Below are 243,793 nucleotides of genomic sequence, written 5' to 3' on the forward strand. Positions count from 1 at the left end.
CATACACACCCCACGTGGCTGTCCTATGCTGCCTCGATGTAGGTCAGTGCACACATGGCTGTGGACTGGCCCTGCCCAGACCTGGGTGCTCAGGAAGTCACACAGTCTGCTCGACATCAAGAAAGTAGAGACCAGTTTAGCCGCCTACCACTGGTTCCATTTGGACCCCAAAAGGGCCACCATGTCACAGAACTCCCGGGGTCACCATTCACATGACAGTCCCCATAAACAGTGCCTCCTGGAGTTGTGCAGGCTAAGCTTGGTGACCACATGCAGCAACCTCAGAACCAGGCTGATGGGAGGGCACGTCCTGAGGAGAAGCCTCGCTGTCTGCATTGCACAGCAGTGAGTTTGCCCCTCCTCCCCAGGAGCTGCTGCTTCAACCCAGAGTCCGGCCCCAGCCAGTTCCTCAATGAGCCCAACACAGACCTTTAGCAGGAGATGTGGGGCTGGGAGAGGCCGAGAGCCTCATGGTTCTTCAGCTCTTTCTCTAAAAAGCCACAATTTGAATCATAGGAATACTCCTGTAGTCCAAGAAGCACTCTTATAAACTCATAAGAAGGCTAACAACCCAAAGGAAAAAATGGGCATAAGGACACAGAGGACACAGATGAGAACTTAAAAGAGCACTGCAACATGATGCCATCTTTCTTCATGGGAACAGAAAAGACTGACACATTTTATCACACTGAGTATTGGTGAGGCAGTGGTGGGCCTGGCACCTTCCTAAGTGGGAAGGCTACTTGGTTATTGCCATCACAGCTACAAACACGCATCCTCTTTGACCCAGCACTTCCACAGCTGGGAATTAGCCCACAGATATACTTGCCTATGTGTGAAATGGTGAATGTACCAGATCATTCACTGCAGCATTCTTTATGACCACAAATATCCAAAACAATCCATATGATGATCAAAGAAAAGACTGATCCATTTGAATATGGTTCATACAGTAGAATACTGTGTCACTACTAAAGCAGATTGAGAGCCATCTCTCTATACTAACATTAAGTGATCTCCAAGATATGTTGCTAAGTGAAAAAAAACAAAGTGCAGGACAATATGTTTAATAGGCCATTTATGGCAGAAACATATTGCATTCGTATGTGCTTGTAGGTACATCGACTATTTCTGAAAAGATAAACAGAAAAGTGATGGCAATGGCTATCTCTGGGAGGGGATGGGGGAAGCAAGGGGGTAGAAAAGAGACAATTTTCACTGCATATCTGTTTGTACCTTTTGAAGTTTGTCCCACTACCTATGGAGTCTTTTCAAAAGGTAAATGAAATAAAATATAATAAAACTCCCTTGGGGTGCACATTTCCCATTTCTCTGCCCTCAGGCTGGTCCAAGCTCCACCCTCTCATATATTTCCCCCAAATTGCTAGTTTCTCTCTGGCCCCATTAGACCCTTCAGATGATGTGGAGACAGCCCCCAGGAACTCAGATGGAGGAGCAAGTCGGGTGCTGCCCACCTTCAGGGGAAAGAGACAAGGCCAGAGCCAGAAGCAGACTTCTTTTCTTTTCTTCCAGCATTCAGATTTCCACAACTGACTTTTTTCCCACATTTTCTTATTGTGGTAAAAACCACATAACATAAAATTTACTATATTAAGCATTTTTAAGTGTACAGTTCAGTAATGTTAAGAATATTCACATTATTCTGCAACAGAGTTCTAGACTTTTTCATCTTTCCACACTCAAACTCAGCAAATGCTAGCTTTGATCAACATTATCATTGGAGAAGCTCACATCTTACTCTCAGTTCTCCGGATCCGTGCATGTGTGCATCTATCCATCTACCCATCCATCCATCTGTTGCCTGGGACCAACACTGTTGTTCTGTGAAGGACGCCCTGCCCTGTGTAATGGGGAAGGGTTGAGGTCATAGCCTTCCCAGGACCTGAACATATATTCCTAGAAGAGAGAGGAGTAAGCCTGTAGGTCACCACAAGTCCTCAGGAAAATCGCTGCCCTCAGAAGTTCCTAACCAGTGATCTATGGAATTGGATGCAGAACCAGGCAGATGTGGCTGTTTTTCCTGAGAAAGGCTCCTACTTTCATCAGGTCCTCAAAGGGGCCACAATCATCACAAGTTCAGAACCCTCCTCTACCTGCTGCCTGGTACCTGACAGCTTCCAATTGCCTTGGCCTACCCTCCATCTCCCTCCTTGAAAGGTGGGCTCTCCACCAGGCCTACCCATTAAAACACAAGCCCAACAGAGCACAACCCAGGCACTGGGCCAGGTGGAAGTGGGTCTGGGGTGACTTGTTGGTAAGTAGTGCACTGGTGTGAGTGTGGGTCTGGGGTGACTTGTTGGTAAGCAGTGCACTGGTGTGAGTGTGGGTCTGTCCCCACAGCACATCACCTCTGGGGGAATGAGCACATTGATCCCCTGGGCCCTGAAAGCTTAAGATGTGATCGTGGCGAGCTTCATACCACACTTCCAGGCCCTCCAGCCCATTACTGAAGGCGGATGCTTCCAACGGAGCTTGGAAAGAGGTGCAGTAGAGTAGATCTGGCGATGAAGGGAAATATCCATTGTGCAGCCCATGGCTTGGCAAGTGATAAAACAATGTACTGTATGGCCTCGGTTTCAGAAAAAAAGCCAAAATGCATATATGCATGGAAAAGAAAGTCTGAAAGAAGAACATCAAAACCTTAAAAGGGGGGGACTTCCCTGGCGGTCCAGTGGTTAAAACTCCGGGCTTCCACTGCACGGGGCACGGGCCCAATCCCTGGTCAGGGAACTAAGATCCCACATGCCGCATGGCATGGCAAAAAACCAAGCAAACAAACAAAAACCTTAAAAGAGGTTAACTCTGGATACTGGAATTATAGATTATTTTTATCTTATTTTCTATCATGAATGTGTATGATATTTTAACTCTGCAGTTCTCAACTGGGGGTAATTCTGTCCCCAAGGGGACATTTGGCAACTTCTGGAGACACTTTTGGTGTCACAACAGTGGGGGAGGGGTGCGTGTGGGCTACTGGCACCTAGCAGGTAGAGGTCAGTGATGTTGCTAAACATCCTACAATGCACAGGACAGTCCCTGGTAACAAAGAATTATCTGGCTGAAATGTCAATAGTGCCAAGACTGAAAAACCCTGAGGAAAACATCAGAAGTTTCTCTAACAGAGAGACTGGGGTGGGGCAGCATGAGGCACTGCAAGCCGATTTAGCCTGTCTCACGGGCCAAGTGGCAATCCCTTCTCACCCACCTCTCCATGTCTGAGTAGATACATATGGGCTCTCCAGCAGGCTAGCTGAGGCCTGACCAAGGGGCCGACGGCCCCCTCTCAGGAAGCTGTGAATTTCCTGGGACCCAGACCATAGCTGGAGGTTCACAGCTCCCAGCTCATATTCCCATCAGCTTCTCCAGTTTCACCCTTTCCCAAAGCCCATCCCTGTCTAACGAAAAGACATCGACACATATCAACACTGTCAGAACCCTTAACGTCGCTGCAATCAGTGAAACCCCGAAGTTCTCAAACGTCCCGTTCCCAGCGTTTTGACAATGGCATCCGGTTTTCTTTTGGAAGGAAACCCAGGTTGGATTGATTAACAAATACAATCATTATTTAACCTCAGAACTTGGTTTTGAAATTAATTTACAATAAAAGAAAAAGTCCATGCTAAATAATCTTTAATTATATGTTAAGGGCTCAGAATGGAAAACATTCAGGATCACAAGGGCACAATCAAGCTCATTAGCTCTGTTTTTGCCTCTAAAGTATCCCTAGGGGAACTCACTGAGGGTCCAGGCAGAGAAAAAGGCTTTTAAAATCAGATCGTTGAGAACTTCACCCAGAACAGCCACAACACAAAACTCTTTTAAACAAATCTTTGGATGATGAAACGGTGAGGGTGCATTTACACTGGCAGCTGGGCACAGGCATAGGGAAGCCACCTCTTCCCGGAAGCCCACAGCCTCCTCGGTTCACCAGGCAGAGGTCATTCCAGTGGCTCGAGCGCACTTGGTCCCTGCCGCTCTACACACCCCCACCTATGGAGGGGCTGCTGGTGAGCGGACCTCAGCGGTGCCCCTCTGGGTGGTAGCGGGACAGGAGCAGCAGTGTGTGTTTGACCAGAATAAGGGTCACAGCCATCAAGGAGATAGTTGTCTCATTTCCCCCGCAACCGGGGCTCAGGTTCCTGGGGACTTTCCCACTGGAACCTTCACAGGACAGGTCTTGCCAACACAAGGATTTCTTTTTCTTGGACAATCCTCTGCCAACCTCTGACACTGCTCCCCTCTCACCCTCCAGCCCTCTGTGCCTGGACAGGTAGTGGTCCCCTGTGTGGCCCTGACCACCAGCCCCATCTCCATCACATGAACACCCTTGGCCCCAGGCCTCTGAGGCTTCTTGAATGAGCTCGGCCCAACCTTATCCTTGGAGGTATCTGCAGCCTGCATAAGTAGGGAGTTCAAGTCATGGTGACCAGGGCAGGCTCAGTGCCTACTCTCACTCCTGGAGTCTCCCCCAGAGAGACTGAGGCACTGGGGAGGGAGCCAAGTCCGAAGGGGCCAAGTTTGGGTCCATAACGGACAGGAAAACAGCCCAGGTGGGCCGTACTGGATTCAAAGTTGTGTTTGAGGGCCTGTGATTCCGGGGCCTATATCTATTCAGGAGCAGGGGGCAAGCCAGGCAGGGTTCCAGGCTCAGATCCTGCAGCTATGATCAGCAAGACAGTCAGACGCTGCTGAGGCTGCCCCAGTGGGGGTAAAATTCTGAGGCCAAGGAGAAATGGAGCCTCATGAAGAGAAGCCGTGAGAGGGAAAGGAGAGGAGGAGGGGAAGTAAACAGACAGGCAGGAAAGACAGAACTCATTGAAACTCACCAGCTCAGAGCCTGGAGTGCTTCAGGTTGAGGCCAGGCTCTTAGAAGTAGGGCTTTTGGGGAGACTGTAATTTGGGCCAGTCAGCATCTGGCTGGGCCTGGCTTAGGGGACTGTTCTGGCTTGCCCTCTAATCACTGCAGAATTGCCCCTCGATGGGATCGGCCCTTTAAGTTCCCAGAAGTTAAAGCCCTCCTGCCTCTTGGGGCCCTGAAGGCCCATGGGGGTCCCTCTCACTCCCTTCCTCTCCACTTCCCCCACTGGCTCATCTTCTCATCTGAATTATCTGGCACAGTTTGAGTAGAGCAGGGCATCCTGTCTGGGAAGTTTCCAGGGGCTCTGCCAGGTGTTAACCAGCCTTCACACCCTCTCCCTGGAGTCAGCCTTTCCCAGCTGCCTCCCTCACCTCACCAGAAACCGTTGTCAAGGCCCAGGGGTCAGGCCCAGTGGGAAGGGGGCTGTCCCACATCTCCCAGGCCTTGCTGGTACAGCCCAGCCCCTTGGCTGGTCCTGGGCCAATCCAGCAGGCTTTGTGTGTCCAGCCCTGTGCATAGGCCACAGGTGGAGCCTTTTATTTATTAATTTAGACTTTATTCCCCACCTACTTCTCATAAGAATCTGAGGCCCCTCAGGGAGTACTTAGTGCCCAGGGGTACAGACTGTAACACTGCCCAGGGCACATTTCTAGAAGGAGGTGTCAGCAGATCTGCCCAAAGCCAGGGCTCTCTCTAGGGGCAAGCTGGATCAAGAGAGCATTTTCTGGAGGGCACAAGCCAGCCAGAGCCAAGTCCCCTGCCTTCACATCTTACCCAGCTGGGCTTTGAGGGCACCTGCTCATTTGCATATCATTAGCATCTATTTGCATATGATGCAAAGGATGGAAAACCCCTCCCCAACAGTGGGCCCCAAGATTACAGTCCCTAATGCTTTGCTCCCATATCTGTAGCACCCAGAGTTAGACAGGGGATCCTGCCTGCGATCTGGGCCTCCTACCTAGAGGTGGCAGCCGCTGTGAAGGTGGTAGCAGCAGCAGACACAGGCCTCGAAAAACAAGAGACTTTCACATGTGACTCACACACCAAGCACTAAAAGCAAAATTACAGTGTGAAAACCAGAGATGGCAGAGCCTTCTCTGGGGAATCCCCTCCAGCTCCCTTCTGTTTCACTCCTTTAAAAAGCCCTGGCACCACCCAGCACTCTGGAACCCTCCAGGAAAGTGCCATGCTTTCCCAGCCATGATGGGCAGGGGCTGTGCCATCAGGCTGGGTTCCTTGATGCTCTCTCCTGGGCCTCTGGGTAGAAGCAGAGAAATAGGCAGAAGTGGATTTATCCCAGGATGTGTGTTAGGAGCTGGGGGGTCAGTTGAGACATCTGAGCAGTTGCTGCCTTCCAGGCCACAGGGCTACTTCACATTCATCTTTTCCCAGCCTGGATCTCTCCTTCTAATCCATTCTGTGAGCCATCCCATATCCCTCCAATAAACTCCTATTCTGCCCCCAAATTACCAAAGCTGATTTCTGTTGCTTACAAGCAGTAATCCCAACTGGCACATTCCCCATGATGGCAGGATGCCCTAAGTCCTTAGCAAAGGTCATCTTCAGCTCCTGACACACCCCAGCGATGTCTGCCATCCCCAAGAGAGCAGCCTGGCTCCAAATCCTTCTCCTATCAGCTACCAGTATCCTGACCTTGGAAAGGCACTTCCTCCCTTTGAGCCTCTAGTTCCCTCACTTGCAGAATGAAGCTGCTATTCAGGAAACATAGGATTGGGGTAAAGATTCCATGAGATAAGCACAAGCTGAGAGATGAGTGGGGACTCAGCAGAACTTAATTTCCTTTAATTGCCATATTTGCAGTCATACCCACGTTCTATTAATTCTTCTGATTGTTTTATGTCGTTATTATTTTCATTGTTATTGTTAGAGGCAAGAGTAACATGGTACACTCATGCATTATCCTGTGAAGTAGTAAGGCAGTCATTATTGTTCCTCGCTTTACAGAGAAGGAAACTGAGGACCAGAGAGAGTGATTTAGAGGGCAGGCTCCCAAGTCAGACTCTGTGGGTTCAGGTCCCATCCCCATCACTAACAAGCTTTGTGACCTTGGGCCAAGTTACCGGTCCCCTCAGAATCTCTGTTTCCTCATCTAATAAAATGGGGGCAATAAGAGTGCCTGCCTCACAGGCTGGATATTAGATAACACCAAGGAATTATTACTCATTTTTTTTGGATGTGATAACGGCTTTGTGGTTATTAAGAAAATGTCAATGTTTTTAGAAATACATACTAAAGTATGCAAGAGTGAGATGACATTATATCTGGGATTTGCTTTAAAATATTTAATTAAAAAAATAAATAAATAAAATATTTAATTAAAAAGAGAAAGAAAAGGAAGGAAGGAAGGGAGGGAGGGAGGGAGGAAGGAAGGGGAAAGGAGGGAGGAAAAGCGAAACATTTGTGGTAAATCTTGATAATTGTGAAATTGGGACGATGGGATATAGGTGGGTTCATTATACAATTCTCTCTACCTTTAAGATTTTTCAGTAAAAAGAAGACCCCCACCTGCCTCACGGAGCTGTTGTGAGGCTTCGGCTGTGCCGGCCCACAGGAGGCGCTCAGTAAATGCCAGGTGACATTCCTACCGCCATTACTGTTGCTACTATCCTTCCAGCTTGAGCAGCTGAGCCGGGGTAGAGCGGGGCCTCGTGGCCCTGTCACTCTCGGGGCAGCCCTCACCGTGGGACCTCACCAGCTGTGTACCACAGGTCTGTCAGCAGCACTGAAGGTGGGGCTCAGACCGAAGCTCAGGAGCAACTGGAGGCTTCCAAGCTCTCGTGCAGCCTGCCACCCCCGTCAGGCCCCGTGTGAACGATTCTGCTCTAAAAGACCCCCTTCTGGGGCTCAGTTGAACCTGCACATCCGGCCGCCAGGCCTGCTCCAGAGCCCAGGTGAGAACCCTGTCACAGCTCCCTGATAACTGAGGGAGGTGAATTCTCCGGTGAGACCGAGCGCCTGTCCTCTAGTATTCGGTGGGAGCAGCTGTGGAGAGAGGCGGGGATCCAGTGTTCGCGCGCCAACTTCCTTACTTCCCACCCCTGCCGTTCAGACACAGCCTCTTCCAGATCCAGCCACCAGGGGGCGCTGTGCGCGGGTCCGGCTGCTCCCCAGCAGGATCCAGCCTCCCCAACACTGGGAGGGAGGAAGCTGAGGAAGGAGCCGCCTGGTCACCCGGGCCGGCCGGGGCAGTGAGGGCGTGAACTACTTGTAATGCAGCAAGCTCCCAAGCCCCACCCTACCCCGAAAGTGTTTATTTCCACCTGCATTTTTTTTTTTAATGACATTAAGTGGTTTTTTTGTTTTTGTTTTTAATTTTTATTTATTTATTTATTTTTGGCTGTGTTGGGTCTTCGTTTCTGTGTGAGGGCTTTCTCTAGTTGCGGCAAGCGGGGGCAACTCTTCATCACGGTGCGCGGGCCTCTCACTATCGCGGCCTCTCTTGCTGCGGAGCACAGGCTCCAGACGCGCAGGCTCAGTAGTTGTGGCTCACGGGTCCAGTTGCTCCGCGGCATGTGGGATCTTCCCAGACCAGGGCTCGAACCCGTGTCCCCTGCATTGGCAGGCAGATTCTCAACCACTGCGCCACCAGGGAAGCCCAAGTGGTTTATTTTTTATTACAAAAAGCAGCTCATGCTCAATATACTAAATGTGTGCTCTGGATTTTTGTTTATTTTGCTTCACGTTTCACGATGTCCTGAGCTTGGGGCAGGGGGCTCCTAAATTCTTTGAGCTATGGAGTAGAGGAAGGAGCGCCAGTGATTTGTGAGACCTGCCTCTCTGGGCCTCTTTCCCCGCCTGCACATTCAGGGGTCCTGGCAATCTCCTGAGTCTCTCTGAGCTCTAGCCATCTGGCTTTCCTCAGTGCTCAGGGCTGGTGAGGGAAGAAAGGATGAGGAGCATCTCCTAACCTTTGCTCCAAAGCCCCCCCCCCCCCAGCCTCCCATCTCATTGCCCTCCAGTGCAGCTCTGGCCCCTCCTCCAGGGACCCTCCCTGACCGCTCTGGTCCTCACTGCTCTCCTACCCTCTGAGGACTGCACAGCTAGACTCAGCTGTCTGGGGCCTGGAGTTACACCAGGCCCTCGTCCATACAGTGGAACTCTTTAACTTCCCACTGACGATCCCCCATTTTCTGGGGGCTCTGGCACCAGCAGTCAACAAGACAGGCCTGGTCCTCTCTGTGCCGGCATCACAGCTCAGCTCCCTGACTAGCCCGTGAGCTGGTGCCCTGGGCACCTTCGGGACTTTCTGTGGGTGTAAAGGAAAGACCAAAACAGCATTTCCCACGCTGGTGTGCCGTGGGTCTGTCTCAGGTACAGGTCTCAGCAACCAAAGGGATTTTAAGTGCTTTCCCCCTACAGATCTGAATCTCATCTCTGAACACAAAACGAAAAGTTAGAGCTCAGCCACAAAAGCAAGAGTAGTTCTAGAACCAGCCAGGTCCCGCCCCTACTATTTTGGAGGGGGAGGAGCTGGAGCAAAAAGCCTTGGAACTTCTGTCCCTCCCAGTTTGGGGTCCTGCGTACAAGGCTGAGCAGGAGGCCAGGAGTATTTCTCTGGCTCCAAGGTGGAGGTATGAATTCAAGTTAATCTCTGAGAGCTCTGCAGTCCTGCCCTCCCAAAACCAACTGGCAAGCGCTAGCCCCACAGTCAGGATGGAAGGGCCATCCCAGCCCCTACCTAAGGCCCAGAATGTGCTGCAATGGACCTGTGGCTATGGCCCAAGTGCTGCAGCTGCAGAAACCCCCGCCCCAGCCAGAGCGGCTGCGAATTTCAGAAGGGGAGTTTTCTGCCTAGACCTAGTCCCGCAATGAATCAGGATGAGCAGAGGGGCCGCACGAAAGCCTTTTCCCATCCCCCATTTTGTCAGGCTCTGCCATGTGCCCGTTTTCCCAGGGCACTACAGGCCCCAAGAAGTAAGTTGACTTGTTTATGGTCAGTGGTCTCAGCTGTGCTAGAAGCTTCCCTCAGCAGTGGGGACAGCCCCGAGAGGGGGCGAATGTTGGAGAGAAAGAGAAGGGGTGGCTCACGGCACCAAGGGGGCTTGTATGTGCAGGGCTAGAAGAACCAAAGGCACTTAGAACAAGAAAAAGAATTCCCAGTTCAAAGGGGCGCCTTCTCCCCCAAGTGCTGCCCTCAGAGCTGGGTCCACCCTGGGGGCCCCTCAGGCCTGTTAGGGGCAGGGACAGGGAGAGGAGGGAGGCAGGGGGAAGCTGCTTTTAAACTGCCTCCCACCTACCTCCTGCTTCAGCATCTTCCAAAACCACAGGCTGAGAGGAGAAAGAAAAGAGGAGAGGAGAGAAGTTCCAAAATTATATTAAAAACAAAAGACAAAGCTTGACCAGAAGGGGAAACCCTTTACGATATCAGTAATAATAGAGCAGTGAACAAAAAGTAAAAACAGCAGAGCTGACCAGGAAAACCGCAGTTGTCAGCAGAGGCCCACCAGTGACCCAGAGGTGAAGAGATGCACTTTCACCGCTGCAGAATGGAGACTGGCCTTTGGGACAGTGACTTGGATGCACCTCCCTGGCAAAGAGCTTCTGACTGCATGGACCTGTCTATCTGACAGCCAGGAGAGGCTGGGAAAGAACTTGGCATCCCTGAGCCCCCTCATCCCAGTCAGAAGCCCCGGACGCTGTAGCTCTGTGTCCCAGTAGACAATAAGGCCATCTCCCCTGACGGTTTCTGAGGAGTACTTCTGTGCCAAAGGAGGCCATGGGGCAGCCTCCATCCACGAGGGGTTCCTTCTGTCCTCCCACTGTCCTCACACAAGGACAGGGGAGACGTCTCTGTGGGCTGCGGAGCTACAGTTAACTTGGAGCCTGGCAACCCGGGTTTGAGCTGTGTGACCTTGGGCAAGTCACTTCCTCTCTCTTAGCCGCAGTTTCCTCATCTACCTCTCATCGTTGTTGTAAGGATCAGATGAGATAACAGAGGGGAAGGAATTTTGTAAACAGTGAAGTGCAGTGTCTGGAGACTTCTGGAATCCAACAGGTATTTATTGGACATCTGCTCTCTGCCAGGCCCTGGCTCAGCCCAGGGCACACAGTCATGAGCAAGAGAGAGGAGTCCAGCTGGGACAGAAGAGAAAATGGGAGTGAGCAGGACACCTTAGGCCCACAGCCCCACACCACCCAGAGAGACTGTGTTCTTGTCCAGCTCCTGTCCCTTGTCCCTGGAGCTTGTCTGGGGTGGCCCAGCTCCCTCAGCAGTGTCACCGCCAAGGCAAACACTGCCAGCCCAGAACTCCAGCTACTTCCAGGCCCCCTCCTCCCCATCATGGAGATTACTCAGCTGGAGGAAGCAGGGCTGTAATTTGTAATCGGAGTCACCCAGCAACGTTTCCACAAATTAGTCAGAGAAATCTCTCCCAGGCAGCAGCCGCGAAAGGGGGCTTCCAGCCTGACCAAGGCGGATGGGGGTTGGGGGATGCCTCTGACCCCTTCCTGCCCACTGATCTGTTGTTACCCTGCTCTCATTGGCACCTTACCTCCCTAGAGAGGCTGCAAACCTGTGGGGCAGCAGAGCCGAGTGACTGGAGAGCCAGACCATCCGGAGTTTAAACCTTCACCCTGCCTCTCATCAGCTGTGTGACCTTGGGCAAGGAACTTGACCTTCTCAGATTCACTTTCCCTAATAATAGTAGTTTCAACCTCATTAGGCTGTTGTGGAGACTAAACAAGGTGATTGATATAAAGACCCTTGCACGATACTAGGCTAGGCATAGGTGAGTTTATCAATTAATTTTTATCTATTTAACAAATACATGGTACTTACTATGGACTATTATGGACCACAAACAATAACTCACTTAATCCTCACAAGAACCGAATGAGGGAGGTGTTATTATCTTTCTGTCTTACAGAGAAAACTGAAGCACAGAGAGGTTAAGTGACTTGTCCAAAGTCACAGAGCTACCAAGTGGCAGAACCAGTATTGAAACCCAGGCTCTCTCCTCTCCTGCTTCTTCCCGTCTTTCTCCTCAGCCCCTGGTTTTAGAAGGTGCAGCAAGAGAGAGGAGGCTGATTTAAGAATAAGACCCCTCCCACCACCAATCTCTGTCCTCTGTGACCCCAGCAGGCCTAAGGCAGGTGCCTGGGCACAGAACAGGCTCCGGCTCCATGATGTCAGCCACTGAACTAAGCTGCTGCCTCAAAAAGGTGACTTTGTGGTTATTAACCCCCTTGAGATCAGCCTCTTATAGCAACACCCTCTCCCCTCCAGTCTCCAGCCCCAGTTTGGAGCCAGAAGTATCCAAGCTTTTGCCCTCACTCTCAGACACCTGCGGTGGACTCAGATGGGCCAGGGGGGGGGCAGGCCCACTCAGGAAGTACAAGGGACTGCCCACAGCCTCGGAGGAGCCTCAAGGGTAGAAATCCCCTCAGTGGCTTCCCTCCCTTGGAAGCCCCCAGCCTCTGCTCGTACACCTCTGGTGACAGGGAGAGCTCACTGGCTCAGTCGGTGGCCTGGGCGGGCCACGGTTGGCCAGCTCTGCCTGGTAGACGTGCTTCCTCAAGCCAGATGAAATCTCTCCATGTAATTTCCTCCCATTAGTCCTGTCTCTGCCCTCAGGCGCCACAGGCCAGCTGGCTCCCTCGGGCCTGCAGACATGTGGAGGTGGCCATCTCTTGGCAGGAGGAGTCCCCACTCAGGAGTCCCCACTTGAACACTCAGTGGCCTCGGCCTGGCCTCAGAAGGCAGGGTTCCTGGTGCCTTCCCCACCTTGGTTCCCGCTCTCCACCCATGACTAGCAGGACTGTGAGATAGCAGGACAGCCTCTGCTAAGCACTTTGAAGGGCTGGTCCTGGGCTCAGCCCTGCTGGCTGGGATCAATAATAATAATTGAAACTGGTTGCCACTCAGCAAGAACCTACTCCACACGTGACACCGTGCAAAGTACTTTACAAGCAGGAACTCATCTCACCTTCCCAGCTTTTGAGACAATACTATCATTGCGCCCACTTAACAGATGAGGAACCGAAGGCTCCAAGAAAGAGGTGACTCGCCCAAGGTCCCACCCACAATGAGTAAGTGCAGAAGCCCTAGTTCACACACAGGCTGTGAGCTCTAAGCCCCGCTCTTGACCACCAGACAACACAGACAGCAGTCGAGGGACAGGAGACTCACTCACGGGAAACAGAGACTGAACAGCTCAAGAGCAGTTGAGGGGTTCCAATTCAAAAGGCAATGGGAGTCTGGAAGGGAGAGAGAGCCCTGTGGACCCAAGTAGGTGGGAAGGCTTCCTGGATAAGGGAGAGACCAGAGATGAGCCTTGAAAAAGCAAGGCATCTCAGACGCTGCTGAATTCCCAGCTAACAAACCAATGGGAATAGCCCCTGGGAGTTTGAGGAACCGAGGTGGGTTGGACCTTTACACAACAGCCCCATCCCATGGGCAGCAGGCATTTATTAAGAGCCACAGTATGCTTGGTCCACATTAGCACTCAGCAATGGCACAGATGAAGGTTCCGTGATCCCAAGAAGCCGAGACTCCAGTAGGCCTAGAGTGAAGCCTGGTTAGAGCTGTAAAGACCAGTTTGGGGTGCAAGTGTTGCTAATTTCCTCCATATCAGGGACACAAATTGGAATATGTTCTGGATAAGGAGTGCCCATCTCTGCCTCCTGAAACCAGGGATACCAGCATTTCCCAAAAGACTTTCAGGGGAGCCACGTTCTTTGGAAAATCATACATGGAAAAATAGTTTTACGGTCAGATAAGTTTGGAAGGCACTTAACCAAGGAAGGCTAGACAGGACTTTCCTGGTGCAGGACTTCTCAGAATCTTTACTGGCCATGTACGTTGGGATTGGCAGTGACTCCAGGGTCTGGCCCAGGTCCCCTTTAATCCTCCCTACCTCCCATGTCCTGTTGCTCCTCCCCCCGCCCAGCTGCTAGAAAAGAGGGGGCACTCTACTTGGGGCACTGAGCCAGGAAAGCCTTGAAGCCCAGTGCAAGATGGTGGATTATGCGCCCAGGAAGTAGTCTGTCCTAGGAGAGGAGGTAAACAGGGAGAGCTGGTGTCTGGGGAGGCGGTACTTGGGAGAAATTGTCCCAGTTGGAGGGGGGCTGAGGGGACTGTAGGAACTGGGGCATGAAGATGTGCCATTCTGGGCAAGGATCAACAGATAGCCAAACTCTCCCCCAGGATCCTGGCTCACCTAGGCCCCAGAGACCCTATGGGGTCAAAGTTCATCACCACCCAGAGTGTGGGCTACTGCCCCACCTCCTAAATTCTGCTTGCCTCCTAGGCTGACCTTCATCCTCCGGAAGCCCTCCCTGTCCACCATGACATGCATACAACAGCCATGTTTCCAAACCCCTGGCTCCTGGGAACTCTATTGGCCTGATGTCCCCCGCAAGACGGCAAGTTCCTAGAAAGCGGGTACTGGGCTTGCTACTTTCTCCCTGAATTCTAAGTGGTCCCTGCTGTGAATGATTCACCCATCCATCTATCCACCTACTCATCCATCCATCCATCAAGTAAGTCATCCATCCAAAAATTTCTGAGCACTGCAGTTCGCCAGCTCTGTGTCAGACCCTAGCGATAAGCAGCAAAGCCCTGACAGCCCTGTTTCAAAAAGAGACATCTAATGGTACTTTCCTGGTAAGACGTTCGTACGTCAACGTGTCCGGGGCCGTTCCCACAACCCAAACAGGAGCGAACGTGGGCACACCCTTCCGTGAAACTGCCGGCGACTCTCACATGGACACTGGGCCTCAGTGTCCCCCACTTCCTGTTGCATTTGGGGTGCCTCTTGTCTCTCACCGCTGGACTCATCGCCACAGGCTCCTAACTGCATCCCTGAAACTAGGTAAGGGGCCCTGGGCCCGGAGAAGGCAGTTCATCCAGCAGGCCAGTGGTGGAGCAGCGTACGGGACACAGCCTCCCACTACTGAGCTCCTGGGAGACCAGTGCGCCCTGGCGGCACAGTGCTGGGCACGCAGCAGCCACTCCCAGCTTGCCTTTGCTGCTGACACCTTGGTGCCTCTGACTCCGGACCCCTTCCTGTGGAAACCCAGGACTCTTTATTCCTCCGGGTGAGCAAATCCCAGCCCCATTCACTGGGAACAATAGCTGGTCCCATGTGGGAGATAAGCCCTGGGAAACTGTCATAAGGAGCCCTCTGAACCTGTGGGGCAGCTCTCTTTATAATCTCACCACCACTACGACCCCTCAAGCCAGTTTGGCCAAACTTCCTTGGGTTTTCATCAGGAAAAGCTAACATCGAGCTTCATTATTAAATTTCTATTTTAAGAGTAATTCTCGGTTATTGCATTAATTGTGGGGGAGGGGGTCTGGGGGAGAACACACAGAAGATTATAAAGATGGAAAAAATGACCCCCAAACCCTCTTGCTTCATTTTAAAGGCAGCTGCCAGAGCAGTCACATCCCAGCAATTGTGTGTCTTTGCCATTCTGCAGGCTACAACCTCCCACATGTACACACACAGACACACATGCACAGACGTGCAGTGAAACTACACAGAGTTTTCAGAGAGCAAACTGTGTTTCTAGTAACAAACCAGTCTGACTCTAGGACGTGTGACCAGGCTTTGCCCCGAGAGAGAAAGCTCCATGGGAAGTGTTCCTGCCTGGAGCCAGCAGCCCAGCCTCCAGGCAGCGTTCAGCAAGCCCCAACAGGATGCCAGGCGGCTGGCGGGCAGGAAGAGACCCACTCTGAACCTCTCTCCCCGTTGTAATTTACCAAATCCATCTGGGGCTCCTTTGAGCTGTTTTCTGGAAACACCACATCTCAAGGGTCTCCCTGTTAGAAAAGGTCAGAGAGTTCATGCGGGCCTTTCATGTTAAAGGAACTTGAAAGAAAAGGAAAGGAAATGTATATTTTCAGCCTTAGTTGTGATTAAGTGGGCTCAGGCCATGAGAACATTTAGATGATTTACATGACGTTACATGAAGAGCCAATTAGCCTAACAACTTCTGAAAAATATCTAGCTCAAGAGCACCCATTTATTAGAGTGCTTGGAATGTGCTGGGTGTTGTGCTAAGCTCTTTCCTAGGATACGTGAGTCATCTCAGCCTTGCTCCCACAGTGCGAGGCAGGCTCTGGGGTGACACCCATTTTACCCCTGAGGAAGTTGAGGCTCAGAGGGGGTCAGTGATTTATCTGCAGTCCCCCAGCTAATAAATGACAGGGCAGGGATGGAAACCAGGTCTGTCTAAATCCAAACCCAGAGCTCTCTTGTTCCATCCCTCAACCCTTAAGAGCTCTGATTTTGTCCTGCGTTCAGCATCTGATGACAGCGCGATCCACCTGGTTCATTTGTGTGAAAATGAAGCCTGGGCTGCGTGAGTCCAGAAGATTCTGGGGCCTCTCTGCAGCTGGCCCTGGTCCCCAAACTCCCTGGTCACCTCCAGGGGGGGCAGCCACAGCAGATCCCACTCACCACCCCACAGAGGAACCCCAGGGCCTATCATCTCTGTTTGGGATCTGAGTCAGCGCCCAGAGCAGGCAGTCTAGGGTGAGCCCAAGGGAGAGATGGTACGGGCTGAGGTCTGTCTGACTCAAGGCAGATGCTCTGGGCCCTCTCAACCAGCAAAGGGCTTGAGCCACCCTATTCAGACCAGCCAGGAAGTTTCCCCAAGCCTCCCGGTGGCCCCTGTATGCAACGTGAGCCACCCAGGAAGCTGGGATTCTATTAGTGACAGCGCATTCATCAGCATTTGTCTGCAAAGATCACAAAGCAGATAAGGACACCCTCTGGAATTTTAGAAGTCATAATGGAACACTAGAGTGTGGTGGTTAGGGTAGCTCAGGAGTCAGACTGCCAGGGTTCTGAATACTAATACCCTCACTTCTAAGCTGTGAGACCTGCGGTGACTTATTCAACTTCTCTGAGCTTTTTAGTTTCCTCATTCATAAATGGGGATAATAGTCCCTATGTCATAGGATTGGTATGGTGAATAAACGAGATAATGTGTGTGAAGCTCTTGCCATGATGCCTGGCACATAGTAATCACTCAGTAATATGAAGTCACTGTGTGGATGATGGATTCAGTGCTGACCAGACAAGGGGCTGCTGCAGAGGTGAGTATATATCTTTTGGGGACAAGCCTGAATACCTTTTCCTCTATATCTCTCCAAGCACTACAGAGCCTTCCAGACCCAGACGAAATCCGCCTCCTTCAGGAAACCAGCCTGACCGCTCCAGCCACATTGATCTCCCCATATCTGAGCTCCTTCTGCCCATCATCTGTACAGATTAATACAGTAACAAACTCAGCTCTAGTAATTTCTGAGCTTCTCAAACAGTCAGTGCCTCCTGGAGGGCAGGTCCCCACTTCGGCCCCTCCCTTCTCCACAGCCTGAGTCCAGATATAGGGTAGAGGCTCCCTCAGCAAGCCTTCAGGCTGATTCCAGTGTGGCTGTGGATGTCTGAGCCTCAGCTTCTCTCTCCCAACCTTACCCCACCTCACCCCTCTGTTGTCCCTACTCACCCACCCCCTCCCCCAGTTCCACCCAGCAGGGCAAGAGGTTGGGGCCGTGACCCCATAGGGCAGCAGATCCCAGACCTTGGGATTTCACAGCCCTTTAAAATGTCCAAAGAAATTTGGGGTGGCAGAGGGAACAGAGAGTGGCCAAGTTTTTCTTTTGCCAAATAAGGATATTTAAAAAATCAATTCTCACTATCATTTTAGTAAAGAAAGGCTGTTTTCATCCCAATAGAGCAGAAAGTTCATAATCTCTGATTAAAGGCTAATACTTTAAGCTGAAAAAAATTTAGCCTTATTGAGAAAAACAAACCAACCACTTCATTGTTGCCCTGACTTCTCTCCTTTCTCCATGGAGAAAACTTCAATCCCCACTGGCCTATGTCCACTGTGACGGCATGGGTCTGCAGACCTTCTCCTGGAGGAAGGAGGCTCCTACTAAGCTGGGGTCACCCGCAAACAGAGGAGGACCTCCAAAGCCTTTGGATTAGGCAGATTCGTATTCCCATTCAACTTCCCAGAGGAAGCTCATTCCAAAGTCAGACCCTGCAACCTCAGGGGCAGGGGATGGGGGAAGCTGTGGGCCCCTCCTCCTGTACCCTCTGCCCCTCAACTGGGCCAAGTCAGGCTGGAACAACCCTCCCACACACACACTCTAGAGGGGATGAGTGAGACTGAGCAGCAAGCTCACAGCCAGGAAAGGAGCCCGGGGAGACCTAATGGGCAGGGTCTTCCCACATCTCCATCACCAAGCTGAGCACCAGTGCCCAACCCCCTCCCCCCTACGCCCCGCCCCTCCAGCACCGGGAAGGGAGGAAAAGTGGGCACTCTAGCCCTGAGGTGGGGGGCCGAGGCGCCCCGCTGGGCGGGTGCAGATAGGATCTGAACGCAGAGAAGGGCGGCCGTGGCTCTTTGATCCGCAGCCAGCCCGGCTGGGCCTGGACCCGCAGGGGCGGCGCGGCCCTCTTCCGGCCAGGCTTTGCGCCGCTACAGGACTCCTGTGGGACTCTGAACCGGACACGCGTCCAAGACGCTCTCGCCTCCTAAATACCCTCTGCACCAGTTGCTTTTGGGAGACGTGGGAACGTCTACACTGAATCCAGCACCGAAACCTGCTGGGTTTACTGCACCGCGATCCAAAAGGGCCGGTGTCTTTCCTAAATGCAGTGGCTGAGCTGAGGTCAAGTGTGCTGAGGAGGCCCGCGTGGACATGACCCAAGGTGCCTGGTAGATGCGATGGAAGGTGGCTCACGTTCCCGCTCTCCTCCGGCTACAGACCCTGCAGCCTAGATCTTGCGGGGGCCCGCCTGCGCCAGGCTCAGAGTCAATGGGCTCTGCGGGAATGCGACTTCCCGGTTAAGTTGCTGGGACCACTGACCCCTCGTCAGAATCCCGCGGCCCACGTAGCTGCCCAAAGTCTCCCCTCCTCCGGCCGCAGGTTCCAGGCATGGAACTCAGTTGAGCGAGCTGTTGGGGGTGGGGTGGGGGGGTGGGGCTGGAGGATTGGAATGGGGTCTGGCGGGATATTTCCCCCTTGCCCACTTGGCTGTGTTCACGCCTCGGAGCCGCCACATGGCTGAGAGGCCCATCACAGATGTGTAATGTATGAGTCCCTCATACAACAGGCACTCAATAGAAGTGTGAGGGGTATATGCTTGCGTTCGCACTGTGTGCGGGCGACCTGGAAGGAGGTCCCAGATTGGCAGAAGGCTGGAAGATGCGCCAGAGAATGGAGTTTTGAGGAGTCCTAACTCTGCCGGCCCGGTGTTCGAGCACAGCCTCGAGCAGCCCCCGAGCTCTAGGAAGCCCCCAGTTCCAAGCCCAGGACATACTGGGCCCGGGGCACAGACTGCTCACACCTTGGCTCCCGTTCCAAGGCATCCACAAACTCCGCGCCCTCCGCAGCTGGGGGAGAAACCTGGGCGCAGGAAGGGACTCCCTTGTTGTAGGTGAGGAATCGAGGTCAAGAATCTCCTTTAGAGTCCCCGCATTTCAGAAGTGTGATGCTTTTCAGGCTCCTCCGACGCCTCACTCAGGTTATGCCTGGGAGAGCGAGCCCTTTAAGTCTCTACCCACTGGGTACATCCCGGCCTCTCCCGAGAGAGGAGGGGCCGGGCGCTATGGCTCCGCCCATCGACCGGGCCCGCCCCCGGCGTCCCCGCCCCGCCCCCGGCACTCAGCCGGCGGCGCCTTTGATGTTCGGACCCGCCAGCTCCCCGAGCCTCTCAGCCCTGCGTCCGCGCCCTGCGTCCGCGCCCCGCGCCCGCAGCCCGCCCAGGCGGAGTCAGCCCGCGCTCCGCCCGCCGCGCTCCGGGCTCGGAGGTCCGGACTCCGGGCTCGCTGCCTCCCGGGCCGGCTCCGCGCGCCCGCACCCCCGCGCCCCGCGCCCCCGAGGGCGGAGCGCACCATGCCTCAGCTGGACTCGGGCGGGGGCGGCGCGGGCGGCGGCGACGACCTCGGCGCGCCCGACGAGCTGCTGGCTTTCCAGGACGAGGGCGAGGAGCAGGACGACAAGAGCCGCGACAGCGCCGCGGGCCCCGAGCGCGACCTGGCCGAGCTCAAGTCGTCGCTCGTCAATGAGTCCGAGGGCGCGGCCGGCGACGCGGGGGTCCCGGGGGCGGGCGCCGGTGCCCGCGGCGAGGCCGAGGTCGGGGCCGAGGTGAGCGCCGGCCCGCGCCCCGCTGCTCCCCCGCAGCCGCCGCGCTCCGCCGGCCCGGGCGCTCGGCTCGCGCTGCCCCGCCCCTCCCTCCCGAGGCCCTCGGGGGTCCGCATCCCTCAGACCCCTCCTGCCCCGGGCTCCGAGCCCCCAGCTTTCCCAGCCCTCTCAAGGCCCCTCTGGATCTCCCCGCAGGCTCTCGGGCGGGAACACACTTCGCAGAGACTTTTCCCCGACAAACTTACAGAGTCTCTGGAAGACGGTGAGTTTCTGCCCGGCCCGGCTCCCCTCCTCCCGCTAAGGCCCGGCCTCGGTGGGAGAGCGGGGCCTTTGAGGACGGGAGGGAGCCGAGGGGGTGCCTCCCCCCAACTGCAGCTCGAGGAGGCGGTAAAACCAAGGGGGTGGGGGAGTGGGGGCGGGTTTCCCGGGCGCCGCCGAGCTCGAGTCACTTCCGGTGCCCTGACCTTTATAGGAGTAAACAGACCCCCGCCATCTCCGCCTCCCCTCCTGCCCAGGTGACTGACTAATCCCCCGACTTGTGGAGAAAGCGTTGGCCAAGGTTCCTTGGCCGGAGGGCGGAGTGGGGGCCGAGAAAGGGAGGCCCGAACTCGGGGTCCTTCGTCGAAACTTGGCACTGCGGGCACCCCCAGCCCTTCAAGTCACGAACTTGAAGGGGAGCCCTTGGCAATTCCGATTTTCTCTCGAGCGAACAGACAGCCTTCAGCCCGAGCCGCCCGGGCTGGCGCTTCTGACCAGCTGTGGTTTTTCCAGGCCTGAAGGCCCCGGAGTGCGCCAGCGGCATGTACAAAGACACCGTCTACTCCGCCTTCAATCTGCTCATGCACTACCCACCCCCGTCGGGAGCAGGGCAGCACCCCCAGCCGCAGCCCTCGCTGGTAAGTGGCCCCAGCAGCCCATCCCGCCTTGTGCCTGCTACCTTCTTGATCAGGTATGTGAGGCATGGGCAAGAAGTGACTTTTACCTAGAACAAAATGGATACAGAACTCTGTTCTTGTCTCTTTCCCCATCCACACCCAGCGGGATCTGAACCAGAAGGAGAACGTCCCTGAAGGAAGGAGGGCTGCCCTAGGCACCCCACCTGCCTCCAGCGGTTGGCTGTTGTCTTCCCAGCTTGCTCACTAGCAGGCGTGGGCCCTGTCCTGGTGCTAGGTGATGCTGGGATGGAGTCGGCTTGGAGAACGGTTAAGCTGAGACCACCCATCCCTCCTGAGGGTGGTGTATGTAGTGTGCTCGGAGCTGTGAGCATTGCTGTTAGCCTTCTCCCACTAAGCCCCAGTCCTCAGTGTTTAGAGGAGCGGGCAGAAAAGCTGGTCTTCAGGTCTCCTGGTTGTACAGGAGAAACATGCTCTACTCGCTCTGTCCTTATTGGCATGATTGTGGCCTTACCAGAGAAACAACCCGAACACGATGTGTGGAAAGTGGGTTTTTATGAAGCTGGCTTGGTCTCAAATGCACCAGGAAGGGTTTGCAAAGGTGTTTCAAATCAGTAGTGTCAGTAAGCGGCCTGTTTAATGAATTTTCAAATTAAATTTAAGCACCCAGTGCTTTGAGAAGATTCCATGATCATTACAAACCATGCTTTTTGCCCATTGGTGCAGATGACCTAAAGTGTGAAGAGCCCTTTCTGAGTGCTGTGGAGCAGCAGTAAAGCTGCACTTACGAAAAACTCAGATTAGTGTTTCAGAGTGTGCTCAGCTGGCCGAAGTCAGGGGTGAGATTAGAGCTTCTAGAGTACACGTAAGGGTTTGGGATCTGTGGTGGGCGGGTGTTGGGTGCAAATGTAGACCCAGTGCAGGTCAGGCCAGCAGTAGGAGGCTCACATGGCTAGTGGTGGGGGTCACCCAGAGGGCGGAGAGTGACTGCCAGGCTGTGTCAGATCAGGAGTGAGGAGGGTTGGTTCTGAAAGCTGTTTCATGCTGAAGCTGGTGGGACATGAGAAAGTAGATTGAGCCTTCTCTCCAGAAACCCAGGATGGAAAACCTGGTGGTGGGCAGCTGACTAGAAATAAGCTCCTTGCCCTTTGGACCCCCATTCCTTCATCTGTGAAGGAATATGTTGGTTGAGTGGTCTGTCTGGCTTTCTGCTCTGGGGTGGCTCCGTCTGTGAGGTATTCGCTTCCTTCCAAGTCTGTGGGGCAAGGGGCTCACCTTCTGACCTTGCCACCTGACGCAGCAGCTCTCCCGAGAGACCTCTACCCTCCATGAGCTGATACTGAAGGATGCTTTGGGGGCCCCCTACAAGGTGTAAACCTTTAGATTTGGGGCCAAGTGGTGGGACATAACCCACCACTGCCAAACCACAGGCACGTGAGCTGCCAACAGGGGGCTGGGGTCCCTGATAATCATGACTAAACAAAAGGCCTAGGACCCAAAGCAGGCCTAGCAGGCAGATTCCCTCCAGCATCTTATGATTCCACAGAGGTGCAGGGAAAAGGCAGTGTTTCTGAGTTTCTTTCACAGCCTGGGCAAGTGGTAGGAGAGTGCCCAGAGTGGGAGTGCCTCGTTCTTCATAAGGGTGTGGTGATGGGACCATTTGGTGTCCTTTAGCTTACACTGGTCGAAGTGTAGGCAGATGGATGGCTGCCTCTAGCAGTCAGGATTGGGGGGGAGTAGGAACTAGGGCAGGCACACCATCACTCCCCTGGCCTGGATCATTCATTTTTTTCAACTTTGGGCTCTTTCTCAAGCTACAGCAGATGCATTTCTATGTGTCACACCCTCTCTTATAGGGGCAGATCCCTTTGTCCTCCTCCCCACACAGCTGTAGCCTCCCACAGCCTGGCTTCTGGGAACACAGGAGGAGGGCAGGCTCTGGAGCTGACTTTCTGTGCCCTGGCATCGGCTGCTCCATGGGGCTGGGGACAAGGACAGAGGCAAGGGCCTAAGTTGGGGAGATGCTGGGTGAGGAAGATGTACGTGAATATAGGGGAGCCTCCTTTAAGCAAATCTGATACTTACAACCAAATAGCAAATAAGAGTAGTAGTTCTTTGTGTTACTCAGAGTTGTGTGGACATTTAAAATATGGTGAGGTTTTAAAAAGCAAAATTAATTGACCCCATGTTTTGGGAGCACATTTATCATGTGATTCAAGGTTCATGTGTCTGGAATGAGGAAAGAAACTCTTACGATGGGTTAGGAGTCCCTTGTAGGGGACCTGAGGAAAATCACCTTTGGAAGTTCTTTTCCAAAGCTCTGCTTTCCTGAGCCCCTCTTCAGGGGACAGATGACACACTGCCCAGCCCCTCCCCATGAGCCTTAGAACTTGGCCCCTCTTGCTCTTTGCCCTCTCTGAGAGAATCCAAGTGGTCAACAGTTGTGCGGGGGAGCTCAGGGCCGAACGCTTGACCTCCCCTGACAGTGGGGAAAACCCGTGCCAGGGACCTCATCTGCCCTTGTGTGGGTGGAATACCCATGCGGCTGCTACGTTGGACACCTCAAAGCAGGCAGACTTGAACGTTGTCAGGAGCAATGGGCCAAATGACCACCTCACAGACAACTGCCAGGGGGGCAGAGGGAGATTTTTTCCCCAAAAGGTTCCTTCTTTTTGGTACTTGGTTTCTTGCAAACTCTGTTTTTGGAAGTGGAAATTAGGTCAAAGTTAATTTCATAGCTGATGTCTTTCAGGCATCTAATGTAGGCTTGCAGACAGTTACTGGCCTAGACCAGTAGCCACTATTGTTTTGTTTTGTTTTGTTTGCTCCGCTCTGGGATTGAGGTGGGGAGGGGCAATGACTGGTCCTGCGCCAGACTTTGAGGGATTTCTGGGATGAGTAAGGCATCAATCCTTAGGGAAACTCAGACTCTTAGTGCAGAACTGACAGTCTGGTGCAAATCCTCATCTCAAAAAGGGTATGAGGCCATGTCACTCTTGGGACCCCTTCTATGGGCTCTGCTTGGTATCTGTGGCCTGGAAGGCTGCTGAGCCTTTTGCCATTTAGATGAAATGCCCAGAATAGGCAAATCCATAGAGACAGAAAGTAGAGGAGTGGTTGCCGAGGGCTGAGGGAAGAGGAGAATGGGGAGTGACTGCTAATGGGTATGGGGTTTCTTTTTTTGGGTGATGAATATGTTCTGGAATTAGGTAGTGGTGATGGTTGCACAATCTTTTGAATATATTAAAAGCCGCTGAATTGTATACTTTAAAATGGTCAATTTTAAGGTATGTGAGTTACATCTCAATTTAAAAAAAAAAATAGCTGAGCTGAGCCTTTTGGCTCTTGCAGGGACTTGGGGCTGTTCCCCTGTGCCATCCTGGTGTCTGGGCATGCCAGGAGACATCTGACATGGAGGAGCCCACTTGAAGCAGTGGACTCCTGGCCATCGGGCTCATGTTCTCTGACTCCAAGGTCTGAGGTCCAAGTGAGGGGAGCGAGCCCTGGGGGAGCAGGAGGTGAGGGTATGAGCAAGACTTGAGCAGAGGAAGGAAGTGCTGCTGACGTGTGGCTAGCCTGTCCGGGGGGGCTCTGCAGAGATGCACCCACCCAACCCTCCACACCCCTCAGAGGGTGAGCAGTGGGGCCTCGCGGAGGAGGGGTAGTGATGGTTGGTCACCGGCCCTGGTTGGGATGAAGCCTGTTAGGAGAGAGTTTGGCACCAGGCTGGGCACCAGACAGAGCAGAACCAGCCTCTGCCCCTGGAGTGCCCAGCTGAGTGGAGGAGACAGATGAATAGACCTGAATCCCTGGCCAGAGGAGTACTGTCACAAAAGGTCCTGCTGGCGTGTCCTGGGCAGACCTGGCCCCTGCCTAGGCTGTGGGGAGGGTCTGCTGAGCAGCTTCCTGAAGGAGTAGAGTTGTCTGCCAGATGAAGACAAATAGGGGGCTGGCAGGCATCTGGGCTCCCTTCAGACATCCCAAATCTTCCGCGTCTCTACTTCATTCGCTACCCCCAAGCCCCAACCATCACCATCCCTCCTCCAGGAAGGCAACCTCCTCTAGGGTCCCTGCAGCGGACCTGGGTCCCTCCCCACAACCCTACCCTAACCCTCAATCCAGGATCCACAGAGCAGCCAAACATAAGTCAGATCCCATCTCTCGCCTGATGAAACCCTGTAGAGGCTCCCATTGCTCTTGAAGTAAAATCTAAGCCACTCGCCACGGCCTGAATGCCTGGGTGGCCAGCCCCTGCTGACCGCCCCTCCTCATCTGCACCGTACTCTTCCTTTCTCCCTAAAAAGCAGCCACCTCAGTGGCCTGATAGGTTTTACAGCCACCAAGTTCTTTCCACCTCAAGACCTTTGCGCTCGTTCCTGCAGTTCGGCATTCTCTAGCTCTTCACCTAGCTGCCGCTTCTCATTCCTCACCCAGGGCTTATTCAGGTGTCACCTCCTCAGAGAGACTTGCTCTGACCATCCAAGTGGGGCCCTCCGTCATCCCCCACCAGGCCTCGGCTGCTGTGCCCACCCCGGCAGCTCTTCAGGCCAAGGTGGTTGGCACTGATTTATGATGCACTTTCCATGCTTAGTCCAGACACAGCCCATGTGTCAGAAGTATGTCTGAGCCTTAGTGTCCTCATCTGCACAATGGGAGTGGCAAGCCCTCCTCCCAGAGTTGGAGTGAGGACTGGAGGCAGCAGTACCAGGGACGTGCCCAGGAAGGTGCCAGCGTGGCCTGGGGTTGGGGTTTGGCCACAAGTGATCCCTCTCCCTTGCTGTCCTGGCTCCTCTGGGACCAGTGGTGGCTCAGTGGTAGGCTCCATGTGCACTCCTGTCTGGAGAATTATATCTCCACTTTGGGCCACGGGGTTTGGGAGTCTGAACCCTGGGGACCAGCCCTCAGGTGGGACTCAGGTGTACAGGTCCCCTCAATGCCTGCCTCACCCAGGCATTCTTGGGAGGAAAAGTGTTGTTCCTGGGGCCAGACTGGGAGCCATAGCCACTCATTCCATCCTGAGAATCCTCTCCCACCGCCCAGAGATTTTTCGGAAAGAGGCTCCCCTTCCCCAGCCGTATAGAAGCCCTTTACACAAGATGTTAGGGGCTTAAGCTATTTTGTAAGAAAAAAAAGGGAAAAGACCTTCATGGCCATTAGCCTCTGAACCACTCCCAGAGCTTTTCTCACATGGTGCCCCGTGTGTAACACCCCTGTGTCTTGCTCCGACGCTTCCCTGGTGTGCAGGCCCCCAGGCAGTGCCCATGCACGGCTTCTTTGCTTGTTTTCCCTCATGTTTATTATTCATCTCTCCCTCATGGGGCTTCTAGTTTGCTCTCAGCTTGCCGCCTTTACCAGTGGGAACGATGCTCTATACAAATCACTCCTTAGTTTCCATTTTGATTATTTTCCTGGAGCATAATGTTCAAAGAGAATTATGGGTTCAAGAGGTAGGAAGAATCATGGCCCCAGTTCACTGAGGGTTCCTTGCGGTGCCCAAGCATAGCTGACGTGGAGTTTCCCCTTTTTTGTTGTTCGTTTTATAGGTTCGTGGTGGGCAGTGAGACTTAAAAGTAATTTTGACTTGCATTCCTTCCTGACTTGGAAGGCTGTGTGGTATTTGGAAAATCTGCAGCAACCCCCTCACCGCCAGCTGCTCCCAAGGTGAAACTTTGTTTTGGGGGCTTCCCTGATGCATTTCAGGGCCAGGAAATCACCCTGAAGGAGGCCTATCCTGCAGACCCCTGCCCCACCCTGTCACCAGGGGCTGCAGTTTTAGGGCTGCCATCCACTCCTCCAGTTTAGCGGGGTGGAGGGGCTGACAGAGAGCCCTGAGTTGGTCACCAGGACCCAGGTATTCTTCCCCTGGCCCCAGCAGGGTTTCACGAGCCAGCTTCCATAGCCCGCAAACAGGGATATCCATACCAGTTCTGCCTGCTTCCCCAGGTGCTCCCAAGACTTAGGCGTGAGTGGAGTTGAAGAGAGGGGGCCTTGGTGGTCCCCTCTCATGGCCAGTTGGCAGCCCATGCCCTCCTGGGTCTCCTAAGATCACACCCAAGCCCCGTTCCTGCATGAAGGGAGGTTTAGCTGAGCTGTAAGAATGGGCTGCAGGGGCACTGGTTTCAAGTCGCATAACTGCTGAGGTCAGGCTGGATCAGGGTGGGCACAGAGCCACATGGAGGGGACAAGGGGAGCCGCAGCCCTCTCTGAGCCTCCTCGGGCAGCTGCGGTCCCGAAGCCATACAGTCACACTCCCTCATACCTTGTGACTGGCTGCTTCCTGCCACTGTGTACAAACAAGACTCTGTTGGAGGAAACAGGTGTTTTATCAGGTCACAGGGCTCCCCCTCCCCCAACGGTACGGTGCACAGATCCTTGGGTAACAACCCTCCTCTGCAGGTGGGGACAGTAAAGCCAGGTCAGGGAAGGGACTTATCCAAGGCCCCTTAGAGGAGTGAAGGGGGAAGGCCTGAGTTGGGAAGCTCCGCCCTCAAATACCATATCTTCCACTTCTTGGCTGAGTGGCCTTGGGTAAGTTAACTCCTGTGGGCCTTAGCTTTCTCATCTAAAAATGAGGATAGCGAAGGTTCCTACCTCCTTGGGTTACTGTGGAATGGAACGAGATAGTGTATGTGGCGTTCCCGGCACATAGTAGGTGCTTCATGAGTGGAAGCCACTGTGGGAGGGATTGTTAACACTGTGTGGGAACGGCCCTTGTAAAGGACGCCGGGCCAGTAGGTGCAGTGCTCCTGAAGGTGCGGCTGGACTAAAGCCCCTGATGCTGTCCGTCCTCAGCTCAGCAGCCAGTTCCCCTGGGGCAGGGCAAAGAGGACAGCTGTCCGGCCCAGCCAGCCCTCGGGCCCTCAGCTGGTCAACGACATAGTGCCAGCTGTATCTAGAATCCTGGTCCAGACTCTTAACCGGTATTTACGGAGCCCCACTTGGCCTTGGCTAAGCACAGAGGGGACGGCTGCCTCTGCCCCACCCCCCAGAGCTCAGTTCTGGCAACGCAAAGAGACTCTCCTGGGGGCTCGGAGTCGGCCGTGTTGGATAAAGGGCACTGAGGAGGGAGGGAGGCCAGTGGGGGCGGCCAGGAAGGCTTCCTGACAGGGGAGAGTTCTGGCTGGCCCAGAACCTGCAAAGGTGAGAGTGGGAGAATGCTCTAGGTTAGGGGCACAGCTCAAGCAGAGGAGGAGAGGCAGAAATTAGTATGTTCTTGGTCATTGGAAGGGCCACCCGAAGCCCAGGGTCTGTGAGGCTGGAGAAGGGCCAGCACTGAAGGCGCAGCACGTGACCTTAATACCCGGGCGGCGCTGGTTCCGGAGCCCAGGAGTGGCTGGTGGGTACCTGCAGTGTGTTAGCAGCATGAAGGGCAGTGTGGTGCCCACCGGAGATGGTTTGAGTTGAACATAGAGGGTGAGGCGGGCAGAGCCGGCAGCTGGGGCAGGTGGATGCTGGGATGCAAGGGAGGGGGTGGGCTTTGGGCAGGGCAGACCCGAGCGAACTGGCACATGCAAGGCAGGAGTGCCTCAGAGGTGGAAGTTTTGTGTTATTTCTTTTGACTCTCAGTCTCACTCCAGGGTCATGAGTCCAGGGTCTTGTCCACTGTTTCCTGAGGGGAGCTGAACCCCAGAGGTCAGGTTGTACAGCCCATTGGTGCTTTAGCCAGGGTGTGGAGAGCACGTCTCATCAGCACTGTCTCTAGCAGGACTCCAAGGCCCCAGGAGTCAATGGAGGGTCTCTGAGAACCCAGGACATTGTTAGCTTCTTCCTTCAGGCAGTTTGCTGTCTCAGCTCGCAGACCTTTGATGCTTGGGGTTTGGACGTGGGTGCCGCCTCCCTCCCTTAAAGAGGTGTGGCCCACATCAGCCTTGGCATGCGTAGTCTCTGAGCTGCAGCCCGGGAGGGTTTGTCCTGGTCAGAGGGTTTGGCCCCTTCTGGTCCTGCAGAACATGGGGCTCCCATTGGCTCAGTCCCCTGGTGGGAGAGGGACTGTCCCCTGCTGGATAGGGTCCCTGGACCAAGGTGGTAGTTTGGTGAGTTTGGCCCTCTCCTGTGGGGAGGCAGCCATGGAGCCTGTCCCAGCCATGGGGCCTGCCTGCCTGGGCTGTGCCAGCAGATACGGCTTTAGAGCCCAGAGAGAGATGGTGACACACAGCCTTCATGTCACAGCCAACTCCACAGCCAAAGCTCCTTGGAGATCAGAGGAAGCAGATGCTTTGCCAACCCCTTCACCCCTGCCATTAAAACAACCATCTTTTTCGCTCTCCATGGACGGAGAGGTGTCTGGGCTCCACACTCCCTGCTTTCAGCTGATGGCGAGTGTGCGGCTGGGGCTGCAGGCGTGGATGGGCAGGATGTGGCCCCAGGGAACAGTGGGTCCTGGGGGTGCATGGTTACAGCTGCCCCAGCCCCCCGTGTCTGGGCAGCCTAGCCAGGGCTGGCCGATCACCCCTTCCAGGAAGCCCAATTTGCCCATGAGGGGAGGGGGCTATGATGGGTAAGGAAGCCAGGGACCGAGGCCACCTTCTCCCCTGGGTGTGTGACCTCAAGCAAATCTGTTAACCTCTCTGGGCCTCAGTTTCCTTCTGTAAACGGGGGTGGGGAGCCCTGGCCATGAGGATTTCTGAGGTTCAGATAAGCGTCAGCTGGAGAGGCCTGCTGCTCGGGTGGGCCTCAGGTGGGACTTTGTTGGGCATTGCAAGAACTGCTCCAGGCCTAGTCTCCCCGTCAGGCAAGAAGGAATTGTAGGGAGGGAGAGACAGGTGACAGGAGTCCAGTTGAGGGTATTCTGACTAACTCTGACCTGGCTCTGGTGGCAGGAGGCCCAGCCTCCCGGTCTGCTGGGCCGCCATCTGAAACGCATTACCAGTGCTTTGTAAACTGCACATCATTCGGCCACATGAAAGCCTGGGATCTAAAAATAGCCATTCCCAGAGGACACCCCGCATTGGCGGGGCTCGGCTGACCTCTGCACGCACACCCACCACTAGGCCACCTCCCTTGCCAGGGGGCCCCGACTGGCAGGGCCACACCCACCCACCCTCCCAGTGTGGGCAGCCACTGCCGGAGGCCACTTTATCTGGGCACAGATCTCGTCCAGTTGGTCAAAGCTGCAGGCCTCAAGGCCTTACCTAGGGCAGAATGTCCGGAGGAGGCAGCTGAGGGCATGTCGGTGGCCCCAGGACCCCTTCTCCAGACCATATATGCCTGGCATGTCTGTGGGAAGCCAGTGGAACCATCTTACAGATGAGGACACTGGGGCCTGTAGAGGGGAAGCACAGGAAGGGGAACTTGGCCACTGTCAGATGGTAGACAGGAGGGCCGCTGGCGGATGTGCTGGTATGAGAAGGGCAGGGTCCTGCCCTGGACCCCATGGTGTCAGTGGAGCCTGCCCCAGCACGAAGGCAAGGCAGCTGTGGGTCTCCAGGCTGCTATGGTTGACTCTTTGTCCTACTTTCTGCAGGCTCCTTTTCCCTATAGTCTCCATGACCAACTGCAAAACCACTCTTTTCCCTAAAAATAAACATGCTTATGGGATTGGGGGAAGCTTTGTAGCTATCAAAAGAAATAATAGGGTGTTTAAGAAAATTACATTGCGTTTTAAATAACCAGCATGAAAGTCATTAAGTTTGAAGTTTCATTCAAATCAGATGGCTCTGTGGCTGGCCCGGTGGCCGGGCAGGCAGGGGGTGGGTGGGCGCTGAGGGACGCTGAGAAGCAGCCTGTGGAGAGAGCTCTGCAGCAGCGGCAGTGAGGTCTCTGCGGCTATAGCCAGGGTCCAGGCGGGGCGGCCCCGAGTGTGCGCCGGGCTGCAGCAGCCGCCCCAGAGCTTGCCGACAGGCTTTGAAGCAGGCTGCAGCCTGGGAGCCCCCCAGCTGTGGTGGGCAACCCCATGGGTGGGGCTGGGGGGGTGAACATAGACCAAAGGGTGTGGGGCCAGATGAAGCTGGGATTGCAGAGGCCACAAGGGTTGATGGCCGTGTTGAGGTGGGGTTTAAGGGATGGTGGTTGGAATCAAAAGGGCTAGAGAGGATCTACAGGGCCAAGGCCACATCTGTCTTCTTCACTGCTGGAACCTTAGTGGCCAGCATAGTGCATGACCCATAGTAGGTGCTCGTAAACAGTTGCAAGAATAACAACAGCCACAGTAATAGTGCACATGTCAAGAACTTCCCAAGTGCCAGACCTAAGCTGGGGACTTTTAATCCTGATATCAAGATCCTTACAAGAAACCAAGAAAGTAGATACTATTATTGCTCTCATTTTACAGATGGGAAAGCTGAGGCTCAGAGAGGTTAAGAACTTGCTAGTACTTGGCAGAGTCAGGACTTGGACTCAGGTCTGTTTTACCCCAAAGCCCAGGCTCTGCTCTGTCCCTTTGGTCTTGATTGTGTGGAGCTCGTTGGGAGCATTGCAGGCTGCAAAGCTGAACCCACTCCTGTTGAGTTTATGAGCTGAATTCCTCTGGCCTCAAGGAAAGACTTGGCCCTTACTGCCCCCCCTGGGCGTGACCTCAGAGCTCCGGACCTGGGTCAGGGCTGGACTACATGCTATCAGGGGCCAAAAGGGTTGTTTCTTGGTTAGAAGCAGGACCTCAGGGCTTCCAGAATAAATATTATCTGGAAAAGTGTTTATAAATGACATTTAAGATGACATCAGGTTTGGGAATTCCCTGGTGGTCCAGTGGTTAGGACTCCGCGCTTTCACTGCCGAGGGCATGGGTTGAATCCCTGGTCAGGGAACTAAGATCCCGCAAGCCTCGCAGCGCAGCCAAAAATTAAATTAAATTTAAAAAAAAAAGATTACATCAGGTTTGATGCATGATGCAAGGACAGTTAAGACTATGTGTAGGTTGATTCCTTCTTTCTAACTTTGGCCCTGGTCCTGGCTTAGCTTGGAGCTCACTGTTGGACTTCTCTGGCCCAGGTGCCCTCCTCTGTGTGGTCCAGGGATGGGCTAGAGGGTGTCCTAGGCTCTGAGACAATGGGAATGGCTGGACTGAGGAATCTGAGGGCATCCCTGCGCATGAGTGTCCCCTCCCCAAACCCCTTGGGAACCAGATCCACCTCCCAACCCTGCTGCGGCATTTTGAGAGTTTCTTCTTCTACCACTGCCCTCCTCTGCTCCTCCCGTGCCACCCCCCACCCCTCCCCCTGCCCCTGCCCTGGCTCTGGTCATTGGGCTAGTCAGGACCTCAGGAGTCTGGCCCAACAGCAATCTGGCAGTAGACCAAAGGAAATCGAGGGCCAGTAGCCCTGGCCTGGCACAAAGGCTGGCTTTCCTGAAAAGCCTTGGTCTAGGGACATGCTCGCCTTTGTCTTTTGTTTTCTTCTTCATTAATTTTAAAAAATATTAGCAGACACAAATATTACTTCATTTAATCCCTATGAGATATGGATACTGTACAGATGGGGAACCCGAAGCACAGAGAGACGCACTTTGCAAGTGCTGGAGGAGAGATGTGAATTCAGGCATCTACCTCTGTGTTCCCTGCCCTTACCACCTGCTACCTTGCCTCTTAGACAACGTATCTATCCACTCATTTTTGAAAAATTGGGTTTTATAGCTACAGCTGGGTCCCCTTGGCTCCCCCATCCCATCCATCCCCACTCCTCACCTCCCCCAGGAATTTAGTGTTTCACCCTCTCCCTGTATTTTTATAGTGTTAGACCCAGGTGTGTATCTGTAAAAGCTGTTTGCTGTGGTTTTTGGAACCCCCTAACTCCACCTCATTAGAGGGCTCCACCCCAAGAGGGCCCCTGTGGCAGTTGGAGCAGCCCTGCCCTCCTCCGTCTGCTTACACTTGGCGTGAGGGGCTTGGGTGGGAGCATCCTGGGGCCTGAAGCCTCCAGCGGCTCCTTTCCACTCTTTGCCTTGTTCACTTGGGATAAACCACCAGACTGAGTCCAGGCAGAGCCCCAAGGGCCTTCCTTAACTGGCAGTAGCTGCAAGGGTTAGACCCAAGTGAGCTTCCTGACTGTGGCCCCAGGGCAGAACTGTCCTCCCGGGGCTGGTACAGGCAGCTGAACAGACCAGGTAACTCAGAGACCCCCATCTTGTCTTTGCTTCTCAGAAACTGGCTGGAATTAATCGGGGCAGGAATGCAGTGCCAAGGCTGGGGATGAGATCTCCAAGTCTCCTCTGCCTCCCACCTTTGAGCCGTCGCTGCCCATCAGCCTCTGCCTCTCTGGGCCCTGCGCCGGGCTGTCCTGGCTCTCGCTCCTGGGCAGCACACTAACTCTTCTGCGGGTGGCCATCCCACCCCGCATGCACGTGGACTGGGAAAAGAGGCCAGACCTGGTGGGAAGAATGACTTCTCACGGTTCCTTTAGTCATTTACGACTGAGGACCCACGTCACCTCCTATGAGGGCAGGGTGTTGCTGGCAAAATCCAGCAGGTCCCGGGTGGGTGGAGGTCTTAGTGAGGAGACCCAGTGTCGGGGGGGAGAACCTGGCAACCACTCGGCTCCCGCGCCTCACACGTGTGGTCTCCATTGCTGGTGCGCTACCAGCTGGCCTGTGAGGCCTCTCACTGAGTGGTAAAGATCTCTGGCCAGGAACCCCAAAGGGCTGGATTCAAATCCCGATCTGTCATTACTTGCTCTGAGACCTTGGGCAAGTCGTTTAACCTCTCCCGGCTACCCTTTCCTCATCCGCACAATCTGTACACACACGTCACAGAGTGGTTGGGAAGACTGGTGGGATTCGGGGGGCGGGGGGCGGACCCTGCAGGGTGCTAGGCACACAGGAGGCTGTCACTAGTGGGGGCTGCCGTCTCTAAGTCTGCACCTCCACTGCTTTCTTCGTGCCTTTTCTACAAAGCCTTTTGGTTTTGCTCCCAGGGGAGCAAAATCTCTGAACTCCTCAAATGCCTTCTTCCCAGAGCCTGGCTTTCCCTGCTGCCAAAGACAGCCTGAGCCGAGGTTGTGCCCTGGCCTCTGCCTCAGGCACATGGGCTCCCGGAGGGCTGGGCCGTGAGGAGCTGGGAGGGCGACTGCCTGGACAGGGGACGCCCAGCCCCCGGGCTGCTGCAGAGTCCCCAGACAGTGTGTCGGTAGCATCAACTAGCAGCTCCGCTGCAGCAGCTCCCGGAAGCTTATATTTTCCTCTAAAAACATCCTGTCCTGAGGGGCGTTTACCTCAGAGAGGAAGAAGGAAAACAAAAGTAAACGAATGCATAGAAACCGCTGGAGGCTGTGGGCCAGGCCACTCAGCTCAGTGAGGTTCCGCTAGCTCCGGGGGTGCCTCGGGGCCAGGCTGGGTCTCTAGCAGGCCTGTGGTTTGCCAAAGCTGTAGGCAGGGACTCCAGTCCTCGCCTCTGCTGTGGCAGGACCCCCTATCTGATGTCGAGGCCGGGCAGCTGCTGGACTGGCCACGTGGACCTGGGAGGGCTCTGTGCATCCCTGGCCACAGTCCTGTGCTGGCAGGCGGGACTAAAGCCTCCTGGTCCACAAGGGTGTGGCCCAGCCATACCCCAGCCCTCCAGCTCAGCTGGCCACACGGCCGCGGCTCCATGCTCTGCGGTGGGCGTCTAGCACAAGGCGTCCAGCACGCTGTGGGCGGGGAGCTTGAGGGCCGTCCTCTGGAGAGCACCATGTCCTGGGCAGCAGGGCCCAGAGCGGCGACTGGCGATAAAAGGGCATGAGCCCAGCCGGGGGATATCTGCAGACAGGTCTGCGGGAGCCCGCACATCAAGGCTTGGCTGATAGGCAGGCGAGTCCCCTTTGGAGGACCTGCTTCCTTCTGGGAAGTTCATTCTCATGGTCCCAGGCCGTGGGGCAGCTTCCCACTCAGAAACTGGCCAGACTCCTTGGTGCTTAAGCACCGTGGGTGCTGGACAGTGGATCCCCAGCTCCAGACCTAGAGGTCTGGGGGAGCTGTGTGTGGTGGGCACTAGTGGGCCCTGGAGCTGGGAGGAGTCCAGAGGAACTGATCAAGGCCAGAGCAGAGGCTCAGCGGCAGACCCTGGATGGAGCGTGGCCTGGTTTCTGGCAATGCAGGGAAGAGAAGTTGAGAACTGGAGAGAACCTTTTGAGCAGGGCCACTGTGTGGGGTTATGCAGGGGATGTGGGCCAAGGAGCTGAAATCTAGCCTGCACTATGCTCCCCAAGCCACGTGCCCTGGTGTGGGCCTGGCTGTCTCTCCAGAGGAAGGGGTACTTCTTCTAATTAGCACAAAGGCACCATATGAACTAGTGGTGGCCCTGGCTTTGGCTGGTGAATTCTGACTCCCAAGGTGTTGCAGGAAGGAGGAGATGGGGTAGAAGGAGGCACAGGGTCTCAGTTGCCAGGCAGGATGTCCCTGACTCCCAGCAGTGGCCCCAGTTCCTCCCAGCCTCCTGTGTGCTGCTGTGACCATGCCCAGCCCCAGCCAGGGTGCTTTGTCCAGTGCTGCCACACGCTCCCTAAACACTGGCTCACACTGGGCCCTACCTACACGTACTCCTAGGGACCCAACTTTGAGAGCCCAACAAGTGGGGGGAGAGCTCTCCAGGCAGAGGCAACAGCATGGCCCTTGAGGCCAAAGTGGCTGGAGCACAGAGGGAAAGGAGGTGAGAGATGAGAATGTGCCTGTCTGGTGTTGCTTGAAGACCTTGAGAGACCTTAAAGGGGTCCCCAGCACTGACTTGCAATTTCCTCAGCGTCACTGAGCCTCACTTCCCTCATGAGTAAAACGGGAAGGATAATGCCTGCCTCAAATCAGTTGTCACATGTGGCATTTACAATACTCAGTTTCACATCTGCGCACTTGGCAGAGAGAACAGTAACTCTATCAATAGCCCACCTTTCTGTCTAGCTCGAGGTGTGGATCTGCCCTCCTTCTGTGGACTCGTCCCAAGGGCCGTTCCGCAGCTCCAGAGCGGGCATCAGGAATACCCCCCACTTCCCCCTTCTAGGAGCCAAGAGACTGAAGTCAGGTCCATGGTTGGATGAGTGGGTAGGCATGCAGGGGTTCTGGGTCATCAGGTATTCTAGAGGCCTTCATTCAGCAAGTCTTAATGAACATGCCGAGTACAGACCCTGGAGAGGCAGAGATGACTAACAAGCCGATTTTGCCCTCCAGGACCCCCAGGCCAACCCCTGCAGCAAGTGGGCAGCTCTGCCTGCTGGGCTGGTGGAACCCCACCCAGGTCACAGTCCTAAGGAAGTGGCCCTTAGACTGAGGTCAGGATGAGAAGGAATCAGTATGGCAAAGAGTATAGGAGGAAGTGTGGAAAGCTGGGAGGGGAGGGCGTAAGGGGTGGGTAAAGGTGCAGAGGCGAAGAAGAGCTGGACACCAGGGTAAGAGAGAGGCAGGGCTGCGTGGTTGGGTATGGCTGGGGTGTGGCTGTGCGATAGTGAGTTGGGGAGATGTGGGCTGGGGACCTGGGGTCACGTCCCAACTATTGCCATCAGGCAAGCTCCCGGTGGCAACAGCCCTAGCAGGCAGGCAGGCATGGGGTGTAGCTAGAACCCCAATCCCGGGGTCCCAGAACTTACTGGAGCATTTTTAGGGTCAGGGGAGCACTGGCTCAGGTGACCCTGACCAACTAGGCTGAAGAAGGGAGAGACTGAGCGTAGGACTGGGACTCCTTCCCCTGTTCCCCTTTGTTCTATCCTTGATAACCGTAGGGCCTTTGCAGTACAGTGGGTGGAATCTCAGCTCTGCCACTTACAAGCTGTGTGACCTTGGGCAAGCTATGTAATGTCTCCATCTCAGTTTCCTCGTTTGTTAAATGGGGATAATGATTGTACCTATTTCCTAGGTTTGTTTTAGGAGTACGTGAGTTAAACTCTATAAGGTGCTCGGAATTATGCCTCGCACAGGGTATAAACCATCAGTTGTCATTAGCAAATGCTGATCTCCGGGCCTGAAACATTCTTTTGCCTGATACATAGTAGGAGCTTAGAAAATACATCCTGACTGACTGTCTGCTGAGAGTGATCAACTGCGAATTCTGGTGCAGTGTGTGTATGTGTGTGTTGGGGGGTGGTGCTTCTCCTGGCACAGTCCCTGCCAAGGGGAGGCCTTCTGGGGAGGGCCTTGTCAGCCTCACACGCTTCCACCCCCCAGGCTTGAGACCAGAGGAAGCAGCAGCTTTCTTCGCTGAGAAAGTGTTGTGCGGCTTCTTAAGCGTTTGGGGGTTTTCAGAGTCAACCGTTAGAGGCGAGGGAGCTTCTCTGCTGGCGGTGGCAAGGGCTCTCAGGGTGCACACAGCCTGTAAGCCGACCTCTGCGGTCTGCAGGGAAAATGCCGACCGTGTTTATTTTTCACCTGAGCCTGCAGGAAGTTGGGGGGTGGGGAAGAGGGAGGCGGGAGCAGCCCGGCCAGGCCCAAGCCCGACTTCAGAGCAGAGGAGACCGACCTCAGGAGTCCCTCATTTCCACCTCCTCCTGCCTGGCCCTGCCCTAGGGCCCCTTCTTGGCTCCAGCCTGCTCAGCAAGAGGAGGGCATGCTGGGGCACCAGAGTGATGAATTTCCAGCCATGGGCTAACGAAAAGATCCCAGAAGGATGAGGACCGCCTTTGGGACAATAGGTTTTGAATTGGCGTGGGGAATAACAGTAAGAGCAATGTCGTGGCAGGAAGGACCGCCCCTGCTAAGGCTGTTCCCAGTCCAAGGGTCTCAGAGTCTAGACTCGTCCTGGAGTGCTGCAGTCTGGAGGGGTCTTGGAGTGTGCTGATGAAGGAGTATGGTCTGCTGTTAGGTCTTTCATTTGTTTATACATCCCACCATGCTGGGAGCGCTTACTGAGTGCCCAGCGCTATGCCTGGCACTCTGCCCTCAGAGGTAAGAGATGACGTTGTGCCGTCGAGATACTCAGGGACCGGTGGGGACGATCAACCCAGGCCTGCCTCCTTCCCTCGGAGGCAGGACACAGTCACCATCAGGGGAGGAGAGGAGCGGCGCTCCAGTCACTCGGCTCCCCAGACACAGGCCGGGCCCCAGGCAACTCCACCCTGCTGGCTGGGCAGGCTAGCCCTGGGACAGCCTTGTGCTGAGGCCGTGGAGCGGGACGTTCCATTGGCTGAGAGGGACGTGGGGCACCAGGTCCTGCGCCAGACAGTTGCCCCTGGCTGCCACCACCGGGCATGCAGGGGGCTGGGGAGTGAGGCTGAAAGGCAGCCTGCACGAACGTGGGAAGGACTGGCCAGGCCCTCGGTGCTCTGCCCTGGAGCCCTGGCACCTCAGGGCCTCCACCTGCCGGCAGGTTCTCAGCCCCACCTCCGCCCACCTGGCACCTCTCCTGTGGTCTGGCTACAGACTCCCGTTGAATGAGGCTTTTCCCCAGTTCCCGGGGAAGGCTGGGGGACAGGATGAGCCCTCTGTCCACACACGTACATACCAGGCCAGAGGCTATAGGCTGAGCTGGAGTCTGAGGTTTCCTAGACCTAGAATGAGCTGTGTTACAACATGGAGCTTAACCAGCCTGGCCAAGGAGGGTCAGCTCTAGCTGTCCCTCAGGTGACAGGGCTTCCTGGCCCAAACGAGCCTTCCCCAGGGAAGGTGGTGTGTGCGAAACCTGCTGTGGAGGCACCCTCTCCCTGCCCTGGGCAGAGTGGGACTCCGGGACTGTCTTCCTAGAGCTGGCACCTTGGACGCCAGCCTCTGCTCCTAAGATTTCCCAGGGTTAGAGCTGCCTATTCCACCAGCCAGGCTTATAACTCTGAGGGCTGAAAAGCCAGAGCCAAGGCTGGATGGCAGGGCCTTCTCTGAAGCAGAAGTTTAGACTTGAAAGCTCCGTGGTCTGCAGGGCCCTGTGGAGGGTGTTCATTCCACCCCTTGCACCAGGGCTCCAGGCATTTGTGCCCTTAGACGGCGAATAGTGGAATGCCTTCCACCAGGGTCCCAGGTTCCTGAGGGAGTGGGCCCTGAGGCTAATCTCCCTGTGTGCCACAAGGCCTGGGATCTGGCTAATCCCTGTCCTAGGAACTTATCCAGGTAAAAAGGCCCCCGAGGCTTCCAGAAAGCTTTCTACCTTCATAGGCCCTTGGCTCCTGCTCCCAAAAATTCTAGGATGAAGCAGGGTTTTTTGCATCCATGACCAATGAGGTAGTCAGGGTTGATATGATCATGCTCATTTTACAAGGGGCATACTGGCCCAGGATCCTATAGAGGAAAGGTCAGCAAGCTTAGAGCTGTACTTCCCAACCCACTTCCCATCCTGGCACAGTTAAAAATGACCACTGGAGGAAGAGGCTGAAACAACCATGAGAAGTGCTGGGCATAGCGAGCAAGGAGAGAGGAAGGTAATGGGGTTAGAGAGGTAGTTGGGGGCCTGATCCTGGAGCTTCATAGGCCTGGGCTGAGGAGCGACGTGATCTGATTTATATGGCTGCTGGATGGAGGACTGAGGAAGCAGGAGGCTGCTGCAGTCGCCAGGTGAGAAGTGACTGTGGCTTGGACTGGGTGGGGAAAGGGAGAAAGAAAGAAGTGGTTGGATTCTGTTATATTTTGAAAGTAGAGCCATTAGGATTTGCTGACAAATTGGAGGTGGAGTGTGAGAAAAAGAAGCGTCAAAGGTGACTCCAAGCTGTTTGGTCTCAGCAACTGGAAGGAGGGAGTTACCATTAACTGAGGAAGATGGAGAGGAATGTTTGGGGCAGGAAGTCAAAGGTTCTACTTTGGACATGTTGAATTTGGGGAGCATTTGGAGAGTGGCGTTGCTAGGAGAAGTGGGGGCTGGAGATTCAGATGTGGAGTCATCAGATGAAGACGTTTAAAGCCGTAAGCCTGGATGAGAGCACCCTGGGAGGTGAGGATTGATAGAGAACTGAGGGCCAAGCCTTGGGTCAGGTCAGGAAGAAGATGAAGAGCCAGAAACACGGCCGAGAAGGAGTGGTCTCTGAGGTTAGAGGAAAATCAGGGAAGTGTGGCATTCTGGAATCCAAGTGAAGAAACTACCACAAGGAGGAGGGAGAAATCAGTTGTGTTCAATGTGCTGAGAAGTCAGGTAAAATGCAGACAGAATTGACCGCTGAGTTCAGCAACAGGGAAGTCACTGGGGACCTTGACGGGTCACCTAGGGAAGTGATGGGGCAAGAGACTGGCCTGGATGAAGGGATAATGAGAGCTGAGGACTAGAGGCAGCAAATGGGGACAGCTCTGCTGAGGTGGCAGCTGGAGGACTTACAGATGGGAGAAATAGCAACCTGCTGGTACCCTGGTGGGAATAAGACTGGGCTTGCAAAGTGCTGGGCACAGTGCCTGGCATGTGGCAAGTACTCAGTACATGAAGGGGTCACATTCCCCCACACCCCATACCCCACACCTACTGGTCCCAGTCTACTCCCCTCTCTCTTGCCGGTCACCTGCAGGCCTGAGGATCCTGTTTTTCATCTTCCATTCCCCCACACAATCCCAACCTGTCACAGGTGTGTCTGGGTCCGTGCTGGGGATAAAAGAAGGCCTGGGAATGACAGGAGCTTCCCCCAGCTTGCTCAGGAAGCCCAGCCTTCACACAGCAACAGGAAGGTCACAGCAACCAAAGCCTTGAACAGCATGGCCCTGTCTTCACTCAGTTCCCCAAGTGATGCAGCCAGTGGGCTGCCAGGCGTGTCTGCCATCTCCAGGCAGACCTCCTTTGGCATAATAAGACCGAAGTGTCTGGCCCATGTGAGGCCTGGCACCAGGGGGCTAGGGAAGCACTCTAAGTAACGTTTCCTCCTCACTCTTCAAGGTGAATGAGGGGCTTCTTACATGTCCCTTCCTCATTACCTGACACCTGACTACTTGAGCTCCTGGCTTTATCCTCACAAGAGCCATTTGAGACAAGGTAATAGGTGCTCAGGTATTGTAGTAAATTAGATCCAGGAACTGAACGTGGTCGGCAGACTCTTCCTCAAGCTCACAGTGGCGAGTCCTCGGAAGCTCTCCTGCGCTGCCCCAGGAGGCCAGGAGAGGCCTCTGGTCCGAGGTGAGGCATCGGCCTCAGGAAGTGGCTGTGATGCCAAATCCATGCCAGCCACAAAGAAGGAGCCACCACTATTAGAGCATTAGCTCCTGTCTGCCTGAGGACAGAAGGCAGGCTGATCAGCCCTGGTATCTAAGACTCCTCCTGGTGGGCAGATGGATGAGCAGGGGACGGCAGTGTCAGCAATTTACCAAGCCCTGAGGGGAAGGGTACAGCTTGTAGCCCAGCCTGAAGCTCCCCTGGAGGCAGGAATGTGGGAAAGGTGGTGGCCAGGGCTGTTGCTGGGAGGTGTGGGATCCTGTGCCCACCCGGGAGCCTCATGCCATGGCTACAGTGTGGCTCGTACCTGCCCTTCCCTCTAGCCTCACTCTGGACCCCCAACAGCCAGTGCCGAAGGAGCGGTGCCAGGCCTCCTCACCAAGAGCTACCCTCACCTTCCCCAAACCTGGTGATGAAGGGATCATGAACCCCATCCATTACACAGGAGAGGAAGCCCAGAGATGTTAAGGAGTCTGGCTAAATTCAGCCCGTGAGAAATTACACCTACAGGGTGGGAAGGAGCCCAGACTACCATCTCTCATGACTGTCTTGGCCCAAGGATGTCCCGTTTCTTCTGTGTCAGGGGTTAGACGTCACTCTTCTGTGCTCCCAGCCAGCAGCATCCCCACAGGTGGACTTTTCCAAGTGGAAGCTGACCTTCAGTTTTAGATGATGTCTCCAGGGCCCTGGCCTGCAAAGGTGTGCACCGAGGATATACAGAGCCAGGCCTTGGCCCTGAGCCGCAAACTCCCTGTGGTTGGGTCTCAGGGGAGCCCCCGTCCCAGTCTGAATATGAGTCAACTCATGACAAATCCATGTGACTAGCGTGAAAAGTAAGAGTCCTGCGGTGCTGAGGAAACAGGAAGTGTGGAGGCTGGGTGGGTTGGCCCTGGGGGGAGCCTGGCCACAGCTGGCACCACCTTGCCCCACCTCCCCTGAGTTAGAGAGCTGAGGGGGCCCCTTCCCTATGTCAACAAATCGTCTTAAGCCTGAGGTGGGTCCAGAGGGTCAGACTCAAGTCCCTCAGTCTGGGGGCTAGAGGAGGGGGAAAGCAAGCTCCAGGCTGTCTTAGGGCTGGAGGCTTGTGAGCAGCTCACCAGACAAGCCATAGGGCCTCAGAGAAACGGGGGGATCTCTGAAACCAGGAGGCAGGAAGAATTTCCTGGGCAGGGGAAAGGCCTCCTAGAACTGAGGGCCAAGAAAGACCGAGAGGCTCTCCAGGAGACTGGACTGCTTGGGCAAAGTTGGGCGGGGGGCAGGGCCCCTGGGCACCAGGTGGCCTGAGTGGGGTCCTGTCCAGTGAAGCCTGTGGTTTTGATCACCTCCACTTTCCCTTGGTGGTTGGGCTGCCGCCACACAGCTAATTGAGGCTCTTCCTGTATGTGCACCCCAGTCCCGTGCCTTCCTCCCTCAGGTCCCCCACATTCACCCACCCTCCTCGTTTTTCAGCACAACAAGGCCAGTCAGCCTTCCCACGGCGTCCCCCAACTCTCTCCTCTCTATGACCATTTCAGCAGCCCACACCCCACACCTGCTCCAGCCGACATCAGCCAGAAGCAAGGTATGGATCCTGGATGGGAAGGGCCCAACAAGACCCAGAGCCGGGGAGTGGGGAGATGGAGTCCCTGCCTTCTGAGACCAGGTGGCTAGACCCTTTTTGTAAATGGAGAACCTGGGGCTGTGCAAACTCAGGGCCCCTCGAACATGCCCAAAAGATTGAGGAGCCTGAGGGCACCAAAGGGTTGGGGAAGGTGGTACCCGGTCAAAATCTGAAGGCTTCAGGTTGAGGTAGGAGCCTAAATCCTGCGTGACTACCCAATACCAGTATGGGAGTAGGCCTCTGTGTAAAGCTGATAAATATAAATCTTGCAGTCTTTCCCTCCCCCAGTGAGAAAATGGAAAGTGGTGGTTGTGATGGCTGATTCACCTCAGCCTCGGGCAAAGTCATTCTGAAATCAGCCATTGTCGGCTGTGGGAAACCTGCTGACTCAACCCTGGGGAGGAGGGGGCACGGCGGGGGGGGGGGGGGGGCACGGGTGGAGCCCTGGCTCCCCAGGCCAGGGGGTCTGCCTCCTGCCCGGAAAGCCAGGCTAGAGCCCCCAGCAGAGAGGCCCCAGTTGCAGACCAGCACTGGACCAGCGTGTGGCAACGTCTGGCCTCCCACTCCTGAATGACTCCAACTCTGCCACTGTCCAGCCACTGTCCGTAGGCAAGTCACCCAAACCCTCTGCCCTTGATTCCCCTAGCCTGTAAATGGGGCACTGTTATCACACTGGGATAGTCCTGAACAAACCAGTATGTCTGGTCCTCTCTCTAGCACACGGAGATGGGATCCTAGGAGGGCCCCACGGGAGGCTCCAGGATGCAGTAACTAGCTGAAGTGGCCTCCAGGTCAGGCTGGCTCACTTACTCGGCCCCTCTCCACTGCAGGAGTTCACAGGCCTCTGCAGACCCCTGACCTCTCTGGCTTCTACTCTCTGACCTCAGGCAGCATGGGACAGCTCCCGCACACTGTGAGCTGGTGAGTGAGGGCCCAGTGGGAAAGGGGCACCTTGCGCTGGTTGGACCCATACCTGCCCTTCCATTTTCCTCCTCCATCCTTCTGTGCTGAGCACCCTGCTGCCAGCTCTACAGGTACCAGGGGCTGGCCAGCAGCTCTATGCATGCCTCAGCTAGCTAGACATACTCCCTTTGGGAAGGCAGGAGACCTAGCTCCTGGTCCTAGCCCTATCACGCTCTGCCGTAACGTCTAAGACTTGAGTGGGGGAACCCTGGGCTGTTCAGGGCCATATGAGTATGTGAGGAAGAAAAAGTAGGCCTGACCAGGGAGGTGGCAGCGTGCATGGCCACAAGAGAGGCTGCTGCTTCACAGTGGCCTGGTGGACAGAGGGATACTTCCCACTTGCCTCAGTGTCTACTGCTGGCTGGTCCCCTCCTTGGCTGAGCTGCTTGAAGGGCAGGGTCCTTCTTGCCCCTATGGTGCCTGCTTCAGTCCAAGCCCCTGGCATTCTGCTTGGAGAGTCTACTAAGGCTGGGCCAGGGAAAGACGGCCTGGATCCCATTCGGTAGGCCCAACTGTGAGCCAAAGGGCCCGTCTTCAGCTGGAGCTGGGCCTTGGCAGAGTACGTGACCCTTTGTTCATCATGTGCAGTTTGACCTAGGCAGGTCTCTAGCCTCTCTAGGTTGGGACAATTACCCAAAGGCAGGAAAGCTTGGCTTCCCAGGAAGGCAGAGCAGGCCAGAAGCCCAACCTGGGGCCCGCCTGCCCCTTTCTACTTGCCCTTTATCCACGTTCAGCTCACTCTTCCATGTCCAGATTGTCTCTGGATAAAGCTCCACCTTGAATACGAATCAGGACTACCCTTACGAGTCCCCCCAGGACTTAAGTGCACCGGGCAGGTTCTCAGGGAACCAGAGAAGCACTGCTGAAGCTGGTTGATCCTCAGGTCCCCGCCCTCTCAGAACTCAGTCCACCTAGTGCACAAGTCAGGCAAGAGGCCAATTACAGAGCACTGTTAGCAGTGCTTTGAGGACTGTAAAAGCCTGGAGGGACACCTCATCCAGCTTGGGATCTCAAGGGCTTTCAGGAGAAAGGGTGTTTTGGCCAAGCAAGAGCTTGACAGATGACCAGGAGTTTGAAGCAAAGTGGGACAGAAGAACAATCCTAACAGTGTCAACAGTGAGTGCAAAGGCCTTAGGGCAGGTATGCAGGTATCAAGCCCGAATTTCAGGAGGTGAGGCTGGAGGGACCTACTAACCTGGGTCCCAGGAGAATGCTGCCATTTCTACCCCTTATACACGAATAGAGGGAAGGTAAGCCTGTAGAGCAGGGATTAGGAACCGGGCCGCACAGCAGGAGGTGAGCGGCAGGGCGAGCCCCAGTCTGTGGAAAGACTATGTCTTCCACAAAACCGGTCCCTGGTGCCAAAAAGGTTGGGGACCGCTGCTGTAGAGGGAAAGGTTGCCCTCTGGTGGCAGGTGTTTAAAACATACACTAGAGTGCTCCAAGCAGAAGCCAATTTGCCTTATTACACTAGGGGTCAGGCCCGAGCAAGGTGGGGAAGTCCTTCCCCACGTTTGGCAAGTAGCCAGACTGCTAACAGCTATCTCTCCCAACCACAGGCCCAGCCCTCCTCTCTACCCCCTGTCCCCTTCCTGCGGATATAGACAGCACTTCCCTGCCCCCACCGCAGCCCCTGGCGCCCCCTACCCCAGGTGAGTCCCCTACCCTGCAGCTAGGCTCCTGCTTCCTGTTGCCCAGGCTTCAGTGCCCACAAGAGGCCATGCCCAGGCCAGTGCTTGCCCTGTGTCAGTCGTTTGTCCATCCGTCCGTCTGTCATTCTCCAGCCCCACGCTGCCCTATACCTGAGAATGAAGCCAGTGGGAGTGCAAGAGGCCTAAGCCCAGGCCATACTGTGCAGAGCACGACAGGGCAGCCTGAGACAGTGCATGTACACATGTGCAGGTGTGTGTGCACTCACCTCTGTTGTGCATCCTGCTGAGCAAAGGGAGAGTCAGGACAGCATCCCCCGAGCTCTGCCCAAACTGAGGCAGCACCTTTTACATGTGTCTCCAACCTCTGGCCCTTAGGGGCCACCTGCTCAGTTATTCCATACCTGTGCAAGCAGTAAGGGACAGATTGGTATCCATAGAACATCAAGAAAGTGAAGTGGGAGCTATGTGTGTATGTGTGTCCTTTCACTTGGCTCGCTCCCTCAGTGACAGGCTCGTGTGCAGGTATGGAACAAGGAATTCAACAGACGTTTCTAGCCCTACTGGAGCCCACAGCCCAGGGTGGGAGGTATAGACACAGCAGCAGCAGTTGAATGGGCTATCTGGGTGATGGGGAAGCCCCGAGGAGACCCCAGCCATGTCTGATGGGTCAGGGAAGGCTTCATGAAGAGGATAACATCTCTTGAGTGAGGGGAACAAAGGGAACATCAGTAGCTGGAGATGGCTGGGGGTGGGAAGTGATGGGAAATGGGGTGGGGGTGGTGGGGAATGGGGCTAGAAATGTCAGCAGAGATGGCCATACAGGGCTGTGCAAGCCCTAGGGAGGGGCCTGGGTTTTATTCTGTGGGCAGTGGGGGAATTTCAACAGAAGTGGCCAAGAGCATTCAGGTGTTTTTAAAAGGTCACTCTGGCTGTTATATAGAGAGAAGCCTGGAGGGGTCAAGGAGGAAAGTAAGGGCAGCCACAGGCTGAGGCTGAGCTGGTGAGGGCAGGAGGTGAGAAAGGGATAGATTCAAAAGCTATTCAGGACTTTAGTAACCACCTGAATTTGACATACATGTAGATTTTTGCATCGTGTCTGTGCAGTGTGTTGGGAGCAGGTATTTGTATTTCTGTGTACTTGTATGCAGGCCAGTGGAGGTGGGTATCTGTTCACCCTCTTGTACTGTGCAGGGGCCTCTCTGTGTCCAAAGATCTGGCCCATACATACCTGGCTCAGTGTTAACTCTTCTTCTGCCTTTAGGTTCACCCATCCACCCCTGATGCTAGGTTCCGGTGTACCTGGTCACCCCGCAGCCATCCCCCACCCAGCCATTGTGCCCCCTTCAGGGAAGCAGGAGCTGCAGCCCTATGACCGCAGCCTGTGAGTGAAAAGACACTCAGTGGGGAGGGGGGGTTGGGACAGGTAAGCAGACTTCAAGATACACATTCCTCCCACCAGGCCCAAGCCTGCTGCCTGGAAGCTCCAGGGACTGCCAGGAGGCCTCTGGCCAAGCCGTCTTGTGGCAATTGCCACTGACCAGTTTTTTGATCCTCGGAAGCAGGAGAGGAGTGGGTGGATTTAGTTTGAGCCAAGAGGGGAGGGGCTTTCCTTACTTAGCTGCAGAATTCCTATAAGGAACAGTTACTTAGCTCTGCTCACCTACTTTGGGGCAGCTAAAAAAAGATCCCATTTACAAAACCCTAGTATCCAGGCACTTACACATACACTGGACACACTAGAGGAGAGTGGTAGCATCAGGACACCGTGGGGGCCCCTGAGTGATCGTTCATGTGTCCTTCAGGAAGACGCAGGCAGAATCCAAGGCAGAGAAGGAAGCCAAGAAGCCAACCATCAAGAAGCCTCTCAACGCCTTCATGCTGTACATGAAGGAGATGAGAGCAAAGGTCATTGCAGAATGCACACTCAAGGAGAGCGCTGCCATCAACCAGATCCTGGGCCGGAGGGTGAGGCCGCGGGGCAGGTGGGCTGGTAGGGGCCGGCCCTGACTACCTTCACCCCGGTGCAGCCTGCTGACTCCCTGATGCACCTCCATCTGCCCCCCTTTCCCATTGCAGTGGCACGCACTGTCCCGGGAAGAGCAGGCCAAGTATTATGAGCTGGCCCGCAAGGAGAGGCAGCTGCACATGCAGCTCTACCCAGGCTGGTCGGCGCGGGACAACTACGTGAGTGGCCAACACACAGTAGGGGAACCTTCAAGATGCCAGGCCACAGTCTCACCAGGGAAGTCGGGACTACTGTCCTGAAGGCACAGAGGAGGAGGGGAGGTGGTGGAATAGAGGGTCCAAGGCCTCCCATGGCTAGCTCAGAAGAGGATCAGATGAGGGGAGCTGCCCCTAGAGGCAGGCTCATTTTCCCCAGGATGTACTTCCACACAGGGCTGTTGTCCAGTACTTGATTGGGCTACATCAGCACAAGCGGAGGAAGGGGCCCGGAAGTCACCTCCTGCATTCAAAAAGGAGACCAGTGTGGGAAAGGGAGGAGGAGACCCCAACTGCCCCGTGGTAACCTAGCAAAAAGTGCAATCAAGAAACACCAAGGGCCCCCAAGTCAGAGGGCACTGTGGACCTGGAATCCCAGCGGCAGCCAGACTAGGCAGCAGGCTGCAGGTGTCCCAGCCACTCGCTCACTGGGGTTACAGTGTCCACCTCCCAGCATCCTCTGAGCATCCTCCGCTTTGCTCCCTGCAGGGGAAGAAGAAGAGGCGGTCACGGGAAAAGCACCAAGAATCCAACACAGGTGAGGCCTTCCCTCGGCAGTAGTGGAGGCTCCTCTCCAGGTCCCCAGCTCACGAGCGGCCCTGCTCTGGCCCAGGAGAGGGGCAGAGTACTGAGCCATGAACCTTCAGGGCCTGGGCCCTCTGGAAACGAGGCCTGCATCTCACAAGTCAACCCCCCACAGGAGGAACAGCTACACTAAGTCCCAGGGAAGACCTGCAGAAGCCAATTCTTAGAGCAGTGCTTTGTGACCCGCCACACACACCCCCTTGCAAGCCCTGCTAGCGGCCAGCCTCTGCCAGAGAAGCTAGTGAGGAACTGTTTGATTCAAGACTAAACCCAAATACTGCATCCTGGTTAGTTCTGCGGAGGTGAGCAGCAGGCTGTCTGGGTGGAGGTTGAGCCAGGCCCCACGCCTGAGCCCAGTAGTCACACAGCCTGTTGGCTGGTGCGTAGCAATTTCTCTTATCACCCCACCCCCAGTTCTCACGGAGGTGCAAAGTGCTCTGTATAGAGGACCCGGGAGGCCGCACCCTGCCCCCACTTCACACTCCGCATCCACCATCCACGAGTGACTTTCTCAGCTGTGCTGCCCCACACAGGGAAGCTGGAGGCTAGGACTGGGGCACGGGAGAGTCCTCAGTCCTTTTTCTAAGGTTGAACAATGGGCTTTACTTTCCTTCTGGAAAAGTATGTAGCATAGGCTTAAACTACAGCCCCAGGGGATATGGGTCAGGCAGATTGCACACTGGCAAAGATGAAGAAAAACTGGATAAAATGGGCAGGGAGTTGGTGGGGGTGGGGGTGCCCTAAGGCAGAAAAGGCTTGATCCCTACGGGCCCCCCAGGTTCTTCTCTGAGCTCCCTTGCTGCAAAGGGCCCCGCAAGCCACAGAGAGGAGCCAGTCTGATTGACAGGGTCCCCTCCCTCCCCACCCCCGCCGTTCTTCCCACTGCCTCTACACTGCCAGCTGGGTGCCACCCTTTCCTGATACCTTGGCTTTGGGCCCTGGGGCTCCCACTAGGGCTGGCTGTGCCGTGGAGAAGCCCTTGCCTGTAGGGACTGTGGGGTATCTGTGACTGGCTAACACTGATGTTACCTCTTCTTTCTGGGCCCTGCTCTGCCCTGCTGCCTGCCTGCTCGCCCTCTGCCCTGCTCTGCCCCTCTGGCATGGCTGTGAGCAGACCCTGGCTCGCCTAAGAAATGCCGTGCTCGCTTTGGCCTCAACCAGCAGACGGATTGGTGTGGTCCGTGCAGGTGGGTTTGTCCCCACCACTGTCCTCCCTTTGCTTCAAGCTGCTTCCCTTACTCTCTGCACATGTTCTGCTGGGCCTGCTGCCCTCCTTTGGCCCCTAGCCCCCAACATACCCGCAGACTGGGGAGCCCATGCCTCCTAAGAATGGGAGTGAACACAGAACAGCTCGTGGGGAAGACCACTTGGGTCTAAGAGGAAGGAGAAGGAGAGACAATGCTCTAGGAGGAAAGGAAAGGCAGACTTAGAAGGTATTTCTGGTACCTGGTGCCCAGGGTTCCCTGGTAATGTTGGTCTGGTGCTCATCAGGCCTAGCAGGTCCTCAGCAGACAAATCACACACACAGCATTTAAATGGCCTGAGCCCCTGTTGCCAGGCCTCAAAGTCATCATGGTCCACCAGCTCCCTCACTTCTTCCAGTTGGGATCCCTGCTGTACCATACCGAGCCCTTAATTGTAAGAATAACAAAGTGACTGTAGTAGAGAAAAACCTGAATAACCTAAATGCCCAGTGGCCATGTGACTTATATCATGTACCTACTGAGACCAGAGGGCTCAGAGAGGTAGGGAGATGAACAGAGGTACCCCTGGTACCCATACTCAGGCCCTGTGGCATTAAACCTGTATGTTTCACCATACAACAGAGAAATATTTGTGTATAGGAAAAGAAAGTATACCTACCAAATGGCTAAAGTTGCCTAGTTGAGCTTCAGGCCAGGCCTGCTAGGGCCAAGGCTGAGGCTGCTCCAGGCAGTAAGTTCACTGACTCTAGGAAATACTTGTCCAGCCCCTATGCGTGCCCACCGTGCTCCCTGTCCAAGGGCAAAGAGGAATTTGGGGGAAATAAGTTATGTGTGTGTATGTACACATGATGGGAGGCAACCCTGTTCTCAGAGGAGGCCCTATTCCATCCATTCCACGCTACTCAGAAACAAAGTGTGGTCCAGAGAATAAGATGGTCGGAATGGATAGGACAAGTCACTGTCCATTTCTTTCCCTTCTCTGCCCCTAGCCTAGCTCTGAGCATTTGGATTGCTCAGCCCTAGAAGCCACAAGCCCATTGCAGCCCCCCTTCCTTAATCAGATCTGAGCTCCACAAACATGTGAAGCAGAGCCTCTGCAGCCTAGACTAGGAGACAGCTGCCCTGGAAGATAGCAGGCAGCCCACAGGCCAAGCTAGAAAAGGTCCCAGTGCCACCTTGTGGCTCTGCTGGGAGCTGCACCTGTCCCAGGTCTGGGCCAGGCTCAGCAGTTGTAGCGCTAAGCCTGAAGGCACAGGCATATCACCTAAGTCATGGGGAGCTAGGCCTATGCAAGGACAGCATTTTCTGGTTGTGGAGTATGACTATGAACTCACCCTCTGTTTACAGATAACTCTCTTCACTATTCCTAGGAGGAAAAAGAAATGCATTCGGTACTTACCCGGAGAAGGCCGCTGCCCCAGCCCCGTTCCTTCCGATGACAGTGCTCTAGGCTGCCCCGGGTCCCCAGCTCCCCAGGACTCGCCCTCGTACCTCCTGCTGCCCCACTTCCCCACAGAACTGCTTGCTAGCCCTGCGGAACCGGCGCCTACATCACCAGGTCTCTCGGCCACTCTCAGCCTCCCAGCCCCCTGGGCCCCCTCAGGCTCCTCACAGCAACCTGCAGAGTACACAGGTACAGCAACAGGAATCTCAGAGACAGGCAGCCTAGCATGCACAGGACACATGGCTTCCTCCAGGGGCCCACCCTCTGAGAGGAGACGACAGAGCCCCAAAGCACGTGGAAACCGGCCAGGGGCCCTGTTGGCTCCCTCTCAGAGTCCAGGCCCTGGAGATTTCAGAGGCTGCACATCTTCTGCCTGAACATGGGGCCATCAATTCAAACTGCTCCAAGTAGTGGGAATTAGATCTGCGTTGTGTCATTTGATTAAGGGCATCCCCTCATGCCTATGGCAGACTGGATCTATTCTTTTTACCATCTATCTTGCTAGCCAGATGCCCCTCCCTGCCTCCCTTGCTTTTCTGCTATAGGTCATAGATGGACTGGACTGAGCCCAACTGCTTTCCCTACTTCCCCCACCCAACCCCACCACTGCCACACCCTCCCCATACCAGATACTTCATGGACCAAGAACAAGCTGGTTTACCAAACAATATGTAAGCATGGTCACAACCACAAAGCTCAAGACAACAGTGCTTCTCTCTTAAGGGCCTGGAGAAGCCCTGTTTACAGAAAACCAGCTGCTATCTGTAAGCTGGACCAAAGGAAGCTTCTTGCCACGTTCTCTGGAGCTTACAAGAAGAGGAGTGAATGGAATAGGTTAAATTTAGGCCTATCACCCTAGCCAACAGGAATAACCTGACACTACCTTAAAGGCAAGTGTGGGTGGTGAGGGTATGTGGCTCTAGTTCAAATTACTTGGAAATGTTTCCTAAGTAACTCAACCACCTAAGAAGCCCTGATACCAAATGCCTCAGTCACTAGTGGCTGCAGTCAACGGTTCAAGTTAGTCATGGCTCAAAATCCTGTGTGCATCCCTACCCGCTCTTGAGAGCCTTTTTCACAGATCCAGTTCCAGCCTATCCACATCATTCTAGCCAGCTCTCAGACAGTTGTAAGAGGGCAAACCAAACCTCAGGACAGCCAGTGCCTATCTTCCAGCATGAAAGTAGGCCAGCTTCAGTTTCCCTATCAGGCTGCAGGAAGAAAGACTATTACAACCAAAGCAAGGAGCCCAGAAAACCTCTAGTGGTGGACATCGGGTTTGCACCACAGCCTACTTTAACCCATTTCTGAGCCAAGCTTCAACCCTGAGCCTGAAAAAACAAATCTTTTTTTAATTTAACTTGGGTTTTTTGCCTCCTCTTCACTGTACATAGCCTGAGTCCAAAGAGAAAGGGCTATCCCCGTACCCACACACCCCCTCAACAAAAGCCTTTAGTTCCTACTTCAGCCACTGGCTTCTCAGAATCCAAAGATCATATGTTCTGGTGTAGTGTTGCAAGAAGTCTTGAGAGAAAAAAGGACCATTGTAGTATTCAAAATATTTTTGTATTGTTAATGCATATCACAGAAAAAGTTTTCTGATATGAGAATAAAGATACTTTTTACTGGGTTTCTTTTTCAAAGCTTGACTCTGAGGAATAAGCTGTTTCAGTGACAGAGTATAACACTCTTTCCTTTTCTCCTCCACAGCCACAAAGTTTATTCTCTATTATGGGGTACACATGTTCTCAAGACCTTGAACCTACACAAGCCAGGGATTGACTCTTGTCATCTCTCCTTAAGGGGCTTGGGCCCTGCTCCAACCCAGAGAGCGGGGCTCATGCTAGGTATAAGTTCCCATTGCAAGCCTTGATCTTAACCCCCCAGTCCTCTGAGCTCACCTCTGATGCACGCGCAGGCCAACCTACCCCACTGCTCATGTGACAATGGACTGGAAACTGCCGCCACAGCCCCTAAGAAAACCCAACCAGAAATAGGTACGTATCATCACTGGGCTCCATTTTCCTCTGAAGGCAGAGATAAAAGACACAAGTACATAGCCTATTTTGAGGAAAACATGAACACACAGGAATCTTTTATAACCTGGTATCATCATAAAATCCAAAAGATGGGTATTTTAATAGCACCCTTTCCTCCCAAAGACTGTAAGGTACATGAAGTATTTCTTGAAGTAGTCATATTCTTATACAAAACTTCTGAAGACTGATAAATCTACAATCTACTTTTTCCACAGCAGTTTCCATCATGTTAAAGTATAAACTTCTTGAGACCCATCATGAATGTAAAAGGTGTCACAAAGCCACCTCAAGAGGTCAGTCAACCATTAGGTACAAATGGTGGGCAAAAAGTATTACAACAGCCAGCTGCTGGGTCACCATAATTTATTGTTAATTTTCACTGAGCAGAGTTAGGTTTTTGGATTTTATGTTTAAAAATACAAAGAAAGTCATCTTCCAGAGTAGTGTCTATTTAAAGTAGGCCACTGAAAGTTGTAATCCTAGACTTGCTTTTTTCTGCAAGGGTGCTAGAGGAGACCAGCCATTCTCTTGACATCTGCCCCATTTAAAGAATTCCGCTCTGGCTACTGGCCTAGTTGTTTCAAAAAACATTTTAACCAAGGCTTATGCAAGACTGGGTTGCTGCATCTGATCTGGTGTCTTATTTACAGCACAGGGCGGGGGTACATGAACAATGCACTCTTTGTGTATGTGAGGGTAAAGAGGGGGGGCTTTGGCAACTTTGTTAAAATCAAACCAGCCCTTTAAAAGAAACTGACTTCAAAGAGGAAACTCAAATCTTCCTAGATCAGACCAGCACATTCCTGTGAGGGCACAGGGTGACTTTGAGAGTGTAGCCCCAAATTGGATTTCAAATACCACAGCAGTCCCACCTCATTTCCAGCCAAAAACACGCCGTTTTCTGAGACATAAGACAAGACATCCCAACCTCCCTTACACATTCCTAGACAACTGGCAGATTTGCTTAAAATACAGATCTTGATCCCTCCCCTGCTACAGCTGCTCCCCCTGCCCTCCTAGGCTCAGAAGACATGGTGAGGGCTCAGCCCAACAAGCTAGCAGGGCCTTCCCAAGTCTCCCAATTTGAGGGTGTTTCCCCCTTTACAGGAAGCTCTGTGGCTAGACTCTCTTCTGAACTGTAACATTCTGGATGGCCCAGAAGCAATGCTGCCCAGCTCTATGCAGTGTACCGTAAGCCTGGCTAGGAAGGCCACATGTGCAGTGAAGCAGAATGGTTCTTCCCATTGTTCCAAAGAATAAGAAAGGGAATCAGTTCCTGCATGCATTTCTACGGGGAAAAAGGAGCAAGGGTAACACAGACTTGCCAGGCCTATAAGATGAGACCAAAAACTAATTCATTATATTAAAAAAGCTGAGTTGGCTTTTCTGTGAGGTTAGAAAAGCTGCTTTAGCATGCCTGTTTCTCAGGTCTCTTGAGAGCTTAAGAGTTCACCAAGGGTCCTTGAAACAGAGCTGGCCACCAAAGCAGAACCTGGTTCCTAGGTTGTGTCAACTCCCCCAATCCCAACTACTCCGATCACCTTCTGTTTCAGATCTCAAATCACCATGGGCTTCTTTTTAACTCAGGCTCCCAAAGTCTGTACTGGTCTGCTTGTCCACAATGGGCAGTGGGGGTCTGAGAGGAGCTATAACTGAATGTACTCGGGGAGTACAGCAGGGAGTTTTACAACAGAGAACATAGATGGGGATATTCCCATAGTCAATTCCCTCGAATAAAAGCCCACCTTAGATCAAGAGACATTTTGAAGTTGTTAAGAACAGTATGGGACTGGACAAAGAGTTAACTGGAAAGGGCATAATTCTGTCCTAGGGTAGGGGTAGGAACTATCCTATCCCTAGCAGTCCCCATGAGTTAGGTCACTAGCAACCTAAAGTAAGGGATATTTCAGCAGCTATGAATTATAAGGGAGATAGTTACTAGTTCAGGCTGACACTTCTTTTAAGTTCACCTGGGTCTCTGGACCAGATGTTCCTTTTTTATTCAGGTGTTCTCACATTCCTTTATCTGAAGTCTTGTTCTTTCAGGCATGTGCAGTCAATGACAGGGCGGGGGGGGAATGGAGGAGTAGAAATTAGGTTCTAGCCACACACACACACACACACACACACACACACACACACACAGCCACTGTGAAAACTCCTCTTGAATATATATATATCTAAGTTTCTTCTGTATCCCCACCCTTCCTATAAGCCTCCTACTACAGAAATATCTGCAAAGCATCTGAAGCAGGTAAAAGAGGTTGTGAAATGGCACATTCAGCACACAAAGGAAAAATACCAATTTGCAACATATACAGGTGGAAGGTTCTGAAGGTGAGAGTACTTTTATGGAATAGGCTGATCCTCAGAGTGAAAGAAGAGGCCGGCATATAGCAGGTTAATAAGTTCAGCAAATGACTCCTGAACATGTCAAGTTCAGCAGTGTCAGAAGATCATGAGAACTAGAGACATGGAAGCAGGTATTGTTGTGAGCAACTATATTCCTCCTGCAAAATGCCTCTCAGTATTGGCACACAGACCAGATATTGCCAACAGTGCAAAATACTGCAAGGAAGCAAGTATGTTATCCGTAAGTTAACAAACTGTCACTCAAAAGAAGTCCCACACTGGAAATCGCTCAAACAAGAGCCCCTTCACCAACACCTTTATGCCACCAACAATGCTGATAATCCACTGACAACTCAACAGGAAGGATAGCATTCAGCCTACCTGCTTAGGTGTTCAAATGGCTAAATCTTGGGCTAAGGGACATGTTCTAAACTTACATCATTCTTCATCTTGTGTACACATACAGTTCTTACTCATCCTGTTTTTTGAAGGTAGTGACTTTTAACAATAGTAACCAAGAAAAAGGCATCAAGACTCTAGTTGTAAAGTCCTCAATATTCAGAATACTTTAATAATAATAAAAACATTCTAGTTCACTCAAGAACTGCACTGCCTAACATGAGTCTGATGAATACTCTTTCTACAATGTCACCAAAATTCTTTCACCAATCCAGCTTTAATATCTCTTTCCAGACTATATTCTCTAGCAGGCCTAATGACACCCAACTTCTGCTACTAGTTCCAGACTGAGCACACTGCTTTCTCCCTCACCTTGGCATCCCTCCACCCCAACCAAATCCAACTTGACCTTTGAAACCAAGTTCTTCATGGAACCTTTCCTAGACCCTTCCAGCTCTGCAGCCCCCATTTGCTCACTAATGTTCTGTCTCAGAACATTTTTATTATTCATTTCCTCCCAGCAGTATTTATCTTTGCCTCCTAAGCTACACCAAAATCTCCTACGAAGGCAACTATGTCTTATACTTCCTACAAAGAAGCCAGGAGCTACACTTCAGGGATTTAACCATTTCATGTGCTTACCCTTTACTTGCAATCTTCTCCCTTATTCCCTTCTGGTTTTCATACAAATCCAGACAATTGAAGATTATCAACTTTTTAAAGCACAAGCAACTCATAAGGAGAACATTTATTTGGTACCTTCCCATTTCAATGTATACTGAGCTTTATAAAAATAATCAGAAACATCTTCAAATGGAACTGGTGGCAACCAAAAGTTAAGCTTTGAAAGATGAGATTCTGACGGATGTGGATAAGGTAAAGGCCGTGCTCAGATCAAAGGGTCTGCTGCTCTCTTTCCCTGTGGAAACCACTTCGTCTCCCTGTTCAAACTGCCGTATTAAGAGCCTAGGCAGGACTTCCCCGGTGGCACAGTGGATAAGAATCCGCCTGCCAATGCAGGGGACACAGGTTCGATCCCTGGTCCAGGAAGATCCCACATGCCGTGGAGCAACTAAGCCCGCGCGCCACAACTACTGAGCCTGCGCTCTAGAGCCCGCACGCCACAACTACTGAAGCCCGCGTGCCTAGAGCCCGTGCTTCACAAGAGAAGCCACCACAATGAGAAGCCCACGCACCACAACAAAGAGTAGCCCCCGCAAGCCGCAACCAGAGAAAGCCCGCACGATGCAACGAAGACCCAACACAGCCAAAAAAAAAAAAAAAAATCACGTGGTTTAGAGTATCGGCCTGCCCTGAGTCATGTGCCTATAGTGACTCACTGACTCACTCCAGCTAGTTCCAGACTAAGTTCAGAATTACCATGACACCATGTTACAGAGCTGCAGTCCTAGCAGTCTACCAAGTTACAATATAGATCTTGCTTAATCAATTCCAGCAGCTGATGTGTTCAAACAGTTGTAGAATAAACAAATCACAGCTATAATGCCACTTCAGGGATCTGTAACCTAAAGGGATGCCTCTATGAATCTTTGGAAAAATATACAAACTGTAAAGCAATACCTACTTTGTATATTAAAAGCAGATTTATGAAGGCGAGCTAATAAAATATAACAGCACCTCAAAAGAGGTTAAGAATTATTAGAAACTGTTTGAGAGCGCACATCCTTAATCCGTGACAATGTTAGGGAGAAAGTAATAAGCTAACATTCAGAAGGCGGCTGGTTTACTTTCGATCACAAGTGACCCAGAGAATCAATGAAAAGCTGAGAAGCCAAAGGACAGTCACAGAGGAGTCTTCATCACCAAGAGCACCACACTGCAGGTAGCTACTATTTCCAACTTACCCAAGACAAGGTAGGCACTAAGAGGCAGAGGCAGGACTCCAGCCTCAGTTTGACTTCATGCTACAGCATTAGCTCAGAATACTGGGAAATGAGAGGGCAGACAGGAGAGAGTGTGTCTTTGAAGACAGGTTTGCTATTATGGATAATGGGAAAGGGCCACTCACTTTCCTTGGACAAGGTGAGAGCCTGGAAAACTCTTGGTAGACATATTAAAGAAACAGAATATAACAGGGAAGAGGGAAGAGGGAAAAGGGTAGGAAAGTGTTACAGCCAGTTTGAAGGGCCTCTTAATATGCCTATGATTTATTTGGGTACATAATGTGCACAAATTGCCTATTTTCTCTTGGATGAGCTGTCAGATTTCTGTTAAACATGAGAGTTTAAGATTATCAGGAATTTTTGTTTGTTTAAAGACAAGGACCAATGTCTACAAAGTCAAGAAGAGAACAAAATTTTAAACTACTATATTGTCTGTCCACTCAATCTTACATATTCAGAAAGATCTCAGTATCCTTTAAATATGGGTAGTGATGATATTTAGTCCTGTAATTGTAACAATTCTTGGGGGTTACAGATCAACAGCTACTAGTAATAGGCTCCCGCTTCCTATAAGCTGATACTTCCTTTCCAAACTAAATAGAGCATATGCTAACAATCCTGAACTTTCAGGAAAGATATGTTTGTTATGATATTGCTAGGGATATACTTGAGGTAGTTAAACTTTTGGCAAGAGTTGACCATTGGGAAATAGCAGAACTGAGACACTCCAGCTAGAAGTGAATGCTGCTACCTTCCCCACTAAAACCAGAACAAATGGAAAAACAAGCTTACTTCCTGAGTAAAGGGAATCAGGGATCCAGAAGTAGTCGAAGGTTTGCAATCTTTTTCTGTGAAGAGCCAGAGTAAATATTTTAGGCTTTTTGGTCAAATACAGTCTTTGTGTGTCTATTTTTTAACAATCCTTTAAAAATGTAAAAACCATTTTTAAGCCACAGACTGCAAAAACAGGTTGTAGGCTGGATTTCACCCACACACAGGCTGTAGTTTGCTATCTCTGGTACAGACAACAAATGGGGATTTATGTGAGACAGCACATGGAACTTTATTATAAAGGTAGATTTGGGACAAATAAGAGTTGAAGTAGGGGGCTTCCCTGGTGGCGCAGTGGTTGAGAATCTGCCTGCCAATGCAGGGGACACGGGTTCGAGCCCTGGTCTGGGAAGATCCCACATGCCGCGGAGCAACTAGGCCCGTGAGCCACAACTACTGAGCCTGCGCGTCTGGAGCCTGTGCTCCGCAACAAGAGAGGCTGCGATAGTGAGAGGCCCGCGCACCGCGATGAAGAGTGGCCCCCCACTTGCCGCAACTAGAGAAAAAGCCCTTGCACAGAAACGAAGACCCAACACAGCCATAAATAAATAAATAAAATTAAAAAAAAAAAAAAAAAAAAAAAAAAAAAAAAAAAAGAGTTGAAGTAAAAGCAAACTACTTTCAAGTAATAAGCTGAGCAAGAAGAGCTCACAGTAAACATGAAGAGAACACATTAAGGCTACATGTGAATATAGTTAATTCTAACTGGGAAAGTAAGTAAAAAAGGAACACAGGGCTTCCCTGGTGGTGCAGTGGTTGAGAATCCGCCTGCCAATGCAGGGGACGCGGGTTCGAGCCCTGGTCTGGGAGGATCCCACATGCCGCGGAGCAGCTGGGCCCGTGAGCCACAACTACTGAGCCTGCGTGTCTGGAGCCTGTGCTCCGCAGCAGGAGAGGCCGTGACAGTGAGAGGCCCACACACAGCGATGAAGAGTGGCCCCCGCTTGCCACAAGTAGAGAAAGCCCTCGCACAGAGGCAAAGACCCAGCACAGCCATAAATAAATAAATAAATAAATTTAAAAAAAAAAAAAAAAAAGGAACACAAGGAGGAAAGAAAAAAAATTAGAAGACAATTAGAACAGACAGAGTCTACCAGAACCTTACTGTTATGTCGCAGCCTCCAGTGAGCTAGGACATGAACTGCCTGCAACTCTTTTCTAACTAAACAACCATACGTAAATTTAACTTTTAATATGAAGTGAAGTGAAACATTTAAATACACAAAAAGCAAACCACTTACTACCTACTATGTAACTTACTTTTTATTGAAAGTACCTTGCATTCGTGACTGATGCTTTCTGGGTAACGCCATACATTTTAACATTAAAGGTTAAATTATTTTTTACATGCAAGTAGTGTTTATGGTTTTCCCCACATAGGATTACTGATTATAAAAAGATGACACACCACATGGGTTAAGTGTCTCTTTTAATAGAAAAGCCAGCAAACTGTCTAATTCTGTTTCCTCCCAAACCACAAACTGAGTAGTAAATGAGCCTCTAGCCAACATATTCAAAGCTGAGAGGATTAAAAATGAAAAAACAAGTCCTCAGATTCAATTAAGGGAGCCCTGCTACATATAGGCTAATCAATACCAGTGGACTCCAGGAAGCTGGAAGACATTCTGATAACCCCACTCTGATAACATTTACCTCAATTAGCCTTTTTCCAGTTTCCAAATCATGAATAAAGATAATACGTTCTTAGTTCTATTTCAGAAAATTTTTTTGCAAGTTGTTTTATTTACAATGCCAACTTTTAAAAGTCACTAAACTAAAGTTAACTGGACAATAAACTAGGCATAAATTGCTTTACAAAAAGAGGGAAAGCCCAAAATGCCACTTTCTATAGAGAACCCACAGTTCAGTTTTATTCAGAGCAAAGAAAAAAGAACTTTTGATCATACTAGAAGAAACTGAGCCGTAAGTTTGGAATCTGTACTGAAACTACACATGCAATGAGGACAACATTCTGCTAATACAACTGATTTGCTGCTGCATTTGTGGACTGTTTTTCTAATATTAACAATTATAAACAAAGCAGTGCAACTAGTATTTGGAACAATCCTTACAGTGTTACAGCATCAGACACAAAATTTCACTTCTCCTCACACCACTGGTTCTCTTTGCGTACCTAGAAGAAGAGACAAATATAAGGAAATACCTTAAGTAGTCTTTTCTAAGACTACTATCTAATGATTCATCAATAGCCTGTGAGGTGGGTCAGAAGGAAATAGATAGAAAACCAGAAAAACCCAGTTAACAGTAGGCTTCCAGGTTCCCATTCTTTCTCTCCCCAGTTTTTTATTGTGCCCTGCTGAAATTATCAAGAAAAGCAAAGACAATGGGCAATTACAGCTTAAGTCACCAGAGATGACCTGCGTCAAGAAAATCATTCTGATCTATTCATTTCTTCCCCATTCACTACGTTGCTCTGAAGTAGCCTGGCACATAATCCATAGGGCCTGCTCTTCTGAAGTCAAATACTGATGGCTTACATGTAAGGTCCCAGGTGCCAAAACTAGTAACTGCTAAGGAACAAATATCAAACAGCACCTTCGGATGAAAACTAATTGTTCTTATGCTTATAAAAGAACAGTATCATCTAAGTGCTTAGACTAAGAGACAGACCAGAATGTTTTTAGCATATAGAAGGTACCTATTTTCCCTCAAGTAAAGTCAAGACTCCTTGATATAAATACCTCTTTTCCTAGCATGCTATGGGTTTTAGTCTCTCTTGAAAAGCATTTGATCAAGAACAAGCTGTTAGCCACCTACCTGGGCTTCCTCTTCTTCAGTAAAATCATTTTTGATATTGAATGTCTTTCGAATCTCCTCAGGAGTTTTCCCCTTGATCATATTGGCAACAGTCTTGCAGGTAACATCAAGCAAACCTTTGATGTCTAAGTAGTTTGCTGCCTGTAAAGTAATTGTTGTTTTCATTAAAGTATACTTGATGCTTTAAATTAAATCTAAAGTCAGTGACTAACAATCCATATCTAACTTAGCTTAAAATACTAGTTAATTTTAAGAAATTAAATGAATAAATAAATCAGACAAATTCTTCTGTGAAAGATTATTGTATGTCCCATTCTTTGTTATACCTCTGTAATATTGAGTCCTTGTGCTACATTCAGCAAACTACACTACCTCAAATGTTAAAGAATGGCCACTACTGGCAGTTGTGTACGCGTGTACACACACAAACACAAGTTTGTGTTTGACAAAAATATTTAAAGAATTCAGTGATTTTCCTGGTGGTCCAGTGGTTAGGACTGTACGATCTCACTGCCAAGGGCCCAGGTTCAATCCCTGGTCGGGGAACTAAGATCCCATAAGTAGTTATAGCATTACATTTTACTGACCTTCTGATTCAACTTTTGGTTTCTTTGATTTTCTCTATTGTTTTCCTGTTTTCTATTTTACTGATTTCTGCTCTTACCTTTACTACTCCCTTTCTTTGGGATGAAATTCATCTTTCATTAGTTTCTTAAGGTAAAAGCTTAGACTGCTGATTTGAAACTTTTCTTTTTTCTTTTTTTAAAAAATATATTTATTTTATTTTTGGCTGCATTGGGTCTTTGCTGCTACACGTGGGCTTTCTCTAGTTGCAGCGAGTGGGGGCTACTCTTCGTTGCAGTGCGTGGGCTTCTCATTGTGGGGGCTTCTCTTGTTGCGGAACACAGGCTCTAGGCGCGTGGGCTTCAGTAGCTGTGGCACGAGCGCTCAGTAGTTGTGGCTCACGGGCTCCAGAGCACAGGCTCAGTAGTTGTGGTGCATGGGCTTAGTTGCTCCACGGCATGTGGGATCTTCCCAGACCAGGGATCAAACCCGTGTTCCCTGCATTGGCAGGTGGATTCTTAACCACTGTGCCACCAGGGAAGCCCCCTTCTTTTCTAATATAGGTGTTTAGGGCTATCAATTTCCCTCTAAATGCTACTTTAGCTTCATCTCACAGATTTTCGTATGTTGTGTTTCATTTCCATTCAGTTTAAAATACTAATTTTTCTTTTGATTTCTTCGTTGACTCACAGGTTACTAAGAAATGTGTTACTTAGTTTTCAAATATTTGCAGATTTTCCAGATAGCTTTCTGTTACTGATTTCTCATTTCATTCCACTGTGATTAGAAAACATATGTTGTGTGACTTGAATCCTTTCAAATGAGACTTTTTTGTTTGTTTTGTTTTGCTTTGGCTGTGCCACGCAGCATGTGGGATCTTAGTTCCCCAACCAGATATTGAACCCGCACCCCCTGCAATGGAAGCACGGGAGTCTTAACCACTGGACCACCAGGGAAGTTCCCCTGTGACTTGTTTTAAGGCCCACAACATGTCTATCTTGGAAGTATACACTTGAAAAGAATATGAATTCTGCTGTCATTAGTCTTCTACATCCTTATGATTCTCTGTCTACTTGTTTTATCAATTATTTAGAGACAGGTTTTGAAATCTCTAACTATGATTGTGGATTTGCCTACTTATCCTTTAGAGTTCTATTGGTTTTTGTTTCACTTTCTGGAAGCTCTGCTTTTAGGTAGAAAAACATTTAGGATTCTTATGTCCTCTTAATAATGATAATTATCATTATGCAATGACCCTCTTTAATCCTGGTAATATTCTTCGCTCTGAAATGTACTTGAATATAGTCACCCCCGTTTTCTTTTGGTTATTATTGTTAGCATAATATTATCTTATTCCACCCTTTAAACCTAATTGTGTCTTTATATTTAAAGTGAGTTTTTTGCAGACAGAATAGCTAACTCTTTCTTTTCTATCCAATGTGATGACCTCTAACCTTTAATTGTGGTGTTTAGACTGTTTACATTTAATGTGGTTATTGACACATGGATTTAAATATAGCATTGCAGAGTTTAGAGTTAAAATTCAGTATCAATGAATTTAACAAATTTAACTCCATGAAAAGTGCTAAAGGTATGGACTAGAAATATCTTATACTATGCATTAAAAACATACCAGTATAAGCTCAAAAAGTGTTCCTTGGTCAACTTTCAGGAACTCTTGATCCCACACAGGGATGTCATCTGTCCGCTTTTCTTTGTTCTCATCATCCTCAGGAGGAGGAGGATCATCCTTGTGGTGGGTGCACCACTGAATGACCTACAACAACAAAAGTTCATTCCTATATGGCATTTTATAACAAGGTACTTCGTTCCACTGCTGGGGCAAGGTTATTCCTACATGGGGCTGAGAACTAACTGTAAGTCAACTTGAATAATAAAGTTAGTAGCCCAGCTTGAAAAGCACAACCCTAGAGTTCATGGAAGATCTTAGATAACAGAGAACCATGAAGACAGATTACTATACTTGACCATACTAAAAAGCTCCTGTGCAAAAAAACACATTAAGTTAGACAGAACAATGAGTGGGAAATACCTGCAACATGTACATGCCAGCAATGCATTACCTTATAAAATATAAAATCTTAAAAATCTCTACACAGAAATGGGCTAAAGATATGAACAGGCAATTTACAAAATAAATCTGAATATGAATAGTCAAAAAGGAGGAAATGCTCAGCCTCATTAAATGCAAAATTAACACTACAGATACTACTTTAGACTGTACCCCCAAAAGATAAATAAAAATCAAGATGTCGATACTAGTCATTGGCAACAGTGTGAGGATAACATGAACTTTTCTACTGTAGAGTGTAAATTGGTATAATCCCTTTGAAAAGTAACCTAGGAGTACCTAGGGAAGCTGAATATGTGCATACACTATCACCAAGCAATTCTAAACACCCTAGACACATGCACAACACTATCCAGTATAAGAATAATGCAGAAAAGCTCAAAGTTCCCTTAGTAGTGGAATGAACACATTAAAGTTTCCAGAAGCTGATTAGCTAGACTGTGCACCATCTTATAGACCACAATCTACACTGAAAGTGTTAAGTTACAGAATCTAGGTGGTAGGAAAATGGGTTTTTGCTGTATAATTTAACTTTTCTGTATGATTAAATTTTTTTTATATTATAATGTTGGGGGAATAAACAATGCTGAGAGAAAATGGGAGAACTGAGAAATTATACTACCAGGATACAAAAAAGGGAAAGAACTACTTCTAGAAGAAAAAGCCAAGCATAAAGGGCTTTAATTAAGTAGCTTTTTAAGAAGTATTCCAGTAGTATATGAAAGAAACCAATTAGTAACATAATGGCATTTAAAAAGTCTTAAAAGGCTAAGTAGGGTTTCCCTGGTGGTGCAGTGGTTAAGAATCCACCTGCCAATGCAGGGAACATGGGCTAGAGCCCTGGTCCAGGAAGATCCCACATGCCACGGAGCAACTAAGCTGGTGCGCCACGACTACTAAGCCTCCACTCGAGAGCCCATGAGCCACAACTACTGAAGCCCGCGCGCCTAGAGCCCGTGCTCCGCAACAAGAGAAGCCTCCACAATGAGAAGCCTGCACACCACAACGAAGAGTAGCCCCCGCTCGCCACAACTAGAGAAAGCCCGCACACAGCAACAAAGACCCAACACAGCTAAAACTAAATAAAATAAAATAAATTAATTTTTTTTAAAAAGCTTTAAAAACAAAAAGGCTACGTAAGAAATTAATGCCGATGGGACTTTCTGGTCAGATGAGAGACAAGGAAGGGAAATTTTACTTTACACTTTTACAGTTTTGGGGTCATATAATCAGTAAATATACTTAAGTTTAAATATTGATAAGTAATAATCCAAATAGATTGGAAAAAAATTATTCTAAGTGGCCCTGTATCACCCAACCCATTAACTCTAACCTCTACTTCCTTGCCTGTTCACTATGATCCAGCCACCACACTAGCCTCCCTGCCTTACCTCAAAAGACAGGACATGCTCTTATCTTAGGGTCACTGCACTTACTCCCACTGCCCAGAGCTTTCTTCCCCCACATATTCATGTCTTTGTTCAAAGATCCACTTCTCACAGTAAGGCATTTCCTGACCATCTTTATTTTACAAATAGCCAACTCCCCCCTACCATCCCACTTATACTCCACAGCTTTTCCATCTGACATATTTGTGTTGTATGCTTCCCACACACCTTCAGAATGTAAACTACCTAAGAACAGATCTTGTCTCTTTAGTTCACTGCTGTACCTCCAGCACCTAAAAAATGACTGGAATTTGAATGAATGCAAGTAAAAGTCCTTTTAGAAGCATTTAATATTAGCATAAGATAGAATGTTAATTTGCAACACAAAACCCAGAAGTCAGAAAGGAGATCTAACTAGATAAAATACAAAGCTGTGAATTGACCTAAGACAAGCAAAGTGGTAAAAACTACATAAAGAACTCCTATAAAAAGCCTATTAAGACTACAAAATGGATGAACCTTGAAAACATTACGCTAAGCGAAATAAGCCAGACACAAAAGAATATCCTATGATCCCATTTTTATAAGATAGCCCAGTATAGTCAAATTCACAGAGACAGAATACAGAATAGTGGTTACAAGGGGCTTTTTACCCAGACTAGGGATATTAAAAAGATTGGTAATAGCCAATCATGGTAAGAATATGGAAAAATATGCAGTGCAGCTGTATCTCATGCCAGGGTCAAGAGAAAGCATAAAATGCAACTGCGTATGGTCAATGACTCTGAAAATTCCTTAGGAAGGGGCCAACTGGAACCGACCGTTCCCATCTCTAAGCCTAGCCAGTTTTTCCCGCAATGTGGAAGCTGGCTGCTGTTTCTTCAGAAGAGCATTCAGTTAAACAGCTGGCTCTATTAAGGAGCCATATGCTCTGAAACACTAAAATCCTATTCAATGTAGAGGGCTGGGGAATTCCCAGGTGGTCCAGTGGTTAGGACTCGGTGCTTTCACTGCCATGGGCCCAGGTTCAATCCCTGGTCGGGGAACTAAGATCCCTGCGAGCCGCGCGCAGTGCAGCCAAAACAATAATAATATGTAGAGGGCTGTTTATGCTTAGACACAGGGTAAGGTGATCAACTAAAAAAAAAAAGAAACAAACCAAAAAAAGCACATTCTTGTTCTCAAACTCCTTTTTTTAATATTTTTTTTATTTTTGGCTGCGTTGGGTCTTCGTTGCTGTATGCGGGCTTTCTCTACTTGTGGCGAGCAGGGGCTACTCTTCGTTGTGGTGCACGGGCTTCTCATTGTGGTGGCTTCCCTTGTTGCAGAGCACGGGCTCTAGGCATGTGAGCTCAGTAGTTGTGGCTCGCAAGCTCTAGAGGACAGGCTCAGTAGCTGTGGCGCACGGGCTTAGTTGCTCCGCAGCATGTGGGATCTTCCTGGACCAGGGCTCGAACCCGTGTCCCCTGCATTGGCAGGCGGATTCTTAACCACTGACCACCAGGGAAGTCCCTCAAACTCCTTTTGAGGCATACCCATTCAGCAGACAAGCAATACAAAAAAATTTCCCTTTTTGCTAAGCACATACCATTATATTTCAATAATTTAAATGTGCTAATGAAAAAGACTAGACAACTTAAATATTCACAGGGCCTGGTTAAACTAAAATAAATATCTTAGTCATAATCTTACTATATAGTTATTGGTTTTGTTTTGTTTTGTTTTTAAGGAAGCTATCTATATATCAATATAGAAGTATCACCAGGATATTGTTAATGAGAAAAGGGATACATACATATATATATATATATAAATATATATATATATATAAGGGTATAGTTGCTACCTTACCTTTTTTAATATTGCTGCATTAACATTTGGCAAGGGGACTGGATCATCATCTCCTTCATCATCCATTCCCAAATCTAAGTAAACCAAAAGAGAGTTGCCATTATTTTCTAGCCCCATTATAACAACCAGGCTGTTTCAAACAAGTAACTTGTAAGACATGTTATCTGAAAGACTATAAAAGTACTTTACTAAGAATAGTTCTCTTGAAAGTATTTAAAACTGGTGGTTCCTAGCAACAGCTCCATGAACCATCCAAAACTATATAAAAATGTGTGAGAAGACAAATACAGGATTATATAAAAAGAGTTCTTCATTAGGAGGAAAAGTGATTTAATAAGTGGGCTTGAGATAACTGGGTAACCACCTGGGAAAAAATTAAAGCCAGACGCTTACCCTTCCTCTTTATACCAAACTCTAGATGGACTGCACTTAGGAAAATAAAACAACGTGAGGTATTGCAGAAGTAACAGAATCTCAATCTATTAAAATCTGAAGCCCAAAAATGTATACACACACACACACACCAGATCGTGCAGCCACTGACAAAAAACAAGGCAGGCAGCTCCGTACATACTGGTATGATTTCAAGATTAAAGTTTTTAAAAGCCAGGTATAAAAGATAAATGTTACCTGAATAAAAATGGGAATATACTTATATTTATATTTAAAATATAAATTTTAATTTTTAATACAGTTTGTTAATATTTGTTAACAGATTTGTTAATATTATGTCTAAGGTAGTTAATGAGAACATGGGTTGAGAGACTTAGTTTCAACATATACCCTTTGGTGTTATTCATCACATACATACTACTTATAATTTTGAATATATAGGTTTCTCTAATAAAAAGTCCTAACTTTTAGACTATCAAAGTGGTTGCTGAGCTCCAAAGAGAAAACTTAAAATCCGTATGTTACTTAAAGATTCTAAATAAGAGTATTTTTCAAACCAAATGGGTCCATCCTTCAGTTTCTACAGGACTAAAAAAGAGCTGCCAAAGAAACTTATGTAACAGAAGTACCAAGATCAGAGGTCAAAAGTACTGCATTGCTCTACTGGTTGTAGCACAGCACCAGTTATGCTGACACGGTTAAGTGCTGAGTCATACATTTGAGTCCCTAATGTATAGCTGTGCTAGGCAGGGAAGAATCAGCAATGAATACAGGAGGATGGGAGGAACTGTTGCAATTTTAGATAGAGTTGTTCAGGATACCTCACAGAGAAGATGACATTTTAATTAAAATCCTAAAGGAGAGAACACCTAAGCAGAGGAAATGGCAAATGCAAAGGCCTTCTGATAGTGTCCTAAAAACACTAAGGAATCTAGTGTTACAAGAGCAGAGTTAGCCAGGTTGAAAGGAGATGACAGGGCCCTAACAGGGCCTTCTGCAATTTGGCTACTATATTGGTAAGAGATAGCAAGAAAGCAGGAGGGGAAAGAGGGAAACCAATTATGGGGCTAGCAATGATCCAGGCAAGTACAAGTGGCTTGTACAAGGTATATAGCTATGGAAGAAGAAATAGTGCAATTCTGTATGCATTTTGAAGTGAGAGGCAATAGTATTTGCCAATAGATGGAAAGCAGAATGTGAAAGGAGTTAGCGACGGCTAAGGCTTATAACATGAGGAACCAGATGGATGGAGCTGCCATTGGAGTTGCCACTAATTGACATGGGGAAGGTTGTCAGAGAACTTGTTTTAGAGGGCAGGGAATCAAGAATTCTAGTTTGGGGACTTCCCTAGTGGCGCAGTGGTTAAGAATCCGCCTGCCAGTGCAGGGGACACAGGTTCGAGCCCTGGTCCGGGAAGATCCCACATGCCGCGGAGCAACTAAGCCCATGCGCCACAACTACTGAAGCCCACGCACCTAGAGCCTGTGCTCTGCAACGAGAAGCCACCGCAATGAGAAGCCTGTGCACCACAACGAAGAGTAGCCCCCGCTTGCCGCAACTAGAGAAAGCTCGCACGCAGCAACGAAGACCCAACGCAGCCAAAAATAAGTTAAAAAAAAGAAAAGAATTCTAGTTTAATAAGTTTGAGATGTCTATTAGATATTCAATGGTAGACCAAGAAGTTAAATATGCAAGTCTAAAAATCAAAAGAAGAGATGAGAACTGTAGGTAAGTTTGGGAAATGATGTATAAATGATTTATAACACTATGAGACTAGCTGAGGTAACCAAGGGAATGACTGAGTATTGATCCAGTGAAGAGGTACAATGATTAAGCAAACTCCGGGGAACTGAAGGCTTTAAAGATGGGGAGACAGGTTGTGAGTGAGCTAAGTATTAAGTATCCTGAAAGCCAAATGTAGAAGGGACTGATCTACTGTCAAAGGCTATCAATAAGTCTAGATGAGAAATGAAACAATGCACTTGACAACATGGAGATCAATGAGTTTAACAAGCTTCTCCAGTGGAGTGGTAAAGATGAGAGTATATTCAAAAAGTATCCTATTTTCCTGTATGGGTACATTCACTCATCTCCCCTCTATTCCTCCCCACCAATGCCTTTACCTGATCCCATCTCTGCTGACAGTAAAACTATAAAATTACAATATTTCAATTTGGATCAAGCCACTTATGCTTTTCTTGAACTAGTATGAAATATTTTTAACTCAGAGGGGAGAAAAAGAAGTTATACTATGGAAAATGCATGTGTTTGGGGAATGAACAGATTAGAGGAAATGAAATACAGAAGACCAGCTTGTTTAGATACAAATGTTATTTGGAAGAAGGCTTAAGTCACATTAAAAATAAGGGCCTTACAGTTGTAAAGGATCACTTCTCTAGCATTTAAACCGAGGATTTGAAATGGTTTTTGCTTTTAGACTGAATGCACAAGTACCAACAGTCATTCCTTTAAGCTATTTAGTTTCAAGGACTTCTGAAAGACACCTGTATCCTGATACCACAACCTGGACCTGAAGAAATGAGTCAATCCATGTGTACACATGCCAAGATTTTCACTTCTGATTGTCCACTGATTAGAAGATTTTATTTCAATACACTCCAGTCTTCAAGAGGCTAGAATTCTATATAAACCACTGGTACTTAAGATAAAGCCATTCACCTCTGATGCCCAAAGCTATGGAAGGAAAGAAACATTTTAACTGTTGCTATCTATCATCCACTTGCTTCAGTGATCAAAGTTGGCAGAAAACCTTCAAGCAGTCCTACGTTCCTACACTAGCAAATGCTTCTTTGAAGCAGCACAAGAGAGATTAGTGTGCCAGGCACCAACTATGATGAAATAAAGCAAGTATTCAGGCAGCAATTTTGTTATCAGTTTCTACATCTTCTAGATAAAGCCTTACTCACCTGCCTTTAGGGACACCTGGATAACTTTCACACTCTTTTATCAGTGACCATACTATAGTTCTTCATTCAACACGTACTTGATGAACAGTGACTGTGGGATGTACCAAGGGGTTTACAACTTAATAGAAGTAATCTATGTAAGTTACCAGGGTGCAGGACTGTAAGTGCCACATAACTGGTGTCAATTACCAAAAACAACTTTATGTTCAGCTTTTATTTTCTATTAGAAAACAGGAAAAAAACCAAAAAGAAAAACAAAAAGAATATGTTCAGCTTTTATTTTCTATTAGAAAACAGAAGACAAACCTTCTGCAGCTCAGCTTCTGCCTCTACCACACCTAATACTTGCTGTTAGAAGTCTTCTAACTTATTATCCCGGAAATCCTAAGTGACCAGTCTGCAGTATATGAATCTGATAATCATTCTGGTCACTTCAAAATGCCTCCCTTTTCCCTTGGCTTCCTACTCCACATATTCTCCACTTCTGACTTCACTCTTAACAGCCCATCCTGCCCCAATATGGCCACCTGCCAAGCTCAAGCTCATTTACTCCGACAGATATATATATATATATATATATATATATATATATATATATATATATATATATATGTATATATACTCCTATAACACACCATACAAAGTCAGTCTATCTCTAGCAGCCTACAACTCAGGGACCAAGATCCACATACTCAACTGACTAGCAGCTTATTTATTACAAAGATCTTTTGAGGGAATCTCTAACATACACAACATGTTCAAGCTCAAAGTCATTTTCTTTCCATTCCCCTCAAACTTGTTCCTCAGCTCTATCAACTACAAGTATCACAATCGCAACCCCAACTAAAAACCTCAATTTTTTTTTTTAACACATCCTGTTTACTTTACCTCAGAATGATCTCCCAAAACACCTTAATTTTACTAGATTTGAAATATCACCTCACTAGTAATACACACTGCACTCTCTCCACAAGCCTAAAGAATAACATCAGCCAAGAAGTTCCCATAGCACCACTTGGCACAATTTTATTAATGCACTAATTATACCATGTGACCGTTAGCCTTGTTTGGTGTCTATCTCCCTGCCTAGTTTATAAATCCCTCAAGAGCAAAGACCACTTCTCACTTACCTTCTTTTCACCAGCACCAGGACTTATTCTTTGCCCGCCTTTCTGCTCTCACTGAACACTGACTACTATATCTCCCGCTAATGCTTGGCATATAACTCTTTAATTAAATATCTATAAGCTACAGATAAACAAAAACTTTTGATATTTGAGTGCACTCAGCCCTCCATATCTGCAGGTCCCACATCCTTGGATTCAAACCGTGGATAGAATGTATTAAAAAATAAAAATTTTTAAATTCCAGAAAGTTCCAAAAAGCTAAACTTGAATTTACATAGCATTTATGGTGTTATTAGGTATAAATACTAGAGATAATTTAAAGTATAAGGGAGAATGTATGTAGGTTATATGCAAATACTACACCATTTTATATAAGTGATTTGAGTATCCATGGATTTTGGTATCCCTAGGGGATCCTGGAACCAATCCCCTGCAGATATGGAGACAAATGTACTGAAGAACATTCTTATTACTACTGTTTTTTTCCCACCAATTCTAGAAACTGATTTGTATGTCTCCATATACTACTAATGTCTACCAACCGACCGATAATACTAATTAGAGATCCAGGGCTTCCCTGGTGGCGCAGTGGTTAAGAATCCGCCTGCCAACGCAGAGGACATGGGTTTGAGCCCTGGTCCAGAAAGATCCCACATGCCGCGGAGCAACTCAGCCTGTGCGCCACAACTACTGAGCCTGCGCTCTAGAGCCCGCGAGCCACAACTTCTGAAGGCTGTGCGCCAAGAGCCCGTGCTCCGCAACAAGAGAAGCCCCCGCAATGAGAAGCCCGCGCACCGCAAGAAAAAGTAGCCCCCACTCGCCGCAACTAGAGAAAGCCCGCGCGAAGCAACAAAGACCCAACTCAACCAAAAATTAATTAATTATTTTTTTTTTAAAAAAAAGATCCATGTTAACTAGTAAAAGTTTCAAAACGTTTCAGGACCTGTTTTCTTGCCTTCCTTCTTTGATGCACTGCATATATGCTTTGCAGCAGTTTCAGAGGAATGACAAAACAGACAAAAGGGAAGACTTGGTTAAAAAAAAAAAAAAAAGAACGAAACAGACATCTACTCAGTTTACAATCTACTCAGCTTACTCCTGCTGTTGAAACAAGGTGTTCTATTTAGCTACCATATATAAGGTATCTCTTTTCCAAAGGCTTTAGTTTTTGTCATTAGAAATTATGAATGCAAATTTACTTGAAAGAGAAATGGGCCATTGTCTGAGGCTTGGAAATCATTTCAGTATTAGCTTATGGTATTATCTACCTAATAAGAGAAAAAACTCAGTAATTCAGAAAATGCAGAAAATATTGACCTGTACCAAAAAAAATGCAGTTAATACTTTAAAGAAAAAAAAGTAAACTTTACCCCTTCATACCCCTGAGAGTTTTCTGACAGATTGTTACTTCTGTAGATTTGATGTTCACAGGTTATATCAAGCTACTCATTTCTTTGCCTTCCCCCAACCCATGTTTTCTAATAAACTTACCTTCCAACATGGTCTTAATAGTCACAGATTGTTTCGCAATTTCAACATCAACTTCAAATATCTCTCCATCAGAACTCTGCAACTTAATTGAAGGCATCTAAAAAAAGGTATTATATTGAATTTGAAATTTAAGAGATATTACTTCTATACAAACTACATTTCAAACTACAGTCTGTTAGACACCTTCTAACTTATTAACCGTAAAACCCTAAGGACCTATAGTATATAACCCTATAAAACACTAAGTGATTATTCACAGGCTAGCACACAAGTGTTTCTATAAAAATTTTGTCAAAGTGTAACTCCTAGGAACAGAAGCTTTTAAAGCCTGCCCTACTGAATTCATTACTAGTGTTAAGTTTTAGAATTAACACTTTATAGTTTTGATGCAAAATGTATCTAAAATGGACTTATTCTTTGCGCGCCTTTCTGCTCTCACTGAACACTGACTACTCCACCTGCAAACCTGAGGGAGGTGAGTCCAAAATAAACAAAGCTAGCAGATAAGATAGTAATTTTCCCACAGTGAGACTTACCAGTGAAAAATGAGTTCAGATCCAAAGAGTAGATCAGGATATACTTATTTATGTTTGGATCAATGCAAGACCATACACAAAAGAATAAAATATTTTAAGGATAAGCAGATGTTGTAAACCTAGTAAATTTCAGAGTCCTTTTTACCTTTCATTACTGACTGTCCAGGTGTCCAAGTTTGAGATCTCCTGCCAAAGTCCTCATAGTAATAACCTATTACTTGCGCCAAAAATGTATTTATTAACTCAGATTAATTATGAGTCATGAGGAAAAAGACACCTCTTACATAAAAGTTAATTAAGCAATTAACTTCGAAAGACTTGAGTTTTGGCAAAAAAACCAAAACATACAAACAAAAAGACACCTCTTTAAAATTAAATGTTCTAAGCTTCTAAGCCAGCAATTTCTTACCATATTCAGATTCTTGGGGGAGTGGCGCAGGGGAGGGGGGAATGGCAACAATACCTGACTGTAAAAATTCAAAACCTCTTTAAATTTCAAGTATAGATTTTTTAAAGGTCCATCATAATCCTGTGATGTCGCTATAACTTAAAAACATAGAATTTGGCATTTAAAACACTGATTGAACCTGTTTTAGGTCCCAAGACTTAAGACCCATTAAATCAGCTAAAATATTCATTCTGCTTTCCCCAGACAACTGTCTCCATTTCCCAAACGACAAGCTGTTAAGGCAAAGAAGCAAAAAGGTAAAGCTGTTTTAAAACCAGCCATTGAAATATCCAGCTCTCAGCCATCCATGGGTGGAGAGAATCAGATTTCATTTTACAGTTCACAAATATGTCTGCTTTTCCGTGATGCTCAGTACTTGCCAATAATGCAGTTGTCCTGCTCCATGGAGAAAGACCCAGAGCAGAGGACCTTCTCTGCGACAAGGCAATAACAAAAGGTATCCCCAAAAGAAATATTTTAACGTGAGCTCAATTTTTAATTACGAAACATTCTATGTTCTTTTTATGTTCCACAGTACTGGAGTGAACATTATAGAATCAAGAGTCTGGCAACACAGTTGATAAAATTACTTTTAAGCAAGACGAACATTTCATATTTCAAATAACTTTTGATAAACAGCAAGATCTGCTTAGTCATAGTCAAATTCGTCTATTAGGTTACTCCTACGGGAGCTGAGATCTTAATAAATAGCAGAGAAACAATCGGTTAATCTGTAATTCGATGTACTTTGTAACGCTAAACTTGGTACTCAAAGACAACTTTTTTAGTGTTATACAGCTGGAATTCAGAGCAAAATATTCGTATAATGATGGGTGAAATTTTGTTTGACATGCTTTCAAGACCATTCCTTCAATTCCTTATGCTCCAGTACTTCTAAATCACTCTGAGTGGGTTCTATCAACACCATAAAGGAAAAAAACCTGTTTTAAGTGACCTGAAATTCCGACACCTCTTTTTAGAGGGTAGAGTGAAACCTGCATTGCTCTATGACACAGAAACATTCTACTGTAACGCTCTGATGAAAAAATTCATGACCCAAAACCTAAACCTGAAGTCTCCATTAAAAAGTAAACCGAAGCAGGTGAATGTCCTATCCCTTCAAAAACCAGGCACCTCGAGTTAGGAGTTAGTGCACCTAAAAGCCACACCACTATGACGATGGCATCTGCTATTACAACAATGGTTTCAGCAAACCCATGCTGTGGCAAAGTAATGGGAGAGAAATATTCCGAAGGAGCAGGCGGCTCTCTGCCAAGATTCGGACCCAGCACAGTTAGCGAAGACCGGTGACTAGCGACGCTAGATACAGGGGCAAGAAAAGGATGGGTGCCAAGAATCCAGCGCTCCCGGACAACCACCGCCACGCTTCCTCCGGACACCAGAACAACAAACACGGACACACGCCCACGCTCACGACAGCCCCGGGAACTCCATTAAAAGCCCCGCCGCCACCCTCGCCCTGGGTGCCAGTGGCTGGCAGGCTCAACGCCAAGCGAGGCCCCCGGCCCCAGCCTGGGCCCTCAGCCGAGCTCCGCCACGGCTGACGGTCGCCCCGTGCAGAGAAGGCCTAATCTCGGGTTCTGCTCGCACCTTCTCCCGCCCGCCCGCCCGGGCACCTATGGGGCGCCGTGAAGACGCGAAGCTAGAGGAGGCCTCGCCGAGTCGAGGGGCGGGGTGGGAGAACAGGGCCGACAACGGGTTCCAAAGAGCCTGAGGGAAGGCCAGGCCCAGGTGCCTCCCGCCTCCAGCAGGGCCAAAGCACCAGCGGTGCGGCCACCAGCTCGCAATCCGCGGCGCCACCGCCCCTCCCAGCTCCGTCGGCGGCTACTCACGGTGTTAGGATTCAAGGAGATGGCTGGCCAGAAGCTGATGAGAGCAGGGCGGCGTCTGCAAAAAGAAACACAGAAAAGCGGAGAACAAGGCCAACACTGCCGAGCGGCGCGGCGTCTGCCTTTATACGAGCGGGCGCAGGCGCCGAGGACCCTGGCGCCCGTCACGTCACAGAGCCGGCGGGGCTGGCCGGCGAGATCGCCTGACGGCAGGCGGAGGCAGGCCGGGCGGGCCAGGCGGAGACGCGGCGGGGCGGGGCGAGGCGAGGCGCGGCGGGCCTTGATTCTCACCCCCTCCCTCGGAAGCTCGGCTCGGTCTCCTCAAAGCGGGAACGGAGGACTGGCTGTGGTACTCCACGGCCTGCGAGGGTCCTTCAGGCGGGGGCTGTCCTAAGCTGAATTAAAGACCCCAGACCTGAAAAGCCTGGAAGCCGTGGGCGAAGGAGGGGGAGGAGGAGGAAGGGGGGAGGAAGGGAGAGGGAGGGGGTGGAGGGAGAGAGAGATGTTCTCCGGCGTGTGTGTTGAGGGTGGTGTCTGGGAGGGGCTACGGCTCCCTTTCAGGACGGGGAAACTGGGACTCCGAGAAAGAATGGGAGCTGGCCTTTCCAGTCAGCGCTGTGAGCTTCTGCTCAGGGTCTCAGTGTCCTCCCCTGAACCTAATAGGAGTTAGCTCACTCTCCACAATAATCCATGCGGTGAAGTATCGTTACCCTTTTTTATTTGTGAGGGAACAGGTTCAGAACGGTTCAGTGGCAGAGCAAGGATTTTTTGATACTCTGAACCCCTATTGCCTATCGTTGACTTCTGAAGAGGCCTCCAGTCCAAAGTAACCATTGTTGCAGAGAAACTCCAAGTGTAGAGAGGAGGCCTCTCTCTGCCAGTGAATATCCATTCATTCAGCAGAAGTGTATTGGGGATGGGGGTGGGGGCGTGGAGGGGAGCGGGGCGGTGAAGAGCCACCGGGCGAGATTCTGCAGCGAACCAGGCAGCCAGAATCCAGCCTGCACAGAACTCTTGTATGGGATGCTTCCTGAGGGCTGTGTGATAGTCTCCCTAGGATGAAGCCAACCATTAAGGGAAAGGGGTTAGTCTGAAAATCCCCCCCCGCCCCCCCCATCTTCTCCAGTCAGAGACTTTGACCAGCTCTACCCTGCTCTGCTTAGGGAACATCGCCACCCCTCCCTAGGAGACGAAGGCGCCAGGCTCAGCTAACCAACAGGCACGTGATGGTATTCCTGACGCCAAAGAAACAAAAGACACTTCCACACAGGGCCCCCTAAAGAAATCAGAGGCCTACAGCTCTTCTGGGAAGGGACTGGGCAGGGAGGCCAAGCAGCTCCTTGGGTTACCAGGTCTTTGTCTACTAGCTGTGGTATCCAGTGTCTGCCAGGTGCCATAGCTGATGACAGGAAGATGAAAGGACCTACAGCTCTCAGACTTTGTCTCACAACACCGCCCTGCCCTCAGCAGCTCAAGCTTCAGGTCTCCTCCTCAAGACCCACTGGAGCCCCTTTGCTCCCCTGCCTATGGCATACAAGGTGGCACCTTGTAAAGTCTTGTTGAGCGTCGTAAGCAGTGCCACATCACACATCTAGCCTGAGGATCTAGCACGGGGCCTGGCATAAACTAGGTGTATGTTTTTTCCACACGTCTGTGGTCCCCCAATATTAGAGTCACCAAGAGATTCTTGTTTTTAAAAAGCATATTTTATTTACTCATGCAGCTATTGTACGCATAGATTATCTCAGGAAAGATACACAAGTAATTGTTGACCTCAGGGGAGGGGCACTAGGTGACTGGAGAAGAGGGTTGGGGTGATTTTTCACTTTATACCCTTTCTACCTTTTGGATTTTGATCCATATGAATGTACTACATGTTCAAAAATTTCTTTACTTCAAAAAAATTGGCATCAGGTCAAGAAAAATACAGATTCCCCGGTCCACTCTTGATGTAATGAATCAGACTCCCTGGGGGCAGGTTTTTCTGACTTTGAACAAGTTCCCCCAAGTGATTCTTAAACCCACGGTAAGTTGAGAAACCACTATAGCAGGGACTTAGTGATGAAGCACTGCTAAGAAGGGGCCAGCAGTGTTTGTCAAAGGTGACTCATTTAGATTCACACTTTCTGAATCAACCATACCCTCCACTCAGGAGAGACAAGACAGTTGCAAGACTGCGGGGTGCGGGCTGGGGAACACGCATCCCCACTCATTTATCCGTAATCACCAACCCAGGTCAAAAAGGAATGGCCCCAACAGAGTCCCCTTGGTATGTGGGTGTGGGTGTGTTGTGGTTTTTTTTTGCGGGGTGGGGGGGGGGGAGGCGGTGATTCTGTTGATCCTGGAGCTAGCCCTAAGAAGGCTGAGGTCTCATCCTTACTTCAGTCACTCCACACACCATGTGATCAAACTCCTTGTGCTATAGAGGAAGAAAATAAAACCAAAGAGAAGGGACTTTTCCAGTGTCACAAAGCCATTGCAGAGCAGGGCTGAGGTTCCAGCCCCAGCTATGCTTCTGCAACCACAGCCCAGATATTGAATTTTAGCCCCATCCCTCAAATGCCAGGAATATTTTTTGATTAACTATTCCCAGCATACTACCTCCAGGGAAGCAAAAGTCCTGGGATTCAAGCAGTCCAGGTGGGAAAATCTGGTTTTTATGGTGAATTCATTTCCAGAGATGATCTCCCTTTGTAAATAGAGTTTCACTGATGTAAAGGGCTCACAGGAGCATTCCTATGAGGACCGGCCCTCTCGGCGGATCTAAAATCAAACCTTGCTGCCCAGAATTCAGTCACACTCCGTTTGTCAAGGGCTTACCCATGGGAAAGACCTCAGGCTCTGCATGTGTGTTCCAGCCCATAGGACAGCATGTAAGCTAAGAAGTAATCCAGTCTACATGGTCAGAGATCTCCTGGCTGTACTCTCCTGCTGTGTCAACTTTCTCAGTCTTTCTCCCCTGATACAGTGGTAAGCACAGTGACTGTTATATGATCTTGGGCAAGTTATTTCACCTCTCTGAGCCTCACGTTCCTCTGCTTAGCCACTCCTTCTTCCCTTTTGTCAAACTCGAAGCCTTCCATCTAAAATCAGACTACCTATTACTCCAGAGCAGAGAGTGCTGAATGCAAAGAAAAAAGAGTGAAATTCTTGGATCTTGATTAGCAAAATGGACTCTTGAAACCCAAAGCTTTTTAATGCAAGAAGTTTTTTTGAGCAATGAAAGTCCAAGAGGCTGAAGGACTTATATCTTAAATTTTACATCAGCAACAGCATAGTCAGGAAGAAGGTATGATGACACCAGAGCGAGTTTTCTAAAACACTGGGGGTGGGGAAAAAATTAAGGCAAAGTGAGCACTGCAGTTAGCTACTGGGGTGGGCCTCTGAGAAGGGACTCTCTCTCACTCCCTCCCCCAATCCCCTCTACCCAGGAATAGGGAGAGATTAGGACCTCCAGAAAGGTTTGGGAGCTCTGAGAGTGAAGAGAATCTGTGCCTTGGTCTGTGAGTAAGGTCTAAAGTCTTCCATGATGAGAAAGTATGGCAGCAGTGAAGTAGAAATGGCACCTGGGTGTGCCTAGGCAAGTGGGCCTGGGAGCATCTCAGGCTGGTGAGGAGCATTGAAGTATGTCCTGAGACCCTAAAACAGCATGGAAGTTGCTCAAAGAGGGGCTAGATAAGCAGCAAGGGGCTTGTGGGATGTAACAAATGGAACCAAATGAGCCTAGAAGAATCTGGACAGTCCAAGCCAGAGACCATGGCACAAACACTGACATCCATGGGCACAGCAGAAATCAAGGATGACAGTTCACAACTGGCAGGGGTCAAGTCTACCTGCCTTCCTGAGCAGTAGAGGAAGATGGATGATGACCAAGGACCAGACAATCTCCAGCCCCCTCAACTCCCACTCCATGCCATGATCATATAAGCTCAGACTGTAGTTTTGATCCTGGATAGCAGAAGAGGGACAAAGCCCTCAACTTGACTGAGCGTACCCCTGAAATGACAGTGATCATACAACCACTTGATTAAAGTGACCAGATTATATTTTTGCTATCATCTGGAAATAGGTACTATAGAAAGTAAAAGAGCTATCATTTTGGCACACCCGAATTTTCTGACTTTAAAATTTCATACAACCATGGTGCAAAGGAATCATATCGACCTGCTGCTGCCCACTTGCTGCTCACATCTGTGTGATCTGGGTGGGATGTGTGGCTTCCCCTCTCTACCCAGTCTCCTTGTCTGTAGAATGGGGCTTATAGCAATACCTACCTCACAGGATTTTTGTGAAAATTATTTCAATCACTAGAATAGCTAAACTTAAGAGTGACAATACCAAGTGTTGACAAGGATGTGGAACAACTGGAACTCTCACATGTTGCTGGTGGGAGTACAAATTGGTATATTTCAGAAAATTGACAGTATCTACTAAAACTAAACATGCATATACCCAGTGGCTCAGTAATCCCAATTCTGGACTAATCCCCAACAGGAATAAGTCCTCATGTCCATAAAATATGTTTAGGAATGTTCCCAGTAACTTTATTCATAAGAGAAAAAAACTAGAAGTAACAAATCCATCAAATGGAAAATGAAAAAATAAATTGTCATATATTCATACAATGGCATACTAAACAGCAATGAAAAGGAAACTACAGATATAACCATGGATGTATCTCACAATGTTGAGTGAAAGAAGGTAGACAGAAGAGTACTTATGAGTCCATTGAAATTAAGACCAAAAACTAATGTAGGTTAGAGAAGATAGAATAATAGGTCCCTTTGCCAGGGAGGCAGGTATTGAAGAGAGAAGCTCTGGGATGCTGGCGATTCCCTATCTTGATCCAGGTGGTAGTTTCACGGGTGTATGCACATATAAAATTTCACTGAGCTATAATCATATTTGTGTACTGCCTACAAGTCATAACTCAGTTTAAAAAGTGGGGAGTGTAAAAATGGATGTTGCATACTTAGCATGGTTCCAGGGTCAATTCCAGAAGGAACTTTGAGCCCCTGTAGCCTCTCCTTCACATGGCTGCCCAACCCTCCACAGCCAAGGCTGCAGGAGTAAAGAAAGACATTGGGAGGGAAGGTGGGGGATTGTTGCAAGGCCCCTGTGCCTTATCTGCCCAGGGTAGAAGAGTCTAACTGAGGCCTTAGACAACGCTGCAGAAAGGGCCCCTCATCAGCTTCCTTGCTTCTATCACAGCCAGCCAGTGCACTGCACCACCCGCCCCCGGTGGGCTATGGACCCACCCTCTGAAAGCTGCCATGGAAGCTCTAGGCAGAAGGGGCATCCAACCTAAACAGTACAGGAGAAAACTTCCTGACCCATATCTGTACCCAGCACCATCAGAGAGCTGTGGGCCCAGGCTATATTGGAGGGTTGTCAAGCCAGAGTGGACCTGCCCATGAGATTGAGATGGGTTATGCAACCTGCCCCAGCCACATAGCAGGGAAGTGGGGAGGTGGGATTTGAACCTAGATCTGACCGACTCACTACAGAAGAATCAAAGCTTCCCAGAAGAACATGGGCTATTCTCTGTTCCACCCTCTCTCCCAGAGGGAAAGTCTATGGAGACACATTGGTGCCCCCTGTGGGCTCAGACTGGCCAGGATGGACCCAGCAAAGGCAGGCACAGGTATAGGGTTGCCCTACAGGCTGGTCCTGGCCAATCCCCAAGAACTACCAACACTGATTGGTTTCAGCCAGCAGATGGTGCCAGAGGGCCAGATGGCTGTCCAAGGAGGCCTTCCCCCTCCCAGGTTTGCACTCTTGGCCCTGCCCTCTCACTGAGATGTCTCCAGAAGCTGCCCTCTCTCCTCTCCAGGACCCAGAATCCTGTCCAGATCCCTGGTCTGGCCATCAGAGAATGAATGCCAGTGCAGATTTTTCACACACACCGTGGTTGCAGACTCCAATCCTGTGGGCCACAGCGTCCTTCTGTGAAATTGAATTCACACACAGCAAGTCCTGGCAGCAGGAGTCAAGTAGGCTCAGTGAGGAGCAGGGCAGTGCAGTGCATCGAGGGCTCTTTTGCAGATGACAAAACCATGACAGGTATGACCTATAATCTCCAGCTATGTCTTCCCACTGTCTGCCTCCGTAGGAGATCAGAAGACCCCAGTACCAATGTGGCATCTGGAGCCAGCACACCGGGGCAGAGACCACCAGGCAGGGTAATCTGTCTGAAAGGTGTGCAGCCTAGCCTGCCAGCTGTCTGCCCGTGGAGCTCCAGGCCAGGCCCTGAGATGCTGAACATTCCAGGAGCCAGACTCAGGGAGTCATCAGTGAGGTGAAGCCAAGTGCAGCTTGATTATGTCCTGCAAGGCAAGTGTCAGTTTGTGACTACTGAATGCCCAGGCAGGAAGGCCAGTCAGCCAAGGGGTCACTGAGTAGCAAGGATTTCCCCAGGAGAATCTCTGACTCAGTCAATGACCCACTCACTAACTGGCCCAGAAAGCTGCCAGTGTGTGGACTGTGTCAGTCAATTAATCAATGAGTATTTATCTAGTACCCTCTGGCTTCAACCACCCCCCCACCCCCATGTCATCAGCAGGCAGTGGTAAACAAGAAAGATAAAGGATTTCTGCCCTCAGGGAGTTTCTCTTCTAATGGGTTAGATGTGACCAGCACAATTAAGGGAATGTTAGATAAGTACTGTGAAGAAAATAAGAGTTGAAGTTGGGGAGAGGGGGGGCAGCGATACATTTAAGCAGAAACTCGCTGAAGAAAGTACCAGCCATGGAAAGAAGTGGGAGAAGTGTTCAAGTAGAGCATGCGCAAAGGCTCTAAGGTAAGACTGAGTTTGGCATATTCCAGGAACAACAAGGCCAGCATCCTTAGAGCTTAATGAATGGCGGGAGAGTGCAAAGAGATGAAGGCCGAGAAGGGCCAAAACATGAAGAGCTTTGCAGGGAAGACATTATAAGAAAGTTGGATTTTCTTCTATTTGCATTTAGCAACCTCAGGGGAGGGAGGGTAAGCAGCAAGTGGCATGATGGGATCTACAGTATACAAAGATCACTCTTTTTTTTTTTTTTTGGCTGTGTTGGGTCTTCATTGCTGCGCGCGGGCTTTCTCCAGCTGCGGGGAGCGGGGGCTACTCTTCGTTGCGGTGCACAGTCTTCTCATTGCAGTGGCTTCCCTTGTTGCAGAGCACGGGCTCTAGAGCGCAGGCTCAGTAGTTGTGACGCACGGGCTTAGTTGCTCCGCGGCATGTGGGATCTTCCCAGACCAGCGATCCAACCCATGTCCCTGGCATTGGCAGGCGGATTCTTAATCACTGCGCCACCAGGGAAGCCCCAAAAAGATCACTCTTGTGACTATATGGAGAATGGATTGTAGTAGGGGAAAGAAAGGAAGTAGTAAGATTTTTTAGCAGGCTTGAACTAGCACAGGGGCAATGGAGTTGAGGAGAAAGATGTATTTGCAGGTATAGCTAATGAACTACGTGTGAGGGATAGCCGTGTGAATGGTGGTACTATTTACTGAGGTAAGGAAACACCAGGAGTTGGTGTGGGAGGAGATCAGGAATTCAGTTTGAGATGCATGTTAGAGATTTGAGTCACGTCAAGGAGGCGATTGGAAATGTAACTCTGGAGCTCAGGGGAGAAGCTGGGCTAAGGATATAAATTTAGGGCTCTTCCGCATATAGATGGGACTAGATAAGATCACCTAGGTAGAGGAGAAACAGAGACCTAAGCATTTAATCATCCTAATGTTTAGAGCACAGGAAGAAATTGCAAAGGTACCTGGGAAGGAGCAAAAAGATAGGAGGGGGGCTTCCCTGGTGGTGCAGTGGTTGAGAATCCGCCTGCCAATGCAGGGGACACGGGTTCGAGCCCTGATCTGGGAAGATCCCACGTGCCGCGGAGCAACTGGGCCCGTGAGCCACAACTACTGAGCCTGCGCGTCTGGAGCCTGTGCTCCGCAACAAGAGAGGCTGCGATAGTGAGAGGCCCACGCACCGCGATGAAGAGTGGCCCCCGCTTGCCACAACTAGAGAAAGCCCTCGCACAGAAACGAAGACCCAACACAGCCAAAAATAAATAAATAAATAAATTTATTAAAAAAAAAAAAAAGATAGGAGGAACTCTGACAAGTACAGGTTTCTGGTAACTGACTGTACTGCTGAACTGAATGAATAAGCATTTTCAGAACTCTAATGAAAAACTGATGAACTCATAAAAGTGCTAACAAAAGATCAAGATGAAAAAAAAATTAATTACATGGGACTGAGTGAACTGATGAGGATGAGTATAATTTTTGTGACTTTCTGTTTGAATTAAAAAAAAAAAAAAAATCCCACAAGGACTCAGAGGCAAAGAATATAGAAATCAATTTTCACTGCAAAGTAAAGGAGCTGTTACAGTGGAGGATTACTGGACTGAATGTCAATATTATGACATAGTATGAGTGTGTTTCATGTTTGGTAATTGCAATCATTGTTGCTTTTGTTGTGGTCATCCATGTACAATGCTTGGTGTCAGTCTATCTCTTGTAAAAATAAAATACAGTGTGTGTGTGTGTGTGTGTGTGTGTGTGTGTGAAAAAAAAATCTGGAAAAAAGTTGAACACCTATATACCCACTGCAGACTTTAAAAAAAAAAAAAAAAAGATAGGAGGAAAACAAGCAAATCACTAGATTTGCCCTACGCTAGTAATGGTGGAAGAATAAACTATTTCCAGGAAATTGTTTTGGTCAATTGCTTCAAATGCTAGAAACTGGGATTTAATATTCAGAAAAATATCTACTATACTTCGCAATATGAAAATAATCTTAATAAAGCCAATGATTTCAGTGGAGTGGTGTGCTGAGAAGGGAATGTAATATGAAAAGATAGACAGAATAGATAACAGTTCTTTTAAGGAGTTTTGCTAAGAAGAGTATAGAAAAGGGGGAGACACTTAAGGGGGCTATGAGGTCAAAGAAGTTTGTTTTTAGGATTGAAGATACTGGAGCCATGTTTGTTTATGCTGCTGGGAATAATCCAATTGAGGAGATCAACATGAGAGACAGAGAGGTTGATGGAAGTGGTAGCAGGAGGAAGAGAGATCCTGTCTGACTGGACTCTGCAGTGTTAATAGGCAACGTCATCAGAGTTCTGGAAGGGAGATGCTGGCAATCTTTATGAGTCCTTTTGATGGCTGAGAACAAAATCTCAGGAAGCGAAGGGGATTGTCTGGTGGTAACTATGGTCCCTACCAGTATAGTTGTGTCAATTTCTCTAGCCATGTCCTGCTGCTCAGGTGCAGCCCCAGGCTCTGGTCAGAAAATCCCAGGCTAGACTACAACAGGCTCCCATCCAGCAGCTTCCCTCCTGCCACCCCCGACCTCCCCGCCCCAGCGGGTGAAGACAGAAATTTCTGGGGATGTTGTCAGGTCATGGTCAGTGCTGCTCTACAAAACACACTGCAGTTTTCTCTTATTTAAAATAAGTGTCATCTTGAGATAGCGTCTAATACAGACTGGTAAGAAGGGATAGCTCCTGCCATCCTTTAGGTCTCAGCTCAAAGTCACTTCCTCAGAAACCACCAGCCTCATTACTAGCCCAATCAGTGCAGTTAAATTTAATGAAAATTAATCTACATCAAAATGTCTTAATACAAGGAAAACTGTCATAATTCATAATCTTGAGTTGTGCAACAGACAACCTGCACAAAAGTATATGCAGGCTCTGGCTAAAAGGGCACCTGTTTTTACCTTCCTGTCCCCTTTCTCTTCACAGCACATGCTTCCTATCTGACTTTGATATTTGTCTCTCATTAAGTGTAAGCTTCCAAGGGCAGACACTTGGTGTTGTGCACCACTGTATTTATTCCCAGTGCCTAATAACACCTGGCATGTAACAGGTGGCTCAGTAAGCAGTTACTGAATGAGTGTTTAAATCTCTCTCCTTCTGCTTGCCCTTTCAAAGGCTGTTCCATTTTAAAAGGCTCCTGGCTAACACCGAGAAATATCTAATGAAGAAACTTCAAAGCTGCAGTTACCCAAGACAACACACCTAGGATCAGGGTCCTCACTATACCCTTCCACTTCCTTCACCATACAGTTGTCTTATAAGAATAGGACACAGCCCTGTGCTGCAACGAAGTCAAAATGGCTCCCAAGCCCGCCCAGGCCATCCTGTCACTTGTCTGACCCTAGGTACCTGTGATACACCACCTGAACCAGCCACTAGCCGCACTCTACCAGACCACTCAGTTCAGCCAGTGCTTGGCAGTGGCTTACTTACCCCGTGAGCTTTACTCAAACACTATGGCAACATCTTTTTGTTCCACTCCCCATTGCTATGCTCCCCCAGATGGCAGCAACCCCTTACTACACTCTGAATGAGAGAAGGAAACCCTCTTGCTAGAATCACATACCTTATTCCACCCCACAGCACACACTCATCCTTGCTTCCCCCCTTTCTTCCCATTCTTTTTGTCGATTTATTCCTACCTCTCATCTCCCCCTTAGACAAGTATCTCTGTCCTTTGCCTCAAGACTTGGAAAGCCTTGAAATTCTCTTATAAAACAAGAGCATCAATAAAGCACAAGGCTTGGAATGTTAGAGAGTCAGAAAGCCCTAGAGTCACAGGCCTTTTTTTTTTTCCTCCACATCTTCATTGAAGTATAAATGCTTTACAATGTTGTTAGTTTCTGCTGTACAACAAAGTGAATCAGCTATGTGTATACATATATCCCCATATCCCCTCCCTCTTGAGCCTCCGTGGTAGTGTATATATGTCCATGCCACTCTCTCACTTCATCCCAGCTTCCCCTTCCCCCACTGTGTCCTCAAGTCCATTCTCTACGTCTGTGTCTTTATCCCTGCCCTGCCACTAGGTTCATCAGTATCGTTTTTTTAGATTCCATACATGTGCGTTAGCATTCTTTCTTACTTCACTCTGTACAACAGATTCTAGGTCCAAACACCTCACTACAAATAATAGTCATAAGCTTTTTTTTTTTTAACTTTTTTTAAAAAAATAAATTTATTTATTTTTGGCTGCGTTGGGTCTTCGTTGCTGCACGCAGGCTTTCTCTAGTTGTGGTGAGCCGGGGCTACTCTTCGTTGCAGTGCGAGGGCTTCTCACTGCGGTGGCTTCTCTTGTTGCGGAGCACGGGCTCTAGGCACGCGGGCTTCAGTAGTTGTGGCTCGCGAGTTCTAGAGCGCAGGCTCAGTAGTTGTGGCGCATGGGCTTAGTTGCTCCGCGGCATGTGGAATCTTCCCGGACCAGGGATGGAACCCGTGTCCCCTGCATTGGCAGGCGGATTCTTAACCACTGCACCACCAGGGAAGTCCTGAGTCATAGGCTTTTCAATGCAGACTGGTTCCTGCTGACCAGTCCAAGCAACAGAAGGACTTAGGACTCAGGCATGAATGGATTCATCCAGCTACCACCTCCAGCACTCCTCCACCAAAAACTCAGATGAGAGCCAAAGCAGAGCCTCGATTCTGCTAAGTTGGTGAGGGTGGGAAAGGCCTTCTGTACCTACAAGAGGAAGGCACAGAACCTCATACTGGGGTGACCAACTGTCCCAGTTTGAGAATTGAAAGCTCTGCTTCCTGGGAAACCCTTAAGTACTTGGCGAGCCGAGACGATCGTCACCCTATGTTGGAGCTGTGCACAACTATGACCACACTCAAACAACCTTGTGAGTTAACTTCGTTTGCCTCCCTGTTTAAAATTTAGCTACTTTAGGGGCCCAGCATACTTTCGCCAACTCACTGCTGTTACTTGTAAAATAATTAAAAGCTCATACTGGTTGGCATGGTATCCAAGATGCTTGGATACCATGCCAACCATGTACAGAAGAGTGTCGGCTATCATTTGTTGTAAGGGGGCCAGGAGTAACACACACACAGAGTGCCTATGTGCTGACACATGTAAAATTAACCTAGGTTGCTCCCAGGGAGGCAATTTACTTTTCATGATCATCATGAGGTAAGTATGATAGAGCATGACCACCGTACCAAAGGCATGCTTTATGTGCTGGTAGGTATGATTGTGAAGGTATCCACAAATCATTAACAGAACTTCACAGGCATAAGGTGGGGGAGATCATTTTTTTGTATACATCTCTATTGCTTGACTTTACTACAAGTATTATTTTATAATAAAATAAAAGATCAACTAAAAAAAAAAAAAGCCGGAGCACCCATACAGATCAGAGGTGGGCAGCACTTGGGGAGTCAGGTCTTCCCTATCAGAATTTGTGGATGGTTAACTGGCACCAGGAGACAAGAAAGTAATTTGCTCTTGGCTTCTGGCTCCTCCCAAAGATGACAAATTAATGGTCTTCAGAAAGGTGGGGAGATTGTCAGGTGATGAAAAGCTAGCAGAAGCTTCCATTTACTCTCGTTGTTAAAGCCTAAACAACTGACTAGTTTCCAACAGTCTTATACAAAATACCAGATGTTTAATTAAAGAGTAAAATACCAGGGGCATTTCTCACATACAAAAACACTCAAAAATCATTTCTGGCTATCAGGGAGAAAAGGAGGAATTATTTCACTTAGATGCAACAGACTGGGGTGGGGTGAGGGAGTGGTGAATAGGTGGAGCAGAGGATTTTTAGGGCAGTGAGAATACTCTGTATACAATGGTGGATACATGTCATTATACATGTCCAAAACCATAGAATGTACACCAAGAGTGAACCCTAATGTAGACTCCAGATGATTATGTCAATGTAGGTTCATCAATTTTAACAAATGTACCACTCTGGTAGGGCATGCTGACAACGGGGGAGGTTATGCATATTTGGGGGTAGGGGACAGATAGGAACCTCTGTACTTTCTCAATTTTGCTGTGAACCCCAAAATTTTTTAAGTCTTAAAAAAAAATTGGATGGGATATCCCACTCCATATATACCTCCTTAAAATAAACCATAGATTTTCCTTTCCATTTTTAATTTATTTGTCAAGCTAAGTCCACTGTGAAAGTTCCTTTATCCTCAGGAACAACAATTAGGCTGTGGTGGCAGGTGGTGAGTCGAAAATAATTTTCTCGATCAGACTCAGCTCTTTCAGAATCTAGTTCACATAAATGTCCTTGAGACACACAGTCAAGTCATTCCATAAGCTTCAGGAGCACAGTGGCCAGTATACTTGACTTGGGGCAACACTCAAGAGGGCCAAACCTCCTTGACTATGCTTCCCAAAGGGCCTGCCACATATTTGGCTTACCTGAAGCAGGGTCAGGCACACACACACGTCACTTTCTCTAGACCCAAAAGCTGTGTAGGCTCTTACCCACACTTCAAAGGCCACTAAATACCAATTTCAGCAAAGGAAAGCGAACTCTAATGCTTTTGATGCCGAGCAGGGCCCTGTGGGGCTCCTGGGCATGGAGGATTTTTGCCCCCCATTTCTTGTAGGCAAGAGTCCAGCCTCCAAAGGACCTTCCCTGAGTTCCAAAGGGCAGATTCGAACAGTTGCTAATCAAGGGAGGAGCAGCCACGAAACTACCTGAGGTAAGATTCAAGGGTCCACCTGAGACCCTGCACACACCCTAATCTTGACAGCAACCCACCCTTCTGACACTTTGCAGGAGGAGAATGCAAGACTGTTACTGCCTATTCCTTTATTACATACCTCTGACCACAGTCCTGATTATATAACCTCTCCCTATTCCCCAGGGAGTGGGGCACAGTTCCAGCTAGCCTACTAGTGGGGCGCTGGCCTGTGTTCCCTCTCTGCCTGGCAAAGAAATAAAGCCACTTTTCTTTTTTCTCCGTAACTCTTGGCTCCTTATTTATGTTTGGCATTGTTGCACAGACAGCCAAGATTTTGGCAACACTTTCTGAAAGTCAAGGACTCTGGGGTAACACTGCCTGAATAGCTTTACCTTCCCACCCCTCCTAAACTGTTCAGACAACTCAATAAAATAATCCATGTAAAATGTCTGACACATGGGAAATGCTGTGTTAGACATTATTCACTATTAGCTATTTCTGCCATTTTAAGGCCTGAAGGTCCAATGCCTAATGCTCTCCTGACCACTCTGAATTCAACTAACCCCTTTACAGTAATGGTCATTTCAGCACTCTATTCTCCTTATTCACAAATGACACCAGAACCCTTACTTAGTTGAGAACATCAGCTACTGCTCTGAGGACTGAAGCATCAAAATTATTTGAGAAGCCACAGACCACTTATTCTGAACTCTTCAAACATACCTAATGATGTAGGCCATCTGCCATTTCAGGTTGAAAGCAGAAGTCAAAGTGCTTCCAAGAGGTGGCTTAAACAGATACTCTCACCCATCTATCCACGTTCCCAGCCCTACTTTTAAAATCCTGCCTCCTGATTACTGCAGTAGGGTATTTTCCCTAGGATCTGAGGTGAAGTTGGAAATACCCACAGGCCTACAGTGCAATCATTAAGATTCTGCTTTGAAGAAATCCAACACCTGAAACTAATGCAATATTGTAAATCAACTATACTTGAATTAAAAAAAAAATAAAGAAATCCAGAGCAAAGGACAACATGTGCAGCACTGGCACCAGGAGAAGAGGCCATAACCAGATCCCTTATCACCTTGAGCTTTTCAGAGGACATGAGAGCTACTGCACTACCACCCCAAAGATCTTGGTCCATATTTGATCATCCTCTCTCTCCATCCCTTCCCTCCCCTCCCCCTTCCCTTTCCTTCCTTGGCTGCACTGGGTCTGCATTGCTGCACACAGGCTTCTCATTGCGGTGACTTCTCTTGTTGTGGAGCACAGGATCTAGGGATGCGGGCTTCAGTAGTTCCTGCATGCGGGCCCTGGAGTGTGCGGGCTACTGTAGTTGTGGCGCACGGGCTTAGTTGCTCTGCGGCATGTGGGATCTTCGCAGACCAGGGCTCAAACCGGTGTCCCCTGCATTGGCAGGCGGATTCTTAACCACTGCGCCACCAGGGAAGTCCCTCCAGCCCTTTTCTCTACAACCAGCTCTGGTGTAGCTATGGGGAGGGAGTAGTGAGCTAGGGCTTATTGTCTTTGTGGTCTTTTAATCACAGGTCATTGAAAGGATTAAAATTAAAGAGGTAGTTTTATTTGAACCAAGGTAGAGATCACTCTTCTTTTGCACGTGATTATGGGAAACAAAGATTGCTCAAGACCAAATACATCATACAGCTTCTCCTCCCATTCCTCTTTCTTGCTACATTCAACACACACTCAGATCCTCACTGCTGCTGGCAAGGGACTTACCTTGAAAGGAAAGCTGGACCTAACAGCAAGGGTAATTCTACACACATTTTTACATCTGGCATATTTCACTATACCTTGTAAACTGGCTCTTTCCTGAAACACTCTTGAACATACCTGACCTTAGAGTCACGAGGCCCACCCTTGCCCAGGCTTTACAAAACCTAACTACTAGTCCTTGCCCCTGCCCTGGAGGTAACACTGCTGTTTGATCTACTGCAAAAACCTAAACCATAATAGACCATGGAATCTCCTTACAGCTCAGAAGACATGCTAAGCCTTGAAGCAGAAGTGCTCAACAGACTCTGGCATTTCCAAAAGCTTTAATTAGACCTTTCACTTTGGTCTTCCTAGCGTCTGCAGAGCAAGCACTCTTAACTTCCTTTTCTATCACACAATGCCGGTCTTTGACTTCCACCAATGGGCAACAGACTGGATGGTGGCCACAACCTACCACTACACTAATAAGTCAGCTAAGAACTTCCCTGGTGGACCAGTGGTTAAGACTGTGCACTTTCAATGCAGGCGGCGCGGATTCAACCCCTGGTTGGGGAACTAAGATTCCACATGCCGCTCGGCACAGCCAAAAAAAGAAAAAAAAGTCTGCTAAATCATCTCTTGGAAGAACGTACCTGGTATTGTCCATTAAAGCCTAAATGGACTTTCCCAATGACAATGTCTGGATGGCTGAGGCTACCTGAAGAGACTCCTAAGGGGGCTGAGCACTCATATGAAGTGGTCTGCTCCATTAGCAGCATTTTAGGCAGAGAAACCTAACAGCCCACCCACTTATCCCAAACCTGTCGAGGATACAAACTACTTACAATTAAATTTCAGCCATGAAAATCTGTGTTTTGCCTAAAGAAAAAATAAAAGCAACAAATGAAAAAATGAAACAAAAATAACCAAAACACAACCACAGCCTTTTTTTCAGCATTCAATCACTAGCAGTAACCGCCTCCCTTTTCAATTCCTGGGAGAGGAATTCTCGTCCAGGTATGACAGGAACCTTGAATCTGGGGTTTGTCACCCAGTCCACTTACTCTTAGTTATCAATCATCTTTGTATGTTCAACTTTCAAACAAATTTGTACATTATAAATATCCATAATCCATTTTCCTTCCCTCAAATTTATATACCAGCTGATAAGTGAACACTGTAACCTATTTACTGGATAGCACTAGGACTTCAAGCAATACTACTTACTGTTTCTGCAACATTCTACTTCTGTCTACATGGCAGTAACCTGTGCAATTAATTAAATATATATAATAAGAAACAGGAATATAATGTACTTATAGCCCTAAGATATAAGGCTTAAACTATAATTGAAACAAATATGGAGAACATTAGGTGTGTCCTAAATAATACATCTACGACCTGCATAACGTTATTCAACAGAATATGTAACTGTGAAGGGGAAAAAACCTAACTTAAAAAAGTTCATATTCCCTGGTGGTCCGGAGGTTAGGACTCCGGTTCAATCCTTGGTCGGGAACTAAGATCCCACAAGCTGCAAGGCGCTGCCCCCATCTCCTCCCCACCCGCAAAAAGTTCATAAAAGCTAGAAATATGTCAAAGAACACGTGAGAACAGATTAAGGCTTTAATGAAAAAAAGTTTTAGCTCATGGGAACAGAATCTACCTCATACCAAACAAGCCTATTATTAAACTTTAAGGTCCATTTCTAGTGACACATTACAGTTGAAAGTAAGGGACTACTTATTATACAGGACAGGTAAAAGTCACTACTGAAAGAAAATCATCACATGGTATATTTTAATTGTTCACTAAAACCCACAACAACCATCAATTAGCACAAAATCCAATATTCTTAAATTTGTAGTTGGGAAACTGAGCAGCGGTTCTTAAATCTAGATGTAAATTAAAACCACTTGGGAAACTTAAAAATACTTACGCCTGGGCCTTCCTCCAAATAATTTAAATCATAACCGCTGTGGGCATCAACGTTAAGAACCACAGTAAAAAAAAAATCCTTTCCTTATTAAGCTAAACCTAGGTCTTTCTGAAAAATTATCCAATACTGACACGCTACACTTCTATTTAAAACACACCTACTGCAACCAAGAAAAGGAAGAGTCATCTATGTTTGCTTAGGATATTCAACCTAAGAAATGAGCACATCATTTTATCAATTCATTTTACCCTTACAAAATTAAGTTCCAAAGCAAATTTCTCCAAGTCCTCAGTCTAGAACACTAAAAAACATTCATTTTTTTGAACAAGCTTTGTAAAACTGAAAATTCTATTTTAATCTGTTACTAATTGAGAAATCAGCAACAGCAATTATATATTTTTAAAGCAAATTACTATACTTACCAATGCCCTTTCTTTTTTAAAAAATTTGTTTTTACTGAAGTATAGTTGATTTACAATGTTACACCAATGCATTTTCTTTACCCATTTCATAATCAGGTAGGTTACTAACACTTTCTAGCTTAGATGGCCAAAGTCCAATCATTCTCTACAATTAGCCAATTCGTTTAAACCCCGGTAATCATTCTAAACCCAAGCCAGTCTGGCCACAAGCCCCACCCCACCCCCGTTTTTTTGGGCCATGCCACATGGCATGCATTATCTTACTTCCCCAAACAGGGACTGAACCCCTAACCCCCTGCAGTGGAAGTTTGGAGTCTTAACCACTGGACCACCAGGGAAGTCCCCACAAGCCCTTTTCTGTTAACCACAAGGTCTACTTTAGAGAGGTTGTACCTGGATGACAATAACACATCAGTTACAAGATGCTCGTTCTTTTGTAGTCAATTTTGATCACAGGACCTGAAAAATCACTGCTTGGTATCTATCAACAGATCAGTTGGAAACTGGATTATGTACTGCACATTAATAAACTATTTGTTCAGTCAGAAAGAAAATGCATAAAATGACAAAACACAAAAGAGACAGAGGGATGTATTTCTTATGAAAGCATAAAAGAGTAAAATGAAAGGGAGAAATGCGGAAAAACTAAGGGCTTTTGGATAATCAACTCCACGAGCTACCAAAAAAATAGAAAGTGGACCACTTAAAAAATATATATATTGTGTATGTATTTTCTTCAAGCATCTTAGAAAGAAAAATGCAAAAATTTCCTCATCAGTTCCAAATTCAACACAGTACAAAGCAAAGAAACTTTTATTACTATACCCACACAATTAATGATTAAGTGTCTTGAAGTTTACCCTGGTAGCTTAAGACAATCAAGTATTAGTTTCCATAGAAAACCTGTTTTAATTTCCTAATCCTATTCAAAGGATAAAAGGGAGGGAAAAACTCAGTATGTGCTTATCACCACAACTTCATTTCAAATGCCATTTTTGTCCTTGGGTGAATGTACATAACACTAAGCCATGATCCAGCAACAGTTTTCTATTTGGTTTAACTAGTATCATTTAAAGAGCATAATACAGGATAATGCTTTAACAGCTATATCTTATCTGAGACAAATTTAACTTTAAGATCACATGACAAGTAATGTACAAATATTCGTTAAGAACTTACCACTCTGTCAATCATCTTAAAGCGTCCACGTAACACACATAGCAATATTTATAACCAGAAACTGCAGTGACTGATAAGTAGATACATTAGTTTGTTAACCTCTACCTGAAAACATGCTTTTTTCATTAAAAAACAAAACCCAAAAACATAAATCTCGATTTATATGGTTTTACAATCAGGTCTTACTGAAGCAGCACAGACTTCATTTCCTTTCTTGCAGACAATATGCAGGAAGAAGAACCCACAAAGAGCATGCTGGCAATCTGACATATTGTACTATCCGGACTACAAATAAGTCCTGAAATTCATTTGAAGAATGTCAAGGAGTTACGAGAGAGATTATGTAGTGGCCTTGATTTTTATTTTTCTTTACCTAGAATTCTACAAATCCTAAAATTTATCAATTGATGTATCTTTTAAATAAACAGCACCAGTCTTGCCCATTGATACAATTAAAATTTGACTTTCTCAGTTCTTAGTTCACAAGTTTATTATGAAAAACACTGCAGTGCTCTTGTGCAGTTAACATCGTCTTACAGGAGGGAGGAAAAAAAAAAACAGTTCTGTTTAAAACAACTCACCAGGATCTGACAGTAACAAAGAACAACATGAGGCTGAGATTTGAGAAGGGGAAATAAACTGAGTGCAGACAAATCATACAATTAAATTAAACAGTATCCCTGAAAATAAACAAAACGATTTCAAAACTCACAAGTAGAGGGGAGGCCTTGGTACTTAATTTTAAAAATGTTCATTAAGCTCCAATGATTGTTTGCTGCTATTCTTATCTACAGTCATGCTGAGTAAAGCTATAGCTAAATGGAAGTTAAATTGTATTCACGAGGTGTTAATGTTTACATCTTATTATCTGCAGTCTCTCAGAGAAAGCAAAGTAACTACAAATAGCGCTATGCCAGAAACTGGTTTCTTGACCAATGTCGCTTCAGCATGCAATGAACTACTGGTTCATTCTAAAGTGGTCATGGCTGTTGATGACAAGAGGCTTTGTATTTTTATATGGCACATCTTTTTGGTCCGTGTGAAAACAAGTTTTTTTGAATGTTAACTATTCTCTGACACTTTGTGGAGTTACTGTTGCTCTTCCCATTTCCATTAGGTCAAAATATGGTTCATGGCAATACTGTACAAGTTTAAAATTTCGTTACAGGAAGTAGTCTGGGGTACGACGAGTAACATGTGGCTCGCCTCTGCGAGGTGCTGGGTCAAACTGCAAGCTGAAAAACAAGACATATTTGTTGTTTATACTCCAAGACATCAATGTACTGACAATTAAAATCAAGAATATTAGTCTTTGACTTTACATTTTTTAATAGTTTGTTTTTTTAAAAACTGAAGTATAATTGACTTACAGCACTGTTTTAGTTCCAGATGTACAACACAGTGTTTTGAAATTTCTATACATTAATTACAATATGATCTAGGTAAGTCTAGTTACCACCTGTCACCATACAGTTATTACAATATTACTATATTCCCCATGTTGTATATTTCATCCCCATGCAGATTTTTACACATTCCCCCCCCCATCCAATAACTTAATGTAAGAGAACCCTAATCATGCATTTAATAAGGGTCTTCTAGCTGCACGCCTCCTCAAAGAACCAAGGCAACTTCAGCTAGAGAGGATATGCTTCTGTATATTTGTAGTTCCTTCTAAGACCATTTGAAAGAAGGATTCTAAATAAAGAAAGTTTAAATAGCCTAAGGTACTGTTACCTATCATCTCATCCTCAGGATATATTTTATTAACTCTACAATAAAAACATATTTAAAAGTTAAAACCCTAATAATTCATATTAGGATCTAGGTTTCTGTTGATGTGTTTCAAAGGAAACTTAAAAATCCAATTGGAATCTGGATTTAGCATGAGCTCTTGAACTGTTAAACTTCCTATTAAAACTAATATATTCAAATAATGGTAACCAACGACTCAAGTGTAAATACTTACAAAGAGTACTTTAGAGTATCATCAAGTTCCATGATTGCAGCTTGGTTACCGCAACGGTAACAATAGTTTGGAGCACTGAAAATCGTTACTACATTTCGGTCATGGCACCAGTTATATCCCTACAAGGAAAAGAACAGAAAAAAATCCCCTATTTTACTCCCTTATTTACACAACTAAATGTGACTTCTCTCAAGAGGGGAAAAAAAGATCTCCCCTTCTGCCCAAAAGGCTTTTTAAAAAGTATTGCTTTGTTTCTGGGTGATTTAATAATTTTCTGTACTCCACACAACTTTTTTTTTTTCTTTTTGCTGTGCCGTGCAGCTTGTGGGATCTCAGATCTCAGTTCCCCGACCAGGGAATGAACCCAGGCCATGGCAGTGAAAGCACCGAATCCTAACCACTAGACCACCAGGGAACTCCTTCTGCCCAACTTAAAAAAAAAAAACAAAAAAACCATGTATTTATTTTTTCCCAAAAGTACAAAAGTAGTCTACTATAAAAAGAAAATCCCTAAAAAAAATCACTAAACAGAAAAGGATAAGCTACTTCTTATATATCCGACTTTCGGTAAATAACAGCATTTCTTCAGCCTCTCTTATTGCAGCAGCCCTAAACATGATACAAGAATGAGTATATGGCCATTCCTTGTAGAGGCAGATACATACTCCTGGAGACCAGAACCTTATTAATTCTGTCCTCAGTCAGTACAGGCATTACCTGTACTGCCCAAGGTACAAAGGAGAGGTGCCTCTAGGAACTCCAGCCTCATTCTCTCAAAGCCCATCTGAATACATGAGTTACTTTTCAAGTATTGTTCACAAATTTCTTTCCCTATCTCTAGCAAAGTCAGACTTTATTGATAATCACAATACAGTTGTATTAGTACTAATCTAAATAGGACCCTAATTTTATAAGTATGCTAATCAATGTTCTATGCTAAGAATTTAGCCCATTTCCCTTTAGCTTCTTCTTTCAAATCACCTGTAATCCTATCATCCAAAGGACCACTTAAACATTTTGGTGTATTTCTTCCCAAACTCTCTTCCATACATACACATGTTAAATACATGAAATAAAACTGAGACCATAAAATATTATTTTTCACTCTCCCCCATCTTACTTTCCCAGCCTTAAACCCCAAGCACTACTACAGTCATTAAGAATTCTCTGAAAACATTTTACCTGTGAATTTCATTTGGATCAAAAGTTTGAGATTTTAATTCTAGTGTGCATCTACTGAAAAGGCTCAGGCTATAATGGCAAATTCATCAGAAGAATACATGGCATGTTCTCACTATATCATATAATTTAAAATTTCCTAAGATCTTCCTTCATTTTTACTTAAAAAGCAAATCAGTCAAAGAATAGAACATACCTCCATCACCAGCTGATGAGCTCTGGACACCAACGTGAGGCCATTGGCATGATTAAATGTCTCAGAAATATCTTGCCCAAAGGTGTAACCAGCTCCTCGAGGAGATATACCCCAACCTCCACGGTCATCTGGATCTGACCATAGCAAGTCACACATTGGACCCTAAAAAGCAAGTTATATTTTAGATTGCCTTTTGCAAAATTGGTTAATATGTGATCTGAGTAAGTCACCAAGAGCAGCACCCTACTAAGTCACTTTTTGAACGGTGTTTGCTGAAAATGGTAAAAGGTTTTGCAGATAGAGTCAAATAAATAAGAAACTATTTCCAGATGTCTTTAAGAGGCAGAGCCTACATCAATGAGTCCCAGTAGCAACAAGCCCTAACTAATTAATCTGCCTAGTGTATGCAAATTTCAATGTTAGGCAGCAGAGTTTAGTAACTAAGGCAGAAGCTCTTAAGACAACCAACACCTAGGTCTTAAACCCAGTCCCAGAGCTGTTGTGATCTTGGTAGGTTTCTTAACGTTAGCTTCTGAAGAATGGGGTCAACAAGAGTGTTCACACCACATGATCATTTTTGAGAATTAAACAAGAAAATACATACAATGAACTAAGTTACAATTAAATATTTCCTTTCTCTAAAAAGTTTTTTGAAAAGAAAAGATTTTATTACCAAAAATAAGGTCAATACCTCATGGGGAACTTCTTGTAGGCGATCAAGTGCTCTGATGTGATCCAGTGTATCTATGGATGGTGAGAGGCCACCATGTAGACAGAAGATCTGAAAAGAGTGGTTTACAACATTACCCTCATTTAAAATAAACTACAAACATTCTGGACTAAGCTGCAGGCTGTAGCCCACATCACTTGGCCCTGCTGGTGTTTCTGTGTTCTGCCAGAACCAGGCTTGTTTCTGCAGATCTTTCTTTCTTGCCTCCCACTCTAAACTATGGAATACACTCCCTTTCTTCCTGATAAACCATCCCTACTGCACCCAAATCCCAATCAGCTCTTCTAAGCAAACATTTCTCTGACCTTACCCTCATCATAGACAATTATCTTCCTTCTCACAGAATTTCCTTGCAGTTTCTTATGTGCACTGCTCTACTGGGACCAGTAAATAGCTAATTACATCTCCCCAACATGTCCAGAAACAGCCCAAGAGGATGGACGGGCTACATCTTCCATCCCCCTGTGGTCCCAACATATAGTTCAGTGCCCCTCACAAAGAAGGCACTTCAAAGAAAAACCTCAAAGGGATGTGAGGATGGAAAAATAAGTTACTGTCACCTAAATTAAGAAAGCAGATTCTTGAAAATAATCGGCAATGTAAGTTTTAAGAAGACCTACATACCTGCCCATCCACCAAGGCAGTGAGAGGAAGATAGTCAAAAAGATCTGTAAAATATTTCCAAACATTTGCATTTCCATACTTCCGTAAACACTCATCATAGAAACCATATACTTGTGTGATCTGTCTGCTCTCATGATTTCCTCGAAGAATGGTGATGCGTTCACGGTAACGAACCTGAAACAACAAAGTTGAAAACAACATGAACGGCTGGCTCTTTCAAAAACCAAATAAAAATCAAGCAAACATTCTACAGGGAAATACAGAATTCCAACTTTGCTGGAAAAAACCTCCCACACCCCCACATCACACAAAAGTGAAATCACACCTACAGATCATTTATCCCATGGGGTATCTGCCAACCCCATTTCAACTAAAATCAAATTCTCACTACCACCAACTTTATCCCACGCATAATCATCAGCTGCAAAACTCCATCCATGAGTTTTTTTATTACATTATACAACAACCATTACAATCCAGTTTTAGAACCTTTCCATTAACCCAAAAAGATCCCTCGTGCCTGTCTGCAATCACTCCCGACTCCCACTCTCAGCAACTACTGATACTTTGTCTCTTGAGATTTGCTTTTCTAGAAATTTCATATAAATGGAATCAATATGTAGTTTTTTTGTGTGTGTGGCTTCTTTCACTTAGCAGAATATTTTTTAGACTCATCTGTGAATGGATCAGTGGTCTGTCTCATCTTACCACTCTGCACAGTATTCCATTGTATGGCTATACCGTATTTTGGTTTTTTATTCACCAGTAGACTGAACATTTGGATTGTCCGCAGTTTTTGGCTATTATGAATAATGTTGCTATGATCAAACCACATATAAGAAGTTTCTCTACGCATATATGCTTTCATTTCTCTTGGACGGATTCCTAAGTTTCTAATCTCTTCAACAAACTCACTAACATACGGTATTATACTAGCCTTATTGATGAAAGCCATTCTAATGGGCCTGATTCTGACTTTAATTTGCATTTCCCTGATGACTAAGGTTTGAGCATCTTTTCATGTGCTTAATTAATGACCATTCATATATCTTCTTGGGTGAAACATCTATCCAAATGTTTTGTCCACTTAAAAATTATGTCTTGTTATAGGTTTTAAAAAAATATATATGAATACAAGTACTTTTTTCTTAGTGATGTCTTTTGAAGGACAAAAAATCAATTTTTATGAAGTCTAATTTATCAGTTTTTTAATGGCTTGTGTTTTTGGTATCATATCTAAGACATCTTTGCCAAACCCAAGGTTACAAAGATTTTCTATGTTTTATTTTAGAAGTTTCACAGTTTTAGCACTCATATTTAGATCTATGATTGACATTGATCCATTTGTAAGGTATGAGGTAGCTAACTTCATTTTTTGCATATGGATGCCCAACAGTTCCAGCACTATTTGCTTAAGTTTCCTTTCCCCTGTATTAAGCCTGCTAGGGCTACCATACGAGGTACCACAGACTGGAAGGCTTAAACAACAGAAATTTATTTCCTCACAGTTCTAGAGGCTAGAAGTCCAAGATCAAGATCAAGGTGTCAGCAGGGTTGGTTCCTTCTGAAGGCATCTCTTCTTTGGCTAGATAACGGCCATCTTCGCCATGTGTCTTCTCATCTTCCCTCTGTATGTGTCCTAATCTCTTCTTATAAGGACACCAGTCATATCGGATTAGGGGTCACCTGTATGACCTCATTTTACCTTAATTACCTCTTTAAAGGCCCCACCTCCAATACAGTCACATTCTGAGGTACTGGGAGTTAGGACTGCAACATATGAATTTGGGGAAGGGGTGGTGGTGGCACAATTCAGCTCATAACACATTCAAACATAAACTCTTAAAGGCAGCATATTTATTCCTCCTCTGAGCACTGGGATTCATCCTGGGCTTTAAGTGCAGGTTAGCTTGCAAGGCTGCTTTCATAGCATCTAGAGTCACTGCAGAAACTTTCCATCATTTAATTCAACTCCTTCAATTTACAGATGCAGAACATAATGACCTCCAAAAATGTTTTGTAGCACTTTACATGATTCAGACCCGTAGCTTCATGAACACTTACACTTTGTTAATTGCCTAAAATTCAGCTCTTGCCAAAACCACATCTCATTGCTTCTCTAGTACTAGAAGATGCTGGCAGCCATCTTACCATTCTACATATTCTTTAAAATAAAATCATCTCCCCAAAAGTAAAGTCAAATAATTTCTTTTAAGGGAGAAAGGTCATCTCAAAAAAGCTTTTTACCGTTTTGTGTTTCACCTTCAGATCTCTGTATATCTCCCAGAGCTACAACTGGTATAAAACAACATGCTTTCTTTAATTATCATTTCTATTGTTCTAGATTATGTCATGTTTAATGGCTGCAAACTATTCCATTGAGATAAACCATAATTTAGATATTCACTTACCATTAGATATTTATATCAATTCTTTCTCTGATATTTAAGATACAATTTATGTTTTCATGTAAGTAAAGCTCTCTTCCTCTTAAACTTCTTCCTCTGCACAATTATACGATTATTGTGTCAAAGGATATAAACATGCCAATATTTGAAATATTTTGCTCCTTTAAAATACTTCAAAAATATCTAGAAAAATAATTATATTACCTCTCATATCCCAAATTACTGAACTAAAATTTCTATTTAATCAGCTTTCTAGCATTTTTAAATCATCTGACTGAGGCATTTTCTTCCTTAGAAAATAACCTTCTTGTTTTTATTCTGTACCATTCCCTCATTCAGAATGAAGATAAACCTATGATTTATTAAGTCCCAAACCTGAATATCTAAATTCCTAAATGTGGGGATTTATTCTAAAAGCTAACATGCAGATGCAGAAAACCACAAATCACTGGGGAAAAAAGGACATTCAAGAGGACTGCCATACCCAATTCAAAATGCTCAAACATAAAATTGAAATTACCTTAAGAGCTACAAGCAGAGTAACTGTTTCAACTGAATAATATCCTCTGTCAACATAATCTCCCATAAACAAGTAATTTGTATCTGGCGATTTGCCACCAATTCTAAACAGTTCCATGAGATCATGAAATTGCCCATGCACATCTCCACAGACAGTGACTGGACATCGAACTTCTTGCACATTGGATTCTTTTGTCAGGATTTCTTTAGCCTACAGATAGAGAAAAATAAACCAAGACATTTCACATTAAACAACATTAACAAAGATATGTTTAATTACACATAAGATATGTTTAAGTTACCCTTAATACAGCTTTAAAGGGCAGACTCAGCATAAGATCAAATTGCAAACAATTACAATCCCATTAAAATAAGAGGGCAAGACGATGCCTGGAACCTATCCACCAGCTAGCTCACCTCTGATACCTAGAAAAAAAAACATGTGTCAAGATACATAGTCCCATTCCTCTCATCAGTATCATGAGTTTTAGATCTATCAGTTGCTGTGTAAGTGCTAAAGAGATCATTATTAGCAGCCATATAAGATCAATGAAAATGGAGCAAGACACTCAGGTACCTAGTTCCCTAGCTTTAGAGTTCTAACTACAATGCACTCTAGGATTCCAGGTTACGAGGAGAGATTTCTTAGTCCTACTTTAAAAAAAAAGATTTTTGGAAGACATTAAAATTTTGTCTGTATTTTGGGTTTTTTACACTCTTTATATCAAAACATAAACTTATTTTACAATTGTGACTATTCAATATACATGGTTTTTATGCTGCTTTCAGAAAACTGTTTGGCATCCTATGCATTCCCCCCCCCATGTAACCACAAATTCAAACATCGAAACATCACTTTTAAGAGCAACATAATATTCCACTCAGTAGAAACTCTTTTATTCATTTCAACACACATTTATTGATCATTTACTGTATGCCAAAAACTGTAAAGAGAACTGGGAGATAATCATTCGTTTGCTCAACCATGAGTGATACTTTGTGCCAGGCCCTGTGCTAGCCCCTGGAGGTATAGTGAACAAGATAAAGATAGATCATTCCCACACCAGGGCTGGGGAGGGGGTACAGGGGAACAACCACAAACAAGTAACCAAGTAACAAAGTACAGACTGTATTAAGTGCCATGGAAGAAAGGGAGAGAGTAACTGGTGGAGGCCACTTTTTAAGATATCACAACAAACAAGACAGCCCATAAACGTACACAGTGGAGCAGGAGAGGCAGACAATAAAAGATCATTACAAAAGAAAGGGCCAAGTGCTAAGACATGCTAGAGTAAGCAGCAGTGTTCCGGGCTCACAAAAACTGAGAGCTATGAAAACTGCCTGAGGTGCAAATAATGGGCGGGAGCTACAGAAACGGGATGGGAGTAGGGATGGGAGTAGGAAACCGGAGGACGTCAAACACCGGCAGATGCAATCATGTGTATAAAGTCCAAGGAGTTAAGCAGAAAAAGTTAACATGGCTAAAGCATAGCATGCAAGAGAAGAGAAGAGAGCAGACTGGGGTGGGGGCAGGTTAACAAACTACCCTGGTTTTTAGCACTGATAGTCCTGTATCCCAAGAAACACCTCAGTTGTACCCAGGCAAACCATGATGACAGTTGGTCACCCAGCTAGGAAATGTGGGAGGAGAATGGAGCATGGATATGGACTGAAAACAAGTCTAATCAAAGTAGTATTAAAACAAAGATCCACTGGCAGAAAATTTGATTAGTGAATTAAGGATTTCAGAGGTAGGGCTGTGGATATGGATATCTGAGGTGGAGTAGAGCTTAAAGGCCACCCACCAGTATTCAGGGACCAATCCACCGACAAGTCTTGCCTAGTCTCCTTCCAAAACATCTCAATCCATATGCTTCTATCTTCTTTGCCAATATCCTGGTCCAAGCCACCATCAACTAACCTGGATTATTGTGCTAGCCTCCGCAATAAACTCCCTGTTTCTAGTCTTCCTGCCTCCAATTTAATTTCCATGCAACAATCAAAGTGACAGTTTAAAAAATTATCACCAGATTCATTTTATCCACCATTGTCTACACAGCACCTCGCTAAAACAATGCCCCACACGCTTAATATATATCTTGAGGGAATCAAGAACTTAAACTGAGACAGCTCATCTTTAGGGAGAGTCATGGATGTCTGCCAGGACAACAGCATCAGTACGGACCTGGAAAGTGGTACCAAGTTCTCTGGAGAATGAAGAAATAACAGGTAATAACCATAAGGAAAAATGTCCACGTATCTAGGTAAAGGACAGAAGCCTGAAAAACACAGGGAATTTTATCCTCAAATAGAAGGATGCAGAACCCATCCACCTGGGAGGGCTACTAGAGAAGGTTAAAGACTTCCTCAGGGAGAGTCAGTTAAGCCAAGAAGGTAAAAGTAATTTGCTCTCAGAATGGGTTTAAAGTGTTTTACTTCATATATCTAATCAACATTTATTGAGCATCTTCTATGTGGGATCAGCAGTATGGAATGGTGTCCCAGAATGTACAGTGGGAGGCTGGGTCAAGGGAAGGCAACACACTGCAATATGGGGGTGAAACTATCATAAGAGAATTGTTGCTAATGAGCCATTGCTCATTACATTTTGAGTGACAACCAAGGATGTCAAGGACTGGTTTTAAGGTAGTGGTATGCAACCTTAGCGGCACATTAAAAAATCACTTGAGAAGCTCTTTAAAAATATCCAGATGCCCAAACTACTCCTCTCCCAATTAAGTCAGAATCTTTGTCTGTGGGATCCAAGCATCAATAATTTTTTTAAGTCTCCCCTCCCCACCCTACACTAGTGCTTTCTTAGGTGCAGCCAAGTTTAAGAACCACTATTTTCAAGTCTCCAAACATTTTGGGAAGCCTATTTCAGGACATTTACCAACCACTGACATCGCAATATTAGTTATTAATTTCATCTAACATTTTTAAATTTAGAAAAAATTTCCACTGTGTTTCAAAAGGAGATATTTCTTAAGAAATACATATAATCCATCTCTCTACAGTCATTCCAACTTCCCAATTTATTATTACTAAAAAGCATAAGTTCACTAGGCATATTCCATTACTAAACCTGTTTGGAATTAATACCAGGCCTGATGTTTTCAGCACTTAGTACATACTAATGAAAACAGCTATGAATGAAAAGGTAGGTCCTACTTAAAAGAAATTTGCAGGACTCCCCTGGTGGCTCAGTGATTAAGAATCCACCTGCCAATACAGGGGACGAGGGTTCGAGCTCTGGTCCAGGAAGATCCCATGTGCCGCGAAGCAACTAAGCCCGTGCACCACAATGACTGAGCGTGGGCTCTAAAACCCACGAGCCACAACTACTGAAGCCCGCGTGCCTAGAGCCCGTGCTTCACAACAAGAGAAGCCACGGCAATGAGAAGCCCACGCACCACAACCAAGAGTAGCCCCCGCTCGTCACAACTAGAGAGAGCCTGCATGCAGCAACGAAGACCGAACACAGCCAAAAGTAAAAATAAAATAAGTTTATTAAAAAAAATTTTTTTTTAAAAACACACTTTTTGGGTTTTTGTCTCAACTTATCAGCTCTCAGATGATGACTACACAAAATACACTAGTCCCAGAACACCACAACAAAAGACTGTAGACGTCCTTATTAAAGATTATTCTAGTCAGGAAAACTAATCATAGCATAGCTTCTCTCAGACATCTCTTTTTCTATCACAGGAGTCAGGCCTTATAAATCCCAGAAGCACCTAATAGCACCCCCCTCTATGGGTCACCCAATGGGACCTCTAATGAGTCACCTTTAGTGCCTCCAGGCCTTCACCAACCATCAGTTGACGCGGAGCAACTAAGCCCATGCGCCACAACTACCGAGCCTGTGCTCCAGAGCCCGCAAGCCACAACTACTAAAGCCCACGTGCCTAGAGCCCATGCTCCACGACAAGAGAAGCCACCGCAATGAGAAGCCCGTGACCCACAACGAGAAAGAAGCCCGCACACAGCAACGAAGAGTAGCCCCCGCTCGCCGCAGCCCGCGCGCAGCAACGAAGACCCAACACAGCCAAAGAGAAATAAATAAAAAATTAATTTATATATATAAAAAAATTTTTGATTGAATGTATTCCAAAAACAAAAGTACACTGTCACAGTTAATAGTATCACTGACACTCCATAACCTGTGTGAACTACACTTTGCATGACTATCTAGGTAATCTAATGTTTGTCTTCCAGGTGCACTCTAGAACAAAGGTTCTCAACCTTCTTTCCAGCCCCTCAACAACAGAAAGGTAAAAATTCCCATTGGTGGTAGTAACTAAATGACTAAGGCAGAGGTGGGGACAGGGTGTGCCAGAGTGACTGGCCAGCTGGTCACGTAGTTTAGAAAACACCCAGATGCAGATACGTCTCTGTCACTGCTTTGTTTATCCATTCCAAACTACAATACCAATAGCAACCATGTATTGTGAAGAAATTAAGCTGTTAATCCCAGATTGCTCTTCACAGTTTTTTCAGACCCCACCCCCACCCGCAGCCATTTACTGGCAACCAGATCTCTGTCAGCCTCTTCTACAACTTCTGCTCCAGAAGCTGAAAGCAAGCCTATTTTAAACAACAAACAAAATCTTTCCCCTTCCCAGTTCTAGTCCATTTCAGATCTCACTTGTGTAGGAGAGAGCAGGTTGAGGGTTTTTTCAGAAAAGGATGGTAATGTGAAATGGGTAAGGAAAAAGGTAAAAATAAGAAAAACAGGTCAAAGTATAAAGAAAATGGTAAGGGGTGGGGGGTGGTTCTATGCCACACATAACTTTTCCTGCCTCTCCTCAGCACCCTCAAAAAAGACCCCTCTCTGGGACTTCCCTGGTGGCGCAGTGGTTCAGAATCCACCTGCCATTGCAGAGGAACACGGGTTCGAGCCCTGGTACGGGAAGATCCCACATGCCGTGGAGTAACTAAGCCCGTGAGTGCGCCACTACTGAGCCTTCGCTCTAGAGCCCGCGAGCCACAACTCCTGAAGCCCGCGCGCCTAGAGCCCGTGCTCCGCGACAAGAGAAGCCACAGCAATGAGAAGCCCGCGCACCGCAACAAAGAGTAGCCCCCACTCGCTGCAACTAGAGAAAGCCTACGTGTAGCAGCAAAGACCCAACGCAGCCAAAAATAAATAAATAAATTTACAAAAACAAACAAAACACACCAACCCTCTCCACCATGCATCAACCCAAACCCAATGTCTCCTGGTTTTCCTAGCTTATCTCCTCCAAACCAAACAAGCAATATTCCACAGGTAACTGACAAACCTGACTTACAATGAGATAGAGGAAAAAAAGAACACCAGACTACTGTTAACTCAAATGCTGTTCCAGTGCCCATCATTTTTTCTATAGCATGAGTTTCACCTTAGTCCTATTGCCCATATTTGCAGACACAGAACTCTTGGCTCTGATAGAGAAAACAAAGGCAGAGTGGGGCAGGGGGTGGGGGGAACTTGTGTGTCTGAACAGAAGAACTGTTCACCTTTTTGGTGTTTCCTCATTAGGTCAACTCAAAACCAACTGCACTACTGCTTCACGCCTGGGAGATCAAAGAATACACACAGGCAAACAGCCTTGACTGTGGAAGCTATGAGGATAAAAAGAAGGGCATTTTAACAAGCTTAATGAACAATATACATGTCAGTTACACTTTATTAGAATATTTATTTTAGAACTCGGTCTCTGGATCATGATTTACAGTATCTGAGAATACATAGAAAATTAACTGAGGTTTATCATCTCACTTATCTTATTTGAGAGACAAATGCAGTTAGCCACGTCCAACATTGAAAAATAAGTCCTGTTTCCTCCTCCAGGAGAGAGTGGGACAACAGTATGTGACGTGAATAGGAAGCCTTAAAGAACAAATATGCTTTCTTTTACAGAGCTGTTGATTCTACAGTTCAGTCTGGCCCCAATTCATCTGTGTCTTCATTATTAACACTACCTCAAAAAAGAGAAGGGGGCTGTGAAGCAAGGCTAAAACATTGGGATTACAAACCATAAACCTAGGCAATCTCAATTTAGCCCCTGTAGTCAAGTCACTTTATCTTTCTGAGCTGTGGTTTCCATCCCTAACTGAGGATAATTGTCTCATAAACCTGTTAAGAGAACTGTGTATGTGAAAGAATGATGAAAACAATATTCTGTATCATGCTCCCCCCACAACTGCTTGTTCTCAATATTCAAATTACCTTTATGGAAATAAGCCAAACCACATTTTAAATTAAACACACATACAGACTGAAATATATTACCCATTTCATATAGGAATTTAACCTTGGTCAAGTACTTGCAGGTCATCCAACTAGCAGGAAGACTCATACTGCATTTTATTTATAGTGCTTGTAGAGCAATGGAAAACAGCATACCTAGGTAAAGAACTCCTTTGGAAAAAAAAATCTGGCTATCAAACAACATTCTCCACAAGTTTGGTAAGACGTGAAAGCACAAAGCCAAAAATCATACCTAAATGAAACCACTGCTGAACATAACAAAAGACTGTTTACTATGGTTAAAGCAAAAACAAGCTGATACTATTTACTTCTTCCCATAGGTAGATGGAAACATACCAGTCCAGTTATACAGGTGTAGCAAATGACTACAGAGCTGTGACTATAGGCAAAACTGCTTCACTCACAACAAATTTTTAAACAACCAACAAATTATGATCCCCAAAATGACAAGGTATATTGCACACACAACAACCCTGTCTTTGATATAGACTTTAATCACATCTTGGGGGAAAATAGCTTAACTAATTAATAACATAAAAACCATATCCACCCTTGTCTATAAACACACTTTCCTTCTTATAATCAAAGGAATTATCAACTATTACCAAATAGTTATCTCCACCAAGTATCGTTTCTTTAAAAAAAAAACTATTATAGTAATGAGAACTTTTGCTTCACTAAAAAGATTTGTACAAAAGATGTTTCAAGTCATGCACCCTAACTTATCCCATATACCTAAAAAGCTGCCTTCAAATTAACTTAGTTTGGAAGGTTAATAATGCTCCAAAAGTTGGAATACTTACAAGTTAAAAACAGTTTGAAGGCTGTGTGATAGCCCCCCAAAAGGATTCGTGTTTTGGAAATCTAGCTTCAAATATTTTCTCCTTTTTTTTGGCTCTAAGAATTAAAATCTTGACACAGTAGATGAGCAATGGAGATTTCAGCATAAATTGATTAACCTCACTACATCTTAGTTTTACAAACACGTGGCAAACAACGACCATTTACCAGATGGATCAAGCTTCAGCCACCCCACTGTAACTCCAGTATTATCTTCTGTTGTCTCCAACACAAACCCTCTACTTCTGTGTTCCATCTACTACTGACTTCCAACTACATTCAGGCTCCTTGAGAATAAGCATGATTATTTTTCACTGCTTTTCATTCATCTCATAAAAGTAAGCAATCTTGGATATCCAGTAAGTATTCAATATTTAAACACAAAGTACTAATTTAAAATGGAACTGTATAATCTAAGATTAGAAGGAACCTTGGAACATATATTTTAATTCTAGTTTATAGACAGGAAAACGTGGACCAAGTGAAGTGGTTGCCTCAAGGTCAATCACAATTAGTTAGTGGCAGAAAGAGGACTAGTGTCCAGTTCTAACTCACAGTCCAGTGGTCTTCCAATTACATCACTGCTCTCTTGCGATGTTTTCTACACAAATAACTAGTCATCTATCCAACTACTGACTCAAAAGTCTTAAACAGAGTAAAAACTCAACCTTAGAAGTCATTAAAATCACCACTTATGGTACCTAGAAACTAAGACCTAACACTATACATTAAATAATTTTTAAAAGCCTATTTCTAAACCTTTAAAATAAATATTATCCTCATTTGATGGAAGCAAATTAAGGATCAAGAAGCAACAAAAGACTCTACATTGCTACCATTAAAATTCAGCTCCAAAAAATGATGTGCCACCTCATCAATAGGAGAGTTTTGTCGAAGCACAGGATAAATAAATCTGAGTTAGACTAACTTTAATTGCAATTATTCACAGAATAGTTTCTGAAAAACCTGGTTTTAGGAGCATATACATCAAACTCATGAACCTAATTCTCACATCAAGCCACAAACAAGTCAGCATAATTGCTTTCTAATAACTCTTCACTAATACAAAATGCTAATATGATATTCCACAATTCTGTGGAACTAAAAAGAAATGCTGCAAAGTTAATTTTGAAAAGGTAAATTGAAACATTCATGGTGGAGCTCATCATTTTCTCTATTTAGGAAACTGAATTATAAGACTAAAACCCAACAGGCTATCTGTTTCCCCAACTCCTTGGAAAAAACAAATCAGAATTAGGTAATTTAAAACGGACTTACTAAAATAGACTACAACATTCCATTTTCAACACCTGTGAGATAAATTATTTAAACACTAAGCACAATATCTGGGATACTGTAAAAGCTCAATCGACAACTATTCTTATCATTACTACCATTATTTAAAGTCACGAATATACAAACAACTTTTCCAAGAAAGAACCAGAATACAAAATTTGCTTATAGTTTACGTTGCTCGCTTTAAAAAGAAATGGCAAAATGCCAAGTACGTTAGACTTAGAGAAGCGTTTCACACTACCCCATTTGAGTCGGCATATAAATCATAAACTGACACTTGATTTCCAATCCCAAAGTTCCTTATGTAGTATGACTCACCAAATTCTCCATTTCTTCCAACTATGAAAAATAAGTTATACTCCTCCCTATGACTACCAAAATGACATTCGTAGAAACTAGGTTAGAAATTCATTTTGACATTCTTTAAAAACACGCTTCAAATAAGTCTCTGGAAAAGATATCTCGGTGAGTTTAACACAAACCACCCAAGACAGTACTAAAGCTGTGTGACCTTTAGAGAGGTCCTAGGATCTGGTCTATAAGCTTGCCGTTCGGGGAGCTTCTGGACAGCTCTGGACCTAAGAATTAGGTCTGAGTACAAGTAAAAAGCCTCTTACTCACCTGAGTCCCAGGCCCCACTCCCAGGCCACAGAACTCAAGTCCTCTTACCTACATCTCAAAACCGTCCCCAACCCTGACCCACAGGGTCTCCGCTCCCCACAGCCACCTCGCCCCGTGCCAAGGCCGGGAAGCTCTGAAGCCCCGGAGTTGGGCGAACGGCGCCATTTTAGGCGGCGGTGGCAACGACAACCAATCCCTGCGCGGGAGGCAGAGGGCGCCGGGTCGCCCGGGAGCCGCCGCCGGGCCGCGCCGGGCGCCGGTCTGGGAGGCTCGGGGGGCCGGGGCCTCCGCCATGTTGCACCCTCCCCATGGCCGCCTCCTTCTCTACGGACTCGGCCCGCCGCGGCTCCCGCATCCGAGGTGCAGCTCACCTTCTCGCAGAGGCTCTTGACCTGGGACTCGGACAGCTGCTTGCACTCGTTCAGCTGCTCGACCCACTGGTCCAGCTCCTTGGTGAACACCTTCTCGTCCATGATGCCACCCGCCCGAACCGGCTGCCGCTCCGCTCTCCTCCCGCGCCGCCGCCCGCACACGGGCCACACGCACACACCGCTGCCGGTTCCCGGTGTACTTGTGCGAGTACTGGTGGTTGCTCGGCGCTAGCGCTGGCCCGCTGGCTCACCCCTCCGTGCTCGGCCACCGGCCGCGGCCGTCCTCCACTCACTCTAGCCCCGGAGCTCTGCTCTCTGTAATGGCGGCCGCCGGCGTGGTGACGTCACGCCCGGCGTCAGGAGGCGGCGGGGTAGAAAGGCCAGGAGCAGAGCTGCGCAACTGCAGCGCCAGCCCGGGTCAGCCGCCAGACTGGAGTGCTAGGGACTGAGGCGCAGGCGCAACGTAGCCAGCTGGTAACAGGCACCTTAGCCTTTAGGGCGTTGTCCTCCAGAAGGGAGAGGCCGAGGGGGAAGGGAAGACCGAGACCGAGCAGGGGCCAGGCTTGCAGCTGGGAAGTAGGCTAATCCCAGAGCAGTACGTCCTGCGCGACGGAGGCGCGGACGTGGCGCAGGCGCAGTCGGGGTGGGAGGGTGGCTCCTTGCTGCTGGAGAGTTTTTCTCTAAGGCGATACGCTTCGGCTCTTCACCTGGCGACTGAAATCAAATCACGGAAATTAGAAATGCGACCCCATGGCTCCTCCGTGATACAACACTGGAATTGCGTGGGATTCCTGCATCTTGGGGGCAAGAACGGGCGCCGAGTGGTAGCCTGCTTGGAGTGGCCACCTTCGCCTCCGGGCGTGGCCGGCACCTTGTAATTAGGTCACTCGTAGGCGGAGGAGGGTGTACCTGTCGGGGGAGGGCCGCGCAGTGCACCTGACTCCCCCGGCACACACCTATCCCCGGGCTTAGATGTCTCTTCCGGCGCGATGGTTGGGGCCTCGTAGCTCTCCTGGCTTCCGCAAGCCCTGCGCAGCCTCACCCCTTGTACCCAAGGTGTGCGCCTTCCTCCTACTCCGGTTCCTCCTGAGGAGAAACGCTCCCCTCCCCCAACCCCTGCCCACTCGGGCCTACTTTCTCAAGGAAAGGCCGCAAGGAGATAGATGCACCCGTCCTGCCCGGGACCCGGTCGTGTTAGAAGCGGCAGTGGTCCGCGCTTTATATAAAGCTCGGATACCCTAGGATCGGACCTCTGTCTGGCTGTGAATCTCTTTGAGATTTGTGAAATGTTTTCACATTTCGTCGTCCTTCCCTTCACAGAAATATTTGGCTCCGTAGAGTGCCAACTATGTGCTAGATCCATGACTAAGAGAGAGGAGGGTCATCCAAACAGCCACGGTACCCTACCCTGGTGGAGTTTGTATTCTCCCAACAGTACTTCCCAGGATGGTCTGCGGATAGGTAGGCAGAAGAGCGATTATGATGTCCACAGGACCTGAGAGCAGCTTTCCAAAAGACATTAAACCTTAAAGGGCAAGGCAAGAGGTGAACCTGGTCCCTGTCTTCTAGACTCCTTACTCCCAATAACAGCCAACCCAAGTACTCAGCAGTGTGCTGGAGGAGAGCTCTCACTCTGCAGCCTTGACCACATCATCCTGACCAACAAGCAGAAGAAGGCCCTGGAGGCCAGGATCGGCCAATGGTGGGACTGAAAATTCTCCTTCATCCAAGACAACCTGCTTGGCGAGGCTGACTGGCGTGGTCTACCCGGGCTGGAAATTGCAATTCCATTTTCTCAATTTCTGACTATGTTTTGCAGTTAACGTCCCCAAACACAGAGGAATAAGAGTTAAGACTATGTGGAATGAATGGGGAAAAAAATCATCACTTGGCGCCCATGATTATAAAGCTATCTTATCTTATTCACCATTGCCCTGTACCTGTGAGAAGTGGTCCTTTCTCATCAGGCAAGAAGCAGACAGGCACTCAGAAAAGAGAAGGGAGTTGCCCAAGGTAGTGGTCAGGATTTAAAACTTCATACTCCCGGGGTTCCCCGGTGGCGCAGTGGTTAAGAATCCGCCTGCCAATGCAGGAGACACGGGTTCAAACCCTGGTCCGGGAAGATCCCACATGCCGCGGAGCAACTAAGCCCATGCACCACAACTACTGAGCCTGCACTCTAGAGCCCACGAGCCACAACTACTGAGCCCGCGCACCGTATCTACTGAAGCCCGTGCGCTCTAGAGCCCGTGCTCTGCAACAAGAGAAGCCACCACAGTGAGAAGCCCGCGCACTGCAATGAAGAGTAGCCCCCGCTCGCTGCAACTAGAGAAAGCCCACACACAGTAACGAAGACCCAACACAGCCAAAATTAATAAATAAATAAATATAAAATAAAAATTAAAAAAACAAAAAAAGAAAAAACTTCATACTCCCAAGTGCAAGGTCTCAGCCACACTCACACAACTGACCTCAAAGGACTGAAATATGGAGCAGGCTCAGTATAATTTCCCTTGCCTGAGTTCTCTTATCTAAAAAGGTGGGGGTGATGTTAGTTTGGGATATTAAAAAGTATTGAGTACTCAATATACGCCTAGATTATAATGAGTGGGTTTTTCCAAAATGCTGTGAGATCCTAGCTGGTAGCATTAATGCAAGTATTATTTTCTCTTGATGCAGATGACTTGGCTCTCCACCACCACAAAAATGGAAGATATAATTAAATATACTTAAAACATCCTGCCAAATAATTAGATGCCATGACTTAACTTCTTAAGGAATGAATTCTAGGAAGCTCTTATTAGCATTCAAGCCGTGAAGTAAAGCAAATATGATTATAAACAGTACAGAACTAAATCAGAATATCGTTTCCTTTAGAAGAAATCTAGAATTTTTTTTTTTACTCTGTAGAACCCAAAATAACCAATGGATCTGAAAATTCAGTTTGATTTATCTGGTCTTGGCTAATTAGACCTGACTGTCTCAATTCTAGAGCTGAGGAATACCTGGAACAAAAAGTTAAAAGCAAGCCAAAAAGAATTGTTCTTTTTTGGGCTTCCCTGGTGGCGCAGTGGTTAAGAATCCGCCTGCCAATGCAGGAGACATGGGTTCGAGCCCTGGTCCGGGAAGATCCCCATGCCGCGGAGCAACTAAGCCCGTGTGCCACAACTACTGAGCCTGCTCTCTAGGGCCCATGAGCCACAACTACTGAGCCTGCGTGCCACAACTACTGAAGCCTGCGCGCCTGGAGCCTGTGCTCTGCAATAAGACAAGACACTGCAATGAGAAGTCCGTGCACCGCAACGAAAAGTAGCCCCCGCTCACCACAACTAAAGAAAGCCTGCGTGCAGCAACGAAGACCCAATGCAGCCAAAAATAAATAAATAAATAAATTTATTAAAAAAAAAAAAAAGAATTGTCCTTTTTATTTCTTGGCAAAAACCAGAGAATGAATAAAGCAAATATACTTCAAAAAAGAATCTTTGCTCAGGTGGCAAATTCAGTATACAGTGAGTCTGAGGGTTGCCTATGATGTTTAAACATAGGTATAAGTAAAAATCATCTGATGATGGGGGCGGGGTATGAGGAAGATAACCTTGAGCAAATAGCTTTATAAAGGGCACTCTTAGCCAAGGTATAAAAATTGACATTAAACATGGAGAAGGAATGAGATGTATTTTATTTGCCAGCAATTCTCCTGGCCTTATGTTAGGTATATTTTGTTGTTTCTTCTAGTTCCCTGACTTCTAGACTTACTGAGACAGAAGGTAGGGCTGTGTAGGTAAGAAATGGCATCTGGAGTCAGATGGACCAGATTTGAATTCCAGTTCTGCAACTGCCTAGATGTGTGAGGTTTGGCAAGTTACCTAACTTTTCTGAGTTTTCTCATCTATAAAGTGAGGATCATTATAATAGCCAATAAAAGGGCTCTTCTGAGAATTAAATGAAATTATAAATGTAAGACACCAAAAAGTATATCATAAATGTCCAGTTAGTATTATTATTATTATTTCTAAGTGGTCTCTGATTCTAAATATACTTTAATGCCAGTTGGAGCCCCTCAGTGTCTGCCATGAAATACATAGTGGTCTTTGGAAACAAAACATAACTATCAGAAACATCATATAGGAATTCCCTGGCGGTCCAATGGTTAGGACTCTGCGCTTCCACAGCAGGGGGCCCAGGTTCGATCCCTGGTTGGGGAACTAAGATTCCACCCCCACCAAAAAAAACATCGTATAGACACAAAGCCATTGGATCAAGCGGGGAAGGGGGAGGATATTCAAGGAAAGAGAGTAGAGATGGAACAAAAAGAACACCCTCTCTCTTCCTTTGCCATCAAGCAAACATTCAGAAAGTTTGTTGTACAGAGAGTAAGTCACTTAGGAATAAATCCAAAAATTAATTCAGTTGGTCAGTCTTATGCTCCTGTCTTCTCTCTGAAAAAGGTGCCATATCTGATAACACACTATTTGCGGCAAGGCCATATATGCCCCAGAAACCCAAAAACAGGTCTGAGCAGTCAACATCTTAGTGGCTCTGCCCATGAGAAGCCTGCTATGCTCTGATCAACTGGGCCTGCCCAACTACCAGAAGATTTTTGCACTCACGATACGCAATGATGCTTACAACTCATTGGTATCTATCCCTGTTCCTTTCCTTTGTGGTTTTCAGAAAAATTAAACTTATATTGCCCTTTCACCTGAAATTAGAATTTTATAGATGTGGCCAAAATTTTGTGACCAGGAACTTTGCACAGATATAAATCAGCCCTTTCCCTTAGCTCTGCAGTTTGGCTAAAGAAAATATGACCATGTCCCCTAGTAATGTCCATGACATCCAGATACCATTGTGTTACAGAGGGAATATTTTTTTCTGTTAAAGGAAAAAAAAATCTGAAATGGAAAGCAAAGTTCATCACTCGGGAAGGCTGGGTAAACCTTAAGAATACTGTCACCAACTTTGCAGCTATTAAAAATCTTATCATAGAAATATGTTTATTGACATAGAACATTAATTGCAATATATTTTAAGCAAAAAAAATACCTTTATAAAACAGCATGTATGAAGTAGTACTAAAAACTGAGAGCAGGTGTTTATAGAAATTAGGTACTGGAATCACTCAGTTAATGTACCACAGTTAAAGAGATAAGGTCAAAAGTTCCCAAACTTTCACCACAAATTTTACTTAGATTTAAATGCTGGCATCATCTAAGAGTGGTTTTACAACTTCAGAAAGTTGGCTCTTTTGCCCCATCCAAACTTCACTGGGTCAGATTATTCCAATTTAGATATGACTTAAACATAATAAATTTGTACCATGTGGCAGCAAGCTCATGCATACATCACCTAACTGTACACTCTCCAAATGAAGCCTCTTACTGAATATAAATATTCCATTAATCCCAGTGTAATTCAAACTATGAATGTACAGTGGTTAGGCTGGAGATACTCCTAGTTTATGGGGCAGATGACACAGGAAATTTGGGAGCCAATAGTAGTGGCTGGGGTATGGAGCGGTGATGCAGAGCACAGACAGAAACTTTACCTTCAGTTTTAAAGATATTATGTATATCGACATATAAATTTATTGCAGCAGAATCCTATTATAACATGGGGTTTTAAAAAATCATTTGCATTGGGGTTGGCAAACTTGTGTAAAGATACAGAGAGTAAATATTTTAGATTTGCCATATGATCTCTGTTGTATCTACTCAACTCAGTCATTGTAGCCAAAAAGCAGCCACAGTAAAATGTAAATAAAGGGGTATAACTGTGTTTCAATAAAACATTATTTATAGACAAGGAAAAAAAATCATTTGCATTGTAAGGGGAGTCCTACGTTCCAACAATGAAAACACCTGGACAAACAAAACATCTGGAATTCTCTGTTCTTCTTGTCTTCCTGGGCTTGTGCTAGGCTCAATGCAGTGCCACCAATGGGAAGTTCTCTGGGGAACTATATAGGAAGTTTTAAACATGTATGAGCTAACATCTATATTAAGTAGTTGGGCAAAAATTCCTTCGGTGATTTTGTAATAACGGAAGCTTGGAATGTTATTTATGTGATAAAGTAATTTTAAAAATTACCACAGGCCTTAAAAAACAGCATGTATGATATAACCCTAATTTTATTAAATATATATTATAAAATATATGTTTATAAGAGACTTTAGAAAGATACACAGTGAGGTGTTGACAGCAGTTGCTTCTGGTAAGTGGGATTGTTTTTTATTTTCTTTTTACTTCTGTAACAAAACATATTGCTTTTATAATTGGGAAAAGAAAATCTTCAGAATACCTGAGTAAATATGACACAGCACATTTTAGGGGAGTCACAGGCCCAAAGAACATGTAGCCAACAGTTCTAGTGAATATTCCACCATGCCCTGGAATATTACTCAAGGGCCCTCACTTTCTTGTGAAAAGAAGTCTCACCTCTCCTGTGGTCTTCTCAAACGGTCTCCTCACAAAGCATTTCAATATGGCCTTTTCTCCTGCCTTACCTCTCACTAAAAGCTCTTCCACTCAGCTCAGTGGGCCCCTAAATCTCCCAGACCAAAGCTATCCTCATCCGTTCCATTCCTACTTTCACCTCTTTGCTCAGCCTGTCCCTGCTTCCCAGATAGTCCCTTGTATCTACATGAACCCTACTTGTCATTCAAGCCCCACACCCTCTGAACAGTCTTCCCTGATGACTCTAGGTCTCTCCTGATTGGGAGCACCTAGCCCCAGAATCTAGTGGAACCTCAGAGAGACCTGGCACTTGTCAGAGCAGAGAGGTATGAATGGAGGACTTATTGGTGAACCCATGGGAGGTGTTCCCTAAAGACTCCCAGAAACACTGCCGAGGAGGGGGACATTTTGCCGGAGGTGGGAGTGAAAAATCTGTTCATATTTTTTTCTTTATTTTCCAGATTAATCAGTTCACCACCACTCTAACTTGATGCTAGGCAAGGTTTAAAAATCAGATCCCCCAAAGAAGGTGAATTTGCAAGCACAGAGGCATCTAAACAGTGCTTTGAAGTTCATTTGTAAAAACAGAAAGATAGGACCATACTGCACTCCTGTCAGATGGAAAGAAACAAACTTTCCCCTCACCAGAGTGTTTGTTCCCTAAGCCATTAGAGGGAACACCAGCCAGGGAGACCCCTTGATTACCAGGTACTTATGTGCTCCTCTTTAAGTTCTCATTGTGGTGGATGGTAGTGGAATTGGGTCCACAAACAGAAGAAGGAACAGTGTGTGCAGAAAAGAGAAAACTGGTGGATAATTTAGTGCCTACATGTTGAGGGTTGTTTCTTAGAGGAAAGATGCTAATCACTGTCTCTGTCTTTGGAGGAACAAGCAAGAGGAAATGAGCCTCTGTCAAGTAGTAACAATTATAAGGCCAGCATTAATTAAGTACTTACTATGTGTCAGGTACTCTTCTAAATGCTTTACATGTATTATATAATTTATCCTCACCACTCATGAGGTAGGTACCATTATTATCCTCCTTTACAGATGATGAAACTGAGGCACAAAGGGATTAAGTAACTTGTAAAATAACTAGTACAGAGTACCTAAACTCTTAACTACTGGAGAGCCTTTAGCATCAGATCACAAGCGATTTTCATAAAAGGAATATCTTGACCACTCGACCATCTGACACTTTCAATGCCTAGCAATCTCCAAGAATAGAACAATAACTGGTGTCCTTAAAGGCTGCAGCTTAGTGACTGGCCTGTGGTCCAACCCACCCCATCAATCCTACTCCCTAAATACACCTATCCCATCCCCTCCTCCACTTTCCTCTCCTCCTACCATGCCTTTCTGCTCTCTTTCCCCCTGATGTCCCCTCTTTTTCTTCTCTTTCTTTCTCTCCTACTCCTCCATTTCCACCCTATTGGGATAACCCATAGGCACAGTTTGGCTCCCCTTATGGCACTCAGAATCAAAAAGGCTGCTGGTCCCTGAGCCACACCTTTCCAAGCCACCTTCTTTGGGAATGAGATCCTTCCCATCCATAGGCTGAGTACAGGCAGCCTAAAAAGCAATGAGAAGAAAAAAAAGACCAAATAATTCTGCAAACGAATTACCCAGCTTGCTCCCCATGTCAGGGAATATCAGTTGCCCTGATTGGTTTGTCTTGCCTTTAAGTCAAGAAAATAGCACAATGTGGACAGCACTCTCTTCCTCCCAGGAGCCAGCTGTAGTGTAAGGAAAAGAAAGCTGGGCTCATTTCCTCTTCTGCCACCAACAATCTGTATGACTTTGAGCACATCCTTTCCCATCAGTTTCCCCTCCAACAATGTAGAGATTGGACTATATTGGGGAGCTCTCAAATTAGGATTCATGGGTGAATTCAAGGGGATATATCAATTCCTAAAGGATAATGTACTGGATTTTTCTTTTTTATTGAAAATTTTATTGAGATAATTTTAGATTCATATGCAGTTGTAAGAAATAATAGAGATCCCAATTTCCCAGTGGTAACATCTTGCACTATAGCAGTACACAACTGGGATACTGATATTGGTAAAATCCACCTATTTTATTCAGATTTCCCCAGTTTTACACGCACTCATTTGTGTATTTGTTGGTGTGTGTGTGTGTGTATTTACTGCTATACAATTGGGAATTTTCTTTTGCATGTGTTTTCTGGGGAAGGGTTCTTAGCCTTCATCAGATTCTCTCCAGTATCAGAGATACAAAAAGGGGATTGGATCCCAGCTCTGAGAATTCTAGAAGACCACACCACAAACCTCTACAGCTCTCTGTTCCAACAGCAATATTTAATTAGCACTTACCAGGGACTTCCCTGGCGGTCCAGTGGTTAAGACTCTGAGCTCCCAATGCAAGGGGCATGGGTTCGATCCCTGGTGGGGAACTAAGATCCCGCATGCTGCATGGTGCGGCCTAAAAAAAAAAAAAATTCCAAAAAAAAATTGCTAATTAGCACTTACCACATGGCATGAACAGGGATGCTTGGGGGTGGGGGGAGAGTTGATGGAAATAGATACAGGGAAAGCAGGGAAAACCTAGAGGTGTATAACACAGTCCACTGAGCTATGCTACAGCAGGGGAAGACAGACAGTCCGACAGGTAAACAAGTCATTTATTAAACATTTATAGAAGAGGGATGGCCTTGTTGCTTCGAGCAGCTTGGGAAGTATTTCCACAGAAGCTGATGCTTGAGCTACATCTTGAAAGATAGTCCAGAATTCTTCAGCTGAGAAGAGAAGAACTAACTGTTAAAATCCATTCCCCTTAAATCATATCTGTTCTAGCTGTTTTTAAGAAAACATAGGAAAACATGCCTACATTTGTTTATTCTACAATGTTAAGGTGTCAAATTCTTCAACTCCCGTGTGTTGGTGTTGAGACCAAGGGATTTTTTCCCCCTGAGTCTATTTTCCACTGTCTTGTCCAAATTGGATACCAGATCCTGCTGACTGAGCTTGAGAAAGGCATTTTATCTCTGATGCCTTGATCACATCAGAGCTTATATTTAAAGCATGAGTGATGAGACGAGACCACGGCCAAGTCCCTGGCTCTGTCCCATGCCTAGAGCGCCCTCTTCTCTCTACCGAAGGCTCTGGACACCAATCCTAGTGAAATGGCTGGTGGGAGTCAGAGCTGGCCCGAACCATGAGTAAAAACATCTCTGCTCTCCAGTCAATTCTTCAATCAATGGGATCTCCTTTTTCACAAGGGCTCATCAGAAATCCTCAGGGCTGGGTGCCCTGGTTCCCCCATGTCTGCCCTCCCCATGTTCAATGTTTGGCTCCCTTGTATGGGCTCTGGCTCAGGCATCCCTTGGGGTCTCTTTCTCTATGTGGATTTCAGGTCCACATCAGGCTGTTTAGTTCCCAGTGCTGTTTTCAGGAAGATCATTCTCTCTGGTGGAGCCATCCCTGAGCCAGGGAGACCAAGACCCTTCCATCAGGCCCACTCTTTGAAGAGCTCCCTAGAAGCCTGATTCAAGGCACTATTTCTTAGGACCTCTGTGTCCTCAGGCAAGTTATTTAAGCCCCTAAACTTCAGTATCTTCATCTGTAAGATAGGGATCATAATAGTACCATCCTCACTGGGTTATTTTAAGCGTTAAATAAATTAACCCAAGTAAAGGTCTTAGCACATGACAAGTACTCCATCTACATTAGCTACTACTATTTTTTTTTAAATTATTTATTTATTTATTTATTTTTGGCTGCGTTGGGTCTTCGTTTCTGTACGTGGGCTTTCTCTAGTTGTGGCAAGTGGGGGCCACTCTTCATTGCGGTGCGCCGGCCTCTCACTATCGCGGCCTCTCTTGTTGTGGAGCACAAGCTCCAGACGCGCAGGCTCAGTAGTTGTGGCTCACGGGTCCAGTTGCTCCGTGGCATGTGGGATCTTCCCAGACCAGGGCTCGAACCCGTGTCCCCTGCATTGGCAGGCAGATTCTCAACCACTGCGCCACCAGGGAAGCCCAGCTACTACTATTAACATCTATTTTTATAATAAAATTATTTCTGATTGTAAAAGAATTAATGATCACTGTAGAAAATTTGTGAACTACTGAAGAGTTTAAGGAAAAAATAATCATAACATCTAGGGAAGAGTGATATAATCATTCTGATGTATAGTCTTCCCAGTTATTCTGTGTGTATATATATATACTTACAGGAAATAAAAAAACTGGGTTTATATTGTGTATGTCTGTTCTGTAACCCATTTTATTCAACTGATATATAGTATTTTCCATACATTGGTACTTAAATACTCTTAGAATATTTTAAAAAGACTACCTTTTTTTCAAGCATATCGATGTAACCCAACTTAGGTAACTAATCCCTTAGTTTGGTAGTTAGATTGTTTCCTATTTTTATATTTGTAAATACCATGATAAATGTCCTTGTTCATAAATTTTTGTGTGCATCTCTGTTTATTCCTTAAGATAAATGTTTAGAAATAGAATAACTGCCAAGTGTCAATAACTTCAGTGACATTTCTAGGACTGTTTTTGTTTTATCTTGTTTTGTTTTAATGTCAGGTTCTCAGAATTGAATTAACCACAATCTTTGGTTCATGACATTACCATAATTGTTACTGGATGGCCTGATTTTGTTAATTTAGGTGGTAAATTCATTCCAATAATGTAATCAGTACCTGTGAATCCACAACCCCAAACAAAAGCTAGGACTTCAACAATAACCAATATTTAACCCATAAGGGCTTCCCCCTCATTTCCTTGTGCTCCCCAACCAAGGGAACCTGCATCAGATGTTCATTTCCGTGCTTTTCCTTTTATGGTTTCACTGTATTTGTATATATTCCTAAAGAGTAATTTTTAAAAATTGTTCTTAGCTTTATAAAAAGGATATCATGTTGCATGTAATCTTTCAGGATTTTTTTTCACTTAATATTACTTTGCTAAAAATTCATCCATATCATTACATTTTACCGTAGTTCATTTTGACTGGTGTAAAATATCCCAGTGCATAAATACACCACAGTTTACCATCCACTCTTCCACTCATGGGCAAGTGCATTGTTTCTGGGATTTAGCTCTTGTTCACATTGCTGCTATGAACATTACTGTAAAGGTCCCCTGATGTACTTGCACAAGAATTTGTCTATGGAGCCGGTTTATACTTCCACCAGCTGTAGGTGAGAGAGCCTCTGGGTCTACATTCTCTGCTACACCATGAATCCATCTTGTCAGGTTGCTTTCCAGACGGGTGGATCAATCTACCTCCTTCCAGCAATGTATGAGAATGCCAATTTCCCCAAACTCTTTCTGACCCTAGAGATCATTTAAAATGTTTGACCATTTGACAAGAAAAAATATCTCCCTGCTGTTTAACTCTGTGGCAAGGTACTGACCCCACTAAAAGCTGAGAGAGAAGGGGTTTGGCTCAGAGAACTGTTTCCAGTCTGATAACTTCAGTGACATTTCTGGGACTGAATCCCCAGTGGCTCAGCTGCTTTCCCATGTCCTAAAAGAGGTGACACAGTTGCAAAGAGTGAGGGGGGCCAGGATGGGAAACAAGCCCAACTCACCACAGTGTATGCTTGTCTCCTGGTCCCAGCCTCTATCAGTGTCAGATCACTCTTTCTCCTTGATGAAGCAGGCATTCTCTCTCCCCACCCCCACCCAAGAAAAACCAGTATAATGCTGCCCTTTGTTATTTGAATTGATAAATTTAAACCTCTTTCCCTGCTTTGCAGTAAAAGAACTTTCTATTTTGGGCTTAGTGACATAGCCAAAACCAAGCAGAGAGCAGCAGGCTGCAGCATGAGTTAATAGTCTTTCTTCAAGAAGAGAACTCACATGCAAACAGAAGGACCTTCCAAGATATGTCATCTGCATAGCAATATGCAGCTTTGTTGCCTGCTTTTCTGCTGACATATATTTCAAGGTTCAAAATTGAACACTACCTAACCTTTGGAGTAAGCTGATGAATTAAGCCTGAACAATCAGGTTTCTTAATCCAAGTCAATTTGCTAGGATCCCCTCTGTGTACCTAGTGCTGCGCTGGGTATTGTCAGGGAAGAAAATTCTGTCTTTAAGGGGAATTCTAGCCACCAAAAATTATACTAATTTGAGGAGAGCCTAAACATTTACCTAAGAATATGCTTTCCTCTGCTAGTCCATTTCTCTGCCTGAAATCTCCACATTAGTGTAGGGTCCTGGGTCTCAAGAAGCCCCCAGAAGTACACAAAGATCATGTTTATAAGAGGAGCAATCTATTTAAACCATTGGCACCTGTTAGCACAAAACCAGGGCCTGGAAGAATAGGACAGAAGACCTACCATCCTGTCTTTTGTCAAACTTTTTCTTATGGGAGTTTTCAAATATGTACAAAACTAGAGATAATAATGTAATAAACCCCCATGTACCTATCACCTGGCTTCAACAATTATCAACATATGGCAATCTTGTTTCATCTATACCTCCCATCTCTATTTTAAAACCAATTTAAAGCAAATCACGGATATTTTCATATTTAAGTACTTCTGTATTTATCTGTAAAAAATAAGACTTTTTTTTCAATAACCACTGTATCACATTTTAAAAATTATCAATAATTCCTTCTTTCATTAAAAAATCAATAATTCCTTCATACATCTAGTATCCAGTCAAAAGTCAAACTGCCCTGATTTTCCCAAGTATCTTTCTGTAATACTTTATTCTAATCAGGAGCCAAGCAATGTCATTTGTCTTTGTTGATATGTCACTTCTGTCTCTTTTAGTTGATAATTTTTTAATATTTAATTTATAACAGTTTCCCTTCCTCTTTTACTGCTCTACATTGTGGTGTTGTTGAAAATAATGGATCTTTTAGTTACTAATGCTGTGTAACAAACAACCCCAGACTTAGTGGCATAGAACACCACCAATTTATTGTGCTCACGGATTCTATGTGTCAGGAATTCAGAAAGGGCACGGTGGGGATGGCTTCTCTCTGCTCTTAGCTGTCTGGGGCCTCAGCTGGAAGGATTCAAAGTCTGATGATGACTTCACAGCTGGGAGCTAGAAGCATCGAAGGCTTGTTTTCTCACATGTCTGATGTCAGAGCCTGGACCACTCAAAAACTAGGACTGCTGACCAGGGCACCCACACGCGGCCTCTCCATATGGCATGGCTTCCTCAGAGCCTGGCTTTCCTCAGCATAGTCAGACTTCTTACATGGCAGCTGAGGGCTCCAAGTGCAAGTAAGTGTTCCAGCCAACAAGGTGGATGCTGTATCAGTCTTTATGACCTAACCTCAGAAATCACAGTGTCACTTTTGCTGTGTCCCGTTGGTTGAGAGTAAGTCACAAGCTCACCCAGACTCAAGGAGAGTGGAATCAGGCTCCACCTTTATAGAGGCAGGGGCAAAGTTCCACAAGAGCATGTGGGATGGGAGATACTGTTGCTCCCCCTGGCAATTAGGATGGTCAGGCCTGCCTTTCCTAGACCAACAAGCAAAGATGTTACAAAGAGTGGAAACCTAGTGGAAGAGAGAAGAGGGGAGTTTATTTGTTCACAGGGCTACTTCCTACAGTTGTGTGGATTGTGCCCTGAACAGCAGAGGGGGTGAGTGGGACTGCAACCCAGCTCCACTTGCCACACCTGTACCTGACTGTGGGGTTGTGTCTTCAGGAAGAAGAGGCACATTTCTAATACACATAAGACACCATATGGGGAAGAGGTCCCTGAATGGATGGTAAAAGATCACTCAACCTGGGAATTCCCTGGCAGTCCAGTGGTTAGGACTCTGCACTTTCACTGCAGAGGGCGCAGGTTCGAAAGACCACTCAATCTAACTTATGCTTACTGGGTACCTATTGATTGAACACATGCTAACTTGGAGAATATTAGGTCTTCTTTTGGTTTAAGTTGCACACACACTTGGCCAAGAAATATCTCAAAAATAAAAATTATATTTTTTAAATGGTGAAAGTTTTTAGCACTAGATACTTTATGACTGCATTGGTCTAGAATGATCTAGACCTATCTTTGAAGAAGCCAAGACACTGTATTTCAATGACTGAGGGCCCAGTCTGACCCATCAGCTGCCAGCCTTTTCTGGATGCAAAAAGTGGATGCAGGATTTATAAGGAACCAGGCCAAAAAGAACTGAGGATTTTCTTTTCTTCTTTGCAGCCCCTATTCTTCATTCATATAGTTTTTATAGTTTGATTAAATCCCCAGGGAAGTAAATGCTTTCATTTCTGTTTATGGCTAACAGGAAAATAAAATAATATAGGTAAGACAAGGAATTTCCAAGGATTTTAAGGACCAGGACAGTATCAGACACCTCTCAGTTTGACAAGGGCAGGTGTGTTATAAGGCAGCTCACACAAGTCCAGATATAAATCTTTGTAAATGAGATAATTAAAAAGTTGTGATCATGCTGATCAAGCCATGCTGGTGGTCCACAGGAAAGCCTCAAACCGCAAGGCTCAGGGCACTTAATTTAATTTTATTTATTTATTTTTTACTTATTAGGCCTCAGGTGCAGAGTGTTAAATTAATCACACTTCAGTTCATGGGACATTATACTCTAACTGGTCCATACAAAGCCGTGCTTTTATGTATGTATGCATGTATTTCCTCTTATGCCCACTCCTCACTCCTGTCCTTTCCACAAGCAACCATTTTATTTGTTTGTTTGTTTGTTTGTTTATTTACTGCACTGTGCGGCATGCAGGATCCCAACCAGGGATCAAAACCGTGCTCCCAGCAGTAGAAGCACGAAGTCTTAACCGCTGGACCCCCAGGGAAATCCCAGGCAACTGTTTTGATATCTTTACTTCCATTTTTTGGCTTGTATGTGTTCAAGGGAGTGTGTGTTGTTGTCTGGTTTGCATGCATTTTAATTTACATCTGTAGCCTTGTGATATAGATCTCACTGGGTCTTACTTTTTCCACTGCGCACTTTGTTTTTAAGACCTAACCACACTGCCATGTGCACTCCAGTCCACCATTCCTGACTACTGCAGAGGACTCCACCATGTACACATGGCATGTGGCCTCTCTGCTCCCCAGTAATGGGCACTCCCGGTGCCACCCAAAACAATGCTGCCATGAGCAGCCTCATGTGTGTCCAATTTTGGACCCACGTGGCAATCTTTTTAGACAATTTCTCATCCATGTGGTGTCTTTTTATGCATCAGAAAAGGCACCTCTTCCTCCTGCAGGACACAGCCCTTGCACAAGGCTTGGCAAGGTGGAGCTCAGGCTTGGTTTCAGCCCCTACTGGCCCCCTCAGTAGGAGCCTTGCTCAGGACACAATCTGCACAACTGTAGGAGGTGGCTCTGCCAAAACATTTCCCCCATCCTCACTTCCACCAGGTTTCCACTCTTTTGAACATCACTCCTGACTGCTGCAGGAAGGGGAGGGTGTTAACAGACTGCAGAAATCTCATCATAGGATACGTGTATACTTAATGTGACCGAGTAGTGCCATATTGCTCGAGCACTGTATACTTGGGCTGAACACAGTTATCCTTCTCAAATGGTTCCAGCATGCTTCATCCCCTTCCATACCTCAAACCTGTGACACACTGCCACCTCAGTGCCCCGGAGCCTGCCTGTTGCCTCAGTGTCTCTTAGTTAGCTCTCCAACCTTATATTCTAGGAGTTACTAACTCATATCTTTGAATTATTGATGTTCACTTTAAAGAGGTCTGGGTCAGGGCTTCCCTGGTGGCACAGTGGTTAATAATCCGCCTGCCAATGCAGGGGACATCGGTTCAAGCCCTGGTCTGGGAAGATCCCACATGCTGCGGAGCAACGAAGCCCATGCGCCACAACTACTGAGCCTGCGCTCTAGAGCCCGTGAGCCACAACTACTGATGCCCGCGTGCTTAGAGCCTGTGCTCCGCAACAAGAGAAGCCACCACAATGAGAAGCCCATGCACCGCAATGAAGAGTAGCCCCTGCTCGCCACAACTAGAGAAAGCCCCCGCACAGCAGCAAAGACCCAACATAGCCAAAAATTAATTAATTAATTAATTAGGGAAAAAAAACCAATCAAAAACTGGGCAGAAGACCTAAATAGACATTTCTCCAAGGAAGACACACAGATGGCCAATAGACACATGAAAAGATGCTCATCATCACTAATTATTAGAAAAATGCAAATCAAAACTACAACGAGGTACCACCTCACATAGGTCAGAATGGCCATCATTAAAAAGTCTACAAATAACAATTGCTGAAGAGGGTGTAGAGAAAAGGGAATCCTCCAATTCCTGTTGGTGGGAATGTAAGTTGGTCCAGCCACTATGGAAAACAGTATGGAGGTTCCTCAAAAAAACTAAAAATAGAGTTGCCATATGATCCAGCAATCCTACTCCTGGACATATACCCAGACAAAACTATAATTTGGAAAGATACATGCATCCCTATGTTCATAGCAGCACTATTCACAATAGCCAAGACATAGTAGCAACCTAAATGTCCACTGACAGATGAATAGATAAAGATGTGGTACATATAAACAATGGAATACTACTCAGCCACAGAAAAGAATGAAAAAATGCCATTTGCAGCAACATTGATGGACCTAGAGAGTATCATACTAAATGAAGTCAGAAAGATAAAGACAGATATTATACATATATGATATCACTTATATGTGGAATCTAAAATATGACATAAATGAACTTCCATGGAACAGAAACAGACTCACAGACATAGAGACAGATTTGTGGTTGGCAAGGGGGAGGGGGGTAGGGGAGGAATGAATTGGGAGTTTGGGATTAGCAGATGCAAACTATTATATATAGAATGGATAAACAACAAGGTCCTACTGTGTAGCACAGGGAACTATATTCAATATCCTGTGATAAACCATAATGGAAAAGAATATGAAAAAATATATATATGTATAACTGAATCACTTTGCTGTACAGCAGAAACTACACAACACTGTAAGTCAACTATACTTCAATAAAATAAATTTTTTAAAAAAAAGAAGTTATTGTGTCATCTCAGATGACTAATCAAGAAGAAATGGGCTGGGGACTTCCCTGGTAGCACAGTGGTTAAGAATCCCCTGCCATTGCAGGGGACACGGGTTTGAGCCCTGGTCCGGGAGGATCCCACATACTGCAGAGCAAATAAGCCCATGCGCCACAACTACTGAGCCTGTGCTCTAGAGCCCGAGAGCCACAACTACTGAAGCCCACGTGCCTAGAGCCCGTGCTCCATAACAAGAGAAGCCACCACAGTGAGAAGCCCACACACCGCATCGAAGAGTAGCCCCTGCTCACCGCAACTAGAGAAAGCCCGCGCACAGCAACAAAGACCCAATGCAGGCAAAAAATAAATAAATAAATAAATAAATAAATAAATAAATTTTTTTTAAAAAAAGAAGAAGAAATGGGCTCAAATTAACACAAGGGAGATTTAATTTGGCTCCTGATGAAGTATTTCACAAAAGAGGAAACACAGGCTGGACTAGGCCATGGGCAGGAAGATGGGAATGTCATCTCATTTCAGAGCCCTTCAAGGACAGAAAGAGCAGGAGACCTTGCATAGTCTAGACTCGAGGCATGCCTGTCTGCAAGCAGGGGAAGGCCAAGGTGCCTTTCAAATCTGGTAACACTTCTGCAGAGTGGCTAGATGCTCTAGGCAAGCTGGATTTTTCATTCTTAACAATTGACCAAGAACCTATTCCTAGAGGATAAAGGAGGGCTGAGAGCCTGGCTAGGATTCCAAGAGCTCAGACTACCTGCTCTGTCTGCTCTCTGGAACCCCTGGAGCATGGGCCTGTTCACTATTCATTTTCTTAACCACTTTTAAGGGGGCCAAGGAAAGGGGAATCTTAAAAGTTAATGTCCATTTAGTGGAAGAAACTTTCAAATAATCGAATCTTACCTGTTGTATCACAGCCATATTTACCAATTATCCATGTAGAGCTGCTATAAAAGGTTTCTCCTAAAGAAAACTTCCTGGAGGTATTGAACAATGTCATACACAGAAAAAATGAGATCACAGCAGTTCCTAATGAGTTCCTTGGAGAACACATATGAGCAGGTCCATCCTAAGAGCCAGCAGCTCCCCAGCCCTTCTCAGCTGGGGCCCAGCAAGTGTATGAGAAAGTTTCCCCCTGCTGCTTCAGCCAACAGCTAGGAAATCCTAGCTGCACATACCAGGCTCCTTAAGCAATGATGAATCTGCTTCACTTCCCCCTTTACTTCCTAACCGAGACTTGCAGTTTCAGTGTGGAAGCCAGAAAGGGCTGACGACATCACTACTTCCCCACAGCAGTTCACTCCGTCATCTTAGCACATTGCTTAAGAGGTAAGTCACCCTCCTCAAACTTCCTTTTGAAAGCCAGAACTAGAGATTATAGTTCTTAAATGGGGCACTCAGTCTATCCCTTGAATCCTATCAGAATAAAATTTTCAAAACAAACCTCCAAGGTAGATCTCTAGGACCTAGGTGGACGTGGGAAGTTGGCCGGTAGAACTAAGACTTGGCTTCTGGTATCAGACCTGCTGTATATACCTGGTGCAAGATCCTGCACATTCAGGGTCTTTGGATAACCTTAAAAATAATGCTATGGCCTTTCACAGCAGTAAAATTTTCTAGAACTCTATGCTTAAAGAGGAAAAGAGGCTGCAGTTGCTGCAGAAGATTTCTGGAAGCAATTTCACCTACTCAGAAGAGTTAAAGCTGTGTTGGAGACACACCAATAAGAAACAAGACCCAGGGTTGTGGGCACAGCCACCCGGGGACAGGTCCATTGTCCCTACCACTTAGGAATGAATTTTGGAACAACCACTGGGTGACTGGAGAACATTGCTGCCATTCTCATCCCTGTTTCCCTCCTTTTCCCCTCCTCTCCCTTCTCCATTCTGAGACTAAATTATTTCTGTTTTACAGGAAGAAAAAGTATAATGTATTCCCCTTAGCTTCAAAGAGAATCACTGTTGGTGACTAAGTGAACTCAGCTGTTTCTGACACATAAACCAACATTTAGATAATCACCATCCCTTTGCAAGTCTTTTGAAAAATATTGGCTTACATTGTTTAATCTCCTATTTTATCTTTTTAAATTTTATCATTCTTGGAAAATCATAGTACTCAGTGCTATGGAGTGAGGGGCTGATTACATGGAATGTCCTGACATGATGAGATTACTAATCTAATGAAAGAGACAAGGCAAAGGTGAAAAAACTCTAGGAATACAGATAAAAGGCACAGGCAAATGCATAGGACATTAATCATAGCTCTACAGAGTTAGTGTAGCCTTGGAGGCAGGTGATGGACAGAATAGTGTATAATGCATTACAAAGAGAAATTACTGGACTTGCACATTTCTTTAGAACAAATTCATCAGCATTTCTCCTTTTTCACTACAATACTCAACCCAAAATCTAAACATTGCTAATTCTGCCCTCTACCTAAAGAGTGCTCATTTTAAAATTATGTATAATTTAAAACATATAAAGAGTAGACCTTTTATAAAGCTAATAATTATTCACTAACATATAGCGAATAGTATGATTCCCCATGCACCCAGTATCCAGCTTCGACAATCATCAACTCATGGCCATTATTATTTTATCTATACCCCCCCAATGACTTCCCCCATCCTGTGCCATTTTGAAGCAAATTCTAGGCATCGTACAGTTTTATCAATAAATATTCATTAAGTATCTCTAAAAGACAAAAACTCATTTTAATGTAATTGTTCCCACATTTGAAATTAATAATTCCATACTATCCAGGTGATTATCTTTTAGGAAGCAAATAAAAAATGTTGACCAGTGGAGAGAGGTGAAATATCCCCACAGCCACAGAGATGTGAAATAGTCATTGCCACAGGTTCTGTGGTTAAATAGGACATGCTTCTAGCTTTGCTGATAAGACCCAGAAAGTGGGTTACGAGGTCTCACAGTCAACCTAATTGTTGTTATTTGTTTACTCTGCACTTCTGGGTGGGGAATTATGGGATGAAATCCCCCTGAAAGGAAGATGAGAGAGCCTGCCTTCTCATGTGTGATTCCCTTTGGACAAGTGGAGATGGTGTAATCAGCCCATGTCACTGTGTCACACATTGCCTCAGAACTACACATACAGCTCAGGAATGTGAGTGAGCATCTTAAGGCACGGAATTACTTGTAGATCCAGAGCACAGCCCAGAAGCAACAGTCTGAGAGTTTTCCAATGCCTAATTCTACTGGTTTCTATTTCTTTGGAAATATTTCAGGAATTTATTGGAGATATAATAATATTTAGTGGCATTCATAAGGGTTAGAAGAGAAAGCAGAGTCATGTAAAAAAGGGGGGTTTGTTTTAAGAGATATATACATATTCCCTATATTCCTTTGTAATGACTGATTGACAATGTTCCTTTAAGAATGTTACATAAATACAGGTTGGTTTACACATTCACAGAAAGATAGACAAAATGAAAAGGCAGAGGACTATGTACCAGATGAAGGAACAAGATAAAACCCCAAAAAACAACTAAATGAAGTGGAGATAGGCAACCTTCCAGAAAAAGAATTCAGAATAATGATAGTGAAGATGATCCAGGATCTCAGAAAAAGAATGGAGGCAAAGATCGAGAAGATGCAAGAAATGTTTAACAAAGACCTAGAAGAATTAAAGAACACCTAGAAGAATTAAAGAACAAACAAACAGAGATGAACAATACAATAAATGAAATGAAAAATACACTAGAAAGAATCAATAGCAGAATAACTGAGGCAGAAGAACGGATAAGTGACCTGGAAGACAGAATGGTGGAATTCACTGCCGCGGAACAGAATAAACAGAAAAGAATGAAAAGAAATGAAGACAGCCTAAGAGACCTCTGGGACAACATTAAACGTAACAACATTCACATTATAGGGGTCCCAGAAGGAGAAGAGAGAGTGAGAACCCAAGAAAATATTTGAAGAGATTAGAGTCGAAAACTTCCCTAACATGGGAAAGGAAATAGCCACCCAAGTCCAGGAAGCACAGAGAGTCCCAGCAGGATAAACCCAAGGAGAAACATACCGAGACACACAGAAACCAAACTGACAAAAATTAAAGACAAAGAAAAATTATTGAAAACAACAAGGGAAAAACAACAAATAACATACAAGGGAACTCCCATAAGATTAACAGCTGATTTCTCAGCAGAAACTCTACAGGCCAGAAGGAAGTGGCATGATATATTTTAAGTGATGTAAAGGAAGAACCTATAATGAAGATTACTCTACCCGGCAAGGATCTCATTCAGATTTGATGGAGGAATCAAAAGCTTTACAGAGAAGCAAAAGCTAAGAGAATTCAGCACCACCAAACCAGCTCTACAACAAATGCTAAAGGAACTTCTCTAAGTGGGAAACACAAGAGAAGAAAAGGACCTACAAAAACAAACCCAAAACAATTAAGAAAATGGTAATAGGAACATACATATTGATAATTACCTTAAACGTGAATGGATTAAATGCTCCAACCAAAAGACACAGACTCACTGAATGGATACAAAAACAAGACCCATATATATGCTGTCTACAAGAGACCCACTTCAGACCTAGGGACACATACAGACTGAAAGTGAGGGGATGGAGAAAGATATTCCATGCTAACAGAAATCAAAAGAAAGCTGGAGTAGCAATACTCATATCAGATAAAATAGACTTTAAAATAAAGAACGTTACAAGAGACAAGGAAGGACACTACATGATGATCAAGGGATCAATCCAAGAAGAAGATATAACAATTATAAATATATATGCACCCAACATAAGAGCACCTCAATACATAAGGCAACTGCTAACAGCTGTACAAGAGGAAATCGACAGTAACACAATTAATAGTGGGGAACTTTAACACCTCACTTACACCAATGGATATATCCTCCAGACAGAAAATTAATAAGGAAACACAAGCTTTAAATGACATAATAGACCAGATAGATTTAATTGATATTTATAGGACATTGCATCCAAAAACAGAAGATTATGCTTTCTCCTCAAGTGCACATGGAACATTCTCCAGGATAGATCACATCTTGGTCACAAATCAAGCCTCAGTATATTAAGAAAATTGAAATCCTATCAAGAATCTTTTCCGACCACAATCATCACTATGAGATTAGAAATCAATTACAGGGAAAAAAACGTAAAAAAAACAAACACATGGAGGCTAAACAATACGTTACTAAATAACCAAGAGATCACTGAAGAAATCAAAGAGGAAATCAAAAAATACCTAGAGACAAATTAGAATGAAAACACAATGATCCAAAACCTATGGGATGCAGCAAAAGCAGTTCTAAGAGGGAAGTTTATAGCAATACAAGCCTACCTCAAGAAATAAGAAACATCTCAAATAAACAACCTAAACTTACACCTAAAGCAATTAGAGAAAGTACAAAAAAAACCCAAAGTTGGCAGAAGGAAAGAAATCAGAAAGATCAGATCAGAAACAAATGAAAAAGAAATGAAGGAAACAATAACAAAGATCAATAAAACTAAAAGTTGGCTCTTTGAGAAGATAAACAAAATGGATAAACCATTAGCCAGACTCATCAGAAAAACAGGGAGAAGACTCAAATCAACAGAATTAGAAATGAAAAAGGAGAAGTAACAACTGACACTGCAGAAATAAAAAGGATCATGAGAGATTACTACAAGCAACTATATGCCAATAAAATGGACAACCTGGAAGAAATGGACAAATTCTTAGAAAAGCACAACCTTCAGAGACTGAACCAGGAAGAAATAGAAAATATAAACAGACCAATCACAAACACTGAAATTCAGACTGTAATTAAAAATCTTCCAACAAGCAAAAGCCCAGGACCAGATGGCTTCATAGGTGAATTCTATCAAACATTTAGAGAAGAGCTAACACCTATCCTTCTCAAACTCTTCCAAAATATAGCAGAGGAAGGAACACTCCCAAACTCATTCTACGAGGCCAACATCACCCTGATACAAAACCCAAAGATGTCACAAAGAAAGAACACTACAGGCCAATATCACTGATGAACACGGATGCAAAAATCCTCAACAAAATACTAGCAAACAGACTCCAACAGCACATTAAAAGGATCATACACCATGATCAAGTGGGGTTTATCCCAGGAATGCAAGAATTTTTCAGTATATGCAAATCAATCAATGTGATACACCATATTAACAAACTGAAGGAGAAAAACCACATGATCATCTCAACAGATGCAGAAAAAGCTTTTGACAAAATTCAACACCCATTTATGATAAAAACTCTCCAGAAAGTAGGCATAGAGGGAACTTACCTCAACATAATAAAGGCCATATATGACAAACCCACAGCCAACATCGTTCTCAATGGTGAAAAACTGAAACCATTTCCTCTAAGATCAGGAACAAGACAAGGTTGTCCACTGTCACCACTATTATTCAACATAGTTTTGGAAGTTTTAGCCACAGCAATCATAGAAGAAAAAGAAATGAAAGGAATCCAAATTGGAAAAGAAGAAGTAAAGCTGTCACTGTTTGCAGATGACATGATATTTTACATAGAGAATCCTAAAGACTCGACCAGAAGACAACTTGAGCTATTCAATCAATTTGGTAAAGTAGCAGGATGCAAAATTAATGCACAGAAATCTCTTGCATTCCTATACAATAATGATGAAAAATCTGAAAGAGAAATTAAGGAAACACTCCCATTTACCACTGTAACAAAAAGAATAAAATACCTAGGAATAAAACTACCTAAGGAGACAAAAGACCTGTATGCAGAAAACTATAAGACACTGATGAAAGAAATTAAAGATGATACAAACAGATGGAGAGATATACCATGTTCTTGGATTGGAAGAATCAATATTGTGAAAATGACTATACTACCCAAAGCAATCTATAGATTCAGTGCAATCCCTATCAAACTACCACTGGCATTTTTCACAGAACTAGAACAAAAAATTTCACAATTTGTATGGAAACACAAAAGACCCCAAATAGCCAAAGCAATTTTGAGAAAGAAAAATGGAGCTGGAGGAATCAGGCTCCCTGACTTCAGACTATATTACAAAGTTACAGTAATCAAGACAGTATGGTACTGGCACAAAAACAGAAATATAGATCAATGGAACAGGATAGAAAGCCCAGAGATAAACCCACACATATATGGTCACCTTATTTTTGATAAAGGAGGCAAGAACATACAATGGAGAAAAGACAGCCTCTTCAATAAATGGTGCTGGGAAAACTGGACAGCTACATGTAAAAGAATGAAATTAGAACACTCCCTAACACCATACATGAAAATAAACTCAAAATGGATTAAATATAAGGCCTTAATATAAGGCCAGACACTATAAAACTCTTAGAGGAAAACATAGGCAGAACATACTATGACATAAATCACAGCAAGATCCTTTTTGACCCACCTCCTAGAGAAATGGAAATAAAAACAAAAATAAACAAATGGGACCTAATGAAACTTAAAAGCTTTTGCATAGCAAAGGAAAACATAAACAAGACGAAAAGACAACCCTCAGAATGGGAGAAAATATCTGCAAATGAAGCAACTGACAAAGGATTAATCTCCAAAATTTACAAGCAGCTCATGCAGCTCAATATCAAAAAAACAAACCACCCAATCCAAAAATGGGCAGAAGACCTAAATAGACATTTCTCCAAAGAAGATATACAGATTGCCAACAAACACACGAAAGGATGCTCAACATCACTAATCATTAGAGAAATGCAAATCAAAACTGCAATGAGGTATCACCTCACACCAGTCAGAATGGCCATCATCAAAAAAATCTACAAACAAGAAATGCTGGAGAGGGTGTGGAGAAAAGGGAACCCTCTTGCACTGTTGGTGGGAATGTAAATTGATACAGCCACTATGGAGAACAGTATGGCGGTTCCTTAAAAAGCTAAAAATAGAACTACCATACGACCCAGCAATCCCACTACTGGGCATATAACCTGAGAAAAACATAATTCAAAAAGAGTCATGTACCACAATGTTCATTGCAGCTCTATTTACAATAGCCAGGACATGAAAGCAACGTAAGTGTCCATTGACAGAAGAATGGATAAAGAAGATGTGGCACATATATACAATGGAATATTGCTCAGCCATAAAAAGAAACGAAATTGAGTTATTTGTAGTGAGGTGGATGGACCTAGAGTCTGTCATAGAGTGAAGTAAGTCAGAAAGAGAAAAACAAATACTGTATGCTAAAATATATATATATGGAATCTAAAAAAAAAAAAAAAAAGATTCTGAAGAACCAAGGGGCAGGACAGGAATAAAGACACAGACGTAGAGAATGGGCTTGAGTACACAGGGAGGGGGAAGGGTAAGATGGGACGAAGTGAGAGAGTGCCATGGACATATATACACTACCAAATGTAATATAGATAGCTAGTGGGAAGCAGCCACACAGCATAGGGAAATCAACCCGGTGCTTTGAGACCACCTAGAGGGGTGGGATAGGGAGGATGGGAGGGAGACGCAAGAGGGAGGAGATATGGGGATATATGTATAGCTGATTCACTTTATTATAAAGCAGAAACTAACACACCATTGTAAAGCAATTATACTCCAATAAAGATGTTAAAAAAAAGAAAGAAACAAGAAAAATCTCAAATAATCAATCTAACCTTACACCTAAAGGAACTAGAGAAAGAAGAACAAACAAAACCCAAAGTTAGTAGAAGGAAAGAAATCATAAAGATCAGAGCAGAAATAAATGAAATAGAAACAAAGAAAACAATAGCAAAGATCAATAAAACTAAAAGCTGGTTTTTGAGAAGATAAACAAAATTGATAAACATTTAGCCAGAATCATCACGAAAAAGAGGGAGAGGACTCAAATCAATAAAATTATAAGTGAAAAAGGAGAAGTTACAACAGACACCGCAGAAATACAAAGCATCCTAAGAGACTACTACAAGCAACTCTATGCCAATAAAATGGACAACCTGGAAGAAATGGACAAATTCTTAGAAAGGTACAACCTTCCAAGACTGAACCAGGAAGAAATAGAAAGTATGAACAGACCAATCACAAGTAATGAAATTGAAACTGTGATTAAAAATCTTCCAACAAACAAAAGTCCAGGACCAGATGGCTTCACAGGTGAATTCTATCAAACATTTAGAGAAGAGATAACACCCATCCTTCTCAAACTCTTCCAAAAAATTGCAGAGGAAGGAACACTCCCAAACTCAATTATGAGGCCAGCATCACCCTAATACCAAAACCAGAAAAAGATACTACAAAAAAAGAAAGTTACAGACCAATATCACTGATGAATATAGATGCAAAAATCCTCAACAAAATACTAGCAAACAGAATCCAACAACACATTAAAAGGATCATACACCATGATCAAGTGGGATTTCTCCCAGGGATGCAAGGATTCTTCAATATATGCAAATCAATCAATGTGATACACCATATTAACAAACTGAAGAATAAAAACCATATGATCATCTCAATAGATGCAGAAAAAGCTTTTGACAAAATTCAACACCCATTTATGATAAAAAGTCTCTAGAAAGTGGGCATAGAGGGAACCTACCTCAACATAATAAAGGCCATGTATGACAAACCCACAGCAAACATCATTCTCAATGGTGAAAAACTGAAAGCATTTCCTCTAAGATCAGGAACAAGACAAGGATGTCCACTCTCACCACTCTCACTCAACATAGTTTTGCAAGTCCCAGCCACGGCAATCAGAGAAGAAAAAGAAATAGAAGGAATACAAATTGGAAAAGAAGAAGTAAAACTGTCACTGTTTGCAGATGACATGATACGATACATAGAGAATCCTAAAGATGCCACCAGAAAACTACTAGAGCTGATCAGTGAATTTGGTAAAGTTGCAGAATACAAAATTAATGCACAGAAATCTCTTGCATTCCTATACACTAACAACGAAAGGTCAGAAAGATAAATTAAGGAAACAATCCCATCCATCATTGCAACAAAAAGAATAAAATACCTGGGAATAAACCTACCTAAGGAGGTAAAAGACCTGTACTCAGAAAAGTATAAGACACTGATGAAAGAAGTCAAAGATGAAACAAACGGATGGAGAGATATACCATATTCTTGCATTGGAAGAATCAACATTGTGAAAATGACTATACTACCCAAAGCAATCTATAGATTCAGTGCAATCCCTATCAAATTACCAGTGACATTTTTTAACAGAACTGGAACAAAAAATCTTAAAATTTGTAAGCAGACACAAAAGACTCTGGATAGCCAAAGCAGTCTTGAGGGAAAAAAATAGAGCTGGAGGAATCAGACTCCCTGACTTTAGACTATATGACAAAGCTACAGTAATCAAGACAATATGGTACTGGCACAAAAACAGAAATATAGATCAATGGAATAGGATAGAAAGCCCAGAGATAAACCCACGCACCTATGGTCAACTAATCTATGACATAGGAGGCAAGGATATACAATGGAGAAAAGACGGTGTCTTCAATAAATGGTTCTGGGAAAACTGGACATCTACATGTAAAAGAATGATATTAGAACTCTCCCTAACACCATACACAAAAATAAACTCAAAATGGATTAAAGACCTAAATGTAAGACCGGACACTATAAAACTCTTAGAAGAAAACAGGAAGAACGCTCTGACATAAATCACAGCAAGATCTTTTTTGATCCACCTGTTAGAGTAACGGAAATAAAAACAAAAATAAACAAATGGGACCTAATGAAACTTAAAAGCTTTTGCAAAGCAAAGGAAACTACAAACAAGATGAAAAGACAACCCTCAGAATGGGAGAAAATATTTGCAAATGAATCAACAGACAAAGGATTAATCTCCAAAATATATAAACAGCTCATGCAGCTCAATACTAAAAAAAACAAACAACCCAATCAAAAAATGGGCAGAAGACCTAAATAGACATTTCTCCAAAGAAGACATACAGATGGCCAAGAAGCACATGAAAAGCTGCTCAACATCACTAATTATTAGAGAAATGCAAATCAAAACTACAATGAGGTATCACCTCACACCAGTTAGAATGGGCATTATCAGAAAATCTACAAATAAGAAATGCTGGAGAGGGTGTGGAGAAAAGGGAACCCTCTTGCACTGTTGGTGGGAATGTAAATTGATACCACTACTATGGAGATCAGTATGGAGGTTCCTTAAAAAACTAAAAATAGAATTACCATATGACCCAGCAATCCCACTACTGGGCATATACCCAGAGAAAACCATAATTCAAAAAGACACATGCACCCCAGAGTTCACTGCAGCACTAATTACAATAGCCAGGTCATGGAAGCAACCTAAATGCCGATCGACAGATGAATGGATAAAGAAGATGTGGTACATATAAATAATGGAATATTACTGAGCCATAAAAGGGAATGAAACTGGGTCATTTGTAGAGACGTGGATGGATCTAGAGACTGTTATACAGAGTGAAGTAAGTCAGAAAGAGAAAAACAAATACAGTATATTAATATGTATAAAATGGATAACTAAAAAGGACCTGCTGTATAAAAAATGAATTTTAAAAAATGTCATATATCAACGCATATATGTGGAATCTAGAAAAATGGTACAGCTGAACCGGTTTGCAGGGCAGAAATAGAGACACAGATGTAGAGAACAAACGTATGGACACCAAGTGGGGAAACTGGCAGGGGGCGGTGGTGGTGGTGTGATGAATTGGGAGATTGGGATGACATGTATACACTAATATGTATAAAATAGATAACTAATAAGAACCTGCTGTATAAAAAATAAATAAAATTCAAAAATTCAAAAAAAAATACAGGTTGGTTTACATAGTTCCCCAAGATATGCAAAAAATTCTGTAAACCAAATCCTATTTTAAAAGATCTCAAAGGGAACACATTTTGTAAAGCTAAAAATTATTTCCTAAATTATGTTCTTTTTTTAAAGGGCTTTTTAAATTATTATTATTTTTTTTTAATATTTATTTATTTTTATTTATTTATTTATTTGGTTGTGCTGGGTCTTAGTTACAGCAGGCATGCTCCTTAGTTGTGGCTCATGGGCTCCTTTAGTTGTGGCACATGGGCTCCTTAGTTGTGGCAGGTGAACTCTTGGTTGCGGCATGCATGTGGGATCTAGTTGCCTGACCAGGGATCAAACCCCGGCCTCCTGCATTGAGAGCGCAAGTCCTAACTGCTGTGCCACCAGGGAAGTCCCTATGGTCTTTTTGAGTCTAGATTTTTAAACATGTTTTTGTTTTTCTTAAAATGAAACAATCTCAACTAGGCTTGCAAGAGGAAATCACATATTCTTGGGGCTCTGCATGCCTTTTCACTCCTGCACCACTACTGCAAGAGCCACCTGACTGGTTTTTCTGCTTCTCATTCTGCCCCTTCACATTGAGTTGTCTTCCTAAAGCACATATCTAATCGTGCCACTTCAATAATAGGCATTTAATGCTTCCATCACCTTCCAAAAATCCCTGATTCCTTAGGATAGCATTCCAAGTTCTCTGAGATGTGTCCCTGACTTATTGGAACAACCTTATCTCCCACTGTTCTCCAATCTCCACATATTCTATTCTCCAGCCACATCAACTAGTAAATATTTTTAGAACATGGTCCATGTTTTTCCAAACCCTAAACGACTTATTTTACTTCCTAGAAAAAGGAACAGTCGCAGCCAAAAATAAATAAATTTAAAAAAAATTTTTTAATTAAAAAAAAAAAGAACAGTATAGCCCAGTGTTTAAGAGCATACCCATCATGTCAGACTAGATCCAATCCTGACTCTGTCACCTTCCAGCTGTGTGGCTTTGATAAAATCACTTAATCTGCCTGAGCCACAATTTCTTCAGCTCTAAAATGGGGATAATGATAGTGCTTTTCTCATAGAGTTGCTTGGAGGATTCTGTTGGATTATGCAAGCAAAATGCTTAGCACAGTGCCCAGCACATAATAAACATCCAATATATGATAGCCCTTATTTCAGTCTGTTAAGGTCCATCTATCTGTCAAAAAACACTACCCCTTGAAGCATTTTTAGTTCCCCCAGTCTCATCTCTCCTTCTAGGATCCCATAGATCATTCATACCTCTTTCTCTGCACTACTTTCTGCCTTACATAATTATTATTATTTAGATACATATCTTCTCTGCTTTACTTTACTGAATCCCTGCCATGTACTAAGTGCCATAGGGAAGAAAAGATGAAGAAAACTTGGTTCTTTGCCATACAAGTGTTCACAATCTAGTTAGTAAACAGACATTGGCAACTCAATACAATTCACTCAAATACAATGATTGTTGAATAAAGCTGTGGCTCATTATCATTACTGTGATACTCTGTTTCCCTGAGGTCCTCTTGTACAGAATAATCTCAAAGTATGAGCTGGATTTTAACCCAAGGGCCATGACCATTTCCCCTACTACCAAGCAGAATTTACCTTTTGAGAGCAAATACAGTGAAATACAATTGAACATAGCTGAATTTAGGGGACTAGCAAGGGAAAAGTTGTATCAGTGATGTTGTCAGATTCAAACAATATGATCAAACTATGACTTCCTCTGTCCCCAAAGCTTTTTCCAAAATAAATGCACAAAGCGTTGGACCTAAAATACGGTACAGGGTTAGAAGCACATTTAGCCTCCTTTTCCTGATGATGCAGTTGTGATGTGTATTCGTGGTGTGTATGTAATTCGAGAGGAGAACAGATGGTGAAGGCTGCATATCCATGCTGCATCCTCTATCCCTATAGATTGTCAAGTCCATGAGGTCAGTGACTCCCACTGAGTTTTAGCTGCAGAAAGAGTCCTCTGCTTGTACTAAATGATGCTTTATGTCAGTGCCAGGTTCTCAGTGTCAACATGACTTGAAGTGAGACTCACTCAGGTCCCTGCCTCACCCAAATACCAGAAGATGACTCTTACAGCGCCTACTGCAGCAGGAAACAATGCAGCTGGACAGCATATTGGGGGCATGTAAACTGGGCACATGTCATCAAGATGGCGTCTCATGAAATAATTGCTCTGGCCTGCCAGCAAAAGAGGAGTGGCTTCTTGTCCCAGGCGGAGCTCACCACCCCCTTTTCCTAGACTGCCTGAGTCCTACGACCAGGAGCAGAGCTAGGCTGGTTTTCTCCCTCTATCTCCAGAGTTCTAGCTCTGTGGGTAACTGTGGGAAAGGAAGCCTATTCAACTACAGGCAGTTTCGTGTTTCTGAAAACATATTCAAAAGTCAGGTGTATGGTCAAACATACATTTTGTTTAAATGTTTTAAGGACAGTTCATTCCCAGAAAGCTAAAAACATTATAAAATCCCTAATTACGTCTCACATTTTAATCACAGTGTCCAACAATATATTTCCAGCACTTATAGATAGTCTTTCTTTTTTTCCTTTCCTTCACAACTGAGTATGTCATCTGACATGTGACATCTGGCATGTAAGAGTCCAGATGAGGCTTAAGATTAATTAGCACCCTCTTAGCACCCCTAAGGAGCTCATCTTTGTCTTAATGCGATCACATTCATGAGAGTGAGGCTTCTTTTTTGTGTGTGTGTGTGAGGAGTGAGGCTTCTAATCACTAGCATCAGCAATCTCATTTTTCCACTGCAAATAATTTTCATTTTTACCCAAAAAAGAGTAAAATATTCAAACTGTCACATAAGCACCACTATGCCAACAATGAGAGCAGCACTTTCAAGACTGCACCATGGACCTGGCAGAGGATATTAGACTGCAGTAGCCCAAATGATGGATGAGAGGCTGAATATAAGACAGGTGAACTAAGGAGAAGCTGGGATTGCAGTGAGTATGAAAGTAAAATGTTTGAGAGAGGAGGCTGCTTGTTCTGTTAAAACAACCTGTGTACAGATAGCACCTGATGGGTTACAATCTACTTCCAGGTACATTATCTCATTTGGCCATCACCTCACTCTTTCATCTCATCCCACACCCTTCCTTCAGTTTCAAGGAAGAACAAGGATGGCAGGAGGATGGAAGTATTTGTTTAGCATGGATTATTAGTAAACAGAAAAGTATTATTTATATCTTTCTTTGATATGGTAAATATTGAGTAACTGCATAACCATCTAATAGGGTGCTAAGAAGAAAGATATGTTACAGGAGTTCTTTACACAGGTCTATAAAAGGGACAAAAAACAACATTATCACAGAGTTAAATGATTATCAGTGATGAACAAACCAGGCATCTGTGGAAATGGCTGCTGGTTTCCACAAGCCACCTGACGAAGTCTAGATTCTGAGCCCATCAGTGGAGTGAGTGAGCTGCCCTTCACTCAGAGTGAGATCTTCAGCCCCACACATTTTCAATAGAACTTCACTCAAGATGGGCTACCCTTGCACAGGGTAGCCCATCAGCAGTTAAAAAAATTAAAAGAGGGCTTCCCTGGTGGCGCAGTGGTTGAGAATCTGCCTGCCAATGCAGGGGACACGGGTTCGAGCCCTGGTCTGGGAAGATCCCACATGCCGCAGAGCAACTAAGCCCGTGAGCCACAACTACTGAGCCTGCGCGTCTGGAGCCTGTGCTCCGCAACAAGAGGCCGCGATACTGAGAGGCCCGCGCACCGCGATGAAGAGTGGCCCCCGCTTGCCACAACTAGAGAGAGCCCACGCACAGAAACGAAGACCCAACACAGTCAAAAATGAATAAAGAAAGAAAGAAAGAAAGAAGCTTTCATTTAAAAAAAAAAATTAAAAGAGAGGCCTGATTCAAACAAAATGTAAAAACAGGAGAAATACGGAATGTGAACACTGATTGGATATTGATAACATTAAGAAACTTAATGGGGCTTCCCTGGTGGCGCAGTGGCTAACAGTCCGCCTGCCAGTGCAGGGGACACGGATTCAAGCCCTGGTCTGGGAAGATCCCACATGCCGCGGAGCAACTAGGCCCGTGAGCCACAACTACTGAGCCTGCACTTTAGAGCTCACGAGCCACCACTACTGAAGCCCGTGCGCCTAGAGCCCGTGCTCCGCAACAAGAGAAGCCACTACAACGAGAAGCCCGCGCACCACAACGAAGAGTAGCTCCCGCTTGCCACAACTAGAGAAAACCCATGCAGCAATGAAGACCCAACACAGCCAAAAATAAAATAAATTTATATATTAAAAAAAACCTTAATAACTGTTGTAAAGACGTAATTATGTCTTTATAAAAAGAGGACTTAGCTTTTAGATATACACATTGAAATATTTAGGAAAGAAGTATACTGATGTCTAGGATTTGCTCCAAATTAATACAAGAGGGGAGGAAATAAGTGGGGGAATAGATGAAACAGAATTGGCCATGAGTTGATAATTGTTAAATCTGGGTGATGAGTACATGGGGGATCATTATGCATGTATCAAAATGATACTCCATCTACTCATATATATTTGAAATTTCCCCTAACAAAAAGTTTTTTTCTTTTAATTTTGGAGCATTGGAAACATAAATTAAAACTGGATGTAAAGAATCCTGCCATATCAACATGGACAAAGATTTAAAAAATAAAAAAACTGGGGAAAAATAAGTTGCAGGAGGATATGTACTGAATGATACCTTTTATGTAAAATGCCAAACATGCCAAACAGTACAATACAAACTTTAAGGGTACACGCATAGAGTTAGGAAGACAAGAATGGACACGCCAGATATAAATTTCAGAACCGTGGTTACTGGGGATGCAGAAAGGGGAATCTAATTGGGAAAGTTACACAGGGGCTTCAACTATTTTTGTAAACTTTTACATGAGGTCATGGGCACATAAGTGATTATTATGTTATTCTCTCTCTCTGTTTTTTTTTTTTTTTGGCTGTGCCGCTTGCGGGATCGTAGTTCCCCAACCAGGGATCGAACCTGTGCCCCCTGCAATGGAAGCGCAAAGTCTTAACCACTGGGACGCCAGGGATTTCCTTCTAAACATTTTAATATTTCTAAAATGTTTCACAATAAAAATATACATACAAATTAAAAATAAAAAATGAAACAGAAAGTGGATAATCATCTGTAGGGATGTTCTGGAAGAGTCCTGCACTTCTACTGACTTTCAAGAATAATATCCATTTCCACCCCACTCTCAACTTGTAAGAATTGCTTTTTTGGTTAAAATATTTTTATTATGAAAATGTAATACTGGTAAAAATATAATTAGCATATTTAAAGAATAGTAATAAAATAGACTCCCTTGAATCCAATTAACTTAAGAAACTCAACATTACTAGTGCCACTGAAGCTCCAGGTACGCTCTCTGATCACATTCCCAGCAGACAGAGCTGCTATACTGAACTTTGTGTTTGTTATTCCTGTCTTTCTTTATAATTTAATCTTATATTGTATATTTCAAGATATAGTTTTGCATGTTTTTAACTTACACATGTGAAATCATACTGTGACTTGCTTTTTTGATGAAGGATGTTGGTGAGGGACTTCCCTGGTGGCACAGTAGTTAAGAATCCACCTGCCAGTGCAGGGGACACGGGTTCGATCCCTGGTCCAAGAAGATCCCACATGCCGCAGAGCAGCGAAGCCCGAGCACCACAACTACTGAAGCCCACGCGCCTAGAGCCCATGCTCTTCAATAAGAGAAGCCACCACAATGAGAAGCCTGCGCACCTCAACGAAGAGTAGCCCCGCTTGCCGCAACTAGAGAAAGCCCACACGTAGCCACGAAGACCCAATGCAGCCAAAAAAAAAAAAAAAAATCACGTTGCAATCAATGTTTAAAAAAAAAAATTAATAAGATGTTGGTGAGATTTACTGATGTTGATGCATGGAGTTGTAGTTCATTCATTTAAAAACTGTGTGTGGGAGACTTGCCTGGTGGTCCAGTGGCTGAGACTCTGTGCTCCCAATGCAGGGGGCCCAGGTTCGATCCCTGGTCAGGGAAATAGATCCCACAGGTATGCCACAACTAAGAGCTTGCATGCTGCAATGAAGATCCCGCATGCCGCAACTAAGACCTGGCTCAAGCTAAATAAATAAATAAATATATTTTTTTAAAAAAGTAAAAACTGTGTGTGTGTATTAAATATATCACTGTTTATCCATTCTGTTGTTGAAGGACTTCTGATTTGCTTCCAGTTTTTGCTATAACAAACAACACTGCTAGAAACATTCTTATACTACTTATCTCCCGAAGTCCATGTGCAAGATTTTCTCTAGGGTAAACACTAAGGAGAGGAACAGTTGGACATAGTGTGTGCCCATCTACAACTTTAGCAGGTAATACCAGATTTTCCAAAGTGGTTGTCCCAATGTACATGCCCACTGGCAGCATATAAAAGAACCCATTGCTCCACATCCTCACCAACACTCGGTGTTGACAAATAGTTTTTGCCAAATGTTATTTTCTTACTCAACCTCAATACAATAATCAAAAGCAGGAAATTAACATTAACATATTACTACCATGTAATCCACAGACCTCATTCAAGTTCCTCCAATTGGCCCAGTATGTCTTTTTTTTTTTTTATGGCTAGCAATTTAATCTGTTCTTTCTATGAAATCCTTACCAAGTCTAAGATTATGAAAATATTGTCCTATGCTTTCTTCTAGATGCTTCATGGTTCGAGCATTTGTTTGAGGATCTACGTTACATCTCACATCAATTTTTGTTCATGGAGTGAGGTAGGAGTTGAGGTTTACCTTTTTTCTTCATAAGGGTATCTAATCATTCCAGGATCATTGGCAAAAAGATTTTCTTTCCCCAATAAATTTACATGGCACCTTGCTTCATAATCAATTGACCATATATGCTGTGGGTGTATTTCTGAACTGTCTGTTCTATTCTATTTGTTCATGTTATCTTTAAGCCAATACCACACTGTCTTGATAGCTTTATCAGCTAATGTTAAGTCCTCCAACTTTGTCCTTTTAAAATAGTATGTTGTATAATCTAGGTCATTTGCATTTCCATATGAATTTTACAATTGATTTGTCAATTTCTTTGAAAAAGATCGCTGAGATTTTATAGGGTTTGCATTGAATGTATACATCTATTTGGGCAGAATAGATAACAACAATATTGAAAATTCAAATCTATGCATGTGTTTCTCTTTCCATTTATTCAAATCTTTAATTTTTATCAGAAATGTTTTATAGTTTTCAGGGAAGAGGTCTTGCATTACAGTAACGTTCTTAGGTATTTTTGTGATGTTATTGTATATGATACTGCTTTCTTTCTTTCACTTTTCAGTTGTTTGTTGCTAATATATGGAAATACATTGTCCCCAAAGGTTTTCCATTGCACCTTCCTTTAACCCTTTCATACCTTTGTCATCCCTCTGCAATCATTGATTTGCTTTTGGTCACTGTACATTAGTTTGCACTTTCTAGAATTTTGTATAAATAGAATTATATAGATTATACTCATTTTGTCATTTATCATAATTATTTTGAGATTCAGTCATGATGTATCATGTATCAATATTTTATTCATTTTTGTTGCCGAGTAGTATTCCATTGTGTAAATATGCCATAATTTGTTTATCCATTCACCTGCTGATGGACATTTGGATTTTCCCAGTTTGGGCCATTAAAAATAAAGCTCACATGAACATTTGTGTACAAATCTTTATAGTGGACACTTTTTTTCCATTTACCTTAGGGTAAATACCTAAGAGTGAAATGGCTGGATTTCATGGTAATTTTTTTAAAAAACTAATAACCATTTTTCAAAGTTGTTGTACTATTTTGTAGTTCTGCCATCAGTGTGTGAGAGTTCCAGTTCCTCTATATCTTCACTAACACTTGGTATCACCAACCTCTATTGATTTGTTTTTAAATCTTCATTTGTAAAAAAAATTTTATTTATTTATTTATTTTTGGCTGTGTTGGGTCTTTGTTGCTGCGCACAGGCTTTCTCTAGTTGTGGCGAGTGGGGGCTACTCTTTGTTGCGGTGCGCGGGCTTCTCATTGCAGTGGCTTCTCTTGTTGTGGAGTGTGGGCTCTAGGCATGCTGGCTTCAGTAGTTGTTGCACGTGGGCTCAGTAGTTGTGGCTCACGGGCTCTAGAGCGCAGGCTCAGTACTTGTGGCACACAGGCTTAGTTGCTCTGCGGCATGTGGGATCTTCCCGGACCAGGGATCGAACCCGTGTCCCTTGCATTGGCAGGCAGATTCTTAACCACTGCACCACCAGGGAAGTCTGTCCCAGTATGTCTTTAATAGCAAAACACTCTAGTACAGGATCACATGTTTTACTTAGTTTTCACCTCTCTCCTTCTCTTTCAACATGGAAAAGTTCTTCCGTCTCTCCTTGACTTCCAGGGCCTTGACTCTTTTGAATATTGCAGGCCAGTTGTTTTGTATAGTGCCCCAGATTTTGTTTTCCTGATATTTCCTCATGTTTACATTCAGGTCATGTATTTTTGGCCGGACTACCAGAGAAATAACTTTGTTCTTCTCATTGTATCCTGTCAGGTGGTAAATTATATCAATTTCTTCCATTACTGAAAATGTTCACTTTGACCAATTTACTAAGATTTCTCCTCTGTAAAATTACTCTTTTCCTTTTGTAATAAATAAGTATCCGTGGGGAGACACTATGCAAATATCCTGTTTAGTTTTAGCATCCTTCAATGATGCTTGCCTGCACCAATTATTAGTGTGATGGCAAACGATGAGTTTCTTTTTCCATCATTCCTTCTACATTTATTAAATGGAGTTCTACTGCAAGAAAGAGCTGTGTCTTCCACATTTACTTATTTTTTCAATTATTCATTTATATGTATGAGTCATAGATACTCATTTTTATTTATGCATTATACTGCATTACCATCATTATTTGTTTTGTTGCTCCTATTGTCTCAGATTTGAGCATTAGGAGCTCCTTCTAGTTGCTATCTGTGTCTTTCAACATTTTTTTAAAGGACTTCCTTACTTTCACAACAAGATGTTTCAGGCTCATCATCCACTTTCCCTGCACCAGCCCCAGAATCAGCCATTTCTCCAAGGAGCTCTGTTATCTTTTATTGAAGAACAGTATTTAGAAGTCAAGATCTGGGCACTAGGTGTGTTCACTGCTACTGGAGTGTCTCAGCAGACAGAACTAGGGTATATATAATTGTATACACATATGCACATATATATACCTAAATCTAATAAAAATTATATATTTGCTCAACCCTAGAATATACATATAATTAAGTGTCAGAATTACTAACACATGCTCCTGTGAAACACAAATTTATTAACTAGAGTACAATATTTGTGTACTGTTCTTTTTGTTTGGGGCCTTATAGTATATAGTCAAAATACTCTTTTCTAAAGTTATTTAGGTTAGTTCTTTCCTTCTCTTCCCTCTCCAGTGTGGTTATTTTATTCATTTGTAATATAATTAGGTTCCTTTGTTACTATTTGTATTCAACTTTGGGTCCCACCCCCAAAAGACACACACACACACACACACACACACACACACACACACACACACTCCTGGTGTCAAATCAGTGGTGATAGAATAACAATATCTGATTGGGGGAAACAATGAGCCTCAACCTTTATTCCACGCCATATGCAAAAATTAATTTGACACTAGATCTAAATCAATCAAACATTACTATTCTAAAACTTCTAGAAAAATACATAGAAGAATATCTTTGCAACCTTGGGGTAGGCAAAAATTTCTTACATCATAGAAAACACTAGCCATAAAAGAAAATATTGATAAGCTGGACTTTATCAAATTTAAATATTTCTGCTCATCAAAAGACACCATTAAGGGAATTCCCTGGTGGCACGGTGGTTAAGAATCCGCCTGCCAATGCAGGGGACATGGGTTCGATCCCTGGTCCGGGAAGATCCCACATGCCGCAGAGTAACTAAGTCCATGCGCCACAACTACTAAGCTGCGCTCTAGAGCCAGCGTGCCACAACTACTGAGCCCACGTGCTGCAACTACGGAAGCCCATGTGCCTAGAGCCCGAGCTCTGCAACAAGAGAAGCCACCGCAATGAGAAGCCCGTGCACCGCAACGAAGAATAGTCCCTGCTCGCCACAACTAGAGAAAGCCCGCGCGCAGCAACGAAGACGCAATGCAGCCAAAAATAAAAAAAAAAAAAGTAAACAGGAGTCTTGAACAGGCAACCAAAGAAGATATATAAGTGGCCAAAAAGCACATGAAAAGATGCTCAGTCATTACTCATCAGGAAAATGAAAATCAAAACCACAATGAAATACTACTCTATACCCCTTAGAACAGCTAAAATAAGAGATGACAAACCCGTCATTGGTGAGAACATGTAACAACTGAAACCCTCAATCATTGCTTTGAACAACTGTTTTGCAGGTTTTCCTTATATGAACTACCCTCTATGAACTACCAGCATTCACAGGTATTTACCTGAAAAAAATGAAAACATTTGTCCAAAAAACATTTGTACAAAAGTGTTCATAGAAATATTAAAATCTGTCAACAGCTCAAATTGTATCAACTGGAGAATGGATAAAGAAATTGTGGCATATTCATACAACAGACAACTACTCAGCAATTTAAAAGGACTGAACTACTCAGAATGGATGGATTTTAAGGGATGTTAGCTATATCTCAATAAGGCTATACAGAAAAGGAATGAATTAAAAATACATGTATAACACTGATGAATCTCAAAAACATTGTCAAATGAAAGAGGCCAGGTACAAAGGAATACATACTATACGATTTGCTTACCTATATATTATATTTCATTTTCATAAAATTCGAATACAAATAAAACTAATCTGTGTTAACAGAAGTCATATAGTGGTTGCCTCTGGTAGGAGGCATTGACTGCAAAAAGAATAAGGTGTGATATAGTTGTTCTGTATTTTGCTTTAGGTGGTGGTTATGTGAGTATTTTTGTCACAACTCTTGACGCTAAACAGTTAGGACCTGTGCATTTTATTTTATGTAAACCACACCTTAAAAAGAAGATATCATTGGGACTTCCCTGGTGGTCCAGTGGGTAGGACTCTGCACTCCCGATGTGGGGGGCCTGGGTTCAATCCCCTGTCAGGGAACTAGATCCCACGTGCATGCCACAACTAAGAGTCGGCATACCACAAGTAGGAAACCTGCATGCCGCAACTAGAAGATCCACATGCCACAGCTGGAGGATCCTGCATGCCTCTATGAAGAAGATCCTGAGTGCCACAACTAAGACCCGGCACAGGCAAAATAAATAAATTAATTTAAAAAAGAAAGAAGAAGAAGATATTAAGAAAACAAATAGCCATACCACACATTGGCAGATAATATTTGCAATGCATAGGTGTGACAAAAGACTTGTGTTTAGAATATGTATATCAAGAACCTCTAAAGATCAGCAATAAAAAAGCAAACATTCCAGTTGAAATTGTACAAAACATTTGAACAAACACTTAACAAAAAAGACATAAGGATGGCTAATAAGCATGTGAAAAGATGAAAAACATCATTACTTACCAGGGAAATGCAAATTAAAACCTCAGTGAGTTACTACTACACATATACTAAAGTAGATAAAATGAAAAAGACTGATTCTATCAAATGTTTATAACGATGTGGAGCAACTGCAACACTCCACCACTGCTGGTGGGAGTGTAAACAGTTTTCTCATTTTAGACAACTGTTTGGTACGATAGTGTCTTATAAATTTAAACATGCATCTATGCTATGACCCAGCAATTCCACTTCTAAGTATTTCCCCAAGAAAAAGGAAGTCATATATCCACAAAAAGGCTTGTACTTGAAAGTACATAGTTGGGAGTTCCCTGGTGGTCTAGTGGTTAGGACTTGGCGCTTTCACTGCTATGACCTGGGTTCAATCCCTGATCAGGGAACTGAGATCCCGCAAGCCACAGGACGCAGTCCCCCAAAAAGGTACATAGCATCCTTAATCATAATAAGTAAAACAACTCAAATGTGCATCAACTGGAGAATGTATAAAGAAAATATTTTATATTCATATAATGGAATACTACATTGACAAAAAAGTAACGAATAACTGATAAATGCAAACCACGGATGAATCTCAAAACATTACACTAAAGTATACATACTATATTCTATTTATATGATTCAAATTTCATGAAGTCCAAAAGCACACAAAACGAATCTATGGTGTTAGAAATCAGAAACTGTTCGCATTGAGGGTGAGTAGAAAGATGACTGGGAAAGGAACAGGGGTAATGGAAATGTTCTCTATCTTGTTTCAGGCTGTGTTTACATTGGTGAATACAATTGTCAAAACTCATTCAACTGAAGACTTAAGATCAATTCAAAAAGCCCTCGGGGACTTCCCTAGTGGTCCAGCAGTTGGGACTCCAAGCTCCCAATGCAGGGAGCCTGGGTTCGATTCCCGGTCAGGGAACTAGATGCCACAACTAAGAGCCTGCATGCCACAACTAAAGATCCCACGTGCCACAGCTGAGACCTGGTGCAGCCAAATAAATAAATAAATAAATCTTTAAAAACAAAAAAATAAAAAGCCCTCAAAATAAAGGTGAAATACATGCATTTTCAGAAAAACATGAATGTGTCAGCAGTAGGTCTACGCTAAAGGAAATACTAAAAGCTATTTTTCAGGTAGAGAAAAATGATCCCAGATGTAAACTTGGAGATGCAGAGAAGAATAAATAGCAACAAAAAAGGGTAAGTATTAACTGTCTAAGACAATAGTATGTACTGCAGAGTTAACGTATATAATTAGAATACATGACAAAAATAGCACATAAGTCAGGAGAGAAGTAAAAGGAGTTAAAGTATTCTAAAGTCCTTTCATTGTCCAAAAAGAAGTAAAAGTACTAATTTTATTAAACTGTGACAATCTACAGAGAATTGTAAAAGAAGGTATAATCAACAAACAAATAAAAGGGAAATTTTGAATAATAAAAATACTTAATAAGTCCATGGGAATTCTCTGGTGGTCCAGTGGTCAGGAATCCACCTTCCAATGCAAGGGATGCAGGTTCGATCCCTGGTTGGGGAACTCAGATCCCACATGCTGCGGGGCAACTAACCCCACATGCCACAACTGCTGAACTCATACGCCTCAGCTAGAGAGCCTGCATGCTGCAAACTACAGAGCCCACGCGCTCTGGAGCCTGCGTCACAACTAGAGAAGAGAAAACCCGGTCGCCACAACCAGAGAGAAGCCTGCGCGTTGCAACCAAGAGCCCACGTGCTGCGAGTGCTGCAACGAAAGATCCCACATGCCGCAACAAAGACCCGACACAGCCAAATAAATAAATAAATAATTTTAAAAATAAAAAAATAAAAAACTTAATAAATCCAAAAGAAAGCAACAAAGGAGAGAGAAAACAGAAATAAATGGAACAAATGGAAAGTAAATGGTAAGTTGGTAGATTGAAAGCCAAACATATCAATAACTACATTAAATATAAATGGCTCCAAATAAAATGCACCAAATAAAAGACATAAATAGACTGGATTTAAAAAATTTTAAGTGGCCAGCACCAACCATATGCTGCTTAAAAAAAACTATTTATATGAAATATATAGCAATACTGAAAGTAAAAGGAAATAAAAATATGTACCATACAAACATACAAAAAAGCTAGTGTAGCTGTACTGATAGCAGATGAAGACTTTATGGCAAGAAGCTTTACTAGAGATAAGATATATTTCATAATGAAATATGGTACACTTTACCAGGAAAATGTAACAAATCTAAATTTTATGCACCTAAAAACATAGCCTTAAATGTATATAAAGAAAAAATTGATAGAATCAAAAAGGACAGGGGCTTCCCTGGTGGCGCAGTGGTTGAGAATCTGCCTGCCAATGCAGGGGACACGGGTTCGAGCCCTGGTCTGGGAAGATCCCACATGCCACGGAGCAACTGGGCCCGTGAGCCACAACTACTGAGCCTGTGCGTCTGGAGCCTGTGCTCCCCAACAAGAGAGGCCCCGATAGTGAGAGGCCCGCGCACCGCGATGAAGAGTGGCCCCCGCTCACTGCAACTAGAGAAAGCCCTCGCACAGAAACGAAGACCCAACACAGCCAAAAATAAATAAATAAATTTATAAAAAAAAAAAAAAAAAAAAAAAGGACAAATAGACAAATCCACAATCATAGTCGGAGATTTTAACACACACCCCTCAATAGCTGTTAGAATAGGCACATGCCAAAGAAGCAGAAATGGTATAAAGATTTAAGCACTATAATTAACGCTCCTGACTTAATTGACATGTATAGAACAGTGTATCCAAATTTACTATATGCTGGTGTATAAAACAAGTAAATACGTTTCAAAGGGCTGAAATAATACAGCGTATATTCTCTGACCACACTCTAATTAAGCTAAATTCCAACTTCAAAGATATTCACGTTTGGAAACTGAGAAGTACATTTCTACAAAGCTCATGGGTCAAAGCAGATATCACAAAGGAAATTAGAAAATATCTTTTACTGAATAATAAGGAAAATACTACATATAGAAACTTTCAGTACAGTTAAAGCTGTGCTTGGAGGTAAATTTATAACATTAAAATGCTTATTAGAAAAAGAATAATGGCTGATAATCAATGATTTAAATTAGAAAATGAACATAAAATTTAACCTGAAGAAAGGAGAAGGAAAATAATAATACAGAAGCAGACATAGAAAACAAACATACATAGAGTGGATCAACTTAATTGAAAAGACTTTGAAACTGATAAATTGCTGTCAAAACTTATCAAGAAAAAAATGAGAGGGCTTCCCTGGTGGCGCAGTGGTTGAGAATCTGCCTGCCAATGCAGGGGACATGGGTTCGAGCCCTGGTCTGGGAAGATCCCACATGGCGCGGAGCAACTAGGCCCCTGAGCCACAGCTACTGAGCCTGCGCGTCTGGAGCCTGTGCTCTGCAACGGGAGAGGCTGCGACAGTGAGAGGCCCGCGCACTGCGATGAAGGGTGGCCCCTGCTCGCCTCAAATGGAGAAAGCCCATGCACAGAAATGAAGACCCAACACAGCCAAAAATAAATAAATAAATAAATTTATAAAAGAAGAAAAAGAAAAAAATGAGAGAAACCACAAATGACCAACGTTGATAACGAAAACTGGGACTTCACTACAATCCTACAGACTTTAATAAGGGATATTATAAACAGCTTTATGCTGACAAATTTGAAATTTTAAATGAAATGGACAAACTCCTAGAGAATCATAACTTACAAAATTAACACAAGTAGCAGCAGCAAAATTAAATAAATAGGACTTCCCTGGTGGCACAGTGGTTAAAAATCCATCTGCCAATGCAGGGGACATGGGTTCGAGCCCTGGTCTGGGAAGATCCCACATGCTGTGGAGCAACTAAGCCTGTATGCCACAACTACTGAGCCTGCGCTTAGAGCCCACGAGCCACAGCTACTGAGCCTGTGTGCCACAACTACTGAAGCCTGCATGCCTAGAGCCCATGCTCTGCAACAAGAGAAGCCACCGCAATGAGAAGCCCACGCACGGCAACAAAGAGTAGCCCCCTCTCGCCGCAACTAGAGAAAAGCCCACACACAGCAATGAAGACCCAATGCAGGGCTTCCCTGGTGGCGTAGTGGTTGAGAATCTGCCTGCCAATGCAGGGGACGCGGGTTCGAGCCCTGGCCTGGGAAGATCCCGCATGCCGCGGAGCAATTAGGCCCGTGAGCCACAATTACTGAGCCTGTGCGTCTGGAGCCTGTGCTCCGCAACAAGAGAGGCCGCAGTAGTGACAGGCCCGCGCACTGCGGTGAAGAGTGGCCCCCGCTTGCCACAACTAGAGAAAGCCCTCGCACAGAAACGAAGACCCAACACAGCCATAAATAAATAAACTACATTCCTTAAAAAAAAAAAAAGACCCAATGCAGCCAAAAATAAATAAATAAAAATAAATTTTAAAAAATATTTTCTCCCATTCTCTGGTTGTTTTCCTCCACTTTTACATTTTCTCCATATCCCTGCATATTGATTATATGTTTTAATTTTCTGTATTTCTATGCTTTGGCATCTTGAGGTCTTGTTGATGCTTGAGGGACTGCCCCCTCCTAGGGCTAGTCAATGCCTAGAAATAGAACTCACCTGTAAGCATGTCTTTCATATGCAGTCAATCCATATGCGTCCATATGCCAACTAACTTTTTTATCAGGCTCTTACACTCCAGGCCACTATGCCCCTGCCCTAATCACCCCAGGGCCAGGTACAGGAAAACTAAGGACAGCCCCTACCCCCCAGAGCCTGCCGAAATTATTCAAACTAGCCATTCCTAAGACTGCTTATCTGCGTGGCACATTCTTCCCTGTGGAAGCCACAATAAAAGCTCTTTCCCAGGTTTCCCCCTCATTCCCTCTGCCTCCTGACCAATGCTGGTGTTTCCACATGTGGCCCTCTGTGGCATGTTGTGCCTCCTTCTCTTGAGATCTGTTGAGTATAACAACAATCTTTTCAATGGTAGTTTTCTCCTGATCTGTTGGCCTCACCATACCAGAATAATAATAAAACCTGTGTTTAATACACCCTGGGTTTTAGCAATTTGATTATTATATGCCTTGCTGAAATTTTGTGTTTATCTTGCTTGGGATTTATTTACCTCCCTGGATCTGAGGACTTATAGTTTTCAATGCATTTGAAGACATTTCAGTTATTCTTTTTCAAATATTTTTTCTGCCCTTTCCTCTATTTTTCTAGGAACACAATTACATGTATGTTAGAATGATTAATATTGTACCAGAGTCATTTTGCTTTTGTTTCAGTTTTGTTTCATTTTATTTCAATCTTCCTCTATGCTTCAATTTGGATGGTTTCTATTGCTATGTCTTAAAGACACTGATATTTTCTTTTACATTATCTAATTTGCTTTGGACTCAATTCAGTGAATTTTCATTTCACTTCATATAATGTATTTTTTAGCTCTAGAAGTTCCATTTGGATCTTTTAAAATATTCTACTTCTTTCTTCATTATGTTTCTGTTTTCCTCTAAATATATGAGCATTTTATAATAGCTGTTCTCAAGTCCTTGTCTGCTAATCCATCAGCATTGTTTTTTCCCTGGCCTCACCACATGGCATGCAGGTTCTTAGTTTCCCAACCAGGGATTGAACCTGTGCCCCCTGCAGTGGAAGCATGGAGTCTTAACCACTGGACCACCAGGGAAGTCCCCCATCATCATTACTTTATCTCTTTCTATTGACTGATTTTTAATTTTCATTATGGGTCATGTTTTTCTGAGTTGTTTTCAAGTCTAGTAATTTTAGTTTGAATGGGAGGTGTTATGATCATTTATTCATCCTGCTAACGTATGATTCTTCTGGGATCTCTACTGAATATGCAGGTATTCAACAAGATCGTTCCACACTGGCTGTCAGAAACTTGAGTCTCTCCTAGCTCGGTGTGATCTCTAAGAAGTATTCAGCTTATAGCTCCCTGGCAGATATTCTTTGACTGGCCTCATAAATTTCCTCTATGCATGCCTTGTCAGTCTGGTTACTCCAAGAAGCAGATGCCAAGAAGAGGATTTGACATGAAAGAGATTTATGGAAGTAAACACCTATAAGGAAAAATGGGAAGGGAGCCAGGGGTAGCTAACAGAGTCATAAGATTGCAATGCAGGTCTAACCCTTGTGAAGGAGAGAGGAATGAAAGTAAGACTGAGTGGAAAACATTTACACTGCACTGTAGCTCTAAGGAAGTTTGGGAAGCTGATGTGGAATCCTCAAGCCTTAGTCTCCCATCAGGAGAACTGCATTTCTCAGGAACAGGCCTGCCTTATAACCCTGATGAGCTCAGTCATTAACTGAGATTAACATGTGGGAAGTGTAGCTTTAGTGCAAATGCGGTGCCAGATTTCAGAGTGCAGCAGCTGGGGCTCACTTATGCTCTCCACAGTCAGAGATCTAAGAGGTACATTTTTGTGGCCACCAGAGATTCACCCATTGCACCACATATATCTACTTCTCACAATTTGGAGAGAGGTTCCTCCATGATTCCTGTTACCCTTCTTGAAAGGAAATTCAGAGGATGGAGAACAATGAGACAAATTACAGCCCTCATCACTGCAGTTGATCTCAGGGCTGCAACTGGTACTTATCCTCCTCCATGATTCATTCTGCATTTTCCTCACCTACAGGTCATCATTTTAGCAGGTCTTGGTGGCTTACCTGGTAGTGTGACCCAAACCTACATTCCTGGGCAGTCTGAACCCTTGGTAATCATACCCTCCTCAGTCAGAAGTTGCTACGTGAGTCCATTCACAGTTACAGTAGTATAAGGGAGTACCACGGGGTACTCAAATGGATATCTTGGGTTTAACACATATCCCACCTTGCCCCCTTCATGTAACAGTAATCATACCTCCTGCTGCTCAGGGCCAATTACCCCTACCAATATGGTGACTCCTCTTCTTGCTTGCCATGGGCACAAGGAATCCAAAATTCCATGGTGACAACTCAAATTTTTAGTTCAATGGGACTCTTGCTGTGGCCTCTAGCAAGAGTGTGCCCCTTTGGAGACCAGGAACTCCAATTCTGCCAAAGCCCTGGGTTGCAGGGATGGAAAGTACAAAATCCCAAAGTAGGTCATTAGGAGTGATGTTAAATGGAACTAATCCTCCTTCCATGCCTTGGTCCCCAAATCCATGGGGATCTAGCACCCTATTATTCCTACTAGGGATACAGCACACTATAAAATGCCTCTGATTTAACACATATTCTGCATCCTGAAGAATGGCATATCATCCTTTTATAAGATTGCCTCTGAGGTGTCACTTCAGCTGCACCTTATAAAGCATCCAGTGTTCTATGATGGTTATGGGACCACACCCACACCTCCTTCAATGTGAAGTGGTTGGATGCTATGCTGTGTGTATTTCCATGCTTGTGGATCAGGTTTTCTGTAAGTTCCAGGCTACTAAGAATCTGCAGGCAGGAAAGCATAGCCATATTCAGAATGGGTATCTATCTCAGTGAGGATGAAACCCTAGCTCTTCAAGGATGGAAAGAGCCTGATATATTTGACTTGCCACCAAGCAGCCAGTTAGTCTCCTCAAAGAATAATGCCATGCCAGGGGCTCAGCATTAGTCTCTTTGCTGTAGGTTTCAATATACAAGTCTTGCACTTCCTTTCACTAGGGTATTCTTTTTTTTTTTTTTTTTAATTGAAGTATAGTTGATTTATCACCAGGGTATTCTTAATGGACTTGGTGAATGATGGGTCCCCTGGGTCCTCCTATGGAACATTACTCTCTGGTTGTCTTCTGGTCTTATATAATACATTTATTCTAGCATGCCCACTTCCCTCAGTCTATTTATTTCTTCCTTTGTCACTGTAAGGGCAATTCAGGCATTTCTACTCCCCTGAGTGTTGGCCATAGTTTTCCCCAGGCTTAAGAGCAAGCACAGCAGTGTATTTTCTATAACCCCTAAGGTCCTTGCTAGGGTGTTAAATCTCGTGTCCTGAGAAGGTTCCCTCAAGTCAATGAATTCTTGCTTATCTAGGCTTATATTCCAGTCACCTTGATCAAACACCCAAAAATCTAATTCCAGGGATATTTTCCTGAATCCTCCTGGTAAGCTAGCTAATTTTTCTTGTTTCTTTTCTTCTTTTTTAAAGATCAAGTCCATTTTTTAAAAAATTTATTTGTTTTATTTATTTATTTTGGGCTGCATTGGGTCTTTGTTGCTGCACACAGGCTTTCTCTAGTTGCAGCGAGCGGGGGCTACTCTTTGTTGTGGTGCTCGAGCTTCTCATTGTGGTAGCTTCTCTTGTTGTGGAGCATGGGCTCTAGGCACACGGGCTCAGAAGTTGTGGCGCACAGGCTTTGTTGCTCTGCAGCATGTGGGATCTTCCCGGACCAGGGCTTGAACCCGTGTCCCCTGCATTGGCAGGTGATTCTTAACGACTGCACCACCAGAGAAGCCCCTAGCTAATTTTTCTTATTCTTTTGGTTTAAGTTAAATTACACTCCCTGCAGTTGGAGCTCTGGGAGGTGCATTATGATGGCTGCAACACATGCACAGATTACTACTCAGCCAAAGATTGGAGGGGAAGCCATGCAGATTTCTAAGTTCCTTCTCTACATAGCTTTCTCTTCTCTTGTATTCTGCGTTGCAAACTCTAGCCACCTTGACCTCCCCAAGCTTATATCCCTACCGCATAAACTCACCAAATGTGCCAGGCTATCAGTGAATCACCACCTCCCTGTTTAGTGATCCAGAAATTGTAGAAAGCCTGTGTGATCATAATGATTGCTTCACTCATTTTTCTTCTCTCAGAGATCAATGTCCTGGGCTGCCTGTTGCCCAGTGTCCAAGACAGTTGTTTCATATTTTTTTCTATTATCTCAGAAGTTGGCAGCAATAAAGCAAAACCTTTGACTTGTTAGAGTTTAATACAAATTACCACTTTCACTACTTCTCTGATAGCGCTAACTGTAAGGAAAGCTGGGAAAAGTAGATTTTATTCCAGGCATTCATGTGCTCAGTTAAAAATCAGGGATTTTATTACAAAAGAAGAAGCAAAGAACAGATATTTGGAGATGACTATTAATAATCTGCTTCAGTATTCCAAGTTTACAGCTATTTTCTCTCCATCCTTACAAAATATTATTCCAACTGTCTCCTGACTTTCACTGTGCTGTTGAGAAGTTGCTGTCATTACCCATCATTCATTTGCAGTTATCAGTCTTTGACTACTTTTAATCTTTTTTCACTTCTTTGGTGTTCTGCACTTTCATGATGATGTATCTGAGAGTGGGTTTCATTTTAGTTATTCTTGGATTCACTGGGATTCCTGAATCTGAGGATTCTTCATTTTTTTAAATCAATTCTGGAAAAATTATCAGCTATTATTTCTTTGAATATTGCATTTCCTCATTCTTTCTATTTCTTCCTTTTGGAATTCTGATTAGTATTATGTTAGATCTTCTCATACTTCATCCATGTCTCTTAACTTCTATTTTATCTTTTCTACTTCTTTGTCTTTCTAGGCTATACACTGGGTAGTTTCTTTAGATCTATTTTATTATTTTTTAATAGATCTTTATTGGAGTATAATTGCTTCACAATACTGTGTTAGTTTCTGTTGTACACCAAAGTGAATCAGCCATATGTATACACATGTCCCCATATGCCCTCCCTCCTGAGCCTCCCTCCTATCCTCCCTATCCCACCCCTCTAGGTCATCACAAAGTACCGAGCCGATCTCCCTGTGCTATGCTGCTGCTTCCCACTAGCTAACTATTTTACATTTGGTAGTGTATATATGTCAACGCTACTCTCACTTCACCCCAGCTTCCCCCTCCCACCCCGTGTCCTCACATCCATTCTCTATGTCTTCATCTTTATTCCTGCCCTGCAACTAGGTTCATCAGTACCATTTTTTTTTAAGATTCCATGTATATGTGTTAGCATACGGTATTTGTTTTTCTCTTTCTTACTTACTTCTCCCTGTATGACAGCCAGAGAGTGAGGTCCATCCACCTCACTACAAATAACTCAATTTCGTTTCTTTTTATGGCTGAGTAAGATTCCATTGTATATATGTGCCACATCTTCTTTATCCATTCATCTGTCAATGGACATTTAGGTTGGTTCCATGTCCTGGCTATTATCATAAATAGTGCTGGAATGAACATTGTGGTACATGTCTCTTTTTGAATTATGGTTTTCGCAGGGTATACGTCCAGTAGTGGGATTGCTGGGTCATATGGTAGTTCTATTTTTAGTTTTTTAAGGAACCTCCCTACTGTTTTCCATAGTGGCTGTATCAATTTACATTCCCACCAACAGTGCGGGAGGGTTCCCTTTTCACCACACCCTTTCCAGCATTTATTATTTCTAGATTTTTTGATAATGGCCATTCTGACCAGCGTGAGGTGATACCTCATTGTAGTTTTGATTTGCATTTCTCTAATAATTAGTGCTGTTGAGCATCCTTTCACGTGCCTATTGGCCATCTGTATGTCTTCCTCGGTGAAATGTCTATTTAGGTCTCTGGCCCTTTTTTTTTTTTTTAATTTTTTTTGGGCTGCTTTGGGTATTTCATTCCTGTGTTAAGCTTTCTCTAGTTGCAGTGAGCAGGGGCTACTTTTCGTTGCGGTGCATGGGCTTCTCATTGCAGTGGCTTCTCTTGTTGTGGAGCACGGGCTCTAGGGCGTGGGCTCAGTAGTTGTGGCACACTGGCTTAGTTGCTCCGCGGCATGTGGGATCTTCCCAGACAAGGGCTTGAACCCATGTCCTCTGCACTGGCAGGTGGATTCTTACCCACTGTGCCACCAGGGAAGCCCCACCCATTTTATAATTGGATTGTTTGTTTTTTTGATATTGAGCTCCATAAGCTGTTTGTATATTTTGGAGATTAATTCTTTGTCCGTTGTTGCATTTGCAAATATTTTCTCCCATTCTGAAGGTTGTCTTTTCATCTTGTTTATGGTTTCCTTTGCTGTACAAAAGCTTTTAAGTTTAATTAAGTCCCATGTTTTTATTTTTGTTTTTATTTCCATTACTCTAGGAGGTGGGTCAAAAAAGATCTTGCTGTGGTTTATGTCAAAAAGTGTTTTACCTACGTTTTCCTCTAAAAGTTTTATAGTGTCTGGTCTTACATTTAGGTCTTTAATCCATTTGGAGTTTATTTTTGTGTATGGTGTTAGGTAGTGTTCTAATTTCATTCTTTTACATGTAGCTGTACAGTTTTCCCAGCACCACTTATTGAAGAGGCAGTCTTTTCTCCATTGTATGTTCTTGCCTCCTCTGTCGTAAATTAGGTGTCCATATGTGTGTGGGTTTATCTCTGGGCATTCTATCCTGTACCATTGATCTATATTTCTGTTTTTGTGCCAGTACCATACTGTCTTGATTAGTGTAGCTTTGTGGTATACTTTGAAGTCAGGGACCCTGATTCCTCCAGCTCCATTTTTTTTTTCTCAAGACTTCTTTGGCTATTTGGGGTTTTTTGTGTTTCCATATGAATTGTAAAATTTTTTGTTCTAATTCTGTGAAGAATGCCACTGGTAGTTTGATAGGGATTGCATTGAATCTGTAGATTGCTTTCAGTAGTATAGTCATTTTCACAATATTGATTTTTGCAATCCAAGAACATGGTATATTTCTCCATCTGTTTATGTCATCTTTGATTTCTTTCATCAGTGTTTTATAGTTTTCTGAGTACAAGTCTTTCGCCTCCTTAGGCAGGTTTATTCCTAGGTGTTTTATTCTTTTTGTTGCAGTGGTAAATGGGAGTGTTTCCTTAATTTCTCTTTCGGATTTTTCGTTGTTGGTGTATAGGAATGCCAGAGATTTCGGTGCATTTATTTTGCATCCTGCAACCTTACCAAATTCACTTATTAGTTCTAGTAGTTTTCTGGTGGCATCTTTAGGATTTTCAATGTATAGTATCATGTCATCAGCAAATAATGACAGTTTTACTTCTTCTTTTCCAATTTGTATTCCTTTTATTTCTTTTTCTTCTCTGATTGCCGTGGCTAGGACTTCCAAAACTATGTTGAATAAGAGTGACGAGAGTGGACATCCTTGTCTTGTTCCTGATCTTAGAGGAAATGCTTTCAGTTTTTCACCATTGAGTATGATGTTTGCTGTGGGTTTGTCATATATGGTCTTTATTATGTTGAGGTAGGTTCCCTCTATGCCCATTTTCTGGAGAGTTTTTATCATAAATGGGTGTTGAATTTTGTCAAAAGCTTTTTCTGCATTTATTGAGATGATCATATGGTTTTTATTGCTTAATTTGTTAATGTGGTTTATCACACTGATTAATTTGCCTATATTGAAGAATCCTTGCATCCCTGGGATAAATCTCACTTGATCATGGTGTATGACCCTTTTAATGTGTTGTTGGATTCTGTTTGCTAGCATTTTGTAGAGGATTTTTGCATCTATGTTCATCAGTGATACTGGTCTATACTTCTCTTTTTTTGTGGTATCTTTTTCTGGTTTTGGTATAAGGGTGATGGTGGCTTCATAGAATGAATTTGGGAGTGTTTCTCCCTCTGCAATTTTTTGGAAGAGTTGGAGAAGGATGGGTGTTAGCTCTTCTCTAAATGTTTGATAGAATTCACCTGTGAAGCTATCTGGTCCTGGACTTTTGTTTCTTGGAAGATTTTTAATTATGGTTTCAATTTCATTACTTGTGATAGGTCTGTTTATATTTTCTAATTCTTCCTGGTTCAGTCTTGGAAAATTGTACCTTTCCAAGAATTTGTCCATTTCTTCGTGGTTGTCCATTTTATTGGCATATAGTTGTTTGTAGTGGTCTCTTATAATCCTTTGTATTTCTGCAGTGTCAGTTGTGATTTCTCCTTTTTCATTTCTAATTTTATTGATTTGCATACTCTCCCTTTTTTTCTTGATGAGTCTGGGTATGGGTTTATCAATTTTTTTTTATCTTCTCAAAGAACCAGCTTTTAGTTTTATTGATCTTTGCTATTGTTTCCTTTGTTTCTATTTCATTTATTTCTGCTCTGATCTTTATGATTCTTTCCTTCTACTGACTTTGGGTTTTCTTTGTTCTTCTTTCTCTAGTTGTTTTAAGTGTAGGGTTAGGTTGTTTATTTGAGATTTTTTTCTTGCTTCTTGAGGTGAGATTGAATTGCTATAAAATTCCCTCTTAGAACTGCTTTTGCTGCGTCCCATAAGTTTTGGGTCACCGTGTTTTCATTTTCATTTGTTTCTATGTATTTTTTTTATTTCTTCTTTGATTTCTTCAGTGATCTCTTGGTTATTTAGTAGCACACTGTTTAGCCTCCGTGTATTTGTGTTTTTTTACAGGTTTTTTTCCTGTAATTGATTTCCAATCTCATAGCATTGTAGTCAGAAAAGATACTTGATACGATTTCAATTTTCTAAAGTTTTCCAAGGCTTGATTTGTGACCCAAGATGTGATCTATCCTGGAGAATGTTCTGTGTGCACTTGAGAAGAAGTGTATTCTGCCACTTTGGGGTGGAATGTTCTATAAATATCAAATAGATCTATCTGGTCTATTGTGTCATTTAAAGCTTATTAATTTTCTGTCTGGATGATCTGTCCATTGGTATAAGTGAGGTGTTAAAGTCCCCCACTATTATTGTGTTACTGTCGATTTCCTCTTTTATAGCTGTTAGCAGTTGCCTTATGTATTGAAGTGTTCCCATGTTCGGTGCATAAACATTTATAATTGTTATACCTTCTTGGATTGATCCCTTGATCATTATGTAGTGTCCCTCCTTATCTCTTGTAACAGTCTTTATTTTAAAGTCTATTTTATCTGATACAAGTATTGCTACTCCAGCTTTCTTTTGATTTCCATTTGCATGGAATATCTTTTTCCATCTCTTCACTGTCAGTCTGTATGTGTCCCTAGGTCTGAAGTGGGTCTCTTGTAGACAGGATATATATGGGTCTTATTTTTGTATACATTCAGCCAGTCTGTGTCTTTTCGTTGGGGTATTTAATCCATTTACATTCAAGTTTATTATCGATATATATGTTCCTATTACATTTTCTTAATTGTTTTGGGTTTGTTTTTGTGGGTCTTTTTTGTCGCTTGTGTTTCCTGCTTAGAGAAGTTTCTTTAGCATTTGTTGTAAAGCTGGTTTGGTGGTGCTGAATTCTCTTAGCTTTTGCTTATCTGAAAAGCTTTTGATCTCTCCATCAAATACGAATGAGATCTTTGCTGGGTAGAGTAATCTTGGTTATAGGTTTTTCTCTTTCATCACCTTAAGTATATCCTGACACTCCTTTCTGGCCTGCAGAGTTTCTGCTGAAAAATCAGCTGATAACCTTATGGGGATTCCTTTGTATGTTATTTTTTGTTTTTCCCTTGCTGCTTTTAATACTTTTTCTTTGAATTTAATTTTCGTTAGTTTGATTAATAGTTGTCTTGGTGTGTTTTTCCTTGGGTTTATCCTATATGGGACTCTCTGTGCTTCCTGGACTCGGGTGACTATTTCCTTTCTCATGTTAGGGAAGCTTTCCACTATAATCTTTTCAAATATTTTCTCAGACCCTTCCTTTGTCCCTTCTTCTTCTGGGATCCCTATAATTCGAATGTTGGTGCATTTAGTGTTGTCCCAGAGGTCTCTGAGACTGTCTTCAATTCTTTTCATTCTTTTTTCTTTATTCTGCTCCTCAGCAGTTATTTCCACCATTTTTTCTTCCAGTTCGCTTATTCGTTCTTCTGCCTCCGTTATTCTGTTATTGATTCCTTCTAGTGTATTTTTCATTTCAGTTCAGTTATTGTGTTGTTCATCTGTTTGTTTGTGAGTTCTTCTAGATCTCTGTTAAACATTTCTTGTATCTTCTCAATCCGTGCCTCCATTCTATTTCTAAGATTCTGGATCATCTCTACTATGATTACTCTGAATTCTTTTTCAGGTAGATTGCCTATTTCCTCTTCATTTATTTGGTCTTGTAGGTTTTACCTTGCTCCTTCATCTGCAGCATATTTTTTTTGCCGTCTCATTTATTTTTTTTTTAATTTTTAAAGATTTTTATGAGTGGGATTGTGTTCCTGTCTTACTGGTTGTTTGGCCTGAGGCTTCCAACACTGGAGTTTGTAGGCTGTTGGGTAGAGCTGGGTTTTGGTGCTGAGATGAGGATCTCTGTGAGACCTCACTCCAATGAACATTCCCTGGGGTCTGACGTTCTCTGTCAGTCCAGTGGTTTGGACTTGGCGCTCCCACTGCAGGAGCTTTGGCCCAACCCCTGGCTCATGAACCAAGATCCCACAAGCTGTGTGGGGTGACAAAAAACAAAAAAGACAATAACAAAGTAAAAAATAAAATTAGACTAGGAAACTAACAGATATGTTAGAAAGAATGTAAAAATAAAAACGTAGATGAAGCAACAACTGGAAGGTACAACAGTACCCCAATAGTAAAAAAGAGGAGGGGGGAAAAGAAAAAGAAAAGGGGGGAAAGGTCTTGGTTGTGGAGGGCGGGGCCTAAGAAAAGGTGAGGTTTGGGTGGTGGGCGGAGCCAATGCTCAGGACCCACAGGGCTGGAAAAAGCCCCAGTGGCTGTGGGGGTGGGGCCTAGGCTCAACAGAAGGGGCCAGGTGTGCCCCCCACCCCTGGTGTCAGAGGGCGGGGGACCTCACCTGGGAGCCCAGCAGGCTTCCCGGGCTCAAGTGGCAGGGCAAACGCCCTCCTCTCCTGCTCCTCCCAGAGGTCCCCTCCTGCCTGCCTCTCCTGAGCTCCCCGGCCTCAGGGTGCTGATCCTGTCTGGCCTCCACTTCTCCTTCCCCCTCAGTCCGCCCACATCCTACCAGTTCACTTGGGGGTCCCTCCCGTGTCCTTGGGCATTAGGGTCCCCCACCAGCAGCTGGAAGGCACCCTAGTTTTTAGATCTATTTTAAAGTTCACTAATTCTCTCTTCAGTGGTAATTAACATTTGACCAATCCACTAGGATTCTAATTTCAAATATTATATATTTATTTCTAGATGGATGTTCTATTTTTTCTTTTTCCAAATCTGTCTGGTTATTTTTTATAGTCTCTTGTTTTTTTTAATCATACAATCAATATTCTCTTTATTTCTTTATATGTAGTAAATAAGCCTCTGTGTGTATCTGACTAGTTTAATTTATAAAGTCTTAGCAGATTTGCTTCTGTTTGCTGTTTCTGCAAACTCTCATTCATGTTGCCTTATTTTTTATGTGTTTGTGATTTTTAATAGTGAGCCCATGTTCATAGTAAAAGTATCTGTGGAAATTCTTTAAGACCTTCATTTAAAGTACATTCCTGGGACTTCCCTGGTGGTGCAGTGGTTAGAATCCACCTGCCAATGCAGGGGACACAGGTTTGATCCCTGGTCCAGGAAGATCCCACATGCCACAGAGCAACTAATCACATGTGCCACAACTATTAAACCCACGTGCCTAGAGTCCATGCTCCACAATAATAGAAGCCCCCACTCTCTGCAACTAGAGAAAAGCCCACGTGCAGCAATGAAGACCCAACGCAGCCAAGAAAACCAAAAAACAAAAACTCAAACATCAAAATAAATAACATTTTTTTTAAAACTTATAAAATAAAGTGCATTCCTCCAGAGAGTATTTGTATTTGCTTCTGCCAGGTAACTGGTTTCATTACTTACCCAGTAGCACTTTAAACCACATTCTAATCTTGGGTTTTTTGGATCATACATGTAGGTGAAATGCGACACCAAACCTGTATGAAGGATGGTTATGAGTTCTCAGGGAAAGGTTGTTGGTTTGATTTTTTTTTCCATCCAGAGCCAAGGACAAGACAAACAAATTTCTCTATAATCACTCTTTGAGGAGTATATTTTGTCTAATTCACTCTTTACTAAGGGTATCACTTTTTAAGGACTCAGCTTTATGTGTAGTTTCCAATACAACTTCTCACCTTGCTTAGGCCCTAGACTTTATCTCCAATGCTCTAAACCACCAGTAACTTTTGGCCATTAATGAGAAGTTTCATAATTGGAATTTTTCAGGATATCCAACACACATACAGTCAGATATCTAGTACACGTATTGCCAAGAAAAAGTAGAATTGCTTTTGATCTGAGAAGGCTGAAACTTGATAAAAACTTCAACTAAGCCCTCCTAAAGGCACACAGAATTGTGAGTGCTCTGAAGTTTTAAAGAACTGCAACATGACACCACTAACTGCCAACCCAAGATTTCTTCTGACAAGCTTGCTCTGTGACATCCATGCCTCAGATTCTTACTGATTCATTTTTAACATCATTCATTGATTCTTCAGCAAGTCTTCAAACTACCAAGGTCATTCTGAATTTAAATTATTTGTTCCATACATATCAAGGTACATAATTATATGAAGATACTGGGGGTAGGATGTAAAGATACAAAGATATAAATTAAGAGGTAAGTAACTAGCATCATAAAGCAGGATGTGAAACATATAAATTTGTTTATATATAATATATAGTATAAACAATAAAAAACGGTAGTCTAATTTTATTCTTCAAGGTGTTAAATTCATCAGGGTGCTTCCTATCACTGTGACTATATTCTACGTTCCTTCTTCCAAATGAAAGGAAATGAGTGCCACATAGCAGCAACCTACTGAGCTACCAGTTGTAACCCCTTCCACTTATAACAACTCCACTTGGCCAAAGGATTGAAACCAGGACTCCTAATCATCACATGAATATCTACCCAACAGATTTCAAAACTTGACCTGGTTGACTGCCAATTCAGCTGCCACTGCCTCTGCCATTCCCACTTCTCTGCATGACTTTTGGTAGCTACAGAGAACCAAGTAATGGCAATCCCATCAGCCCTGGTCCGGGAAGATCCCACATGCCGCGGAGCAACTAAGCCCGTGCACCACAACTACTGAGCCTGCGCTCTAGAGCTCACGAGCCACAACTACTGAAGCCCGTGCGCCTAGAGCCCATGCTCTGCAATAAGGGAAGCCACCACAATGAGAAGCCCGCACACTCCAACAAAGAGTAGCCCCCGCTCGCCAAAACTAGAGAAAGCCTGAGCACAGCAACAAAGACCCAACACAGCCAAAAATAAATAAATACATTTAATAAAAAAAAAGTAATGTAACATTTTATACATGCAGAGCAGACATGTATTTGTCATCCATGCCTACTTTATATCTAAACAAATAGAGACCAAGGCACAGATCCCCTCAGAATTTCACAGGCAGTATACAACAAGAGTAAAGGGCACCTGTAGACCTAATTTATTACCAAAGTGAATGAAGTCAGGATAAACTCGGACAACTTGGACAAAAGAACTAAGATTAAAGACCATAATTCTCGGAAATTCCCTGGTGGTCCAGTGGTTAGGACTCTGTGCTTTCACTGCTGTGGCCCGGGTTCAATCCCTGGTCAGGGAACTAAGATCCCACAAGCCGTGGGCGTGGCCAAACAAACAAAACCATAATTCTGCATCTTTGAAGGAGACAACTAAATTTGATCAGTACAGTACAAACTCACTATGCCCTGTGTGTATTAAACTTTATCTCAGTAAGTCCTCACAAAATCTCTAAGAGATAAGCTATTCTTGTCCCCATTTTCCAAGTGAGGAAAACTGAGGCAACAAAATACCACACACATACTCCCCAGTGAAGAAGTGGTAAAAGCCATGATTCTAATTTAAGCAATCTGATTATAATCTGGACTCTGTTATACTATGTGGCTTTTTTTTTTTAAGATTTTTTTCATGTGGACTATTTTTAAAGTCTTTACTGAATTTGTTACAATATTGCTTCTGTTTTATGTTTTGGCTTTTTGGCCCTGAGGCATGTGGGATCCCAGCTCCCTGACCAGGGATCAAACCACCTCACCCCCGACACTGGAAGGAGAAATCTCAACCACTGGACAGCCAAGGAAGTCCCATACTACATGGCTTTTAATAAAAATTGAATGTTCATTCAACAAATATTTTTAAAAAGAAAAAAGCCCCAGAAATTTATAGGTATAGTTTCAATAAATATTCTGATACCACTAGATATTCTGTTTAAAGGACAGCATTAAAGGAACCAATTTTCTAAACTCAAATCTATCAAACAACAACCCAAGGAAGACTACTGATAGCAGATTATTCCATAATAAATCTGGTTTTTAAGGTTTTTCATGAGGCATCAGATGCTTTAAACATTTTAATAATACTATTCAATGTAATAATTAGTAGCCACAAAGAAATTACTCAGAGATGCCCAAGAGATGCTGTCTGAAATGTATATAAATAATCTAGGGCTTGGTTTGAAAGGTCCTAAGACTTTGGAGTCATCCACCTGAGGAAACACAAATCCTAGCATGCATTTTTATTACAGTTCTCATCTCAGGGAATAAAAACCACTGATTTAGAGCAAAAAGCACTGTCTCATTAGGATCCCATCTTCATATACTAGTTCAGTCCAACAGGGAACTGAATGGTTAGTCCTGTTAGATCAGGGCAGACACTAGCTCCAGGTCCTGAAATGCTGGACACTGAGCTCCCTCTGGAGGAGGTTAGGACTAAGTTACTTCAAAGAGAACTTCAGAATCATCTTTACTCTTTGGCAAGAGCGGCACAGAGACCATGTAATAGCCGCTGGATACCTGCAATCTCTATACTGCTATCCATTAAATGAAAAGCCAATTGTGAAGAGCAAGCACCTTAACCCAAAGTTAGTCTGAAAGTCAATCGGAAGCAAACTTCATTTTATTTACCTCTTTGAGTTATATATTTCGTTTATTCTTTCGATACCATCCAATTAAGCAAGCACATTACTTCACTTATTCTAAGCCAAGAGAGTTAACTGAGAGACCTTCATAACACTGAGACAACACTCACACAATTTCTCACTCTATGGCAAGTATTAAGGGTACTAATTTAGGACTTGCCTGGTCTCCTGACACGCAGTCACTAAAGAAACAGAAATGTGGTGACTGAAGGTGGTTAATCTAAAATTCTGACCCATATACTGTAACTCACTTTGTAGAGCATTATTTCTTTTTACCCTTTCACTTGTCTTACCTGAATTTCCTTGTCTCTTTATAAATTTTGAGATACAATTTTTCTAACTTATCTGAGATTCCTCTGAATTCTGTTCCTAAAAAGCATCCTTCAGTTTTACCTATAAATGTAACTAAGTTTCAATTCCTCCATTAAAACACTAACAAACTGTAAGTTCACCTTGTCTACTTCACCTTTAAACTCCATGCTGAATGACTGCTATTCATTCCTTGTTCAGCTACTTGAGCAATGAATATTAGCATGCTATAGGAAGCACATTCTACCACACCAATAAAATTATTTCATATTTTATTCTTTGGTTTTTTTCGGGCTTCTCTGGTGGTGCAGTGGTTGAGAATCTGCCTGTCAATGCAGGGGACACGGGTTCGAGCCCTGGTCTGGGAAGATCCCACATGCCACAGAGCAGCTGGGCCCATGAGCCACGGTTACTGAACCTGCGCATCTGGAGCCTGTGCTCCGCAACAAGAGAGGCCGCGATAGTGAGAGGCCCGCGCACCGCGATGAAGAGTGGCCCCCGCTTGCCACAACTAGAGAAAGCCCTCGCACAGAAACAAAGACCCAACACAGCCATAAATTTTAAAAAAATAAATAAATAAAGTCCGGGACCAGATGGCTTCACAGGTGAATTCTATCAAACATTTAGAGAAAAGCTAACGCCAGTCCTTCTCCAACTCTTCCAAAAAATTGCAGAGGGAGAAACACTCCCAAATTCATTCTATGAAGCCACCATCACCCTGATACCAAAACCAGAAAAAGATACCACAAAAAAAGAAAATTATAGACCAGTATCACTGATGAACATAGATGCAAAAATCCTCAACAAAATACTAGCAAACAGAATCCAACAACACATTAAAAGGATCATACACCACGATCAAGTGAGATTTATCCCAGGGATGCAAGGATTCTTCAATATATGCAATTCAATCAGTGTGATACACCACATTAACAAATTAAGGAATAAAAACCATATGATCATCTCAACAGATGCAGAAAAAGCTTTTGACAAAATTCAACACCCATTTATGATAAAAACTCTCTAGAAAGTGGGCATAGAGGGAACCTACCTCAACATAATAAAGGCCATATATGACAAACCCACAGCAAACATCATACTCAATGGTGAAAAACTGAAAGCATTTCCTCTAAGATCAGGAACAAGACAAGGATGTCCACTCTCGTCACTCTTATTCAACATAGTTTTGGAAGTCCTAGCCACGGCAATCAGAGAAAAAAAAGAAATAAAAGGAATACAAATTGGAAAAGAAGAAGTAAAACTGTCATTATTTGCTGATGACATGATACTATACATTGAAAATCCTAAAGATGCCACCAGAAAACTACTAAAACTAATCAATGAATTGGTAAGGCTGCAGGATACAAAATTAACGCACCAAAATCTCTGGCATTCCTATACACCAACAACGAAAAATCCGAAAGAGAAATTAAGGAAACACTCCCATTTACCACTGCAACAAAAAGAATAAAACACCTAGGAATAAACCTGCCTAAGGAGGCGAAAGACTTGTACTCAGAAAACTATAAAACACTGATGAAAGAAATCAAAGATGACATAAACAGATGGAGAAATATACCATGTTCTTGGATTGGAAAAATCAATATTGTGAAAATGACTATACTACTGAAAGCAATCTACAGATTCAATGCAACCCCTATCAAACTACCAATGGCATTCTTCACAGAATTAGAACAAAAAATCTTACAATTCGTGGGCTTCCCTTGTGGTGCAGTGGTTCAGAATCTGCCTGCCAATGCAGGGGACACGGGTTCGAGCCCTGGTCCAGGAAGATCCCACATGGCGCGGAGCAACTAAGCCCACGTGCCACAGCTACTGAGCCTGCACTCTACAGCCTGCGAGCCACAACTACTGAAGCCCGTGTGCCTAGAGCCTGTGCTCCGCAACAAGAGAAGCCATCCCAATGAGAAGCCCGTGCACTGCAATGAAGAGTAGCCCCCACTCACCACAACTAGAGAAAGCCTGAGCACAGCAACGAAGACCAAATGCAGCCAAAAACAAAAAAGAAAAAAAAATCTTACAAGTTGTACGGAAACACAAAAGGCCCCGAATAGTCAAAGCAATCTTGAGAAAGAAAAATGGAGTTGGAGGAGTCAGGCTCCCCAACTTCAAACTATACCACAAAGCTGCAGTAATCAAGACAGTATGGTACTGGCACAAAAACAGAAATATGGATCAATGGTACAGGATAGAATGCCCAGAGATAAACCCACGCACGTATGGGCACCTAATTTACGACAAAGGAGGCAAGAACATACAGTGGAGAAGAGACAGCCTCTTCAATAACTGGTGCTGGGAAAACTGGACAGCTACATGTAAAAGAATGAAATTAGAACACTACCTAACACCATACACAAAAATAAACTCCAAATGGATTAAAGAACTAAATGTAAGACCAGACACTGTAAAACTTTTAGAGGAAAACATAGGAAAAACACACTTTGACATAACCACAGCAAGATCTTTTTTGACCCACCTCCTAGAGTAACAGAAGTAAAAACAAAAATAAACAAATGGGACTTAACTAAACTTAAAAGCTTTTGCACAGCAAAGGAAACCATAAACAAGACAAAAAGACAACCCTCAGAATGGGAGAAAATATTTGCAAATGCAACAATGGACAAAGGATTAATCTGAAAATATACAAACAGCTCATGGAGCTGAGTATCAAAAAAACAAACAATCCAGTTAAAAAATGGGCAGAAGACCTAAATAGACATTTCACCAAGGAAGACATATAGATGGCCAAGAGACACATGAAAAGCTGCTCAACATCACTAATTATTAGAGAAATGCAAATCAAAACTACAATGAGGTATCACTTCACGCTGGTCAGAATGGCCATTATCAAAAAATCTAGAAACAATAAATACTGGAAAGGGTGTGGTGAAAAGGGCACCCTCCTACACTGTTGGTGGGAATGTAAATTGATACAACCACTATGGAAAACAGTATGGAGGTTCCTTAAAAAACTAAAAATAGAACTACCATATGACCCAGCAATCCCACTACTGGGCATATACCCTGAGAAAACCATAATTTAAAAAAGAGACATGCACCACAATGTTCACTGCAGCACTATTTACAATAGCCAGGACATGGAACCAACCTAAATGTCCATTGACAGATGAATGGATAAAGAAGATGTGGCAAATATATACAATGGAATATTACTCAGCCATAAAAAGAAACGAAATTGAGTTATTTGTAGTGAGGTGGATGGACCTAGAGTTTGTCATGCAGAGTGAAGTAAGTCAGAAGGAGAAAAACAAATACCATATGCTAACGCATATATATGGAATCTAAAAAAAAAAGAAAAAAATGGTACTGATGAACCTAGTTGCAGGGCAGGAATAAAGAGGTAGACATAGAGAATGGACTTGATGACATAGGGTGGGAGGGCAAAGCTGGGGCCAAGTGAGAGTAGCATCGACATATATACACTACCAAATATAAAATAGTTGGCTGGTGGGAAGCAGCAGCATAGCACAGGGAGATCGGCTCAGTGCTTTGCGATGACCTAGAGGGGTGGGATAGGGAGGACTGGAGGGAGGCTCAAGAGGGAGGGGATATGGGGACATGTGTATGCATATGGCTGATTCGCTTTGTTGTGCAACAGAAACTAACACAGTATTGTGAAGCAATGATACTCCAATAAAGTTGTATTAAAAAAAAAAAAATACCCAGCCAGTGAGTTGATAAGAAAATGAAGGTTGAACAAGCGTGAAAGTAGGAAGATCAGTTACTAGAAGACTACTACAAAATCCAGGCAACAAATGTTGTAAATAGCAGTAGAGGGGTAAAAAGTAGTCAAATCCTGGAAATACTTTTAACAGTAGAGCTGAAAGGATGTAGGTTAGAGATGCAGAGAGAGAGAGAAGTCAAGGATTACTCCAAGATTTTTCTCCTGAGCAACTGGAAGAAATGGAGTTGCCCTTAACTAAGATGGGGAAACACGGAGGAGTAGCAGAGAGTGGGGCAGAGATCAGGACCTTAATTTGGGACATGATAAGTTTGAGATACCTATTATACATTTTAGCAGAGCTATTGAATGGACAATTGGAAATCTGAGTCTGGAGTTACACGGTCAAGTCCAGGCTAAAGAGAGAGAATTAAGAGTCATCAGTATATAAATGATATTTAAGGCCATGCATCTGGATGAGCTCACCAAGGGAATGTAGAGAGAGTGTGGTCTATTCACACTTGTCTAATAGATTGTCACTCATCCTAGGATTGCTAAGAAATAGTTATAATTGATTAGTTATAGTTGTTATTTGGGAAACCTATCAGAAGGCAGACAAACATAGCACCCTTCTTTAAAATGTCATTGGCAAAAGAAGAACAGATTTGTACACCTTAATTTTGAAACTAGAAGACCCAGAAAGAATGACCAGTTGGTTTACAGTCATTTGGAAGAACAGTAGATAATAATCACTATGAACTAATAACTTTTGACAAGTATTAGCAGCCAATAAACTATCCAACCTGTCTAACTATGTCTACTGCTGAAGTTCTACTGGCAAACTTCATACCTCAAACTTTCATATTATTGGCAAAGAATTTACAGAATAAATGATCATTACGATAACCAGAATAAGAACAACAAAAAGCACAGGCAAGTCCCTACAAATTCCTGTCCCCATATCTATATCCTTAGGGATAGTCTTAAACTAAAAGAACAGACAATCAGGGACATTTTATATAAGGTAGAGCTAGAACTTTTGGTAATGACTCTAAAGGTTACTCCTTATTCACAATAGTGACTAGATCTCTCCACTTTCAGAATTCTTTAACTAAACTTCTAGTTCCAGCCATGATTAATAGGTATTGATATTACCTTAAACAATGGTAAAACTGGAAAAAATAAATTAAACAACTGTTTTAAGACAATGAACAGCAGATAAAGGTCAATTTCATCAGATATATAATAGTCCTAAATATATATGTACCCAATAACAAAGCTTCAAAATGCAGAAAGCAACTACTACTAGAACTGAAAGGAGAAAGAGGCAAATATATAATTACAGTTGAAGATTTTAATATTCCTCCCTCAGCAATTAATAAACTAGTATATTGAAAATTAGTAAAGATATGAGACATAAATACCTCATTAGCATAAACTCAGGTATGGTTGAAAGGGGCTTATTATGAATAACAAAGATGCTCCTCTCACTCCTATCAGTCAGGAAATTATAAAGGTTTGGGGACCTCTGTGTCAGGAAAAGGGGACAAAGACCAAATATTTGTATTTCTTATTATATCACAATATTACAAAGAGCAAATTAAACCCAAAATAAATAGAGGAAAGAAAAGAGCATAAATCAATAAAATAAGAAACAAACAATAGAAACAATAAAAGCAAAAGTTGGTTCTTCAAAAAAATTAGGAAAGTTGATAAACCTCTAGCTAGACTAACCCCCCAACAAACCCCTACAAATTATCAATACAAGAAATGATAATGGGAACATCACCTCTTCAATGATAACAAGGGCAAATGATAAACAGTGTTACGCCAATAAAAATCAACAACTTTGATGGAATGGATAAATTCCTTGAAAGAGGCAAATTACCAAAACTGACACAGGAGGGACTTCCCTGGTGGTCCAGTGGGTAAGACTCTGAGCTCCCAATGCAGGGGGCCCAGGTTCGATTCCTGGTTGGGGAACTAGGTCCCACATGCATGCCACAACTAAAGATCCTGCAAGCCTCAGTGAAGATCCCGTGTGCTGCAACTAAGACCTAGCACAGTCTAAATAAATAAATATTTTAAAAAACAGAAAACAAAAAACCTGACACAGGAGAAATAGCAAATCTGTATAGCTCCATATTTATTAAATAAATTTAAGGAAAATTGAAGTTGCATCTTAAAATCTTTCCACAAAGGAAACTTTAGACCCTGCTGGCCTCACTGGTGATTTCTAAAAAATGTTTAAGGAGGAAATAAAATCAATCCTACACAAATTCTTTCAGAAAAGAGAAGAGGAGGTAAAACTTCCCAACTCATTTTATAAAGCACCTTAACACTGATTATCAAAAGCAGGCAAAGACAACACAAGAAAAAAAAAGGGACTAAAATCCCTCATTAATGTAGATGTCAAAATCTTAATAAAATATTAACCAATCAAATTCAATACAATACATAAAAAGGATCAAGTGGCGCTTAATGCTAGGAATGTAGGGTTGATTTAACATTAAAACATCAATTAATGTAATTCACATTAACAGAACAAATGAGAAAAATCATAAAACATCTCAGAACATACAGGAAAAGTATTTAACAGAATTTAACACCTGTTCATGGTAAGGACACTCAACAAACAGAAACAGACGGAAACTTCTTCAATCTAATAAAAATTGTCTACATAAAACCTACAATTAACATCACACTTAATGGAAAAGGCTGAATGTTTTCTTTCTGGTATAGGAAAAAAGGTAAGAATGCCCACTCTCACTACTTCTGTGCAACATTGTCACACATCACAAAAACACTGGAAAGAAAGAAGTAAAACTATCTTTATCTGCAGATGTTATAATTGCTTATATAGGAAATCCTAAGGAATAGACAAAAAAAAAGAAGGAAGGAATGAAGGAATGAAGGAAACCTACTAGAATAAATAAATTTAATTTAGCAAGGTCTCAGAATACAGGATCACAATATAAAAACAAATTGTACCTCTGTAATACTAGCAACAACCAACTAGAAGATATTAAAAAACAATACCATCTATAATAGAATGAAAAACTAAGACACATAGGAGTAACTTTAATGAATGATGTATAAGACTGCTACAAAATATTACAGAAAAAATTTAAAGATGTAAATAAATGGAGAGTTTATACCATGCTTCTGGGTTGGAAGACTCAATATTTCTAAAATATCTATTCTCCTCAAATTGATGTATAGATTTTAACACAATCCCAGTCAAAATCCCAGCAGGCATTTTTGTAGAAATTGAAAAAAAAGGACAATCCTTTGATGTAAGGATCAACAAATATATAAATGCAATAGGCAATGGGCAGACCTATATTTACTGAACCCACCACAGGAACAACTCTTAATTTCCCTGGATGAGATTAGTTACTAAAGCTAACAGGGAGTCTGTTAGAAAGATATGTCATATATAATAATCTGAGCTGTTAATTTTAATCAACCTTTTAATGAGTTGAAAAGAGATCATAAGAAATTATCAAAAGAAATTATCAAACTATCAAATTATCAAATTATCAAACAAAGGAAATTATGTTTCCTTTGTTTTTCATGTCTATTTAGTAAATACAAAATCAGGCAGAGTGCTTGTAAAATACCAGATAATCCCACTTTATTGTTTTTTGAAAAATATGACAATCAAGAATTTTGGTAGTATACCTCTTCTGGGTCATACATAAATAGAAAAAGTTTGTACCACATAAAAGGCACTATCAGACTGAACTAGGAAACTGAAAGAGTGCTGGCAGTTGTTGAAAGGGATAAAAAAAATTAATATTTAAACACCATATAATTTTCTGATACTTTATAAATATTATGTTATAAATATTATAACAGAACATGTTAGTCAGCTACGTAATCATGTAATAGTAATGAACTGCTTTTAGAAAAATGTCAGATATTTCATTGAGAACTCACTTCAGGAAGCCTGAGCATTCTAGGAAATAACTGACACTTAGGTTATGTGACTAGCAGAGGGCAGAGATCAGTATAAATACGGTGTGTGTCATATGACAGGATGTGTTACCTACTCAGTAATCACAGCAAGTAAAGAAGCAGGCAGAGAGTAGACGACTTTTTAATTCCAAATCAAGATATCACATCAGCAGAATTCTTAGAAGAAAGAAAGAAGAAAACAGTGAATGGTTTGCTAACAAAACAAAGTTGGATGATGATACCAACGAATTGCTGTCTTAACAGCTCATGTTACATTTCTATTGTACATAAAATTAAAAGGGAAGACTTGTCAATTTGTATTTTTAAGATTTAAAAGACACTACCAGAAAAAAATCTGTTCCTCTTCAAATTCTTCCCCTTACAATGGCCATCTCCACCCTAAAATTAGAAACCAAGCCAATAAGTGGGATAAGAATGTAAATACATGTTGCCAAAACCTTGCCTGTATTAATGTTAAATTATATGTAACAATATATTCTATATAAACTACTAAATGATAAATATGCTGGTCAAGCCAAAAGATTTGCTTCAATGCTTTGCTCAATTTCCATCCTTTTAAACAACCTTCATGATGTTAAAATACTGCTCCAGAACATCCAGTGTGAAACCAAACCCACGTTTCATGCTTATCAAGTGTATCTGTTTGCTCAGAAATGTTTGGTGCTCCCAGACATTGGGATCTCACTTTATTACACATTTAGAAACTTTTCCATCTATAATTATAAAGTTCTGAACCAAAGCTAAGAATGACCACTAATCAAACATGACTGAGATAACAGGTCATCAAATAAAATTATATGACTTAACATAAGCTGTAGTTTTATTAGGATGTACCAGTCAGGAAGTTTTTATAAATTAATGTTCAAATTAAGAAAACATGAATAATCTAAAGATTAATAAATTTAAAAACAAATATAGGTGAGTATACACATAACTACACAGGATTTACGATATATCTGTAGAATTCTCTAGTCAGCATTTTTGTGTATGTAATATTAATAAAAAGGATTTTTTTTTAACCATACAGTGATTCTGGGATTCCCTTAATTTTCAGCTGCTGCATTTTCTACTCTACATCTGGCAGGTTCTTCTTCCTTTCAGTTTGTGCATTTCCTGTATTCTAAAAAGTAAATAAAAACAGGACCTTAACGGAGGAAATGGTGAGTCTTTGGCTAAGGAAATACAGCCACAGATAAGTACTTATAATTTGCACCTGGGGGTTATTTTATAAGGTACAGGAAGACTATTTAGCAAAGTATTCCTTATTATCATCATGAGACAAAACTGAAGGTGGCTTTTCTATGGACTCTTCTCTCTTGCCTAACTCACTCATCAGCAGTTATTAGAATTTCTCTCTAGGTCACAGAGTCTTTTCAGTTCATGTATATACTATTAACTGGGAAGTGCCTGGATATGATTTGGTAATTCAAAAACAAATCAATGAATAGAACAAATAAGTTGCCATTCCCTATCTTAGTGTTTTAAAACATGTCATATTCTCTCATGCTCTAAATTAACAAACTACCAACTTGAAATTTAGGAAATTTTCTTAATTCTGACATTAATTTATTAAAAGCATTTGAACCAGTCTTACATGCAATTTCAGTCGCTTGTCAGAACTGCATTTTAATGATTAGTACAAATAAACTACAACCATCACTGACGACTTCTGGATATTTCTAACAACTACAACTGTTTCAACATTACTCTTAAAAAGATCGTCTTTTCAGGAGTTCTACACCATATGTACAAAAAGGGGTTTTCCTTTCCTACTTACTTTTGTATTTTTAAAATGATAGAACTGTCTTAAGAGTTCCTTTCTTCCTGCATTAAAATGTAATTTTAGTGCTGGGGGCTCTCATAGGACAGTAGGATAAACACATGTAGCACATTACTAGTCTGCCCAAACTCAAGAGCCCTAACTCACCCAATCATTCAAAAAATGTGCAAATGGGGTGCTGTTCAACATGCTATGACCCAGGTTTAAAAGTTTAAAGCCACTTTATTACTTTTCATAACAAACTAAAAGATGACCATTAACGCCTTTCTTGTTCTACCTAGAAAATATTTCTTTTCTGCAAAGTTGATTGTGGAGTTGTTAACAAGTTCTAGGCCAGGAATAAGGCATAAATGTCACTGTGAAAATATATCTAACAGTGTCTGATAACTCTTACCTGAATGTTGCAGAGATTGAATAGACTTAGTTAAAATACCTTCTTACATAATTTCAGATCAAAGTTTCTATCTTCTAATTTCTTCAAATTTCCTTAGGAAGTATGTACTAATTTTATCATGAATAAAAATGTAGTCAATTTTATTTAGAAAATAAGAAACTGAGATAACAAAGTTAATGACCTCACAGGTGTACAGGATCGAAGGCTGTCAATATAATTTAATTCAGTGGGTGCTCAGCATAATCCCTTTCCCTTAAAAGAGTACCTTTAAAGAGTATTCATTTAGATGTTGATGGCTTCAAGATTCCCAAATAAAATTCAAGATTATCTGATAGCTGAGAGCAAATCTTTGAAAATAGGACAGTAGGTAGAGAGCAGAGATGGGGGAGTAAATTGGACAAAAGAACAGGAAGAAAAAGGCCAAAGACAAAATACATATGTTCTTGTGGCCAGTATAATCCTATGTTTATACCATTATTCCTTTCCTCTGGCATGGTTTACCCACCACTGGGTAGTACACATAACACACATACTATTTTCCCTGGGTACCATATATTCAATCACTCAACATTCAAATGAGAGTTCATATTTACTACCCTCAAAAAATAACCTTTAAAAAACTTTCATAATTGATTATTCTAGGAAATTTTAGTTCTGTTTCTAGAGGTCAAAGATTACACAATTATGAATTTTTATCTGACTTTCCAACAGTAATAACTAAAATTATATACTAAGTCAAGGGTTCTAAACAGCATTACTTAGTAAAAGCTATAAATAAAAAAGTCTGGGCTTCCCTGTTGGCGCAGTGGTTGAGAATCTGCCTGCCAATGCAGGGGACACGGGTTCGAGCCCTGGTCTGGGAAGATCCCACATGCCACGGAGCAACTGGACCCGTGAGCCACAACTACTGAGCCTGCGCGTCTGGAGCCTGTGCTCCGCAACAAGAGAGGCCGCGATAGTGAGAGGCCCGCGCACCGCGATGAAGAGTGGCCCCCACTCACCGCAACTAGAGAAAGCCCTCGCACAGAAATGCAGACCCAACACAGCCAAAAATAATAAATAAATAAATAATTTTTTTTAAAAAAAGTCTTACCTCTTGTTTTTCTTGATATTGATCTGCATTAAGTAAAGTTGGTATTTTAGATGAATCTGTTTTCTTTGATTCCCTCTTCGGCACTTTTATCTGTTTAACTTTTGCAAAAATATATACAACAATGAGAACTTGTTACTCCTACCTTGAAATTTTACTTTCCTTTTCAACAGTTTTAAATGGAAATTCTGATATCCACTAAAGTCAGTTTCTGAGTTTATTATAAAGGAACTGAACAAATCATGAGTTGTAATGGTATGATGTGCCAAATATAAATGATTTGTTATATAATTTTACTAACAGTCTACCAGTCTGTCCTCTAAATAAAGAGGACATTTATTTATAAAATTCTGAGTATAACTGTTAAGTGGATCAGATAATTCCTCTTGAGCTATGCAAGTACTATTTTCTTGCTCTTATATTATCTTTTCACAAGGTGTCACTGTTCTTCAAAGAAACATAATAATAACACTGCAAAAAAATGAGTTTCATTTTATGAGCTCAGTACATGTTATAAATCTTAATCTACTAAATCCTTGGATGCCTGAAGCACACATATCATTCCTCCTATTATATGGGCAAGTTATCACAGAGAAACAGAGGAAACTGATTTACCCCAGGTCATATACTAAACCAAAAACATCTTCCTCAAATACTGTTCTAACATTCCAACAAAATTGAGCTAATGAAAATTTTACTTTTTAAAGTTTTCTTAACCCTTTTTTAAAGTTATCTCCTTTAAGTCTTACCCATTATTTGACTATGGGGAAAAATTTTTCATCAGCTGAAAATATTTTGCATAGCAATATACTCCTTTCTACCTAAATCACATTATAACATCTAAGTTATATTACCAAAAAAGGTCTTGTAAAAGATTAAGTCTGTAGATTTCCAAAGCTATGCAACAAATATGTACCTTCCATTCCTTTCATCTCCTTTGACTGTATTGTGAAAGGCAATTCTGGGAAATGGAATTCTTTCCTGTTAGTTCTGGAAAAATTCAGCTTCCTTTTGTTTCCATTTGCCATTTGGTCACTTTGACCTGTTCGCTCATTAAACACACCCTTCTCCATTTGGCTCTAAAAAAAACAAATAAACAAGAGTTAATTTGAAGAAAGGTATGTAACTGCTTATTGAATGACAAGCCTACAAATGCCAGCCATTTGGATGGTATAAGATAGGCATAAAAATAACTATCTTTGCAAGGTTATTTTAATAAGTAAGAAGTAGAAGAGAATACCATCAAACATATAAACAGATCAAACTCCAATAAAAATTTTATAAAGTAAACTTTTTCTAGCATATTCAATATGCTGAGAATAGTCTTGATCATAAGAACCACAGTCTCAACTTTTAATTTTTGATCCTATTCATTGCATTTTGACTTTGGACAAATTGCTTCAGTTCGTTTTATTAATAACTTATTTTTCTATTTACAAAATGATGTGCTCTGGACACTGGGAAAACCCAAAGGAAAAAATTACTTGTGAACTCAGCATTCTGGAAAAACTTTTGTGTTACCTGTTTTTGCTCACTTGACAACAGATGATAGAAACTTTCCTAGGTTAATGAACACTCTTCCACAATGTAATGCGTAGTATCCCACTGTGTGGATGTACTTTAATGTACTTAACCAGTCACTTGCTCTTGGATGGATTTGTGTTGTTTTCAATGTTTTATTATTATAAATAACACTGTGCTTCAATTTTTAATTGAACTATTTTCCTATGTAAAAAATGAGGAAATGAACTACATTGATTATGTTTTCTTGTGATAAGATGTATTTATTTGGTAATTGCTCTTAATCTAAAAAGTAAGATATTAAAATCATTTCTTGGAAGTGAAAAACCAAAAAGTCTTGTGACTTTTTAAAACATATTTATTTATTTATTTGGCTGCGCCAGGTCTTCATTGCGGCATGCGGGATCTTTTTTTTTTTCTTCAGTTGCAGCATGCAGGATCTAGTTCCCTAACCAGGGATCGAACCCCGGCCCCTGCACTGGGAGTGTCGAGTCTTAACCATTGGACCACCAGGGAAGTCCAGTCTTGTGACTTTTAAAGGTGAAAAGCTTACCTTCTTTTCCCAAGTCACACATTAAATACACAAATCAAGTTATAAGAAATAAAAATTGTGAAAGCACTAAGGAAATGATGACCTATTTTCACCTCAGGAAAAAAAAAAAAGGAAACTAAAAGCACGTTAAAAAAAATGTTAGAGCCCCAAACATAGAGAAAATGACAAAAGGTGGGGGGATAATGTTGAAAGAGGCCATATTTTAATGACAAGCTTCTTGCCTTACTTGAGTGGGACCTGCATCCTCATGCCTATTAGATATAACTTGTCCAATAGATTGTGAAGAAGTACGTCTCTTTTTTGCTCTTTCAGTTAACCTATTATTTAAAAAAATGAGAAGTTATTAGAACTTCCCAGAAGTGCTTCTGTTTTAGCTTCAATAATGATGTTATACCATGGTAGCCTACTATTTGAACAATAAGTGCGAAAATGCAACTGTTAGTCCTTAAGTACCAATTGCTCTAAGTAAAGAGGTGAAAACAGAGCAGAGAACAACTCACTCATGGCTAACATCAGTGGTGACAACCATGTTGTAAGGTTACTCCAGCTGGCCTACTTGGTCCCTTCTGTCTGTTCTGAACCTGGATCTCTTAACTACTGTGTTCATGAACTTCCGAGTTGTCTGACCAAGGCTAGTTTGTAACTATGGTTATTGCAACCATGGTTTAGGAGTCACCTCAAGAACGATTGGACACCTGCTGTCTATATTCTGTTGTACAGACATGTCCACTTGCCACCTCTGCAGACCACTAAGCTTCACAACTTATAGCCCAAATCAGTCTGTTAGGATTGGCTTAGGATAACTGAACTAAGCCTCCTTCCCCAACTAGAGCCATAGTAATTTCCCTAAATTTAGAATGGGCCCTGATGCCTTGCTAGGAAGACCCCTGTCATCCATTACACTGCCGTTGATTAACCAGACTCATGGTACCAATCTCTCAATCTGTATTAGTAGTTAAATCTAAAATCGGTCCAATATGCTGTTTTTCTCTCAAAATTTGACCTTGAAAAGCTACTTGACTACACACGATTATTTTCAACTATCTTTTCTCCATTTAGACAATTTGCTACGATACGAAAATAAAGCTTACTTTATTATTCAAAGGCACATCAATACCAAAACTGAGGTCACACTACATTTTTCTCTTCAAATGGGAAGTAATTTTTCTGAGGGTCTTTTTTTTTTAATGAGGTTTTTCCAAACAGCATTAGTGAAAAACTAAACACCTAGATAGCCAAGAAAAGTTATTTCTTCTGTAGCATTCATACGAAGCACTTAGTAATGGCCCATTATATGATTATAATTTCAATATACCTTCAAATTCAGTTTATATATAGACACTACGAAGTTGATTCTTTGAAATACCATTATATAAAAACACTGTATTACTTAGGTCCATTACCTTCTGTTTCTTTTCTGTTAAAACTCACCTTGAATTGTAGTGGGAGAGATTTGAATTAGGATTTGAAGCCATCAAATTCCTGCTAGTTAGATTGATGGGTGGCATCACCATACTACTTCCAGCATGTGGATCGTCTTTCATGCCCATAGAGTTAGGGCTGGGATTGACAGGGTTTGGTGGTTCACTGATTACAGGTTTTATATCTTGAGACATAGTATGAGCAATTTCAACTGCATCCTGTTGACAATGTCCACCTTCACACTCTATCTTTTCTGGTTCTAAGATATCTCCTTTTCCTCCTTTAACTTTAATAACTCTGACTTTGATCTCCTTGGGCTTTTTCTCTTTTTCCATTTCCTAGAATAGATACATCCAAAATCTGAGTCAGGAGAACAGTTATTTTTATCATTAGAGTACTAACTATAAAATAGTTATACTGGCTAAAAAGAAGACCAATTTTTACCTTTCCCAAAACTGAAGTACTTAGCAGTGTATTAGTATAAATTGTTTTTCCATCATCTTTCATAAATTCATTTTCTTTAGAATTCTCTTTTGGCTTTATGAATGATTTGACTTTTGCTTCTTGTAGCAATTTAGCTCTCAGTTCTGGTATGAATCTGATAAAACAAGCAATATCAAATACTTTTATTTATGTTGATAGAGTATTTTATCTTTAAAAAACTTTCTAATCAATTAATTTGCATTTGAGCTACAGCATAAATAAGTTATCAGTAATGCATGCAAAGAGATGGCACAATATTTACCTAATACAAATTGTTTCCTGGTAAAGATACATCTTTCTAAAATTTTTCCATGGTAATCTACTATTAATAAAACTTTTACAACATAGACTTATATGAATTAGATTCCTTTTTTGATGCAAAGTTTACTTAATAAAAGCATTGTTTTTAATTTTGATAAATATACTATTCTTTTCAAGGAAGACTCAGGCCACTTTGTCCCTTTTGTGGTTCTTCAAAGTAACAGGACTTAAAAGATGAACTAGTTTCTAAAATTTACTCTAGAGAAATATTTTCAGAACAAAATGTAATAGAATACATCAATATTGAAGGGAGGGGCTTCCCTGGTGGCGCAGTGGTTGAGAATTTGCCTGCAAATGCAGGGGACACGGGTTCGAGCTCTGGTCTGGGTGGATCCCACATGCCGCGGAGCAACTGGGCCCGTGGGCCACAACTACTGAGCCTGCGCATCTGGAGCCTGTGCTCCGCAACAAGAGAGGCCGCGATAGTGAGAGGCCCGCGCACCGCGATGAAGAGTGGCCCCCGCTCGCCGCAACTAGAGAAAGCCCTAGCACAGAAACGAAGACGCAGCACAGCCAAAAATAAATAAATAAATAAATTTATTTATTAAAAAAAAAAAAAATTGAAGGGAGATTGTTTTGGTTTTAGTTAGGCTTTTTTAAAGTTATTTATTGTTTAATAGAAAATCCATTCACATGGCTCAAAACTCAAAAGGTTATACCGAAAAGTCTCCTTCCCACCCCTCTCCCGGAGTTGCACAGTTTCCCTCCTTGAAGCAGCTACTGCCATCAGTTTGGGACTGAATGAATTCTACCATGAATGAATTCTTCCCTAGAATTATAGTAAAGGGTAGTGTGAGGAGATGAATAACCAGTATCATTAGTTTGGCTGAATAAGAAAATGGCACATTTCTGTTAAAACTTCCTTGCATTGCAGAAGGTCCGTGAAAAAAAGAGGCCTCTTATCCAAGTAAAAGGTCTTCCCCCAAACATTTTCTGAGGCTTCTATTATTGGAACTCAAGAACTTTCACCCCATAATAGTAAAAACCTAATATCTAAATACCCAAGAGAAATCAAATTAGTCTATGTAGAATTGATAGGAAGCAATTTTTTTATTCAATAACTGACCCTTCTTATCAATGGCACTTTTAATATATCTTCTCTTTTTTTAGATTAAAATTCCTGAAATGCCTGAAGTTCTAGTTACTCTCAAAGATTCCCTTTTCTTTGCCTTTTTCTATTTTGGTCTATCTTCAATGGAGGTCCTGGTCTTTTCTATGCCTGATCTTAACTCCATCACATTTTTAATTAATATTCATGTTTGTGACCTCATATCCAAAGGCAAACTGACTGACTTTGCAATTAATGAGAAAGTTTTCCTGTTTCTTTCAAAGCCCAAATAGAAAGTGGTGTGTTTTTTTAAAAAGCATGGCTGACTTATGAATCTACATTGTCATTATATATTTTAGATACAATGTGAGACAGAGACAGGCTTTAAGAGGCATGGTCCCTGTCTTCAAGGAACTTCCAGTTCGGTGGGGAGAATAAAACAACAGGAACTGCAACAGAGAATAAGTAAAGCAGAGAAAAAAAATCATCTGGGAAATGAATGCTAATTGTAATATATAGATCAGAGATGTTATCAGAGAGGAAAAACTGGACTATTCTGAGTCAGAGGTCTAAATGGAAACAAATCTAGAAAGTATTGATTGTTTATTTAATGTTATCTCTGGCCTATAATGAGAATTGAAAATGCATGTGAAGAGCTTAGCACACTGCCTAGGACATAGTAACTGTGTAATGAATGTTATGTACACTTTTTTTTATTATTAGAATTTTCACCATGACACCTGTAAGTCTACCATATACTTAGTCAATACAGAAACTCAGTAAGTTTTTGATAAATTGAATTCTTCTGTTGTGTAACATTAACCTACATAGCAATTTTCATGCTAGTAAAACATCCTAACATAAAACATGAAAAAGTCCACACTCACTCAAAATGCTTACTTTTCAATAAATCCATCTCTAGTAAAATACTCATGATGCAAAAGATCAGTAGATGATATCCTCTCAGCAGAATCAATTTGTAAACAAGCCTAGAAAATGAAAAAAGATTCTATGTTAAACAAACTCTTAACAGGGCTCCTAAAGGTAAATGTTAAATTTATTTCACAAATGTAGGTGTAATTAATTACCCAGAGCTAAAAGAGTTCTTGAAAAGATGGAATTAGACCTCAGGAATTTCTGACAGTAAGTTCTGACCACTTATTTCCCTAAGAAATTTGTACTTGTAAGGCATTATTACAGGTTAAATGTCCTGTGATTCTAGCCAAAACAGAAGTCGGTCTATTTCTGCTGGAATTAGCAGGAATTAATTAGCTCATTTTGATCCTCTTATCAGCCCTGTAAGGTGGAAAGTTCATGGATTATCATTTCCATTTTACAGAACTAGAAGCATGATTAGTGATTTGCCAAACTAGAATTTTAATTCATATTGTCTGATTACTAACCCAGTGCTCTTTCTATGGCATAAAACAGTTTCACAAATATCCAAGCCCCAAATCTTTCTATAACCCATTATCAGAACAGCTCTTTTCTGTTTCCCTAACTTGGGAGAACTTCAACTGAGTAGAGAACCAAAAATCCCCCACAAAACAAAAAGAGACAATGGAAGTAAGAGTTTTGTATAAGGGGCTTCCCTGGTGGCGCAGTGGTTAACAGTCTGCCTGCCAATGCAGGGGATGCGGGGTCGAGCCCTGGTCCAGGAAGATCCCACGTGCTGCGGAGCAGCTGAGCCCACGTGCCACAGCTACTGAAGCTCGCGTGCCACAGCTACTGAGGCCTGTGTGCCACAGCTACTGAAGCCCACACACCTAGACCCTGTGCTCCGCAGCAGGAGAAGCGACCACGGTGAGAGGCCCGCGCACCGCAGCGAGGAGTGGCCCCCGCTCGCCGCAACTAGAGAGGGCCCGCGCACAGCAACGAAGACCCAATGCAGCCAAAATAAATAAAATAAATAAATTTTTAAAAATTATTTTAGGGGCTTCCCTGGTGGCGCAGTGGTTGAGAGTCTGCCTGCAAATGCAGGGGACACGGGTTCGAGCCCTGGTCTGGGAAGATCCCACATGCCGCGGAGCAACTGGACCCGTGAGCCACAACTACTGAGCCTGCGCGTCTGGAGCCTGTGCTCCACAACAGGAGAGGCCGCGATAGTGAGAGGCCCGCGCACCGTGATGAAGAGTGGCCCCCACTCGCCGCAGCTGGAGAAAGCCCTCGCACAGAAACGAAGACCCAACACAACCATAAATTAATTAATTAATTAATTAATTTTAAAAAATTTATTTTAAAAAAGAGTTTTGGATAATAAGATGCACATAATGAATCTATATATAATTATAAATAGAACACATTTCTCTAATCAAAATATTAAATATAGAATTTGAATAAAAGCTATTTGCCTTATAATATTCATTCTTCCTCTAAAAGAAGGCAAAACATACTAATAATAGTTAACTTTTATTTATGCTTACTATGTGCCATACAACACTCTATCTAGCCTTTTCCTATTACTTGATCCCAACAACAATCCTACAAGGTGGGTAGTATTACTATCCTCATTGTACAGATGAGAAGACTAAGGCCCAGAGAGGACAAGTAATTTGTCTAAGATCTCATAAATAGAAAAGATAGTTAAAGTCCAGAATATCCAAAGTAATTGCATACAATATTACACTTTTGTTTATTTCAAAAGGTGTATGTTTAAATTGATTCACAGAAAAAGTTGTAGAGATCTGCTATACAACAATGTGAATATAGTTAACAACATTGTACTGCACATTTTAAAATTTGGTAAGAGGATAGATTATATGTTATGTGTTTTTTACCACAATTAAAAAAAAGTTGACTCACAAAGTAAAACTGAGTCCATTATCATCTTTATGATGTGGGAATATTCAGATCCTTAAGACTGCAACTAGCTAAAAATATGTGCTTATTTTAGAACATAATAGTTATCCAACAACAAAACTTAGGAAGAAAAATGCTAAAAGGTCATAGCCTATTAGAAGCAGATAAATATTCTTTCTGTGAATAATATAATTCACAAAATTTAAATACTTGCCCTAGTTTGGAAAATGTAAAATACCATACTTTGAGAAACAGACTGGCAGTTCCCCCCGAAAATATAAATACACATCTACACAAAGACTTATAAGTGAATGTTAATAGCAATTTTATTTGTAAAAGCCAAAAAGAGGAAACAACCCAAAACAGGAGAATAGATAAAAAATTGTGATATATCCATACAATGTAATACTACTCAGCAATAAAAAGGAGCAAACTACTGATACACACAAAAACATGAACTGAATCTCTAGACTACAATGCTGAGTTAAAGAAGCCTGACATAAAAGAGTATATACTGTTTGATTCCATTTGTAGACTATTCTAGAAAATGTAAACTATAGTGACAAAGTAAATCAGTGGTTATCTGGGGATAGGAATGAAGGGAAGGATGGATTACAAAAGGACGCAAGGACATTTTGGGGAATGATGGAAATGTTAGGTATCTTGGTTGTAGTGGTGGTTTCACAGGTGTTTACATCTATCAAAACTCATCAAATTATACACCTGAAGTACATATAGTTTACCGTACAGAAATTATACCACAATAAAATTGTTTAAAAAATTTAATTCTAGGAAAAAAATACATGCTCTACACCAGGTATTAAGATGTATTTTAGGGGGCTTCCCTGGTGGCGCAGTGGTTGAGAGTCTGCCTGCCAATGCACGGGACATGGGTTCGAGCCCTGGTCTGGGAGGATCCCACATGCCGCGGAGCAACTGGGCCCGTGAGCCACAACTACTGAGCCTGCGCGTCTGGAGCCTGTGCTCCGCAACAAGAGAGGCCGCGACAGTGAGAGGCCCGCGCACCGCGATGAAGAGTGGCCCCCGTTTGCCGCAACTAGAGAAAGACCTCGCACAGCAACGAAGACCCAACACAGCCAAAAATAAAATAATAAATAAATAATAAATAAATTTAAAAAAAAAAAAAGATGTATTTTAGGGAATTCCCTGGTGGTCCAGTGGTTAGGACTCGGCGCTTTCGCTGCTGGGGCCTGGGTTCAATCTCTGGTTGGGGAACTAAGATTCCGCAAGCCGCGTGGTGCAGCCAAAAACCAAAAAGATGTATTTTAAAGTTACAGTAATCAATCAAAACTGTATCTGTACTAGAATAAAGAGAGAAATCAACAAAATAGAAACAGACCCAAGCATGTATAAGCATTTTGTCTATGATAAATGTGGCGTTCCAAATCACCAGATTATTCAAGTTGAAAAAAAGTAGTTACAAAATATACAACAAAAGACTAATATGTTTATTATTTTGCAAATCAATATAAAAAGATACTTGAAATGACAAATAGGTTAAGGATTCTTAAAATAAGAAATACAAATGACCAATTAATATTAGTAAAACGTCCAACTTTCCTGTTAACGACCTAAGTGCAATTTTAAGAAAGGTACTTTATTTCTAGTTTATTAAGTTGGCAAATATTTTTAAAATTATAATATTCTGGGACTTCCTTGGTGGTGCAGTGGTTAAGAATCCGCCTGCCAATGCAGGGGACACAGGTTCGAGCCCCGGTCCGGGAAGATCCCACATGCTGCGGAGCAACTAAGCCCGTGAGCCACAACTACTGAGCCTGCGCTCTAGAGCCCGAGAGCCACAACTACTGAGCCCATGCACCACAACTACTGAAGCCCATGCGCCTAGAGCCCGTGCTCCGCAACAAGAGAAGCCACCGCAATGAGAAGCCCACGCACAACAATGAAGAGTAGCCCCACTTGCCACAACTAGAGAAAAGCCTGCACACAGCAACGAAGACCCAATGCTGCCAAAAATAAATAAATAAAATTTAAAAATAAAAAAATTATAATATTCAATGTTAGATTGAGAATGGAGATTTATATCCAGTGCTACTTGAGTATAAATTAATGAAACCTTTCTGGAGAAAAAAATAGCAATATATATCAAAAGTCCTAAAAAGTGTAAACCCTTTGGTCCACTAGTCACACTTCTAGGAATTTATCCCAAGCAAACAATACAAGTTCATAAAGACATATAAAAGATGTTCACTGTAGCAACTTTACCAATAGTGAGAGAAAAAACCTGAAAACAAATGTCCAAATTGCAAGATAAGTTAAATAAACTATAGTACAGTCATACAATGAAACACTATGTAAGCCCTAAAATTATGATGTAGCTCCATATTTACTGACATGCTAGTATGCTTAAAATATACTGCTAAGTGAAAATAAACAGGTTACATAGCAGTGTGTAAAGTATGATACCTTTTAAAAAGCATAAACTTCTATGCATGTAGTTGGTTGGGAAAAGCCCAGAAGTATATAAACCAAAATGTTAATAGTAATTGTTCCTGGATTGTGGGGTTGGGAAAATCTTAACTTCTCCTCACTGTTTATCAAGTATTCCTATTTTTCTTATGATCATTATGTATTCCTTGTATGATCAAAACTATGACATGAAAAAAGAAAGAAATTAAAGTGAAATGTAGTAAACAAGTCTTATCCTTTAATAAACTCTAGTTCTTTCCAAGTACCAAAGAAAACAACCATCTTCCTTTGATAATAGTCTTTAGATGTTACATGTCATATGTTTAGTTTTATCTAAATAACAGCAACAACAGTTAACGTTAACAACATTTGTTGACAGCTTATTCAAGCCTCTGTGCTGAGAATATTTCTACCATTACCTCATTTAATCCTCCAGCTCCAGAAAATAAATATTGTTAATGTTGTTTTATAGCCCAGTAAACTGAGGCACAGAGATTGACTTGCTCAAGTTTACAGAGCTAATTAGTGACAGAGCTGGGTTTTAAACAAAGTTCATGTGAATCCAGAGCCCCTTCTTATAAACACCACACTATACTTGCTTTGAAATTTAGGTAACCACTTTTTTTAAGGGCTGTACATTGGAAACAAGATACCTTAGTTGACCCTGGGAAAGGAAATTGGCTGGAAAGAGAAAATAGAAGCAAGTAACTCTCACATTTTGAATTTTGTACTAAGTATGCTGGTATATTTATTATGCAGTTCAAAATAAAATTTAAATTTTAAACTAACTTAAAAGTGCTATATAATGTTTTTGCTTCCTCCGATTCAACCTGAACTTTGGTACTGGTGTATCCTCAAACAACATTAAAACTGCAGCTGCGAATGCCTTGTGCATACCTTAGAATACCACTGTACAAGGAACAAATCCCTTGGGTAGATTGCTAGGAAGACTGGCTGTTAAGAGGTGTTGATAAACATGGTAGGTCCTTAAAATTTTCCAGTTTATCCCTAATTATCAATAAAATTGGGATAAACAAAAAATAATAGACAGGATTACCCCAGGGGCCTTTCATTTCTAACAGTCTGTGACTTTTAATTTCTCTGAACTTAAGACATAAAGACAGAGGAATATAGTAACTTTTAATAGATAACATTACTTCATGAATCCTTTTGGAACTTCATTAAAGTAATATCCTAAAACTGTATTATAATTTATGCAAATTTCCCAGAATAAGTCCTTAATCTCTTAACATACATGAACAATATCTGCCAACAATCCATTTAGCTTTGGGTATTTTTTTCTTGCATTTTTGGGGTGTTGAACTTGAGGAAGGACCACCCCAGCAAAAATGGGATTCTTGGAAAAGATATTCTGCAAGTGAGGTGTCAAATTGCCTGAAAAGAGAAAAAATATATACATAAGAAAACAGGGAAATTATTCTATAATCAAAATAATAAATTGTTATGTAGTCTGCATTAAATTACTAAAAAGGGAGAGTAACAGTTAAGTTCTTTTAATTTTTTAAAGTTGAACAAGGAACTATCTGAATACAGCATAAAAAAATGTGAGTTTCCCCAGTAATCTATTGATAGTACACAGGCAGTAGAAAATATAAAACCACATGTGCATATTCTTTTCCCAAAATACAAGACATATTATATAATGCCATCAGAAAAGGCACTCAAACTTTTACATATTTCTATAAGGGTATATAAATGGCTTAACTAGCAAGTGTTCATCAGCAAAGCCTTACTCAAAACAGCTAAAATACTAAAATTATATAGAAATACGGATCCTGCAAAGAAGAAACAAGGCTATAGAGTAGTAGTAGAATGGAAAGAACTATAAAAAGGAGTGGAGAGAGCTAAGTTCTAGCGCTAGTTCTGCTATAACTAATTCTGTGACCTTGGGCAAATCTTCCTTTTCTGTGCCTTGGTTTCCTCATTTGTAAAATAACAAAACTGATCCCACCATCTCTAGAGGTCCTTCTAACATTAATCTCATAACCAGAACTTTAAAGATGACAGAAAAAAGTATGATGTTTTAAGGCTCTGAACTGTATCTTTAATCAGTATTTACCCAGATTCACAGTTTTTATAGTTGTTCACAGTACCTTTCTCATGATCCTGTAATTACATGTTTATGTATAGCTTCCTCACCACAAAAAAGGCTCCTCAAGCTCCTCATTCAGAGGTATATATATATAAAATCCTTGAAACTCCATGAGCAATGCTAACCATGAAAATGTTTTGGTAGTCAAAGCAGATCAGCTCTCTGCTTATCTACTGTGGTTTAAAAAAAAGTTTTCTCAGTAAATAATTGGTTTTCTATTTCCAAGCACTTTTATTTATTTATTATAAATTTATTTATTTATTTATTTATTTTTGCCCGTGTTGGGTCTTCATTGCTGTACATGGGCTTTCTCTAGTTGTGGCGAGTCGGGGCTACTCTTTGTTGTGGTGGACAGGCTTCTCATTGCGGTGGCTTCTCTTGTTGTGGAGCACGGGCCCTAGGTGTGTGGGCTTCAGTAGTTGTGGCGCTGGGGCTCAGTAGTTGTGGCTTGTGGGCTCTAGAGCGCAGGCTCAGTAGTTGTGGTGCACGGGCTTAGTTGCTCCATGGCATGTGGGATCGTCCCAGATGAGGGCTCGAACCCGTGTCCCCTGCATTGGCAGGTGGATTCTTAACCACTGTGCCAACAGGGAAGTCCTCCAAGCACTTTTAAAAAGCATCAAAATCAACTCTATTACTTAAAAGTCCTCTTTGAAAGAAGCAAATATTTGTAGAAGCCAAAATTTTAAAACAACTTTCAGACAAACTGAAGTAGGTTTCTATTTTACTATTTTTCTTAGTATCAACCATCAAAACATGGCATAGCTATTTGCATCCTGGCAAAGAAAAATATTATTTGCAAAAACAGAGGAGAGGGACTTCCCTGGTGGTGCAGTGGTTAAGAATCCGCCTGCCAATGCAGGGGACATGGGTTCAATCCCTGGTCCAGGAAGATCCCACACACCACGGAGCAACTAAGCCAGTGCACCACAACTACTGAGCCTGTGCTCTAGAGCCCGTGTGCCACAACTACTGAAGCCCATGCATCTAGAGCCCATGTTCCACAACAAGAGAAGCCACTGCAATGAGAAGCTCGAGCACCACCATGAAGAGCAGCCCCCACTCGCCACAACTAGAGAAAGCCTGCGTGCAGCAACAAAGACCCAACGCAGCCAAAAATAAATAAATAAATAAATTTATATTAAGAAAAAAAAAGACGGAGGAGAATTTTCTACCTTTTTTATCAGCCCAAAGCATCCATCTACTCCCATCTATCAAAAAAATACACTTCCCTGTTCTTATAAAGAAAACACTAAATTTGAAAATCAAGCAGAATTGATCTGTAAACACTTATTTGAGGCATTTAATGGCATATTTCAGTAATACCTACCTACTTTTAAAACAATTTTATGAAGTAAATCCAAATCAGAGCTGCTAGGAAGATAGGGATTTCCAGTGGCCATCTCAATAATCATACAGCCCAAAGCCCAGATATCCACAGGTCTGAAACAGACAAGAATAAATCACTTTTCATGGAAAAATATATAAAACATCTTTTCTGAAAAAACTTTTTTTTTTTTTTTTTTTGGCTGCACTGTGGGGCTTGCGGGATCTTAGTTCCCCATCCAGGGATTGAACCCATGCCCCCTGTAGTGGAAGTGCAGAGTCTTTTAACCACTGGATCACCAGGGAATTCCCTAAAAAAGAACTTTTAAAATAAAGTTAAGGCTAAAGAAAACAGAATGGTTAAGTGGTATCATCTATCAATTTTCACTACAATATCATATAGCAACTTTAGGATATATATTAAATATTATCATGTTTTATTAGTAACTTAAATAGTTTATATTTAAATTGCATGAGAAGCCATGTAGCAGTCCAAAATAATTAATTATAATTCTAAAATTGTTTGAAATACTTATATAAGGGCATTATGATAAATGGTTTATGACATAGAATAGCTGAATACTAAAATCATCTTGTACTTAGAAAGTAAAAATTAAAAATCTTAAATATTTTACCACTTACTTTCATTTATTTATCTTAATGAATTGTGAGTCATCCATAATTCAAGCTTTTTTTCCCACATAATCAGTTTTTTAAATAGATAAAAAGATGCCCAAACTCACATTCAGAAGAAATTATAAATAAACACTATAATGAGATCTATTTTTCACTGATCCAACTGACAAAAATTATAAAATTTGATAACTGCTATGTTGGTGAGGCTATGGAAAATGAATACTCACATGTACTGCTCTGGGAGTATAAATTTAAACAACTTCTTTGGAGGAAAATTGGCAAAAGCTACTAAAATTTTAAATGTACATATTTTTGACTAAACACCTTTATTCTTAAGAACTTATCCAAAGATCTACTCACACATGTGCACAAAGATAAATTATAAGAGAATTTCACTGCAGCACTGTTTGTAGTAGACAGATTGGGAACAACCTAGACATCCATCAATACGGGAATAGCTATGTAAGTTTTTGTACAACCACACAATGAAATATTACTCAGTTGTTAAAAAGAATAAGGTAGGTCTATCTGCATGTGTTAATATAAAGTGATCTCTGAGATAAACTCTCAAGTGAAAAAAGCTAGATTCATTAAAGAAATCAGAGGAGATGTAAACGTAATAAATGGAGAGACATTCTATGTTCATGGATAGGAAAACTCAATATTTTCAAGATGTCAGTTCTTCCCAACTTGATCTATAGATTCAACGCAATCCCAATCAAAATCTAATTTGGAGGGGACTTCCTTGGTGGCGCAGTGGTTAAGAATCCGCCTGCCAATGCAGAGGACATGGGTTCGAGTCCTGGTCCGGGAAGATCCCACATGCCGTGGAGCAACTAAGCCCGTGCACCACAACTACTGAGCCTGCGCTCTACAGCACGCAAACCACAACTACTGAAGCCTGCGTGCCTGGAGCCCGTGCTCCACAACAAGAGAAGCCACCGCAATAAGAAGCCCACGCACCGCAACAAAGAGTAGCCCCCGCTCGCCGCAACTAGAGAAAGCCTGCGTGCAGCAATGAAGACCCAACGCAGCCAAAAATAAATAAATACATTTATTTTTAAAAATCCAATTTGAATATCAATAAATTGATTCTAAAGTTTATATGGAAAGGCAATAGAACCAGAAAAGCCAACATGATGTTGAACAAGAACAAAGTCAGAAGAAAGACACTATCTGACTTCAAAACGTACTATAAAGCTACAGTATGTGAGACAGTGTGATATTGGTGAAAAAATAGACAAAAAGATCAAGAGAACAGTATAGAGTGCCCAGAAATAGACTCACAGAAATATGCTCAACTGATCTTTGACAAAGGAGCAAAGGCAATTCAGGAAAGAAAGTCCTTCTAATAAGTGATACTGGAACAACTAGAAATCCATATGCAAGAAGAAATGAACCTAGACATAGAGCTTATGCTTTTCACAAAAATTAACTCAAAATGGATCATAGACCTAAATGTAATATGCAAAACTATAAACTTCTAGACAAAAATATAGGAGAAAATCTAGATGACCCTGGGTTTGGTGATGAGGTTTTAGATACAATACTAAAAGCATAATCCACAAAAGAAAAAACGGCTAAGAAGTACATCATTAAAATTTTAAACTTTTGCTCTGTGAAAGACACTGTTAAGAAACTGAAAAGAGAAGCCACAGAGTTGGAGAAAATATTTTCAAAACCCATAACTGATAAATGAACTGCATCCAAAATATACAACTCAAATAAAACTCAATAATAAGAAAACAATCAGGGACTTCCCTGGTGGCACAGTGAATAAGACTCCGCACTCCCAATGCAGGGGGCCCGGGTCAGGGAACTAGATCCCACATGCATGTCGCAATTAAGAGTTTGCATGGCACAGCTAAGGAGCCCACGTGCTGCAATTAAGGAGCTGCTGAGCCACAACTAAGGAGCTGGTGAGCTGCAACTCATCATGGATAGGAAAACTCAATATTGTCAAGATGTCAGTTCTTCCCAACTTGATCTATAGATTCAACGCAATCCCAATCAAAAAAGAAAACAATCAAATTAAAAATTGGGCAAAATATCTGAACAGACACCTCACCAAAGAAGATATACACATGGCAAATAAGCATATGAAAAGATGTTCAACATCATATGTCATCAGGGAACTGTAAATTAAAACAATAATTAGACAGATACCACCAAACACCTATTAGAATGGCTAAAATCTAAAACACTGACAATACCAAATGCTGGTAAGGACGTGGAGCAACAGAACTCTCATTCATTGCTGTTGGGAATGCAAAATGATACAGCCACTTTGGAAGACAGTTTGACAGCTTCTAACAAAGCCAAACATAGTCTTACCATACAATCCAGCAAAAACTGCACTCCTTGGTATTTAGCCAAATGAGTTGAAAAACTTATGTCCACAAAAAACCTGCAGATGAATGCTCATAGCAGCTTTATCCATAAGTGCCAAAACTTGAAAGCAGGTAAGATATCTTTCATCAGGTGAATGGATAAACAAACTGTCAGACATACATATGATGGAATATTAAGTGATTACAAAGAAATGAGCTATCAAGCCATAAAAAATATGAAGGAACCTTAAATACACATTGCTAAGTGAAAGAAGCCATCTGAAAAGGTTGCATAATGTATGACTCCAATTATACAACAGTCCGGAAAAGGCAAGTGTATAGAGAGATTTAAAAGATCAGTGGTTGACAGGGGTTCAGGGAAAAGGAGGGAAAGATAAAATAGTAGAGCACAGAGGATTTTTTGGGCAGTGAAACTATTCTGTATGATACCATAATGGTAGATACATGACATTATACATTTGTCAAGACGCACAGGAAACACAACACAAAGACTGAATATTAATATAAACTATGGACTTTAATTAATGATAATGTATAAATATTGGTTTATCAACTCTAACAAATGTACCAAACTAATGTTAGATGTTAATAATAGGGAAACTGTGCTGTGCGGGTGGGGGTAGAGGGGATATAGGGAAACCCTGTACTTTCTGTTCACTTTTTCTATACACCTAAAACTGCTCTAAAAAAGTGAAGTATATTAATTTAAAAAATTAAAAGAGAGAAAAAAAACAAGATTCTATACAATATATATAGTATGTTCCTATTTCTGTTTAAAAGGAAGGAGATGTGTGTCTGTTTGTGTGTCTGTGTGTCTGTGTGTATTGCTAGATAATGATTTTAAGGAACAAATGACTTAACTGTGGTGTATACAATTTGTTAAGTCCACATTACAACAAAAACTGGATAATAGGAACTTAAAAGCTTGCTTACTTCACAAGTTTTAAGAACTTACAGCAGAAACTAATACAACATTGTAAAGCAGTTATACTCCAATAAGAAAAAAAGAAAAGAAAAAAAAGAACTTAATAGAAATTTATAAGTTTTAGTGAGAAACAGTAAAATTAAGACCAACTTATTGCCTTCAAAGTTTTAAGTAAAGTATTTTTAGGCACTCTCCCTACAGTATGAAATTCCTACTCACCTCCTCCACTTCTAACAGAGGCACTAAAAACACTCCTACACAAATAAGTTCACTTTTTCCCAGCTTGTTCTGAACTTTCACAGTTCAGTTTGGTAAGGTAAGGCATTATCTGCAGAATTGTAAAGAATTATCTAGGCAGGTCTCTCAAAGAGCAATAGGAGACAAAATACATATAATTGATTGTCATTGCAGTGCTAATCTTAATGGGCTCCCCCATTATCTGAAGTATGAGTAAGTCCTAGGATAACATGCAGGAATAAGAGGAGGATTAAAAAGAATCACATGGGGGAAGAACTTGGAGATCTGCTGACCTACTCTCCAGTGAAACTGCTGAAAATTATGAAAAAAAAACCCACAATAATTAAAACCACTAGAAATAGTCCTAAGGGCAAACAGTGGGGGAAGGACTTGGAGATCTGCTGACCTACTCTCCAGTGAAACTGGTGAAAATTATGAAAAAACCCCCACAATAATTAAAACCTCTAGAAATAGTCCTAAGGGCAAACAGCAAATGAAGAAATACCTATTCAAGAAAATCTATGAAGGGACTTCCCTGGTGGCACAGTGGTTAAGACTCCAAGCTCCCAATGCAGGGGGCCCAGGTTCAATCCCTGGTCAGGGAACTAGATCCCACATGCATGCTGCAACTAAGAGTTCACATGCCCAACTAAGGAGCTGGCAAGCCGCAACTAAGGAACCCAAGTGCCGCAACTAAAACCTGGCGCAACCTAATTAATTAATTATTTATTTAAAAAAAGAGAAAATCTATGAAAATTTGTTTAAAAAGATGACTATGTGGTATTTGAATCAAGACCACTCTCTCCCTCCTCCACTCTAGCTCAGTAAGGCAAAGACACTACCCTACACAGTTCCAGCCAAGAACTTCAGGCTTCCTTTTTCCCTAGCTCCCAGTCAGAGGGCTTTATTCCCAAGAGGAAAACTTCAGTATTTCTCATATTTTCCCCAGTTACCTGTTCCTGAGGCTAAGTCCTGGGTGAGTGTGGAGAAAAACTTCAAAACAGCAAGAGAAAAATAATTCATCACTTACAGAGGAATCGCCTTAAGATTAACAGTTGACTTCCCAATAAAAACAATCTAGGCCAGGGACTTCCCTGGTGGTCCACTGGGTAAGACTCCACACTCCCAGTGCAGGGGGCCTGGGTTCGATCCCTGGCGGGGAACTAGACCCTGCATGATGCTGCAACTAAGAGTTTATATGATGTAACCAAGGGTCCACATGCCGCAACTAAGGAGATCCCTCATGCTGCAACTAAGACCCAGCACAGCCAAAATAGATAAATAAAAATAAATAATAAATAAACATAAAAAAAAAAAATTTAGGCCAGAAGGCAGTGGTACAACATATTCAAACTGCTCGAAGAAAAAATTATTAACTAAAAATCCTATATCCAGCAAAGTTACCTTTTAAAAATGAAGGTGAAATAAAGACTTCCCCAGGTAAACAAAAACTAAGAGAATTTGTTACCAGCATGCCTGCATAACAGGAAATACTAAAGGAAGTTCTTCAGGCTAAAAACAAGTGACCCCAGACAGTAATTCAAGTCCACACAAAAAACAATGAGCCCAGGTACAGGTACTTATGTTATTATAAAAGACTGTACATTACTTAACCATAAAAAAGAATGAAATTTTGCCATTTGCGACAACATGGATGGACCTAGATGGTATTATGCTAAGTGAAATAGTTCAGACAGAGAAAGACAAATACTGTATGATATCGCTTATATGTGGATTTTAAAAAACAAGACAAATGAACAAACATAGCAAAACAGAAACAGAATTATATATAGAGAGAACAAACATGTGGTTGCCAGAGGGGAAGTGGGTGGGGGAAGAGAGAACTAGGTGAGGGGGATTAAAAGGTACAAACTTCCAGTTACAAAATAAATGCACCAAAGGGATGAAACGCACAGTATGGTGAACACAGTCAGTAACTATGTAATATTTTTGTATGATACATTTCATAACTAAACTTATCATGGTGATTATCTGAAATGTATAGAAATATCAAGTCACATAGGGTTATAGGTCAATTACATTGGGTTGGCCAAAAAGTTCGTTCGGGTTTTTCTATAAGATATTATGGAAAAACCCGAACGAACTTTTTGGCCAATCCAATACTTTAAAAACAAACAAACTCATAGAAAACGAGATTAGATTTGTGGTTACAACAGAGGCAGGGGTATGTGGGGGGAGGGGAAAATGGATGAAGGTAGTCAAAAGGTATAAACTTCCAGATATAAGATAAATAAGTACAAGGGATAATGATAAATATAATTAACACTGTTGTATGTTACATATGAAAGTTGTAAGAGAGTAAATCTTAAGAATTCTCATCACACAGAAAAATTATTTTCTATTTCCTTAATTTTGTATCTATGTGAGATGATAGATGTTTACTAAACTTACTGTGATAATCATTTCATGATGTATGTAAGTCAAATCATTATGCTGTATACCTTAAATTTATATAGTGCTGTACGTCGATTACATCTCAATAAAACCGGAAGAAAAAAAGACAGTATAAATTCCTATTTTTCTCTTTTATTCTCTTGATTTATTTTAAAAGCAATTGTATAAAATACTATGCATATAGTATATTGTTGGGCCTATAACATATAGAAATGTAATATATGTGTAACATTATTTGCCAATAACAGCAAAAAGGAGGTAAGAGAGAGCAAAACTGTTTTGGCTAAGGAAATTACTATAGATTATAAAGTAATAATTACAACAAGGTATTTTTGGGTTTGTAACATTAATAAATTATTATACACAGCAAAAATACCACAAAAAGACAGAAAAGGGAATAAAGCTATATAGGAGTAAGTTTTCTATGTATATATCACTGGAATTAAGCTAATATAAATCTGAAGCTGATTATGATAATTTAAGGTGTACATAATAAACACTAGAGCCACCACTAAACAAATCCCCAAAAACTATAGCAAAAAAAATCATTAAAGAAATTGAATTGAGGGACTTCCCTGGCGGTCCAGTGGGTAAGACTCCACGCTTCCAATGCAGGGGACACAGGTTCGAACCCTGGTCAGGGAACTAAGATTCCCACATGCCGCACAGCGTGGCCAAGAAAAAAAAAAGAAAAAAAGAAATTGAACTGATACATTACAAGATATTCACATAATGAAAAAGGAAAGCAGTAAAATAAGAACAGAGGAACAAAAAAGACATGAGACATAAATAAAGAAATAAAGCAGGTGTATGGACTTCCCTGGTGGCACAGTGGTTAAGAATCCGCCTGCCACCCGCTTGTGTCTTGCACATTATTAAAGACGTTAATGACAAAAAAAAAAAAAAAGAATCCGCCTGCCAATGCAGGGGACACGGGTTCGAGCCTTCGTATGGGAACATCCCACATGCCGTGGAGCAACGAAGCCTGTGCACCGCAACTACTGACCCTGTGCTCTAGACCCGCAAGCCACAACTACTGAGCCCACGTGCCACAACTACTGAAGCCCGCGTACCTAGAGCCTGTGCTCCACAACAAGAGAAGCCACCGCAATGAGAAGTCCGTGCACCACAACGAAGAGTAGCCCCCGCTCACCACAACTAGAGAAAGCCCACGCACAGCAACGAAGACCCAACACAGCCAAAAATAAAATAAATAAACAAATAAATTTATTTTTTTAAAAAAAAGGATATATTAAAAAAAAAGCAGGTGTAAATCTAACTATACCACTAATAACATTAAATGCGAATAGATTCAACAATCTACTTAAAAGGCAGAGATTGTCAGCCTGAATTTCAAAAAAAACATAATTCAACTATATGAGGTTTACAGGAGACACATTTAATAAATTTTACACATTTATTCAAAGATACAAACATATTGAAAGTAAAAGGAATGAAAAAGCTACATCATGCAAACAACAACCACAAGAAAACTGGACAAAGTAGACTTCAAACAGAAAATGTTACTAGAGATAATGTTATAATGATAAAAGTGTCAATTCATCAGAAAGCTATAACAATTATAAACATGTTGAGAACAACTGGACAGAAGATCAACAAGGAAACAGAAGACTTGAATAACACTATAAACCAGTTAGACCTAATAGACATCTATCGAATACTTCATCCAATAACAGAATATACATTTTCTCAAGTCACATGGAACATTCACCAAGATAGACTATATGGTAGGCCATAAACAAACCTCAATAAATTTAAAAAGACAGAAATGATACAAAGTATATTCTCCTATCACAACAGAATACAATTAGATATAAGTAGTAGGAAAATTTGGGAAATGACACATTACTAAATAACAAATGTATCAAAGAAGAAATCAAAAGGGAAAACAGAAAATACTTTGAGATGAATGAAAATGAAGAAACAAAACAAAATTTAGGGTATGTAGGTAAAGCAGTGCTTAGAGAGAAATTTACAACTATAAATGCCTATATTAAGAATTAAGGGGCTTCCCTGGTGGCGCAGTGGTTGAGAGTCTGCCTGCCAATGCAGGGGACCGGGTTTGAGCCCTGGTCTGGGAGGGTCCCACATGCCGCAGAGCAGCTGAGCCTGTGAGCCACAATTACTGAGCCTGTGCTCTAGAACCCGCGAGCCACAACTACTGAAGCCTGTGCACCTAGAGCCTGTGCTCCGCAACAAGAGAGGCCGCGATAGTGAGAGGCCCGCACACCACGATGAAGAGTGGCCCCCGCTTGCCACAACTAGGGGAAGCCCTCGCACAGAAACGAAGACCCAACACAGCCATAAATAAATTAAAAAAAAAAAAAAAAGAATTAAGACAGACAACACACCTATCCCTATCTACACAGCAGCACTATATACAATAGCCAAGACATGGAAACAACTTAAATGTCCATTGACAGATGAATGGATAAAGATGTGGTATATATATATATATATATATATATATATATATATATATATACAATGGAATACTACTCAGCCATAAAAAAGAATGAAATAATGCCATTTGCAGCAACACGGATGGACCTAGAGATTATCACACTAGTGAAGTAAGTTAGAAAGAGAAAGACAGACACCACATGACATCACTTATATGTGGAATCTAAAATACGACATAAATCAACTTACCTATGAAACAGAAACAGACTCACAGATATAGCGAACAGACTTGTGGCTGCCAAAGGGGCTGGGGGGTGGGGGAGGGATGGATTGGGAGTTTGGGATGAGCAGATGCAAACTATTATATATAGAATGGATAAGCAACAAGGTGGTACTGTATAGCTCAGGGAACTATATTCAATATTCTGTAATAAACCATAATAGAAAATAATATGAAAAAGAATATATGTCCATGTATCAATATAACTGAATCACTCTGCTGTACAGCAGAAATTAACACAACATTGTAAATCAAATACCCTTCAATAAAATTAATTTTTTTTTAAAAAGAATTAAGACAGATATCAAATCTACAACCTAACCTTCCATCATAAGACACTGGAAAAAGCAGAGCAAACTAAAACTACAGCAACCAGAAGGAAGGAAAACGTTATTAGATCAGATCAGAGTGAAGACTAATGTAACAGAATTTTTTAAAATAGAGAAAATCAATGAAACCAAAAGCTGGTTCTCTGTAAAAAATCAACAGAATCGACATTCAGCTAGAATGACTAAGAAAAAAAGAGTGAAGACTCAAATTACTGGAATCAGAAATGAAAGAAGTAACACGACTACCAACCTTACAAACATAAAAAGTACTATCAAAAAATACAATGAGGGCTTCCCTGGTGGCGCAGTGGTTAAGAATCTGCCTGCCAATGCAGGGGACACGGGTTCGAGCCCTGGTCTGGGAAGATCCCACATGCCACAGAGCAACTAAGCCCGTGACCCACAACTACTGAGCTTGCGCCTCTGGAGCCTGTGCTCTGCAACGAGAGGCCGCGACAGAGAGAGGCCCGCGCATCGCGATGAGGAGTAGCCCCCGCTTGCCACAACTAGAGAAAGCCCTTGCACAGAAACGAAAACCCAACACCGCCAAAAAATAAATAAATAAAGTGAAATTCTTTTTAAAAAAAAGTAAAAAAAAAAAAAATACAATGAACAGGGACTTCCCTGGTGGCACAGTGGTTAAGACTCTGAGCTCCCAATGCAGGGGGCCTGGGTTCAATCCCTGGTCAGGGAACTAGATCCCACATGCATGCCCCAACTAAGAGTTTACATGCCACAACTAAGGAGCCAGTGAGTCTCAACTAAGGAGTCTACCTGCTGCAACTAAGACATGGCGCAACTAAATAAATAAATAAATAAATAAAATATTTTTAAAATACAATGAATAACTGTATACCAACAAATTAGAGAATTCAGATTAAAGGATAGTTTCTGAGAAAAACACAAACTACTGAAATTGGTTCAGGAAGAAGTCAACAGGTACTTCCTTGGTGGCCCATTGGTTAAGACTCCATGCTTCCACTGCAAGGGGCACAAGTGTGGTCCCTGGTTGGGGAACTAAGATCCCACATGCTGTGTGGCACAGTCAGAAAAAAAAAAAAAAAAGAAAGAAAAAAAATAGACAATCTAAATAAACCTACAGCAAGTGAAAATTTTGAATTAGTAATCAAAAAACTACATACAAAGGAAAGCCCAGGCCCAGAGGGCTTCACTACTGAATTCCACCAAACATTTAAAGAAGATGATCATGTGAATTCTTCACAAACTCTTTCAAAAAATAGAAGAGGTATGAACAGTTCCCAACTCCTTTTTAGAAACCAGTATTATCCCGATACCAAAATCAGACAAAAACATCACTAGAAAAGAAAACTACACACCAATATCTTTTACACATATGGACACAAAAATTCTCAACAAAATACTAGCAAACTGAATCTAGCAACATATAAAAAGCATTATACACCATGATTAAGTGGGATTTATCCCAGGAACACAGGTTAGCTCAACATGGAAAAATCAATTAATGTAATACATTATATCAATAAATTAAAAAACAAAAATTCACATGATCATCTCAGCAGGTGCAGAAAAAGTATTTGACCAATACCCTTTCATGATAAAAACCCTCAATAAACTAGGAATTAAAAGGAAACTTTGTCAACACAATAAAGGGTACCTATGAAAAAACCACAGCTAACATCATACTTAATAGTGAAAAGATGGGGAGTTTTTCTCCTAAGATTTGGAATAAGACAAGGATGTCTGCTCTTACCACTTCCATTCAACATTGTGCTGGAGGTTCTGGTCAAAGAAATTAGGCAGGAAAAAGAAATGGAAGGCATCCAGACCAGAAAAGAAGTAAAATTATCTCTACCCACAGATAACATGATCTTTTATACAGAAAGTATAAATCCACTAAACAATTATTAGAACTAATAAGTTCAGCAAGGTTGCAAGATACAAGATCAATATACAAAAATCCCTTGAATTTTTTTACACTTGCAATGAACAATCTGAAAATGAAATTAAGAAAATTTGATTCACAATAGCATCAAAAAGAATAAAATACTGGGACTCCCCTGGCGGTCCAGTGGTTAAGACTCTGCACTTCCACTGCAGGGGGTGTGGGTTCAATCCCTGGTCAGGGAACTAAGATCACACATGCCACGCTGTGTGGCTAAAAAATAAAAAAAAATTAAAAATTAAAAAAATAAAAGAATAAAATACTTAGGAATAAATTTAACAAAATAAATGTAAAATGTAACAAATGGAACCTAATTAAACTCAAAAGCTTTTGCCTAGCAAAGGAAACCATAAACAAAACAAAAAGACAACCCACAGAATGAGAGAAAATATTTGCAAATGATGCAACCGACAAGGGATTAGTCTCCAAAATTTATAAACAGCTCATGCAGCTCAATACCAAAAAAACAAAAACCCAATCAGAAAATGAGTGGAAGACCTAAAGAGACATTTCTCCAAAGAAGACATACAGATAGCCAACAGGCACATGAAAAGATGCTCAACATCATTAATTATTAGAGAAATGCACATCAAAACTACAATGAGATATCACCTCACACCAGTCAGAATGGCCATCATCAAAAAGTCGACAAACATAAATGCTGGAGAGGGTGTGGAGAAAAGGGAACCCTCCTACACTATTAGTGGGAATGTAAATTGGTAAAGCCACTATGGAGAACAGTATGGAGGTTCCTTAAAAAACTAAAAATAGAGCTACCATATGATCCAACAATCCCACTCTTGGGCATACATCCGGAGAAAAACATGGTTTGAAAGGATACATGCACCCCAATGTTCACTGCAGCACTGTTTACAATAGCCAAGACACGGAAGCAACCTAAATGTCTATCAACAGATGAATGGATAAAGAAGATATGGCACATATATACAGTGGAATATTACTCAGCCATTAAAAAGAATGAAATAATGCCATTTGCAGCAACATGGATGGACCTGGATGTTATCATACTAAGTGAAGTAAATCAGACAGAGAAAGACAAATATCATGATATCACGTATATGCGGAATCTAAAAAAAATGGTACAATTGAACTTACTTACAAAACAGACTCACAGGCTAAGAGAAGGAACTTATGGTTACCAGGTGGAAGGGTGGTGGGGAGGGATAGACTGGGAGTTTGGGATTGACATGTACACACTGCTATATTTAAAATAAAATGCCTTCCCATGAAAAAAATGTAAAATGTATGTGCTAAAAGCTATAAAACATTGTTGAAAGAAATTAAAGATCTGAAAACATCTTATGTTCATAGATGAGCAGACTTAACATTAAGATGGCAATATTCTCCAAACTGATTTATAGATATGCAATCCCTATCAGAATCCTAGCTGTCTTATTGGCCAAAAAAACCCCCAAAATTGATAAATCTGATCCTAAAATTCACATGGAATTGCAAGGGTCCCATAACAGCCAAAACAATCTTAAAAAAGAAGAACAAAGTTGCAGCACTCACACTTCCTGATTTCAAACTAGCTACAAAGCAATGGTAATCAAGACAGTGTGGTTCTAGAACAAGGATAGAGATATAAATCAATGGAACAGAATCAGAAGTCCATAAATAAACCATCTGATTTTCATCAAGGGTGCCAAGACCATTTAATAGGGGAAAAAAATCATCTCTCCAACAAATGGTGCTGGAACAAATGGCTACACACATGCAAAAGAATGAAGTTAATTAAATTAACTTCATTTAAGTTAACTTCATTATATTAATTAAATTAACTTCACATTTAATTAAAAATTAACTCAAAAAAGATGAAAGACTTAAATGTAAGAACTAGAAGTATAAACCTCTTAAAACAAAACAGAGGGGTAAATCTTCACAACCTTGGATTTGGCAAAGGATTCTTAAATATGACACCAAAAGCATAGGCAACAAATGGAAAAAACAGATAGAATGGACTTCATCAAAATAAAAAATTTTGTGTGACAAAAGACGCCATTAAGAAAATGAAGAGACTACTTCAGAGTGAGAGAAAATACTTGCATATATATACCTGATAAGGAATTTGTATCTAGAGTATATGAAGAATTCTTACAATTTAATAATAAAAGCCAATATCATTTAAAAATGGGCTATGGATCTGAACAGACATTTCTCTAAGGAAGATATATAAATGGCCAATAAGCACATAAAAGATCAACAATGAAGTTCAACAATCATTAGTCATCAAGGAAATGCAAATTAAACCCATAATGAGATACCACTTCACACCCAGTAGGATAACCAGAATCCAAAAGTCAGATACTAACAAGTCTTGGTGAGGATGTGGAGAAATTTGTAACCCTCATACTCTGCTGGTGGGAAAGTAAAATGATGCAGACACTTTGAAAAACAGTCCGGCATTTCCTTAAAAAACTCGACATGGAGTTACCATATGACCCACAATTTCAAATCCTAGGTACATACCCAAAAGAAATAAAGACACTTGTCCACAGTAAAATGTGTATACAAATGTTCACAGCAGTATTATTCATAATAGCCAAAAACTAGAAACAATCAAAATGTCCATCAACTAATGAATGGGTAAATAAAATGTGGTATACCCATAAAATGGATATTATACAGCCAAAAAAGATAAAGTACCAATACATGCTGCAACACAGATGAATCTTGAAAACAATATGTTAAGTGAGATAAATCAGTCCCAAAGGACCAGATATTGCATAATTCCACTTATATGAAATGTCCAGAGTAGGCAAATCCAGAGAAAATGAAAGTAGATTGGTGGTTGCCTAGGCCTGGAAGGGTTGGGAGGAAATGGGGAGTGACTTCTAATGAGCACAGGATTTCTTTTTGGGGTGATGAAAATGTTCTAAAATTGAATGTGGTAATGGTCGCACGACTCTGTAAATATACTAAAAACCACTGAATTGTACACTTTAAATCTGTCAATTGTATGGTATGTGAATCATTATCTTTAAAAGAGCTGTCATTAAAAAAGGCTAAACTAAGTAGATATACTTTTGCGTAATAAAACTATTAAAAATGCAAGAAACTGATTATAATAAGAGTCAAGGGACTTCCCTGGAGGCGCAGTGGTTAAGAATCTGCCTGCCAAGGCAGGGGACACAGCTTCGAGCCCTGGTCCGGGAAGATCTCACATGCCGCGGAGCAACTAAGCCCATGTGCCACAACGACTAAGCCTGCAGTCTAGAGCCCGTGAGCCACAACTACTGAGCCCATGCGCCTAGAGCCCGTGCTCTGCAACAAGAGAAGCCACCGCAATGAGAAGCCCATGCACTGCAACGAAGAGTAGTGCCCGCTCACTGCAACTAGAGAAAGCCCGCGCACAGCCATGAAGACCCAACGCAGCCAAAAATAAATAAATAAATCTATTTTTTTTAAAAAGTCAATATCATGTTACTTTTGAGGTTAGAAAGAGTACTGTAAGTGGAATAGGGCACATAGAGGGTTTTCTGGGGTAGCCTGCAAAATTCTATTTTTCCATCTGGTGATGGAAGTATACATTTGTTGTGTGAGCTTTTCTTGTATCTGTGTTTTATTTTACATGTTTTAAAATGTAAAGATGTTAAAATCTAACATGTTTTAAAAACTCACTAGCAAATTTATTTCAAACTCAATGTGAAGCCTTGCATTAGAATCCAAACTGACTATATACAAGGCATCAATTTTGGCTCTCTAGAATACAAGAGATTACACCTATCCTCAAGGAATTTATCTTTCAGCAAGAAGAATATTTTAAAAAGAGGTAGATAGAACTAGGCCATATTAAATATTAACTGGTACAAAATTTACATATAATGTACAACAGGATTTAGAGGAGGATATGATTTGGGGGCAAGGGATAGGAATAAGGGGGTACATCAGGAAAGGAATTTAAGTAAAATATCACAAACAGAGGGTAAAACTAGGAGAGATCTTACAGAGGCTACATTGATTGAGCATTTACTTTATTTCCATTTTTCTCATTCATTAAATCATTTAATCCTCACAACAAACCTATGAAGCTGGTTCCATTATTATTTCCATTATACAGATAAAGTAACTGAGGCACAGAGGTGGTCTGCATATGGTATCAGTGATAAGTACAGTCGAAAACATACCCTGGATAGACTTTGGGTAAATTAGTTTTTCTTAGTAAACTTACTCACTTTCTTACTTTCTTAGTGTCTTACTCACTACCTGTCTTAGTGTCGTCTTATTTGAAATGGGGATAAAATACTAGCACCTTCATCAGAGGGTTGTTGTGAAAATTAGATAATTTAATGCATGTAAAGCATTTAGAACAGTTTCTAGCTTTAAAATAAGTACTTATTGATGTTAGATTTTTTAAAAAATAAATTTATTTTTTTATTTATTTACTTATTTACGGCTGCATTGGGTCTTTGTTGCTGCGCGTGGGCTTTCTCTCTAGTTACGGTGAGCGAGGGCTACTCTTCATTGCTGTGCACGGGCTTCTCATGGCGGTGGCTTCTCTTGTTGCAGAGCACGGGCTCTAGGAGTGCGGGCTTCAGTAGTTGTGGCATGCGGGCTCAGTAGTTGTGGTTCGCAGGCTCTAGAGCACAGGCTTGGTAGTTGTGGTGCACGGGCTTAGTTGCTCCGCGGCATGTTGGATCTTCCCGGACCAGGGCTTGAACCCGTGTCCCCTGTGTTGGCAGGCGGATTCTTAACCACTGCACCACCAGGGAAGCCCCTATGTTAGATATTATTATAATAACAGAACAATGGTTTCTAGGAAAAGCATGTGAGAATTATCCCCACACCCATTTCTTATATTCAGTTGTACAACTTGGTCCCTTTGTTCTTCAAGATTCATTATTTATTAGATTGTTGTTTCCTATACTGTTTCTACTGTTTCACAATAGACTGAGACCTTTCTACTTTTTGAGGCCTCTAGAACAGTACAATTTAAAAATTATTTGCCGGTCTGCAAAGACTGTGCCATATTCAAGAAGCAGGAAATCTGGCAGATCCTGTGGTAACACTGGCAGAGTACAGTAAATGTAGAGCCTACAGGTAAGCAGAGGAGGCAACTCTGTTAAGGGTGTGGCACAGCTTAAAGCAAGCATGGATACAGCCTGAGGGGTGACTGCATAGGTCTTCTGGGGCTGGGGCCACTCAGCCCCAGAGGGCAAGCGTGGTAACGTCAATAGCAGCAGGGCAGGTGCCTAGGGTCTCTCTGCTCTATTTTGGGGTGTCCCTTTTCTAGCCCAAACCCAGGTGCAGAAGGCAGAGGGTGTCAGTAGTATGGGTGACAGATACACCAAGGGAAAAAAAGAGACGGCTAGGAAAGGCCAGGCAGGATTCCCAAATATACTTACTTTCCATAAGATGTATCTTTTAATACTAATTCTGGAGCTCTATACCAGCGTGTGGCCACATAGTCCGTATAAATGTCTCCAGGAGCTGCTAGCGTTCGTGCAAAACCAAAATCACAGAGTTTAGTAATTCCTGACTGGGATACTAAAATATTCTCAGGTTTTATATCTCGATGAATGATCTAAAAACAAACAGAAGATGCAATAGATTAAAATGAGGTTTCATTATCTAGAAAATCTCTCAACAATTACATAGAGAAAATCTAGCTAATTAAGACAGTAAAGCTATTTTCTTACCAAATGCAAATGATTAACTACACAATGCAAAAGCTAAATAGTTATATACTTTCAGTTCTTGCCCCATCCATCATCTCCAAACAAAGCCAAGAAAACAGACATAATACTGAAAAGGTAAATCACATTCCTAAAAGGAAAAGTAATTAAAAGAACTTAATGGAAAAAGTTTAACTTTCTTTTAACCCCATGTCACACTCCAAGTACTGCCCTTTCTCTCATTTCCTTCACAGCTAAACTTCTCAAAGACATTATTTTTACTCAGTCTTCACTTTGACCACTCATTCACTCCTCAAGGTAATGCAACCTGTCTTCTGCTCCCACATTCAAACTGCCCTAGCCAAAGTCATCAACAGCCTCGTTGCTACATCCAACACACACCCCTCAATACATATCTTACTTGGTATCTTAGTGTAAAAGATATCAACCACTCCTCCATTCCTGACTTCTGGGACCTAAAATTCCCCAGTCTCCTCCTATGGCAGTTCCTTTTTCTCTATCTGTCCGTAAATGTAGGGTTCTGGTCTTAGGCTTCTCTTCTCTTACATCTTGTTTCCTGCACAATCTCAACTACTTTTTTTTTTTTTTTTTTAGCACTTTCTTCACTTGGTTATGGGAACACCATATTCTTTTGGGCTTCTTCCCATCTATTGGCTGTTCCATCTCAATCTCACCTACTATTACAGCCTTAGTAACTATCCATAAACTGATGACTTCCGTATTTCTATTTCTATCTTTCCTGGTTTCCACAAGGAATGGAAGTCCACAAGAAGTCCCACAGAGCTGAACCACACATCCCCACAAACTCAGCAAATCCAAAACTAAACGCATCATCTTTTCGCCCAAACTCATTTGTTCTCAACAGTCCTTTAGCTCAGTAAATGGAACCAACATTGACCCCATGGCTCAAGCCAGAAATCAAGGCACTTTTCTCCCTCAGGTTCCATACTCTCTCAACCTGTCTACTTCTCTCCCTAGTTCAAGTTCCCTCAGTTCTCTCATCAAAATTACTAGCTTACCAAATGGTCTCCCTGAATTCACTCTAATCCCCTCCAATCCATTGTCCACAGTGAAATCACAGTACTATTTTAAAGTCACATGTATGATTATGTCACTCCTTCAAGGATTCCCTACCCCACAGGACAAATTTGAAGCTACGTAAAATGGCTGGTAAGGCCTTATAGGATTTGGTCTCTGCTCACATTCTCAATGTCCCTTCGCTAGCCTATTGAATATTAGCTTCCCAATTTTCCAGGTTTGTGTCATCATTTTTTGCATTTGCTGATGCTGTTCTAACCGCCTAGAACACTTTGCTTGGCCAACTATTTCCTCAGGTCTCAGTTGAGATGTTTCTATTAGATGTTCCTTCTATATGTTCTCACATTATTCTGCACTTCCCCCTTCACAGCATTTGTCATGCTTTATTATTAACTGCCTATTTACTTTTTTGTCACTCCCATCAGACTGTAAGTTCCATGAGGGCAAGATGTATGTCTGTTTTGTTCAGGCTATATCTCCAGGGCCCAGTACAATGCCTAAAACAAAGAAGGCATTTAAAACCTTTATCAAATGTATTAAGCATATTCTCATCACCAGAAAAGTATCATGACACAAGTGAAAATATCTTGGTGACAGAAATCTGGGATCTTTCCTTTTTTATACAACTTGCTGCTATAAGCCTTTGGGGTTGGCTCTTGTTCTGCCTCACTCTTCCTCCTAAATGGCCAAATAATTAATTTAGGGTAATGAGTCACCTTAAAGGAGACATCTATAAAACTATATTAGTCCTTTTTTACTTCTACAACTTTTACTGAGTGACTACTATATGCCAGGCACTATACCAAGATCTGAGGATATAACATGAGCAAAAATAAACATGGAAAAGCACGTTAAGATACCACTTCACACATTCTGCCTACTACACATCCATCACCCTCCTCCTCAGTGCTCTAAACATGGGGGAGAAAGATTCACTCAGCTGATGTCTTAATGTTCTCACTCGTTGTAACAACTAACACCATGACTACATGGCAGAACTCTATCCTTGAGAATCAAGCACTCTGTGAATCCCAACTTTTAAAATTCTGTGTTTTGACAACATCCTCCTTGGTCTTCCACAATCACTGAGACCTCTATAAACACAGTATTTCTTTCTATGTGTTTAGATCTTCTTTAATTTCTCTCATCAATATTTAATAGTTTTCAATGTATAGGTCTTATATATCTTTTGTCAGATTTTCTCTAAGTATTTTATATTTTTGATGCTGTTATAATGGTATTTTTAATTTCAATTTCTGATTGTTTGTTGCTAATACACAGAAATACTATTAATTTCAGTATATTGATCTTGTATATTGATCTTTAACCTTGATAAACTTACAAGTTAGTTCTCTTAACTTTGTTGAAGATTCCATAGAATTTCCTACATAGATGATCATGTCATCTGTGAATAAAGACAGTTTTACTACTCAAAAAAAAAAAAAAGATACCACTTCACACCCACTGGAATAGCTATGATCAAAAGACAATAACGGGAGGATGCAGAAAAACTGGAATACATTGTTGATGGGGATGTAAAATGGTACCACCACTTTGGAAAAAGTTTGGTAGTTTCTTTAAAAAGTTGAAACATAAACTAACCATGTGATGCAGTAGTATTCTTAGCTTGTCCTATTTCTATTCCTCTCTCCACAGCTCCTGGTAGCTTTGTAAACCAACAGCCCCCAAAATCATGGTGAAAACTAGCAGCCTAGCAGCCACCAGAGGGAGTAGAATAGGGTTGTATCTCCTCCAAAGCCCCATTCCCAGGTAATAGTCATTATCTGACATGTCTGGCAGATCACTGGAAAATCGCACTAGAAGTCTTGTCTTTACTGACCTAACTCAGGGCTGGCCCAAGCAATCAGCCTTCTTAGCAGCCACTATATAACATTATAGCCACCTGAGGAAGCTATAACAGGACAAACAACAAGCTGACCAAAATACTTAATTAAAAAGAAAGGCTGTTTAGAATGGATAAACAACAAGGTCCTAATGTATAGCACAGGGAACTATATTCAATATCCTGCGTGATAAACCATAATGGAAAAGAATATAAAAAAGCATGTCTCTATGTGTATAACTGCGTCACTTTGCTGCACAGCAGAGATTGCCACAACATTGTAAATCTACTATACTTCAATTAAAAAAAAAAAGAAAGGCTGCAGTTGAAAGGTATTATAGTACAAAGTTTAACAGCACAAATTGTGGTGAGACTAACAGGTTCAAATCCCTACTTTACCCCTTGATATTGTGAGAGTGGGGCAAGATTCATAAACATGGCTTCCTCATCTATAAATGGGGGTGAAATAAATATATATTTCCTAGTGTGGTTTTGAAGAATATGCCATTACGTATGCCTTAATATATGTAAAACACTGAAAACATTTAAAATAGTGCCTCATGTGTGCTAACTGCCACAAAAATGTTGATTACTATTATGATTCTTCTGTAAAAAAGAATTGAAGACATTCTCTGCATTCTGACATGGTATGACCTCCAAGATATAATGTTAAGTTAAAACAAAATATGCGTGTAAAACAAGAGAAAAGAAAGAAAGAAAGAAAGGCTGGGAGTGAGATGTCCATAAAGGGTTTGAAAAGTTCCAACATATTCCTGAGAATCATGAAGGGTACATGCACAGCTGTGCACACACCCAGGAAAGACCTGAGATTGTCCCTAAGCTCTCAAGACTGGCGGACTTTAAGGTTCTACACAAGCAGGAAGGTAAGGCTAAGGCAGAGTTGTAAACTGCCTGCCTGAACATTGAAGACATGGCCCAACACAGAGAAAGAGCCCTCAGTAAATATGGCTGAGAGATTTATTGGTTTCAAGAATTGAAGGAAATTTCTGTCCAAACCTTAGCTGACCACTAAACTAACTGAGCAGAGATTTTAGTGGTCACACATGACAAAGAATTCAGACTTCACAGAATTAGTTCAGCAAAGTAACTAAACAAATAGCAACAACTACAAACCCTGAGAGATGGGAAATTCTGACTTCCAGAGTTACCACATATTATTTTAAATGTCCAGTTTTCAACAAAAAATTACAAATGTCCAAAAAAAATCCCCCCAAATAGGTGTGCAAAGAAACAAATATGGCCATGCACAGGAAAAAAAGAAAAGCAGTCAATAAGAAGCTTTCCCTGAAGAAGCCCAAACATTGCAGCCACTAGACAAAGACTGTAATTGGCTATTTTAAATATGTTCAAGGTTAAAGGAAACCATGTCTAAAGAACTAAAGAAAAGTATGAACACGTCTCACCAAATAAAGGATATCAATAAAGAGAAAGAAATGATTTTTTAAAAAACCACTATCGAGAAGGCAAAAAGGCAATCCACAGAATGGGAGAAAATATTTGCAAATCATGTATCTGATAAGGATCTAGTATCCAAAATACAGAAAACACAACTCGACAATAGAAAGACAAATAACCCAATTTAAACATGGGCAAAGGACTTGAAGAGACATTTCTTCAAAGAAGATATACAAATATAAACTTGCCTATCCTGGACTTTTCATTTAAATGGAATTTATACTTACGTCTTTTGCATTTTGACTTTTTTCACTCAACATAATGTTCTCAAGGTTCACTCATTTTGTAGCAGGTATCAGTACTTCATTCCTTTTTGTGGTTGAATAAATCCGACTGTAGGGTTGTACCCCATTTTGTTTATCCATTCGTCAGCTAATATACATTTGAGCTGTTTCCACTTTTTGGCTACTTTGAATAATGCTGTTATGAACATTCCTGGGCAGGTTTCTATTTGAACATATGTTGTCAGTTCTCTTGGGTAGATACCTAGGAGTAAATGTGCTGGGTCATATGGTAATTCTATGTTTAACTTTTTGAGAAACTGCCAAGCTGTTTTCCATAGCAGCTGCACCATTTTACATTACCACCAGCAGTGTATGAGGGTTCCAATTTCTCTAATTCCTTGCCAGCATTCATTCTTGTCTGTTTTTTAAATTACAGCTAGACTACTGGGTGTGAAATGGTATCTCATTGTGATTTTGATATGCATTACCATAACGACTCAGGATATTGAGCATCATTTCATGTGCTATCAGCCATTTTTATATCTTCTTTGGAGAAATGTCTATTGAGTCCTTTGCCCATTTTTAAATTGGGTTGTCTTTTTATGCTGAATTGTATTTTATATTTTATAGTATCCTGGATACTAGTTGCTTATCAGATATATGATTTGCAAATATTTTCTCCCATTGTGTGAACTGTCTTTTTACTTTCTTGATAGTGTCCTCTGATGCACAAAGTTTTTAATTTTGATGAAGTCCAATTTGTCTTTTTCTTTGATTGCTTTTGATGCATTAATACATGATCACACAGATTTACACCTATGTTTTCTTCTGAGTTTTCTAGTTTTAGCTCTTATGTTTAGGTTTTTGATCCATTTCAACTTAATTTTTGTATATGGTGTGAACTATCAGACTTTGGATTCAGTGAGTTTAATTCTCCTTTATTTTGCAGTGAAATGCTCTAAAACTACACAGAACTCCATATTACAATCATTTATAATAACTCTGCTCCATGTGCTTGAATATTTTTGTTTAATTTTTTTTTTTTTTTTTTCCGCTGCACCATGCAGCTTGTGGCATCTTAGTTCCCCGACCAGGAATTGAACCCTGGCCTTTGGCAGTGAAAGAGAGTTCTAACCACTGGACAACCAGGGAATTCCCCTTGAATTTTTTTGACTAGTGATTCATTTTCTTTGTTAGTTTTAAGATCATTTATATTTTTTTCCATTTTGATTCCATTAAGGCATTTTTGTTTGTTTTAGTGAACTATCGTTGACTTACAATATTGTGTTAGTTTCAGATGTACAGCAAAGTGATTCAGTTACATACTTTTTTTTCCATACTATTTTCCATTATAGGTTACTACAAGTTATTGAATATAGTTCCCTGTGCTATACAGTAAATCTTTGTTGTTTATCTATTTTACGTATAGTAGTTTATCTGTCAATCCCATACTCCCAATTTATCCCTCCCTCCCTTTCCCCTTTGGTAACCACAGTATGTTTTCTACGTCTGTGAGCCTGTTTCTGTTTTGTATATAGATTCATTAGTATTACTTTTTAGATCCCACACATAAGTGATATCATATATTTGCCTTTCTCTGACTTATTTAACTTAGTATAATATTCTCTAGGTCCATCCATGTTGCTGCAAATGGCAATACCTCATCCTTTTTATGGCTTAATAATATGATATATATCTATTTAGATATATATATATCATCTTCCTAAACCAATCATCTGCTCATAGACACTTGGGTTGTTTCCCTATGTGCTTGAATTTAAACACCCATGTAAGTTCAAAATTGTTACTTTAGTTTTTCCTCCCTTTGAAGTTTTCTACTCTCAGTGTAGCCCATACTGGTGTCTCCCATTATTCAAGAAATATTTTTAAAGTCTACTACAGGCAAGACACTATAGGGATACAGATAACATATAACTATTCCTGACTCCTTACCTGCACTATTTAATGAGCACTTAAAACACACTTAGTGTTAAACACTACCTACTACCTAATTTGATCTTTATAAAAAATCTGTGAGGTACTATAGTATCATTTTACAGATGAGGAAAATGAAGTTCAGAGAGGTTAGATAACTTTCCTGGGGCCACAGAGTAATGGGGCTACCACCTTTCATTGTGCAAGTGTGAACTCCACAAGTGTGGTTATCCATACATAAGCTGGTGGGTGAAAATCCAGGACAGTCTGATTCCAAGGACTGTGTGCTCTTAACTATTACATTATACTGTCCCCCCATGGATCCAGTCGGCAAGGAAATTACAATCTGAATTTCCAGTTGCTATCATAACCACATTTTTCAAAGCTGCAACATGAGATGCACTATTACCAAGACAGAAAATTAGAAATTAAGGTATCTGAAAAAGCCTAGGGCATATAGCTGTTATGCCTATATCACTTACTAATAAAACTACTTTTGAGGCTTGTACTGTTATTTCACAAACATACATCTAACTTTACAGAAAGTAGAGCTCATGTTGGGAACAAAGTATGTCCATAAAAACCTGCTGAGATAAACATTAACTAAACAATGCTAAAAGACATCACTAAAAATCAAAACAGTTGATCCTCTTTCCTTTCTTGACTTAAATGACAAGGCTCTACACCCCTCAGCCACTTTATTTCTCTCTTTTCTTTCCCTAAAGGCATCCACCTTCTCTTGCCATTCCCCTGGCCTAGTTTCCAGTTCCTACCTCCAAACCTCCCTTCATCTGAGCTGGCTTGACTTTCGATGTTTTAATGTACTTTCGTTAATAAAAGACGCCCCAGTTGACTGTTGATTCCTCTATACCTCCTTTAGCATCCCATAGTTGGTCTGCCCTATAGTTATAATTAGTGTGTGTTCAATACGTTTTTTGGTTCTGCAACTGAATTATAAGGTAGTAACTCCCCTGATCTTCTCTCTATTTTCAGGATGTCAATTAATATTGTCCAGAAAAATAATTTTAACAACTTTCATAAAAACAGAACAATGTTTAAAGGGCACTTACAATTCATATTCATCCTAGTTTGGCTTATTTTTAAGCACTTACATTATTTTTTTTTAACATCTTTATTGGAGTATAATAGCTTTATGTTGTTGTGTTAGTTTCTGCTGTATAACAAAGTGAATCAGCTATACGTATACATATATCCCCATATCCCCTCCCTCTTGCGTCTCCCTCCCACCCTCCCTATCCCGCCCCTCTAGGTGGTCACAAAGCACAGAGCTGATCTCCCTGTGCTATGCGGCTGCTTCCCACTAGCTATCTATTTTACATTTGGTAGCGTATATATGTCAATGCCACTCTCTCACTTTGTCCCAGAAGCACTTACATTATTATTGTGAAGATATGCAATTGCTCGAAGAATCTGGAAGAGGTATTTTCTAAGTCGTTTACTCTCTAGTCCATGACAATAATGTTGTAACTCATCTAATACTGTGTGGTCAATAAATTCAAACACCAAATGAATTTTCTTTTTCTGTCTAAAAACTTCAATCAGATTGACCAGGTTTTCATGACGAAATTGCTATTAACAAGAGAAATGGATTTTTAGTATTTCATGCACCATAATTTGCACATATAAGACCCATATAATTTTAAAAAGAAGAAATATTCTCTGCTTCTTTTCCTCCATGCATTTCAATAAAAATTTCTCAACTGATATGCTTACATTCCTATTTTTTTTAATGTTAATCTATTTAATAATTAATATTTATAGAACAGAGGGAGATGTATTGCTTTACTTCAAGTTGACATTTGGTTGCCTACTAAAATAATTCAGAGTTAATGTACTAAAATGTATTCTGCTAAGAGATCTCTTCCTATCTTGTAAATTGGTTTGTGATTAAAAGGTCCTTATGATTTCAAATGAGCATGGATTCCAGTGCCACTGAGCATGTAATCTGAATTTACAGAAGTTAATTACTCTCTGAGATTTGTCCTGAACTCTCAAGAGTAAAATATAAGTTCCAGGTGGACGTTATAAATTCACCACACTGTAACAAAAGGGTATCAAAATATCTAGAAACTTTTCATATATGTGAAATACCAATTTATATCCATAGGAACTTTACATAAATATACAATTATTTGTGGGTACATTTTTGTTCATTGTCTGTAATATTCTATTAAGCAACCAAACACATTTTTAGACTGGTAAGCACTCACTGTCAAGATAATTTCAAAATGTCAAAAATGGCATGTATCAGCTTAGAAAACAAAAGAGGTTTATCATTTTATGCTGCTTATTCTATTTTTTAACACACTGACTTAATTACAATCAATTCTCAAATATTTAACTTTTTCAAATTACCAAAAATATTTATTCATTTGGCTAAAAATTAAGGGGTATATTTTTGATGTTGGATTCATCAAAAAGCTATACTTGTAAGAGAAAAAGTTTGCCTTTATTCCAATGGCACAACATCCATTTTTCTACTTATCTGTACTAATACATAGACTAAATTCCTCAAAACATGACTAATAGAAAAACATGCCAAAATATAATGCCAGATTTCTTTCCTATTTTTGCTCCCAATCCAATTTCCCTGGTTGGTGGGGTGCCAGAGTGCTGCAGCAACAACATGCTGGCAGTAGCAAAAAAAAAAAAAGACTGCCTTTAGACACTATAATATTAATCCTTCAACTAAGGAGAATTACTGGTTTCTTGACCAGTCTTAATTTTAAAGGCAAAAGCAGATAAGGGTGAATGCGAGTTAATAAGCATTAAGGAACATCCATCCAGGGGTAAGGAATCAGTGACTTTCTCAGATAAACCATAAAACCACTTGAAATACTCCATTATCCTTTTTCAGGTTGTTTACTTTTCTTTTCCTTTATAAATAGAAAACTTTTCTACAGATATTCTCACTAATTACTCTAACTGTAATTTATTTAATGAAATTCTAGCAGATAAAAATTTAGTTCTAATTAAGTCATTATGGCAGTGTTTTTAGACTAAGAATGTTAACTAATCCAAGAAATCTCTCGTGGAATTAGATCTGATCAAACTAAAAATTCTACAAGAAATAAACCAATGAGAAAAAATAGTTAAGCTATCTCAAAATAGTTTGCACAATAGTTGTAATAGTAAATTTTCAAATTCATCTCTGTGTTCTTGCCACATATTGGTTATTTTTACAAAACAATTAAGAAGAAAAAAATAATTAGCTTAAATGCAACAAAGGTGAAGAAAGAGCAAAAGATATTGCCTGGGAAAAGGTCACCTTCTAGTCAGATTTTCACTTATGGTGCACAACAGTTGCCTTACAGTATTATTATGTTTTAGGTCATCAGGATAAGGACAGGTATCGCTCACAAAATCATAACATCTTTACTGACTTTAACTTTCCTTTTCATTGTCTAGAAATAGAGCAGTTCCAACAATCCACACATGCCTAATATATTTCTTCTATTTAGAAAGTAAATTGATCCATCATATCTAATATAGACTTACAAAGAAAGAAGAGAATATTACTTTTGTATCAGATAAAAAAGAACAAGAACAGTATCTGTTTTCTTCATCACATGTAAAAACATCTAGGCAATGAACCTTAAAGCATCTAGATAAATTCCAATAAACAAAATACATATGTATATTTAAATATTTTAAAAATCACTACTTTTGTACCCAATTGCCAATGAATCTTAATGCTCCTTTCTTTACACTCCTGAGGTCTTTCCACTGAGTGGACCTATCATACCTACATGAAATTCTATCTTGTCCCCTGATCTCTCCTGCTATTGTTCTCCACCTCTAAACACCCACCTATCATCTTTACTGCACTGTATTCCTGTCACCTCAAATTCAACATTTCTAAAACTGAACTAGTTCCCAAACCATGTCTCTTTTGGGTCTTTCATATTTCCATCAATGGTAGCAATCACTGAACCTCAAAGATACCTTTGATTCCCCTTCTGTTTCCTTCTACACTTTCATGTCTTCTTTAGTAATATATTATGTTCTAACTCTACTTTCCATTCAAATTGCTGCATTCTAGCAAGGACCCTCACATTTAACAGGATTCCTGAATTAAAAACACAACAGATCTCCCTATTTTTACTTTCTCAGTCCTCCAATCTACTCTAAAAAATAATGCTAGATTAATATTTACAGTTTCTTTACTCTGAATTCAAAACCTCGCACCTCTCACAAAATCAAGTTTTGATTCCTTAGCCTAAAAGACAAGACTTTAAAACCTACCTCCAGCTTAATTCTCTAATCTCACCTCCTTCTATTTCCATATAAGAAATTCTACAGGCAAATGCTCTTTGTCCTTTCTGCTCTGCTCTTTGTCCTGCCTTCAGCCTCTCTGAGTTTATGCTGTTCCCCTAACCTGGAATACAATAGTCTCTCCCTCTTTCCTAAATTCTACATACCCTTTAAGGCCAATTTCATGATCCATTTCCTCCAAGAAACCTTCCCTACCCAACAGGACTTTGTGTTAATCACTTGGCTTTTATTATCAGCCACTTAATATTCAGTATTATTTTTATATGCCCTCTTGTCTTTCTAATTAATAAAAGTCCTGAAGAGCAGGTACTGTCTTTTACGTCATTATAGTCACAGCATCTGGCACAAAACCCTGCACAAAGCAGACATTGTTACTAAGTATTATACCTGGATATTTCTGAATAATTACTTCACAATATTTGGCATAGCTTTTGTTACATTATACATAAGAACATATATCTAGTATCACTGTAAAATTACAAAATGTACACAGTAAGGTAAGCTATCACACTTGTTTTTCTATTATATGTCCAAATACATATGTTAACTGAAATATTCATTATATAATTTTTTATTCCATAACAACTTCCCTTTTGACTTACAGAGTGCAATTAAGGCAAAAGAAGCAAACCTTTAGTAACTTTATTTCTCTCGTTGCAATTTTGTTGACAGACTTTTCTGGTTTCTCATAAAATATCTTAATGGCCACTATCTGCCCAGTATCCTTATGTTTACACTTCATGACTGTTCCATAACTTCCCTCTCCCACTTTTCCAAGGGTTTCATACATCTCCATTTTCAAGCCCAGCTTCTTCTTTATAAAAAGAAAAGGGGGGGGGGGGGAGGAAGAAGGTTAAACATTTATACCTTTATTTATTCAAGGCGGATAATGCATTTCCACAATAAAACCATACTTAAAAATACGGAAACAGGAAAAGTAGGAATCTTTTCACAGATTCTGTTTGTCTTCGGGAACTCTGCCAGTTCGGCAGTAAGGGGTCCTTGTGGGGCTCTGGCCCCCACCAGAACTTGGGGAGCTTCCTGCTGTCAAGATCATTCCCACCAAGAGTGAAGATTCGCTCACTACATGTCACCTATTCATCATGAGTGGGGTCCCCACACGTCCAGTCATGCCCGCGTCAAATATGAGGTTCCCGCAAAGCTGCAGTCGCCAACAGGTCAGGCCCTGGGGCCCAAGAAAACCTCGGTCCCACCTGCTCCTCAAACCAGGCGTCTTAGGGTCCTGGACCAGTGCCGCGCCCTTCGCCCCTCAGTCGACCTCGTCCGGACAGCCGCCGCCGCCTCAGCCCATTCTGCAGTCTCGCCGGCCCGGCTCCGCGCAGTCTCAGCCGGGAACCAGGACACCGACCCTACCTATCCCGTCAGCTCCCAACGGCCTACTGCCATGGCAACAGTGCACCGGGCCTCTCGCTCGGGGCCTAGGGCGCAAGACCGGAACACCGGCCAGGCCCGACCCGGAAGGAAAAAGAGAGAACAAGCAGAAAAGAGTTCCTGGGGGGCGCTAACTGAAAGCCTCCTTGAGGGTGGAAGTGGGAAATACGAGCTGCTGTCGATCAAACTGGGGCCACTACACAAGGTTGGTTTTGAGCGGCGATGGGGGCGGGTCGCATTTTGACGGCAGCTTGAGTGACTGCAGATCCTCTAGGGAAGGGGAACCGGCGTGGAAGTTTATCCGACCTGCGTCTTAGATGCCCCCAGGCTCGTGAACACTTGCCACTTGTGCCGGATCCTAAAAGGATGCCTGGTGTCACCAGGCAGAGATTTCTTGTAAAACGAGACTTCCAAGGAAGTCTTGTGTAATTATAGTTTTCTAAGTTACCTAGTTAACGTTAATATTCCATAGATCTGATTTCGACCTCAACTGTTGACATTCATCCTTAAAACAGGGATAAAACGATTCATAAATCAAGAACATTTCTTGAACACCTCTTATATGCTTACAACTTTTTTTCGAACTCATAGTAATCCTTTTAAAAAACGCCCTTCCTACGTGTCAAAACTCTAAAAGTCCCTCTTGAAAAGCAAATAATTCAGAGGGCTCCACCACCCCCCAAAAAGAAGCCTTAATCTAATTGCTTAAGAACTAGACATGAGGTTCTGCTGGAGTGCCAGCCTCCAATGAATAAACTGAATATCACTGGAAGCGCCCAAGGAGTGCTGTCTTTGTTAGGGCTTTCATTTCTTTTTTCTGTAAAAAAAAGTGTAAGAGGCCGAATCTCACTGTGCTGCTCGGAAATAAGAGAAAGCACTATTATTGTCCGATAAATGCTAATCCAGTTGGTCTCACCCCACCATGCACGTTAAAATCACACCTACAGAGCTTTTTAAAAGGTCCCATCCCCAGAGATCCTGATTTAAATGAGTTAGGGTAAAGGAACTGGTATTTTAAAACCTTCCTAAGTGTTTTCTATGCTGCTAAGGTTTATACTGAGAGAGGTGTGGGGGAGGAAGGAGAAGTGGTCATGGTTTTTTGCTTATCACCACCAAAATATTCAGAATTGTCTTTCCTTTTGAAAAGTTATTCAACCATGTTAGAAAATACTTTCTATGAATAAGAATATCATAATAAATCTTACAGCGGACCCAGACTTGCTGTAAAGCACATTTATTAAATATTTGTTGTTGGCTTAATATTGACAAGGGACAAAGCATGAATCAGAGTTCCTGCTCTCAGTGAGCTCACAATCTAAAGCTACAGTCTCTACAGTATAAAATTATAGCTTTAAAACTATTCTTTCTACAAATAGATTATGGCAGGCCTGGTAACCAGGACAGCCTATGATTCTTTCTTATACAGTAAAGCTCTAGGACTTAAATGAAATCTCCTCACTTGATTTTCTCAAAAGCGTTACTTCATTTTGGAAAACCATAATCTGTAGATTTCCAAAACAATTATAATAAATTGCTAGACAAATGACATAACGGATTTTTTTTAAAAAGTTTCTCTTTGGCATTGCACTGTAGGTAACCCTACCAGTGTGTCCTCATCCTTAGTTATAGGGAGGATAAGGATTGCTGTGGCAGGAAGGCAAAAGTAAGAATATTCACCTTATTAGAGAACTACATTTGTGAATGCGTGTCTGTCAAGAGTTAGGCCTGGCTAACTTGATTACCAAGGCAGTTACTAAAAACAAGAGAAAGAATTCAGGGATTGAAGAAAGGGAGGTACCAACAAAGTAGAGAACGTTAACCCTTTCTGGTTCCATGAAAGTATGGGCAACGCTAAATTCCTCATTCTATCTTCCTATAACACCTTGGGCTGAGGAATTGCCCGAATGGGTTAAAAGAGCTCAGAGTTCAGACCAACAAAGCCCTGAAGAACAGAAATTGGCGGCAATAGAGGATAAGAACTTAATGACTAGAAGTAATGTCAGAATCCCAATGGTCAACATCCCCGAGCCCCCCTAGAGGGGGACATGTCAGGTCATTTACTTGCTAGTGTAGAAAACCTGAAATAAGTTACTCAGGCTAGATACATAACCCCCACCGACGTTTGCATGCTCTCTGCCCCAGATCTGAATCATAGTATTAGGTTTCTCTGACAACCAACTACCTATTGATATACTCTCTTGCGATCACCCCCACATTTCTTGACAAATACAACGGTACCCTATTGTAGCCAAATCCACGGACTCACAAAACCTCAAATAAGAGCAGACCCATAAAGGAAAAACAATTCCGTAATTCTATGGGGATTGTAAACAAATATTAGATAATCTATACCCCGTTCTTTTATCTCTGCCCAGAATTTCCAACCCTGGAAACCCACTGCAATGCACATGCAGGATTTTTGGTGGCCCTAAGGAAGCATTTCTGGGGATTTTACTTAGTATGGGCCTCAGCATTGAGCTGGGGAAAACGGAGGTCCCTTCCCTGTTCCCCACATACCAGACTTGATAAGCCATTGAGTCAACTAGGGGGCATTTTAAGTCCAAGTTATTTTTGGCTCTATTTTAAAGATTTAAGAAGCAAAACAAACTACTGCTTCCGACACCACCTCATCAATTGCCGTTCATTGGACAAACTGGACGGAAAACTAGTAAAGGTGTATAGCCGTCCTCAGCCCCGTAAATTTACCCGGTTCAAAGACCTGGAGGAAACTCGGATCCAGGCGACGCTCTCACGTGATCCGTTCTAATCGCGTCATAGGGACACGTGGTTCTAGATACTTCGTCCCCTCCCCCTTAGGCGTGGATTGTTGACAACGCCGCCGGCAGTCACGTGATCTTACGTCATCCCACTTTCTTTCCCTGATATCTCTGGCCCCGGATGCGTCCCTCTCTCCCCACCCGGTTGAGCCTAAACTAGTAAAAGAGGGGGAAACGGGTTGGTGTTTCGGTTTCGGTGTTTCTTAATCACAATCTCCAGCCTGAGCACAGAGAACAATAATTGGTCGATTAGTTGAGGAAGCCAAAATGGATAGGGTCCCTGCTAAAGGGCTCCAGTAACGAGCTCTCCTACGTCCCGTCCCCTTCTCCCCACCCCTCACTCCATGGTACTGGCGGAGGGCGGAGGGATCTGGAGGCGGCGGAGGGAGACGTCATTGCAGGGTTGTTTGTGCAACCTCGGCGGAGGCAGTGATCCACGGTGATTCGGCGCCGCGCCGGGGGGTGGGGGGGCTGCGCGGGACTCTTTTTTTTCAGACTGACCGCGGGGCAGCTGGGGAGCATGTCGACCCCGGCCCGGAGGAGACTTATGCGGGATTTCAAGCGGTAAGGGCCTTCATCTTCCCTGGATGACGGCTCCTCCCCAAAGCTACGGGGCTGCAGGGCGGGGATCCGGGACACCTTCCTCTCATGACCCTAAGAGGGCCGCTGTGGGCCCAGCGGGACGGACGGAAGCGCAGTCCTAGCCCCTGTTAGCACTCTCGTGTCCTTGCCTGTTCATTCGTTCGACGTAAGAAATTTCGATACCCCCTCGCCACCCCCTCCTCCTCAAAAAGTAAAAAGATGGCCATGGGCTGTCCTAGGATTCCCTGCTGGCCACTTGTCCCAGTTGCCCGATGTCTCGCCCTGGCGTTCAAACCTCATCCCCCGCCCCTGCACCTTGCGGTACCTCCTCTCTCTGCCCTGAAAGCAAGCCCTTGCAGAAGCCTTTCCTCCCGCTAGCTGCACCAGTTAGCTTTGTTCGATGGCCTTGCGGTCTCCTTCGAGGGCCAGGGTTGGGGCCAAACCCTCTCGCCCTCCCTCCCTCCCCATTCTTTCTGCAGTGAGGGTGGGGTCTGATGCGCTAGGGCCGGAGGTTAACCCATCCTCCGAAACCCGACTCTCCCCCCGCCCTCCTGAAAGGACCTTGAGAACTGGCTTAGAGGGCTGGGACTTGGGCTGGCAACCCCAGCTGCTAATGCTTTCTGGAACTCAGCTCTGTGGCCTGGTGTATAAAGCCCTATCTATAGCCTCCAAAGCCTGGGGAAATGCCGCCTTGGAGACTGGCGCTAACCTGATACTCCCTGGGCCTCCTTTTGTAAAGTAGGGTTTTGTTAGGAGGTGTTGGGGTTAGTGAGGAGGAAGTGACTTTTTTTCAGTTTCCCGTTGATTGAATGCTTGGAGGTACGGGGAGAAAAATGACGGAGAAAACTTAGCATTACGCTCCTCTGCGCATTTTTTTTTTTTTCTAGGGAGACCCGCCCTGCTTGAGGCAAAATACCTAGTGTAAGAACTTAGAATGGCCGCTCAGGAAGTAATCTCTCAACTTCATTATAAACCCTTAAATGAGGCACTTGGAAGCCATTGTTTGGGGCTTTGGCCAGTTTATCATTGAGTGTATTCGTAACTTAGCATTTATCTTTGGTGGGCGGGCTTCAAGCAGCATATCCTCTAACGCTTCTGTTCGTTGTGGCCTATTCTGCTTGAGGTTGACTAAAAAGAGCCATTTTGGGGGGTGACTAATATCAAGTCTCATACCACATGGCAGTCTATATATATATAATGTAACTTTTTTTTTTTTTTACTGAGATGACAGTCTTTAAAAGGAGATGTTCGTTTTGGTGCAGAACTCGCTTTCTACAGCTTGAAACCAGTAGATTTCAGATTAGCTCCCATGAGTGAAATTCAAATATTAAAACTTCCCAGTTCGTGGCCATTGTTACCCTGGTTTCTCACTGCAATTCTCTGCTTAATTCTGAGTTGTATACTTGGCATCTTTGGTAGTTTTCCAGGGGACTTCGGTTGCAAGAATTTGATTATGACAAATGTTGGAAGGTAACTTTGTATTGAGTTGCATGATCTGAGAGGTAGATTTAGTGTTGGTGCAGAGCTTTTAAAATAGGGACTGAGGGGAAAACCTTACCAAAGCTTTGATTACTTTAAAACCTATTGCTAATTGAAGCAAATGGGATAAAGTAACTCTACTGTCTAAAACTAGTTTCCTAATTAAATTGGATATACGTGTGTTTTCAGTCATTTAGTGTTTACACTGAGGTGGGGTTTTTTTTGTTTTTGTTTTTGTTTTGGGGGGAGGAATATTTGGTGGCCATGTTGCACAAGTAGCTGTGGTTAGGACTCACGAAGTCTTTGCATGTTGACAACAGTAAAATCGTTTTTTCACTTGAGGTTTTTACTTTGTTGTTACTGTTGAAGGCAGTTCTTGAACAGATATCTTAACCTTGGTGATATTTGAAGAGGGATAACTCCAAAGCGCTTTTAAGTCATGGTTTATTCCAGCTCAGCACAAGAACAAGGAAATTGATTTACTTTGTTTCTCAAAGTAGATGGTGTACAGTCCATAGGTGTTCTGTTTGGCGTTATTAGTGGCCTTAATGTTCAACTTTTAAAATTTCTACTCTGGATTTCTAGATTGCAAGAGGACCCACCTGTGGGTGTCAGTGGCGCACCATCTGAAAACAACATCATGCAGTGGAATGCAGTTATATTTGGGTGAGTTGAAAGAAATGACAAATGGTAGGTGTGGTGATTTTTTTTAAGAAAAGTGAACGTATAACAACTAGGAAAGGGAGCTGAGGGATCAGGGATCTTACAAAAACTGCAAGGTAAAAAAAAAATTCTGAGAAGAGTTTCGGCAGTTACATAAAATTTATGATTTTGTGATCACTTTGGGCTTTACATGATAAAAATATCATTTGAGACTAAAGGAGAAAGATAAACTATTTTGTGGAAAATGTGCCAAGCAAATTCTTACGCTTGCATTCTACTAGAACTGTAAAAAGGCTAGGAACCAAAAATACTAGAACTTCCACCATGGTAAGGATTTAAATGAAAAATGTTTCACACCTCAGTGTGAAATAACTGAATGGAGCTTTTTGAGATGCATTCTTACCTTTTACAGATAGTAAATATTTTATATATGCTTTTTAATTTAAAATTTCCTTATGGTTTTTCTTTAGTTTTCCAGAACTGGATTTTATTTTCTTTCGCTCTTTTTAAACTAGGGTTTTGCACTAAAACTTTAAAGGAATACTTTTGTAAACAGAATTCTGAATTGCTATTGAATCAGTTATGAGAGTGTACGTTAAAGACTAGTGGAAAACTGAGTGTAGTTCACCCTTCTAATTCAGGCTGTTAGAATGCTTCTTTGAGATCTTGAATGTGCCTTGCAAGTGGTAATTAAACTTCATGTTGCTGCTTAGGAAAGATGAAATTGGAATGTGGTAGCAAGGAAAAGATTTGGGCAAAAGAAACTGGCTTTCTTGGTGACATCAGATAAATCTAGTCGATTTGAACAAGAGCTATTGCTCTTTTGAAGAGCAGGACACTTTGGTGTCATAATTATCTTTTTTTAATATAAATTTATTTATTTATTTTTGCTTGCGTTGCTGCGCATGGGCTTTCTCTAGTTGCAGCGAGCGGGGGCTACTCGTCTTTGTAGTGCGCAGGCTTCTCATTGCGGAGGCTTCTCTTGTTGCAGAGCACATGCTTTAGGTGCGCAGGCTTCAGTAGTTGTGGCGCACGGGCTTAGTTGCTCCGCGGCATGTTGGGATCTTCCTGGACCAGGGCTCGAACCCTTGTTCCCTGCATTGGCAGGCAGATTCTTAACCACTGTGTCACCAGGGAAGTCCATGGTGTGTCATAATTATCTTAAACTAAAGGGTATTGATTTCCATCTTACTGATATACATTGAAAGTAAGACTTTTCCTCTTAAGAATACAGATACTTACAAAAGGGTTGGTATTTATGAACTGAATTCTTTTTGTGCTAAAATTATGACAAGTTTTTTTTGTTTTGTTTTTTGCAAAACCACCCTAAAAGGAAAACTTTGAAAATTAAAGTTACCTTTTATGTCTATATCAATAAAAATCCAGGGCTGAGGTGATAGTAAATTAACAATAACTTAAATACTCCACAAATTACCAGAATGAGCCCCTCTTTCTGAGTTTATTCTTTCCACTTGTGAAAATCAGGAAAAAGCAGAATGAAAAACTTCTTTTAATCAGAAATCTTCTTGTTTTCAGACCAGAAGGGACACCCTTTGAAGATGGTAAGTCATTCTCAATGTTTTCTATTAAAGAGGCTTCTTTTAAGTAGGGAATTGTAACACCAACCTATCTAGTTAACTAGTTTCTATTGTTAATAGGTCAAATTGTAACTAAATAATGCTACTGAGAATTTATAGTTTACAAAGGACTTTCTTCTCAAGTCAGCTTGATCACCTTCATTACTAGTTCCCTCTGTTACTTTGATATTGGCTGTAGAACTCTAAGCCTAGATTAGATGGTGGGGTCTATGTTGAGAATAGTTTAAATGGCCTTGTAGCATGCTAAAAGTGTCCTTGAGGTAAACATCAGAAGGGTAATCATGCTTTTTTAACTTTATGTATATTGATCAGGTGCTGAGCTGAAATTGTTCTTAATCATACACAGCTGCCAGTAGCTTCACATAACAGCTAGCATTTGACACCCGTAAATAGTTACCATTCTGCAGGATCTTTTGCGTCTTAAATTCAGTATTTTCACCAAGAGCCAGGAAAATGGAAAACTCCTTCTAATATGTATTTATAGTTGAACTTCTCAAATTGAGTTTAACCAGATACTTAGTTTCCCTAATTATAGCATGGATTTTTAAAAATTGTTAAACAGGTTTGTCTTAGTTATCACAGTGGCTTCAGAATTAACCCATCAAGGATATTTGTACAAATAATGATTGCAGAAGTATTTTTAAGGAGATAACCTGAATGTTCAATAGGAGAAATGGTTAAGCAAATTATGATATATCTAGACTCTAGAATATTATGTACCTATTAAAGAATAAGGTAGATCTGGACGTATATCTGAGGAGACAAAAAACTTGCAGAATGTATGTTGTAATACCACATTTTTACTAAATACATACATGCAAGTGTGTGTGGTTAAAGGGGGTTATATACCATACTGTTACCTGTGGTTACCTCTAGATGGGGGGTAAGGAGTTGAAGGGAGGTACTCAAGGAGTTCAGCTTTTTACTTTATACCAGAGGATTCTTAAGGGTGGTCCATAAACTCCTTAAGTTCCCTGTGACTCTTTCAGGGGTTCCATGGGATCAAAACTGTCTTCATACCAGTAGTGAGACATTTGCCTTTTTCATTGTATTAACATTAGCTCTGATGGTACAAAAGTGTTAGTGGTTAAAACTGGCCCTAAGCAGTTTAGCACCTTGGCATATATCAAGATAGTGGCACCAAACTGCTGGGAGTCATTGTATTTTTTGCATTTTAAAAGATGCCAGTTTCAGTTTAAAATGTCTTGATGAAAAAGTGGGAATTTATTAATATTACTAAATTCTGACCGTTGAGTATGCATCTTTTTAATATTCTGCGTGATGAAGTTGGAAGTATGCATGAAACACTTCTCTTACATACCAAACTATGATGGTCATCTAGAGGGAAAGCAGTTCTGCAGTTGTTTGAGCTGCAACTTCAATTACTGCTTTCTTCATGGAACATTTTTTACTTGAAGGAATGACTGACAAACTCCGGTTATTTAGATACGAGTTTGTATTTGGTTGACGTATTCTTAAAAGTTACCAAAATGAGCTGTTAGGTCAAGCAAAGTGACTGACAGTATTTGTAGCTGCTGATAAAATGACGGCTTCCCAATACTTTTAAGACTTCTCTCATGAGATCAGTAGGTGGTATTACCTGTTGTGATTTTTTTTTTTGATGGAGTATATATATAATGAAATACGGCAACATTTAGAAGATTTGGATAACTCAGTGAACCAATATTTTCCAAATGGCTAATGTATTAGAAAATTATGGATGGATAAAAGATATATGCAATATGCAACAGTTGTTAATGTAACTGATGCAGAAAGTTTTTGTGGTTTCAGATTCTACATTGCAGCTAACCTTTAAAAATGTACCATTTCTTTGGTGTAATATCAAAGAATATCTAAATTATCTGAAAAGGCTATGAAAATAGTCTTTCCTTTTTCATTTACATATTTGTGTGAGGCCTGATTTTCTTCATGTACCTCAACCAAAACAGCATGTTGCAATGATTGAATGCAGAAGCAGCTAAGAGAATGCAGCTGTCTTCTATTAAGCTAATCATTTAAGAGATTTGCAAATATGTAAAACAATGCTACACTTCTCACTAACTTGGTTGGGGGAAATATAGTTATTTTCATTAAATGTTACTTAGGTTAATGTGTAATGAGTTTACAGTTGTTAATAAATATGTTAAGTTTTCCTTGAGTTATAGTTTCTAATACAATAAATATAGATAATTATAGCCTGTGATGTGCTGGAGGCAGCTTATACCGATTGTGAGAATAGATTGTTTAAAAATTTGGGGGAATTTTTGCAAGTTGGTTATTAAAGAGCCCATATTTTTAAATTATTTTCAATTTTTGGTAGAAATACTATAAAATGGTATGCTGTTCTCAACTTCATATTCAGTGACTTCACTTTGGAAGCTTGGCGTGGTTGGGAGTAAGAGTATAAAGGGGTCCTGAGACCCCATAATGTGAATTTAAAAAGGTTAAAAAAAAGCTGTTTCATATCTGTGTTTGTCTGAAGTGTTTATGTTGTACATTTTTAAAATTAAAATTAAAACTGTAAAACTATATAACTAGGTATAAGGCTATCTTTGCTAATGAACTGTACATTTCATAGACTCTATTAATATATCAAAATGTGAATTAAATATCATCTTTGATTTTGTTTGTATCTTTGGCCTCCCTAATCCCAAATTTCCAAACAAAAAATGTAAAGAGGTAGAGGTTACATACTGAATATATGACTAATGAAAATAAAATATTAAATATTTTACTAAATACATGCCTCTGATACTGGAGTCATGAGTTTAGAATTTAGGGTGAGAAAGGGTTTTTGTTTTGTTTTTTTAAACTGCATTGATGAAATAAGGAAAGAAGCTTGTAGAGACATCTGGAATGGTTTTAAACTTTTATTGACTTCATTAGGAATAAGCCTCAACTTACTATGCCCAAGGTGTTGTGGTTGGAGTACCTATCCAACCTTCAGGTAGATTTCCTCAAAATAAAAGGACTCTGGATAGTGAATAAATGCAAAAGGAGGCTAGAAAGACAAACACGAAACTATTAACGGTGGTTGTTTCTGCTAAATAGATTTGGAATTTAAGAGCTCTTCTTTGTATACTCTGAACAGATTGACTTTATTATAAATGCATAATTTTTTTTAAATGCCTGTTTCTTTTGACCATAAGATAATGATTTAGACTGACCAAAATGTACTGTATTGGTCTATAACCAACAGTAGGCAGTTACACTAATGCTTAACTGATTCTTGGCATACTTAAGTGATAGGGACAGAGCAGACTTTTCACATTAGTGGCCATGCCTCCAATCTGAGTCCTTTGTCATGTGGTGGTGAGCCCATCTCAAAATCATTTGGCACCCCCTTCTAAGTTACAATAAATTATTTGTAGTTCCTCAAATGTGCATTTAAAATTTTGGTAGCTAGGGCAAAATTGCTTTCCAACAATATGACAGTTAATGTTCCCACCAGTAGCACATGTAAGTGCTTGTACCCCCCAAGTGCTTGCCAATGCTGTATGTTATCAGTACATAAATAGTATATTTAGTATGTTTTATGCGCTAAACCAAAATTGACATTAATTTTTGTGTGGTCGTGCAAAAGCCAGCATGGGCTTGGGAGTTCATTGATGAAGAGAGAGAAAAGTTATGCTTGTCTTTACTGTAATTATTTTGGTTTGTTTTCTATCTAGGTACTTTTAAACTAGTAATAGAATTTTCTGAAGAATATCCAAATAAACCGCCAACTGTTAGGTTTTTATCCAAAATGTTTCATCCAAATGGTAAGTAGCAATTTATTAGCCTTTGCAAATGATAGAAGGAAAAAAGAGTTGTTTCATCCTTTTAGGTCTTGCCCATACTTCTCGTTATTAGGGCCCACTTCTAGATGTTGCTTCTGTGTCAATATTAACCATACTTTTGTAGTCTGGAATCTTATCAAGGTTCCAGATTTGAGGTAAAGTTTTGTTTTAATAACTTCTGATTTTAAAGTAATATCTATTTATTTATCAAAATGTGAAAGATACTAAAAAGAATTTATAGCTTAAAATTTAGCTTGCAAATAAATGTACAAAATTAAGATCATGTTGTATGTAAAGTTAAGTAATTTATATATAACATGAACATTTTCACTTATTAAATATTCTTTTGTATCTTTTTTTTTCTCCTCCTTTGGCCGCGCCACGCGGCTTGTGGGGTCTTAGTTCCCCGACGAGGGATCGAACCCGGGCCCCCGGCAGGGAGAGCGTGGAGTCCTAACCACTGGACCACCAGGGAATTCCCCATATCATTCTTAATGGCTGCAAAATGTTCTGTTTTATGAGTTTACCATTATTTATTTAATCATTGTCCAGTTGGTGATTTTTAATTGTTTACAGTTTTGAACAGCACATTTTTCTTGAAAATAAATCTCAAATACCCATGAATAAGTTTTTAGAAGTAGGATTACTAGGTCAAAGATTTGTATGTTTTTAAGGGTTTTTTTAAATACAGTTTTCCTCCCTTGTTCCTATTTTTACTTTTAGCAGTTTATTACTATTTTCCATAAATGATTGCTAAGTGACTCTTTTGTAATTAAATTTGCTCTTCCTGACTTATTGCTCTTTACTTCTAATAACTTTGTATTCCTGGATTATAAATTACTGTATGAAAGACTTATTTTCCAGAATATTTAAGTTCTTTTTCCCTTTTATATCCTTTGCACATTTAAATGTGGTTTTCCCCATCAGTTAACTTACTTTCAGGAGGAACATTTTCAGGGGTCCTCTTGATTGTGCGTCTAGTCTAGAACTACAGACTACGTGAGATAACTGCAGGCAGATAGGGGTCTCCCTACTCATAGGAGAGGTGTGTTTGTGTGTCTGGAATCAAGGTGACTTCCCAGTAATAGATTAGATCATAGATTTAGCCTTTGTGCTTTATTGCTGTGAAGTCGCTTTTTCTTTCAAGGTCTTCCCCCACCCATAGGCAAGGCAGCTTTAATTTTATTTTCTGTTTCTATTCTGAGGAAATTTTCAAGTCACTTATTATCATTTATTCTACTGTAGCTTTACTAGCTTTGACTTGTTAGTGAATCAACCCAAACTAGTAAGGGAGCTCTGTAAATCAAGGTAGAAAAGACTGTGGAATGTGCAAGGAGTATATGTGTATAGGTTTAAGATTTTCAGCCTTAACAAATTTATAAGGAAACAGTGTATTTGATTTTTCTTTTATCCCTTCATATTAATAACATGGTTTCCCTTATTTCCACTATCAGTACCTTATTTAGTTAACTTCTTAGTTTGCTTTTTTTAAAACATCTTTATTAAAAGATTGACATACTGTGCTACTCACCCATTTAAGTTGTACAATTCAGTGGTTTTTAGTATCTTCACTGAGTTGTGCAACCATCACCATTATCAATTTTAGAACATTTTTATCACCCTCCCCAAAAAATCCCATGCCTATTAGCAGTCACTCCCCATCCCCACCCCCTCTGCCTCCCAGCCATAGGCAACCACTGATTTATTTTCACTCTACAGGTTTGCTTATTCCGGACATTTCATATAAATGGAATCATATAATATATGTGGTCCTTTGTGATTGATTTCTTTCAGCTGACATAGTTTTCAGATTCATCTGTGTTGTAACACATACTTGTACTTCATTTCCTTTTATTGCTGAATGATAATCCATTGTATGGATAGACTACATTTTGTTCATTCATCAGTTGATGGATGTTCGGTTTCTAGTTTACTTTTGGATTACTTCTCAAAAATAGTTACTAGTTCAAAACTTTAAAATCATTTTACAGTTTTATGGGTCTTACAGAGGTGATGATTTTTGCTTTGGACTTGCTAAGTTTGATGTTCCTATGGGATACACAGTAAGCGGTTGACTATGCTGCTTTAAAGCTGAGAGTTAAATCCGGTCTAACGCTAACAATTGGAAGTACCTAGCACATAGATAGTAATAATTGAGGCCATGAATAAAATTGCCCAGAGGGTGTGTAAAGGGTAAGAAGGAAGAGGACCGAGGATAGAGCCCTGAGGAATGAAGGTACTTAAGTGTAATTTGCCTCCTCTCCCCAAAAAGGCCTCACTTATTCCTGTTTGATGCAGAGTGGTCTGGCTTGTTCTGTGAAGCATTCCACAATTTGGCAGTGTCTATAACATTTAAATGCATTTATCCTTTGTCAACACAGCAATTCTGCTTCTGGAAATTTATTGTAGAGATAAATAATCTGGCAAGTTCTGGATAAAAATTTATGTTCATTGTTTGTATTCTCACATAATCAGTTCAGGAGGGGGGAAAAGCCTCTCAAGTGTTAGACTTTTAAAACGGTAATCACTTGATTTTTATTTTTATTATGAAAGGAATGCATACTTATTGGAAAAACAAATCATAAAGTACAAGGAAAGGTAAAGAAAATAATACCCTTCATAATCCTACTATTTACAGATATCTACATTTTGGCATTTAGTCTTACAAATGTTTTTGTGATTGCATATACTTCAAATGAAAATATTTATAAATAATTCTTTATAAGAAATGGAATTATCCTAAATAAGTAATTGGAAACTTATTAATGTAATATATTGGGGGTGTCATTCTACATTAATTAACATATGGTAGATGTATATCATTTCTGGCGGCAGTATTGGTATGTACCGTTAATAACGTACCATTATTTAGCCAGTCCCCTCACTGTGGACCAAAGGTAGTTTCCAGTTTGTCACTTCTATAAAGAGTATTATAGTGAACATCCTGTAAATAAAACTTTGCATGTCCATGATTATTACTTTTAGAGTGGAATTGCTATGTCAAAAAATTAGCTTTTTTATCCCCCCAAGAACTTTATTTAGGAATATTTGGAAATGTGGAATTTAAACAGATTTGCTATATAGTATGTGATGAAAAAATTTAACTCTCACTCAGCCTCCTGATCAAAAGGCGCATAAAGAGTCCTTAGTTTGAGACTGATTTTCCTGTGAGACAAAAAGTTTTAGTTATTGACTAATGTTCAAGATTTCTGACTGAACCAAGCATTTGGTTTGTGGTAAAAATTTCTCTTTAATTGTTAGAAATGACAAAGTTAATATGTAACCAATTTTAGTGTTGTCTTTGCAGTGTATGCTGATGGTAGCATATGTTTAGATATCCTTCAGAATAGATGGAGTCCAACATACGATGTATCTTCTATCTTAACATCAATTCAGGTAAGCATGTGTTAGGATGCATCTTAACTTTTCAAGATTCTGTGGGATATAATTGGCTCTTTTAGGATCAATTTAAAGGCCAAGTGAGCAAACTAACCTTCCCAACACTAAGGTAACCAGTGGCAGAGCTTGGACAAAACCCTCATGATTTTTATACAACCAATCTGCTTTTTCATTCGTGACCACATTGGATCAAATACACAATCATTCTGATCAAATTTAAGTATAAAGTGTTCTCACAGGTCAGGTGTTTGTTTTGTTTTGTTTTGTTTGTTTTTTGCCACACCACAAGGCTTGCGGAATCTTAGTTCCCTGACCAGGGATTGAACCCATGTCCCCTGCAGTGAAAGTGCAGCGTCCTAACCACTGGACCACCAGGGAATTCCCTCACGGGTCAAGTATTATTCGTGCCCACAAAGAAGAGTCTTCTTGGAGAGAGATAAAGATGATTGTTTAGAAAAAAACATAGGGACCTCAAGAAACTGCCAAGTGCAGAGAAGCATTGAGTATGTTACCCCATCCAAGAAATTCTATTTTAAACGAAAGTAAATAACTATTCGCCAAAGCACTCTGGCAGAATATTTCAGAGTTGACCTTGAATGACAGTTTGGGGGAGGGGTGGAGGGTGAGTGATGTTTTAGTTATATGGATTTGAGAGGAGCAGAAGTAACGTTTTTGGTTTATGACCTTTTTAAAGTTTTTTCTGTCACACTTCTGCTTTAATTCACGTCATCTTATAAAGTGTTTTCAGCTTTCCTGTTTCATTCCCTTGCTGCTAGGTGCATATGTTTTGTTGATTAAAGGAAACAAGGTACACTACCCAACTTACTGTCAGAAATTTGCAAGTTTACCTCAGTAATAGAGTTAAACTTTGGAAAATGTTAGTTGCTAAGCTATTTTATAGATATTGTGTGTTAACCAAATCAAGTTATTTCCTGGTTATTGTCTCAGTATGCTGAAGAATATTGTTCTTTTCCAATTTCTTTGAGATTAGAGGTCTTAAGGCAATTAAGAACTATCTGTTTTGAAAGCTTAAGTTCTCTAGCAGCAGGAAACTTAAGTGTATTTATCAAACCATTTCTGAAAGTACTTAGATCTAAAAATATGTAAGACGTACTAATTTCTGTCTCTCTTCATAGAATAATTTGTTTTGTACAACTTCTGTGCTCCATATCGGACCCATGTTAATATAAATAACTCTACAAATATGTTTTATCTTCTGTCTTTCCTTCTAGTCTCTGCTGGATGAACCAAATCCAAATAGTCCAGCCAATAGCCAGGCAGCACAGCTTTATCAGGAAAACAAACGAGAATATGAGAAAAGAGTTTCGGCCATTGTTGAACAAAGCTGGAATGATTCATAATAGACAACTGGTCTGTTAATCTTTTTCATCATTGTTGTGTATAATTTACCTCTCAGTAGAAAGGCTAACAAATTTTAAGTGCCACAGGTTTTAAGGATTCTGCAGAAAAAAAAAAGTCCTTCGGTTTAGAACCTACAAAAGCTTGTGTATCTTGATTAATGTACTTTTTATTGCATGGTGTGAACTAAGTTATTGCTTACATAAATTTGTAATATATCCTGTTTGTATTTTTTTCCAAGTGTATAATGTTGGTGTGGAGTTTTCATGACAGAATATACACATTTTGTAAATCTGTACTTTTTTCAAATATTGAATGCCTTATTTTTGAATTCTTTAGATTTTTAAATTGGAGAAAAGCACTTAAAGTTTTTTATATATGAATATTACATGTAAAGCTGTTAAAATACATAACTTCAGTGCAAGAGACTTTGTCACTTATTTCCTTATCTGAGTAGGAGGGGTTAATAAGTCTCTAGCTCTCCATCAATTGATAGTTTCATGTCTGATTTCAAAAGAACAGATTTATATTTTATCAAGAAATTCTTCAAATTCGATTCTAAACACCAATTATAATCTCAAACTTTATTTTGAATGTACCTATATTAGTTTCAGTTGAGCAATTATAGACATAACTGGTTTGATTCTGTCCAACTCTGTATTTAGGCCACTTGTTACTGTTTCTTCATGCACTACTTACTGTTAAACTCTACCTTTTGCGATTTCACAATTTGCACCTCCACCACGAGGAATTGGCACCTCTACCATGAGCAGAGAGCTGATGCAACTTATTTTGTTGCTTGATAGCACTTTAAAAGATTTTTGATAATGAAAAAAGTAAACCGTCAACATTTACCAAAAACTCATGCCCCACTATTAACAATAAATAAGAACTTGTTGCATTGGTTTGAACAAGGCAGATATTTGGAAGGAATCTTGGTTTAATTTAAATATTTGAAAACTGCCTTTTAATGCAATTGCCTATCTGTTTATTCTGGAAAAATGTTTTAACACCAGGGCCTGCTGAGTTGCTTTCTCTTGTGGAGATTTTTTTTTTTTTAATCTCCTAAGTTGTATAAAAGTTGTACTGCATTTTAGTTTACTGGATAAACATAAAACACAGTATTGAAGAACGCTAATACAAAGCTATCCTATGCCTTCAAATAGTATAGAAAATGGAAAATATACAAGTAAATTCTGTTGAACCACCTGTGTAGTCTTTCTAGTAGTTAAAAGAGCTATTTCATTAACCCCAAGAGTTTCTTGCACATTCATAGTAGCTTAGTAAGCTAACAGCTTCTTTTCTATTGAAAGACTGATTTCTCTACTGGAAGACTGTAGGATGGCAATATCTATAGGTTCTATTTATTAAGCAAATTTTAGAAAGGATAAGTGCTGATGTTTCCCTTTAAAAGTTAATACTTGGGAAATTTGGGGGTAAGTGTATGATCTTAGGGAACTTTTGATACATTTGAGAGTTAACTCACTGGAATTATGCCCCCGCCCCCCCAAAAAAAGAGGCTTTATTTAAAGGTACTTTTTGGTCATATCAAATGTGTGATACTTCTATATTCAGCTCTAAAACAGTTTCTTTAGACATTTACTCCAGTGACTGTCTCTTAGATTAAATATACAGTAGCTATGATAGTCTCCCCTCTTATTTCATTAAATGCTATTTGGATACTACAAAATCTATTTTTATCCTTAACCTGTTTTCTCTATTTAAAACTGAAATATTTCAAGTATTGATAGATAATTATAAGGAAGTTACATCTTACTTC

The 243,793-nt window shown here is 42.5% G+C and overlaps 5 protein-coding genes across 19 annotated transcripts; 2 read left to right on the plus strand and 3 right to left on the minus strand.

The window, feature by feature from the left end:
• The first annotated feature begins 19,757 nt into the window (after nucleotides 1–19,757).
• On the plus strand, nucleotides 19,758–50,771 carry TCF7 (transcription factor 7). Of its 4 annotated transcripts, none has more exons than XM_059919473.1 (11): nucleotides 19,758–20,009; nucleotides 20,202–20,268; nucleotides 20,778–20,902; nucleotides 42,282–42,393; nucleotides 43,263–43,353; nucleotides 44,955–45,047; nucleotides 46,309–46,428; nucleotides 46,850–47,012; nucleotides 47,124–47,231; nucleotides 47,757–47,805; nucleotides 50,428–50,771. In XM_059919473.1, exons 1-11 carry the CDS (start codon nucleotides 19,758–19,760, stop codon nucleotides 50,505–50,507), a joined length of 1,260 nt encoding a protein of 419 aa, XP_059775456.1. In that variant the 3' UTR covers nucleotides 50,508–50,771. The 4 variants fall into 4 exon arrangements, with proteins under 4 accessions (XP_059775456.1, XP_059775457.1, XP_059775458.1 ...); XM_059919474.1 differs by having other exon boundaries at nucleotides 50,405–50,481; XM_059919475.1 differs by lacking the exon at nucleotides 44,955–45,047.
• Nucleotides 50,772–59,271: 8,500 nt separating this feature from the next.
• SKP1 (S-phase kinase associated protein 1) lies at nucleotides 59,272–75,622 on the minus strand. Its single transcript, XM_059919478.1, has 6 exons — nucleotides 75,475–75,622; nucleotides 72,638–72,734; nucleotides 66,700–66,773; nucleotides 63,002–63,145; nucleotides 60,805–60,945; nucleotides 59,272–60,160 (listed from the first exon to the last, which is right to left on the minus strand). The coding sequence occupies exons 2-6, from the start codon at nucleotides 72,732–72,734 to the stop codon at nucleotides 60,125–60,127; spliced, it is 492 nt and encodes a 163-aa protein (XP_059775461.1). The 5' UTR covers nucleotides 75,475–75,622; the 3' UTR covers nucleotides 59,272–60,124.
• Nucleotides 75,623–94,653: 19,031 nt separating this feature from the next.
• PPP2CA (protein phosphatase 2 catalytic subunit alpha) lies at nucleotides 94,654–111,501 on the minus strand. Its single transcript, XM_059917092.1, has 7 exons — nucleotides 111,188–111,501; nucleotides 101,808–102,017; nucleotides 98,880–99,053; nucleotides 98,217–98,306; nucleotides 97,526–97,687; nucleotides 96,151–96,269; nucleotides 94,654–95,416 (listed from the first exon to the last, which is right to left on the minus strand). The coding sequence occupies exons 1-7, from the start codon at nucleotides 111,287–111,289 to the stop codon at nucleotides 95,344–95,346; spliced, it is 930 nt and encodes a 309-aa protein (XP_059773075.1). The 5' UTR covers nucleotides 111,290–111,501; the 3' UTR covers nucleotides 94,654–95,343.
• Nucleotides 111,502–111,725: 224 nt separating this feature from the next.
• Nucleotides 111,726–229,126, minus strand: CDKL3 (cyclin dependent kinase like 3). Of its 12 annotated transcripts, none has more exons than XM_059917083.1 (14): nucleotides 226,200–226,441; nucleotides 225,617–225,799; nucleotides 222,085–222,279; nucleotides 213,883–214,061; nucleotides 197,000–197,112; nucleotides 194,815–194,954; nucleotides 189,213–189,301; nucleotides 186,905–187,058; nucleotides 186,470–186,798; nucleotides 185,265–185,355; nucleotides 183,881–184,043; nucleotides 182,968–183,065; nucleotides 119,980–120,088; nucleotides 111,726–111,901 (listed from the first exon to the last, which is right to left on the minus strand). In XM_059917083.1, the coding sequence occupies exons 2-14, from the start codon at nucleotides 225,779–225,781 to the stop codon at nucleotides 111,891–111,893; spliced, it is 1,836 nt and encodes a 611-aa protein (XP_059773066.1). In that variant the 5' UTR covers nucleotides 225,782–225,799; nucleotides 226,200–226,441; the 3' UTR covers nucleotides 111,726–111,890. The 12 variants fall into 12 exon arrangements, with proteins under 12 accessions (XP_059773066.1, XP_059773065.1, XP_059773064.1 ...); XM_059917082.1 differs by lacking the exons at nucleotides 111,726–111,901; nucleotides 226,200–226,441 and adding exons at nucleotides 117,354–119,215; nucleotides 229,084–229,126 and having other exon boundaries at nucleotides 225,617–225,796; XM_059917081.1 differs by lacking the exons at nucleotides 111,726–111,901; nucleotides 226,200–226,441 and adding exons at nucleotides 117,354–119,215; nucleotides 229,084–229,124.
• Nucleotides 229,127–229,576: 450 nt separating this feature from the next.
• Nucleotides 229,577–242,931, plus strand: UBE2B (ubiquitin conjugating enzyme E2 B). The gene is made up of 6 exons (XM_059917093.1): nucleotides 229,577–229,718; nucleotides 231,801–231,881; nucleotides 233,415–233,440; nucleotides 237,148–237,237; nucleotides 240,563–240,651; nucleotides 241,887–242,931. The coding sequence occupies exons 1-6, from the start codon at nucleotides 229,675–229,677 to the stop codon at nucleotides 242,013–242,015; spliced, it is 459 nt and encodes a 152-aa protein (XP_059773076.1). The 5' UTR covers nucleotides 229,577–229,674; the 3' UTR covers nucleotides 242,016–242,931.
• The last annotated feature ends 862 nt before the right edge of the window (nucleotides 242,932–243,793 follow it).

The sequence above is a fragment of the Balaenoptera ricei genome, chromosome 3 (genome assembly GCF_028023285.1).
Source record: "Balaenoptera ricei isolate mBalRic1 chromosome 3, mBalRic1.hap2, whole genome shotgun sequence".
In the NCBI taxonomy this organism is placed as follows: Eukaryota; Metazoa; Chordata; class Mammalia; order Artiodactyla; family Balaenopteridae; genus Balaenoptera; species Balaenoptera ricei.

Coding starts and splice junctions, on each gene's coding strand:
- TCF7 (XM_059919473.1), top strand. CDS start 19,758: ATGCCTCAGCTGGACTCGGGCGGGGGCGGCGCGGGCGGCGGCGACGAC. Junction 20,010..20,201: donor AGGCCGAGGTCGGGGCCGAG/GTGAGCGCCGGC, acceptor ATCTCCCCGCAG/GCTCTCGGGCGGGAACACAC. Junction 47,806..50,427: donor GCACCAAGAATCCAACACAG/GTGAGGCCTTCC, acceptor CACTATTCCTAG/GAGGAAAAAGAAATGCATTC.
- SKP1 (XM_059919478.1), bottom strand. CDS start 72,734: ATGCCTTCAATTAAGTTGCAGAGTTCTGATGGAGAGATATTTGAAGTT. Junction 63,146..66,699: donor ATGCAGCAATATTAAAAAAG/GTAAGGTAGCAA, acceptor TTGTTGTTGTAG/GTCATTCAGTGGTGCACCCA. Junction 60,161..60,804: donor CTGAAGAAGAGGAAGCCCAG/GTAGGTGGCTAA, acceptor CTCTTCTTCTAG/GTACGCAAAGAGAACCAGTG.
- PPP2CA (XM_059917092.1), bottom strand. CDS start 111,289: ATGGACGAGAAGGTGTTCACCAAGGAGCTGGACCAGTGGGTCGAGCAG. Junction 99,054..101,807: donor CTCTGCTTGTAGCTCTTAAG/GTAATTTCAATT, acceptor TTGTTGTTTCAG/GTTCGTTACCGTGAACGCAT. Junction 97,688..98,216: donor TACAAGAAGTTCCCCATGAG/GTATTGACCTTA, acceptor CTTGCTTTTTAG/GGTCCAATGTGTGACTTGCT.
- CDKL3 (XM_059917082.1), bottom strand. CDS start 225,781: ATGGAGATGTATGAAACCCTTGGAAAAGTGGGAGAGGGAAGTTATGGA. Junction 186,799..186,904: donor GTACTTCAGTTTTGGGAAAG/GTAAAAATTGGT, acceptor TATCTATTCTAG/GAAATGGAAAAAGAGAAAAA. Junction 184,044..185,264: donor AGGATGCAGGTCCCACTCAA/GTAAGGCAAGAA, acceptor TGTTTTTTTTAG/AGCCAAATGGAGAAGGGTGT.
- UBE2B (XM_059917093.1), top strand. CDS start 229,675: ATGTCGACCCCGGCCCGGAGGAGACTTATGCGGGATTTCAAGCG. Junction 233,441..237,147: donor AGGGACACCCTTTGAAGATG/GTAAGTCATTCT, acceptor TTTTCTATCTAG/GTACTTTTAAACTAGTAATA. Junction 240,652..241,886: donor CTATCTTAACATCAATTCAG/GTAAGCATGTGT, acceptor CTTTCCTTCTAG/TCTCTGCTGGATGAACCAAA.